The sequence below is a fragment of the Hibiscus syriacus genome, unplaced genomic scaffold (assembly GCF_006381635.1).
Source record: "Hibiscus syriacus cultivar Baekdansim isolate YM2019G1 unplaced genomic scaffold, ASM638163v2 tig00110621_pilon, whole genome shotgun sequence".
In the NCBI taxonomy this organism is placed as follows: domain Eukaryota; kingdom Viridiplantae; phylum Streptophyta; class Magnoliopsida; order Malvales; family Malvaceae; genus Hibiscus; species Hibiscus syriacus.
Window position 1 is genome coordinate 1,479,676 of NW_024062802.1, and position 278,727 is coordinate 1,758,402.

The window sequence follows — 278,727 nt, forward strand, 5'->3', positions numbered from 1 at the left end:
TTTATATTTTAAAAACAATTTCTCATAATCTGAAGCCAACCCATTATATTCCTCTAATAGCTCATCATAGGATATATCATCAAAATCAGATGAGTTAGAGGTTACCTTAGAATCTTCCCCGAATGCCATCAAGCACAAGTTTGCTACTTCTTGTTCCTCTTCATCGAAACCTTCTTCATCGCTCCATGTAGCCACATGAGCCTTGTGCTTAATTTTTGATTAACTTTTTCTCTTTAATTGTGGACAATCATATTTGAAATACCCCGGCTTTTTGCATTCATAGCAAATGATTGGGTCCTTCTCTTTTGTTTTATTTTTGAGGCCTTCATTTCGTTTGAATTTTCTTCCTCGGTAAGGTCTCATAATTTTTCTGAACCGTTTGGCAAACAATGACATTTCCTTGTCATCGTCATCTTCATCCGAATCACTCTCATCTTTTGTAGATTTGAGAGCAACTCCAATATTTTTCTTCTTCTCCTTCTCCTTTGGTGTCTCTTCAATCTTATTGAGGTCCACCTCATCTTTAAGCATCATTTCATGAGTGAGGAGTGAACTGATTAACTCTTCAAGAATTAAGGACGTTAGATCCTTAGACTCGATGATTGATGTCTTCTTTGATTTCCATAATTTTGGAAGGGAGTAAACTAACTTCCTCACAAGTTTTTCATTTGAAATGATATCTCCATATGATTTGAGGCCATTGACAATCGTTGAGAATCTATCCGTCATAGCTTTGATATCTTCATTTGGTTTCATCCTGAAATTTTCATAGCTATGCGTTAGAATACTAATTTTAGATTTCTTTACCTCATCGGTACCTTCATGAGTGACTTGAAGTTTGTCTCATATTTCTTTGGCAGTTGTACAAGATGAAACTCTTCCGTATTCATCTGGTCTAAGAGCACAAAATATGATATGGATGGCATTGGAGTTGAGCTGGAATATTTTTGTCTCTCATTCACTCCACAATCTTGGATGAGTGAGAGGCTTGATGTATCATTCTTCTACGACATTCCATGCTCCCATGTCACTTGCTTGAATGAAGTACATCATCCTATTTTTCCAATAGGCATAGTTAGCCCCATTGAAGAAAAGAGGCTTGTTGACGGGCATCGAATCGAGACCGGAGTCGAAGTTTGAAGTAGAGGCCATTGATGACTTTGATTATCGATGTGACTCTTCCTGAATCGACTCAAGAGGCGATTAAACCTTCAAATGAGTTAGGCTCTGATGCCAATTGTTGAGTTAATCGATTGACGAATATGGCCAAGATGGGGTGAATTGGCAATTAAAATTTTGGTGGAAGCTTTTGCAGAAAATTGAAAGAAATTTGCACAGCGATTTAGAGTGGTTCGACTTTCTCGACCAAAGTCTACGTCCACTACCTCAGCTATCCATACTAAGAATTTTCCACAAATTCACTAATTTGTCTTTCTTTTGAGGACAAAGAGTAACCTTACAAACCCTCAAGAATTATACCCCAAATTCTTGAGAACACTCTCTCCCAAAGAGAACAATACAAATTTGCAAACTTACAAGGAAATCCTCACAAGGTAGATTGTTTGCACAATTCTAGAACAAAGAAAAGAACACTCAAGAATGAATACAATTGAGCACAATAAGTGTTCTTGAAAGCAAAATAAATATTGAATGAAAAATAGGCTTGAAATGCTCAAACTTGAGGTTTGATGCTTTCTCTTTGATTCTCTCTTGATTCTAGTTGCTTGATATTTCTTGTTTTTGATCAATGGCTTCTAAGCTTGCTTAAATACACCTTGAATCACTTCTGAACGTTGGGGATCATTAATGAAGTTTTTGGAGCCGTTTAAGTGTGAAAACAATTAATATTTCTCCTTGGAGCGTGGGGGAATCGGTACCCCTAATGGGGAATCGATTCCCTAAGTGTAAATTCAAATATTTCGACCGTTGAACAGTGGGGGGAATCGGTTCCCTTCGAACATATTGGAATTCTCAGAGCCAAACCATCCAGGGGGAATTGGTTCCCTCTAAGCAATCTGGAATTTTTGGCTTTGAAATGGTTCGAAATATTTTGTAAAATCGTTTTAAAATTATTTTAAGATTAAAACTTAATTTTACACTTGAGTAAGGATTTAAAATGAAATTTGAAATACTTTGAGTAATATTTGATATTCGATTTAATATATCGAATATGCTTAGAAAAAATCTTTTTCAAATTAAAATTCTTTTAATTTAATTTGTTATATCGAAACATCAAAATGTTTTCAACAGCTTAAGATTGAAAAAGTCTTTTGTTTCTCTCTTTCCAGATAATGTAGATCAAAGTATTGGAAGAAATTTTCAGAATTGAGGAAAGAAAGGATTTACCCTTCCAAGTAGCAGCAGCCCATTCAAATAGAGCATTCCATGTTGAGTTCCTAAATCGAAGACCATTGAGAGAGAAGGTTGTAGTCCATAGAGCAGTTGCAATCGGGCACTCCAAAAATAAGTGGTTTCTGGTTTCCGTACTAGCACCACAAAAAATGCAATGGCAGTCGTTAACGATCCCCATTCGATACAACCTCTCTTTTGTAGGAAATATGTCTAGAAAAGCCATCCACATAATGAGACTATGCTTAGGAATTAGAAAAAGAACCATAACAGAGAATGCCATTGAACTTTAGGATTTTTCTCCCTAATGTCATTCCATAAATCAATTACTTTCTTGGAGATCGAAGGTAAGAAAGAGGAAGTTTCAGTCCTTAACATCAGAATTTTCTTTAAGCTCTAGCTCATATTAGATTTAACATTAATAGACCAGAAATCATGAGTACAAAAAATATAGCTCTTTAACCAATCCACCCATAGAGATCCTTCACCAGCTAGAATATTCTTGATGAGGCTCATCATGCAAGCTTTGTTTCAGGTTTTCAAGTCCTTGAGACCAAGACCACCCTCTATTTTAGGCCTGCAGATTTTCTTCCAGCTCACTCTAGCACCCGCAACTGGTTTATCAACCCCTTTCCAGAAGAATCTGGAACATAACTGGTCAATTTTTTTTATGACTGAGAAGGGAATGAAAAGTTGCCTGCACCAATAATTAGTTATACTAAATAAAACAACTCTAATGAGCTCTATTCTTCCAGCATAACTCAAGGCCTTACCAGACCAATGATGCAACCGAGACCTAATGGTGTCAATAAGGGCCTAACAATCTTTTTATGTTATTTTTCTTGTAACCAAAGGAATGCCCATATACCTTATTAGCAATATGCCAATTTTGAATCTAGTAATCTTACTCAATTCCTCTAGAGTGGAATTAGAAATACCAACTGAAAAAAGATCACATTTTGAAGCATTTAATTTCAGGCCAGAAATTTCATAAAATGCATCAAGAACAGAGTTTACCCTAATAATGGAGTCCACGGTTCCTTTGCAGAAGATGAGCAGATCATCAACAAAGAAAGATGAGTGAGACCAATACGCTTACATTAAGGGTTTTAAATCGCGGTCGCGGTCGTATTTTTGATTATTTCGAATTTACCGTGATTACGGCCGTTGCGGGCGCTATTACGGCCGTCGCGGGTAACTCGGACAGTGACGAAATTACTATATCACAGCCGAAATCGCGATCACATACCGTTTTTTAAAACCATGCTTACATTTGGGGTGATAACTAAACATCAACAATTGTTTCTGCTTGGCCGTCTCGAAAGTTGAGGCGGTTGCTCTCTTTAATGGCTGATGGGCTTACGAGTCCGACTCTGAATAAGTTTCAGATTTTTTAGAATCAGTAGAAAGTATAATTTTGGTGAATAAACTTTGAAGATTGTATTTCTATAAGTAATTAAAATTTTCAGTATCTAGGTAATAAAGCATGCGTACTAACTGTTGGACGGTTACGATTCTCTCGTGTTTCTCATCAAATCAATAAAAGCCGCTCGATCACGAAAACAACCTTAACCGTGGTTAAAGAGAAAAACTTTACCATGGTTTCTTACTTCAGTTTAGATCTATTTCAACATCAGCTTCATTCTTCCTTTTTCTTTTCCCTGTTTTTCTGGGGAGAAAAAAGAACAGAGAAAAAGAGTTAACTGTGTGTGCTCCGGTGAGATTTGATAAAACAATGAAGATGATGAATTATTTCCCAGATGAAGAGCACGTGCTTGATTTCATTACTTCTCACAAAGACCGCTACTCAGTGTCTTTAGTATGCAAATCATGGTACAAAATCGAAAGCCGTAGCAGGCAAAGGGTTTTCATCGGAAACTGTTATGCCATCATTCCAGAGAGGTTGATCGCCAGATTTTCAGGCTTGAAGTCGCTTATTTTGAAAGGGAAACCGCATTTCCCCCTCTTTACTACGATGCCGTCTGATTGGGGAGGTTTCGTGTATCCTTGGATCAAAGTTTTTTCCGCAAGTAGAATCGGATTGGAAGAGCTTAGACTTAAGAGGATGGTGGTCTCAGATGAGATCCTTGAGCTGCTTTCAAAATCATTTGCGAATTTTAAGTCTTTGGTTCTTGTTAGCTGCGAAGGTTTCTCTACTGATGGTCTTGCAGCTGTTGCTGCCAATTGTAGGTAATATATATTGATGTTTATTTCTTTTCAATTTGGGTTTAGGGTTTAGGGTTTAGCTGGATGCTTGTTAGATTCTTAGTGGTCTTCCCTGTGCACAGGAACGTTTATGCCTGAAAACTTCTATTGGTAAATGAGCAATTGTTAATGCCGGATTAAGAATTCATATTTGATGAGCATGTAGAAAAATATTACATCTGATTCTCTAAAGAAATACGATAAGCTTTATGTTGCATTGGCTAATTCAAGAAACCCTACTTCAGAATTTTGATGGTTTATTGATATACCATCTTTCGAGCATGATACTGATAGGGTGTGAGAAAGGAGTCATGGTGGTCGGAGTTGCTGAATGGATGGCGGTCGGTGTATTTGATGAACGCCGGCTGTATGTGTTTGGAGCTTTTTGTTTAGATGAATATTGATTGAAGAGAAAATACTAATAGTGTATTTTTAATTGAAGTAAATCGTAATACATTGTCTTAGCCTAATTACAACTATTGGGCTTATGTAACACATACCCATAACCAACTATTAACAAACCTAAGTAATTAACTAATTCCAGTTGACTCAATCTTATACTCTAACATAGGGAAGCATTTATCTGTGGGGTTTTGGACTCATTCGGTCTCTCACTTTGTTAATATTTTGTTTCAGGTTTCTTAGGGAGCTGGATGTAGAAGAAAATGAAGTCGATGATCTTGCGGGAGATTGGCTTAGTTACTTTCCTGAAAGCTGTACCTCTCTGGTGTTCCTGAAATTCGGATGCCTCAACGGAGACTTTGACTTGGGAGATCTTGAAAGGCTTGTGCCAAGATCTCCCAACCTCAAGAGTTTGAGTCTAGGTCGTTCAGTCCATCTCGAAACACTCCAAGAACTGTTGATGCGAGCGCCTCAACTGGTGGACTTGGGTATCGGGAATTATGTTCATGATCCATCCTCCGAGGCCTTTAAAAAATTGAAGCATGCCATTCAAAGGTGCAAATCAATCAAGAGTTTATCAGGTTTTTTCTTGGCTGCACGTCAATGCATGTCAGCTATTTATCCAATTTGTGGAAATTTGACTTCCTTGAATTTGAGATATGCTTCGAGCCTTTATCGTAATGATCTCACAAAGCTGATTCAGCACTGCAGGAAACTTCAGCGTTTATGAGTACAATCCTTAAAATTTGCCATCCAATTGTAGGAATCCATGTAAATTAATTGAATGACAATAACGATATCCATGTTGCAGATACTGAATCATACTGGTGATAAAAGACTAGGAGTTGTGGCCTCAACATGTAAAGAATTGCAGGAATTGAGGGTTTTCCCATCTACAACGCTTTTGAGCTGTAAATGATATCGTGATGGGGAAGGTTTGGTCCTTGTATCTGCAGGCTGTCCTAAGCTTAATTCACTGCTCTACTTCTGTCGGCAGATGACAAATGCTGCGCTCATAACTGTAGCTAAGAACTGCCTGAATTTTATCCGCTTCAGATTGTGGATCCTCCCGGGCTGCAGCAAACCTGACCCTGTAACCAATCAGCCATTTGATGAAGGTTTTGGGGCGATTATTCAGTCATGCAAGCGACTCAAGAAGTTATCACTCTCTGGCCTTCTGACCGATCAGGTTTTTCTTTACATCGGAATGTATGCCTAGCAGCTTGAAACGTTGTTCATTGCTTCGGCCACCGACAGCGACAAAGGAATGCTCTGTGTTGAATGGCTGCAAGAAACTCCACAAGCTAGAGATCAGGGACTGCCCCTTTGGTAACGCAGCACTCCTAGAGGACGTGGGAGAGTATGAAACAATCAATCCCTTTGGATGGACTCCTGCGAAATTACCCTCGGAGGTTGCAAGACGGTCCCCGAGAAGATGCCGAACCTTAATGTGGAAATCATAAATGAAAGCGACCAAACACAAATCAACCTCAATGATGGGCAGAAGATAGACACGATGTATCTGTATCGAACTCTGGTCGGGCATAGGAAAGATGCTCCGGAATGTGTGTGGATTTTATAGGTGCATTGTATTGGCTCTGCCATGTTTATTTTCCTCCTTTTATTTAAGTAGTTTTACTTTGTTAGGACAACTGCTTCCCGTATGTATCTTAGCTTATTTGTAATCTTTTTTATGTTATAAATGAATCTGTCGAGTATTTTTCGGAATCAGATTTATTTTAACTGCAGGTGGGGGGCTCACCTGCAATCGAAATGAAGCAATATTTTCTTTTATATTTCTGGGAAAACTGCAAAACAGTATGGACGCTCCTTGCTGATGTTTATTATTTCATTCATATAATGTACAGCCAATGCTTTCTTCCGAACACTGAAATATTTCGACTCTTTTAACCTACAAATAAATAGTTTGTTAAAATACATGATGCAACTCAGTTAGAATATTCATATGACATGATCCAAGTAATTTTAAACCCAAATTATGTATCTCCGAAATGGAGTGATCAATAACAGCGATATATTCTTGCCCCAAAGCTAAAACTGATTGTTTCAGACTTTCAGTATTCGGTATTCCCTCTAATTTGTTCAAAGGAAGAAGAGAAAGGTCTATCATGAAAGAGAAGAACCTGTCAGCTAAGCCAAGGATGATTGCCTGCAACCCCGAACAGTTCTTCCATCAACAATTATATTAACCTTTGTGAGAAAAAAAAACATCTTGTGAGGTGCAGGCAAGTCATCCTTGGCTACCGGACAAGGTTCTTATCCTCATGGAAGACCTCTCTTCCTCGATTGTATCCATGCATGCGTGCTAACCTAGACATACGTTGACGAGCGGGACAAGGACTAGCATGAAAGAAAAGAACCTCAAGCTAGCCAAGGAGACTGCCTGCTACCCAACGAAGGGTATTCAAACAAAACTTGAAAAAAAAATACCCTCTTAAAAGGAACAGACAAGTCATCCTTGGCTACCAAACAGAACTCTTATCTTCAGGTTAGACCTGTCTTCCTTTCTTATTTCGAGCTCAAACAACGCCATTTCGAAAGTCTAGATTTATAGCAGATGAGAAACTAAAGAGTAGTGTGATCAGATTCGTATAATTTTGATCCATTCTCATCCATAGAGCCCATTTCCCTTGGTGCAATACTCACTGCCCATAATGAATTTTATATTCGGTTCATATGTAGGGACCCCATGGTTTCAGAAATAAACATAAGAGTGTCCTCAAGATTAAGGAAAGGTCTTGAAGTATCTGACCTTGCACCTTTTGGTCAGCCAACTTGGACCTAAAGCTTAGTGCCCCCCCCCCCCCCATGTAATGCTAGGGTTGTTGCAGCATAATCTAGACATGCAACCCAATAACCCTTCTTAGCTAGGTTTCATTTATGCTACCATGTGGATTTGTGTGGCTTAGACTCGACTCAAGGGCTACCTCTGATTAGTTTTATCTTGTGAAAACTAAAAAATTTCGTACAAATGAAGAGTTCATTTATGTCACCATGTGCATTTGATTCACAACCAAAATCAGATGATCAGTTGGTAGGCGAGAAGCTGATGACTGAGGGAAGGCCAAAGTGCATGAATCTGACTTAAAACAACTCAGTCAATGGAAAATGATTGATTTATGGCCAACCTTTTCCTTCTAAATACAGATGATTTTGATTCTACTCAAAATGATGCAAGAATGAAATCTAGTAAAGGCACAATATCGGTCAATACGTCTTTGTAAAATGCTGATAGAATCCCCTCAAAAGGCATATGATTCATTGACAATATACGTCCAATTTTGAGATGCCCCAACCATCCAAACCAATTCCAAAAGAAATATAAAATCTCAATGCCATTTGCACCATGCAATATACGTCCCTTAAAATTTGACCTCTAGAAATTTTTTAACTCTTCTCTTTAAAAAATGAAAATAAATGAAATTAGCAAATACTATTTCTTAAGTTCATAAACCCTACACCATCATCCTCTCTTATGAGTCTATCTCCTCATAGCATAGTTCACAATATATATAATGTCAATAAGTCATTACATTGTCATCTTAGACCTCAATATGCCTATAAATAGATTACAAGTTAGACCCTCATTAAATGAAGGTTTAATTCATACTTAATCTTCAATATATATACATATTATTTTGTACCGTAAATATTTTCGGATTTTAGATAAGTCACACATCTAGCCCTTGACTCAAGTCTATGCCTCACAGATGCACATGGTGGCATAAATGAAACCTAGCTAAGAAGGGTTATCGGTATGCATGTCTAGATTATGCTGCAACAACCCTAGCATTACATATTTTTCAAGGGGGGGGGGGCTAAGGTTAGGTCCATGTTGGGCGACTAAAGGTGCAAGGTCAGATCCTTCAAGACCTTTCCTTAATCTTTGTGGAGGGTCCCTACATATGAACCGAATATATTCCATTATGGGCAATGAGTATTGCAGCAAGGGAAAAAGGCTCTATGGATGAGAAGGGATCAAAATTATACGAATCTGATCACACTACTCTTTAGTTTCCCATCTGCTATAAATCTAGACATTCGAAATGGTGTTGTTGGCATCACCATTTGAGCTCGAAACACTCGAGAGAGGAAGAAAGGTCTAACCTGAAGATAAGAGTCGTGTCTGGTAGCCAAGGATGACTTGCTTGCTCCTTCCAAGTTTTGTTTGAATACCCTTTGTTGGGTAGCAAGCAGTCTCCTTGGCTAACTTGACAGGCTCTTTTCTTTCATGCTAGCCCTCGTATTCCTCTGCTCGTCAAAGTAAGTCTAAGCACACATTTTTTAATTTTATAGGGATCGGTTTTGAGTTTTCGATTAGAACCCAAAAAATATACGAAGCGGCTATGCATGCATGGATACAATAGAGGAAGAGAGGTCTTCCATGAGGATAAGAACCTTGTTTGGTAGCCAAGGATGACTTGCCTGCGCCTCACAAGATGTTTTTTCCCCACAAAGGCTATAATAATTGTTGATGAAGAACTGATTGGGGTTTCAGGCAATCATCCTTGGCTTAGCTGACAGGTTCTTCTCTTTCATGATAGACCTTTATCTTCTTCCTTTGAACAAATTAGTGGAAGCAATATGCTGAAAATACTGAAAGCATCACTTCATTTCGGAGATACATTTGGTTTTAAATATACAGATGGAAAACACAGTATTGGCAGGTGATGATGCGATGAGCCACTTCCTGATGATATGTCTTGTTCGGTGCCCGACATGTTGAACATTTGTTTGTTTGTTCAAGAACAAGATCGATTCTCGATTTCTCTTCCGAAAGATGCTTGGTTTTTACTAGATGCAGCCACCTTTGCTTTCTAATTAATTTATCTACCAGTTATTGAACTCATTATATTATTTTCGATTACTCTAATTAATAACAATTCATTCTATTCCAACTCATAATCCAAATGCATATGCCTTTATCAGTGGTAGTGGCAGATTCAGAATCATTTTTAAAGATGAACACATATGTTATCAATATAAAATGTTTAAATAAATGGACACCGTTAATTATATATAAAACTAACTAAAAAATTCGTATTTCGAAATAGACACGTACCTATATTAGGGTATATGTAGATCCGCTACTGCCCCTTACCCATATAACAATAATATACACCCACTCTTATCACAAAAACATTCTTCCCTAAAGTGAAAATACTAAGCAATAAAACACTCTCCTTTCCCAAGCCTATGGTTGAGTAACAAGGTCCTGAAGTTGAGAGTCGAATTCTAGCAAGAACTGGTAGAATAAAATGCAATTGTAGAGATGAATGGAGGAAGTTTTAGGTACCATCACTTATCTTGAAATTTTAAATTTTTTATATAATTTAATTTTTTATATTTTTATTAATAATTTAATTTCGTATCCTTAAAATTCTAATATATATATATATATATATTTTTAAAAACTTTGTACACTTGGCATAAAATTTTATCCTTATATAGTTGTCACGATTATATAAAACCAAATAATTTAGGCCCGAAAATGATAATGTAAAGATTTATAAACTTTACGAATGTCTATAATTAAAATGTTTCATCATGAGATTAAAATTATAATAGATGATAAAACAAGATTAATAAATTTTTAATTAATTTATAATTATATATTGAATCTTTTAGAACTTTTATTTTTTATAAATTAAATTAATGGTGATCATCGTTAGTGATGTTCAACAGTGCTCGTCAAACATAACAAACTCATCTTACAAAAAAAACAATATCTACCAGTGTAGTTAGGTAGGTGGGGGGGGGGAATCAATATAGTTTCCATTGATTGAGGTGTTTAAAAGTGAAATAGATGCACTTTGGCCTCCCCTCAGTCATCAGCTTCTGGTGTACCAACTCATCATCTGATTGCGGGGCGCAAACTCGATCAACTCTTCACTTGTATGAACAATGCTTTCGGGTTTTAGTTAAGTCACACGACATGCATTAGACCTTGAGTCAAGTATATTGCGTTATGGGCAGTGAGTATTGCAGTGAGGGAAAAGGACACTATAGATCAAAATTATACGAATCTGAGCATGCTACTCTTTAATTTCCCATCTTCTATAAATCTAGGCTTTTGAAATGGTGGCGTTGGCATCGCCATTTGAGCTCGAGAGAGGAAGAAAGGTCTAACCTGAAGATAAGAGTTGTATTTGGTAGCTGATGCAGGGGGATCCGAGACAGATGATGCTGAGCTGTCAGATTGCACGTTGATGGCGCTGAGATACCATGAGTTGGCAGATCAGCGCAAAGGCGGGAATTGATTGTAACATGTTCCTCATTGGGGTCGTTTTGAGTATGTTTCAGTCTTTTGGCCATAACTTTGGCTACAGGTGTCAGAATCGCGCATAAGACCTCAAATTCTGCCGTTTTCCCCTCCGAATCACTAGATTTAGTTATTTTTTTACTATTTATGGTAATATTTCGATTGTTAATTAGGAAGTCAATTTAAATCCGATTTAGGCCGGATTTTTGGGAGATTGCTTATTTTATTTCGAATTTCAATTTAGAGTGATTTTCGGGATTTTGCTATTTTTGGCAAAATTCGAATAAAGACGATTTTTTTTGCTATAACAGTCCGGCTTGTGGACTGCTTTTTGGCATTTGTTTGATTTTATAATATTTTATTAAACCCTAGAGACTTTTTTTCTCTGGTTTTTGGGCGAATTTTCTCTTGTGAATCGTCTGTCGGAACTAGCCTACAGGATAATCACTATTCTGTCTGGCGTCAGTTGGTATCAGAGCTTCAACATCTTCTTGGGAAATTTCACCAGTTTCAATGGCTGGAGGTCGTGGTCGTGGTCGTCGTGAGCAGGCTCCGAATGAGGAAGCCCAACGCCGTGATCGCAGCGTTCAGGATGTGATGATTGCGGATTTGCAGAGGCAAGTCGCAGAATTAAGCCAGCGCCTGGCGGCGCAGGATTTCGAGGATCGTGAGGCCTCTGATCACCATATCAATTCCACTTTCGAAAACCCATATCACAATCGCGCAGGATTCCAGGGCGCAGGATTCCGGGAGCACCGTGGTCGGGAGGAGCGTCATGGAGACCTCGGTTTTCGGGTCGATCTCCCTGAGTTTTCTGGTACATTACAGGCCGAGGGATTCGTGGATTGGATTAATGAAGTGGAGCGTATTTTTGAATATAAGGAAGTCCCCGATCGTGTGAAAGTGAAACTGATCGCCATCAAACTCAAGGGCAGAGCATATGCGTGGTGGGAACAGTTACGACGTTCACGAGAAAGACAGGGCAAAGCCAAGATCACTGATTGGGAGAAGATGAAAAAGAAGATGAAGGGCCACTTCCTTCCCTTCGGCTACACGCAAACCTTATTTCAGCGACTTCATGCGTTGAGGCAGGGCGCGCGATCAGTCGATGATTACACGGAGGAGTTTTACCAATTGGTCGCCCGGAACGATTTATCTGAGACGGAGGAGCAGATGGTGGCGCGATATTTGGGGGGTTTACGCCAGCCCTTGCAAGATGTCCTCAGCCTTCATTCATTGTGGAGTGTTTCGGAAGCATACCAGCGTGCACTTGCTGTTGAAAAACAGTAAAACAGGAGACCAGTGATCAGGAGCGATCACAACAGTCGACCAGTTCGCCCTCAAGAGTCCCGTCCTGCTCAGCAGCCACCGCAGGGTAATTCTAACCCTACTATTAGATGTTTTCGTTGTGGTGAACAAGGGCATAGGGCGACTGATTGCAGGAAGCCTGCTAGTCAAAAGGGCAAAAATTTGTTGATTGAGGAAAACGTGGAAGACGAGACTGAGGAGATTGGCGAACCCGTGTATGACGATGATGAGACTGATGATGTGATGTATGGAGATGGTCATGAGACTCTGGTCGTTCGCAAGAGTCTACTTACCCCCAAGGGAGATTCAGGGGACGATTGGTTGAGAACCAATATTTTCCACACGACTTGCACAGTTGCAGATAAAGTCTGCAAAATGATCATTGACAGCGACAGTTGTGAGAATGTAGTGTCCGAGGAGGTTGTCCAGAAATTGCAGTTGAAGACGAACCGTCATCCTAAGCCATACAAGTTGTCATGGCTAAATAAAGACAGTGAGGTAACAGTTGATAGGCGATGCCTCGTGTCTTTTTCAATTGGTAGAAAATATTTTGATAATGTCTGGTGTGATGTTGTGTCTATGGATGCGTGTCATATATTGTTGGGTCGACCTTGGCAGTATGATCGCAGTGTCATTCATGATGGACGGAAGAATACATATTCCCTTAGCATCAAGGGAAAAAAGATTGTGTTGGCACCCCGGCGGGAAGGACTTACTCCTACCCCAGTAACCCATAATACTAATCTGCTTTCTATGTCCAAGTTTTTAGATGAGATTGAGCATGGCGGCGTGGTCTATGCCTTGCTACCTTGCGAGAACAATGCAGTAGATGTGGTTACAGATTTACCAGTAGAGGTGCAGCGGCTGCTAGCAGAATTCTCTAACTTGATGCCAGAGGATCTTCCTCCTGGACTACCACCTATGAGGGATATTCAGCATCAAATTGACCTTGTTCCTGGGTCAAGTTTGCCAAATCGACCAGCATATCGCCTCATTCCCAAGGAGGCCGAAGAGTTGCAGCGACAGGTGGAAGAGTTGTTGGAGAGGGGCTATATCCGAGAAAGTATGAGCCCATGTGCAGTCCCTGCTCTGTTAGTGCCAAAGAAAGATGGTTCTTGGCGTATGTGTGTTGACAGCCGAGCGATCAACAGAATTACAGTGAAGTACCGGTTTCCAATTCCCCGTCTAGATGATATGTTGGATCAGCTATCTGGTTCTAAGATCTTCTCAAAAATTGACCTTAAGAGCGGTTACCACCAAATCAGAATAAGGCCTGGAGATGAGTGGAAGACGGCATTTAAAACGCCACAAGGGTTGTATGAGTGGATGGTCATGCCTTTTGGGTTATCCAATGCGCCCAGTACATTCATGAGATTTATGCATCAGGTCTTGCGACATTTTATGGGGAAATTTGTTGTAGTTTACTTCGATGATATCCTCTTTTATAGTCCGACATGGACTTCACACTTCGATCACCTCCGTGCTGTTTTTGAGATGCTGAAAACGGAGTGCTTGTTTGTCAATCAAAAGAAGTGTTCTTTCTTCACTACTTCTGTGACTTTTCTTGGTTTTGTTGTGTCTACTGATGGTGTTCATGCAGATCAGTCAAAGATAGATGCAGTCTTGGAGTGGCCCAGACCAATAACCTTACATGACATCCGAAGTTTCCATGGCTTGGCGTCTTTTTACCATCGATTCATTAGAAATTTCAGTACTCTGATCGCCCCTATCACAGAGTGCCTCAAGGGGCGTGATTTCCAGTGGTCTGAGGAGGCAGAGGCCAGTTTTCAACTGGTCAAGCAGAAGATGACCGAGGCTCCAGTTTTGGCACTTCCAGATTTTGACAAAGTGTTCGAGGTAAATTGTGATGCATCTGGCGTTGGCATTGGTGGTGTTCTGAGTCAGGCAGGTCCTCCGGTTGCTTTTTTCAGTGAAAAGCTATCGGGATCAAAGAAAAATTATTCCACTTATGATCTGGAGTTCTATGCCATAGTTCAGTCCCTGAAGCATTGGCGTCACTACCTAGTACAAAAGGAGTTTATTCTGTTTACCGATCATGAGGCCTTGAAGTACATCAATGGCCAATACAAGCTGAGTAGACGTCATGCCAAGTGGGTAGCATACTTGCAAGAATTCACTTTTACGCTGAGGCACCAAGCAGGGAGTTTGAACCGCGTCGCAGATGCCCTGAGCCGTCGTACCTTACTTCTCACCACCATGAGTACTAAAGTTGCAGGATTTGAGACGTTCACAGATATGTATGCAGCTGATCCTTTCTTTGGAAGGATATTTCAGGAGGTAACTGAGGGTCACCGTCATGATTTTGTTTTGCATAATGGGTATCTGTTTCGTGGATTACAATTGTGCATTCCAGATTGTTCATTGAGGCAGCAAATTATAAGTGAACTCCATAATGAGGGACACTTTGGCCGAGATAAGACATTGGCCCTTATCTCTTCTGAATTTTATTGGCCCAAGTTGACTAGTGATGTGGCCCATTATGTAGACCGTTGTTATGTGTGCCAGCGGTCTAAGGGAGTTCTCACCAATGCGGGATTGTACACTCCCTTACCTGTTCCTGAAGCTCCTTGGTTCGATGTCAGCATGGATTTTGTACTAGGCTTACCCCGCACCCAAAGGGCCTCTGATTCTATCTTTGTTGTGGTTGACAGGTTTTCCAAGATGGCTCATTTTGTAGCTTGCAGAAAGACTATGGATGCTGACCGGATTGCCCATCTCTATTTCAAGGAGATTGTGCGTTTACATGGTATTCCTCGATCCATCACTTCAGATCGTGATACTAAGTTCATCAGTCATTTCTGGAAGAGCCTGTGGGGGAAACTGGGAACGCAGTTGAATTTCAGTAGCGCCTACCACCCCCAGACGGATGGCCAGACTGAGGTGGTGAACCGAAGTTTGGGAAACCTTTTAAGGTGTTTGGCAGGAACCAAGCCGAAGCAGTGGGATTTGGCATTGCCTCAGGCAGAATTTGCCTACAACAGATCAAAAAACAGAACCACAGGTTTAAGCCCATTTGAGATTGTCTATGGTCAGAACCCATCCGGGGTGTTGGACTTAGCCCCTATTCCACGTATAGGACGTTTCAGTCCTAAAGCAGATGAGATGGCAAAGTATCTTCGGGGTATCCATGAGCAGGTGAAACAGACCATTCATGAGAGCAATACCAAGTACAAGACTCGGGTCGACAATCATCGTCGTCAGGTACTTTTTGATGTTGGTGATTTTGTTTGGGCTGTATTAACTCGTGATCGTTTTCCTGTTGGTGAGTATAATAAGCTTAAGGATCGGAAGATTGGACCTTGTGAGGTCATGCAGAAGATCAATGATAATGCTTACAGGTTGCGACTTCCCAGTCACTTGAAGACTTCTGATGTCTTTAATGTGAAGCACCTGAGTCATTGTTTTGTGGATCCTGATGACACTACTCTGAACTCGAGGACGAGTTCTTTCCAACCCGGGGGTGACTGATGCAGGGGGATCCGAGACAGATGATGCTGAGCTGTCAGATTGCACGTTGATGGCGCTGAGATACCATGAGTTGGCAGATCAGCGCAAAGGCGGGAATTGATTGTGACATGTTCCTCATTGGGGTCGTTTTGAGTATGTTTCAGTCTTTTGGCCATAACTAGATTTAGTTATTTTTTACTATTTTATGGTAATATTTCGATTGTTAATTAGGAAGTCAATTTAAATCCGATTTAGGCCGGATTTTTGGGAGATTGCTTATTTTATTTCGAATTTCAATTTAGAGTGATTTTCGGGATTTTGCTATTTTTGGCAAAATTCGAATAAAGACGATTTTTTGCTATAACAGTCCGGCTTGTGGACTGCTTTTTGGCATTTGTTTGATTTTATAATATTTTATTAAACCCTAGAGACTTTTTTTCTCTGGTTTTTGGGCGAATTTTCTCTTGTGAATCGTCTGTCGGAACTAACCTACAGGATAATCACTATTCTGTCTGGCGTCAGTAGCCAAGGCCTGCTCCTTCCAAGAGGTTTTTTTTCTTTGAATACATTTGGTGGGTAGTAGGCTGTCTCCTTGACACACACTTTCTCTTTCATGCTGCTCCTTGTACTCCTCCGCTCCTCAATTATGTCTATGTACTGTCAAGAAACAGAGATACTTCGTAAGGATAAGATGCATTAACGTCACATATTGAACTAATCTATTTATTTAACAAAACTTCAAATCTTTTTGAGTAATTAACAACCGGTGTATCTTTTCACTTGCGCCGCCGTCATCTACATTATTTCCATCATCATTGTTATTAACCACAATACTCGTCACATTAGAAAATTTCACCATCCATTTCCAACCTGCATTGTATTATTTATTAGTGTAAAATTCACAATTCTGAATTATACTCTATCTCTTATTTTACTTAGTGTACTTTTAATTTTTCTAATTTATTCATTAAACTTCGAATTGCTCCTGTTTTGATCATTTTGAATTATTTTATTATTATTATTGTATGACGTGGTATTTTATTATTATTTAATATAAAATAGTTGAAAATATAAAATAAAAACGGAATGTGGTTGGATGTCATCGTCAGCAGCCATAGATGATGGTCGTTCGGTCCTAAATTTTATGGATCGGTTCGTCTCGACCCACTGAGTCTGAATCTGGTGATTGTTTCACCAAAAAATGTCTCAAAACCCACGAATCTCGACTAAAATATTTCGGCTTCCTCACTTTTGATCTGTAATTCGTGAACTTCAGAGCAAGTTCAGACAAAATAGAGGACAGATTTAGACTCCTAGTGTCGAGACGAAGCGACCCATAAAATTTGAGACCGAACTGCCACCATCTACAGTGGTCGACAGTGATCGACGATGGCATCCAACCTTTTTCAATTATTTTATATTAAATAATAAAAAATGCCATGTAATACAAAAATAATACAAAAATAATACAAAAATAATTCAAAGTAATCAAAATAGGAGTAATTCTAAAGTTCAATGAGTAAATTAAAAAAATTGAAAATATGGTGAGGAAAATAAGAGAGAGATAAAGTATAGTTCAGTGAATGTAATTTACTCTATTCATTAAACATTTTCTAACTTTTAATAAAATACAAATCAAACAATGGTAAAAGAATTATTATTATTATTTCTTAAGGTCTTGAGTTTAATCACTATGAATATAAAAAATATAAATATTCAATATCAAAATGAATATTACCGTGTACATACCTCATATTAATAAAAAAATATTCAAATGTGAATACTATTTTTTATTAATATGTAATTGAAATTATTAGCCAGGTTGCTTAGCCGTGTCTTGTGACCTCTGTTTTGAAAATCGGATCGGACCGACTGGTTCAACCGGGAACTGTTTCCTAGTCCGGTTTAATCTAAATCGGTTGAACCGTTATTAGTGAACCGATCAGAACCGCTAAACCGTTCGAACCAAATCGACTGAAAACAGGAAAAACCAGGAATTTTGTTTTTTTTAAAAAAAAATTAAACCAAATGTCGTTTGTTAAACGAGCCAAGTCGAACTCGAGTATTGTTGAACTCGACTCGAACTTGAAAACTTTAAAAGTAAGCTTAACTCCACTCAAACTCACAAGTTAAAAATTATCAAGTTCAACTCGAACTCGAAATATAATATTGAAACTTGAACTCAAAAAGGCTTAAAATAAAAAAAAATTAGAAGCTCAATTGAAGCCTAAAATTCGAGCTTGATTGAAGTGAAAAAATAGTTCACTCAATGCTCACCAAAAGGCTCCATGATTTTGAATGTCAAATTACCTCTATTATTTATAGAAGTTAGTTGTGATGCTCTTCTATGTTTCTTAGCAATGTGGGATTGTTTTGTTTTCATATTTTTACTCTTTAGACTTTTGGGATGCTCTTCTATGTTTCTTAGTCATGTGAGATTGTTTTTAAAAAAAAATAAACCAAACAATATCATTTTGTTATGATTTTTTTAGCCCCAAATTTATTTTTTAATTATAGTTATATAATTATATTTATTATTTAATATGTTTTACCTTAAATATTATGTTGTAGTTAATTTGAATCATTTTGTTTCACTTGATTTTATGGTTTTTAATTTATATATGTTATGACTTGCTTTGAATATAACTTGTGATATAAAAAAATATTTTTTATTAAATATTTTTGATATTTTTATTTAATTTTTTAAATAATTATGACGTTATCCGGTTCTTTTGACCGATCAGATCGATTCAACCGATTGAATCAGTGAATCGGTAGCATGGTCGGTTCGCTAATCGATCCGGTTCTGAAAACAAGCTCGTGACTTGTTCCTCTAATTGAGTTGGTTTGACATTTTTTTTGTTTTATTTTAAACTTTAGCCTTTACAGTTGCTATAATTCAGGTAACGTGGAAGAAAACCATTGGAAACAGGCTGCCATTGCCAACCAAAAAACCAAAACCCTCCCAGTAAATATCAATACTGTTCTCAAGGGAAGTTGGAACACCGATCTCCATTGTTCATTTTCCCGGAAAAAAAAAAACCTACGGCTCATCGAGGAAGACAAATTACATCATCTGCACAGCAGCAGAAGCAGAAGTAATATGAGTTATCAGCGAGTTCCTCAAGATCCTTATCCTCCTCCTGGTATTTAATCCTTTCCCTGTCTTGATTTCCTTAATTAATTGTCGTTTATTCAATTTTTTTTAACTGTTGACTGAAACAACAGGCTACGCCTCTCCTTACCCCCCACCTGGCTACCCCTCTGCTCCACCACCACCTCCGTCTCACCAGCCTTACGAAGGATATCCGCCTCCGCCTCCTGGTTATCCTCAGCAGCAACGCCCGCCGTACGAGGGTTACCAAGAGTATTTTTCTGAAGGGTATCCACCACCGCCGCCGCCACCTGGTCATCCTCAATACCAACACTGCCACCACTACGAGCATCACCATCACCAGAATCATTATGATGATGGCTGTTTATCTTTCTTAAAAGGCTGGTACGTATTTTTTCCCCTTTTTTATTTCATCGATTCATCTGTTTGGTGTTAAAAGTTCTAATTTTGGTTGCTTAATATGTTTATTTTACAATTCCATAGTTCAAGCTTTAATTTTTAGTATTGGGCTACGGAACTGGGTGTGCTAAAAGAATTTTTTGACCAAACGCAAAAGAAACTAGGAATTTTAAAAGGGGAAACTTTCTCTTATGTATTGAGCACTACAGTAGCAATTGGTTCTCTTGGGCTAAGTTAATTTCAATGTAACTTATCTTCTATGTCATCTTACCCTTTTTGTATGTAAATTGCTTCATTTCAATTGCGTCATCACTCTCTTGGAAGTTCTTAGGATTTGATAGAGCTTTGTGTATATTGCATAAGTATATTTCCTTTATTTGATCCTTAGTTCTTATGTATCCTCCATAGCATTATTCTTAGTTCTGATAAGCATCATATATGTGCGAGTGTAAATCGGATTTTTTTTCACACATGAAGTCCATTCTCCATTGTTTTTTCCCCCGGTTAAACATGAAGAGTTTTATGTAGTATTGATTGTTAATATATTTGTAGACCAAATCCTTGAATTGATCAAGGTAAAATGTGACATTTGTGGAGGCTATGATTTGCCATCATGATTTTCACAAGTAGTTTAAGATTTGCTTTAGAGGTACAACACTAGCGGACTTGTTAAGGACAAAACCCCTCCCTTTGATAGGGATATCGCCTTTGAGTTTTTTGGTTCAGTACTCGTATGGAATTGGTCTGGCATTTTCTTGGCCATTTCGGTTAGAGCCTATGGCTACATTGCTCTTCATTTTTTGTGTCCAGTACTCATGCCCAACACATCCATATGCATTGAAAAAAACTTAAAAAGACCTAACCATATCTGTGTCGTACTATAATATGAAACTCACACTCAATTCCGTATAACATAGGCTAATGGTAATTACATTAGTAATTCATGCTTGAACATGTGCTTGGCAGTCAGACTGTATAGTTTCCTTGTGGTTTACAGTGTTGTTAGGCTTCAATTAACAACTAAACTTGAACAATAGTGTCTGTTGGCTAGATTTTTATCAGTTATCATTAATAGACCATCATTTAGATGACATGCATGTTTCGGATGGTTTGCTCAGAACTGATATTGATGGGATAATGCATTGTTTATATATGTGCAGTTTGGCTGCTCTATGTTGCTGCTGCGTGTTGGAGGAATGCTGCTGCTTCTGCTTATAAATCGTTGATCGAGGAAAATTCTGCTTCGCACTTCCTTGAGTCTTTTACCATTCTACAATCATATGCTTGTATTGTAGTTTATCTACTAAAAACTTTATAAATCCAAGTTTGCATTATAGATACAGGCTGCTCTCGGTTCTTGTTGTATATCATGTTATTTGTATCATATGTGTTGGATATCAGCATGCTGGTGTTTCTCATGGTTCATTGCTCCATCGTTCACTTAAATGTCCAAGTTTTATCGAACTCGGTAATGAGGTTGTAGTTAGGGTGATAAAGAATTCCGTTAACATCGCAGACTACTACGGTTCAAGTCCCGTGTCATCCAATTCCAAGTCAGAATGGAAAAACTATTCAAAGATTGTTCTTGTCCAGACAGTTTCTTTTAGAACTTGACAAAGAACACATCTTCAGCTTCAGGATGTGTACTTCAGCCACCAAGCGGGTACTCCTGTACTTGATAAATTTGATTCTGGAAAATACTCGACAGATTCATTTACAATACAACAAGGATTGCAGATAAGCAATTCTCTTGTACATTAAACAGCAATATAACTAAGCATACATGGGAATCAGTTGTGCCAAGTGCCAACAAAGTACAACTACTTAAATATAAGCAGGAAACAAACATGGCATAGCCAATACAATGCACCTACAAATTCCACACACGTTCCGGTGCATCTTTCCTATGTCCGACCAGTGTTCGATATAGATGCATCTTGTTTACTCTTCTGCCCATTGTCGAGGCTGATTTCTGTTAGGTCGCTTTCGTTTATGATCTCCACATTAAGGTTCAGCATCTTCTCAGAGACCATCCTGCAGCTTCCGAGGGTAACTTCACATGAGGACATCCAAAGGGATCGCATTGTTTCATACTTTCCTGACTCCTCTAGAAGTGCTGCGTTACCAAAGGGTCTCAAGCTTGCAGAGTTTCTTGCAGCCATTCAACACAGAGAGCATTCCTTTGTCACAGTCGGAGGCCGAAGCGATGGACAGCATTTCAAGCTGCTCGGCATACATTCCGATGTAAAGAAAAACCTGATCGGTCAGAAGGCCGGAGAGTGATAACCTCTTGAGTCTCTTGCATGACTGAGCAAAGTGAGAGACCGAATGAGTTCAAAGCCCCACTGGTAAATGCTTCCCTATCAGTATCATACTCGAAAGACCTGCAAAAAATAAAATTTAGCCAATGCAACAAAGCAATTGCATAGTACAGGTTGCAAAATAGAAAGCTGCGTCGTATCAAATCCAACACCATAAGTAAACGATGCATGAAATTGGCTAATGCAACATAAAGCTTATCATATTTCTTTAGAATCAGATGTAATATTTTTCTACATTCTCATCAAATATGAACTCTTAACTGATTTTGGTCGTGTTGCTGATAATTTAAAAAAAGTGAAATATGATTTTATCAGCTTTGTTGATTTATACACCTTTTCGTGATTCATGTGTTTTGATTCGTTTAAGACGATATATATACAATTAGTTCAACTTCTATAACTGATTTTGATGTATGAACAGTCAAACACCTTTATCGAAGGTGTTTCTCACAAAATCAGGAGGCAGATCGAGGAACTAGAGAGAGTTTCGGGGTTGGAGAGCAATGCTCTCTCTGTTGATGGGGTCCCCGTTGATTCTTATCTTACGAGGTAAAATCTTGCTCAATCCGGTGAATGAAATGGGCATTAGTCATGGATGTCGTCGGTTGTTAATGGACAACTCATTGATGGCAGGTTTGTTTGGGATGAAGCAAAATACCCGACAGTGTCCTCTTTGAGGGAGATTGTTGACAGTATTCACACTCTACTGGCAAAGATTGAGGATGATCTCAAGGTAATTTCTTCGCTGAATTTCTGATTTACACACATATATACATATTAGTTTCTTAATGTATCGAGTGAAGTCTAGTCTTGAAGTGTTTGTTTATTATGTAGGTTCGTGTTGCTGAGTATAACAATGTGCGTGGGCAACTTAATGCCATAAACAGAAAGCAAAGTGGAAGGTATGCCTTTTACTTCAGCGTCTGATTGCTGCATATGCAAAGAATATTTTACTTTTAATAGCTGATCGAATTCTGCATGTTTTAGCTTGGCTGTTCGTGATCTGTCTAATCTAGTAAAGCCGGAGGATATTTTTACTTCAGAACACCTAGTGACTCTCCTCGCAGTTGTTCCTAAGTATTCACAGAAGGATTGGTTGTCAAGCTATGAAACATTGACTAGCTATGTGGTAAGCAATATCATCCGTGGTTTAAAGTTCTAACTTTAGCTGTCAAAATCATTGTTGCTTTTCATATACAATACCGCCTCACCGAGCAGTCATTCTTGTGATATTTCTAAACCTCAGGTATGGCAGAATCTTTGGATGCTGACTAGTTGTTTAGGTTTATGACTTTATTCCCGGTGACGTGAGCAATAGGATTCAGTTTTTAGGAAAATATTTCTAGTTTATTGATGACTGAACATCGTTAGTTGTTGCATCTTAGTTATAACTTCTTTTTTTAATTTCTGTTACTGGTTATAGTACTCATCTTTATAGCATTAATCTTGTTAATTTATAGTTTGTTGAACTTTCTTATTGTTCGTTGAGGTAATTCTGAGTAACATAGCTGTGTGATCTCAGGTCCCTCAGTCCTCCAAGAAGTTGTATGAAGATAATGAATCTGCTCTTTACACTGTCACATTATTTGGTCGTGTTGCTGATAATTTCATAACTAGTGCATGTGAAAGAGGCTTCCAAGTGAGTGCATTCTATGGCTGCATTTGCATTTTCTTTTATATGAGTGATCTCTTTTGGGTAATCTTATTCATGGCGCGTCAAAAAATGATTATCTTGGATGATGTCTTATTTCCATTGTTGCTGCATTTCTTTTGATGTCTTACAGATTCGTGATTTTGAATATAGTCCAGAAGCACAAGAAAGTCGAAAGCAGGAACTAGAGAAATTGGCACAAGACCAAGATAGCTTGAGAAGCTCTCTTTTGCAATGGTGTTACACTAGTTATGGGGAGGTATTATATTATTTCCTTCCTTTTTCCTGTGAAATCCCTCAAGTCTTGCCATATTTTGAACAGTTTTTTCGAATGAGTTGCTCCCCTGTAGGTTTTCAGCTCCTGGATGCACTTTTGTGCTGTATGTCTCTTTGCAGAGAGCATTCTGAGATACGGTTTGCCGCCATCTTTCCTGGTATGATTAACTCTCTCATTTCTACAATTATTTGTGAACCAAAATTCGCTTGACGACTAAGTGCTGGTTTTGAGCTGATTATCAGGCATGCGTTTTGTCACCGTCCGTTAAGAGTGAGAAGAAAGTTCGATCCATCCTTGAAGGATTATGTAATAGCTCAAACAGGTAAACAGCCTTTCTTTCTTTTGGTTTCTTCTGTATCTGTTTTACGGTCCATGTTGATGTGAGTTATTTGAACTGTTAATTGTGTTGAAATGAGCTATTCTGAACACTGATACTGATCCTACTTAAAATGCCAGCATAGACTGGAAGACTGAAGATGAAGGCGGAGCAATAGCAGGTTTAGGAGGTGATGCAGACGCCCATCCCTACGTCTCCTTCACAATCAACATTGCCTGATGCATGCACATTGCCAAGTCTTGATTCCAAGCATCTTCATCAGGACGACAAACGATAATAAGGTAAAGTGTTGGAGATGTTGTATGTTAGGTTTAGTGGATTGATTCTTTAGTTTATTTATGGACGACGTCCAACTTATGAAGACCCATTTTTAAGGTTTTGTTGAACAGAGTGGTGGATGAACTTTTTGTGGGGGAAACTGTCTGAAAACTTTTGTATTCGGAATTTGAGGCTTTAATCCGTGGTTCCTATTTTTTTTAGGAATTTGCAATATGGATAGTGAACTTGAATATTGCTGTATCTTCATCGAATTTTCTCCGTAAAGCATGTTCTGTTGTTGATTTTTGGCCCATCGAGGCCTCTGGAGTTTCTAAAATTTTCAGAGTTTATATCCTCCGGACAGTTATAGTCCTTTGAACAGAGTGTTGTCAATCTTATCACTGCTAAACCTACTATATGATGGTTAAATTTACTCTCCTCGTCAACCTACAAATAGTCATTATCACTCTAAACCTAACGTCAGCACTAAGAGTTTATATATAGACCCTATGCGAATAAGAAGAGGAGATCTATCTCTTTCTGGAACTCGCTTGCTCTAAGACATTACTCATTACATTCTTTAGTCCGTTTATCCTCCATCTTATATATATGAAATTGAAGAGACACGAGAAGACTGAAAGATATGGTTAGTAGCTACTGAGCATCATTTAATTGAAAGCTGGGGTTGGGGATAATTGAAGTATGTAGATTGCAAGCCTTTTTTATCTAACCTAACTATTTCTCCATTGATAGCATAAGGTTCCGGTTGAGTGTTGGTCATGGTCCCAATCTCATCTTTATAAGCTGTCAAGGTGCCCTCCACCATATGCCTCATCTGTCCTCACCCAGTATGGAGAGTAAATCCAGAAACACCTTTTTACATCCATCACATATATAATCGAATTAAATATGCTAAACACCACATAAACAGGATAAAGGTTATAAGTTGAAATCATGAGAAGAAATTCGTAATTCATGCGTGTGATTAACAGATAAATTAACTGTAAAAAATCTCATAATTCATAGTATAAACCTATAGATGATATTTTTAGTGAGATTCATTTATGATAATCTAATTGTTTTAACAACAGTCTTATATAAAGCCTCTAAAAAAAACTTTGTATCTAGTTTAGTATTAAGCAATATCCATTGCAAACTACCAAGAAGCACAAACACAAGTGTAAATTGACAAGGTGGAGTCCGATATCATCGAATGTAGGATGGATCGAAATAGGAGAAATTTCTTTAAAATTTTAAATTAATATGTATTTTAGATATTTTTTTATATTTTTAATTAATAATTTATTTTAATTCCTTAGAATTTTATCTTATCCTAAAATTTTATAAATTCAACCTTAATATAAAATGATACGTTATCCTAATCACATTATACGTGGTCAAATTTCACATGTTGATCGAGGGTAAAGGCAAGTTTGAAAGCAAAACGCCAAAGGGGAGACGGTAGAAATACGAAGCAAACAAGTATACGATGGTAGCCAGGGTTGGCGTAGGACCTACGCTTTTGATTATTATTAGCAGTCAGTAATCTGCATATCTTCTTTCATTAAGTTGCATGTTTGCCACGTACGCCTTTCATCTTCTCCATGCAATTCTACTCTCTCACGTGAAGAGAGAGAGAGAGAGAGAGAGAGAGAGAGAGTTTCAATTATTTTTAATTTGTTGAAAGTTGAAACAGTCCACTTCTGTCAAATTTTAAGTATGGTCCCTCTATTATACTAAATCTATATATAATCCTCTATATTTTATGTAATATAATTAATCGTATATTTTTATAATATAATTAGTTACTGCAAACTTTAACACGATTAAACATTTCATTTATAATATGGATGATTTCTTTAAAAAAATCACTTTAAATTAGAATAGTTAACGATATTAATGATTTATCAAATCGAACCGGTTTGATTCATCAAAATTTAATTTTTTAAATTTAATTTTTATATAAAATTTAAAATTACTTTCACTAATTTAATATTATAAAACATCTATTATATATTATAAAAGTGGATTATGAACGAAATATAAAATAAAATTCAGGTCTATTAAGGTCATTATAATTGTTTAACATGCCATTCAAATTGAACTGTATATTAAACAGACCCAACTTTAAGAAAACCAAGCCAAAATCGTAGTGAATATTCCGGTTTGAATCGGTTTTAGTTTTTTCTTGATTCAATCCTGACAATTATGTCAAACAAAGTAGAGGGACTAAATCAAAATTTGAGCTTAATAGAGGGCGCAAAATCTGAAATTGACAGCCAACTTGGCTTTTTTCCTTCTTCTTTCTCGGCCTTGGCCACTGGGCTATGGCGGCTTATAGTTGGCGAATGAGAAAGCAAAGGAAACGCTGCATTTCAGGTCTTTGTTCTGCTAACCAAAATCTAAGTTAAACTCGTTAACAAGAGGAAAAAAAAATCAAGTTGGGAAAAGGAGAAAACGAAACAGTTGAAGGGATTGGAGAGTAGGAGCGGTGAATTGAAAAAGGAGATCACGAGAAACTTGGGTTTTGTTCTACAATTACTTATTCCGAAGGCGTTGCTTTGCATCCACAAAATGGCAAATATTATGGGCTCTAATAATTGCCTTTTTCTTTGTATTTGAAAAGGAAGATGAATGAAATTAAACCACCAGCTGACGGACACTGCTAAGCCTGCAATTTGAATGCTACCGCTGCATGCCTTAAGAAGCACAAACAATCATGGATTTAAATAACAGTTTATTATCGTAATAGCACCCGTTATATATCATTAATGATACACTTTGAAACTGTTATTGTATGATCGTGTTACCCACACTCACTGTGATAACATCTATTATCTACAATCGCAATAAAAATAACGCAACCGAAAATATGACCTTAACCACAATTTGAATCCACGAAACGACCAATAATTTCTTGCCCTACAAAACCGAAAGTGATAATTTTGATGATTCAATAAATATATATATTCATTTATTATTTGTTAATCTCATTTGTTTATTTTGATTTATGATCTTAAAATATATAAAATTGATAAATTTTACATAATGTAAACGGATCATGGGTCTCTATATAAATTAGGATCTACTTACATCTTTTTAAAGGATCGTTTGAAAAATGAAAATAAACAATTAAATTATCTCCTTATTTTTTTCGGTTAATATCTTCTCAAATTAAGCAAAGAGAATCGAAGGCAACCTCTCAATACTAACGAAGAATAAGATTTCTTATTGTTAACCTTAATTATCTGTTTTTACTCGTACAACGATCTTAAAAGGATATAAAACTGAAACAAAATTACACAGTGTAAATGAATCCTACCTCTATATGAATTAGGATCCACTTACACTCAATTTTAACTCTTAATTTATTTTTCCAATTTTTACTTTGGTACTTGATGACATAAGGTTTAAGTTAGAAAATTAGGGTTAATTTCTTTTATTATTTTATTATTACTTGCTAGTCAATACTAATGTTATTGTTTTACAACAATACTACCTACTAATATACTCAACTGTCCTTATATGAGTCAATTTAGTTAATGTGTTAATTAAAAGAATGAAATAAGGCTAAATTGATCTGTTATTTGATTTTTTATTAGTACGGTGACTAAATTGGTCTATTTAATTATAGAGGGACTATTTTACACAAACTTTTATAATATATGAAATAATATATAATGCTAGAATTCAAGAATACTTTGAAAATGGAAATAAAAGCCATAGTACATAAGCATCGTAATTATATGGCGTTGTGAAATACAAAATATAGATCACCCATGGAATTACTACTTGAAAAACTCAAATAACCTGATTATGGAACCCAAACTATAGAGCATTATCAGGGATGGATCGAAGAAGGGTCGAACGGGGACAATCATTTACTAAAATTTTTAAATTATTATATATTTTAAATTTTTTCTATCAATAATATGACTTCGTCCTCTTTTAAATTTTATAAATTAGTTTCATCCTAAAATTTTAGAAGTTCGTCTCATAACATAAAATCTTACGTCCGTCCCTTCTACTATTAATCACCTCAATTTTATAGTTTCTCGCATATTCTCATAAACAATGCGTACCCATTGGACAGGGACAGACGTAGGATTTCATATTTGGAGGAAGAACGTATAAAATTTTAAGTATGGGAGAAGTTATAAAATTATAGGTGATAAAAATATATTTTCAATAGAAAATACAAAAAAGTATTCAAAATATATAAGAATTTAAAATTTTTAAGAGACGATTATCTCCACCCGCCGTCTATGTGTATCCCTGTCATTGGACCTCATACAACATGGACAATTGATCCTTAGAACCTTTGTGATAAATATATTCAATGGAATTCTTAGAAAACTGTAAGTTGTTACATTTCAGCAATGTATTATAATAGTCTTGTAACCTATCTCTAAGTACACGGGGCTAAAAGCAGAGAATAGACATAGTAAATGTTAAAAAATATTAATGTTTTAGATAGAAATAATAATGTTTTAGGTAATTTTTTATCGTTTTATTATTTAAATAATAACAAAATCGATAACTCATTTTTTTAATTGTATATTAAGAGTGTCGCACTGTAGAACTTTCCTTCGAGTATGTACTCCCTGACATGCAATAAACGAACACAAATAGCATAAAGCGTCTCAGTTACACACTAATCTGAAAAGCCTCTAGTATAAAAAAACCCTCAAAACCATATATGAAGCTTAGGCATGTAAATGAATCGAATGAACACAAATAAGCGTGCGTTCATGTTCGTTCGTTTAATTTTAACAAAAAAAAATTAACGAACACGATGAGAGTATGTTCATGTTCGTTCGTTTTACTTTAACCGAATAAATGAATGAACACAAATGAGGGTATGTTCATGTTTGTTCGTTTAACTTTAACCAAATAAATGAACGAACACAAATAACTAAATGAAAACAAAGTTTTTTGTTTGTGTTCGTTCATTAAGGAATGTAGCTTGTTCATGTCAGTTCGTTAAAATGATAAATGAACACAAATAAACATAAACGAATGAACATAAAACGTAATTTTATGTTAAATCATGCAAAAAGTTTTAAAAGAATATAGATAAACGAATATAATATAAATTTAATTAAACAAATGAACATAAACGAACGAATTTCCAAATGTAAACGAACATAAATGAACGGATTGTCGAACGTAAATGAACGAGCAAAGTGCAACACTTTGTTTGTGTTCGTTTGTTTAATTAAACGAACAAAAAAATTTATTCATATTCGTTCGTTTAATAAATAAATGAACTTCCCACCGAATGATTCACAAACGGTTAATTAAAACGTTTGGTTCATTTACAGACGTAACAAAGCTCAATAACAAATAATTTGTATAATCTAATTGATCTGTATATTAAGTGTGGAGTAAACATATTAAGCTTCTAATAATTTGCATAATCTAATTGATCTGTATATTAAGTTGTGGATTAAAACAAATATTTTATCATTGTTATTGTCACCTTATCTAAACATTCTAAAAAATTGTAAATTGGAAAAGTCTTAATATATTAAGTAAAAAATTAACCGAAACATATTATTTCTACCAGTTTTATTATTATCAGGCGCTTTACCGATTTTGTTAACATATCCGATAAAGCACTACCGATTTTGTTATTATTGGACACTTCATCAGAAATGTTAAAAAACATTAATGTTTTAGATAGAAATAATAATGTTTTAGGTAATTTTTACCTATTTTGTTAAAATAATAATAACAAAACCAATAACATATTTCCTTAACCGTATATTAAGGTTGTCGTACGAAAGAATTTCCGATTCCTACTAAAACCTGAATTCTCCAATAAAATTATACTATAAATTTAATTATTTTTTTTAAAAAAAGTAAAGAGCTTCAGATTGTATGACTGTATTGGCCCAACCCGACCCACACGTCTGTACACACTACGGATATCCAAATATAATATGGGCAGCAAATGAAAAAGGATAAAGCAAGGTTTAGTCCTTGTATTTGGCATTTTTTTGCCTTAATCTCTGAACTTTATTGGTCTTTAAATTTATCATTTTCTCTCAATTTAAAACGTAAAGTTTCTTTTAATATACATTAATTCATAAATTTGATAAGTTTTATATTTTAGTTTAGTGATATGATATATGATATTGTGACACATCATCAAAATAATTAAAAATAAGTAAAGAAAAATAAATTTAAATTATTTCATAAATATTACCTTTTAAAATTTTACCTTATTTAGATATGAATATTTTAAAATATTTAAATATATATTTATTGAGTGATGGAATATATAACTGATATAAATATCGTTATCGCTAATTTACGTTCGTATAATTACATATCTTCAACCCACCATAAACGATTATTTTTTTTGGACAGAAACTTTTAATTTACGTGACATAAAATAATATTATTCTAAAAAAATAATCGAAAATGAATGTCATATTATTTTCTAATGGATGATATTTAGGTTAAAAAAAAGCCAGCAAAGCAAGTTGCACTGTAGCAGCAGACACATGGTGTACGTAGAGATGATAGACGCAACAATAGATAAAGCAGAAGGAGATGGAAGAGACGAGTCCCACTCTCCCTTCATTTGCCAATGGTTTTTCAGTACATTTTGTAACGTTCAATCTTCAAAAACACACACTCTCTCTCTCTCTCTCTCGCTCTCTCTCTCTCGCTCTCTCCAAATTATTATTACGATTCTCTGCTGATAGAAAAGCTTCTTCACTTTTCCTCTCCCTTTTTCTCTCATTGTAACTGCCTTTCTTCCAAAACCAACAAAAAAAAAAAGCAAAACAAAAGCTTCGTGAGAGTGAGAGTGAAAGAGATGGTCCTTGGAGCGAACGGCGTCGTTTGGATGGGCGGTGAAGAGGAAGAAGAAGGTGCAATTTCTTCTTGGACTCGAACCAACAACGATAACAACAATAATGTTACCAGTAACGGATTCGAGGCTAAGGAAGATGAGTTGGCTATGTCGGCTGCTTCTATTTCGAGTTTCAAGTCCATGCTCGATGGTGATTGGTACACTAATCCTGCTATGAACCAGGAGCTTCAAATCAGGGAGCTTGGGTTTGGTTCTAACCAGGTTGATAACAACAATCTCCTTCTTCACCACTCGATTTATTCATCTTCTTCTTGTACTCCCTCACAGGCCTTCACGCTTGACCCTTCACAGTCTCACCCTTTGTTGCCTCCTAAATCTTGCTTCTCTTCTCTCCTCAATGTCTCCTGCAACAACCCTTTTGATAATGCCTTTGATTTCGGTTCCGAATCGGTTTTTCTCGCTCAGTTTCAGCCGAATGTAGCCTCGAATTTGATGGTTTTCCCCCAGGCTCAAATGGGTACTCCAGAGTTCAGCTCGAGCTCCGAATTTCAAGGTACGAGATTGTTCGCTGGAACCGAGAATGCTTCTTCTTTGAGCGGTGGGTTTAGCGGCGGTGCTTTCGACGGGTCGGGAAATCCACTGCTTATGAACAGGGGAAAGGTTTTGAAGCCCCTTGAAGTTTTCCCTTCCGTTGGTTCTCAACCGAATCTGTTTCAGAAGCGAGCTGCGATGCGTCAGGGATCTAGTGGATCTGATAAATTGGGGAGCTTGGATGTTTCGGGGCTGAGATTCGGAGGGGAAGCGTCGGAGGGAAAGAGGAAGAGGCATGAAGAGGGGGATATTGAGGAAGCCAGCATCGATATGTCGGGCTTGAATTATGACTCTGATGAGAGGAATGATGATTGCAAAGTGGAGGAGACTGTGAACAATGGTGGTTGCAACTCAAATGCAACTAGTACTGTTACCGGCGGTGGGGATCAGAAGGGGAAGAAGAAAGGGTTGCCGGCGAAAAATTTGATGGCGGAGAGACGGAGGAGGAAGAAGCTCAATGACAGGCTTTACATGCTTAGGTCTGTTGTGCCCAAGATTAGCAAGGTATATTATCTTTGAAAGTTCTCAAGGTCAAGGCATTTGATTATTATAGACTAGCATATTCTTTTGTGATACAAAGTAATCTTGATATGTGTCATTTGGTCTTGTCTCTTGAAGTGAATGCTATAGCTAGTTTGAGAACATGCTTGTTAATTTGAGTTTTTGTTTTTCCCCTTTTCTTTTGATATTACTTCTTGTCTGTTGAGTGATTGTGGTTGAAATTTGTTTAGGGTAATTTTGGTGTTCCTATAATTGTAACTTATATATCCATGGCGGCTACTCATTGTGCTTATCATGTCACAGATGGATAGGGCTTCGATACTAGGGGATGCCATTGATTATTTGAAGGAGCTTCTGCAAAAGATTAATGATCTCCATACTGAACTTGAATCTGTTCCATCTGGCTCTTGATGCCATCACAAGTTTCAAACCGGTGACTCCGACCCCACCTACACTTCCATGTCGTGTGAAGGAAGAACTATGCCCCAACTCGTTCGCAAGCTCTAAAAGCCAACCAGCAAAGGTAAACTTTTGGACCTAAAAAGTTCATTTATTTTTTTCCTATTGTTTGCTTTATGTTCTTAGTTTCTATTTGTGTACAAGTCTTTTGCCCTACTAGGCAAAACAATTGACATGTATGATAAATTTGAAAAAATTTAGGGTGAAAGGAGCAAAATATGGATGCTTGTATGTTCTTTCCTGATAGTTACTTGCATGATATCACCAAGACAAATAAGTTATACATTGAGCCAGCATGTTACATAAAGTTAATAGTGCCCTGTTAAACCTTTAATTCACTTGTTAGGTTCTGAATTTGTTGATTGATATCATCATAATATTAGAATACTATACTGTTCATGTCATCTGCTGCAATCCGCAGCCTTCATGGAAGAGCTTCTTTGATTTGAATAATGAATAACTGAAGATAGATATTTGTTCTTTCCCAAAAGTTTTAGTGATTTATATTCATTTGAACAGACATATGCTTGTCTAAACTTTCACCAGGATGTGTCAATGTAACATGTTTTTTCCGTAAATGTTTTGAGCAATAACTCCTAACGCATCTGCAATTTCCAGGTGGAGGTTAGGGTAAGGGAAGGAAGGGCTGTCAACATTCACATGTTTTGTGCTCGCAGGCCAGGTCTCTTGCTCTCCATTATGCGAGCTCTAGACAACCTTGGATGGATGTACAGCAAGCTGTAATTAGTTGTTTCAATGGATTTGCACTGGATGTGTTCCGGGCTGAGGTGCATTTCTTCTTCTCTTCTTGGCTTCATATGCTTTTGGTGATTTCCGTTTAAAGATCAATTTTAGTGTGTGTCTATTCAACAGATTATATACGCTCTTCTCATATAATGAGTGTGTGGCTTCTTTCCAAGCCAAGCCAATTCCACTGTTAAACTGAATCCCTAAATAGAGTTATTTCTCGTGTTCAACTCTTACAACAACAACAGCAACAACAAAGGAATGAACCTTTATATTTTGCCAGTTTGGATGTAGTTTAAATTGTAGCTGGTTTAGGTAAAAGGAAAGTTCAAATAATGCTATAGACCATGAGCCGAGACCCCTAAGGTTGAAGGCTCAACTCTCTTATTGTCCTTCTGTATAGGATACTGACTCATGTACTGTTTTGCACATGGATTGATGCAAGAGTCCTGGTTATAGTGGGACCTAGGTTGGTAATGCTTTCGTACACTTTTCTTTTCTTCTTTTTTTCCTTTTGTTGCCACAAATTTTTAAAAACCGTCCCCCAGTCCCGGCTCCCTCCATCTGAAGCTAATATAATGCTAACGGTTAGTAATTATTGATCTTAGATAATTGAAAGAATTACTCCTTGAGATTAGTTTGAAGCCATTGCCGGGATTCACCCGATCGACAAAATAATAAAAGCCCAGGAAAGATTGTCGCCTAGGTAACATGATATAGAAAACTGGAGGATACAACCAAGAACCAATCATTTAGTATTAGAAATGGTTATCTAGATCAAATATTGCTATATGGGGTGACATCATATATTTCGGTTGAGAGATTGATTAGTTATTTGGTTTATTGTTCAACAGCAATGCAGAGAAGGGCAGGATTTAATGCCTGAGCAAATCAAAGCAGTGCTTCTGGATTCAGCTGGTTTCCATGGTATAATGTGACTTGAATAGTTTGTCTTATACCTTGGGGGTAATTTATAGACTCAATTTGCTCCAGCATCCCATCGGTGAAGGACCGATTTTCAAGTCGAACATTTGTAGGTGGCGCAAGCAAAGCATCATTAGTTGATAATGTTAATTACTTTGCTTTTATTTGTTAAGTACAAGAATCTTGTTTGCAGTTTTTCTTGAGTAATTTCAGCTTTTAGAAATAATAATCTCCTTACTTTATGCCTCCTTTTCCTTTTGTTCTTTCATATTGGTTGCTGCCTGTCCTGTGGAATGAACAAAATTGGTAACTAATTTAACCAAACACACTATCCAATGCTCTTCCAATGGGCTTTACTTAAACCCCATTTCCTCCAAAAGTCCCATTTTTTAGCGTTTAAACTGCCACTTTCTCAACCGTCATGGCTCGCACAGTTGATTTCGGACGCCTTGATAAAGGATTCGGCAGCCTAACTTACAAACAAAAAACACCAACAATCTCAATCCACCTCCTAGGTAATCAATAGCAATGATATTGCCTCCGCCACCACAGCCATGAACTTTGATGATTCTGGTTGTCCCCGTTCAATTCGATAGGATACATTTATTCGTTAGTTTTACCGAATTGGCTCGTTAGCTTTTCTGAATTGGATAGTTGGTGCTCCCGAATTAGAAACACGTGTATCGATGCAAAATTTACTATGAAGACACTGATTTCTCGTAACAGAATTAGTCTGTTTACAGCCAAACCAAGTAATATACATTCTTGTTATCATTATTATGTAAAGCTGTTTGGAAATACCATAAACTTTTACTTGTCTTCTTCTCCAAATCGAAACTATGATATATAATTATGGAAGTTTATATGTAGTTATACACTTGTATATACATACATATATATCTCCAATGCTCAAAGCTGCAGAGGATCCTGGTGACTAGGTCAATAGCTTCTAATACACTCCCCTTTGATACTCTCGGCTACAGAATTCTCCACCCAGATCATCACAAGCCTCAGCGCAGAAAACCCTGCATGTACGTATGCGGAACAAGCGCAAACGATATGAAACCATTGGTCAGAAAAATGGTAGGAGTTATTATATATGTATACAAATGTATAAAACAGAGATTTGATTAACTTATTGAGCAAACAATTAATACGTTTTTGCATCATTGTATTCAATATATTCTCTGCATACTGACTCGGTTGTGGTCCTAGGAGAGTTGGTTCTGGCCTCTTGTTGTAGCCTCACTTCAGGGTATATGTCTGCAGCACATGCATCTCCACCTATTGTCTCACACGCCTCTGCTGGAAACACACTTAAGGCATCGATTAAAGCTCTTTTTTGTGTCAAATGAAAAACAAAACTTATCTTTCAAGCTGTGATCTTGATTGTATCCAGTTTAGGGATATAAATGAACAGAGTGTTCAATGAACTATTCGTGAATCGTGCATATTCTGTTCATTTATGTTCGCTTATTATGCTAAAGTATAAAAAAATAGAGGCTTACGAGAGCATAAAGCTGTAGTCAACAATGGAAGTGTCGTAGGTGGTGGCGGTTACTTTGATCGAAAGGCGGCGGCCACGGGAAGCAGTGGAGCAGCCAAGCCTTAGGGTCAATGCTTTGGAGGGAGAGAGAGTAGGAATAGGGTCAATGCTGAGAGCTGCTGCTGCTGCTGCTTGCATTTTGGAATGTTTTGGATAATGAGTGTATATGTGAAATTAAGGTGTTGGAGTGAATTTGAGTGAGAGAGGGTATTGAATTTTATAGGGAAGGGTTTATGATATTTGATGCATGAAATAAATATCTGGCTTTGCTTTTGTCATTTTTCGGGAGGCTTTATCCAAAGGGTGTGGAATGCCTTAAAATTTACATTATTAATACACACTATTACACAGATCATAATGAAAAATCAATTTATTTCCATATAATTTGAATTTACATCCTTTTATACTTCTTGCAAATAGATACAGAAACTTTTAGGACTCAGAAATGTAAATTACATTATTAATAGAATGCAAGAACTTGACTAACGTGAAGCGGAAGCAACTAATATGAGTTGCCGGTTCAGCCATGAGATTTATACAGCCTTAGACAAACCTTCGTACGAATGAATAACAATTGGACTTCTAACCATATGAATTCCATCTGACCATCTCAACGATCCAGATACCATTGATTGTTCACTCAAAGCTTTTCCCTTAACAGTCACATTGTATGTCTTCTTCTCCGTCAAAGACTCGAACGATAGAATTTTTGGAATCACTTCGATTTCGAGCTTTGAGTCGGAAAAGATTGTTGCATTGTAAGTAGATGTTGCTACGCCAACATTTGTGACTGTTCTTGGGAAATGGACTGTAAATGATTCACCTGGTTTAACTTGAGCTGAAAGTGTAGGATAATTGAAGTCTCTTGGCAGCACTTTGTTAGAGGTTTTAGGGCAGGAGACGTTAGTTCCTGTTACTGCTCTGATCTTTTCTTCATCGTATCCAAGACTACACAGGAACCTTAAGCTTTCGCCTTCAACATTGTCGTATACAAGTCCAGGATTGATGGCTTTCACAGGATTGACATGTCCGGATCCATAACTGAATTCGGCGTCTGGATTTTTTGACGGATCCATTGGCGATGCTGTTGAAAACAAGACAGTGAGATCAAAACAACAAGCTAATAAAAGTCGAGTTTGATGGATTGAAAGATTACCGGTGGTCATAAGAGCAGATTTGATGGCAGAGGGAGACCAATGAGGGTGAAATGTTTTTACATATGCAGCCAGAGCAGCAACATGAGGGCAGGACATGGAGGTTCCCGACATTATATTGTATTTAACATGCCTTTCATCAATTCCGGTCGACGATGGTGCAGCAACTGGTGAAAATGCAGCCAATATATCCACTCCTGGTGCACTTATATCAGGCTGCATTACATTGCATTAAGGGGAAAAAGGCTTTAAAAATCGAAGTTTTCAAGAGATAACTGTTGGCTTATAGGAAAAATACATGCCTTCAGAATGTCTGGTACAATAACACTAGGTCCCCTTGAAGAGAATGCAGCAACTACAGGAGCAGTAGAATCTTCAATTGTTTCACTTTTTAATATTTCTGCTACAGCTTTTCTGTGACACAAAGATGAAAGGAATCAGTTTCGATTCGCATAACATGTCACTGTAAAGGGAAATTTACATACTCGGTTGAGTTCAGATAGGACTCGAATGAATGAAAGTGCTCAATGCTTAAAGCTGAAGCAGGAAATGGAACAACAAATGAAACATTATCAAATAAAGTTTCTAGAATCGATCCTAAAGCACCGGAACGACGAGCTTCCGTTAGACCTCTGAAGTTGTCACATACAACAATCTTATTCTCTACCAGAGTACTGCTCAAGCAACCATCAGAGCATGCCCTGGAAAAAACACCACCAAATATCAATCATTTTGCTAATTCTAAATCTTTGTAAATGAAAATGCAGCATGTCAATGGAACCAACCGAGCACTGGCCTCATCGCACCCACTTGATGCTTGTAATCCATAAACCAGCGGAACCTTTGTTCCATTAAGACTGAAAGAGTTTACTGAAAATCCCTGCTTGAGAGCAAACCATGATATAATAGATATGAAATAGAAAGTATGATATTAATAAATATGGAGCAGAATGGTTCTTACGGTTAGTGTCTTCCCATTTCCAAGAACAACATTGCCGATGAAAAGACGATCAGTTGTGCTTGCAGCAACAGAAAGTATCCATGGTGCTACACTCGAAACCGATTGTAGCCCTGATGCACCACTATTGCCTGCAGATTGCATGACAAGAATGCCTTTCTCAGCTGCATGATAAGCACCAACGGCTACAGGGTCCGAATAAAATCGGATGGATCCGATCCTAATGAAACTGTTAAAATATCAACTCCATCAGCAATAGCATCATCAAAGCCTCCCAAGATGTTTTCTGCAGTACACCCGTCAGCACCGCAAACTTTATATGCAGCTATCCTTGCTGATGGAACTCCTCCTCTTGCAGTGCCTTCAGCAAGTCCAAAGAAATTAGCATTGCCTACGATGTTTCCGGCTGCCGTTGACGCTGTATGCGATCCATGACCCTCTGTATCCCTTGCAGAATCCGTCTCGTAAGTTCGAGCTCCAATAAGCTTACTGTAAGATAAGTACTGATTTTCGTTAGTAAACTACAAGTATAAGAGAGGAATTACAAATAACGAACTCTGTTTACTTGTTACAAGTGAAGTTGAGGCCACCGTTACAAGATCCCTTCCACTTCTTGGGAGGAGGACCGAAGCCTTCATCACTGAAGCTATCCGACTCAGGCCAGATTCCGGTATCGAGGACACCGATAATTACATTGCTCTCAGCTGTAGCATTGCGTTTAACAGTTTGATTGAATCCCATGAATCCCATGATCTTGTTGTTTGAAGTTGATAAACTTTATTCGGAAAAACCGAAACCACTCCTTTAAAGCCTGCATATTTGGAAGTGGTGAAAATGTACCATCAAGGCAATGCAATTGAATGAAAAAAGAAGGAGCTTTTACACCACTTACTTGCAAGTTTCTTTGCCTCTTCATCAGTGAGCTTCGCAGCAAACCCATTGAAGCTCCTTCTGTAACTTCTGGTTATGTAATTTTCCACAGAGCTGGAGACAGGCAAAACAATCAACAACAACAACAGCAATAAGAAGAATAAAATTTGCTTTATCTGATCAAAACCCTTTAGTCCTACCTCTGTTTAAGAAGTGATTGAAGTATACTGAAATGATGGGATGATGGACTGTAGTCTCCATCGGGGAGTGATCCCAAGTATGCAATGTAAACCTGCATCATCACACGTTGTTATAATTTATGAACCAGCTTCAGGAAAACGTTTAAAACATGGACGGACCCAAGATTTTATGCTAGGCGCAAACTTCCTTTCATTCAAATAATAAGAAATTCACTTGAAAGACATAAAAGAAAAAGAAAATACTTACCTTTCTATCTTCCTCTACAGCACCAGAAGAAAGGCTCATGCAAAGCATGAGGATGACAGAAATGTGAAGAAACAACAAGAAACTAGATTTTCTCATTCTTTTTCTCTTTGTTTGTGTATGAATCAAACATAAATCATAACTGGTAATTTATAGTGGATTCAAAATATTGAATCTATTATCCTATTAGCTGGAGTCTTTAATATTTTTCTTTGAATATCAGTCAACTTAATCCAGGCCATAAATGATTGTGATTTATAACCATTTCAGGATATATTTGTTCACTATGATTGTGTTCTTTTTGTAGTATTTACGGTTCCTAATATTTTGCAGCTGGACGGATTATGTTCATAACTTTTCAAAATAAGGAACATTTTATTATTTGATGAACTCGGACTTTAAGCTCGTTTTCTTCTGCTTTCATCCACTGATTATGTTCACTGTTTTGTAAGATCGTATTGTTTATGCAGTATTTTATAAGATTATGTTCATAAATTTTGAGATATTGACTTAAATACCATCCTTTTCAAAAATCTTACTATCATCATATGCTCACACTAATGCATTGATTTGAGATGCCAATTCAGGATTTCTTTGATATTATGAAATATATATAGATAGAGAAAGAGGGGTTTAGGATCCACTTACAACAGATTCAGGATCATTGGATGATTGAAATTGACTTCTTGTTTTTTTTTTCTTTAGCGAATATCTTCTCATCTCCTACCATTAATCTAAGGCGTTGTTTGTTTACTTCAGATGATTAAGCGCTGAATGATTCAAATGCTGAATGATTCAGAGGCTCTGTATGAATTAGCTCAGAATGTGACATGTTGTTTGATAATGGCTCTGAATCATTCAGAATGTACTTATGTGCGGAATCATTCAGCATTGTTTTGTTGAATCAGTCAGCACTGAATCATTCAGATGTGCGAAACAAACGCGTTGAATTCAGCGTTGAATGGTTCCATTAAGAGACAAACAAACAACCCCTAAGTCATCTATTTTCACTCATCTAACGATCCTAAATTTATGTAAAACTAAAAAGTTTAGTTTTACATTGTGTAACAGTATTTTATCTCTCTATTATATATATTTGCTTTAATTACAAAAACAAAAACATAATATCGTTTACTAGGAAAATAATTTCTTAAGTTTTACCCTTGCATCATATAATTAGGGATAAGTATAGGTCGGATCGGACCGAGTTTTTTTATTAGTTCAAACATTTTATCTCTCCATCCGTTACTCAATCCAGATTTAAGGAGACTCCACCCGACTCGAAAATTGATCTGATTTTTTAGATGAAAATATGAACCTAATCTTATACGATACAACACAAATATATATATTATTTTTATTATGTAAAATAGGGATCTAATTAAAAAAGAAAAAGAAGTATTATTGTAATTATCTTTAAATATATAAAATATAATTATACTAAAACTGGGTCGGAGATTATCATCCTAAATCTGAACTTATCCCAACAGTAAATTTAAAAAATTAACCTTATAAGGTAAGAACAATGTACCACAATTAAAAATAAGATATTTTATTAAATCACTAGAATAATTAGTAAATTGTGATACATATCAAAATTAAATAGAAATTTAATTTCATTAAATATATTTAACTCAAAAGGGTTTAGGAACATCGATTAAGGTTTACTATTTATTAACCAATTAAATATTTAACACATATTATTAATGGTAAAATTAATATTAGATTAATGGAAGGGTTATAATTTGAGGGTAAATATAGTGTTTTAAATTTTAGTGACTAGTTTGGAATGAATAACATAGTTTAGGGATTCTAGTCGCAATTAACTGTATTCGTATATGAAGCTATGCAGCTCGATGTCCCCAGCGAATAGGAAGAATCTTAAAGGCAAGAAAAATAAACGAAGAAAGCTCTGTCTCTCTCTCTCTCTCGCTGTGAACCCAATCGAATTGAAGATGCTGAGAGCAGCAACGAGGAGGCTCGCCTCTTGTCCGTCTGCGTGGAGGCCTCAACAGGCCACCTCGGCAATCGCCGCTCGTCCTTCCATCGACGGCGCCGATTCTTCTGATGGTCTCAGATCCACCTCCTCCTTCTCTCTCGCTTCTCACTCCCTTCTTCCCTCCAGAGGTTAGAGATTCCTTTTTCCTGTCATAATAATAGTTCCCTTTGGTTTAATTTTTCTTGCTTCTATGGCGGTTCATGACAAATTCTATTATTGGTTAGGTTTTTGTTATGTTACCGACATACGCTATAATATTCGAATTCTTATTATGAACTTTAAGATTAGTACACGTTTTATCTTACATCATTTTGATTTTTGTTTCTTACTTTTGTTTATCTTATTGATTTGGATATGTGAATAATCAAAATTACTTGCATCTCTTATGGAATTTGAAAAAACGCTCAAATTAGTTTAAACTATGGTATGATTGGATTAAAATGTGGTCTTAAAGGTTACAGATTTAGTTAGACATCCATTTTCTTAGGTGATTTTTTTTTGATGTTTGGGGTAAGGCTCCTATGTGACCAACAGAAAAAAGATTGAAAGGTGTCTTTCACTCCTGATTTCCTTCTTCTCTCCAAAGCTTAGGGTTTCCTTTTCCTATCAATTTTCTCTTGTCGTTCCAGTTTTCCATCCTTCACATTCTAATGATGAAATTTTTAGACTAGTACCTGCTTTATTTTGCATCGTTTTGAATTTTTGTTTCTTACTTTTGTTTATGTTATTGATTTGGATATGTGAATAATCAAAGTTACTTGCATCTCTTATGGAATTTAGGATATAGTACATTTGGATCAATATATGGTCTTAAATGTTATAGATTTTGCTAATTACGACACCCTTTTTTAAGGTGAAAAGGGAATTTGATTTTTGGGGAAACATGCTTATGTTATAGACAACAGAAGGAGATTGAAAGCTGTCTTCTATACTCATTTAGGGTTTCCTTCTGCCTATCAAATTCTCCATCAGAGATTAGGGTTTCCTTTTGCCTATCAATTTCTCCTCTTTGTTTCAGTTTTTCATCCTTCTATGGTAGTCATAACAAATAATATTATCTGTTAGGTTTTCATTATAATACTGTATTCATATTCCAATTCTAAGTGATGAACTTTAAGACTTTGTTTTGCACCATTTTGACTGCTGTTTCTTACTTTTGTTTATCCTATTGATTTGGTTGTGCGAATAATCAAAGTTACTTGCATTTCTTATAGAATTTAGCAAAACACTCAAATTAGTTAAATTGTAGTACACTTGGATCAGAATACGGTCTTGAAGGTTATAGATTTAGCTGATTAAACACCCTTTTTAAGGTGAAAAAAGAATTTGATGTTTGGGGCAAGGCACCTGTGTGAAAAAAATAGAAAGAGATCTGAAGGTGTCTTTGTTGATCTAATTTGGTAGCTATGGGTTTGTTCGCTTTCATCTACTGCGTATGATCCTCGTTAAGAGTGAGTATACTCAATCAGCTTAACATGCCTTTGAGCAACAGAGGATTCATTAGCTGTAGTGTTCTTTAGAAGTTATGCGAGAGAGACCTCTTTTAGAGCATCTTTCAATGTACTAGAATAATGCTTGATATTTTCTGTTGATCCTCGGTGGCTAGCTTTTCTTTTTTTGTTTGAAGTCATAAAAATAGTTTCTGAAAGTGGTTCTAATCATTTCTTACGGATGAGCAGTGAGAAGTGAAACCTACTGATTATGAAACCACTGTTTGCCCTTTGAGAACCAATATTTAAAAAGCCTTGCAATGGAGGCTCGATTCTAGGTTTTCTTAACCCAAATTGTGGTTGTATGGGACAATCCTTTACATTTCCAATTCCACATTCATGAAATGATATTTGCGATGCAATATTCTTCCTTTCCTGAAATTCAAATACCGAAATGTGGAAAAAGGTTTTTCTTTTCTTTTTTTCTCATTTTTTTATTCTCTAAGATACAATTTGTAATGTTTTCTTTAGGTTTTGCTTCTGAGTCCCTCACCCCAAGAAGTGAAAGCAGTGTAATTCCTGATGTTCCTCCAACAGTGGCAGCTATTAAGAACCCCAGTTCTAAAATTGTTTATGATGAATACAACCACGAACGTTTTCCTCCAGGTGACCCTAGCAAGAGGGCGTTTGCCTACTTTGTCCTGACAGGTGGTAGGTTTGTGTATGCATCTCTTATCCGTCTGCTTATCCTCAAGTTTGTGCTGAGCATGTCAGCTAGTAAGGATGTTCTTGCACTGGCTTCTCTTGAGGTTGATCTCTCCAGCATTGAACCTGGCAGCACTGTAACTGTTAAGTGGCGTGGAAAGCCAGTCTTCATCAGACGCCGAACCGAGGAAGATATCAAGGTGGCAAACAGTGTTGATGTAGGGTCTCTTCGTGATCCACAAGAGGATGCGGCAAGGGTTAAGAATCCAGAGTGGTTAATAGTTGTTGGGGTCTGCACACATCTGGGTTGCATTCCCTTGCCGAATGCTGGTGATTATGGTGGATGGTTCTGCCCTTGCCATGGTTCTCATTATGATGTCTCTGGCAGGATTCGCAAGGGTCCAGCACCCTACAACCTGGAAGTGCCCACCTACAGTTTCTTTGAGGAGAACAAGTTGCTGATCGGTTGAGAATAGCATTTTATGGTCTTTTGAGTTCTCAACAAGTTTTTTTATTTTATTAGACAATGCCGAAGGTTTGCTGCAGATTTTTGCTTCTGCTGCCCTGGACTTTCATGGCATTAGTGTAGTTTTTGTAACTGGGATCATTGCAACTGCCGCCAGTTGATATTGCTCTGAACTTTGAATAATTTTCTCGGATTTTCCGGAGAATCAAATATCGATACTCTTTAGACTTTGATTATTCACTATAAAAGGATGCTGTTCCATATATAATTATTTTGGTTTCTCAGTGTAAAATAATGGTGCTCCACTGTGTTCTTGAACATTTCCAGCATTAAACTTTGCAGTAGACAACATAAAACAAAATTTGCAGGGCAGGAAAAACACAGATGACTAAAGTCTATTCCCATAAGGCCTAAAGCATACATATAGGCAGGAGTGCATATCTATTGTCATTTCTCGAATAAGCCCTTCACGTAGACCATGCCTTTCTCGCTAAGCTTGAGTTCCTTTCTCATTTGATCTACTTGCTGATCATCTCCTTGAACGACAACCTCAGACAAAGTCCCATCATCGGCAATGAGCATTTTAACTTTGATCTGCTCCTTCCTTGATGCCCTCTTCCAGTAATAAGCTCCTCTACATTCATTCCATCCATGATAAGATAGTAGTATTAACTTCAAACTACAATTCCAACAAAAATTACCCCCCCCCCCCAAAAAAAAAAAGAACTGCAGGGTAATCATTTGTGCTTACGCCAGTGGACTTAGAACAGTGATCCAGAACCAGTTATTCCCCACATCTGGAAATGTAATGGTGAGCACAAGGGCAACGCTTGCAAGGCTGATGCAGGTGCAAAATGTCAACAATGCTGCTTGTCCTCGGCTTGGAACCATCATTCCCTCGAACCTTGAAAAAATCAAAAGCTTGTTGATTGCTTCATAAAAAAATTCTCTTTTATCCCCCAAAAAAGATGAATCAGTGGCAGGGATAGACGAGGGAGAGTTGTCAATCAACGTTTCTCCGAATTTTTTTTTTTTATTATTATTTTTGTATTTTATATCATCAGACTGCATAAGATTCTATAAGTTCCCTCTAGTATAAAATTATGTCCGCCTCTCATAACGGTGTTAACAGGTAAAACTTACGTGATAGTCTCTCCCCTATCGGTGACCGCAAAATTGTTTCGAGTGAAGAAAGATAAAATTTCTGCAGCAACTTGATTTGGTGCCTTCTCCTCAGCTCCTTCCCCTATGAATGTCTTCTGCACTATCTGAAACCAGCAACTGCTCAACAAAAAACTCAGCCAATAAACAAACAGAAACTTGTGCCAATTCAAGGTACCTTGATTTTACAGAGCGTTTGATGAGGGACCAAAGTCCAGGAACAGAGATGACAAAGAGACCAAGAGAAGTGTAGTAGCTAGACAAGGAATAACCCGCAGTGTCTGCAAGAAAAAACATGGAATCTGCGTTTTGTATGTAATGTTGAAGATTGTCCGTAAGAGCAGAAGTTGAGACGATGGTTTGGTGCAAGGAGAGTCGAGCAGCCACATGGTGTCTGTGGGGAGGGGTTGAAACTCGTGGTGCCCATGGGTGGTTGGTGCTGAATTTGGAAGGGAAAGGGAAAGAGTAGAGAGGGTGTGGATGTGGGGATATTATCTTTGTTGCCATTATCTTCCCAGAAACACACAGGAATTATCTGCCACTCGGGTTTGAGTGTTTAACCAGTTTATTTTTGCCCAGCCTTCTGTGATGGTCACACACTTGTGGCCCAGATTTAACCATTTGTTCCTGCATCAAACCGTATAAAAGTAGGATAAACTCTTATTTAGCCATCTAACTATTCTTGTGACTCTGTTTTGGTCATTTAACTATTTTTTAAATCACACATAAAATTACATTTTTATTCCATTTTGGTCATCCTTTAAAAAAAAATAGAACTACTGACGTAGTAGTTTTTTTAAGGATGATGTGATATTATCTTATGGTACATGTTAACATCATCATTATAATTTAAAAGGTGGATGACCAAAACAGAATAAAAGCATAACTTTAGGTATGATTTAAAAAACATTGAATGACTGAAATGAAACTTCAGAAATATTTAGATGACTAAATACATAGTTTGTCCTAATATATTAATAAACGTTTACTTTGAGAAGCAGAAGTCCACGGGATCCGATGACTTTTTTGTTATTTACAATCAACCCCTCCCCTTTTGCTAGGCTAAGTAACCGAGACATAATTATTGATCAATTACATACACAAATACATATTAACATTTTTTTTATTAAATAGAGATATTATATTTTTAAAACTAATGTTAAGATTTAAACTCATACAAATTGAGATAATATAAATATTTTTAAGTACTCAATTAATTAATAGATTTTTATATTAATATTTCTTTCTTTCTCATTTCTTAGTTTTAAGTAAATTAAATTTTAATTCAATTAACATTATTATTAAAAAAATTATTTGTAATCAAATTAAATCAAAATTAGATTTTGAATTTGGATCATGGGGAAAATATCAAATCTGATGGAGAATGGAGAGAGGGCAAGAGCCGAGCCCCTTAAGCGAGAATGAACGATTCAATGCCTTCACATAACGGTTCCGAAAAACCGTACCCGTCCCCACCTCTCTCTCTCTTTCCCCATTGTAATTCTATTCCACCCTTCTCTCTATCTATTTCTCTAGTCTTGGTGTGTGTTTCTCTTAGTTTTATTGGATAACTTAACACAAACCCTTTTCTTTTTTTGTCTCTCTCTCTCTCTCTCGCCATCCCTTCCAATACCAATTAACTCACAACCCTTTTCCCCTTTTCTTCAATCCACTGCTCCCCCTTGCTTCAAGGTACTTTTTTTTTGCTTTTTTGAAAAGAAATATTTTCTGGGCTCTTTGTCTTTTCTTATTCGGGATTGGTTTTTTATTTGTTTGAAGGGGTTCCTTTATTTCAATATATCTTGAAGTCTACTTTTTTTGTTTGTCTTTCCTTGCTTCGTTTATGGATTTTCAATGCTTCTCTGTTGTTTGCTTGTTTTCCTTTGTTTCTGATTCGGGGCTAGTTTTTTGTTCGATGATTGTTACTTTATTTTAATTTTCAAGTGTATTTGCTTCAATTATAAAAAGGTATATTTTTTTGGGCCCGTGTTGCAATTGTTAGTTTTTTGTGTGTGGATAGAGTTTCTATGAGCTGCTTACTGAATGCTGTGTTAAATCCAATTACAAATATTGAGTTGAATAAATATACATAGTGTAAATGTTAAATTTTCAACTTTGTTATCTTTGTTGCTGTACTTCATATGACTTTGTTTGGCTTGTGTCTCGACTAGCATGACAAAAAGAAAAAAAGTATAATCTGTTTGCTTATTTTAGTTAATTCGAAAGAAACAGGTTATCTTCTTCAGATTATTTGATTTGATGCGCCTTCTGCTATGATTGTGAAGCTCCTTTTCTGGCATATTATATATTGGTTGAAAGCAACCGGGGTCCCTTATTTCCCAAAGCCGAAACCAAATTTGATTTGTTTCTGATAAAAATTAGATTAGAGTGTGAACTATTTTCAGAGTGGTGTCAATATTGTTTTTAATTTTTTTAATATAGATTTTAATAAAGGATTTTTCTTTTCCAAAAAAAGTGTGGTGTCAGCTCCCCTTGGTGGCTCTGCCCATGTGTATATACGCATTTAAAAGGTCTAGTTAAAAGGTCTTATGATCTGTTCTTATTCAAAGGTTACTGCTTTTAATTTTAATGGTTCATTGGTTTTTCTCTGTGGTATACAATTTGATACTGGTTTTCTGCTTGCACATGCAGGAAAATGTTGGTTGCCGGTTGTTTTGACATCTGATAGCAATGGCAGCTGATCAGCGGAGAAAGCGGCTGCATGGTGCTAGTATTACTGGCTGCAATTCTTTGGACCAATGCAAAACCAAAAAGAAAAAGCTAAAGCTAGAGCCTTCGAGAAATGATTCGAACACAAAATGTTGTATTTCCCTTGAGTGGGATGGGAACAAAAAAAAAGTTGTTGCCAAAAGGGAACAAATTGGCTTAAGTCAGAGGCATTTAAGGTCATTTACTGAGTCCACAACACATTGTCATAGGGTCTTGGCAGATGTTTTGACTCTTTGTCCTGAAATTTTTGAATTAGAGGACTTGACAGAGGTGCTTTCTTATGAGGTAATATTCTTGTTATTCATTATCGAAATTACTTCTAGTCTCCCATGTATGTTAATCTAGTGCCTTTTAGGAATTTACATTGAAATTGTTACAGGTTTGGCAGACTCATTTGTCTGAAAATGAGAGGAATTTTCTGATGCAGTTTCTTCCCAGTGGGATAGACAAAGAGCGGGTCCTGCAAGCATTATTTTCTGGAGATAACTTTCACTTTGGAAATCATTTTCTTAAATGGTAAGTGTATATGTACCTTTGACATTTTTCTCACCTTGCAGGCTGGATAATGCATCCTTTCTTCTTGTTGTTCCCATTAACCACTCATTGGCAAATATGTTTACCCATTAAACCACACTTAAATTTTGTGACTTGTTGTTCTTTATTATAAAGAAAATATTTCTTGGGTTATTTTCTATTTTGTTTATCTGGTTCTGTTTTCAAGATATATGATATTTGAGGACTCTATTGTAGGCTGAGTCTGCTAGATTTGACTGGAATTTATGCTTACAGGGGCACATCACTTTGTTTGGGTCATCTTCACCCTGATACAGTTATTCAAGAGGAACAACGTTTAAAGGCTGAGAATAAATCATACTACTCAGAGTTACAGGAATACCACAATGAGTATGTGAAAAGTAACAAAATTTACCCATGCATATGATCTGTTCTTCAAAAATGTGCATTTGGTGCCTAATAATACGGTCATGCCATTTTTTTTCCTTTGTGGCAGTATGATAGAGTATTTGCAGAAACTGAAGGAGAAATGGGAAAGCTCCAAAGACCCAGAAAAAGAAATTTTGCAGAAGTTATGGAGGTTTGTATCTGTTACACGTTCAGTTTTCTGGAAAGTGACCAGTTTTAGCAGAGGAAGGTTCTTCCCTGTGAAATTGGTGCTAACAGCTAACATATATTTGGCAAGGATGTCCCATAATTTGTTTACTAGCTTCACTGCATAACATCATAACATGGAATACAATACACCGGTTCCCTATTTGAGCTTCACCCTTGTAATTGGTTGTTCAAAACAAAAATGAAGAACTGAACCTTTTTTCTTCAGTTTTTATTGAACATTTAGTTTCTTTTATGTGGTAAGAGGAAGCCTCATTTTTGGGTTACAATCAATTTCTTTGGTAGGTCAAAAAGGGTTGGTAAAAAAAAGGTTTTCTCTCATACAAATGAGCCCAGGCTTGAGACTGTTGAGCAGGATGTTACAGCGACTTCTGAATCTTGTTCTTGGGTTGCAGATGAGAAAGCATGCAGTAGTGATAACCAGAATTCTTCTGTTGTGAAGGTTGGAAAGATACGAGGAAGGTAATGTCTTTTTTCCGTCATGAGCCACCGTGTTGCTAGTATTATCATTTTGCTTGACTGTTAAAATTAACAAGAATGAGAGTTTGAATATGGCTTTCTTAGAGTTGCCTGAGTTTAGTAATTCATATTCTGTAGTTCTTTCACAAGTTCTTTTTTAACAGCAAAAGGATATGAGAGTGATTTATTTAGACGAATGTGATATTTTTGGATTCCAAGTTAAGAAATTGTAGCTTGTTTATTCTCTTATAAAGTTATTTTTATCATTGGCCACTTTGTAGTGCATAGCTTTTGCTCATTATTACTTATCTGTAAATTGTGTGCCTACCAAAGGAAAAACTCTATGCTTTGCTGCTTACAAGGTTTGAACTATATATATTCTATACAAGAACTTTTGCAGATGTCCACGTTGAAGTTTCTCAGCTTGTAATGCTATTTTCAGCTCTTAGGATGATTATGTGCTTTATTCTTACCGTTTTTTTTTGGTTTCTAGGTGATTTTCAATCTTTTCGTATTTGCTGAACAAGAAATTATGAACCATGACTGTTTAAGGAACTTTTGCAGAATTTAGGTCTCCTGGTGGGAATTTGTTGTTGTGGCCACACTAGTTTGTAGTTTCTTTAAGTTTTACTCTATTTTTATTTCATGGTGAATGAATCTTATTAGTTTTCATGGATATTAGTATGTACGAGAAAGGGATGATCAAGAATAAAGGTCAAATGCTCTCGACTGCTCCTGATTATGCATTGACTGTGGAAGCAAGACCCAAAAAATGTGACAAGATACGCAGACGCAATATTCAGCAGTGTGATGGTGCTAAATATATGTCATGTTTTAAGGTCAGTTGTTGCTTTAATTGGTATAAAATTATAAATTCCTGGACCATATTGAGTAGGTGCCTTTATCTTGACCAAGTATCTCCTTGAATTAGAATTACCCTTTCTGATATATGATTAATTATTATTTAAACTTTGGATTGGCTGACTGAAGCATGGAAGTAAGCTTCCTTTTATCCGTTTTCATGAGCTGAATCACTTACCAGATTCCTAACATTATTTTTCCTACTGAGATATGATTTTGCCACTGCTTGATTATCTTGTCACTTTACAACCTTTATAAACTCCGGTTATCACCATTATACCATGAGGCATGAATAATGATTATATCATACCTGTGATTCTTGTATCTTTTCCTTCTGTTATATTCTTTAACCAAGTATTTCTTCAATGTCTATTACCGTTCAGCATTCTCTCTTGTGCTGAAGATACTTAAGGTATTAATTGTCTTTGATATGTTTCAGATAAGCAAGAAGCAGCATGATCTTTTAAAGAATATGGATCAGTCTGGTAGAAGCATTCAATCCAAGTCTCTCACCTGTGTTTTAGGTGACATTGATACCTTACATGTGCAACCATATGAAGTATTCTTAGAAGAAGAACAGAGGAGGTTGCATGAACATTGGTGAGTGCTGAAACGAACAATTCTTTCTTGAAACTATTAGAATTTTCACTATACCTATGCACAAACTAATGTTGTTTAAATAGGTTGAAACTGGTAAAAGAAGATCTCCCTGCGTCATATGCAACCTGGAGAGAAATACAGTCACAGAAATGGAAAATAACCAAGTCGTTGGAGCAGGAGATGAAAGAAAATCTAAATTCGCTGCTGGAGGTTTATTTCCTTCTTTAACTCTCTCCCCTAGTATATGTTGAGTTTTTTTTCTGGGGTGTGGTTGTCAGCAGCTTTGAACATTTTCTATGATACTATAATTTTATTTTTTGGGTGTGTTAGGATGAGGAGGATAAAGATGAAGACACATTAAAGCTTCAGGATCGGGAAGACAATGCTGATGTAAACTTGGTTGCTCTAGATGTAGAGGAAGAGGATCCTGAGAAGTCGCATGAAGATGAGAAGGATACTGAAGCCACAGAAAGTGAGTCCAGCATGGAAGATGGGGAGTCTGTTCTGGCCTTAGCACCAAATCAATCCCCACAGAGAATTTCTTTTATTGATCATGGCCAGCTGTGCAATCACATGGAGGAGTCTGAAAATAATGAGAATATCGCAAAATCAGATGTTGCATCTTCAGATGTATCTGAACACTCAGACAATTTGAACACTGCTGGTGCAACTGTTGGTCAGGATGTTCCCGTCTCTTCTTCAGAAATTGTCTGGCCAGCAAATAGCATTCCACACTCTTACAATGACTCCACTGCTGACCATAAATACACATCTACCAGTGGATTTTCATTCATTCATCAAGACACCGAAGACCAACAGAACCAAATGATTGCTCTGGAATCAGACTTGCATAAAGAGAGTACCAGTAAGGCTTTGTTGCATAGACATTCTGAGGATGTTCCCTTTAATTCTTATACAAATCAGGACCGAAATGAGCTGCTTCAATCTTTCTTCAAGGATCAGGGAGTGTCGTCATATCATAGCGAGCAGAAACAGGCAGGGCCAGATTTCCAGCCCCCAAATAATCTGTTGATGGACGATGGTCGTTTTAATGGGCAATTTCAGGAGCAGTTGCAATCATCTTTGCTGTTAGAAGAGAAGCAAAAGGGGCAGAATGAGGTTTATATGCAACAAAACATGCCACATAATATTTACTCCGATGGAGGTAGATACATGACCCCAAGTCAAGAACACCTGCCTTCGGGAAATTTGCAAGATTGGGCTGTGCCTCCTGCCCGCATGCCGGCACCTTTCCAACATCAGTTGAATAATAGAGATTTGTTGAGTCAAAGCTGGTTTACCGGAGAGCATCAAGTTCGTGGTGAATGGGCTGGTTCAGATGGTTTTAGTGGCCAAAGTCAGAGTATGTTGAGTGCAAGCAATGCAGATCAGAGCCTATTTAGTGTTCTATCTCACTGTAACCAATTTCATTCAAGCAGCCCTTATGAATCAATGGGCTCTACCGAGCAGTTCATCCCACAGAGGAACAATGGAATGATGAGGGGTGTAACTCCTGGACTAATTGGAAATGGTATGCAGCAAGCTGCTCATCCATTTGATTATTTAGGTACTCGTGATACAACTACCCCGCTGATGGCTGCTGATGATCCAGTATGGATGAACTTGCCACATCCAAATTCTGCTTTGCATGATCCAATGGGAAAACCATATTTAAGGTCATGGGATAACTGAAGAGGTCCTTTAATTTGTTTCCGATGACTGGAAAGCCTTATCGGTTATGAGCCGCTAGGATATAATTTGGAGGTATGCTGAATGAATACCTCATTCGATGGGAGGTTCATTTTTATAATTATATATAGAGGAATTGTAGAAGAGACTTCTAGGTTTCAAGACTATGAGATAGACTTCTGTACATACACCTATACTATACAAAGAGCCAACTGAACTCATTTGGGAAGGTTTCATATCACAGTTTGGGACCTTTTTTTCTTCTTTTTTCCTTTTTACATATTTTACTCTTTTGATCTTATCGACTGTCTATATCCAATAATGTTGGAGGCTCTGATTGCAAAATGCTTCCCTCTATGTTAGTTGAATAATGTGATATATGATGTCATGGATTTAGACTTATAACAGTTTAGTATTTATAGCTTGTGAACTTTGCCATGGGCCTGATGTAGTACCAGCAAATACAAACATAGAAATGCCACAAGGAATTTGCATTAAAATATGTACAATAAAGAGTTGCATGTCATATGCTCCTATAACCGTCAATCAACCAATCATCTATGCACTTTGTATCAAATTTCTAGTGATAAGCCAAGTCGTCATTTTTTTCTATTTGCACGCCTGCGATGTTGATTTCATGTTTTCGTGTGTGTGCTACGGCGGTTGGCCGGTTGCTATCTCTCGACAACAGTCTGCAAACCAGTTCTGCAAGAAGCAGATAAACATATCAATTCATGAAAGCTTTTTACTCCCAAAATGGAAGATCTTTTCCTTCTCTTATCACAGGTAAAAAGAAATAGTATATAATGGACATGTTATGCAAAATGAAATTGATAATTTTCTCATTTTCCCTTCCTAAAAATGTGCTTAATCATTTAACACTTCAATCCTTGGCATGCCACAATACTGGAAATTGCAGAATTTGCATTATCAAGACTTCTGATTTTGCATTACCTCATTCCAACATGCGGAAGTTGAAGGATTTGTGGACAAAAGCTACTGTGTTTCCTGTCGCCATTGTACGACAGCTTCTCTTTTTCAGGTTTTCAGTTGCTTCAATTTTTCAAGAACTTGCTTCATTGATGGCCTAACCAAAAGTGTCTCCGCTGTCGAGGCGTATGCAAGCCGTAGCATCCCCACGAGATTCTCCCTAGGTCCAGTTTCCCACAATTCAGCAGAGAAAACAGCTGAAGGACGGCCCTCCTTGATCAGCATCTTAGTCCATTCAACAATGTTGAATCCATTCCCGTAATCAGAAAATGATGGATCGAGGGACTTCTTCCCCGACAGCAATTCTAATATTACGACACCAAAACTGTACACATCTGCTTTGTCGGACACCCTGCATGTGGTTGCATATTCTGGTGCTACATAACCGAATGTGCCTGCAACATCTGTGGTGGCATGGGTCTCGGAAACTTCTAAAAGCCTAGCTAACCCAAAGTCCGAAAGGAAGGCATTAAGATTCTCATCAAGTAGAATGTTGCTTGGCTTGATGTCTCGATGAACTATCCGGGGTACACATGAATAATGGAGATAAGCAAGAGCCTGAGCTATGCCCACGGTTATCTTGTAGATAACTGGCCACTGTTCATTTTCGCCGGACTTGTCATGAATGAAAGTCTCAAGATTTCCACCAGAAAGATAATTGTAAATTAAAAACATTTCATTTTCCCCAGCATAATATCCCATTAGAGTTACAAGGTTCTTATGTCGAATTCTTCCCAGAGTTCTTATCTCTGCATCAAATTGCTGGATACCTTGAAACCGACCAATATAAAGCCTCTTTACAGCTACATGACAGCCAGGGACCAACTCTGCTTTGTAGGTTGAACCAAATCCACCAGTACCAATAAGGTTTCCGAGGCTAAAGTTACCGGTAGCTCTAACTACATTATCATAATTCAGCTCTTTAGGAGCATCTGCAAAAGTCACAACCACTTTTCCTCTCAGTGTACCAAGTCTTCTGACCCTTTTTCTTCTAAGTTGACAGATGATTACACCCATACATAGAAGAACAGAAGCTGAAGTTACAGTTGCAATTATGACGGGCTTCAAGATCCTCTCTTTCTGATATTTAGGTGGAGGATAGCTAGGCACCTCCGAGGACAGTCCAGAAAATGGACATTTGTTGTACAAACGTTCATTACCTCTATAGGCACTGCAATTAGTCTGATGTTGGAGACTTGGTATTGGACCGGAAAGATCATTAAACGAAAGGTCCAAAACAGTCAGATGAGAAAGCAAAGATAAAGATGAGGGTATTTCCCCATAAAGCCGGTTGTGGCCTAGTAAAACTGTTTCAAGATTCGAAGCATTTGCTAGGGTAGCAGGTATAAATCCTGTAAGAGCATTGTGGGAAAGATCGAGAACCTTAAGCGACGCCAATTGACCAAGTTCAGGTGGAATTTCTCCACTTAAATTGTTCTCTCCAAGAGATATCCATCTCAGTTTCTTTAACTTTCCCAACAGATTCGGCAAAGATCCAGAGAGTCTATTTCCTCTAAAATCAAGCCGTTCAAGTGTCGTCAAGTTGCCTATACCAGGATCTATGGATCCCTCAATCCGATTATATGCAGCTTCAAACTCTATTAGCTGTAGACAATCAAGGAGAAAGACCTTCCCCATCCCACCTACTATATTGTTGTCACTCAAATTAACCGAGACACTCTGCAGCTTACCACAATCAGATATTAGCTCCCGACCAGACGAACCATTAAACATGTTATTATTCAGTAGCAACCTGTATGAAAATGTATTGTTGCTTTCCAATAACTGATCTGCTACGAAGAACACTGGAACCGAACCAGTGAAACAATTCCAGCTAAGATCATGGACTATTGCAAAACTCTCATCTATCATAAACCCCATCTTCGAACCCCGGAAAGGAAGATTAGCATATGTGAATTCAACCCATGTATGGTCCATATCAACGGAACTAGAAGCTAGTCCATAAGAGATCACGGTCCCGTCACAGCTGCCTTTCCTGTTGTAAGTTTGAATGTTACCAGAAATATTGTTTCTACTAATGTTGAAGTATGTCATACAAGGAACATGTAGCTGCCATGGAAGGTATCCGGACAAATTATTCGAACTCAAATCCAAGAAAGTAAGGTTCTTGCACATCACAATGTTTTCTGGTATCACACCATCAATATAATTCTGCCCCAAATTTAGGACCCTGAGTGAGCAAACCTCACTCCATCGAGCAGGCAACCGGCCACGAAGATTGGCTCTCGGCGCCCACAAAACCTGCAAACTAGAATGGAAAAACAGTTCAACCGGAACACCGAGATCGAACACATTGAATTCTCCTCGAAAACTATCCATGGAGCTTGTTTTCCCATCAGAACCAAAATCCATCAAATTGGTTAACACTAGAGCTGATAGTTTCTTACAATTTGCTATCTCATTTGGGATCACATCAGTGAGACTGTTCATAGAAACATCTAAAACCCGAAGCTCGGAAATTCGGCCTATTTCAGCCGGAATCTTGCCTTGTAAAAGGTTGTAATCAAGCAACAAAGTCCTCAAATTCTTGCAATTACCAATCTCAGGGGGAATATTACCACTAAGAAAGTTATTAGACAACCTCAAGTGAGTCAAAAACTCACATCCTCTAGAATTATCAACACTAATCCTACCAGAAAGTAGATTATTAGACAAGTCAATAACTTTCAAGCCTCCAGTACCAATGAGCTTAACTGGTATATACCCGGAAAACGAGTTGAAAGACAAGTTGAGCACTGTAAGAGAAGGAAGAGAGCTTATCTGAACCGGAATCTGGCCGGAAAAATTGTTAGCTTGGAGCTGGAGAACCTCCAAAAACTTAAGGTCTCCAATAACGGCGGGGATCTCACCGGAAAACCCACTGTAAGGAAGCGACAAAAAGTGACTTTATCAGAAAAGTTAGCACATTTAACACCGTACCATGAGCAGTGAGATGAAGATGAGTTCCAAGTGGACAAAATGTTTAAAGGGTCATCAAAGGAGTTTTTGAAGCTGAGCAGAACAGTAGAATCTGGGGTGGAGTTCGAGAGTGATAAGGTGAAAGAAAAGAGAAAAAACCAGAGAAACCCCATTGTTGTTTTGGGGACTGAGTTTTCTTACAGATTAGAAACGAAACAAAGAAAGAAAGAAGAAATTGCCGGCAAGAATTTTATGGAAACTAATGGGGTGAAATGTAAAGAACAAAAAATGAAACTTTGAGAAGTGACAGTGACAGTGAAAAGAAAGCCTCATGGGAGCCAAAATGGAACAAATTTCATCTTTGAAAAACCAGTTTTCTTCTTTGTTTTACCTTTTTGTTTGTATGTTTGTTGGTTTAACTTTAAGAAAACATTGAATATTTAAAGAAGAAAAGGTTAAAAGGGGGGGGGGGGTTGAGATTAAAGAGGGGAACAAGAAGACAAACATAGCCGGCGTGAGGTTCGGCCATTCTTACATTACATAATTTATGTTTTTAATGTATTGTTAGTGACGTATCTCACACCTCAATCACATGCCAATATGCCATGCAGATGATCACTACAACTCAGTTGATGAGTTTATAGCGTATGGATTTATTGTTCCCTGATTTTGATTTTTTTTATACTGTAGTTGTTTATTTATTATAAAAATAATAATATAGTGATCCAATTCGGATATTTAATTTATTTTTTATAAATTTAAATGTTTTAAGTTTATTTAATATTTAAGTTTAGACATCGTAATAAACTTTTTGGAACAAAATTTATTTTTTTAATAAATATATAAATGGTCTCCCGACTATAAGGTGATACTTTGTTGAATCTATCGAATATGAAAATTATAAAATGATCATCTGATTATATGGTGTTGTTTTGTTGAATTCTCCAACTATTAAACTTTTTGTGCACTTTACCCTCGTAATAATGATTTACGAGATTTTTTAGTGTTTGATAAGAATTTTGATTAAAATCAACGTTGAAAAATATGTGTTGAATTGAATTATTAAATTTTAGGGGTTAAAATTATTTTTTTTCTTAATAAAAAGTTAAAAGGTATTAAACTGAACTATTAAAACTTAAGAGAAGACTGAACATGAAATTGGATCATTTAACTGAAGGGACTTCTTACCAGTCCTTGACTTTGACCCTGTCGGGAAGGTAGGTGAATATTATAATATTCTATTATTTTCTTAATTACTATATATGGTAATTTTGTTGTATGTCAGCCTAGTATAAGAATAAAGTAATGTGTTGTTAGAAATTTTAATATTTTTTAATATTTTTAATAGAGTGTTATTTAAAATATTATTTTTTTTACCGAAAATGTTAATTTTGTTACCTAAAATGAATATTTTCAATACTAAAATTTTCAGTAGAAAAACTAACATTTTAGATAGCGTTATATCAAAAATATTAAAAAATATTAATATTTTCAGTAACAATTTTTTTTAGCCTTATATTATGTTGTATTTCCTTAAACATCCCCAATATCTTAATTCATATTTTGTGTGAATAACATTTATATATCCGAATTTAAATTTATTATTGATTACACTTTAAATTTTTTTATATAACAAAAACACTTATTTTGAGTTGATTGTTAAACGGAAGAAAAAGTAATTATGCAAGTTCCAGTGAGTATTTTTTATATAAAAATAAGTAGCTATGAACTACCATGTATTTTGAATTATTGAAGTACTTTATATATATATATATATACATAATTTATTGAAAAATGATTACGTCTTAATATACATTTTATAACTTTTAACCTAATTCATGACTTTTAACCTAAATGATTGATATGTTTGAATAATAGTCTACATTTTATGTATGTAGGGATAGAGTCATTTATAGGATAGGAGTTATGATTCTGACCCTTCAAATATTTTGATAAAATAACATTTTAAGTTATTATTAATTTAAATATTAGATATAATTTTTTATCTTTCTTAATTTTAAATTTAAATATTTAATAAATTATTATATTTTAATATTTAATCTTACTTCCATCTCTATCCATGAATGTATTCGAACAATAACATGACAGGTATTATCATAGGATTTAAAGACTTTCCCAACCAAATCAGAGCAGTTTTATTTGCAATGTAGCGAGATGGCTGAGCTGAACTGGTGCATCCATATCAGATATGGAGATGCATTATAGGGAATGGGACCATCCATTTCATTTTCCTACTTATGAGATAATACTAATATTGTTATTATTATAGTAATTGCGAGAAACAAGCTGGGTGGACCCGTGGATGGCCTTGGGAACCTCAAAGGGGCCAAGAATCGAGCTGAATGTTTGTCGGTTGTCACAAGCCTGAATGCTTACAAAATACATGGACTTGGATGACTTTTGGGGTTTCGTTTTTTTTTTGCTTCATGTTATTCAACTTGTCGGTTCACAAATCACGTGCATTATTAGATTACTCATTTCTTCCATCAGTGAGTGTGCCACTTTTGAATACTTGAAATCAACACCATTTTCAAGTTTTAAATGTAAATGCTCACTTCATCTCTTCTTGCTGACAAAATTACGATGCAAACCAAACCCAAATCTGGTGAGCTTTACTCCAACGGAATCATCTCGGTTGTAAGATTCGGCCGATGTCAATTATCAGACTTCAACCAACGGTCTGATTTTTACAACATTGAACTCTCAAGGCATGTACATAAATAGGATGCCATACTACAGAACAAAATAAGGGTGACATATTCACTAGTACATCCATCTAGCTAAATTCTAAAAGTTGTCCTTTCAAACAAACTTGTACTATGTTCTTAAACATGTGATCCACCAACACAACCATTGATTAATATGAATACTTATATCGTGTTGGGATGGTTCTCTAGGAGAGTGCCATCCTCATCACTCCAAAAAGGGTCCATCTAGAACATTGACGGTACCCCGAAATAGATTCTAATACCATATGCCACAATCCATAACAACATACAACGAATGATCTATTTTAGCCCATTGAACCTTTCGGTTTTTATCTACAAAAGACACCTCACATGTTGAAGATTATGTGAATACTTATATCCCAAGACCAATTCTAATGCACAGACGATGCCGGATTTATGACTCCTCTCTAAAATCATAACACAATGCAATGCCATGGGAAGTAGAAAAAGTAAGAAAAGATTAGTGATAAACAAAGATAAGACCTTGCACATGAATTGATCCCCTCAACTCAACAGTCAATTCCTCCCCAAAGTACCTAAACCATAACAATTTTCTTCCTGGAATGAAAAAAAATCATAAAAACCATAGAGCACTTCTTCAATTGAACAAATAAGTTGCATTGCGGTTGGGTTACCATCAGAATTACAGCCAAGTTTTCTTTCTTACTATATTGCACCATCTGTCCCAGCAAGTGTTTTACCTTTGCGCGACCTCTTCCTTTTCCTCTTGTTATCGGCATTGCCATCATCACCTTCCTGCAAAGAGACTTATATATAAAATTTTGTATGAAGGCAAAATTTACCTTTAAATCCAATGCTCAAATTAATAAAGGAGCTGGAGGCTGAATTATTTAACTCAATTCCAAAGACTTGGTAAATACATTTGAAAAACAGGCAATGCTCTCTACACTAAAATCAAGTTTACCTTCCCAGATGGACGATTTGGGTTTTCACGGCTTTTTTTCTTCTTAACTGAAAGTGGATTTGGACCCTATAAATGTCAAGAGGAAAAAATGTCAATCCCATGAGCATTATGATGGCACCTTATAGCAGTTAAAAGGGAATGATATCACAGCAGTAATACATCTTAGACTATAACCCAGTTAATGTTAAATAAAAGAATTTGGTTACAAGGACTGAACTCTGCTTCAGCTTCAAGACGTGATAAAACAATCTCCAAGCAATCAACATCCCTCAAATGATTCTAATTATCAAATGATTTTAACTTTTCAAACTAATGGCATGTGTTTGGATGTGTGTAAAGGGGGGAAATTGTTACTCGGTTGACACCGGTTATGGCAATAGATGTCAACTTTGCATAATGCTGGTTTATTTACATTTGCATGTTCCCAACTAACATGTTATAATCATTAATCACAGGCGACATTTCCAAAAGCAATTTAGGGAACTTGCACTTTGTTATAGAAAATGCACCAACCATATGATTTCCTGCAATTATTAGATTGAGATGTGCAAAGTACAACCGTGACCAAAAAAGTACAAGTTGGAAGATGGATACTTGAAGGTACCTTAGCTCTCTTTCTTTTAAATCGAACTCTATCCTTTACATCTCTTTCCTTTCCAGAATAATTCCTGGTATTATGTGGCTGCAGCCCTGGATTGTGATGACCCAAGCCTTCTTCGTCAACCGAATCCTCTTCATCCGCATTTTCTGAAGCACTAGCAGTCCTCTTCTCTAGTGCCTTAAATTCCTTCTCAGTCAAATGAAGGCGTTTTTCTTCAGAAGATTTTACAAAATCACGCTGAAACTTTGATGGTTGCTCAAGGAAAAGGGAATTCCGTAGACCAAATATTAAAGGGACATTAGGCACCTAAAGGAAGAGAAAGACACAAAATCAGAATACATATTCATAGGAAGATTATAATAAAAACTCCATAATGGAGATTGAATAACAGCATAAATGATTAAGCTAAAATCAAAATATGTTATATCCTTGAAGGAACTTTGTACAAAAAGAAAAAAAGAATAGAGCAATAGCAACTATTGCTCCGATTCTTTATTTTTCATGAAATATCATATCCAGCATATATCCAAATATTAATGTTGTGATATGACACCCCCAAGCTCCCTTCAAATACACATGTAAAAAACTACGACAATTAAACATACACCATATCATATCCATATCTAACACTCACACCTAGTCCAACTAACATAGAATAGTAACAAAAAAAGTTACCTTCTGAAGTTTCTTTCGAAGATCAGCGTCCTGGGTAGCAACAAAAAAGTGCTCAAGATTATTTTCTCCAATGACATCCTCAATGCAAGCATCAGCACTGACCTTCTTCTCATGATCACATCTGAATATGATTTTCAATTACAGCTCAAACAAATTACATTCATAGAAAAGGCAAAATTAAGAAAATTCGCATACAATCAACTTCTCGCATACAATCAACTTCACAGAAATATTGTCAAAATAACAGAAACTAAGAGTAAATTCAGAATCAAAAGTGATAGTACCAGTAAATTAGCCCCAAACAGGCTCAAAAGAGAAACGGGTTACCTTGCAACTGCGAGTTTACGAGCTGCTTGATATGATGCAGATTGGGCAGCACCAAGTTTTTTCAGCTCAGCCAGAACACAGCTGAAAACCACACATGACGAAAAAGGGTTAGATTTTCATACAAAAGCAATTACTTCTGGATACTTACACCGCAAAAGGAGGAGCGTTGAACCTGGTGGTGAAAAGCTTGACGGGGGCAGAGAGACAATTGGAGAGAGCCTTGTCGGCGGGTGTTAAGTCATTGTGAAGAAGGTGATGCACGAAAGTTCCATCGCAAAGAACCTTGAATGGCTGCCTGAACCCGAAGCACACGCTGAAGAATCTCACCGCCTTCCGGATACGCTTCTGCTTCTTGAATCTCATATTTCCTCTTCTCTCGTGCTAAAAGTAATTGAGAACTTGATAACCCACGGCAAGCAGCCAAAACCCAACCGCAACAGTTTCCACTTTCCGGTTAGTCTAGATTTCTGATGGACGCCACCAGGGTTTTGCTTTCAGAATATTGAGGGTGGGTTTAGTAGCCTTTCGTATATAAAAGTAAGGATAAAATATACGGTAGGTCATTCAATTATTAGCTCAATTATAAATGGGTTATTTCTTTTTTTAAGTTACAATTTAATTAATAAATTAAAATATTATAACAATAACTCATTCATAGTTTAATATATGATAAAAATAATAACATAACATAATATAATAACAATTTTAATCTCATAATTTAAATATTTTATTAATTTTATTTTTATTTTTCTCTTAAATTATTTATTTTCTTCTAAAAATATTATATACTTTCATATTATTTTTCTAATATAATAATGCAATGATAATTATTGCTTCTATATGATAAAAAATAATTATTCAATTCTTGTTTTAATTCAGAATTTTACATGATTTTTCGGTATCACAAAAAAATTATATTGATAAGATTTATTTTAAAATTAATATAGTATGTCAAAGAATTATAAAGAACGTCTCAAATGAGCAGGATATGAATATCCCGACTCCCGAGTGATCAAAGGCAGCATGTAGAGGAGGGGCTTCATACATTGTCATAAAAAATCTATCTATCGGTCAATTTTGTAGACATCGTGCTTGAACCACTAAAGTTGTTTGGTTTATACACCCTGTAGAGAATTACAAGGAGCACCTCAAATGACAAGTATCTCAAACCATTTGACAATAAACGCTCAAACATCCCTATAGACGTTGTGCTCGAACACGAAAACACATAATCTTTAGAGATAACAATTATCCTTTTAATCACCAAAATCGCTTGGTTTATACATTTATTGAATTGTTTTGAATTAAAACAAAAATAATAAAATTTATAAATTATTAAGATTCGATGAAACACTTAAAAGATAACCATAATAATCTGTGAATATACATAGTTCGTAGTACAAGGATGAATCAAAATAGTGTATAATATGATAAATGTATAAATCACACCAACCAATTTGCTATTAACATCTTCAACAATGAAAACAAAGAAAAACAATTTATTGCAGCTGCTTTTTATACACTTAACAAACAGCTGAATCTCAAAGTAAATTTTGTACCTCACCAATATCACACACCACATATTACTTCATTTCGTCGCTCTAAAAAGCTGGCTTCCAAGGGTCACGGTCGGGCTTCCTTCCCCCATCACAGTCGTCAAGCTCATCTCTTTATCGAGTATCCGATCAAGTTCCATTACAACATGGCTCATGGCCGGTCTCCTCTCGCTCGATGGTTCCAAACACCGGACGGTCAGTTTTATGAATTCTTTCATACCTTCAGCGGTGAAGTGACTCCCCAACCTTGGATCGATGATGCTGGAAATGTTGCTGTAATCTTGGCTATTTTGCACCTTCCAGAAGAAGGAAAAAACACATACATCAACTGGTTTTGGTCTCCCGGAGAAAAACTACACAAGATAAGGCTCGAATACTTTCTCATGGAGAAATAGCAAACTCGCATCTTTTGGTAGTGATATTACAATCACCATGATATTTATATATAGTAACCACCTATCTACTAAATCATGCCGTTTGTAAATACGATATGGAGAGCACGGTTATGTTTGCATAGTAACAGCTAATATGCGAATATGAAGCCGTGGAAGTGAACCACATGCAGAATCATCTCCCACAAAGAAATGCAAGCTTAAGAGTTTTCTTTTCTTATATAGCAAGATACTGATAGCTGTCATCTCGTCAATTGTGATCTTACTAATAAAAAATGCACTACCAAGCAAATATTTCGAAAACGCATAAATAACATGCACAAATGGAGCCAATGTCATACCCACTCAACAAGGTTCTCCTTGGAGTTTGAAGATGGCAATTCTGATGCTTCTCGTCCGCTTACTAGCTCCAAAAGGAATACCCCGAAACTATATGCATCACTTTTTTCAGAAAATCTTCTGAACTCCCTTACCCTGCATAAGTCAATGCATGCAGGTAAGACTATGAATGATACAACAATAGAACAGTCACAAAGTGAAGAGAGGAGTACTCAGGAGCAAGAAATATCTCATCTGTCATGAGTTGAGAAGAAGGTCCAGCAATATCAATTCTTCCCAGAAAATTACGTATTCCGGCATCTGCAACCTTGGCTATAAAATTCTCATCTACAAGAACGTTTGCTGTTTTGAAATCTTTATGTACCAATCGAGGACTTAGAGAGTGGAGATGCGCCAATCCTGCAGAAGGGACAATAACCGGTCAAGGCAACATAAATCGGGCAGAAAATTTTGAAAATTACAATCATATAAGATGAACTTCTGAATTCCAAAGCATTACCAAAGCTCACAAAAGATTTTTGTGGGAACCTTATTGCTAGTTGGATAGTTAATCTAAAGAAAGAAAAACTGATACCAGGAAAGCCATAAATGCTCACTGATTTTGCAGGGGATCACCTTTAGCTGCACCAAGAGCTATTGAAAGTCTATGCTTGAATTCTATCTTCTGAGCTGACACTTGACCGGCTCCTGCAGAAATAAACCAGGAAAAAACTTCAATACAGAATTAAACACTATTTCACTTTCTCGATTAAATCCTGAACCATTCGCCTAACTGATCTCTCCCGACATGACACACACAAATATATGCAGATTTTTTTTGACTGGATAGAGAGTTACCGTACAAGTGCATGGAAACACTTCCATTGGGTATATATTCATAAACAAGAAATTGTTGATTATTTTCCTGGCAGTAGCCCAAGAGAGTGACAAGATTCCGATGCTGAATAGATGAAAGATAGCAGGCCTAGGAGTAAAGTTGAGTACCATTAGATCAAAGGACAAACTGTGCAAGAGTTTGTAGTAGTGCAGCATGGAGGCAAATACAGATTTTACATCTTAAACAAATCATTCGAAAGGCTGAAGAAAGAACATGGCAAGCTTGACTACAACTCAAGATGCATGCGTCAAATTGAGTTTAACAAGAAAAAATAAACATATTGACCACTAATTACAGGGGGGGGAATTTTTCCAGCTTGAGACCCGAGTATGGGTTGTATGATATTTTTTGCTATATTTTGACATATACTGTAGGCCCCGAATTAATATCATGTGAAGTAGGGACTCAAATTAGCAAGTTAACCTTTAGAACTTTTCGAACCTGATGAAAAATCTCAACCTAAAAGCCAGATAAGTATCTTTTACCTCATCAATAAATTCCTCACTAGGTGCTCCAGCTCGCTTTTTGATTGCAACCAGCACCCCATCTTGAAGCAGACCTTTATATACCTCACCAAATTTTCCTTCCCCAATCAGGTTTCTGTCGCTAAAACTTTTGGTCGCCAAAGACAACTCCCTCAACTCAAAACGTGTAGCTTCCCGTAGTGACAACTGAACCCCAATATGTCTTCCCAGTCCTAGAATAAGTCATCGAAAAAGAACAAGAATAAGCCATCTCTTACACGGTGATTACGGCCTTTAATGGACTTCAGAAACAATCATGACATAAATGTTACCTTGAGCAGATGGATCCGAGGAACCTGTCTCGGATGTTCTCGAAACACCCCGTTTGTGAAATAGGCAGAACCATATAAGCAAGCCAACAACCACCACCAATGCCACGGCTCCTGCAGCACCTCCTAATATGGCTGCAAGATTCCTTGACATCTGGTATTGGAATTACTTCAGCTATGGTTGAAATTATTGTACATTGAACCTGAAATATTGACGATAAGACGACCGGTTAAATGTTTATCCAGAACAAACATATGCACTCAAAATTCAAACAAAAAAAAGTACATAAAATGAAATGGCGTGCATATCATCCATTTAAATAGAATGTAGCTATATGGATAAAGCAAGCAAGTTGGTAGCTAGCAGGCGGATGACAAATTAACAATCTTATAAATGAAAGATGCTTTGCATAGGTTGAAAGCTAAAACCTCAGAAGCAACTCAATTTAGAATGTTTCACACACAGTACTATACTACTCAATACCCATTGTACAGAACAATGAAGCAAATCATAGAAATCAAAAAGAACATTTAATTTGAGCATCCAATGTATTATCCCTTAACCAAGTCAAAAAAGACACTATGTTAAGTCAAATCAGAGACAAAAAATATAATGAGCCATTGATGGCAGACGGAAAAAAAGGGGAAAAAAGTGTGAAACTTCAAACCTGTATTCACATTCATTTGGCAATGAGAAATCAAGTTGATCTCTTTAGGAGCAGAGAATCACACACATTTCCCTCATCGAAAAGGAACAAGGAACAACAACAAACTTGTATGAGAATTGGGGGAAGAAATCAAGAGATGCCCAGAAACAGATAAAGGGTGAATAGGTGAAATCAAGGAAAACAAAAGGGTAGTGTGAGCAGGCAAAAATGGACAGCAGTGGTGAGGAATCGAGGAAGCAAAATAGTTGAAGTTGGTGGAATAGTTGTAATTTTCTTCTCTTTTTTTAATAAACAAGATGGAATGTCCAAATCATTAAAAGAAAAAACAAATGAAAAACAACACCAGAGACAGCATTGGGGATTCAAGTTCCAGTGAAGAAAAGAAAATCATAGACTTCCCTCAACTCAACTTAATTAAATATAAATAAATAAAATTGAACAACTAATAATACCCATCGTTGGATACAGACAATGCCGACAGAAAGTGAGCCTGCGCCGACAACACTTTCTCTCCTTATATATATATATATATAAGTTTGTATGTATATATATACGTATATGTGCAACAAACAAAGTAAGAAAAATATACTCTTTTTATTGGTTTGGTTGAAGTAAGAGATAAAGAAGAACAAGGAGACTGGATAATTGATAAACATAAAGAAAAAGGGTTCTTTTCTTCTGGAGTAATTGTTTTTGCTTAGATTTTGGTTTTTTTATTTGAATTTGTCGAATTCCTTTTTGGGTTTTTGTATTTGTGGGCTGTAAAGCAAGATGAAATGGTTGTCTGCTACATCAAGTTGAGAGAGAGAAGGGGTTTATTTTGTGTGTACTGTACAGAGCATCTTCGCTGGAATAATAAGAGCACAAAATTTCACAATAAAAGGAGCATACGAATTGGTGATTTATACAGAAATAGTATAAAGATTAAAGATGCTAACTTGTATATAATGATGAAACAAAAAGAAAATGGAAGAACTAATGATAGAGAAAGAAGTGGGGTTTACTATCCCCACCAGCCAGCTATGCTGATATTGCTTCTACTCATTATATATATATATTCTATTATATTCAAAGTTAGCCAGTTAGAAATTTTTTATTGAATAATTAAAATTGTTTTTTTACTAAAACCACTATATGTATAATTATACCAAAATCGTAAGATCATATATGGGACTGACGTCTGTCCAGTGTAAGAAGGTTTCCAAAGAAACTACTTATATCTTTCTTGGATACACTTAATCTGGGTATAGATGCTATGACGTGAAATTCAAGAGACTCGATGTATTCTTGAATTTTTTCTTCAATGAGGTCCCTCATGTTTTCCTTAACCTAATTAATAAGACCGGGGAAAAATGGTGATGGGGGATGTATTTCGACCTTCTCCTGTTCATCAACTCGAACTTCATTCTTCTGCAGATGATGTTACGGATCAGCCTCACTCTTCAGGCCAGCAGCCTTGCCTAGCATCTTCTACTGATTGTCAATCTGTTCAGCTGACCTCAAAGGATTCCAGTCACCCGGCACAACATGTTTATTCTCGACGGCATTACACTATATTTTCCGGGAGAAAGGATAAATAAGCATACTTGATCGATTAATTAAGTTGCTCAAGTGACTATATGTAATTTACCTTTGTCGTTATCATATGTATATGAGCTTACAACGGCAGATAAAACGGCGCAGCTACAATGTACAGCGAAGCTAACTTCTTTATTTTTCAATTTATTCATTATAAAATCTCACATGGAATGGAAGATAACTAAGATGGGATGGCGTTGAATTGGGTTCTTTTTTCTTTTCTTTTTCATTTAATATTTTCCCATGAGTTGAATTGAAGAACCCTAATTATTATTGAATGAAAAAGAAAATATTTTACGTACACAATTATGAAGGTGTTGTGTCATGCAGCATCTTCAACTCAGTCGGTTGAGGAAACTTATATGAAAATAGATTTTAAAAGTATTACAAATGTGGAGAATAAGTGATGATTTTTTTTTTGTTATGTCTTTGGAGATAATTGATGAAAACTTTTATTAAAATATTCGTAAAAATTATCACCCCTTCATCTTTTCAAGATTTTGGATTTTTTTTCATTTCATTTAAGCTTTTAAACAGTCTACGTCTTTTAAACGCAAGTTTTATCAATTATAATGTATAGATAAGATTTTTGATAAATTCACGTGAAAAGATAGAACGATATTTAAAATTTGAAAATTAAATCTATATAGCATGTAAACATACAAATAATCAAAATAATATTATCACATGCGCTGACAGATATTATAAATGCCCCAATCAAAGTTAAAAAGAGATATAATTTTTTCCTTTCTTAATAAAACTAGTTGTTTCTATTTATGTCAAGAAAAATACTAATCTTATAATTTTTACAACTTTTTTAATAATAATATTTATAGAATTAAAATTAAATTAATATTTTTAAAATATTTTTTGCTTCTTTCAAAATTTATTGAGATATTAAAAATATTTAATTTAATATAACAAAAAGTGTCTAACTATATCGTTTCTTTTCATTTAGCAATCTAAAGTTTTTTAGTTAATTTAAGTGTCTAACGTTATTAATGTTATCATTTAGGTGTCTTGATCGTAACGGACATTAAAAGAATTCTGTTAATCACTCGAAATGTGACACGTGAGATGTTTATAATTTTTTTAAAAAATAAAATTATTATTATTATTCAAAAAACCTCAAAATATTTTTAAAATCTCAAAATCCTAAATCCCAAAGAATCCACCCTACTCTTCAGTCATTCATTGTTGTTGCCGCCCTCACCGACCAAACATTGTCAATTGTAGCTTCGAACACCAAAAATCCCTAAATCCAAACATGCATCCATCCCAATTGATGGATGAGTAATCAACAGGTTGGTGGCTGACGATTGAGTCGGTGATCACCTGCGGTGGTAGTAGTCGACGTCAGAATTGAAAGTCTTGGGGTATTTTATGATCATCAATTAAAAAAAATGAGATTTTTATATTTTACGTTAACTTTTTCTTCTTATTCTTCTTCATCGTCGAAAGGAGGAATCGCAACTTGTCCATTAGTCATCATCTTCTTTTTCTTCTTCTTCATCATCGGGAGGAGGAACCATAGGTTGTCCATTAGCCGTCTCCTTGTCACATACGTTTCGGATTCTTATTCTTGAAAAATGAGGTGTTCTCTATGGTAATTTTTTTTTGATAAATCAAGAAAAGTTATTGACCTTACTCACCGAGGGAACAGTTTGAGCAAGAGAGCCATATGTGTCGACCTTGGTGAGTGAGGTCAAAAACCCTTTTTGATTAATAAGTTTTGGTTACAATAAGGAAATGTCTCGACTTTCAAGAACAAGAATCCAAAAGGTGTCGGTTAATGGATAACTTGTGATTCCTCCTCCCACAACGATGTAGTCATAGTACTCCCATTCTTCTTCTTCTTCATTGTCGGGAGGAGGAACAACAGGTTGTCCATTATTGTTTCTTTATGATAAAATATAATTATTCAATTATTGTTTTAATTCAAAAGTTTATTTGATTTTTCGTATCACAAAAAATATTAAATTGATAAGACTTTTTTTTTTTGAATTGATAGTGTATTGAAGAATTATAAAGAGCGCTTCAAATGAGGAGGATCATAAATATCTCGAGTGATCAAAGGAAAACCCCGTGAGGAGGGGCTTCATACACTGTTGTAAGGAAAACATGTCTATCAACCAGTTTTGTAGACATCGTGTTCGAATCACTAAAGTTGTTTGGTTTATACACCCTTATAGAGAATTACAAGGAGCATCTCATATGAGGAGTGTCTCAAACTATTTGACAATAAACGTTCAAACACATCTGTAGACGTAGTGCTCGAACACGAAAACACATAATCTTTAGAGATAACAATTATCCTTTTAATCACCAAAGTCGTTTGGTTCATACATTTATTGAATTGTTTTGAATTAAAACTAAAATAATAAAATTTATAAATTGTTAAGATTCGATGAAACACTTAAAAGATAACCATAATAATCTGTGAATATACATAGCTCGTAGTACAATGATGAATCAAAATAGTGTATAATATGATAAATGTATCAATCACACCAACCAATATTTGCTATTAACATCATCAACAATGAAAACGAAGAATTTTTTTTATTGCAGCTGTTTTTTATACACTTAACAAACAGCTGAATCTCAAAGTAAATTTTGTACTTCAATATCACACACCACATATTACTTCATTTCGTCGCTCTAAAAAGCTGGCTTCCAAGGGTCACGGTCGGCCTTCCGTCCCCCATAACAGTGTCAAACTCATCTCTTTATCGAATATCCGATCAAGTTCCGTTACACCTCCGATCAGGTTGTCCATTCGCCGTCTTCTTTTTCATCATCTTCGGGGTTCTTGTTCTTGAAAGAGGAGGCGTTCCGCATGGTAACTAGAACTTGATGGATCAAGAAAGGTTCTTGACCGCACTCACCGAAGTCGACACCTACGATTCTCCTGCTCGAACTGTTCCCTCTATTCTTGCTACTGATTCTCATAACCCAACTAGTTGCAAAACAAAACAGAGGGAACAATTTGAGCAGAGGAGTCGTAGGTGTCAACCTCGGTGAGTGCGGTCAAATACACTTTTCCTTTTATTTTGGTTACCATAGGAAACGCCTCCTTTCTCAAGAACAAGAACCCGAAATGTGTACAATAAAATGAAGGCTAATGGATGACCTGCTATTCCTCCTCCTGTGACGATGTAGTCCTCCGTTAAAAAATACGTCGCATTGTTTAAGTAAAATGGGTCTGCCCCCAAGAACACCCATATGAGTTGATGTTTCCAACTACGCTGACCTCTTTCTTGCGAGACAAGGAGAACAACGTCATGATGGTTCTTGGAGGAAGTGATAAAATTCTGTTGGCGTTTTCTTGATTGTAAGAGGTCCCACAAGATCCAAGCCTCGATGATTGATTCATCCACTATATTTTAATCAACGACCAATGACTTCAAGATTAGGGCTAAGAGCAGAAGCATGAACCTGTTAAGATAAGGCGTGTCGAAAATACATGGGGAAAAAAATGAAGATGGTGATTCAATTTCACCCACTTTTACAACTAAATCATAATAAATATAAAAAGGTCTAATTCAATCTAATCATCAAAAATAAAATACCAGATGCGGAAGTGTTTCTAAAGTAATCGATAGACTAAAACCTTTGAATATTTCTTTGGTTGTGATCTTCCAAGAAGATAATTTCTCTTAAATATAAATTCTTCGGCGTTATAAGAGTAATACAAATTAACCCACCACCTCTTTATATAGAAATAATATTAGATCAATATATTAAGTATTTATAATTATGTCAATTATCAAATTATAAATACAACTTATGAGGTCTACATTTTATTTCCATGACACTTTAATACCTATGACACATGTAGTATAATTATTCATTTAATTTTGTATCAAACTTTATGATAACATTGTACATTATATTATACATATGTTCCCACAGTTATATGAAATTTAATTCAACACTGACCGCATGGTAAGCTCCTTTTTATATTTTTCTCCCTAGCAAGTGATGGCAATTTACTGCAATCTTTTTCAACCTCCAGTTTTTCATCCCTCAATCTCCTTCTTTCTTCTGTTAATCTTGTAAGTTCCTCTTCTTTCTTTTCTCTCTTCTTGCTCTATCCTAGGTTGCATCTTTACTTCAGTTTTTCTGTATGTTTTTTTTTATCTGTTCTTATGAATGCTTGTTCCTCGTGTATTAGAGTTGGTCACTTAGATGGATTAACCGGAGTAAACGGTTAAGGGATCAAAATGTATTAATTCGATAATGTAAGGGATCAAAACTGTTCTTTTTAAAACTGGTGACCAAAATGGATGGATCAAAAATTTAGGGAACCTAATGTAGTTACCCTATTTTCTATTCCTACTCAATTATCATCTGCTTAACAGATCTAAACTTTTCTTCAAATTGCGAAGCAAAACCAGCGAAATAAACAGGAAAAATGGAAGCAGTTGACTCTGTTTTCTGGAATCATTGTAGAAATTAACGCGTTGAAAAAAACACACACACGAAAATTTCTGGATTTTTGTGAAAATCTGTACTCTACGACTATGCAAATTGAAAATTTTCAGAATTTCAGATTTCGAGTGGTATGGAAAACCAGGAAATTGAATTGTTCATGGTAAATGAATAAGAGGAAAACTCCTTTCTTGCAATGGTGATTCATGATCGTCTCTTTCAGATCTTCCCTGACGTCTCACCAAACTACTAATCTTGTCGCTAGCCAAGCTGGAGCACCATCAAGTTTAGTGATGCTTTGCAAATGATCATAATGTTGATTCCACACCATTCAAGCTTAACTTTATTACCAATCTCACCAACCGTTCTAACTTGTTCTTATGACCATGCTGATGTTATAACCATTGTTACAGTGTAATCACGAATGGAGCGAGAGGAGTAGGTGGGATAGCCGTTCCCTAAAAAATTTAAATTCTTATATATTTTAGATATTTTTTTTTATATTTCCAATTAAAAATTTATTTTTTCATTGATAAAATTTTATAAGTTTGCTTCTCTTAAAATTTTATAAATTCGTCCTCTAATATAAAATTCCATGTTCATCCCTACGTGTAACATGATTTATTTGTTTGTTTTTTTAATCTTATTTGAGTTCTTTTATTCATTTTTTGGGTTAAAAGGACAACCGGATTCTTCTAAATTCAATGGTTTGACATGTTCCTTTCATGAAAGTGGCATTAAAGAAATTGATTTGCCAGCCAATTTTAGAACAAAACATAAGGAGACATAATTCCTACAACTAAATGATATATAACTTAGAAACCCGACCCGACCTAAAATAATAAAAAATATTTTTATTTAATAAAAACAATTATTTAATTGAAAAAATTATATATAGAAGGGTATTATTGTAATTATTTCTAAGTATATAAGGTAAAATTATATATTTTTTCGGGTCGGGTCGGATATTTTTCACCCTAAATCCGACCCGATCGAATCAACTCGGAACCCATCGGGTTCGAATCTCATGCCCATCCCTAATTTGGACATAATGTTCTAAAAAAACAACAAATGGAGCAACACCTATGGGGTTTTGTTTATTTTTGGACATCTCAAAATGTTGTTTTGGTTCTATTTTATATAATGTATGACCAATTTGAAGCTTTAATTTAATTAAGGATGCCACATGGTGTGCAATCTTACCAACAAACAAAATGCATGCATTCTCTTTGTTGGCACACGCCCACTGAATGTACAGTAATAATGCTGTTCATTTGGTGCTCACTTTATGCATTCCATGTTATATGTGTATCATCAATGGTAGAAATTGTTAAATATCACTTAATATATACATAACATGATAATACAGGAACAATGTCCTTTGAATTTTTAAAAGAAATGTCCGACTATCATATAATCAAAGAATTATTTATTATTTTACTTCATTTTTCTTAAAGAATTTAAATTAAATAAAAAAATACTTTTTAAAAAAAGTTTATACACGCATCTCGCTCAAGAACTCCATATCCACTTCATTTTCAAAAGCACTAACATTAAAGGTGATTATTCGATCGAATTAAGTTAAAAAAAATTGAATTAATTAAATTGATGAGTTCTATTTTATAACTCACATTTTATTTGAGATTTTTTCAAGTTGATTGTGTTTATAAAATTCGTGTTAAGTTGTTCGAGTTTCTCTTTAAATTTAATTATAAATATTTATAATGTTATGGTACTAATTGATTACAATTTAAACAATTTTTTGTTGGCAGATAACCCTTCTCGACTTAAGTTATGCTGCAAATGATGTGCCCTCGAAGCTGAGTGTAATCGAACTCGGGGGTCTTTGGCAGATAGCCCTTCTCGACTTAAGCTATACTGCAAATGATTTGGTTTTTTAAAAAAATGTGGCTTCCCTTAACGGGTCGAAGCCGATCATGATTCTTCAGGTGGTTCCTCTGAGCGAGAACCAAGTAAGACAATCTTTGGATGACTCCCATTTTATGGGAAAGCCCGTTGATGAATTCTGACAGCCAAATATCTTCCGTTGTGGAATTGAAATCTGGCTTGAAGACATAAACTGGAAACATGTTGCTCATTGTTGAGTTGAGCTGAACTGAATTTGATCTGAATTGGTTCTCGAACCCATCTGAAATTGGTTCTGAGATCTGTGGATATGTAAATTCGGTTTAGGTGTAGCTTCTGGCTGCTGAGTTACACCATCGTTCTTTAAAGGTGCCATGGAATCGATCGTGCCCCATTTGCTTCTCGAGCTTGGGCTTTACAGACATTTCATATCCGAGATTGTTCTGTTTGAAAATGTTTTTTCTCATTTTCTTGTTTCAGGAGAAAAATGATAAAAATGATGTAAATATATTCGTAATTGAATCAAATTATAAACGCGAGTTCAAAGAATATCAAAGGAATCAATAGCTCTTTTAACGTTTTCAGAGTTACAGCTCTTTGACAAATGTTCAAATGGATGAGTTGGCTTTAGTTTGGCCTCCTTTCTAAGGTTTTGGTAAAAAAATGTCATTTTTTTCAATATCGAACCATGCTTTGGCATTTCAATTAGGCGCGGACAAAATGATGCAACTAACTTAATCAATTACTAGACCTTTTATTTCGATCCTCTGAAATATGCTGACTACCCCATCATGCTTTATCAGATCCTACCTAACATGATATCTACCCCCATGCTTTGTTATCCACAAAAAGAAATCCTAACCTCATCATATCTAATTCGCATGCTTATTCAAAAAATAAACCTAACCGCATGATATCTAGTTCGCATGCATTTATTCGAAAAAAAACGAAAATAAATGACTCAAAAAAGCTTTTCCTTGTGTACCCTCCTCACGGGATTCTTAAGGTTCGGGTTTAGTTCAACCTAAGTTCGGGCTCTACGTTCACTATATGCCGGGTTAGGTTCTAAAGCAATAGGTTCTCGAATTGTCCTTGCCGGTGCCCCATTGGGCTGCCGAACCCTCAATCCTGACCCATCACAGGCTTTAGGGGATCGAGTTCAATTTCGAGGGAACACACCTCCTTATGTCCATGCGGAGGTGATTACCATCACGAGGACCATAAGGCGTGAGCTCCAGGAGCGATCCACTATCCCATGCGGAGGTGAAAACCACACGAGGGCATAGTCTCTCACTCCTACTTAAATAGGACGGAGCGGGGTTTTAGCTCATGTTATGACAATGCAGCTGTGCAGTGTGTGAGGAAAAGCGAAAAAACAAACAATAAAAACACTCAAAATCAATTCCCAAAACACACAATTATTCTGAAATCATTAGCAAACAGATCAGTACAACTATTTAATTGTCAATCAAATTAAATTAAAGAAATCAAAATACAAACAAAACTTATTAAAAACCAAACAATGGATCAAAAATCAAATTAAAACGAATTTGTAATTTTCAATTGCAAAGACAATTAATTAATCGACTATCGGCTTGACTCTCTAAAAAAAACTCCCCAGCAGAGTCGCCAAGCTGTCGAAACGATTTTTCTTAAAAGTGAAAAAATGTGAGATTTTAAAAACCACATTAATTTTTAATTTATCTATTTCAACTGATTTTTAATTTAAAAACAAATGCGATTTAAAAACCTCTCGTTTCGAAAATTTTTGGATTTCCTTTACGATCGAAAAAAAAAATACAGTTCAAAGAGTCGCCACCAATCTTTGATTAGGGTGTGATTGGGCACCCAAAAATTGTTTGTTATTTTAAATAAAAATTAATTTTAATTAAAACAACAAATTGAGGTATGTGTTACCAAAATCCGAGTTCGGGAGTCGGTTACGTGTGGGGAAGGATTAGCACCCCCACAACGCCCTAAATTGGTACCTAGTCGATTAATTAACGTCTTTGCAATGAACTTTACAAATTCGAATTTATTTTGATTTTTGATCCCATAAAATAAAATGTAAATTTAAAACATTCAAAAACACTTAAACAAATTAAATTAAAATTACCAAGTAATTTTAGAAAGATAAAGAATGTTCGATTATTTACAAATATCGAGACCATATCTTAAAGATATAACAACCTTTTCTCGATATATTTAAATAAACGAACATTTCTTTTTCTCTCGTTCCCAAATTTTAGTGTGATGGATCAATTTTTAGGTTTCACTTTCGGGTAATACCCTTTTAATTTAAAATTGTTTTAAGTGGGTTGTCTTAACTGATTAGATATCCACTTTCGACAATTTTAAATTAAAAGTGTATCCCGGAAGTGAAACCTAAAAATTGATCCATCACACTAAAATTTGGGAAAGAGAGAAAAAGAAATGTTCGTTTATTTAAATATATCGAGAAAAGGTTGTTATATCTTTAAGATCTGGTCTCGATATTTGTAAATAATCGAACATTCTTTATCTTTCTAAAATGACTTGGTAATTTTAATTTAATTTGTTTAAGTGTTTTTGAATGTTTTAAATTTACATTTTATTTTATGGGATCAAAAATCAAAATAAATTCGAATTTGTAAAGTTCATTGCAAAGACGTTAATTAATCGACTAGGTACCAATTTAGGGCGTTGTGGGGTGTAATCCTTCCCCACACTAACCGACTCCCGAAACTCGGATTTTGGTAACACATCCTCAATTTGTTATTTTAATTAAAATTAATTTTTATTTAAAATAACAAACAATTTTGGGTGCCCAATCACACCCTAATCAAAGATTGGTGGCGACTCTTTGAACTGTATTTTTTTTTTCGATCGTAAAGGAAATCCAAAATTTTTCGAAACGAGAGGTTTTTAAATCGCATTTGTTTTTAAATTAAAAATCAGTTGAAAGAGATAAATTAAAAATTAATGTGGTTTTTAAAATCTCACCTTTTTTTCACTTTTAATGTAGATGCTCGTTTTTGTCCGGAAGCTTTGTGTCTAGTACACGATATAAATTTGGACCAATGGAAGCCCAAATCAGCCCAAAACAGTATTGTTAATTCCAGTCCAGTCCACGTGAAGTCTTGCATGAACAGTTACAGGAAAATTAAAAACAGAAAAACATGGATGTCATTTTGGGAGGAAACTAAAAGAGTTGGTTTTTTTTATTGGGAATTAACTACTGAAAACTGAAAAGGGGAGGAGGCTCATCGACAAAAAGGAGAATAACCACTCATACGAAGGGGAGGACAGAGGGAAAAGGGGAGGAAAAAAAAAGACCATCTGGTAATCAGAGAGTAAAAAAAAAAGCAATTCCTTCTTCGTATTACATCCATTTTTCAACAAATACAAGAGGAAAAATTTCAGAAGCAATTGAACACTATTGCGAAAACCAGTGAAAGCAATAAAATACGAGGAATTCCGAGGTATTCTTCTTGGGTGTTATTTACTGCTTATATATATGTTTTTCTTTCTATGTGTGTACATGTTATTTTGCAATCAGAGGAAATTAAGCAATGATTAAATAACACCCTTTCAAAAAAAAAAAACAGAATCCATGTGAAATAGTGTGAGCATGAAAAGTTTCCAAAATTTCTTCATTTTCTTTCAAATCACAAACAGTTTTCTTGGAAACTAAAGCAATGATAGAGAATATGAGTTAGTTTATATACCTTACTCGGTCTCGTTTTTACTCGCATCGGAGGTACCTTAGGTCAGTTAGTTGGGTGCCATACCTTACTCGGTCTCGTTTTTACTCGCATCGGAGGTACCTTAGGTCAGTTAGTTGGGTGCCGGCGAGTAGCGGTTTTTCGTGGTCCACCATTCTCGTAAGAGTAGAATGAAGTCCTGAGAGTTTTAAAAATAGAATAAAGTTTTAGGTTCAGTTTCCTGGGTTCGAGTTCAAGGCCGAGGTGTTGAGATTCTTCGGAATTGTAGGGTAATATTAGAGTTAAGTTTTCATTTGGAATTTTCTTTTATGCGTAAAGAAATAAATAAAAGAAACTTAGGAGTTAGAGTAATTTCCATTGCCGGAGAAATAGAGAGTCACCATTGAGGGTGGTAATCGGGATGGTTTACTCGATCGTGAATGTTAGGGAAGTGCCAAGGTCCTCGGTTAAGAGTGGGTTTCTTTTGGGACGGAAAAAAATCACAAACAATCAAGAAATTAGCCATCAGTAGTAACGAGAGAACCCGAGAGTTGACCATTATCAACCAGAAACCACAAAATAAGAAAAAAGACAATCCTTACCTTTCCCGTCATTAGGAGTTAGGTCTGTCCACCCGAAGTCGGAACCGCCTAGAATCGCTCAAGGTATTCTCTTTTGGCCTTTGATCTGTGTGTTTTAGGGATTTAGGGAGTCTCGGTGGAGTTTGGGTTTGTGAGGCTTCGGTTCGGTAACAAGGGGTAGAGCGAGGTCGTGAGGTCTTGGTTCCTCAATGGAGCTTTCGAGGGTGAGTCCGCGGTGGTCGAGAGTTTAGTAGTGAAGGTTGGGGGTTGTTTTGACCTTTGGGTTATGGTTTCTTGCTGTGAGAGATTTGAAGCTTAAGGGTTCAAGGTGATTTACGGGGTGGACTCGAGGTTGTGTGGATCCTCATCGGAGCCTTGGGCGGCGGCCATGGTGGCCACGGCCTCGTTTGGTTGCTTTGAGAGAGAATGAGAGGAGCTTTGAGAGAACGACAGGGGAGGGGAGAGTTTATTAAAGTGAGGCGGCACCGTTTAGGACCTGCGCTAGGAGAGGGTTAATCACGCAGACGTCCCCTGCAGTTCTCATATGTTTCGTTTTAGTCCTTGCTTTGGTGTTGTGTATATTTCGAATTTGGCTCTTAACCTTTATGTTTGTTACATTTTAGTACGAGCCATGTTATTTTAAGTTTTGACAACTTTATGTATTCGGCTCTTAAATTTCAGAATATTTATTTTAATCCATCTCGCTAGTTAAGTCATATTTTGTGTTGTTGATATTTTTGGCCTGTTGTTTCGTGTTCTTTTATTTTAGTCCTGTAACGAGTCTTTGTGTTTTCTAATTCTGTTCTCTTGTTTATGCATATTCTAATTAGTACCCAGTGTGTTACTCTTCTTTGTTTGTTTGTCTTCGCATCTAGCTTGTAATTTTTATATATGACAATTTAGTTACTTAGTATGCTTGTTGAGTTTAGTGTTTAATTTCTATTTTGTATGCTTAGTTTTAGTTTTCTGTTATTTTGGTCCCATGTCAGTATTGAATACGAGATTGTGTTATAGATAATAGGTTTTATATATATAGCAATTGATGTTATTTTAGTGTATGTGCATATTTATTTTAGACTAAGATGGTTATTCGAATGTGTGACATTATATGATTAGTTTTGCATGACATCCTTTTGTATAATTTGCATGTTAGCCTCATGTATAATTCGACATCGTTACATAATTGATTTAAGGGTAATACCCTTTTAATTTAAAATTGTTTTAAGTGGGTGTCTTAACTGATTAGAGATCCACTTTCGACAATTTTAAATTAAAAGTGTATCCGAAAGTGAAACCTAAAATTGATCCATCACACTAAAATTGGGAACGAGAGAAAAAGAAATGTTCGTTTATTTAAATATATCGAGAAAATGTTGTTATATCTTTAAGATCTGGTCTCGATTTGTAAATAATCGAACATTCTTATCTTTCTAAAATGACTTGGTAATTTTAATTTAATTTGTTTAAGTGTTTTTGAATGTTTTAAATTTACATTTTATTTTATGGGATCAAAAATCAAAATAAATTTGAATTTGTAAAGTTCATTGCAAAGACGTTAATTAATCGACTAGGTATCAATTTAGGGCGTTGTGGGGGTGCTAATCCTTCCCCACACGTAACCGACTCCCGAACTCGGATTTTGGTAACACAGACCTCAATTTGTTGTTTTAATTAAAATTAATTTTTATTTAAAATAACAAACAATTTTGGGTGCCCAATCACACCATAATCAAAGATTGGTGGCGACTCTTTGAACTGTATTTTTTTTTTCGATCGTAAAGGAAATCCAAAATTTTTCGAAACGAGAGGTTTTTAAATCACATTTGTTTTTAAATTAAAAATCAGTTGAAAGAGATAAATTAAAAATTAATGTGATTTTTAAAATCTCACATTTTTTCACTTTTAAGAAAAATCATTTCGACAGTAATTGGATACAATATACATATAGATTTCTTCATGTATAATATATACATATATATCACGTAGAATTGAATGACTCAACTCGAACTTAAAAATCATTGTACTTATTTAAATTATTCTAGTCTTGTTTTATAAATTAAATTTTATTTTAAATTTTTTAGAATAAAATTTTTGAAATTACGAATGAAGTCAAATAATTTAAAATTTTTTAACATTAACTCAGATATAAATAGTTAACATTAAAAAAGTAAAATTAGTTTTACTCATCCCTACTGACACTATATATATATATATTTAATGGTCGGAAGGCCCGAAATTACTCGCTGTCTCGAGGGACTTCGTCATCAAAATGTTAAATTACAATAAAGAAACCCCTCTTCAATCCCCCCTCCCTTTCTCCTTTTCCCTCCGTGTCTTGTATTGCACAGCTAGCAAAGCTAAAGGTATAATTTCCCTTCCTCTTTTGAATCCCCAAGTCTAGGATTCTTTCAATCCTTTGAATCAATCCTCAATACTTAGCTTAGTTGTTTAATTCTTCATCTCTTTGCTTATTTCTAAGTTAACACACACACACACACACACATATGATTTTGATACCGATATTGTGATACTGCTTTATAGAATATTTTAATTTTGTGATTAATTTGTTTTGTTGGCTTCGGATTTAGAAAAATGTCGGTTGTTCCCAGGTCAAAGTGCAGTTGACTTTTAAGTTTTGGGATATCCGGGTTTTTGTTTTTTTGTTGAAAAAGATAGGAAAGTTTGTTATCAGTGGATTCTTGAATCAAATGATTGCTTAATTCTTAATATTTTCTATGGTAATTGTGGTAATTGGGTAGAAATTGAAGCTTTTTGGTTGATACTGTTATTGGTGTTGTCTGTTTAAGATTTGCTTAATATTTTTCTAATTGTTATGGTTAGCTAGGTTGAACTCGAACAATTTCAAATGAGATGAATTATTATATTTTCCCTCAGTTTCTCTTGCTTTTGCTTAGTCTTTGAGATATTTCTATCTTACTTTGTGTGATTAAACAATTATCTACAAATTATGTTGTTCCGTCTTGTTACTTTCCAGGATTTGCAACATGGAGAGCATGAATAGTTTTTGGCAGTTGGGAGATGATCTTCGAGGACAATCAAAAGTCACAGGGGATCACCAATGGCTGATGGTTGCCTCTAAACTGGCTGAACAGACGAGGATAAAGGGTGAACGCATGAGCAATCTTGATCTTTCCAAGGGTCCATCTGAAATATGGACAAGGGATAAATTCGGTTTCCAGGAACACAACAAATTTGAGAACCTTAACTTCAGTATGCTAAACTTGGACCCCAAGATGGGGGATAATGTTAGCAAAAGCTCGTTCCAAAATGGTACTTACAACATGAATGTTGTTTACCGGAAAAACAATTGCAATGGCCTTGGAAATGGGAACCTGACTGGCAGCAAATATGTTGGCAACAATCATAGCAACAAAGATGTCGACACTAAGAGCAAGACCAACAATAACAACAGCAACGAGAACAGCAATTTGAACAATGCTGTTGACAAACGATTCAAGACGTTGCCTGCAGCTGAGACACTCCCAAGAAATGAGGTTCTTGGAGGATACATATTTGTTTGTAATAATGATACAATGCAGGAAGATCTGAAGCGCCAGCTATTTGGTAATTTCCATTTTCTCTTGCCAATTTTTTACCCTGTCCATTTTTACATGCTCCTGGGGATAAGTTCTGTCTATTTGAAAACTTCCATTCTCATAGATTTAATTAACGCTTCAGTTATTATTAACATTATTAGGCAGGATTTCTTACATGTCGCCGTTATCTCATTTTGATAGGTTTACCACCAAGATATCGGGACTCTGTTCGGTCAATTACACCTGGCTTGCCTCTATTTCTCTATAACTACACTACTCATCAGTTGCATGGTATTTTTGAGGTTTGTCCATCTGCATCACACTCATGTTACTTTCAGTTCTTGTCTGTGATTAGTTCATTTCTTTTCTGAATGTTAGCTGATGCTCACTTTTGCTGGATTAGGAATCATTAGGTAGCAAGATGTAATGATCATTTCATTATCTTTTGTTTTCGTGTCTCATGTATTTGTTTTCTTCTATATGTACAGGCAACAACTTTTGGGGGTTCTAACATTGATCCAACTGCTTGGGAAGACAAAAAGTTTAAAGGCGAGTCAAGGTTTCCCGCTCAGGTAAAGATAGTGCTTATAGTTTGTAGGAACTTGAATTTTATTCCCGTTGAAGATTGCGTGAACTCTGATTCTTTTTAATTTTTGTTCAATAGGTGAGAATCCGTATTAGGAAACTCTGCAGGGCACTGGAAGAGGATGCTTTTAGGCCAGTCTTGCACCACTTTGATGGCCCCAAGTTCCGTCTCGAGCTCTCAGTTCCCGAGGTATGACAAGCAATTATAAGTTCTCTTGCAACATCTTCTTCATTTTCCTATTTTCATGTAAACTCTCTGGTAATCAAAATATCGAACCCCGTTAGTCAAAACTCAAGATTTTTCATATCGTTCTTTTGCAGACGTTGGATCTATTAGACCTTTGTGAACAAGCAGGTTCTCCATAAGCAAAATGTTGCCGAGTGCAAATGTGGTAGGGTTTATGGTTATAGTAAGGCCGCCTGCTTTTCAGAGATTTGCCGTAAGAGCGCAAGCCGTGGGTTTAAAACCAGTTGGCGAATCATCTTTGGAAGAAGTGAGAAATGGCGTTAGCCAGCTGAATAAGAATTTGCATTTTGTGTATTGTGAAGAAGCTTGGTTAACTTTTGCGTTATATTCTTATGTATTAAAAATGCTACAGATACACTTGTAAGAGAATGACAACTATGTTTTAAGTCCTCAAAGAATTGAAGGGCTTTGAATTTTATGCCTGATTTGTGTTTTATAACTTTTTCCATGACTTGTTTGTGTTAACGCTTGGCCTTTGCCCCCCCCCCCCCCCGCCGGGAAAAATCGATGGCTTCTTTGGTTCTCTCCTCTCTCAGTTTCCCTTGGTCCGGTACTCCTTTATTTATCGGTTTGGAATCATTAGAGAAGACAAATGGAAGAATCAGGGTTTCGGTTGGTACCAAGTCACATGAATAGTTTTAAAATTTTAATTATTTTTAAAATTACAGAAAATTTTAATTAAAAACGTTATTTTATTATTTATTCATAAAGTTATAAAAAGAATTGAATAAGTAAATTCATTTTCATATATTGTTATGTGATAAATCATTTTTTTAATTTTAAAAAATTATTTACAGATAAACTCTCATAAATTTTAAAAATAAAAATGATTTACTAATAAAGAAACTATTTTTTAATGTAGTATAAAATTTAAATGAATTGTTAATAATTAAATTATATATTAAAATAATTCTTTAGAAAACAAAATTTAGCAGTAATAAAAATATAGTAGTTTTTTTTTTTGCAGACTTCCATTTCCTCTCAATTTCATACTTGGTAAACAATCAAATAAAAAAAAACTCATTCCAACAAAATAAAAATTGTTTTGGACAAAATGTGCATAGGGGTTTAAATAAAGATCCTAAAAAAAAACCCATGCGATCTTATTATTTCTCTCACATTCTCTTATAAATTACCTAAAACTTTCAAGAAAGAGGGTAAAAATTCCAGGATGCAGTACCAGTGACCGGTACGCCAAAATGACTCACTCAGTTAACAGAAGCCATGTGCCGGATCAAGTCGATCACTCGGGAGCTACAATAAAAGAAAATGACAATTAGATAAGAAGCACTCAAGGTATTATGAAAGCTATGGTTATAAGAAACCGTGTAAATTTATACCTGTAACCCCACTCGTTGTCGTACCAAGCAACAAGCTTAACAAAGTTGTCACTCAAAGCAATTCCGGCCTTGGCATCGAAAATGCTAGACCTGTTAAAACACAACCGAATCTTATCGTAGTCCCGATTGCAGTGTATGAGAGGCAGAAAATCAACTTTGTAAAAAGAGCATTTAGGAATGAAGCTTCGCACCTGGAGTCTCCGACAAAGTCTGTCGAGACCAAATCTTCATCTACATAACCAAGAATTCCCTTCATGTTGGTTTCAGATTCAGTCCTGCACAAACAAAAGACATAAGAGATGTAACCACTTAAGCATGAATCCTGAAGCTTGAAATATCGGTATCATTATAATTTTTAAAAAAATCCTAGCCCTTACTTGATGGCAGCCTTAATATCTTCATAAGAAGCTGCCTTCTCAAGTCTCGCCGTTAAATCAACCACAGAGACATCAACAGTGGGAACACGGAAAGCCATTCCGGTGAGCTTGCCATTCAATGATGGCAACACTTTGCCAACAGCCTATGCAATTACAAGATAACCACCGCAATCAACCATCACACTTCAATTCCAACAATGGAAATCTAACAATGGAAAAATACAGGGACTAGAATGTCAAATCTAACAATGGAAATATACCTTGGCAGCTCCAGTGCTGCTGGGAATGATATTGAAGGAAGCAGCTCTACCACCTCTCCAATCCTTCATTGATGGACATCAACTGTCTTTTGGGTTGCTGAATTAAAAAAAATTTGTTAGTTCAACAATACGCAGAAATTTGCAACAAAAAACAATAGAACACTATAAGTACTTACCAGTAATCGAATGGACAGTGGTCATAAGACCCTCAACAATGCCAAACTTGTCATGGATGACCTGTCACCATGTTTACAAATCAAGTACTACATTAAGATAAAAGAATTATTCCAATGCTTCAAAAAAATAACAGAACTCATTATTACTTACCTTAGCCAATGGAGCAAGGCAATTGGTAGTGCAGCTAGCATTGGAGACAATGTTAAGGTCAGCCTTGTATTCCTTTTCATTGACACCCACAACAAACATTGGGGCATCCTTACTGGAGCAGAGATGACCACCTTCTTTGCACCACCCTGAAAAAGCATTTAGATAAGAATACCAAACATGAGAACTTTCTGGGTCGGAAAATATAAGGACATGTTAATTCCAATAAATTTTTCATATAGCTATCAAATAAACCTATTATCAAGTCACTATCACAAACCTTCAAGTGAGCAGCAGCTCTGTCCTTGTCAGTGAAGACGCCAGTAGACTCAACAACGTAATCAGCTCCGGTCTCACCCCATGGAATTTCCTCCGGGTTTCTAACATCAATTGAAAACAAGTCAATTACATAGTTTATAAGAGGAAAATGTAGCAATAGTTTATAAGTGGAAAATGTAGCAATGCTCTTTGAGTCGATTACAAAATCCCTTTCGAAAGAAAGATTTATAACCACCTCACGCCGAAAACAGTGACAGGCTTTTCACCGAATAGCAGGGTCTTTGAATCCTTCACCTTAAGTTCATGGTGCTTCCATTGACCGTGAACACTGTCGTACTTAAACATGTAGGTCTGTGCAATATGATCATTAAATATTATCAATAATCTAATTATAAAGTTAAAAACAATAGCCAATTGGATTCTCTGTTTTTCAGTTAGTTAATCGTAAATCTCTAATATATCTATATTAGAGTAATCAGTAGCAATTGATATTGAAATTATTTCCAGATAAAATAGGTGAAAGAAAAATGTAAGAATCAGATCAGGAAAATTAACGTCAAATCATCATTTTTATCTACTAAAAACTATATCAGCTCTTTTCCACACAAAAAAATAAATCAACGGACCGATCTACTAACATGCAAACAATCATATACAAAGTAAAGTAAAATGTACGCGTACGGACCATGTAATCAGTTGTGATGAAAGGATCATTAACAGCAACGAGCTCAATATCGTCGCTTTGGAGAGCAACTCTCGCAACCAAACGCCCGATCCTTCCAAATCCTTCACGGAGAACCCAAAAAGAAATCAGATCGTATTTTTTTTAAAAACAAAAAAAATAATAAATAAAAATAATACCGTTGATTCCGATCTTGATCTTAGCCATGACGGAGAAACAAAAGCAAATGTTAACGATAAAAGATGTTGAGAGTGAAGCCCTAGTGACTGAAAACTGAGAATCGTAAGAAATGAGAATAGAAGGGTAGTTTATATAGGAGTGGACGCTAACCTAAATGAAGGAAGCGCAGTTTGACGGAAGTTTTTAGGGGAAAGTAGGGACCACCAGAAATAGTACGTGCCGATTGATTGGTTGAGGAAATGGTAAGAAACTGAAATAGTATTGGCGTGGGATGAAACTCTAAATAAATCTTGAATTATCTTTTCAAAAATGATAAATTTCAGGAATTAAGTAAATTATTTTTTAAAAAAATATGTCATATTAAATTATATAATCCTTTTAATTTGAAAGTGTATTTTTTTTTGGTTTGAAAAGACAAAAGAGTAATTAGCCATTTAACTAATATGAATTGATATTTTCTTCATGTATTCGATATGATCAAATCAATACGTTGTACTATAAAAAGTACTCTTCTATTCCCTGAATCTTTTTGTGTCAACTTAATGACCTTGATATTGTCCGATTATAACTGAATCTGTCTTGCACCAAATTTTCATGCAACCTGGAGACCTTTGCATATACCCCAAAATTCAGCTTCAAGACTAGTACATATACTTATATTCACTGCATGTCTTGTCATTCAATGATCTTTATAGTTTGTGCAACGCCACTTTCAGAAACAGAAACAGCCTTGATGGAACATTGAGGTGGAGTTTAGACGATTCTGTTCGGATGGTTCTGCTTTTGATTGTTGCCTGGGTTGTAGAGGTGAAGGTTATAGAGGTGACGTTCATTGCTTATGAAGGAGGTTTTTTGATTTGTTTTGAGAATGGGGAAACAGATTGTGAAGGAGTGTGTTGTAGACAGTCTTTTAGCTTAGCTTAAAATTGATCTCTTTCGGGTGGTTGTGGTTTCAGATACGATGTATTTTGATATGTTTTTTCACTGGCTTAGAATTATGATCAAATGATTGGTTGCTTTGAACTTTTGAAAGTTATAAAATAGTTATTAAAATTATCGAATTATTACAAAATGATCACTATAACATCATTATAAATTATAAAATTTTGACAAGATCAATGACCATTTTATAATTGTTTCATAAATTTAATGATCATTTTACGGCTGCTGAAAGTTTAGTAACCAAAATAACTTCAATGACGTATAGTGTATTTTATCCTTTTTATTATTGCAATATATTTTTTAGATTTTACTTTTTTTTGTTGTTTCTTAAGGAGGCGAATTTCTCCAAAAATCACCCTTACCTTTTTTATTTTTCTGTCAGACATCTTATCAGATATGTTTTCCGATCTAACATCCTTTACAGAAATACGCGGTGAATGGGTCGAGCCTTACTGTCGTCTGACACACGCGCCATATAGGCGCGGTGCATGGGTCGCTCCTTGTATAATTATATCCGCATTTCTCGGCTTTAAAGCTTTTCCTCTCGGCTATAAATAAAACGCTCTCACCCCGTAAACATTCACACAAAAATCCTCTCAACCGAAAACATCACACAACAATCATCTCAACCCGTAAATATCACCCGACAATCCTCTTATATTTGATTCAGAAGTTCGCTCGATCTTTCGTTGTAAGGTAATTTTTTTTATAATTATATATGATTATTTGAAGAAGAATAAATATTGAACTAATTGTTTTCAATTAATTTTTGTGGTTCTAAAATTAGAAAGCGAGAGCATACGTCAAAATATTTTTGCCGATACGGTAATAATATAAAATTATATTATTTAAATTATTTACGTTTATGTGTAAATAATTTATTGCGTTATATTTTAATTCATATATTATTTATTTAATTAGGTTTTTTTGCATATATAAGACTGTCTCACTTTCAAACTCTAAGAATGACGCGAATTTCAGCTATTGTTTATTATGATGGATAAATTCGGGAAGATGAAACTGGCGTTGTTTTCGTATCAAATCATTATGTTAAAATATCCTTCTAGAGAAACATACTCTTGAGGAGCTGATAACGAATATTTCAATGAAGGTTCATGTTGGAAGTACTAGAAGAATGGTGCCACTTCATTATAGATTTCCAACATCATTGTTTCCGTTAACTTATACAACGTTCGAACTATCAAACAATGATGATGTTGAAATGATGGTTGATTCTCAAAATCATTATTCAGACGCCGATACGGAGATGTATGCAAAGTTTGTTGAAGTGCGTGATGTTCAGGGTCAGTCATTAAGCTCTCATTATGGGTTGGCTGAACAAGCTGATCAAGTTGGCAGCCCAACTACAATAATATGTAATGATTTTAATGCCATAATGGGAAATCCACATCATGGTGCCATCTCATAAACTTCAACGGGGAGACATTCATCAACAACTCCTTACGATCTGTATCGAGGTGGGGTCCACGAACAATCTGTATGACAACATCGCGTTCAGTTCAAGGGGAAGACATTCATCTGCCAATTTCTTTGACCTAAATATGGAGATGCCCTCGACGCAACAATCTGTGCACTTTCCATTTGACACAATGACTTCAAGCTCCAATGGGAGGCATTCTATTGCGAGTTTTTTCGATCTCAATGTCGATATGCCTTCTAGTTCAAGGGGAAGACATGCAAGTAGTAGGTTCTTCGACCTAAATGTGGAGAGCATGGAGGAACCATCATCTCCACCATAAGAACCGCTTCGTGAGTCAGGTGCGGATGGTGCTGAGACTGGACTATTCATTCACCCAGAATCACTGCATTTCAACTCCGATGATGATGATGATCTAGATGAAGTTCCCACAAATATGGCACAAACTGAACCTTCAGCACACATGTATGAAGTTGACTATGGTACAATGTACATGCCAGAATTTGAGGATATGCCTAATCTCGATGACTATGGATTTTACTCATCAATAATTAATGGTGAGTTATATTTAAGCATGGAATTTTCAAGTAAAAAAGAAGCGATGATGGCTATACAAAATTACAATATTAATAATTATGTTCAGTCCAGAGTCGACTGCTCTACGACAGAAAAGTATGTATGCAACTGTGTCCGATGTGAAAATGGATGCAATTAGATGGTTCGCGTATCAAAAAGGAAGATGAAAAATAATATATGGGTTCTTCACAACATGACATAAAAAAGGCAAGCGATACCATGCCCAAGACTGAAGCAGAAGGAGACATCTGCCGATAGCATTTTTCCTGTAGTCAGTAGCTTGATACATCTTCCTATACAGGAATGCCAAAACTGTCGAGCCCCAACTCAGTGATCCAACCGATGAAAATCGCCAAGATGCTGCAACCACATACAGTGAACTTGGTTACGCGGTTTATCCGGCATCAGCAACCCTCCTATCAGCTGTAGTATGCATGCCCGTGCATACTTTTTAACTTGATCCTCTGAGGCGTCCTCACTCAAATTCTGAAAATTTGCATCTAACCAATATAACAGAATCCGAACACCATTAAAATTTCGCGAGACACCTTCTAGATATTCTTGACACAATGAATTTCAGTTTTCGTGCGCCATGTAACATCCCAAACTACGGGTTAGTGACTAAATTGTAAAATTTCAGAAATTAGGTATAAAAGTATAATAGTTGAATAATTTAATGATTTATGTGGAGATGTTTCCTGAAAATTGTTAGTAAATATTAAACGAGTCAAAGGGCAAATAAGTCATTTAACAAGGAAAATAATTAAATAATAATTAGTGGGTATTATAATACCCATATGATGCATGTTTGAAGAGATATGTTTCTAAACTTATCTTCTTCATCTTCTTCTTTTCTCCAACGTGAGGCTCCAAGGCAAAGGTGAGTTCCTTTGTTAGTTAATTATTTATTGATTTTATGGTTGGGTTTTGATCATTAGATGATAACTAAGCTTAAGGAAAGCTTAAGTTGTCTTAAAATCAAAAGATGAAGAAGTTATGAAATATTAAAGAAAATGGGTTTTTAAGTGAATTCTTGAAAAAGAATTGATAAGTAGAATTTGAAACTAAATTTGACTTGTCATTAACTTAATTAAGAGATATGAAGTGCTAGAATTGGATTTAGAGTATCTTGAAAATTTGGTATGATTATTGATTTCCATATGAAAGATTGAATTTTGAGATTAAATATGAGATAAATGGATATAAATGAGTTTAAGCATGTGTATGTGAGTTAAGGATATGAAAGGGGTTAAAATATGACACAATTAAATTAGAAAGAAGTAATTTACGTGCATAAATGGGAATTATGGACTAGTGTGCATTGGTACACATTCAACATGTACCGATGCATCAAGGGTAAATTTCCAGAAATTATTTAGTGTGTATCGATGCACACAGGTAGGCATCGATGCATGCAAATTTCGAAGCTATTTTGTGTATCGATGCACCTATAGTGCATCGATACACCCCTAAAGGAAAAATGGAATTTGGTTCATTAAATTAGCCTAAAATATTAATACCAAGTTATAAGGTTTAGGCTTTTGATAATTGTCTTAGAAATTATGTTTATATAGATTTTGAGCCTAAACAAGTTTCGGAACAATCAAAGAATTAGGATTAAATCAAATCAAGGGTAAGGTGAGTGCAATTTAAATTGTACTTATGTTATTGTAGGTGTGACATGATTTGTGTGAGTATATGATAGTGTGATTGTGAATAGGTAGAAAGGAAACAAGAGATAATATAAGAATCTATTATAAGATATATGATATGAAAATATGATAGTGAGCTACGTGAAAGAACTATGAAATATATGAGCTTATAGGTGCTATGTGATTTATATATATATGTTTATGTGAAACCATGAAAAGTGATACAAGCTATATGAACATAAGTGACATGAATTACATGAAAGTAAACTACGTGATTATATGCACATATGATATGTGACAGAAAAGGAGAAATATGGGATTAAAAGAGAGATGATATGAATAAGTGACGTGAATATGTGAATATAAGTAAACAAGACATGATATATGTGCTTACATGAGAAATAAAATAAGCTATGTGATAAGAATAATAATAAGAACAATGAAATGATATGCATATGTGAATATATGATAATACATGCCTATGTGATGAGTTTTGTGAAAGTAAATACGTGAAAATAATATATATTTAATGTTATATAAGTGATTATGTAAAATTGTGAGAGAAATTATATGTCAGTGATTTATGGACTATATGAAAGTATGTATATGAGTACATGTATAAGTTTAGATGTCATTCTACGTGCTATGTGATGTATATATATGAACATATGTGAACAAGAAGTGACATACGTACATGAACAAATGAGAAATGATATAAGCCATATGAAATGATTTACGTAATTACATGTAATATGAAATATATGCTTACACATACACGTGGTATGTGACAGAAAAGAAATAACAAGTGATATGAAATGTTATAAATGATAATGCCCATGTTATGTAATATGAGAGCTAGTGGTATAGTTGGCATGCCAAGAGTCGAAGAATTACCTATGTTTTTCGGGACATATTGACAGTATACATATGTTCTACGGAACATATGGACAAAATTACCTATGTCTTTCGGGACATATGGTCAATATACCTATGTTCTACGAAACATATAGACATAATTACCTATGTCTTTCGGGACATATGGACAGTATACATATGTTCTAAGGAACATATGGACAATATACATATGTTCTAAGGAACGTATGGATAGTTTACCTAGGTTCTTCGAAACCTATGGATAGTTTTCGAGGTTCTTTATGACCTCTGGATAGGTCATTCGGGACATTTATACGAGTTGTGGTGACAACATAGTGGTGCACAACCTCAATGTACTCACATACCTTAAGTTCTCAAAAGTATACATGGGCTAATACATGATCTTTAAATACAATAAATAACTTGATATGATACTATGTGTGCTCTATTGTAAAATGATATGGATGCCTGATAGTGAGTATAGAAATGTTCATTATATGCTTATATGATATAAAGGAATTAGTGATAATAATATGAGTACTGATAAGTATTGTAAATGATATATGCTTTTATATGATATGATAGTATTAATTGTTTATGCATTAATATGAGTAGAGTAATATAATATGTTTTCATGCCTCATTAAGTCAACGACTTAATGTGAGATTGTTTTACACGTAGGTTCTGAGAAGAGGAAGATTGATAAAAGTTATGCAAGACAAGTCAGTTCTCCTTTCCAATGATCATATCAGAAAAGAAATCTATAGTGTGTATTTTGTAATAAGGATAGTGGTTAGCATGTAAGTAACGGTTTAAATCCGATATATTCTAATCGGTTTGTAAAATCATATGATAGAGTTTTACAATGTTATAAATGTGTATATATAAATAGAATTTTTATACGAATGAAAACTCACATTTTTATGAATTTATAAGTATTTTGCCGAAGTTACTGCAGCAGTGCATCGACACACAATTGATATTCAAATTTTTTCACTGTTCACGGTATTGTTCATACGGTATTGTTCATTGTTCATACCGTATTTTACTATTCATAAAACATATATTTCCTTAAATTGGTTATAACAAACATGATTCAACAATATATTATCGTATTTTAGTTAAAAGATTTCAAATGTTCTATTATTTTGCAAGAATAAAGGTTTTGAAATGTCAATGTGACATCTCAGACTTGTATCCGGGTCGGATACGGGTTGGGGTGTTACATTTAATGGTATCAGAGTTACGGTTTAGCCGATTCTAAGCTAAAAACGAAGTCAAAAGTGTTTTAAAAAGTATACATGCCAACACAAAGTGGAAATTTTTCTGATCTGATAGGGTAATGAGTGTGTTGTCTTGTTAATAGAGTTAAATTGTTATGTTATATAAGATAAGTGAATACCTGAGAATGATTTATGAGATATATATGTTTATATGATATGGTAGATGATATGTGAACATATGCAAATGACATATGTTATATGATATGAATTGGATGATCATGTGCACACGTGATATGTGATAGAATAAATAATATGAGCACATGAGTATATGAAAGTTTCCAAAGTGAAATACAAGGCGATAGACTGAAGGTAATAGCAATTCACTTGTCCTGGCCAGGCAGGGAGAAGGGCGAAAACCTCAGGGAGTGTCTGTATAAGATTAGAGAATATTTTATGATGTGGAATAATATGTTGTTATGTTTTCAATTTTAGAATTCTATAACTCATAACTCATAGAATGAATGTATCGAAATAGTTAAAAGAGTTAAGAACGCCCGAGTTCAAGAGTGAAATTGAGGAAGGTTATGTTGTTACAAACCTTTAGTTAAATGATATGATGCTAATGTTAGAAGGTTTCATTTCTCCAAAGTGGAGAAATTAAATTGAGTAGTTTCGTCACTACGTGGGCAAGCTGGAATATGGTAAACAAATGTCACCATAAGAACGTTAAAAGATCAAATGATATGGATATTGTTTGTAGAATAGTTCGAGAATATGTGCATCAGTAATACGTTTATGAGATGAATGAAATCAAAGTTATAAATTTTAAACAAAGGGATATTATTGTGTATAAATAAGAGTGTGGATATGATAAGGGTTTGTACTGTAGCAGTGCATCGATACACAATTGATTTTCGAAATTATTCACTGTTCACGGTACTGTTCATACGGTATGGTTCACTGTTAATACCGTATTTTATTGTTTATAAAAATATATATTTTCTTAAATTGGTTATAACAAACATGATTCAACAATATATTATCGTATTTTAGTTAAAAGAGTTCAAATGTTATATTATTTTGCAAGAATAAAGGTTTTGAAATGTCAATGTGACATCTTGGACTCGTATCCGGGTCGTATACGGGTTGGGTGTTACACGCCATCCCTGAAAGCACATCTCCATCCACCGAAAACCCCAAGTGCATGGAAACATCCTCCAGCGTAATCGTGCACTCAGCACATTGAAGATGAAATGTGTGTATCTCTGGTCTTCATCGCTCCACTAATGTAGAAATCAGGTTTGGTTCTATCCTATAATGGCCTTCATATCTAGCTATGTAACTAAATCTAGTCTCGACTAAATACGGCCAAACACGGGTTGATATCACTAACTTAAGGTTGCGGAGAAAAAGATCTAATATACGGTCGCTCTCCTAAAAATATTAATAATGACAAAAATTAATTTATAAACTAATAATAAAAAAATAAAAAAATAAATTATTACTAATAATTTAAATTAAATTAAAATGTAAAAATGTTATCGTATCAGTAAAATGTCTAGATATATGATTTTCATCCAAACGAAGCAGATCGTCTTCCATTTTATAACTGTAAAAAAAATAATTAAATAAAATACTAAAAAATTTAAATAATTAAATAAAATACTAACAAAATATTAAATAGAATAAAAGATACCTTATAAATAAAACTTAACGAGTTGTGAGATAATTTAAGAGGATTTGGTGTGATGAAAATGGTTGAGAAGGGAGATATTTATAGGGTGAGACGGAGGGTGAATGGTCGGGTGGGGGTCGAATTAAAAGCGAAGACGTAACCCATGTACCGCGTTTTACCCTACGTGGCATAAGGCGCGGCCCATGCATCTCGCCTTACCCATCGTGGTGCTACGTCAGCGTAAGGCGCGGTGTATGAGTCACACCATTCTGTAAAAAGGTATTAGATCGAGATATATGTCTAATAGGATGTCTAACATGAAAATAAAAAAAGTAAGGGTGATTTTTGAGAAAATTCGCCTCTTAATGAGTTACCATTTTGGTTTAGTGTCCAACTGATAGACGTCAGCTTTTTAACTGTGATTAATGGAGATAGAAAGTTATTGAATTTAGTTTGGTGGTTATGATTTAGAATTCATTTTAAACAAAAATAATAACTTTTTCTTATTGATTAATAATTCGGATTAAGAGTTCGAGCTTGTCAAATTTTATATTGTGATTATATTCTAATTTGTTTTATAAACTTTAAAATATTTTATATAATTCTTCAAACTATTGGTATCATCCAATTTTATAATTTTGTTAATGTCTCGTTAATTCTCTTAATTAAAAATAATTTATTTTTAAAATTTTTGATAATTGAAACTGTGAATTTCTTAAAAAAGAATTAATGACCTTAAACAGTATATTAATTTTTAAAAAAAGATTAAATGTTTAATTCTCATAACCTTAAAAAAAATAGATTAATTTTTAAGAGTGTTACGAGTTTAAATCCCAAAACCTCTAAAAACTAATAAAATTAACGATACATTAACGGAATGATGAGTTTATTGATATATGATTTTATCATATCTTAATTAACATGTTAACGTCCAACTCAGATGAATATTAATTTTTTAACGAGAAAAAATAAGTTTAAAACATATAAAAAATCGAATATTTATTTTATGACTTTTAATATTTTAAAAATTAAAAAAAATAATATTTTATAATTAAAAAATTATTTTATAATTTTTAATAATAGAATAACTGCATCTCTTAATCGATCTCTTAATCGTGAGGCTGTATACTTTATCCATAATTCTTTTCCATCAAAGTATTGTAATTTTTGTTACACGCGCCAAAACACGCACGTGGAATGGTTTGCCTGACCCCAACTGAAAACCGTGCAAAACTGAAGATGTTGATGTGGTAATCTATGAAGCTTAGAAGGATGACAAGGCAATAGGCTGTGAAAATTGATCTGTCCGAAGTCTTCAAAAAGATCACTCGCTCTTAATCGTTGCGTGAGGACACGACCTCAAGTTAACACTTTCCATTTCTCTTCTTAGCCTTCATCTCATCCCCTCCCAAAGCAAATAAAAGGCGGGGTTTCCTGCAAAAGGTAGAAGGGTGATTTAGTCAATTGGATTCCATCTTCATCTGGAGCAAATCAAAAACCGAAAAATTTTCAGAGTATGTTTAGAAAAGTTTGATTTTTTTTTTGGAAAAGAAGAAGAAATGGAATTAATTAGAACATTTGATTTCCTTAAGAAACACACACAAAATCATACAAAGGTTGATCGGTGATGTTTCTTTCTAAATTCCATTACTTTTTTCCCCTTAGATTCTGAAAAGAAGAGTGCTTGTAAGTGTAGGATTTTCACCTTCATTCCATCATCATTTACCAGAGCTGTCTTTCTTTCTTATGCTATTTTTCATAATTTTGTAGGTTGCTTTTGGTGGAAAATTCTGATTGGGGTTTTTAAGATCAAACCAGATCTTCATCTTTTGATGATCCAGCTCAATGTTTTTCTTTTCCTTTTTAATCTTTGAAAAGCTGAGGACAACAGGTGAATATTCTTCGTTCCTTTCATTTTGAAGTGGATAAAAGAAGACGGGTTTTGGGATTTTCTATTCTAATTGGGGCATTTTGTCATATAGTTTATTGATGTACTTTAGTTTGGACTGGTTTTCTATGTTTTAGATATGTTGCTGTGCAAAGAAACACGGAATTTCTCTGTTGGCATTGAGTAAAATAATTCATCTTGGTGAGGATTGAGTTGCACATTTATTGGTGGATTGGCTCATCAATGGCATTCGGATCATGAATTTACTTGCTTCTGGGTATTTGATGGTGCATAGGGTTTTGTTTTCTATCGCGTTGTTAAGTTTGTGAGAAGAGATTCTTGTTCAAAGTTAGGATGATCAAACAAATACTTAATAGGCTCCCTCGGAAATCAAAGTCGAGTGACAATCGTGATGGGAGAACCTTTACCTCCTCATCAAATGCTTCTACCAGTTCGAGTAATCGCTATGCAAACCCAAGTTCGGGGCTGAATCAAGGGAATAAGATTTCTCAAGTGGTGAATGCAAAGTTGAATGGGAATACTTTCGCTGCTTCCTTCGAGGCATTGCCTGGTTTTAGAGATGTTCCTAATTCCGAGAAGCAGAACCTGTTTATCAGGAAACTGAACATGTGTTGTGTCGTGTTTGACTTCACTGACCCGACGAAAAACATCAAAGAGAAGGATATCAAGCGGCAAACCTTGCTAGAGCTTGTGGATTACGTTTCATCCGCTAATGGAAAGTTTTCAGAGATTGTTATGCTAGAAATTGTAAAGATGGTGTCTGTAAATTTGTTTAGAACGCTTACTTCTCCACCACGCGAGAACAGGGTTTTAGAAGCATTTGATTTGGAAGAGGAGGAGCCCTCAATGGATTCCGCATGGCCTCATTTGCAAGTTGTTTACGAATTTCTTTTGCGGTTTGTGGCATCACCTGAGACGGATGCAAAACTGGCCAAGCGATATATCGATCACTCTTTTGTTCTAAGGCTGTTAGACCTTTTTGATTCAGAGGACCCCAGAGAAAGGGAGTACCTGAAGACCGTGTTGCATCGCATCTATGGGAAATTTATGGTCCATCGTCCATTCATCAGGAAAGGAATCAACAATGTGTTTTTCCTATTTATCTTTGAAACTGAAAAACACAATGGAATTGCAGAGCTATTAGAAATACTTGGTAGTATAATTAATGGGTTTGCTTTGCCACTGAAAGAAGAACATAAGCTCTTTCTTGTTCGTGCATTGATACCACTTCACAAACCGAAGTGCATACCCATGTACCATCAGCAGTTGTCATATTGCATTACTCAATTCGTGGAGAAAGACTGCAAGCTTGCTGATACCGTTATTCGGGGCTTGCTAAAGTATTGGCCGATTATAAATAGCTCGAAAGAAGTCATGTTCTTGGGTGAACTGGAGGAAGTTTTAGAAGCCACACAACTTGCTGAGTTTCAACGCTGCATGGTTCCCTTATTCCGCCAGATAGGCCGTTGCTTGAGTAGCTCGCATTTTCAGGTGTGAATTTCATCCAGTCCATTACTTGCAACTTTTCACTCTTCTCTATCTTTATGTAAATCTCCTTGACAAAGCATGAGTAGTCAAATTTATTATATAATTTTAACTTGCAGTTGCTTAAAGGATGTTGCATGGTTTGTGATAAAATGTATGTTCGTTATTTGAATAGCTTGAAATTTGTATGGCCTATGCCCCCTTCAATTTAGTTGGTCTGCAATGCGCTGACAAGAGGACGGTTTCGGACTTCAGTTTGTTTTATAGCACTTGGGGTATCCTCTTGGTGTCTGGTTTTAAAAGTTATCCTTGTATTTATAGTTATTTCAATAGTTGTTATCTATGTTACTTGGATTTGGGTGTAATTGGAGGATCATATCCCCCATGCATATTTCCGAGTATATGTCGAACATGGAAGCCAGACACGAGAAATTGAAGAAAAATGAAGAGTCAAGAGTAACATAGGGGTTACGGTGTGAAACTGCAATGAGTCGGTTTTGCTACTAGTGAATACACACATTTATATTTATGTTCGGAACTAACATTTTGAAAGTTTGAAGATAATGTGCTAATTTCTTGCAGACTTTCTATTTCATCTTTAGAAACTTGAATTTTGATTGCAGGTGGCAGAGAGAGCTTTGTTCTTATGGAACAATGATCATATTGTGAACCTAATAAAACAGAACCGGAACGTTATACTTCCCATTATCTTCCCTTCCTTGGAAAAGAATGCTAGAAACCACTGGAATCAGGCAGTGCAGAGCTTGACACTAAACGTCCGCAAGATTTTCTCTGACACCGACCCCGAGCTCTTTGAGGAATGCTTGCGTAAGTTTGTAGAAGACGAAGAACGAGAAAATGAGGTTAAATCGAAACGCGGAGCCACTTGGAAACGATTAGAAGAGATTGCTGCAATGAAAGCTGCAAGTAATGAACCCGTGCTTGTCTCCCCGAATGCGATTGCTCGCAAGCCGTCTTGCTAGGACAAAAAAAGGTCGTAAGCGCCGAGGTCGGTATGCAAACCTTGAGTTGGGGGAATGGGGACAATGAAGCCGAGTTTTCCATCATGCCAATTGTTCCACCACCTGAAAAATTAGGTTTGCTTGGATTTGATGGATTCATCAAGATTAATGTTTTTTATGTGGGGGGTAAATCTAAAGCCCCTTTTGCTCATATATGCATAAAATTTGTGTATAGAATGGTTTGGGGGACAATGAAAACAAATGAGCTTGGTTTGTAAAGTAGACTTCTTTCCCATTCATAATCTTTAAAGGTTTTCTCCACTTTTTTGTATCAATTTGCTCTTATGTCTTCTTTACAAAGATACAAAGATGACTGCTTATGTGAGTAGGGATGAGCAAAATACTCAAACTCAACGTTTTCGATCCGATTTGAATCGATTTTATAAAAAGTATATATATATATATTTTAAAAAGCTTGGGTTCGGATTTATAGTGTACTTGACATTGTAATGATATGATACTGAATTTGAACTTGTTATATAATCCAAGAAAAAAATGTTTGTTTTCGGGGACATGACATTGATTCTTGAACTTGTCTTCAAGTTGTCTAGTAATATAATTCTTATATTTATTTGTGTAATTAATATATTCATTAAGGTTTTCAGAAAGCTTCAATCTTAAATTGAAATGTGAGCAGAAAAAAGTTCTAAAATGCTGGAGGAATCAATATGACTTTCCTTCCCTCCCAGTCATGTTTTTGAAATTCCAAATAAATTACAGAAATCAATGACTCCAACTGTTGCACCTTCCAATTCCAAGGCCAATCATGTCATTAAAGTACAATTAATGATTTAAATTTCCATATGATTTCACCGAAATAATCATAGACTATAATAGCTGAATAAAGTTGCTGGTTACTTGCATGTAAGGTGTTAACCCCTTTAAAGTTTCTTCCTTTTTCTCTGCTTTGATTTGGATTGAAACCCCAAAACAACGTTTAACCATTGAAAGAACCGATACTTGAGCGATTCCCAGATTTTAAAAATCCTAATCACCCAATTCCCTCTACGAAATTCCACTCCTTAATTTGTCATTTCAAGTTTCAACCTCTCCCTCTCCAAGAAAAACCATGGATTTACCTCAAACATAGAAAACCCAGACTCCACAGCTCTGAGGCTTTTAGAAAAGAAGTTTGTTTTAAGCTTTATTTCCGGTTTCTGCCAATTTCTCAAGCGAAACCCAGAATTCTTTATTCATCGAGAAAGCATATATTTAAGGGGGAAATGCCAAGCATAGCTGTAAAATTATACAGTGTATTCTTCAAGTTCCTCTTGAAGCATCGTTTGCAGAACCGGATCCAAGCCCATGTCGACGAATCATCCAATCCGTACGGTGTCACGACCCGACCCGAAGAATCCGTTTCCCCTGCCAACCCTTCTTTCACTGACGGTATCGCCACTATGGATATCCATATCGATCCTACTGCCACAGCCCTTTCGGCCCTTTCGGTACGGATATTCCTCCCTGAATCGTGAATATAGGAATTAAATTGAATATATATAGTAAACTTTGAAGTTGAAACTATGAAACTTAAGACAATTAAGGACTAGTGACATAGTTTAACCATTTTTATTTACAAATAAAATCTAAAACTAGAGTGTTGGTTGAATAAGGAACTCAAACCATATAAACTAATATATTGACAAACACTAGACTAACATATAAACGAATATATTCGTAAGTGTTAAACAAATCGAACATGAACACCTTCAAACATAAAAAAAAGAATACAATATTAAAATTTTAAGTCAATACGAATACCTTGAAAAACAAATAAAAAAATATAATATAATATTAAAAATTTAAACAAACACAAATATAAATAAAATATGAACATCTTTAAAATTAAAGAAATGAGCGCTAACAAAAACCTTATTTGTCTAAACCCAATTCAATTTCACCCCAAATGCGACTTAACTCTTCCTTCTAACACAAGATATAAAATTGATAGGTGGTCCAAGATTGCTTCACATTTCCCTGGACGTACAGATAAAGAAATCAAGAATCAGTGGACACCCGAAACAAGAAGAAGCTAAAGCTGCTTGGTTTAGACTCTGTGAAACACAAACCTATCGAGAAACCAGAGAAAATCGATGCTGGAAACAACAATAATTCACACTCTAATTCATCAAACAAACAAGAAACAAGCTCAGAATCAAAATCCGAGGACGATCATGGCATGTAAATTCAAGCAACTTTGGACGAAACAAATGACCTATTCAACAGCTACCATATATCATGTGGAAGCTTGGGTTTAGATCCAATGGAGGAATCCAATAATCTTTCACCGAGTGAAACCACATCCGTTGGAGGAGAATATGTAAAGCAATATTGGGTTGATTGTGTGGATTCATTTTTTTCATGGGATAGCTTTATTAATTGGGAAAATTATTATTTTTCTCTCCTTGGGAGAATGGGATGAGCATAGTTTTCTTCTAAAATCTTTTCATTTTAGCAAAAATGGAAGTTCAGGGAAGAAGAGTGTTTCGTATTGATATATGCTACCAAATTTGCTTTGCCATTGTGCTTATATATATACATATATACATATATAATTAAAGTACGGCCCTTTAAAATATAAATTTATGAAAAAAGTATATCGAATAAATATTATATCTAATATGATTTATGAAATAATAGTTAACTACATTTTTCAACTATATCAGAGGTAGAAAATTAATTAAAGAAAAGAGAATAACCATTCAATTTTCACAAATATCATTTTTTTCCCAAATAAATCATAAGACTCATCAAATTTGTATGTTTTTTGTTTCTTAAATTCATTTCTGATCAAACAGAGTGAAAGCAGAAGGGGGGGGGGATGGGAGATCAATCAGCCAGAGGAGAAGAATTCGAGAAAAACGCAGAGAAAAAGCTAAACAGCTGGGGCTTTTTTGGCTCCAAATATGAAGATGCCGCCGATCTCTTTGAGAAAGCTGCCAATTTCTTCAAGCTCGCCAAATCTTGTATTTCTTTCCTTTTTCCTTGATCGTTTTTTCTTAAATATTATGTTTTGTTTGTTTCTCGAGAAATTCTGGTTTAAAATAACAATGAAAATTCGAAATCTCCTGATTAATTTTTGCGATGCAGAGGTCGTAATCTAAAATTTATGATTAATGTTTCTGTTGAGGCGAGCGAAATTAGATTTATTTTTACCGCGATCAAAGTTTTTCATTGTTGTTGTTCCTATCTTTAAATTGTTACTCTGTTTCAATTTATTAATTATATTTGCTGGTTAATCCCGATTGCGTCAAGAATTAATGTGGTTGTTTTGGTCGTTACTCTGTGTCTTTTCTTTTCTCTAGGGGACAGAGCTGGATCAATTTATGTTAAGTTAGCAAATTGTCATTTGAAAGTAAGCACTTAAGCAAAATAGCATTTAATTCATAAATGAACTGTTTTGTAAGATTGAATTTGACCCTTTTATTTGCCCTCATCCCCCCCCCCAAAAAAAATTCTGTAGTTAGAAAGCCACCATGAAGCTGCTCAAGCGTATGTTAGTGCTGCTCATTGCTATAAGAAAACATCGCCAAAGGGTAAGTGATTTGTACATAGTTTCGCTTAGTGGAAATCGTTGCCCATTGTTAAATTGTGTTTCTATACAGAGGCTATATCGTGCTTGCAGCAGGCAGTGAACATGTTTTGTGATATTGGAAGGCTCAGTATGGCTGCAAGGTATTATAAGGTATTGTTTCTTCATTCATATGGAATAACAATTTTATAGCACATACTTTTCATTTTCAATTTTTTTTTTTGTTCTTGTTGAATTCTTATCTCTGTTAGTGTGATTGTAAGGATATAGATGTGTAATTTCAATTTTTTTCAAGTCTTTTCATATATTTGGAGGGTCATGTCCATTCCTCACGTCCATTTCAGTACATGTGTATGCCAAGAATGTTAAACATGGATACTTAAAGAAAAACAAAGAATCGAAGTGAGACTTTTGTATTGTTTCCTCATTCTTCGCTCACATTGTTGCCAGTATTGTTAAACCTTCAAGGCACTCGTGTTTTTTCATATTACTGTTATCATGATGTTGCTTATGGTTATTGATAGACATGGATGCCTCTTTGATGTGCAGGAAATTGCCGAATTATATGAATCTGAACAAAACATTGAACAGGCCATGGATTATTATGAAAAGGCTGCAGATTTCTTCCTAAGTGAAGAAGTATCTACTTCTGCCAATCAGTGCAAGCAGAAAGTTGCACAATTTGCTGCTCAGATAGAACAGTGAGCATATTCACTTCTAGTATACGTTGTTCTTGCTACAATTTTGTGCTGTCTGCTCAGATAAATACAGCTCCCCATGTAAAATTTGAGAAAATTTTATAGCTCTGCTTTTGAATTTCTTCAGATACCAGAAAGCCATCGAGATCTATGAAGAGATAGCACGGCAGTCGGTTACCAATAACTTGCTGAAGTATGGAGTTAAAGGACATCTTCTTAATGCCGGCATTTGTCAACTCTGCAAAGGCGATGTTGTTGCAATCACCAATGCGTTAGAGCGATATCAGGTTGACTTTTTGGCATTGTAAGAACATGTTTACCTCTGGTTATATTGAACTTATATCTACATTTGCTTTCTTCAGGATCTGGATCCAACTTTTTCTGAAACACGAGAGTGTAGATTATTAGCTGTAAGTTATCACAAGGAAACAATTTTTTTTTCTAATTTTTTTTTCTATTGCGAAAGGAAACGGTGTAGATTATTAGTTTTTTTTAATTGCTTGAAGATGCCTATTCAGTGGTTGCATTTATGCCATTTGTTCTATTTTTCCCTTTCACGTGCACTGGCTGATGATATTTCTGGTTACTGGCTTACAAGTTACATCCGAACCAACAAGCCTGTTAAATTTTACTTCTAGTAGTAGTAATTTTGAAAATCTGGCCCTTACCCTTTGAAATTCATATGGTAATGACCTTATGCTTTCTGTGACAGGATATTGCTTCTGCTATGGACGAGGAAGATGTCACAAGGTTTACCGATGCTCTCAAGGAATTTGACAGCATGACCCCGTTGGTATGTCGATTTTGATCATACGAATGCCTCTTGGATGAAATTGGAATTATGATGTGTTCTGTTTACACAATACGGCATTGCAGGATTCTTGGAGGACAACCCTTTTACTTCGGGTGAAGGAAAAGCTGAAAGCTAAAGAACTGGAGGAAGATGATCTTACCTGAATTAGCTTCACGTCATGACCGCCCTGCTTTTACCGGTATTTTAACGGTGATTACTTCGTATTAAACCTGCGCCTGGTTATACTGTTATACTTGCTTAGAACTATTGGTTTAGGAGATTTTATTTGTTTCGATTTGAATTTGAGACACGGTGCTGGTTATTGGGTACAAAATATGTTTGTAACTGAAATACATATGTTTCTAAATAAAGTTGAAATAATTGAATTCAAGCCTTTAAGCTGGTTTGCTAGAGATATGGAAAGAGATGGGTGATCTTGTTTCGATTCTTTATTTTTGTTAAAATATCCGTGACCTATGTTCGAGACATATTTAGATTTACTTATTGAGGTGCGACTCTCGAACGACCCTTCAAATATATATAGAAACTTAGAAGAAAAACATTTGGAGTCACTAATAGCTCAATTCTTTAATGATTAAGTGATATTGGCACCCTCTTATTCCGAGTTAAACCCTACCCTCAATTATTTAAAATGAAAAAGATGTTCAAAGTTCAACAACTTCAAGTAATGAAACCTGAGATTATGATGGTCTGGGTCTATTAGAATTAGATCAGTAGATGAAAGTAAAACTTGCAATAATTCCCAAGAAACCCAATTCTAAAGTTTGACATAATCATACAAAAGTATATATATATATATATGGGTTAGGATTCACTTACACAATGTGTAAACATAACATAAAGTATTTGTGTCATGTTTTCTTATTATAATAACAGTACATAATTGTCCTCACGCTGGATCTTGGGAACATGTTAGGGGATTGTGTCAAATTTCAAATTGCCTAATCATATGGACTCGAGCTTGAACTCTGAAATGGCATCCCTATGCCAAGAGGAAACTGGCTCGGGTTATGAACATCACCACCCTTCATCTTCCTCAATGTCTAGCCGGAAACCCACATCGCAAAATATCCCATAATCGTCTTCGTCTTCATCACTGTCATCGTCAGTGTCATTCTGTTTGTCATGTAGAGACCAAAATTTCGCCATAAAATCGTCATCGTCTTCATCGACAAGAACATGTGCACCACCATTCTCATTGACATAATCGTGATCATTTACGTCATGATCATCGATCTCATTTTCTTCATTAAACCTATCCAAATATTCCAAAACCCCAGTGGCAGAAAACCCTGAGAATTTAAAACCGGCAATATTAGTTGTCCTAAACTTTTGAGCTCCCTTTGTCTTGTCCTTGGACTTACCAACCGGATTCGAATGACACTGGACCCATTGTGACTTCCCACATTTCCCAGTAAACTCGGAATGGCTGCCGGCCTTTGATATCACACTGGAAAATGATCCGGAAACCGTGACAGGATCGATTCTTCGAACATGTCGTGTTTTGGGTATCGGGCTCCATCGATAAGTCCGAACAATACCATGTTGGCGAGCCTCCCTCTTCATTTCTGGCCTGAAAAAATGTAGGCTGGGAATTGAATGATTATTTTTCTTGCTTATGAAATGTATTTATAGAACATTGAAACTTGGACCATATATGCTTGGGAAGCAAGGAGTTTTGTCTGGTCATTTTCCTTGTTGGCCAAGTAGTTTGGTATCAAAGTTGAAAAGTCAATGGTTTTTCCCAACTTTAGCTGTTGAGTGTTGACCCGTTAGAACTCCTTATCTTCTTCCTTTTTCTGTTCAAATGGCAACGATTTAAGCCCTAAATTTGATTTCAGTTCGATAATAATTAAATAGTTTCATTTTAGGTTCTAAATTAGAAAACCCATAATTATTTGAACAAAATAGAATTTTTTTAATTAAATTTTAATTTATATAAAATCTTTAAAATAATATATGCAAATATATTTTCAACTTTTTAAAGAAAATCAATCAACCAGACGATCCAAACTTGAATTTTTCTTATTTATGACATTCAATTTAATTTTAATTATACTATTATTTTGTTGTTTGGATAAAATCTGATCTAAGTATAAAAAATTAATTTCAAATTATATAAATCGAGTAATTTGAATTATTTAAGTTAATTCAGATATTTTATTTAAATTTAAAGTCAAATTTAAATTTACAAAACATGAATAATCATAAAACTTAAAATTAAAAGAGAAAATAACATCAGTGATCGAAAATGCCTTATAATATACGATTTTAACCAACTTTTTTTAGATTTGCCAAAATGACCAACAAATTCGCAACGCGAACTCCAATTTCGCAACTCACTTTCCAATTTCGCAACGCGAATATGTAAATCGCATTGCGATTTTCCAAATTCGCAACGCGAATCTGTAAATCGCAACACAGAAGTCAAATTCGCAACACAAAAGTCAAATTCGCAACGCGAACTCCAATTTCACAACGTGAATAGTAAAATCGCAACGTGAATAGTAAAATCGCAACGTGAATAGTAAAAATCACAACGTGAATAGTAAAATCGCAACGAATCTATATGTAAATTATCTCTTATCATCCATCTATAATAATTTGTCGGAAAAGTACATAAATAATTTTTATAAAAAATATTCATACACGTGAAAAAATTTATATGTAAATGAACAACAAATCTATTTCATTTGTCAATCTTCATTACAAATTATTCTAAATTCAATTAATTAAAGTTTAAAATTTGAAAGAATCCTTAACTCGGACTAATGAAATACATTTAAAAAATTAAATTTTGAATTATATTAAGAAAAAGCTTATTCCTGTACACATATAGGTAAGTTTTATTTTCTACTTAAAATTCAGTCTAGAAGCAGAGAGTTACCATTTGAAATTCGCAACGCGATTTTACGATTTTCTAAATTCGCGTTGCGATTTTACTATTCACGTTACGCTTTTTACTATTCACGTTGCGATTTGGAAACTGAGTTGCGAAATTGGACTTCGCGTTGCGATTTTGGTCATTTTGGTAAATCCAAAAAAAGTTGGTTAAAATCGTATATTATAAGGCATTTTCGGTCACTAAGGTTATTTTCTCAAATTAAAATGATGTAGTTCCCGTCTTTAGCTAAATAATTTTATGATTTGATCATTAATTTTCTTATTTCTCGAATTTTTTTTCATTTAAATTTTATTTTAACTAAAATTGAACCATATGTTCTTCATAAAATAAATGTGTAACTTTAATTCTTATTTTTTACAATAAAATTTATCTTTTTGTATTTAATCTTTTAACTTTGTATTCAATTGATCCTCTAACTAACTTTTAACAAATTCTTTCATCTATTAACTACTTGATTTCTTTAATAGTCCCTCTCAATATTCCATCATCAAAATTCATTCTTTAAAATATATTATAATTTTAAATGATATTTAATTTATTAAATAATACTAAAAAATTATACCTTTCGAAATCCATCTTATAACACGGAATTAAAAAGTTAAAGTGAATTAGGGTAAAGTATAAGATTGATCATTTTCGTTTTAATTTTGTATTTTTTATTAAATTTAAAAAATAAATTTAGTCATTTTCGTTTTTATTTAATTAACACATGATCACTTTTATTTAAATCAAAACTTCAATGACTAAATATTTAAAATTCGATAAGTAAATAACCATATTAATTAAATAAAAATGAACATAATTACATCTTAATAAAATAAAAACAAAGTGATTAAATATTATATTTAATCTTTATTAAACATTAATGATTTATCTTTATTTTAATCTTTATAAAAAGAAAATGGACAAGAAAGTAGCGTAAAATCTAATTTATTGTAATTGGCTAGATAACATGTCGATTAACCTTGAAAAAAAAACATTGGCTTGTTATATTATTTATCATTCGAGACGTTTCACACATTATATCAATTTACAGTTTTTCATAAACAAATACATTTTAATCATATGAAAACCGTGTGTAGATCCATGCTCCACGCCATACACGTGTCATTGTCATATGAATCTTAAAAGAATAAGAAGAGTCCGGCAACACTGGTGGCAACGCCAACGACGCCGGAGGCTTTGAGAGAAGCTGAAGCCGTTGCCGGTGTTGATTCATGGGTAGGAGGAGAATGGCAGCTGCTGCTGCTGCTGTTTCCCGTAGAAGAGGGAGATGAGGCAAGGGAGGAGGAGGGGGATTTGGAAGACGATGACTTACTCTCCGCCGCATAGGCACCGACAACAGCCAAAAAAACAAGGGCGAAAACAACAATAACCTGGCGAGCCATCTTTCGTTTCGGAGATAAATTTGAAAAGAAAGAGATAATATATAAATATTTATTTATTTATTTATTATATGAAGATTCGAGAGAAATGCAGCACTGTTTCTCTTGAGAAATAACACTGCAAAACTGAGGAATGATTTGAAAACAAGGCAAAGGCATTGGGTTTACATAGGAAATGGTTATAACAAAATAAAAAATTAAGAAAATAACGATTTGACCCACCGATTTTCATGGTTTTCTAATTATATATTTTCCATATTTTTAGAGGTCAAGTTTTTATTTGAGTTCTTTGGTTCTAATCTTGGAAAACTGTTACGGAATAGAGTATTCAACCAGAATCTGTAAATATGTTTTTAGAGCTTACACTTGAAATTTAAATATTCGGAGGATCGAAGTGTAAATTATTATTGTATTAGTTTATAATTTTAAATTTTAAAGGGGCTAAAAAGAAAATTTTTGCATTTTAGGGGTCAAGGCACTACTAAATTATCAGAGTTTTTGAGGAAATCCTACAGAAAATGTTATACGTAAACTTTCAGTTTAAATTATTTCTGATATAAATTTTACAGATTCTGTTTGGAGTTATTTTGTCTAGATTTTAATTATCCGTGTATTTGTTTATGTTCTGTAATAATTAATATTTTAATTATTTATATATTAATTTTAACCATGTTTTATAAAGTAGGTAAAGTTCAATTTGGAAGAATAGTTAGCCTGCTGTTTGAGCGGGATCAACGAACAACCGAGTCAAATACCGAGTCCAATGGCAGCCATTTACGAGTAATGAAGAACTGAAGTAACAATACAGGTAATCAGCGACAATCTTTCATTACTAATCCAATAACACAAGGCACGTGAAAACTAGGGTTCAGTTCAGATTCACAGGTTTAAACGCCAACTATAGCACTAGATTATACACATTTACACAAATTACATCTCATTGCCGATGTCCTTCCGGCAACGGAACCACCTTGTGAAATGGTACCGTTCGCTGAGGCAAGGTTCCATCTTCCTCGTCGTCGTCGAATTCCAGTAAATACCTAGACAACAAGCAACAATTAATTAACTAATAATAATAATGATTACAAGTTACATTTTATTGTTCATGGAAGAAGACTCATATATCAAGAACATGAGCAGACACTAACAACAAGGTTTTATACGAGACGTTATCGGGGGTTTTACTTACTCGTCCGATTTCCTCTGGAAAGATAGAAATGGTTGGCAGCCCCCCATGGATACACACAAGAACTTAGTAGTCAGTTCAACGTACTAGTAAAATAGAAACCGGAGCAAATGGCCCGGAATTATTTGTCATGAGCTGATGATGGAGATGACCGGAATCATTACCTTTCGAGGAGTACTGATGACAGTCGCCTTGTAGAGTGCGGTTGTTCCCGGATAAACAGCCAGAACTTGTCTTCCGGCAGTGAATTCTTGAATACTAGACGGATCGTTCCGCTTGGGAAACGGTATAATGCAAGATGCAGGCAGCTTGTACTTCCTGAAGTTGTAATAACAAAAGCCAAAGTTATTTGCATTTTTCAAGTGTTCTCAAATTCTATGTTGCTCCAACTCCTCACTTTTAATAAATTTTCTTCAAGTAACTGTGTCTGACACCCCTGTCCGACACATCCAGACATCGATGAAAGGGTATGACCTTTCAAAAATCCTCCAAATACACGAAAAAACAGAGAAAAGTTGAATAAAATCCGTGTCAGACACATCTGTATCGATAGACACAAGGGTTACCTAATGTAGTAGTACAAATACCTAACTAATTTCGAATTCCAGTCTCAATCTATCGAAACAATCAACCATAAAGCATAAAAGCTTACCTTTGGCCACCGCCCTCTTCATCATCACCCGGTTCCTCGTCGAGTACCTCAAATCTGCATACGGAGATGTAACCTTAACCAAGAACAAAGTATATTCCGAATGGAATTCTTTCACAAGCCAAACTTTATTGTCTTACAGGAACAGTACTTACTCTTTTGTTTTCTCGTCAAAATTTATCACTTTCACAACAAACCACTCATCCTTCTCAGCATCCGAGGTGACTCTTGCAGCTACCTGAGTACAAGAACACAGAAAATCAAGTCTACGAACAAAAAAATCAATGATTGATTACGAAAGACATATACAACATGGTTTTTATGTTTGCTACATAGCCTAAAAACTTACCTGCTCATCTTTGAGACTAACACAAGCCTCGATATGACTCCGCATAGAAGGAGAAAGGCGAGAAATATCCGAATCAGATTTCATTCTTTTTCTTTTTTGTTCGATACCATCTGCAGTTTGTTTAATGTCAGCTACATAAATAGGGAAGTTCCGATACTCTTATACTAGTATACGAGATCTACACAAAGAAATGAGTTTTCCTTTCTGGTATATCTCATACATTCGATGCTCAAGCTTTGGAAGAACGGAAAGAACATAAAAAATTTAAAGACATAGCTGGTAGCACACACCCATCTTCCTTCGTTGTTGTCCCGGAGGTCCAGACGGCAAGAAGGCATCAAGTTGACTAAGTAACAAGCTGGAAATCCTGTATCAATGCCAAAACAGTGGAAATGGTACTTGAAAATACAAAAGCTAGCCAGAGAGTTAATTCCTACACTGGCCCCAACTATTGATAAAGAGAAATTGTGCCCGGGTTTACTAGAAAATGGGAGAGAAAAAGAGAAAGAAGGACAAAGCAAATTGTACAAAGACTTTGTCAGAGACATTGAGCATACGTTACTTCCTTTTCTGAAAGATCTCTAGCTTGAATATATAAAGTTTTCAGCTTCGATAATGAAGAATCGCCAGGTTTCTCAACTACCTCAGGAGCTGCATTTATATACAGAAGTTTAGGATTAGTATACACCATCACTATTAGTTATAGTCAAACAAGAACAAGAACAAAGAAGGCAAAAGAAGAAAGATCAATGATTCTGGAATCTTAAAGAATACAACTTAAGCAAATTCTCTATCCCTTCAAGGTGTAATGAATTACTTGATGCAAGACAACAATCCAATAATTGATTATTTAAAGTATCGTCGAAATCTCTAAAATCTCAAGGAACTATTGAGAAGAAGAAACAATAATTCTTGTAAGTCTTTGGTTCAAGTCAAGAATTCTTTCCAAAGGTAAGCTGGAAGCCTTCCATTTGAAACTACATTATCAAACAAAAATTTCCACAAGGTTATGAGAAACTATAATGCATTCTGTGTTTCTGTTAAAGCTTTTAAAGGATAACAAATAATGAATATAAAAATTCCAAGCGAATTCTATACTCCTGAGTTTCGACTATGTGCGTCCGGGAAACTGCTAATCTACAAAGCAAATCTAACCACTCTCTACATGGAACTCCAAGTACATAACTTTGATTCCCCATGAAAACTAGGCCCCATAAGCAGCAATTTTAGCTAAACATTAACAACCAAAATTACATGACAATACCACACTTGGCATTAAACCGCAATTCAGATCATGAAACCTAGTAAACCATTTCACAAGTAATTAGCTTATTTACCAGAAAAACAAACGCAGCTAAACTTTAAAGCAAGTCAATTGTCAAACTGCCCTATCCTTTGTTACTTGATCATCTCTAGTTTCCTTTTCCCCTAAAAACGAAAAGAAAAACATTCATGAACTAAGCAATCAGCAACAATGTGAAAAAAGTTAGCTTATCTATCAAATAAATCCCATCGTCAAAAAATTTTAAGCTCATTTAAACCAAACCCAACTCGAAAATCCATTTCTTGAATGAAACAACAAAAACCCAGGAGCTATGAAGACCATATTTCAATACCAAAACAAACCCATTAATCTTAGGGACCAAATAATCAACCCATATCATGAAATCTGGAGCTAAAACGAAAAGGAGTTTAAGAATTTTACTAGCTTGAAGCTTCTTGTGAAGCTTGTTGATTTCGACGAGCACCTCTTCTTGATCTTTCCTTAACCGATCGAGTTCCCTCGAGTTTTCCAATATTGACGCAACGTCTGGAGACGACATCGTTTATTGTTTCCTATCTTCGTCGGAAATACAATGTTGTCTGTTTCGCCAGATTACTGCCAAGTTGAAGCTTGGATCTTTCACTTCAATCGACCAATCGTTAGTTTGATCAAAAGTTATTACTTTTTTTTCTTCTTTAAATGATATTTGAATTAAATATTTATTATATATAATAATTAGTATAATAATAAAAAACGCTTGGGGGCCTCTTTGTTAAATTAAAAAATAAGTAAATAAATAAGTTTTTTTTAATGAAAAATAAGTTAATTGGAGGACAATTGTGCTTTTTTGTACTTTTGTTTTGGTTACGTCTTAGTTATTGACACGTGGAAATCTCTTATGGCGAGATTTCCATCTTTGCCACTTGTTAGATTCATATTTGCCACCCTTCTCTGGGCCCCCACTTGACACAAACTTAGGACTAAATGGGAAAAAATCTTATCAGATGATCTTCAAACGTAGGGTATACGTCCGATGGTTCTATTGTCACAGATAATTATAAAAATTAATGTTTCATTTTTATTTTCAGATTATATTCAGGAAAAAATAAATTATCTGTATGAATATGATATTCGTTCATTATTTTTTTCAACGGTTTTGTTATTATTAGGTATTTTATGGTTTTATTAAAAATCGTTAAAATATATTGTTTTTATTATTTTTTTATCGATTTTGTTATTGTTAGACATTTTACCGAAAATGTTAAAAAATATTGATGCTTTAAGTATAAATAATAATGTTTTAGGTAATTTTTTACCGGTTTTGTTATTTAAATAATAACAAAACCAATAATATTTGTAATTGTATATTAAGAGTGTCGCACTGTAAAACTTCATCTTAATTGCGGCTTGATTCCTCACTTCTATTCATTCATATCTCAATGACTGATTTCATCAAGTTCAAAGATGTTTACAACATTGTTTCTAAGAAAGAAATAATCACAATAATCAAAAGAATCAATCTCGAAATAATTACCAGAAGGCTTCACATCTAAACCCGGAACCATGTTATTCATTGAAACCTTTATGGCGAACGAGTCCCTCGTCGATAGTGTCGGCACCTCTGGCGGATTTGCACATCGAATGAGTGCCCAGTTGACACACTGAAAGAATGGATGCTGTTTAACTTCGGTGGCTCCACGCCTATATGCAAGCCGATGCTGCGGTTCCTTTACAAGTAAACCTCGGATTAAGTCCCTCGCTGCGAAGCTCACATTGGGATAATATGGAAATTTCAGTGGCTGGCTGATTATGTTATAGAGTGTTGCCCTGTTCTCGGTCCCCTTGAATGGGGTTTTTCCGCACAAAAGTTCGTATAGAAAGATCCCAAACGTCCACCAGTCAACAGCACTTCCATGGCCTTCACCTTTAATGATCTCGGGTGCCAAGTACTCGTGAGTACCAACAAAGGACATCGATCGAGCATTGGTAGGTTCTGCAATTAGCTCAGGAAGAGGACTCACTGGATGATTCGATTCATTCTTTATTTTGCTCTTCTTGTCTTTCTTAGGCTTGCTAGAAAAAAAGGGCGGTCCGAAACATGCAGGTTGGATACAATACGGCTGCAGTACACATGGTTGGAAACATGCAGGCTGAGTACAGAATGCTGAATTTCTCGATTCCAGGGTCGAGTTAGATTATTTAACCAGTGTCGGCGAGACAGTACATCTAAGAGAGAGATCAAAATCTGAAAGCATTATATGTCCATCTTCTCGAACCAAAACATTCTCAGGTTTAAGGTCTCTGTAAATGATCCCAAGCATGTGCAGATACTCCAAAGCGAGGAGAACTTCAGCCGCGTAAAATCTGCAGAACAATATAACAAGATCAATGGCATTTCCTAGCAGTTACATTAAAAATGCAAGAGAAAAAGGAGCTAACCTGGCAGCTTGCTCTGGAAAATACCTTCCAGGTTGTCTTTGCCTGAGAGCATGCAAGTCTCCTCCAGGGCAAAACTCCATAACCAAGCAAGAAAGCTTCTCTGTCTCAAAATGTGTATACAAGGTGGGGAGGAAAGGATGATCCAAAGATTGGAGAATCTCTCTCTCTGTTTGGGCTCTTCTTTCTACTCGCCAAAAGAGCTTTATCCATAACTTCATCGCAAAATAAGAGCTTTATCCATAACTTTCATCGCAAAATAAGTGTTGGTTGCGGTCAATTTGGATTGATAAACACTGCCTATATCCCCACACCCCAGTCGCTTCAACACCCTAAAATGCTTTAAGTCCAAGTATCCTTTCCTTGATCTAACAGCTTGGATTGCAGCCCATCTTATATCGTTTGCTTTGTGGGGCTTGTAAATGGCATTGACCGAACAGCTTGAGCCACTTTCATAACTAAAATCAGTGCCATTGCTCTCTCTATATGCTTGTCTTCCTACTCACTTCATCACTTTCTTCACTGCTTTCTGTATTGGTAAAACTTTGTTTTGCTTCGGCATAGAGCGACCTGGTGCGGTAACTACTCGAACGACTCAGAGAAATGCTTGGTTCTGATTGAGATACAATGAGGTTGTTCAACTGCATAAACCAAGCTCAGCCTTTTCATATTCCAATGAACCAATTGAATTAGAACTCTTGTGATCATCAATGAGATGTTTGAAGGAAGATTTGCTTCCCGCTCTCGGAATTTTTCCCACCGGTTCTGATTTCACCTTGCTCAAATCATAATAGTGTTCACCAGCCACTTTTTTTCAGATTGCAATGAACCAATGGAATTGGAACTCTTATGATCATAAATGGGTTGTTTGAAGGAAGATTTGTTTCCCATTGTCGAAATCTTCCCCACTGATTCGGATTTATCCTTACTCAAATGGTAATAATGTACACCATGCACCGTCGTTCCATATTCCGATGAAGCAATGGAACCAGAACTCTCACGATCATCAACGAGATGTTTGAAGGAAGGTTCGTTTGCTGCCACCAAAATCTTCCCCCCAATCCGGATTTCATCTTGCTCGAATCATAGTAGTGTTTTGCCACATTAGGCAATTCTTCACACACCATGTTGCCACATGCTGTTACAAATGAATGCCTTTGAGAACATATCGAACCGTCAGGATCTTGTTCGATCCTCCCACCATGATACGTTGAAAAAAACACTTCGTTTTCGGAGTGTTTCGACAATGGAAGCTGAGAAGGCCTCCTAGGCACCCCAGGCGTCGAAAGAGGGCTATTGTTGCCCATACCAGAACCTGGGTTTTGATTTTTAATGAAGAAACAAGGGATTCCATTGAACAATTCAACAGCACCTATCAATGCCAAACCAAAGTCCAATTCAGCAAAGTTAAAACAAACAATCACATACTAAGAATCTGTTCAAAACCAAGAAATTAAAAATTTAAAGTTGCAGTAATGAATTCAAACAACATATCACCAGCATACCTTGCAATTAAAGAAAGCACCAAATATCACAGAAATGCCAAGATATGCATAAACTGTAATTAGCAATCAAATAAATTCTACCCAAAGCTTTAGTTAGTAAGAAAATGCATGAAAAAGAAAAACAAGCTTAGTACATATGCATATACATATACATATATAATCTTGATCGAAAAAGAAAAAGAAAAGAACCCATCACAGAAAAAGTAAATTTAAAGAGGCCAAAACCAAGTTACCTGATCATAGAACAGAGAAAAGAATGCAGGACAAGGTGAATTCTTCCATGAAATGGAAAATCCATAAATTATTTAAAAAGGAAGCTGTTCTTTGAAGATTGAAGAGAACAGTGAAACAACTTCCTTTATGAGATTTTGCCTTGTTTTAGTGTTCTCTCCTCATAAGAAGCTGCTCAATATCCGATCCAAAGAAACGAAATGAAAGTAAAAGAATCAGAAACCAACTTTGGTATATAAACAAAATTTGATTTTTGTTAATGGAAGTTGATGTTCTCTATTATTTTTTCGTCCGTTTTTTTTTTTTGAAAGAATATTGAAGTGGAAAAACAAAGCTACTAAACCATTATCAAAAGCTTAAACAGCATTGGGTCCCTTAGCTTATTAGCATTTTTTAATTTAGTCCTTGAATACCTTTTATCCACATTAATCCCGAAACTTGACTTTTTTTCAATCTAAAACCCAAACTTAAACTCCATTATGATACAATGGCCGTGCATTTCACATTGTGTTTAAATTAATTTTTGCATTGTATTATATAGCTTTCTTGCAGCAATTGATGAAAAATATATATTAATATTGGTGATTTTGTAAATTAATAAATACATGTATGAGTTGAAAGCACAATTAAAATTGTAAAACTTTTAAAATACGGCAAATCAAACTAGCAAGTAGCAACCATCAACTAATATATAAAATTGATTAAAAAATTAATAATTTATACACTTTAGTTTAAGATCAAATTTCAAAATTATAATAGGATAATAATGAATAAAAAGTCCACACAACGTTTTAATAAACTATTACAATTTATTCTCTTTTTTTATTCGATGTATGTTTGGATAATACGATATAATTATATAAGAATATAATTATTATGAATTTATAAAATAATCTTTAGCGTTTGGTTCGCTGAAATGTTTATGAGGGGATTTGAATCTGTGAAGGAATTGGAATCTGTCATGAATTAGAATCCAATTCCATATTTTGTTTGGTTGGCAGGAAATGGAATTGGAATCCAATTTCATATTATGTTTGGTTCGTAGAATGTCAGATGAATTTGATTTCAGTAATGTAAAATGACAGAATTACCCTTCTTATTTTTTTGCTTTATTTTAATTTGTTTTACAACTTACATGTAGTGATCTATTATAAAAAAATAAAAAATATTAAATTTTCATTTTATTTTGATTGATTCATTTCAATAATTATAAAAATCATGCTAATAAACATCAAAAGTTAAAATCATCGCAATCAAAATATGTTAATAAGTTACCAAAGATAGAATATATTTCGATACATTCCAATCGGAGTATGTTAATTAGTTACCAAAAAATACTAAAAACTATTTTTATTCAATATATGAATTAGAAACGCGACCCGACACGACACAAATAAAAAATATTTTATTCATAAAAACATTGACTTAATTGAAAAAAATTATATAAGAGGGATATTATTGTAATTTTTCTAAATATAAGGTAAAATTATATTTTTTTTGTCGGTCCAGTTTTTTTACCCAAAATCCCAACCCGAATCACACTTAAAAACCGACCCGACCCAAATAGGTTATTTAGAAATCCGACCGACCCGAAATAATAAGAAATTATTTGTATTCAATAAAAACCGTGACTTAATTGAATATATATATATATATATAGGGGTATTATTGTAATTATTCCTAAATATATAAGATAAAATTATATATACTTTCGGGTCGGGTATTTTTCACCCTAAACCCGAACTCGACTCGACTCGAATATCACACTTAAAAAAACCGACCCGACCCGACCAAAATAAAGTTTCACCGACCCGACCCAAATATATGGATTAGAAATCCGACCCGACTCAAAATAATAAAAAATATTTTTATTTAATATAAAAATAAGTTACCAAAAGATTGATGAGGGTAGTATGATCAAATTTCATTCCCTCCAACAAGGGAATTGAATTCCATCCATTCTTGGATGTAATTCACTTTCCCTCATTTGATGTAAAGTTGAAGCTATGAGGGATTTCAATTCCTTTGGAAACCAAACATGAGAAAGTGGTGGAATTAGATTCCAATTCTCCCAATTTCAAGGGATTCCATCCAACCAAACGCCACATTAGAGAATTTAAATTCGATTAATTGCATTTGCATAAAGTATGTACGTTGACATTAAATTAAAAAATTTAATAGATTTTTATAATTACGATAAATATTCAAATAAGTCATAATTATATAATTGTATTTAATTACATGATAATTTTAAACACGATATTATAATTTATAAATATATATGATTAATCAAATAGTGTTATTCCTTGATGTTGGATTCAAGCACTGTGAATGCCTGGAGTCTGAGTATTAAATGTCAAATGATTTAGAGTTATATTTAAACAAATACTTAGTGATAGACATGGGTCGGGTCGGGTCATGTTGAATTTTCGATGAACTCGACCCGATCCGAAAATTATACACCCTCCACTTGACTTGAACCTGACTCGACTTTTTAAGATAAAATTAGAACCCGACCTGAACTAACTCGAAATAATATATTTATTAAAATATATTATTATTCAATAAAATAGGGATTTAATTAAATTATATATAGGGACATTATTATAATTATCCCTAAATATAAAGATAAAATTATATATTTTTCTCTGATCGGATATTTTTCACCTTAAACTCGAACCCGACTTATCTCAAACATAACCTCTAAACAAATATAACCTGAACCCAATTTTTTTTTTTAAAAAAAACTGACTCGATCAAGTCGGAATAGATCGAAACCCACCTAATTCGGGTCTCGTGCCCATCCTACAAATATTACTGTCAGAATCGACTCTTGATAAGAGCACCCTAAGCAATTGCTCAGGCCTCACTCCTTTGATATTTATACTTAGGGCCACATTCTTTTAATATTTATAATTAGAGCCTCACTGTTTTAATCTTACATGTATAAATAACCCTATTCCTTAGTCACTAATAATGTGTTTGACAAAGTTTAATTATTTTATAGTTTATTAATAAAACATTAAATTAATTGTTCAAATAATAAAATATTTTCATTTTATATGGACTTATTTTTAAATTTTACTCGGGTTCAAAAAATGTCCGAAATAACTCTAATTACCATATATTTACTTTAAATAAATAAATGAATAAATAGATAATTTTGATTGGTATTTTTAACGAAAAATTATTCAATTACAAGCATTAATTTATTTATATTCAATCAATCTTTGATGATTCAAAAGTATTACTCAAATCAACAGGAAGGTTCTCTTAGTTTATTTTTTTCATAATTTCAAATGAAAAATAAAAGTTATTTACACAAAAGAGTAAAACAGATGTTTTTTTGTATTTAATGTATTATTCTTATTAAATTTAAACATTTTTTTAACATGTAAAGCTAATGTTTATTGAGAAAAAAGAAACACAATAGTACAATTGAGAAAAAAAGATAATTGAATATTTTTTAATTTATAATTTGATATTTGAATTTCGATTCAGATTGAATTTCGATTTTATTACTTAGCCCTAATCTATGTTATAATTTTGTTCATTCTTTTGTTCAATAAATCTCATCGGAGGTTTATAAAAAAATACATTATGGACTTATGTTTGTTCAATAAAATCACTTACGAGTCTACATAGTTTGATAGATGAGATAATAAAGTATTTGTCTAATATTTAACAGTAAGTGATCTATTTGTAAATATTTTTAATTAAATGACCAAATTATAATTAATAAAAAATGTGTTCCGTTTGCTACTAAACACAATCGAGTGTATTTTATCATCAATCACTCCCAATCTCCAATTAATTTGAATTTTTCCCTCCTGCTCAAAGCACAGTCAAACACTCCCTCGCGCGTAATCCAAATGAAAAAAAGCAAAAGACCTCAATCTCATATTAATTTCATTTTCCTTTACAAGTTTTATCATCTCTAAATCTCTCTGGTAGCTTTTGATTTCTGCAAAAGCTAATCGATTCGTCAAAATCCAATCTTTTTCCATAGCATCAGATCGGGCAACTGAATAGCGTTCTCTCAATTTTCGTTATCTGCGTTTTTTTTTTTATCTATCACATAATTTCATTAAAAAATTTCAGTTAGAAAACGAGCATGGATTGACGAATTAGCTTCTGATTTTACTGAAGTCGGAGCCATTGAAATAACGTTTAGAGACGCCTCGGCCGTCTCCTTTTGCAAGGTACTCCACCCCCCCCCTCCCCCCTCAGTTTTAATGATTTTTTCAAAGAATATTAAATTTGTATATGATTTTCCCATCCGAGAAAATTATTTGAGTTACTTTAAGATTTGTTGTATGTGAAATGAAAATCCTCGATTCAGGCAAGTAAAAGTTCCCATATTTTGCTGTATCCGATGAGGCTGGATATGTCAACCTGTTTGATTCTCGTCGGAAGCTTTCTTCTGCTGCATCTCACCATGAAAATGCAGGTTAATTGTTAGGGTTTTAATTAAAATCCATTATGTGTTATGTTATTTTTAATACCAATTTTGACTTTGAGTTCTAAATTTGGTGCCTTTTTTGTTTTTCGTTTTCCTAATAAATTTTGTATAGAAAAAGCAAGAATCAGTGATTGGCTAACACATCAAAATGCCATATTTGATGTATGCTGGATCAAGGTATGGCGCATTTTTAATCTTTCTACGCAGTTATTAATTGAACACAGTAGCTTCAACTTGAAATATCCAATGGATGTTTGTCAACGTTAGTGTTGCTGTCATATAAATGCATACCTTAGGACCATGCAAATTTGGGTTTGGTGTCGGGCTTTATATTCCTGAAGATGGTTCATATGATTGCATTGAAAATTATCTGTTGGAAAACACTATCCGAAGGATGGTTGATCCCAACATTTTGAAAACAATCAGAAAAGATAACAAATATGTTGTAAATGTCTATTTCTATGTTGATTTGATTTTTCATTTTCTTAAAGTATTTATGTCTCACATCCAAGTAGACGTGCATTTTTGAACACAAATATGGGATATGTCGCACACACAATTCGAGTACGGTAGGTTCACAGTTATTATGTCTGTTTTGGTTTAATTGAAGAAGATGAAGAGATAATTACCATGCAAAATATTCTAGCCGATGCTTTTATGCTAATAATCTGATATTTATTGCAGGAAGGTACCCACATTTTAACAGCTTCTGGGGATCAAACTGTAAGCAGCCATGTTCAATAAATCAGTTTGTTTTAAGTGTTTCAACGAGAAATAAACAATTGAAGTAAGTGAATTGTCTCATCCAACCGATTCTGGTAGCTTTCTTGAACGTCTTTCTTTTGCTCGTTTCTTCAGAAACAGCTGGTCACTTACCATTGATTGTCCAACAGATCTTGTTGTCTCTGGGTCAAGAGAGGGTCCTTGCCATTTGGGACCTAAGATGCAAAGGGACTCAAAGTAGATGCGATGAACTCTGCCATCCGTAAGTTATTGCAACTTGCTTTGTCATGCGTTGTTTAGGATTATGTTACTCCGAGTTGAGTTTGAGTGTTGGATATGGGTATAGTTAGATTTTTCTAAGTTTTTCATGCATATGGATAATTTATAGATGTCAAATCTTCATATCCATGTGATACATTAGCATCAAACGTGCATACTTAAAAAAAAATGAAGTGTCGTAGTAGGTCTAGGGCTTTATGTTTGTGATATCAGGAAATAATTACCACTATTCATTGCTGTTATTGTCACTTGATTCAGATCAACTTCCATGGTCAAAGGAGTTCATCCTTCAACTAAAGCTAGGCGGGGTAGGCGGGCAAGGTTGCTCGGTGCTGAAGTTTATTCAATAAACTTTAAGCAAATTTTAACGCTTATTTACATCTTTTCAGGCTGCTGCTTCCAGCATTACATCAGTTATTTATCTCAAAGATGAGATTTCCATGCCACAGCTGGAGCAGCATACAGGTAAGTTAAAAACCCAGTGGTATTTCCAAGATCAAGTTTTGAGTTATTATGCATAGGCTATATCATGCTGACTTAATTCCTCTCCCGCTTAATCCTGGCGGTTATTTCAGTGTTGTAAAGTTCTGGGATACGAGAAATTTGAAATCTAATGTTACTCAGGCATGTCCACATCCAGATTCTTCAACTCAAAAGGTTGGCTTTTCTCTCCAATAATATATTCATAATCAGTAATTTACTATATAATGGAGAATGATATTTTATTTTTATTAATGCAAGAAATATTGCTGTCCAATGTAGCAATTTTCTGCAAATTGTCCACTAATGATTGCAAGAGTACTAATAGGGATCTATAGCTATTTCAAATTGATTCTTCAATATGGAGGGAGGTTCAGGTTTTCTGTCGGATGCTGTTTCTTTGTTTGTGGATAACTTACCAAACTCTATTCACTGGAAAGGGTTATGGCAGATTGTGGGTCGTTATAGTGAGGTTCTAAGTGTGTATCTTCCGTCGAAGAGGAGTCGAGCAGGCTCTAAGTTCGGTTTCGTCAAAGTTGGCAATATGGTAGAAGCCGATCGAGTTAAAGAACGGTTGAATGGTCTTATGGTGTATGGTAGTCGCATCTCAGTGAGTTTTGCTAAGTATTCTTTGAAGGCTCCGAAGGATAAATGTGCGCAGTGTAAGTTGTCATGGAAAGGTAAATTTGTAAACCCTGACGCAATTAGTTTTTCTCAAACGAAGAAGGATAGCCTAGCGTGTGCTTCCAGAAAGGAAGTTAAGGGGCATGTGGATGAGGACGAAGTGAGAAAGTTAAAGAGATGTTTGGTCGGTGTTATGGCTGGTGTTTGTAGTGTTGGGAGTATTGCTGACAGATTAAACAACTGGGGTTTTGGGGAAATCCAAGTTCAAAGACTTCGTGGGAATGCTTTTCTACTCACTATCGAAGATGAAGATCTTTTTATCATGCTTGAAGACCTTCGGTGGTCTTACTTAAAAGAGATTTTTGTGGACTGTGAGAAAGTAAATATGTTGATTTCTACTTCTTCGGAAGCTCGGATTGATGAAGTTGTTGATGTAGTGGTGGAAAACAAAAAAGTTTGATGTTCGTGTTCTTGAAGTAAGGATGGTGGATCATTCTTTAGGCAATCTGTCTAAATATGAATTCCTGAAGAAAAAAGAGCTTGAGGTTGAGAAGGATAGGGTTGGGGTTGAGGTTGGGGCTATTCAGGCAGGTGTTTCTCCGGTTAAAGATGATTTGTCGGTGGCTTCTGAGTTGGGAAGTTCTGATGGCAAGAAAGGGTCTCTTTCTGATGTCATCCCTTTTGATGTCGCGTGCTCTGGGGATAGCCTTTGTTGCCGTAAAAAGGATAGTCTTGGGAAGTCGGCTGGGGTCGAGCATGGTGTCGAGGATGGTGGACAAAATGTTGGCTCTCAAATTTCAGATCATTGCAATCACGTAGGGGTGCAAGGATTGGATATTGTTGGGGTTGAGACTTTGGTTGTAGAGTCAAATGTGGCCAGTCCCTTGTTAGTCGGGATGTCAAAGTTAGAGGATGGTGTTTTGGTGAATGCTTCTGTTGTAGTATCTCCAAAGATTGAGCCTCCTTTAAGGATGGGATTAAAGAATGGATTTTTATTGAAATCTCATAAAGATGATCTGGTGGTTTCAGGGGGAGGAGTGAAGGTTTAGATTTGGGTCCTGTTAATTCTGTGGAATTAGGCGACGTTAGTAAATTGAAGTTTTCTGAAAAAGACAGGTTTGGAGGAGTCTTAGAAGATGCGTCATGTGTGCCAGAAATGTCCATTCGGAATAAAAAGAAGATTCAGAAGTTTGGTTCTATGTTGGATATCCAGGACTCAGTCCTATCGAAAGCTGAGAGGAGTCGAAGAGATCGAGCGTTGAAAAGTTCCAAGTTGAAGAAGTCTGATTTAGATTCTACTGAATTATTAGTTAGATCTATTTCAGATTCGGACATTAAGAAAAAGTGGACTGTTGCGTATACTAAAGCGGAGGAAACTATATCAGTAGCGAAGATGCTTGGTATTACGTTTGCTGAGCTTGAAAGGAAGGTTCTTGAGAAGTTAGTGTCCTTAGAGTTGTGTTGAGGATAATGAGGGAGTTGCAAGGCAGGCGTATGTTCTTTTACGTTTGATAGTTGAGGGAGGTCATGGAGAAGATTAGCTAAAGGGTTCTTTGTGGTTTTGTTTTGATTTGTATTGGGGGTTTTGGTTTCGAGAGATTTTCAATTTTCTATAGTGTGTAGTCGTCTTTAGTGTTTTTTAGTAGGGGTGGTGTGAGTTTGAGAATTTAAATTGGTTGCTTTTGTTGGGAGCGCGTTTTTGGTGGGTTATGGGTTTCTTAAGTTAGTGTTGTTATCTAGGTTTTCTTGGTATGTTCATGAGTTATGGTTTTTAGTATGGGTATAGTACACGCGTCTGTACATGTCAGAGGAGAGGTTATATTTTTGCTTTCAAGAAGGGTATGGGGCGGTTTTGGGAGATATGGTTGTGTTCTGTGTTGCTTTTGAAGGTTAATTGTTGGAAGAGTCCACTTAGTGCGTTATGGGGTATTTGAATTTTGTCTTTCTTTTGATAGTGGAGTGGTCTTTCTAGTGCATATCGTATTGGAGGTTGATAGTGGTCTACATGTGCGTGTCTTTTGGGCTGTTGTAGGTCGTATTGAGCAGGTCTGTTATTTTTTAAGTGTTAGGCTTGTGAATTTTTTAATCCCAAAGCTTTGTGTAGTGGGGTGCACTCTCCATTGCGTCACTCGTAGCTATGTTTTCTATTAGCGTGTAGTAGTGTTTTCTGCGAATGTTTTATAATAGTGTTTAGCCCATTTCTTTTGTTTAAATGGGAGTGGGTGCATACTTGGTATAAGTGTCAGCTTCATGCGCATGTTATTCATTTTTCAAATTGTGGGTGCTCCATTGACTTGGTGATGGAGAGTTCGCAGCCCTTGGGAGTGGGTGCATGTACGTTAGTCGTTTCTAACATGGGAGTTCTTGCTGTTTACATGGGGCGAATGGTTTCTGCACATGTGGAAACAATTTTCTTGATTTTGTTATTTTCTGCACATGGGAGTTCTTGTTGTACTTGGGGCGCACGGTCTATTGCTGAGAGGCTCTCTTCGGTTGCCGAAGTCCATCAAACTAAGGCTATGGGAAGTTGTGTTTTCAGGTGGTATTCAAATATGATCTTATCAGTGGAGGCATGATATTGGATTAGTCGATCGGATGGTGATTGGTGGTTGGTTGAGAATTTATTTTCTTCATGGCTATAGTTGTCTTTGTATGTCTGAATTTCAATTTTGGTTAGTTTGTTTGTTTTCTTCTCTTATATAGCACTCTTTTCCTCCATTTAGATTAGGGAGGTTTTTAATGAGGCTCATAAGTTGTATTTCGTCTCTTGATTTTAATAAATCGTCATTCCTATCAAAAAAAATAAATTGATTCTTCAATTTTCTTTGAATAACCATATTTGACATTTATGTCTAATGTTTATCCAGATATAGATATGAGGCTATAGTTCTCCAAAGACTCCGAATGCATAGAAAAACTAAAAAAGAAATTGACCATATTTGTATCAAACATGTGCCTATAATCCCACTTACACTGTTACACCCAAATTCAAGCAACATGGATCAATAGATATAGAGCTTTAAGTAGAGTTATTTATATTTAACATGTCAATGGTGCCATTTCAGGGTATATCTAGCTTGTTCCAGGATTTGAAAGGAGTATTTCTCACAGCATCATGCATGGATAACAGGTAATAATTCTGACGAGCATCTGTTTATTTAAAGCTGCGTTCACTTTACTGTAGAGACAGCTTTTCTGTTTTCTTGGGATGTGCTCTAACTAAAAACATTCGTTGATCGTTATTGAATGTTTAATTAGGCTGCAATTTTTTCTTCCCCTTTTACAGGATTTACTTGTATAATGTACTTCAGCTTGACAAGGGCCCGATTCAAACTTTCTCTGGATGCCGAATAGAATCTTTTTATGTGAAGGTGCGCTCTATTTGAGCATGATCTTTAAGAATCCTTAAAACACATGAAAAACTTCTAAAAAGTTGAACATATTGATGCTTATTATATATTTGTATCTGAATTCACTCAAATCCAAGTAATCTAATTTTTCATCTTATAAACATTTATAATCCCAAGCACGAGTACTTTTTTTTGATTGCTAATATCTCCTATATATGCAATCGCAGGCCGTGATCAGTCCAGATGGAGATCACATATTAAGTGGTTCCAGTGATGGAAATACTTGTACACGGAAGGTCCGGTTCTTTCTCAAAATGAATTTCTTGTTTTTGTTTCAGTACATAATTCAGTTAGCAATGCAAACCAGGTAAACAAGGTTCAAGTGGAGCCTATCATCTTGAAAAGGCATCATGGAGTAGTTACTGCTGTAGATTGGTAATTTCCTTTCACTTCAACCGTTGTTACCGTTTTGTTTTCACTTTTCCCTAATTGCATATTGCCAAATGCTAGTTTTAAATATTTCATCTTTATTTTCTTCATTTTTTACAGGTGCCCACCTGAGATGGGAAAGATAGCAACGGGTGCAGATGATTTCGCGGTAGCTTTGAATGTTGAGCTTGTATTTTCATATTTGCATCGAATATCTGTGTTTGATGTATATATTGATATAATTCTCCAAAAATGCCTTCATTTTTTTATTCATAATCCAGTTTGAGTTGCATATGCTATGAGATTAAGCATTAATTTTGCAAGAACTTTCCTTTGCTGCCAGTTTGAACAATTAAATTATTCTTCAAATATTTTTTTAGGTTCGGTTATGGAACATTGAACCCAGATATTGCTCGAGCACAAGATCATCGCCTTCTGTCCGACGAAGAGTAACAACCATGCCAACTACAGAAAGAAGTAAACTATTCATGAATGAGAATGAAGAACCAATGGGTCAAATAAAGCAACCTGGTAGTTCATATTCTTTAGATGAAGCATTGTTCCAAATCAACCCATCTAGTCCTGCCAGTGCATCTTTATTTAGAGCTCCTGAATCCCAGAAGAGAAGGTTCTCATCAATTTCAGACTCCGATGAGATCTTCGAGAAAGAACCCCAGTATGCAATGAAAAGCCCATCATCAGTGTTGAATCCTCCTTCCACTTGGTGGTACACTGAAGCAGACTGCAAAAAAACTATTTGGAATTCAGGTGGGCAACTCAAGTCCTTCAAGGTTCTGCTTGAAGCAAGTTCTCACACTCTTTATGTACATTTACCCATGAGCGGCACACATCTTAGTTTTGACTTCTGTTTCAATGATAAATACAGATAAAAAGACTCATTATCAGTCAGTTTACACATCTGTTTATCTATAACTTCAACAAATTACATCAACTGATGAGATTTTTCTATTGAATAACGTAAAGCTCTTGTTTAGCTATAACATAGCAACCGATGAGATTTCCAGGTTCCATTATAAATTGTTCCTGAAATGTACCCATTCGCATACTAGGAATATCAATAGAAAGATCTTTAAAGTTAGGCATGCCTTCTACTTGTAAGCCGTCCCCACAAATTAGAAACTGATTACCAGTGATGAAGGATCCGGAGACACGGATTGCAACTCCATCTTGACCATGAGCACGACATTGAAGTTTTTCTACAACATGCACAAGCTTTTCAGGGGGGCAGTCACCAAATAATGTGGCCCGAATACATGACAACATTGCATGGATATCATTTGGACCAACATACTGCTTCCCCAAGAAACTGAAAATAGAAGTAAATACTTTCAGCATAAATGTTTCCAATCATGCTTACTCTAATGGGGTATTCATCACCATGGTAATGCATGGGGTGGGAGACTAAATATTAATTATATTAGAATCATACTGTCGTAAAATCCTGAAGAGAACAAAAAGTCAAGAAGCATGCAAGAACCAATGACAGGAAGACACACTTGAGAGTTTGTTACCTAAAAGTTGAATCTTCATTGTACAGGGTCCTTGCATGCTGCCAGTTTTCGTCAGGTCCATCAAATAGCAAGTAATAGTGTAATGTCAACATCTGGCCATATGCAAATATTACTGTTAGTATTAAAAATTAAACAGAAAAAAAGAAAGATAAATACTATAAGAATTCCAAGTTCCAGTAACTTCTCTACGTTAAATCAAATATTCTGACTTGAAAGCTTAATCATAGTATTGCCAGACTGTCCGTTTTATCTTACCTCCAAAGTTTAGCAAAAAAATGGTTCTATATACGTTAGATAGTGAAAGTACTTGGATGAATTGAAAACACTAATAGAAAAATCCGGTGAAACCACATACACCTGATTTTCCAGTCACCCTTGGTGGCAGTCCTTTCGACTATTAGCAACAGAAAATTCTTTTCACAGATATCGAGCCGCTAACCACCATAAATAATGTCTGATATTCTAACTTTGGCCATCTAATCAGCACAGCGTTTCAGGTCATATGCTGTTAAACAAGAATCTAGAAATGCAATACTATAATATAACAAAATGGGCTATATTTGTTGTTTAAATATCTCAAATTTCATGACTTTATCCTATGTGGCAATGGAAAAATGAAAAGAACAGTGAACTCTATCTCAAACATAACTGTCCAAATGTAATGTAAAATCAGAGTTGATACACTCACATCAGCCAAATCTTTCAGTCTTCGAGTAGGATCAAAAACACTCCGAACAAATGCTGCTAACTCTACTCTAGCATGTTCATGTTTTTTTATAAACGGGTGGGAAAGAAGCTGCAATCAGACATCAGTTCAGCACATACCAAGTTTGAACTGCCATACACTAAATTTGTTCCGACTCTTATTTATTATTTTTTTGAAGTACCCATATCCAACTCATTTCTGGACATAGATATGGGGATATGATCCTCCATACACTCTCCAAATACATAGAAATCTTAGGAAAAAAACATGAACATATCCCATGTTCGAAACTCACAAACGAGTCTGAGTAGCATAGGTCATATATTCACCATGGAGTACAAATTACCTGCTTAGCTGTTGGTCTGGCATCTGCATCCTTCTGAAGGCAAGCATCAATAAATGAACAGAACTCTGGTGAAAATTTGTCTTTTGGTGGTGACGGTGATGGATCATCCAAGATCTTCACGAAAAATCAGAAACTCTAATGTCAGAATAAACAAACTAAGAAATAACGTTTAATGTTCAAGCAACATTCAATGTCGAAAGATCTGTATTCAAGGAATTGGTATATCACCTGCAACATGAGATTAACAGGTCCTTCATTAGCTGTATATGGAAATTCTCCAGTGCCACACTCAAAGAGTGCAAGACCAATGCTCCATATATCAGCAGGATAAGAATAGCTCCCATTTCGAATTCGCTCGGGTGACATGTATGTAACAATTCCAACAAATGTAGCACACTAGTAACAAGTCAGAAGCAGCTTTAGATATTTATAATAGATCTATAATAAGATAACTGATTATCATCTCCGAGATAAACTCCACTGAAAGTATATAATAAACTAATAACCAGAGGTATTGACAGAAAAGAAAAGGCAAGCAAAATTGATTGATATCGAATGATGATTAACCATTGCCATTGAATTGTCTAGGCCAGCACTTATGCCGAAATCTGTTATTTTGGGCTCCCCCTTAAGATTTACAAGCAAATTTGCAGGCTTAATGTCTCTGTGAACCAAATGCCTTACTCCATGCAAGTAGCTCAATCCCTGGATGATACAAGATGTGGTTTCAACTTAAAAATATGCAGCATATATAGGCCAGTCACAACATTTTTTAATTCAGAAAACCAAAAAAAAGGATGAGATATTTTTACGTGCAGAAGCTTCTGAAACATAAATGAAAGGACCGGTTCTGGTATACTTTTCCTCAATCTTAAGATATCTGCCAGTGACCCGCCATCCATGTATTCTAAAGCTATGCTTATTTTCCCCTAGTCTGGGGAATAGAAAGCTCCATGGAATTCCACAAGACCCTCAGAACAAGGTGCCTCACAAAGCGTTCGTATTTCAGTCAAATGCTGTTGTCTTTTCTACTATATTAAAAAAAGTAACATGGATGTAAGCCAAAACTGCAAACCACATGATGCTCTTCACTATCGTGATAATCTAGCTGGCTTTTAAGTGACAAACAAGTAGAACATCTTTGCAGAAAATTTACCTTCTCAAATATATTAATTTTCTTCAATGCAAGAATTCTATGAGATGGGATGTGCATAGCTCTTTGAACAACACTGCTTGCACCACTACCAATTGCACCGAATATCGGCATCTCATGAGACGCACACCGATATGTCTTTTCGCCTTGATCGGTTTCATCCACGGGTGAAGATGTGCATTTTTGCAATCCAAGCTCATTAATGTTATACACTCCATATGATCTACTCAATAAGTTGACAGTTCCACCATCCGACAGCTTCAAACAATACAGAAAAAAGAAACATTTTTGTAAGAATCAGAAGGATAAAACCTAGCTTCATAATCACATACAACTAATCAATGGCGAAGTTTACCATGTAAGAATCATAAGGATCAAGCGTTGATCCTGCCGAGAAGCCATTCTCGGCATCAAACAATGGCGCTAACTTCTTCCACAACTCTTCTAATCCCGACATTACAACTCACTATAACAGTAAATTCGACAATGATGCATTCCTTCTCACACTGCCCAAACGCAGAACCAGTCTAATTATCTCACAAAAACGTGTTATAACGTGTCTTAACAAAACGAACAATTCTATATATATAAAAAGAAAATAATTGAACACGTTTTGCTGGAAATTCACAAGGAATCTAGAAGTAACAAACCGTGACTCACTAATCTAACAAAACCAAAGAATAACTCTTCTGTAATTATCATCTCGCGGCCCATCAAATGAAACAAGTATCCAATTAGAATGCACATGGAAATCAGAGGAAGAAAAAAACACCAGGCAAACTTTCTTCCAAACAGTTGATCTTGAACTAAAAAAAGCCGTAAGGAATTATAACAAAATCGGAAATTTCAATAAGAAAAGCACACCAGATTCAAAAACTTTAAAATCAGATAAAGTAGATAACTTTCATCAAATAGTTACTTGTAGTTTCATCAAGTAGATAACTTCGATGCAGTTATCTTCGTGCAGTTCTTATCTTTTTTACTAATTACAGACAACGCCCTTGAAAATTGTAATAATTGTTCCCGAATCTCGATTATCGTGTTGAGTCTCGGCCCAAAGATCTTAGATTTCTAGAGCCAGTTCAAGCCCACCATTCCCAAGGCTCAAAATACCTAAATCATAAATCTCAATTATTTTCACATCAATATTTGAATAGTAAAATTCTGTCACACTTTCTAAAAATTAGTTTTATAAAATTAATATATTTTATTTTAAGATAATTTAATTTAAATTTAAAAAATTAAAAATTAATAATTTTTAATAATAATTTTTTATTAATATAAATAAAATAAAATTATTATCATAATTTAATAAGTCTATATTTTTTCGTTTTCTTTATACTTTATTCTTTATTGAGTTGGTGTCACCTAGTTAATTAATTTAACATCGAATTGAATCAAATATTTTAATGATAAAAAATATTTTATATAAATATTATATTTTATAAATAAATAAATAATTATAGGTGAAGTGATAAAAGTTATGTATGCAAAAAAAAAAATTACATTTAAATCTCAATTAATTATTTTTACTTATTTTATTTAATAATAATAAAATTATAAAAGATAAAAATATTTTATAATAATATAATTTTTTTAAGTTAAAGTTTAGGTCAGGGGTGAGTCGTCCAGTCCAGAGCCAAGACATGCCTAAAACTCAATTGAAATTTACGTAGGAATTTGCAGATTGCCCATCAAGAGTGACAGTGGTAGGATTCGAACTTGACCTTACAAGCTGAAATTCCTAAATCTCAACCACATGTACCAACACTCGTTAACATTTTATAATAGTATTTATTATAATAAAATTTGATGTTCAAATTTAAATCAAATTCGATCCATCGACTTGTTTTATTATTTAAATAACAAAATAATTAAAATAATAAAAGTTGATTTCATGGCAGATCTATATCATACAATAGACACTGCAAAAGGAGAAGATTGGCATCGACACATGCATTACAAGGAATAAAAGAGTAGGTAAAGTAGAGAATAGAGATATCCAGTGTATCATAATCATAGCCATAATCTAATTTAGATAATCATCCGTTCTATATATATTATTCTTCAATCATTGGCCACACTATCCGTATTTTTTAATTAAATTAAATAAAAAAAATCTTGTAATACCCGATATTATTTGGACCGTCACAATTAACAATACATGATAAACATATGATTTACACATGTTGAACAATCAATTTCATGCTTCTTCTCTTTACTCATATTATAATTTTGGAATCTTTATTAACTTAAGTGGATTCTAGACTCTACATTACGACTCCCCCACCTCATATATTCTCCTGCTCCCCCAAACAATCAATAGATTTAGAACCAATTTTAGGCGTTCTACATGCAATATATCGTTATATGTATTTTTCATGGGTCGACTATATCGAATATCATTGAATTTTAGGGTTCGTATTGATTTTATTATGAAACTTTAAAAATTTAATTCTAAATATTGAATTTTGATTTTGACTTCAATTATTTCAATCATCGAATCGTTAATGGCATGATGACATGGTTGTCTTTTTTTCATTGAACTTTAGTTTGTATATCGATTTTGTCAGTAAACTTTAAAACACTTCCTTTTTAGACATTGCACTTTATTTTGTGTATCATTTGGCCCATGTAACTACTCTGATTGTTGCTCCCGGTCAATTAATGCCTAATGTTAGTCATCATTCATGATAAGATCAGTATGAAAATATTCACATTTTACTAATCTTTATTCTCATCGGATTGGTTTTCCATGAAAATCCATCTAAAAGTTTGACACTCTAATAATATGATCTCCTCCTATAATTGTAACATCCTCAATACCGGGTTAGTGACCAAATTGTAATATTTCAGGATTTGGTTATTTAAAATGGAATAGTTGAAAAGTTCAATGATTTATTTGGAAATATTACCTTAAAGATGCTAGTAATTATAAAAGGTATTAAAGAGTAAAAGGGTCATTTGACCAAGAAATGAATTAAAAAATGGGATATGGTAAGGATATATACACGTGGGAAATGAGAGATTTCTCCAGAGTTTTCTTCTTTCTTATTTCTTCTTCTTCTTCTTCATAAGTGAAAGAGAGCCAAGCAAAGGTAAGCTTTCTGATCTGTTAATTATTTGTTAATTTAAAGTTTGGGTTTTGATCGTTAGATGATAACTAAGCTTAAGGAAAACTTAAGTTATCTTAAAATCAAAAAGATAAAAGAGTTAGGGGAGATTAAAAATTTGGAGTTCTTGAATGCAATTTTGATATAGAGTTGATAATTAGAATTGGAAGTTGGATTTGACTTGTCATCAATCTAGTTAAGACATATGAAGTGTTAGAAGTGGAATTAAATCATGTTGCAAAGTTGGTATAATTCTTGAATCTCATAAGAAGGATAGGATTTTGGGGTTTAAGATGAAATAAATGAGTATAGATTAGTTTAAATAGGTGTATAAGAGTTAAGAATAGAAAAAGGATGAAATATGAAGAGTTGAGAGAATAAAGAAGGGATTTTCATGCTCAAAGTATCATTTCTGGGTTGTGTGCATTGATGCATCTTCAATGTGCATCGATGCACTCTCAAATAAATGAACATCGAATGCAATTAGTGCATCGATGCATAAGGAGTGCATCGATGCACCTGCATAAAATGCAAACATATTTATGCACCGATGCATGGATAGAGCATCGATGCACCTGTCCAGGGATGCATCGATACATGGTGTAGTGCATCGATGCATGCCTTCATTAAAATTTGAAAATGGCTTTCTTCTAGCCTATGAAGTGATAGCTTAGAATATATCAATTAGTATATATTGATATGTATCAATGTGTTATTATTATGTAGATATAGAATGAAAGCTTGTTCCGGAATAATTGAAGAATTAGAATCAAATCAAAGCAAGCAAGGCTAAGGTGAGTGCAATTTCGTTGTACTTATGTTATAGAATAAGCATTGGCTTGCGATGAGCCAGTGACGGAGTTACTATGGTAAAAAGTAACTCGTATAATGTTATTTGATTTGTGAATTCTATGTATGCATGAGTATATGTAACATGATGTATATGATTCATATGATATGTGATACTGAACTACATGAATATATGAGAATATTATATCAGTGGTGTGATAGATTTGACATGTTATTTTATGTGATACGTGTTTACCTGATCACAAGACATGAGTTATATGAAAGAGAAAGCATATGTGATACGTGAAAATGAATCATATGTTTATATGAAAAGTGACATGAATTACAAGAAAGTAAACTATGTGACTATATGCACATGTGATATGTGACAGAAGAAATGAAAGTGTATAAGTGAAAATGCCCAGTTATGTGTATTGAGAGCTAGAGGTATAGTTGGCATGCCAAGAGTCGAGGGTTTACCTATGTTCTAAGGAACATATGGACAATTTACCTAGGTTTTTCGGGACCTATGGACAGTTACCGAGGATCTTTATGACCTCTGGATAGTTACCGAGGATCTTTATGACCTTTGGATAGGTACTTCGGGATATTTATACGAGCTGTAGTGACAGCATAGTGGTGCATAACCTCAATAGACTCAAGTATCTATAGTTCTCACATGTGTACCATGGGCTAATGAAGAGATAATATTAATAAACTGGATATGATGATATGTTTGTTTCATTATGAAATGTTATGTGTGATATATGATGGTACAAATGGTAATTATAAGATTATATGATAAAAGGAATCAATAATAGTGATAAGAATGAAGATGATGATATAATTGCTTATGTGTATTTGATTTATGATAGGATATATGTTTTACATGACATGATATATATATGTTATAAGGTATATATGAATGAGTATAATTGATTGACATAATGATATAATAACAAATCTATAAGATATATGATATGGATATAAAAGATCATAGGAATAGGAGATAAGAGATATGAATGATAATGACATATATGTATGTATGTACTTGTATATGTAAAAGTATGTGAGTTGTGTGAAATGATGGTAGTAATTGTTTATGTATGATTACTAGTTAAAGTTACATTATATGTTTATTGTCTCACTAAGTCTGTGACTTAACGTGTAAGTGATTTACACGTATGTACCATGAATCGGGAAGAACAGCAGCACTACTAGAAGATCAGATTAGAAGTAACTGTTAAAGTATGTATTTTGATGGTGTATGGTGTGTTGGCAACTTGGCATGTAAGAAAAGTGTTAGTTACAAATGCTCTGATCAGTTTTGTCTTGTTTTGGTTAACTCGTGTACAATAACAATGTTATTTAAAAAAATCTTTAAATTTCCTTGGTTTTTGTTAAAAGTTAAAGTTTGAAAAATCAATATGACACCTCAGACTTGTATCCGAGTCGGATACGGGTTGAGGGTGTTACAATAATCGTTCGGTGAAACTAGTTTTGAGGTATGTTGTTCGTTTTCTCGAAAGAATGCTTCTCATTGTTCAAATTTTTGAACAAATACTCAAAACCCCTAAATCCGAGAAAGCTCTCAAATCTAAAAAAATGATGAATTTTATTATTATTTAATTTCATGAATTTTAAAGAAAAAATCTAAAACAAAAAATGATCTAGAACAATGAGATAAATTCATCGATGTCTAAAGTGATGGAAAAAAAAACCTAATTTCGTTTAAAAAAGTGATAAAGTGAAATAAAAAAAACCAACTTATTTAATTTCACGAGTTTAATCAATGCTATATATATAGTTTTTTCATTAAATATATTAGATATAATTTTTTTTATAGAAACCACTAATTTTAGTAGAAAATATTAAAATTACAATGAATGTTTATAACCACACCCATAAATTAAACACATAATAGGGACATTTTTCTATAATCAATAACACAAGAAATTAGACACTTAAGATTACACAATGACCATATGAGGGCCATACAAGGAAAATGTTAAAAAACTAACCAAATAAACTCGAACAAAGGGTAGATACGAATAGATTTGACTTCATTGACAAACTAATCATAAAAATGGATCAAGCTATTAAAAGACTACCGATAAATCATAAATCCAAGTCGATGGGAAAAAACTATCAACGAACGTAAACGGCGTATTAAAATCCAATTCGAGGGTCTAAAGTAGGAAAGATCATCATGATAATAAATAAACACCATTTTAATCAATCGTAGTGATGTCAAATCTAACCCCAAGAAAAAGCATAAACGAAAAATTAAAAACAATAAAAAAACTCAAGAAGGTATTGATATAATTTTTTTTTTATTAATTTAGGGTGATTATAAGGTAGTATCTATTTTAAAGATTTTTAATAGTTTGACGATGAAAACTCAACACCTTTACAGTATCTGATGCTCGAACTTGGGATCTCTAGGGATAACAATTATCCTTTTAATCATTGAGGTAACTTGGTTCGCACAAGAAGACACGATATAACTTAATATAAAAAGTGAGGAAGGCATGATAAAAATAAACTCTATATATCTTCAATTATTTGATCATGTCCATAATTAAGAATACAATGTATGTATAAACAGGCCGCTCCTTTTATTTCAATTCTATCAATTTATTTGTTGATGAACTTACTTCTCACCTGCCAAGAACAACCCACTTGTGTGTGTGTTTTCCGGTTCCTAATTTTTGACATCTTATACATATGGATTGGAAATGCTATCATTTTCCAAGTTTTTTTTACTATGTATACCATTCAATCTAGTAGCAGTTTTATAGCTAGCTAGGGGCATACTTTAGGGTAAATATAAAATGATCGTAAAAGTTTAAACGTTAAATAATTGATTTAAAATTAAAATGCGAGGATTAAGATTTAATTTATTTAATATATATATATATATATATATATATATCAAAGTAATCCAGGATTGAGATTAAAATAGGAGTAACAAATTGTTTGAAGTTGGATTTCATTACCCAGTATCTTGAAACAGTGGTTTAATTTGGTGCAACTATAATTATTATAATTATAAGAACAGTGTCAAAGTGATCCTTGTGTAGCCATAGCCTCCATTATTAGCCCTTCCTGTGCTTCTTTATCCCCCACCTTTCCTTACCTTTTCTCGCTTTGTTCATTTGCAGGCCTCTCTTTCTTGCAACTAGGGTTTCTATGGATTCACAGTGACAAACAAATCAAAAGGACTGGATATCTTGAAAGAACATAATTATAAAACAGGTAACCTCAACTACACACACCCTATTTAACTAATGCTTTAACATACATATTCAGATTCTTCTTCTGGTTTTTCACCCTTTTTGGCTCATTTGAAGATGATCGTGTATGCTTGTATCATGCTTATTATAAGGTCCGATCAAGCTATTTCCTACAAGGAATCTTAAACCAAGTTTATATGTATGTATTTGTGTGTATGTTTTACATTAAAAAGAAAAAGAAAAAGATCTACCATTTTGGAAACTTAGATCTTTGGGATGATAGGGTTGGTTTCATTTTACGCAACATGTTTGATCAAATCCAAGGAGGAGTCATAGAATCTGTGCATGTTGATGTAATGATTCGTGTTTTTTGTTTTCTTTTGGGGTTATGATTTTAAGATGAAAATGTTTCTGACAGTATTGGTATTTAAATTCAAGAAAAGCTGCTTGGCAGGTGAGAAAATTTGCAGAGATCCAGAAAGCGTTCTCCCTAAGCAATTTCTTGTTCTTAACTGACTTGTAAAAATGAGAGGATGAGCCCACAATGGACATAATCTAATAAAATTAAGATAAAAAAAACATACAAATTATAATGCTTTTTATCCATGCAAATGATTCTTATTATATGCAGAAAAAAGAGAGAAAAATGGCTTCTTCGAGCTCTTCAAACTTCCCATGTGCAGCCTGCAAGTTCTTGAGGAGAAAATGCATGGCGGATTGCACTTTTGCACCATATTTCCCACCCGAAGAACCCCAGAAATTCTTCAACGTTCACAAAATATTCGGGGCAAGCAACGTTAGCAAGCTGATCAACGAAGTAGCACCGCATCAAAGACAAGACACGGTGAACTCGCTCGCGTACGAAGCCGAGGCGAGGTTAAAAGATCCAGTTTACGGCTGCGTCGGAGCCATCTCGGTTCTCCAGAGACAGGTGATGAGGCTGCAAAGGGAGTTGGATGCCATTCGTGCTGATTTAATCCGATACTCCGCCGCCTGCGGTGAGATGCAGCCACCAACAACAGTGGGGACTTGTTTTGATCATAATGCAGGTAATTCTTACTGTCCTGATTCTCTGTGGAATGAGCCTTATGGAGACAATGGGGGATCATATGGTGGAAGCCTGTGATATGGATGAAGCAGCATGTTGTAATTAAATAAGCAAAAAACAAAATTTATTGGTGGGAACTGGCAAGTCCCCATTTGGATTCGATTTAGGGTTTTCTAGTTATGGAGTTCGATAAAAGTCCCATGTGTGTGATATCCTGATGACATGTTGCCATTAAACATTGATGAAACTTTGTGAAAACTATCTCCATATACATATCATGTTATACTCTTCATGTTTTACTATATATATATATCATAGTGCAATACTTTTGCCGTATTAGTTGTTGCCATTAAATCTGATAAGGGTAATGATTTCATATTGAGTAGTCCATTGTTGAAGCTACCAACCTTCCATAGTTTATACGTAACCTCAACCCACCATGGCCAAACCTAAACCCTCAGAGGCCACCTGCTGCTACATAAAAATCATACTATATTGTTTATGTATTTGTATATTCGTGCGTTCAGTATATATATATTATAAGGTAAAGAGGTGGTTGATTATATATTGGTATTTAATTTTAATTAACTGTTAAGAGATGCAATCATTTTGATTCTCCAACACATCATGTTTGCATTATTACCAGCTTCCATACTTTTTCTGGAATATAATTTAGTCCCTCAAATCTACTTTTAGAATTTTGCTTTTTTTCTTTCCTTATATATATAAAAATATGTAAAATAAAGAATATTATCCAATGCACTTGATATTATTAAAATCAACAGTTTTTCAAATAATTAACTCATAATCTGAAGGGTAAAGTACACAAATGGTCCTCCAACAACATAATACTATTTTATTGAGTCCACGATTTTTAAAAGTTATAAAATGTTTCCTAATTGTTTTATGTATCTTTTAAAAATGATACTAATAATAAAAAAATAATCACTCTTACTAATAATGAATATTTTGATTAATCGGGTAAGTACAAAGTAGTATCTATTAAAAGATAATTCTCAACAATTTAACATTGAACGCTCATACCCTGACATCAATGGTGCTCGAATTTGAGACCTTAAGGAATATCAATAATTATTTTACCATCAAAGTCAATCGGTTCGTGCTGATTGATAATTTTCTAAAATTTGTTCATATTTATTTTTTTAAAATGACGTGCAATTATAATTAAAAAAGTATTTATATATTTTTCATTTAAATTAAATGTACTTGAATATATTAGTGAAAATATAATTAAATATGTTTGTGAAAAAATAAATAATCGAAGATGAAGTACAAAAATATCCACATAAATTTTTTAATTAATATCGATCTCAAATCGCATAGCTGTTTTCGCTTACTATAGAAAGAGTAAACTATATTATTGATCATCAAACTATTACTTCTCTCCTATTTTAGTTATATCATTTTCTTTTCTACAAATTTGACCACTAACATTGTGCTTTTCTATCCCTGAATGTTAAGTTTTAATGAAGATAATAGGGGTAAATGATTTGAACTTGAACGAATAAGATTGAGTTTGTATTCAGTTTGTTTAATTTATTTGCTTATTTTTATCTTTTTATTTGCAAGTCAAAGAAAAATGATAAAATTAAATAATTAGTCTTTAGATTTCTTAGGCTTGTCTTGTGTTTAGTTTAGTCTCTATCTTTACCAATATTTAAAATATAAAAGGTAAAAATAAAAAAGAGAGTGGGGTAAACGAGCTTATAAACGAGTTTGTTCGTAAACATAAATGAATTGAATACGCATTTGTTCGTTTATTAAATGAACATAAAAAATTTGTTCATACTTATATATTTAAGTGATTAAACGAACATTATATAAATGATTCACAAATCAATTTCCGAACACTCTAATCATTTATACCCATACAGAGACGGTGATGTATCGGAAAGGCATGATGCCGGATTTGGTTTCGTATACTTTGTTGATGCCAGATTCAGTTGTTCCATAGAAAGGTTCATTGAGGAATGGATCCGGACATATAATAATCTTATTTCTGGTTATGGCGAGGGGAGGATGCATGAGGTGATAGGGAACAGGATTTCGCCGGATGGTTTTACTTGTGGAAGGATATGTAAAACAGGGAAGGTTGGTTTCAGCTTTGAATTTGGTTGTAGAGCTAAGGAGATTAAAGATTTCCATATCTTCAGATATTTCTGGCTTTTTTATGGTTTCTTCATGCCGTAAAGCTCGACCGTTTGCCGCTAAGAGTCTCCGGGAAAGAATCTCTCAAGATGGCTATTTACCTAAACCGGATATCTATAACAAATGGATCGAGTCATTCTGCAGATTCAATAGTGTGAGTGATGCACCAAAAGAATAAAGGTCAATCCGGTCGCACTAAAGCTCTTATATGCTCATCGTGTAGAATTAGTAAAACCCACGAAGCTGAATCCTTGAAGGAAGAATGCTTAAGTCCGATATCTGAGAACAAATGTCATTATTGTGTACTTTAATAGTCAGTGGTTTCATTCTAGTGTAAAATACGCAAATAATCCTTCTGACTATAGAATAAAATAAATGCTTAAATCCGAAATCCTTCCCAATCTCATAATATGCAGGGCACTGATACGATGCTACTGCAAGCAATCGGATATCGACAAAGCGGTGTCATTCTTGAGCTTCTTTGCCAAGGAATTCCAGATTATCAATACGGAAAACTACATATTTTCTTGTGAGAACATTTACAGAGTGGTGATATGGATAAGTTAATGGGGCTTCAGTGTAGAATGATGAAACTCGGGTTTGCACCTAATAGCTTGACATGCAAAGTATGTAATTTATGGTTTATTGAAAGCTAGGAGATTGAATAATCATAAGTTGATTGGTTCTCAACCTCAATAATCAGTCGGTTGCTTATAAATTTTGTCTGTACTAATCTCATTTCATTTTGCAACTTTTTTTTTACCTTTCCAAGAAAGATACGTTGAACCCAAAACTTAATTCCATTGGTTCGTGCAGATTTACTTTTAGGGTTTATAGTTTAAACTTATAGTCCTTTGAGTCCTAAAAATTAATCTCAAAAGACCACACAATTTGCCACTCAAGTGAACTGTTTAACCTTGATGTGCCAATAACTTCGAACAAAATGGATGTTTTACCTCTGTACAAATCCAAAACAACCCCCCCCCCCCCCCCCATCTTCAGCATTCCTTGATTTTAGGTGAGTCTTTCACACTAGATGTTGGAGATGGACTATGCCCTGAAACTTTAGCCAAATCCGTATGCTCGGAAAAACTCTTTACATTGGAATTCTCGGATTCCCTGCTGTAAGAAGCAACTTCCTGGGAGATGCTGCATGCAAAGTTTTCTTCTGTCTGGTCATTGTCAGCTTCTAAAGTCCCCATTGGTGCAGAAGATGGGGCTTCTTTGCTGCTAGGATCATTGCTCGAATTGCTAGATCAGCCATGAAAACTGCAAATTGTTGCCTTGCCAGCATTTACCATTTACAAATGCCCTTTCTGCTGAGAGGCGTGTGCTGTAAGTTATACGAGCTGAGCAATTCCTCAATGTCTCCGATACCACACCATCATCATCATTGTCCATATCTTCCAGCTCCACAGAGAAAAGATCACCATATTGTGAGAAGTTTTCCTTCAAAACATCAACCTAGTAATTGACAAAATAGATTTCAGTTGCCTTTCATTGACCACAAAGGACATTCAAAGCCAATTGTGTTTTATGCCATTAAGTGAAGACCTCATCATTACAAATAACTAGACATCTAAGAATTTATGTTGTTACCACACTTCATCTTTCTTGAAGCATTCATGTCTAACACCAATATCTGACACATATCCAAAAATGGTATAGGAATATGATCCCCCTAGGAAGTCTAGAATACATTAAAATCTTTGGAAAGTGAATATATTCGTATTAGACACATAATAGTGTTTACATCTAAGTCCAATCAACATAGCTAAGAAGGCCCATTGTTTGGCCAATGTACTTATTGCATCTTTCCACTTTCAAGATGTAGTAGAAGATGAAGTGGGAAAACGCATCATCGCAAAAGATGGAGCTAATACAATTTCTCAAATGAAGAAAATGAGAAAGCAACTCACATGTGCAAAATCAGATGGCAATGGTGAAATAACTCTAAAAGCAGTAGGCCTGTTATCCAATTTGTATTTTCTCATCGGGAATGGATGCGCTACTGGTGCTGATAGACAAGGCTGCTGCTTTGATTTAAGACTGGGGGAAAGAACATTCTCCGTTGACATATCCTTGTCCATCATGCCCATTGAGCATGGTGTTGCAGCAGAAGCATCAGGTTCAGAGGAGGATCTTAGAGTTGAAGCTTCGGCAGGATCAGCAGCAATGCCGACCTTTTGCCGCAATGCCCACCTTTTGCCTCTTGGCAGCTTGGTTTGTATCACCTTTGACCCCACCAGACTGCAAAGAGGTTGAAAAAGACAAATGTTAAACCTGCCTTAATATGGGATACTATCACTTGTATTTTAAAAAGGCATGCATGTTTGACACCGCACAATAGTGAAGTTTTTCCCATCACTTAGCTACCACATTCTAATCAATTTCAAAACTACTATGAGAACATGCAACTTCTGAACCTGATTTCTATGCATAACAATTCTTAAGACGTAAATTACTCAGATTGGATATTTAAGAACATAGTATATAAAAGTAAACTAAGTTCCCATTACTTGTTTCTCAAGTTTGTCCAACTGGTGCTGAAAGTCATTCCGCTTCTGTTCCAGCATTTCCTGCTTCTTGCGTAGTTCCTCTTTCATCTTCTCCAAAGTCTCCAATTTTTTCCATGGCGGAGTTGGAACCATGGGACCATTCATGCTATGAGGCTTGGGGGAATTCAGAGAAGGCGCATCAATACCATGGATAACATTGCTCTTCTGAAGAGCAGGTAGAAGATTATCTTTTCCTCTATTAGCAGCTGGCTGAGCCGGAATAACAGAAGCCGTTACACCACGTGGAGTTACCGATGCACCACTTCCACTGTTAATTCCACCATGAGGAATGTTATCTCGATTGGCCCACCACAGCTTAATAAAACGGTTACCCATTACAGCATCAGGTGCCTTCAGAGCAGCTTCTGCCTCCTCCCTCCTTGAAAACTGTACAAAGGCATGTTCACTATTTGATGGAATATGAATGTCAATAACCGTTCCAAACTTAAGAAAATGAGAAAGAAGAGCCTCTCTTTTGTTGCTTTTCTGGGGAATCCCATTGACAAACAGTGTACACCGTGCCTTTGTAGTTGGTTTGCTGCTCTTAAGCAAACAATCAGTCTGTGATTTCATTGATGAATCCATAACTTTGGAACCATGATCCACACTGCCGATCTGCTTCACCTGACTGGAAGTACCCTGAGAGCTAGTATATTCTTGTTCTTTCTTGGTTTCATTCTCAAGATAGTCCAAGGATGTGAGATCAATTTTGTCTTTAGTATTTATTCTAGTTCTTGATCTACCAGTTCTACCCATTACGGCATCACGTAAACTGCCATGATGATAATCAGAGATATCCTCATTTAGCAAGGATTCAGTTCCATCAATCTCAGGTGAATGTAGTCCTGAGAGTGCAGCTGATGCTTCCAGATCATTGTTATCCCACAAGGGTTGATCAGGATCATACAAATCAGCACCACTTACACTGCTAGAACCAGTACCATTCATACCTAAAGCATCCTCAGTTGTTCCAGGCTTGCATTTTTTTCTATGTAGACCTTTTCTGTTCATGAAAGTTGTTGAAGAAACATCTGCAGGTAGTGCTCCACGTCCACCAGGTGTTGGCAATAATTTTGCAGTTGGAACTGCAACAGGAAGGTTAAACTGTGACAGACTCTGCAGATCAGAAAAGAAGCCACTGTTAAGTAGAATACATGGTGAATGCTAGCTGTTTCAAGGTGATAAAAATGAATCAAAGCCAATGAAGGAACTTCCCTACCAATACAATTTGGATTCCAGATTAGTGTATGCATTATGAACAAGATAATAAGTTATGACACTATAAATTGGAAAAGAAACCATTCCACCAGTCAATATAGAATGTTGAGCAAATGTCAATGATTTAAGAAAAAGTAAAACTGCAGAGATCTCTATAATTGTAGTACAATTAGTCAATGCTTAAAGCATCGAATTGATCTATAAGCATGACGTTTCTTGATTTGCATTAAGTAACCTCGCCGTACTATTCTGGAGGCTTCACTTCAAGAAGATACTTTATGACCAACATCATGGAGGCTAAGTTAGCAGAAAGTGCAGAAGCAGGTAAATCTATGTGGTATGCATGTTATTTTGTTGGTTAAGGAATGGATGCAAAGTAAATAGAAGATCACGAAAAGTAGAAGGGAAAAAAGGATGGCAGCAAATACAGTTGCTAGGTGTTAAGGAAAATATTAGAAAGTAACATGGCAAGAATTTGCAGAATTAGAGTATTTAGACATAAACATAACAGCAAAGCACAAGGTTAAAGCCCTGCCTCTGGTGGTACTGCAGCATTTAATGTAGGTATATTGCCAACAATAGCAATTAAAAGGGGTTAAAAAGGAAACATAACAATCAAAAACATTTTGAGATAGTATTCATCCTATACTTTTTGTTGGTAAATGGTAACCAGAGATGATAAACTGCATGAACATGGCAATCTCCCAGGTGGTCCTTGTGTAATTAAATTGCCACAGTTTTTTTATAGAAATTTTCTAAAGCCGCTTTGCTGTATAAGCAATCACATGTCAAAATGAAGACAGACATTAACAAAATCGATACCATAACATCTTCGACAATGATACGATTGACCCCATGCTCCATTGGGCACATATCTCCTCTTAGACAAAATCCACGCTCCTCAAAGTCTTTACAACGTTGGACAGGAATGCCCCTATTCAGCGAAGAATTTGTAGGTGGCCTGAGAACCCCTTGTAAACCAAGAGGATGGAGTGCATCTAGGCTACCATTTGGTATTCCCGGCATAAGCCCAAAGACACTCCATGATGGGCTTTGTGCACTTGAAACGTTTGGCAATCCCCTTCCTGCGAAGAAACTTGGAGCAACAGAACCTGGGAGAACCATTTGAGAAGCCATATTAACCAAGTTGAACCTATAGTCATGTTGATTCCAGGAAGAGTTATCCCTTCCTCTTCCCCTACCAGGACCAGAATCTCCACTGAATGTTTGGTTTGACCAAATTCTAGGGTGTCTTCTATCAAACTTAGATGTAAAGTCATTTTCTGGCGGCAAACCATTACAATTTTTCCAGGCTTCACCTGCTTGAGATTCATTTTCTCTGACAGGATGCCCATGTTCAAAAGGTTTCTTGTGCTTTCTGTATGGTCTTGTAAATAGTGGATCCATAGAATCTCTCTCTAATGATTGAGGGTGCCTATCCCGCCTGCGATGCTTATGGTTGTGATCATCCTCATCACTGACCTCTTTCTCCTCTGGATCACTAAAGCAATAATAAGAACTACCACCAAGTGTAGGTGAAGAAGCTTTCAGTTCCATTGGATCAATAAACCTGTGTTCTTTTACAGCATGCAAAGCTCTAAATGCTAACCAGATGCAGCAGTCAAACAACTTGAGAAGCAATTTGAAGAGAAACCTAAGAATGGAAAAAGAGTTCAGGTAGGTAATAACAACATAAAACAGCAGTTTGTTGGCCTTAAAATAAAACAGTATAGATGAAAACAATTTAAGCAAAATGCAATTAAATTTGCAGATGTTAAGGACTTTTACATGAATGGATTAAAATCATCACAGGCAACTGATTATAACCTATTACAACCATTAGAAAATTAAACCTGCAGTGCCCATAGCAAGAGATTATGCAGTGACGCTCAAGAGCTCCTGCAAGTAACCAAGCATGCATTGCACCAAATAATGGTTCAACAAGCAGAAATCTAAAAGTTATATAAGTGAAATCCCTAAACAAGAAAACTCCAACTTGTCGATTTGTTGCTTAGATTCAATGGAGTTTGTTATTAAGCAGATTAATCTGTTTTTAACACATAAAAAACCACATATACAAATGAAACTTGTATAAACCACGGAGCCAAAAACAATAAATCAATTTGAAAAACAAGGACAATAAGATAGATTCTACAGAGGCTGATGGCATTTCCGATGCCTTTTAATGAATCCCGTGATATTGCAATAACTCCGTTTTCCGGCCCAAGTGTCAATTAAGGAAATTATGCTCAATGCAAATAAACTGCCATAGACCCATATCTGATATTAGAAGTCAGTTTTCAATTTCAAATCTATCTACCAATGTTTCAGAACCAAAAAAAGAAAGGAGACACAGCTGTATACCATCACCATAATTTGACACTGGCAAGTTGGCATGTATGACATCTAACGACAATTTTTACTCTCCATCAAAAGCACGTCATACCAAGTCCGAAGATCAGTCTTGTAATATTTTTCTACAAAATATGATAATATAAAGTATAACCTCCAAGATGACCTTATGCTCACTAAAACTTAGTCATTCAAATGCCAAAAATTATGCTAACATAAATACTACAGAACATATGGATTAAACCAAATGCCTTTACAAAAAACACTATTTGAAGATATGTGGTTGTCATGCTCCTTAAAGAAGACCTTTATGCTCAATAAAACCTAGTCATTCAAACACCTAAAACTGATACTAACATAAATATCAAAGGGTAATTGATTAATCCAATGCCTTTTAACAAAAACACCATTTGAAGATTGATGTGGTCTTCATGCTCCTTAAAACCATATCAGAACTAAAGTTAAAGAAAATGGTTACAATTCATCAATAACTTCTATTTCACTCAAAATACTTCAAAGTTATTAAACTGGCAAACAGAATTAACCATACCAAAACCTCAAAAAGAATAACTTAACCAAATAATACACTGCTTATCAAGCTTGAGCACACAATGGTAAAAAATAATTTCAGTAAGCCACGCTTGTAAAATTTCAATCCTAGAAAATAACATTCAGCTCCAACTCAAATATCATTGACCAAAAAAAAATATTAAATAAAAACAGTTCCGTAATACGTATTCAACAATCGGTTAGTGCATCAAAGTCGATAATTTAATTACAAAAAAAACTAATTATAACTATTTTCTTTGCTCCAGGTGCATGAATTCTAATACCCTGAGTTCTAACCAAAGAAAAACAAACTCAATAACAAAACCAGACTGCGAAAACCAAAATTTCAAATTAGGTGCATTAATGCTTAAAACGATCAGCATAAATTTAGTCGATAATCAATAACAATACCTAGAGAGTCAAAAGCTAATCCAAAATCTATTAAAAATATTAAAATTTAGCTCCTAAACCTATGGATTTTGACATTTAAAATTAATAAATGCAGACAATATTCAAATAATTAGGGGAAAAACAAATGATATAGTTTTCACAGAAATAAATTAAGGAGCAAAAGAAATTACAGAATATTCTAGAAGCCCGGTAGGAGGGTGTCGTCGGAGCAATCTTTTGATTCCAGATTGAATCCAACCGCCGACGGGGCAATGAGAGAAGATAATTTGGGGGGCGACAGAGGGGTATTTCGGGAAGAGGAGGGCAGGATAGTACTAAAGTTATAATCAAGGGGTAGAGGGTTTATTAGTGTTTTTGGAGGGTTGACGAAGGTGTGAGAGAAGGTAGAAATGACAAATATATATATATATATATATATATATATATATATATTAATTTACTTTCAATAAACAAAGGAATTCGATAAGTGAGTTGTTTGCTTTTTAATAGAATTATTCAGTGTTGAACGTGGAATTGTTTAATATTTAGCGTGATTGTTTCGTACCTTTAAATGATTTAATGTTGAATGATTCAGTGTTGATTGATTCAGCACAAAAATACATTCTGAATGATTCTTCTAAATGATTCAGAGTCATTATCAAACAACATGTCACATTCAGAGCTAATTCATACAGAGCTAATTTATACATAGGCTCTGAATCATTCAGCATTTGAATCATTCAGTATTTGAATCATTCAGCATTTGAATCATTTAACACTTAATCATTCTGAAATAAACAAACAACCCCTAAATAAAATTATCTTTGAGGACGAAATTAAAAAAGTGATAGTATTTGTAAATTTTGAAAGGTGTGAGAAGAAAATAAAAGAGACGACGAAATCATAAAAGGGATATTTACATTTGGCTCCCATTAACTTTAACATTTTATTAATTTAATGCCTTTCTTTTGGCTAATCAATGATTTAGACTTACCAAAATGGTTAATCCTTGTTCCCATATATATGGGGGTAAGAAGGAGGTAAGATAGTAGGCTGTCCACAACACTAAGGTTGAGAGCAGCTTCCGTAGGAGACCTCCAAATTATGAAATGCCCTAAGTGGGACTCGATCCCACAACCTTAAGGTTAAAAACCTTGTGCTCTACCAACTGAGCTAAACGGCCATCTCAATGATTTAGACTTACCGATTAATGTAATTGCATCCTTATTTTTTGTTAATTTTATAAATTTTAATAGATTAATAAGGATAGATTCACGTTATAGATGGGAGGAGTAATCACCTCCAATTTTATTAGTTTAATCATATATTTAAACCGTTGATAATTTTAAGATACCATATTATTAAAGTTAAAAAATTAAATACAAAAATTAATATAAAAATAAAATAAATTAAAAATAAATTAATTTTTAAATTCAAACTCAAATATATCTAAACTCGATCACTCAAACCTAATAAAAGGTATCAATGGCAAAGAAATACATAATTTCAATGATATGAAATCAAATAACAATTGTTTAAATTTTATTTTTGAATTTATTGCTTAATTAAATATTATAAAATATTTTAATGGTAAATTACATCATTCCTCACTAAACTAAAATTTGTCTCTTATTTTATTAATTATTGTACTTTTAATTTTTTTATGCCTTTTTAGTTCTCAAGGCTTTGTCTTGACTAATTCGGACCTATCCGAGTCGAACAACTAATTTTGGTGAGTAAATCTTCTACCATAGATTTTCTACATACACAAAAATTCGAACTTGAAACCTACTTAAATGATATCAAACTGCTTACCACTTGAATTAACCCTATTGATATAAATATACTGAATTTGAGCCAAGCCAACTTAACTAAAAAATTTCCCATTTCCATTTAAGGTCAAATACCATGTCAGTTTGAACTCGATCAGCATTTCTTTGAACTTATTCCGTATATACTCTTTTTTTTTTTAAATATTAACAAAATGAAAACTTGACAAATTAATTCAAATTATTGCAAGTATATACAAATGTGAAAAGAAATGAAAAAAAACAAAGGAATCTCGACAATCAAATAAGAAGAAAATAGTGAAAAGTGGGAGAAACATGAATCAATGATACCCGGTTTACCTCCCTAAACTCCAAATAAGTTCAATCAGAATTCAGAATCAATGGTAATTCCTGTACATGAACATGAGCCAATGATACATGATTTACCTCCCGAGCCAACCTCTCGGTGGCTGTATGTCACTACCATTCATTAGCTTATCCAACACCGCATTGAGGTCGACTGCCTGCCCGTTCTCGGTTAATTTTCTAACGGTCTCTCCAACGAGGTCCCTAGAAAATCCCATGCTGGTCACTTTGTTGACGATGTCATCAATGGGAACCCTGTTTCCAGGTCCAGATGGAGCTGGTCCGCCACCAACACCGGAGGCATTGGGCAATGCATGTGGTAGTAGTACCCTAGCTGTCGGAAACTGTGGGTAACCACTTCCAGTAGAAGATGGGAGCAGCGGCATTTTCATTGGGGAGCTACTGCCGTATTGTGGAGATGATCCACCATAACCATAAGGTTCATTTGCCCCAGATTGTGGGATATATCCAGTAGAAAACCCGGGACCAGGCCTTCTGGATGGTGGCTCATGCATTTGAGACGGAGTCCCAAAATACTGTTGGGATGAAGGAGGGCCACTGGGTGGTTGGGAGGGTGGCTGGTGTAGGTTTTGTGGATTAGTCTGAGAAGGAACATAAGATGCCTCTTCGGGATGGTGGTCTATGGGAGGTTGGACTTGAAGGGGCTGTGGTGGTTGAGAGTAGTGAGGTGGAGGGGCTGGTTGATATGGCTGATTAGGCAGTGCTGTGGTTGCTGAGCAGGAGGCATTGGGAATTGTTGACTTGGAGTCTCCTGAGTTTGGCCAGGAGGTGGGTAGTAAGCATCTAGTTGAGGGACAGAAGGAACTTGATGAGTAGGAGGCATTTGGAATTGCTGACTTGGAGTCTCCTGTGGTTGGCCAGGTGGCGGATAGTAAGCATCTCGTTGAGGGACAGATGGAATTTGGTTCTGTGGGAATTGGTCCGGGTGCTGGACTGAGGTGGCGGAGGGGGTGGAGCAGACAAAAGTAATTGTGGAAAAGCGGAAGCCGGAGGAAGCTGTTGGTGGGATTGAGAAGGAGCAGATGCAGCTTGTTGCATGGAATCCATATGTGGAGTGCTATGAGTTTCTGATGGCTGGTCTCTCTTGTTCACCTGTAGCTTTGGAAGCTGTACAAGAGCTTCTAAACTCCCTTGCTTTTCTTTTACAATATGCACCTCTGCTTGCACCTGCACACGGTTGACAAAAAATATAAAATAATCATACAAGACAGTGATCAAAATACGAGAACAAGCATTAGAAGCCAATGGTGTTGAAGATTCCCTAGATGATGATTCCTCCACAGTCAATGGTGTTGAAGATCGGGCAGAAAATGATCTGCCAATGGAGGATGTTAGAGGAGGTCTTGCGTCTGAGGCTGAGATTGCACACAAAGATACTGAATATTTTAATGGTTTTCCAGATAATAGTAAAAATCAAAAGGAGCTAGTTGAAAGGACTTTGAATTTTGTTCTCAATAATGTGCATGAAAACAAAGGAGCTTTGCCTTTCCCTGTGGAAGCATCAGGTCCATAGAGTCCTGGATCTAGGGGTCAGGGTCCTATGGATCCTAGTGAAAACTCTGCCAGCCCTCATGATGAGAGGAATCGGCACAGAAGAGCACGTAAGAAATCCCCAAGCATGACACCTATTCATGGTAAACAGGATAATGTAAATGATACCGATGAGGAAGAATCTGTTGAAAGCATGGATGATAAATTTCCTCTCGTTAGAGATCCCAGGGAGTTAAGTGTGGAGTGCAAGGATGATGTTGATGAAGAACTTCAGTCAGCTGATGGAAGCCCTGATACAGTAAAGGACGAGGTAATAAGTGGCACCCATAAAGATGAGAGTTCACTTAATCCCATGAAAACTGGAAAAATAAGATCTGAAGTAGAGCAATGGAAGCTTCAAGAACTTGACGAGGATGAGGATTCTAGGGTTGCAAGAAGTAGTGAAAACAGCAAAGCAAGATCTGGCAGCAGCAGAGATTATCAGAAGTGGCTAGATGGTGCTGAGGATGAAGTTGTTCAAGGTGAACATTCTTGCATTGGGATTGTCAAGAAGCATCTTCATGAACATGATCAGATTTTTCGTAGAAATGATCGTGATGGGAGACATGACATTGAAATAAATCGCATGGCAGGTAAATCAGGAGATGATTCATATCCTCTTAGAGACTTCGATGCTAGCTTGTCACATAATATGCGTGTTGAAACAGATGGCTTTATTAGCCGAAGAGAGAGTGAAAACCCTGATGGTACTTTGCAGTGGAGGGAAGATGATCTTTATGGCAGGAAAAATAGAACTGGGGACTTAAGGAAGAGGGATTGTGATAATGGAATGGGTTCTAGGAACAGGGCTAAGGTTCGAGAAAGTGATTGGAGTCACAAAGATGATTGTCCACATAGACGACAATCGGACAATGGCAGTTATAAGGATGTCAGTGCGAGACATAGGGAAAGAGATGATAATTTGAAGAGTAGGTATGAAGCAGCTAATGATTACCACAGCAAAAGAAGGAAAGATGAGGAGTATCTGAAGAGGGACCATGCTGACAAAGAGGGCATCATGCATGGACCTAGAGAATCCAGCAGCAGTCGCAGGAAACGAGAAAGAGACGAAATCTTAGACCCGCGTAGGAGAGATGAGCAACTAAGAATACGAGATAATTTTGAAGAACATCAGTCAGCTCGGCACAAGGATGAAGTTTGGTTGCACAGAGAGAGGGTTGAGAGGCAGCGGGAGAGAGATGGATGGGATAGGCTAAAGTAATCCCATGATGGAAGTTTATCAAAACGGGAGAGAGAAGAAGGACGAGGTAATGTGAGGAGCGGTCGTCGTTCAGAAGACAAAGCTTGGGTTGGCCATACTAGGGGAAAGGATGAATATAAAGTTTCTGAAAAAGAATACCAACTCAAAGAGACAGTACGCTGCAGTGAACTGGTGAAGAGAAGGGATTGGAATGATGATGACAAAAATCAAAGAGGGCATGAAGATTTATATGCTCGTGGACACCAATTTAGTAACAATGAGAGAAAATCCAGGCAGGAAAGGTCAAACACTCAGAGTGACCGTGCTGTCAATGCTTCAGATAGCCTAAAGGGGCAAAGAAAACACTAGGAAGAATAGAGATTCTGTACCTGGGAATACAATCACTTTGAGTTCTTCCCGGAAAAGCCAAGAAGATTTAAGTGGTCACAACAATGAAACGGGCTTGAAAAGTGATGAGAAGAACCAAATACGTCATAACTCTTCCAGAAAACATAGTGAAGATGTTTCTTTGGATGACGAACAGCAAGAGTCAAAACGAGGGCGCTCCAAATTGGAAAGTTGGACTAGCCATACTGAGAAGGATGACAGTATCAACAGCAAGTCATCAGATTCCTTGAAGTTCAAGGAGATTGACAAGATTAATAATGTGGTATCTTCTGAATCTAACAAAATTGCAGATGGACCTGGTAAATCGGTTGAGCTTGCTGAGAACCACTATCCTCCCCTGTCTGACAATAAATATGTCAATGAGCCAGAGATCAAGGATGCTGATACAAGACCATTGGAGGACCAGCACCTTGACACTGTTGAGAAACTGAAAAAGCGAAGTGAGAGGTTCAAACTTCCAATGCCAAGGGAAAAAGATGCCCCGGAAATAAAGACAGAGAGCGAGACACAACCTTCAGTCAAGAATGAAACCCCTGTAGATTCAGAGATTAAACATGAGAGGCCTGCATGTAAACGAAGGTGGGTCAGCAACTAATAGTGGAATAAGCAACCTACATTTTTGCTATGCTGGCTCTGATTTTAAACTGTTTGACCCCAAAGGTCCTGTGCCCCATATTTTGAAGTGGTCACTATATGATTCCCAGGATGGAGATTTACCACAGTTACCATCATACCTCATATGCTATTGTAACAAAGCTGCTGCCATGTACTCTTTTTATCTTTCCAAAGCCATGTGTATATGTAATGTAACATTAAACTAGTAAAAAATGGTGGCACATATTCCATTAAGAGTCAAATTGAGATGAGTTCATCCGATTACTAATCCGGGTGCGACGAGGATCACACCTGATAAAATATTCAGTACCTTTCTGGCTTGTGTAAAGTTGGCAGCATCAAGGATGAGGAACTTGTTCTGATGCTTATGACTTTCAATGCTGATAGCTTGAAGTTTGAAGAAAAACCTGGTGCTGAACATTGAGGAGAGAAGAGACTTTGCACTTGCAATGATTGGAGGAGATACTAAAGGTTTTGGCATGGACGAAAGGTTGATACCTTTATTTGTATTAGTATACCTTAGCTGGATTAGATTATATCAAATTTCTCATATTTCATTGCTTTTCTTACATTTCTTAAATTTTGACAATCGGTGTGGAGAGCTCCTTTTGTACTTGAGAAACAAGTTAACCAATTAGTGATGAAAAGGAGTTACTTTTTTCAATCAAAAAAAAAAATCCAAATAACGACGACAAAATTCAGTCCATTAACAATACAACACGAACAAATATTCCTTGCAAGTAACTCGGTCTTTCACATGCTGCTAGAAAATTACTCCTTGCAAATTCCGTAAGTGTCATGAAAAATCACAAGCCAGATTTGCATTCTAATAATTGTAAGTCACCAGAAGATCTTTGCAGCTGAATAACAGACCCCTGGGATTTAGAGAAGGTGAGCAAGAAATCAACCTCAGCTTTGAAAACCAGATATGATTTCTCACTTCACTCATGGATGAAGAGAAATGTAGTCAATTAGGTTTCAATTTAGAGAGACCAAGAACATAATAAGACAAAATAAGCATTTAGGTGGTTTGACAACTTCGTATCCTTTAACATCATGTCTTCCAGTGGAGTTTACTAATTTGATTGCTATACATCAACAATAGCCACTTGAGCTAGCAAGATACATAGTATAGATCTATTTCTGAAACTCTTAAATCATCAATTAAAGCTGTGGGACTTGGGCTAACAAGACACACAATGCACATCTAATTCTTCATATACAAATGGCAGCCAAAACAGAATCTAATATCAGGAATATATTTAGAAAATACCTCTTTTAAAATACTCTCTAGCAGTCTCATTTTTCCATCAGTGCTTTGATGAATGTTTCCTACAGACACCTTCAAATCATCAACAGAGGTCTCGAGGTTACTGGTTCTACTCTCCAGCTGTGTGAGTCGGGCACCAACACCTTCTAACATGTGCATCAAATTATCAGTATGTTTCTTCAAAGTTCGATCAATTGCAGCCACTAATGACGTGTCAACGGCTTTTTGGTCCTTCTCTTGAATGTCTTTTACAGGTTCAAGTGAGTCAAGAGAACCATACTTCTGTCCACGGCAGAAAAAAAGACAACAGTAATGCAGTTGAAACCCAACTGAATCTTTTTTTTTATTGGAAGTTAAGGCCTTGTTAAAAACCCTCTTCATGATTAACGGAACACCAATTGGTGTTCTCTAATCAGCGGAAGGAGGAAAAGAGTGCCTCATAATTCATTAATAAGTAAAAGATTACATAATGTTTAAAACAAAGAAGCCCCTTACAAAAACAACCCGAAACACACCAAAGAACACATCTTTCACTCAATTAAACAATATCCCAACCCAACAAACAATAACTACCCAATACCATCCTTAGCTAAGCTATCAGCTTCTATGTTTGCCGTTCTGTCAACCCATCTGATAGCTCCTTCCAAAACTCTTATCATGGCAACAATATCTTTGACTAGATGAAGGAAAACACCAGGACAGCTATCTAAATTCTTAACTCAATCCACAGCAAGTTTGCTATCAGATTCAACAATCCACCGATTCTTAAACCTCTGAAGAATATGCTCAAAGATAAGTACACCCTACTGATGGCAACAAGCTCCAGCAAAGTTGGAGGGCCTGGATCTGCAGATTCTTTAAAAGAACCCATAATCTTACCAGCCTCATCTCTTAGTAAACCACCCACACCGCTCTTTCGCCAATCATTGCAAACTGCTGCATCTACATTCAGTTTTAGAAAACCCTTTGGAGGAGGAATCTAAGACACAATTTTAGTAGTCGAATTTCTAGAAGAAGAACAGAAATCTACAATAGATGGATCACTTATCAGGGAGTCTTTAGTAATAGTAACCTCGTTGAACTTAGCTAAGAACCAAGAAGCAAGCCTTAGCCTAGCCATGAAAAATAACTCAATGTGATCCAAAGACCTTCCTTCAAACACCACGGCATTCCTAAATTTCCAAATGGTCCAAAGCACTACCCCGGAATTAAGGACCAAATAGAAGAAGAAAACATCATGTCATTCCAAGCAAGTAAAAATCCTTATGCATTTCCATGAAGGTCCGAACTAATATTCCAAAAATTCAAAAACTTATTCCATAGGGACCATGCCACCTTGCAAGAGAAAAATAGATGAGGAATAGATTCAATCTCTCTTTTACACAAAGGACAAGAAACATCAACAATCCCCGAAACCCCTCTTTTTTGAAGCTCAAACTTAACTGCCAATTTCTGATGGGCTACTTGCCACATAAAAGTTTCTATTTTAGGAGGCACCAACCCCTTCCAGATACATTTCTCCCAGAAATTATCTTTTACCGATTCAACAAAACAAGTCTTCATACAAGAATTAACAGTAAACCCAACTGAATCTTGTAACTATGATACCAACAAAAGTTAACTAATCTAACTATAATGAGAGAAAAATGTAATCACAGAAAACCTACACACATAGCGACGTTAACTATCAAAATATTAACTCCAGATCCATAACATTATAATTCAAACTACATTTCATTGAATAAACCCGAAAAACTATTTTTAAAGAATCCAAGTAAAACATAGTAAGCTTAACTGCCCAAAATTATCATCAGATTCTTAAGTTTATTAATCAAACTACATTTCACTGAATAAACCCCAAAAACTAATCAGTCAAACAAAATGTTCAGTTTCGGTTCTGCTTTTGCTTCGATAATAGGAACCATTACTCCCATGGCTGAACAGTTTGGCAAAATGTTCTGTTCTGCTTCTGCTTGGATCAAGAGAACCATCTCTCAGGCAGTTAAAAGTTTAGCAAACTGTTCAGTTTCAGCTTTGCTTGAAACACTATAGCTAGAAACCAGGCAGCTAAAATGTGACAAATCAGTTTTTCTTGTGCTTTTACAGTTTCTCAATTCTAGCAGGTTCTGTATTAATGACAAAAAGAAAGAGAACAGACTTTGAAATCATGAATTTTACGTTCAAATGAGTTTATGTTAATTCTATCCTGTTAAATGTTGAGTATCTCTTCATCTTCTAACATTTTTTCATCATAATAATGTTGAAAACTTTATTTTGATATATTGTAAATCAAAAGTAAATTTGTCAATATACCATGCTTGAAATTAAGTTTTTATTGAATTTTATCATTATATATTTTAATTTCATTAATTTAAAACAAAAATAATAAATCGAGAATAAAATATAAATCCAAAAACTATATGTTTCACATTCAATCAGACTCAGATTCAATAACAACATGAAAAACAAAATCATGAAAAACAAGAAAGTTTAATTATGTCCAGATGTTTATGCTTCTATTGTTAAAGATATAGTTGATAGACTTAAATTTTTGAAGGGGTTGTTAGATGGGTTAATAGGACAGCTAATCTAGAGGCAAATGCCCTAGCTAAGGCTGGAATAGGTTGATTTATGTGTTGTTGTTTATGGATGTTTTTTTGGTTTTCTACCTCCTATTAACGGAGTTATACGGTGTTGTAATTATTATGTACTTTTTATAATATTAATGAAATTTTAAGTTACTATTTTCCTCTTTTCATTGATTAAGGAGCTTTTACGAGATCCATTGTTTAAAAAGGGATTTTTTTAACGAGGCATAGTATTCTTATAAAAAAAAAAGCCTGAAAAACAAAATTTTTCTCCATCTTATTCTGCTAATAAACAATCAAACCCTATCCCTAAATTGGGGAAGGTAAATTACTAAATTCTACCCTTTTATCAGGGGATCCAGCTAGACATCCAAAATCATAAAAGTTAAACCCAGATCTGGGAAACTGAAGAGAGCATTTATGGAAATCGAAGTACCTGACGGCATCGGTTCGAAGAGGATGAAGCGAGAATCGCTGTTTTAGTTTTTTATTTCTTCGAGAAGAAACAATTTCAGCTGGGGTGTAGTGGCGGGGTATGAGTTCGTTATTGAACCGAATACGAACACAAACAAAAGGTTTGTTCGTTCATTTACGTTCGTGAACGTTGGATTATATGTTTGTTCATTTATGTTTATTTATATTCGTTCATTTATGTTTATTTATGTTAATTCATTTATGTTCATTTATTTTCATTCATTTATGTTCGAACAGAGATAAAATTAAATATGCTACGAAGATTATTGAAGTTGTTTGGATTTCAAGAAGATTGTTTTGTTGAACAATTTAACTTTAAGACTTTATTATGTTTATATAGTTTATTTATGATTTATGTATATTTTTGTCGTATTCGAACAAATTAACTCTAAAGTTGCAGTTTATATTAATGAATTTTAAGTTATTCTTGTTGTTTACTTTTTTTTTTTACATTCATTTGTTGTGTTCGAATAAGTTTATTTTTTGTGTTTGTGTTATTCGTTAATTGTGTTTGTTCATTTGTATTTGTGTATGTTCGTTTATCATTTAAATGAACGAACATGAATAAGCTATATTCCTTAATGAACGAACATGAACAAAAAAAAATTATTCGTTTATGTTCGTTTATTTATTAAATGAACGAACATAAAAATATTTCTGTTCGTGTATGTTCGTTTATTTATTAAATGAACGAACATAAAAATATTTCTGTTCGTGTATGTTCGATTCGTTTACAGGCTAGTATGCGTATCTTTGCAGTGTTTCCTACGGAGGAAAGAGACTGAAGCACAATTTTATTTTATTTTTATTTTAACATGAAGCACGTTTCTTTAAACAATGCAATTATATTTTTTCCTCTGTGTAATAATGCAAGTAATTAGATTTTATTAATAATAAAAAATCAGAATTATAACTACCAAGACATAAAAATAAAAATAGGGTTAATAGTCATCAAAATTAGACTTATCATTGATAATGACGTTTAATATAATAAAAAATAAGTAATCTTTACAATTTTTTTTGTTTTTTTAACGATATTTTTTACAAAATAATAAAAAAATGATAAACGAACCAAATAATTTAGCATTATGTTTCGTTACACCATTCTGGTTATATCGACAAATAACCTTTTATCAAAGAGGGGATCTTACTATACGTAACCATCGACAACAAATATCGTGACGGTCTTTGTGCGAGCACCAAAACAACCACAAAAATATACGAAAAATGTATCAAAATTCATAAGAAACGTGCCATAAGATCAAAGAAAAAAAGTGTGTCACAAGAACAGGAAAAAATATGCACAACGACAAATATTCTTATTCAAAATTGAGGGTGGAAGAACTCAAGATAAAAGGAGAACAAAAAACATAGGATGGAAAAAAAGAGAAAAAAATCACCGACAATCGATAAACAACATTCAATCGATTTAGTTTATGACTAAACATAAATCATAGGAAAAAAATGGAGGCAACACAAAAATATTGAGAGAAAACATTGATTTTCTTTTTCACAATTTAAAATTTTCTTAATTAATTAATAACACATTGTATAGACATAACTGTTCAAATTCAAGACCTCTAAATAGAACAACATTCAATCTTATTATTTAGGTAACTTAATGGGTTTCTAAATACTAAAATTTTAAGATATCAAATATTTAGATTTAAATATTAACTATTATTAATTTGTAATAATCTACTAAAAATCGTTATTTGAATGTATTAAATATAATTATATAGTTACCTATTAATGATTTATTTATAAAAATATCATATGGTCGGATGGAATCAACTCATATTTGAAAATTCGATTGGAATCAATTTGAGGTCCTCGTTGGTCCTGGTTGTTATTGGAGCTAGTTTGCCTTATTTTCTCCGAAACCTTGTTTTCTGGGTCTTTATTTTCATTTATGTATTTTTTTTCTTTCTTGCCAAACAGATCTTGAATGAGAGATATTAATGATGATAAGAAGGCGAAGATGAAGAGTGCTTTTTTTTTATAATTTCTGACACCTCTTGTATGAGAAAAGCTTTTTAAAAGCTTTTTTTTTAGCAGAGATAGCAAACACTCTGAGCCTTTCCAGTTCTATTATTATTTTTTCGGGTTTCTTTTGGACTGGGGTTTTAAGAAGGATTTTTTTTCATTTTTATTTAATTTTGAATACTTTTTCTAAAATTTTAAAATAATTTTGGTTTCCCTTTTTGTTCTTTAAATTTTTTTATTATATGAATAATTTGTCTACTCAGTTTTATGAGATACAGAGAGTAAAAACAGTGTCAGTGTGATTTATTAACTCAAAAAATGGTAATGTTTGCTTGAGTCAATGTTCAATTATGGTTAAGCCAGCAGTTATTTACGTCCAAATTGTTAATAAAAAATGAGTTTTAATTACATCTTAAATTATTAAATTAATATACTCTTTTAAATTGATCTCTAAACTTTTTAATGTTTTAAATTGTTTCTGAAATATTTTTGATTATTTTAATGTCATTAACTTTTAGTTTAGTTTAGTTTCTAAATGATTTAATGTTCAAATTTTTCTTTAGATTATTGGTATATATTAATCAAGTCTCCTCTTAATAAAAATAATATAAAATTATTAATTATTTTATAAACAATACAATAATATGATGTGATATAAATTATTATTGAGTTCAAAATTATTAAAATATTATTACATTGTGTATGTGCTAATTGTTATACTAATTTCATTAAGAGAATATTTAATTGACATATACTAATAATTTTAGGGAAACATTTGGAAGTTTAAGGACAATTTATAACAAAGGCCACAGTTAAAATTAAAATGTTCAAAAAAAATTAAGACCAATTTGAAATAAAGTTCATACATTAAAATGAAATTAAACTATTCAAAAGTTTGAATTAAACTATTCAATAGTTAGTTAAGGTATAAAATTGAATTATTCAAAAATGTATGGATCAATTTAAAATGAAAGTTATAATTTGATAACGTGTGATATAATTAACTCAAAATATGATAAAAAGTGTTGAACCTAGAAATAAATTCTTGCTCAGATAATGAGTTCTGGCAGTTAGGTTTACAAGGTGTGCATGCTATCACTTAATAAATACTACACCGCAGATTATTCAAAAGAAAATACATCTTTAACATTCATCTCTTGTAAATATACATATAATATGGTGGTCAATAAATACAGCAAAGTTACCAGAGACTGAGATTCAAGCAACGGCGTCTCAAAATTTGCAGTCCTGCTTAAGAGACGCCGGGCATATGGTGTACACTAGAGAAAAAGGAAGAAGCAAGTGCACCTCTATATACCTAAAAGAATGCTCCTTTATGAACCCTAACATCGATGGAGAAATAAGCAGGCAGTCCAACTGTTGTTTCAGCTTCACTCTTTGTCGTTGGACAATGCATTTAATCGTTTCTTTAACTGCACGCAAAGTAAAATTACTCGGTTTTCAGACATTAGGTAAAGAGAATTTACAATCAAATCGTGTTGGATAGGAATATGAATCCGGCATGGTTATGTCATTTATACTATATTTTTAATATATTCGGAGTATAAGATCTCCATACCCAACATGTATCGGATCTGAGTGGTCATATTCGCTACTTCCACAATATAATATTCGAGATAATGCACGAACCTGCATGTTCTTCATTTTCTGTCTCTGCAATTCCTCACTGAGGTTCCCCATACTGACACCATAAATAAAATTTCAGTAAAATGTGCATAAGAAAGAAAGGAAGTTCGCACCATTTTGTGCTTCACCTCGTACCTCTGTTGCAGCTGAAGCACCTGGAATTGCAGTTCTCTCTCCCTTGAAGAGGAAGGCGCTATCTGCACATCGGCATAAGCCGGAAACCATGTTATAAGGAAGCATACATGAAGAGAGTAACTGACACCATGGAATATGATATCCCATTAGAAAGGTCGTTTGGTTATGGATAAGTTACGGTTGATACCTTCAAAAGGTCATTGATGCCCGACTCTGTCAAATCCCCAAGCTTACCTGTACAAGTAACACGGGCCATATTTGACATCGTATATTTCTTCCATGATTACGCAGCAAAAAATGCAGTCGATCAAAATATAGTGGCTTACCAGAACTTTCCTCCAAATATTTGATCAGTCTAATGATTTCTTCCTGTTGGCAATCATAAAAATAAGAACTTGTTTTACAGGCGATCTCCATGAGATGAGATAGCACATACAAACACAAACGTACCCTTTGCATAGTGTTATGTTGCAAAATGCTTTGTAGAGATGGGAGAACTGCACTAACTGTAGGGTTTAGAGATGTTGGACTCGTTGAACCTCCGGTAATCGGATTAAATATGAAGTCTGTGGGTCCCTGAATGAGAGAAAATAATGGCAATGGTTACAAAGCCATTGCCTAAAAGATAAATTAATAAGTTCAATCCTTATCATTCTGCATCTGAAAAACAGAGATAATATAGTCATAGAAGACAGTTTGTAGAAGCAACTTCGTAGGCTGCAATGAGGAAGCATAAGCCAAAACGTTCCCATGGTAACAGTCCATGTATCAGAGGATAAACATAACAAAAAGCAATGACATTTAGGATGAAAAATATATTTCAAATTAGGAACTGCACCTTTCATAACAAGCAAATTAATGCATAATCAAATACAATACGATCATTTGTAACGAACCAAAAAAATATGAAACCAAAACCTTCAGTGAAATCATTTAGAATGTAGCACTTTAGCAGAATTATAACTTGCACGGAGTGATGTTAAAATGTAACAGTTGATGGCAATAGATATTATACAATTTCGTTGATGCAGCATTTAGATGATTCCTAGCAAATGGTGGCTAACTTTGCAGACATTTATAGATATGGATAAATTTCACTGCAGTAGATCATAACAGACAGGAAAAAATAGACATGCCAAATATGCAAGATTTCCAACTGTTCATCTGATTTCAAGTAGAGGCTGTTTATCAGTAAAAAAGATGCATGTTATTGCACAACAGCAGAATAATATACCAAATAGGTTGCAAAGTTTCTTTAAACATATGAGCTAAACTTTTCAATATATTGCAGATGTACCTTGGGACTGAGTTCAGCTGAAGTCATCTTAAAGCGTCCCCGTCGAACAACTGCTCCCTCTGATGCGTCCTCTGGTAAGTAAAAGCGGGAAAGAAACTAAACTAAGTTTGTTAGGCTACAAAAACGTTGCATAGTTCTTAAGTAGAAAAAAGAAATACCTGATGAAGGGTAATTTGTTTCTCTCCTCCAGCGATACAAAAACGGACCACTGTAGTTGTGTGCAGATTGAAATTTGGGCTGTGGTAAGTCCCTTCAAAATATTTTTGATAAACCCAATTTAATATAGATTATAAAAAAAAATTCAGTAAAGTGAATGACAATGATAAAAGTAAGTTCTTTAATTACAGGAAAGTAGGGTCAATGACCAAGTCAAGAAGACATTCCTTATCTCATGTGTAGCAGATCATACACCTAGGACTACTCTTAACTTGAAATCCACAGAATTTAGAAACTCATCATATGCCGAGCTTGATAATGGGTAAATGATTTTCCTATATTTTTCTGGGAAATTTCGCTTCAATTATTTTATCATGTTTGGTGATAAGGTTTTGCAGCTTGGGGGTAACTTCACTTAGAACAAAGCTTACCTGTCACCATTTCTGGGAGAGAAGGTATTATCAGGTATTAGTGGACCGCTCAAGAACTTTTTGTGATCTGAAATGACCTGATGAGGTAAAGATTCACTTTGCCTGGAATTCTCACCCTTGTTTCTACTAGCATCTAGATCTGCAGCTCTTGGTGACTTTATAATGAATGGCTCACTTCCTGATTGGTTAACACCTCTCAGATTTGGACTCTTTGCACCCTCATAATCTTCACCAATATCAAAACAGTTTCTGCAACAATTTGACTGTCAACCTTTACTTCTCCAAAACAATAGTAATTAGTTGAGGAGATGCAATATACGCTTTTAAAATATATAAAGAAGATACTAAAAAAGCACATAAATTAAAAGCTGAAAGATTAAACTTGTGAGAAGCTACTGTTTTCTAATTGAAAAAAAACTACATTTCACAATCTCATTGAATGTGACAAATGTTAATAACGATAGCCTCCTAAATATGTTATAACAATGTATTGTTCACAACAGAAATTCAAGAAAGTATAAAAAATTGTCATACTTGAGTGCTTGAAGAGGTATAATAGGAAATGAAGCAAGTGATCTCTCAAGATCTAGAAGATTGTTAAGCCCCTCCTGAAACAAGTTAAAGAGGATATAAATATTGAGGTACAAGCTTTAACCGTTTGGTCTGAAAGTTCAATTAAAGAGAAACAATTTTGGGTTATAACTGGTACCTCCTGGCTACTTGGAGAAATGGAAGTACTAGCCGTTTCAGAAGACATTCTCTCCACAGATAATCCAGCGACACCATTCCTGTCACTTTGCTTCCTGCTGCCATCTTGATCTTCTGCATTTGGCACATCATCGTAATCATGAATCTGCAAGTAAAACAATCAGCATTTTTGATGAGATAAAATAATTGAGCAGGTCTTGGGCAACATCCACATAAATAATGTAAAGCATCCAACCTAAAACCAATCAAGAATAGGTGGAGGATGCCAACATAAATATAGAACCATAGGGAACCCAAGACAATAGATTCTGGATAACACCGCTTAACAAATAATAAATTGAGCTGGGCAATTGAAACTACTTACAAGTGCAGCCTGACTTTTCATGTCCTCCAGGTTGAAATTCCAGGCACTGATTCCTCTCATATACTCTTGCTGCAAGGTGGAAGGTTCATAAACAAATACTATGTAATGATAAATTTTTATATACCTAGGTTATTTATTAATTAAAGTAAAATTAGCTGCAATAGTTTCTCTTAATCTTTAAGACCTGGGACAACCATGGAACTGATAGAAGTTGGATCACTCAGAATACAAAACCTAAAATTTTAATCAGACATTAAGGAAAGAACCTAGCACTATGAGTTACATTTTGTTGAGAAATGTAAAAGATCTCCATTATTCACCTGTGATAATTGCTCCTTGTCCTCATATTGAGCCTTTTTCTGTACAATAAGTTCAGCTTCTTTTGTCTGAGACATAAAAGACCAGATCAGCGTGCCACAGATGTTCCCCATCTTAAACAGAGCAAAAATTAAATAACAATGGTAAACAAGAGACCTTGAGCACCCTAAACCGTTCACCTAATGGAGCAAAGCCATCAAGAATGGTTCGAGCTAGATAATCAGACGAGCGTGCGTTTTTGAAGAAAGGGTGCTTCAAAAGCTTCTCTGAAGTTGGGCGTTTCTTTGGGTCCTTCACCAAGCAAGTAGCTACCATCTCCTTGAAAGACTGGAGATAATAACCCTCTTAGAATGATGCTATAGATACCAACAAGTTATACCAGTCACTAAGACAGAATTGAGTAGCACAAACCTTAGAGAACCTCTTGTCCCTTTCATAATCTAGACCAGGAGGAGCATTTTGCAAGGTCATCAATAAAACCTGCAGCAAAATGGAAGTAAACATTCAAATCAGTAACTAAAATAAAAAGCAATAGCAAAGCACATACAATAATAAACTGATATAACTATCAGAAAACTAAGAGATTACTTTCATCGGCGGATATTTGGAAAATGGGGCATGACCATGAGCAAGTTCAAGCGCTGTTATTCCGAAAGACCAGATGTCCGCTCTGTAAAGAGGAAAGAACAAGAAGAATGATTCAAAAGGTATAAGAAAGCAAAAGAATGAAAATAAAAGAAAAAAGCATATATCAGAGAGGTAATCAACTCACTTAAAGTCATAACCATGCAACTGCTGCATAACTTCTGGAGCCATCCTGAAATAAAACAACAACAACGAGATACATTGTGGTCATTATCAACTCTGAAAAACTGAATTTACATAATGAAAATACTAATATAAGTAAACTCTTAGACGGTTGGAAGGCATAGGGAACACAAATACCAGCAAGGAGTTCCAACAAAAGTATTTCTGGAATGCTGTCTGTCTCCATCAAACATGCATGCTGACACTCCAAAATCTGCCAGCTTGACAGCGCCATCAGAATCAATTAAGATATTCCCAGCCTGCAAACATAAGTTATGAATATAGACAAGAATAAAGACAAAAATCCCCATATTGAGGAGGAAAAGGAACAAGGACAAAATAACAGGCAGTCAGCAGTCGACACATTGCCAAAAAAAGAGTCATATTGAACTACTAGTCTAAGAGACTATTAGCTAAAGTTCAGAAAAAGATATTTATCCAGCGTTTATTTGAAAAGAACAATAATTTTTTTCATGAGATTGTTACAAAATATAGCTTAAGCTGTATCACACTGAAGAGGAAGTCAATAACTAATAAGCTTGGCCTCTGAAAATAAAGTAGTTTCAGAAATAAACAAGAAAACACATGGTATACAAATAAAACAAAAAGGGGCAATTAAAAACCTTCACGTCTCTGTGAATGTGCCCATGGGCATGAAGATAAACAAGAGCTTTAAGAACTTCACGCAACAAAGTAGCAATGATAGGCTCTTCAAAACCTTCTGGATAATCAGATTTCATTATATGCAGGCAAGATCCCCCAGCCATATATGGCATCACAATCCAAAGGCTGTGACCGGTAGTAAATGAGCAAAGTGCCCATACTAAATTTGGGTGATCAATCAAGCTCATGGTCTGTACCTCTCTTCGGATGCCATCCTGCATCAATCATGAACAGATATCATATATTGATGCCAACTATTGATGCAACGGAGTTGCTGGGACTTCTAAGGTACGGCTACTAGTAAACATGACTTCGAAACAACAGATTGCGAAAGATCGTACTTACCAGATCAATATTGCACTTTTCCAAATCAAGAACCTTGATAGCAACAATCTCATTAAGTGGAATGCATAAAGCCCTGTACACAGTTGCACTGACACCTTCTCCAATTTCTTCCTGTAACTTATAATCTTTTGGATAGACTGGGTATCGTTTCTCCAAAGTAAGCTCCATGGTTTCCTTTTACATCATACTATTGTCACTCTCTTTGCTCCTAGATGTTCCATTAACAAAAACATAGTTTTAACTAAAGATTGGACTGCCAATTTAATACGGGGCTTCTTCCAATTTGGTAGCATCTTCTCCTTTTTAATGCACGAGATATTACAAGTCAATTGACGTCAACAAGTTAATAGCCTTACCCAATCCTTTTCCTTGCATGCGGATACAGTTTAAACTTTAAACCTCAAAATCCTAGTAAATAACGGAGAAGACCTTGCATTACACCAAGTATTCTGTGATTGAACTATTCGAACCAGTAGTGGACAGTTCAACGAGAGCAGTCAACAAAACTCACCAGAAAAGTCATTTACCCTGGATGGCAAAAAGAAGCCTAAAGACTGGCAAATGCCCTATGGCACAAAGCTAACAAAACCACTCGAAAACTAATAAAAAGTTCGGGCTAGCTATGATGAAACAAAACAAATGGAGGTAACAAGAGGCCCGTCATCAGAAAGGTAATAGCATGTAGTTTTAATCTGTATAAAACCAAGGAAAAAAGTGTTATTTCTTACTTTAAAACTCCCCCTCCCCCCCAAAAAAAAAACAACAACTAGAATAAATTTAAAAAAGAAAAGCAAAAGTCGAAGATTCTAGACAAGTAAAAAGTATAAGGTGACGTTGAAGAAAAGATAGAAACACAAAACACGAAATTTAACATTTTCCTCTATAATTAATCCTCTGAAACAAGACGAAAATTGAATAAAACGGACGAATTCGTTTTTTTTTTCTTTTAGATTTTATACAGCAATCGAGAAGTCGAGACTAACTTTATTTTAAAAAAACAATAACAAGGAAATTCTTCTATATAATTCTCTAATTTAATTACAAATAAACTCAAAGATAAGTCTTAAATTGAAACCACCATTCCAAATTCAAAGTAATTACCTAGGACACAGCATATGGCATTCATAAAATTACTTCAAAGTTTCCTCAAATTCCTCACAAAACAACTAAAACTAATCAAAATTAAAGAATTACAAAAAACCACCAAAGCAACAACCAAAAAATTTAACTAACTACAAATCCATAAAAAGGCTGAAATTACCACAGATTTACACGAACCTGGTATTCCAGCGGATTGAATCAGAGCTGAATCTGATAAACCTCGCCACCTCCTTCCAACGATGTCACGAGACTTCTTTTAAAGGTTCTTTCAGCTTCAATTCTTTCTTCTTCTTTTAAGACAGATTCTAATGAAGATAATTTGCGATGACAATAATTGGTCGACAGATATTATGATCAAATAAAAAATCCGTTGAGTTTCAGGGCCTTTGGATCAAATCTTCCAACTTTCACGTTTTGCTAATAAAAAATACTTCAAAAGTTAATTAATTTTCTAAGCTTTCGTTTTAGCAAACTAAAATGAGAGCGGAAAAGTAAAATATTAGGATGTAAGAAGAGATTTTGATGAGTAAAAGTGAATATATCGTATCGTGTATTTTGGTCCTCAAAATGATTGGTTATCCCTTGTTCCCATATGTAATGAGGTAAGGAGAGGTAAGATAGTAGGCTGCCCCAACACTAGGTTGAGAGCAACTTCCGTAGGAGACCTTATGAAATGTCCTTCATGAGACTCGATCCAACGACCTCATTAAGAACTTTATGTTCTACCAACTGAGGTAATGTAATTAATAGGTGTAATTATAGTTTGCTCCTTAAACTATACTTTCCTTTTATAGTGAGCCCTTAACTTTTTTTCTTTGAGATTAACTCTGAATTTATATTCCGTTGACATATTATTCTTTGGCACTAAATGGGTGATTATTATGATGCTTTTGAGATATATATATAATTAATTTTAAGATAAAATACACCTAAAATCATTTAATTATGTATTTAATAATAAATAGTAAGTTATTTTCATAAAAAAGTATTATTATTTAATTAAAAAGTCTAAATATATCACTTGGTGTTAAATATTACATAGAACAATGATGTGGTCTGAAATAATAATAATTTTGATACTTAAAATTTATATATTTAATCAATTTAGTCTTAGTTTAAAATATTATAATCAAGTTAATTTTTTATATTTAAAATATTTATCAATTTCTATTTAATTTTTTTTATCAATTTAGTCTTTGTTGTTCTCCTAAACCAGTTTAGTAATGTTTTTGAAAAGTGTCGTGTAAAAGTGCTTTTTAAAGTGATTATAATATTAGATAGTGTTTTAGGTTATTTTATTATTTGGGGTAAAGTTAACAATAAATAGTCTATCGATTATAGGGTATTCTTTGTTGAGTCACTTGACTATTAAAAGTTATAAAATAATTCATTGACTATAGGACATTACTTTGTTGAGTCCATCGACTATTAAAAGCTACAAAAATGGTCACTTGACTATTCATATGTTCTAAACTCGTCATTTTCTGTTAAAAAATTAACTGCATTTTAAGTTGGATGTTAAACTGCTGACTGTGATATGATAAAATTTGATATCAAAATCTTAAACGACTATCATGTCTCAATCAATATGTTAACGTTCAACTCAGACTGTCATCATTTTTTTAACGAAAAGGGACGAGTTTGAAACATATGAATAATAGGGTGACTATTTTGTAACTTTTAATAGTCAATGACTCAAAAAAACAATCCTATAGTCGGATATTATTTTGTAGCTTTTAATAATCAGAGGCTCGATAAAGCATCGACATATAATCAAAGGCTCATTTGTATACTTTACCCTGTTATTTGTTATTATTTCATAAATGTTATTACTTTCATAATATAATAATAATTTAACAATAATTTATTGTTATTCTATATTATGATGCAATCCAATTGTTACTTTGATCTTTTTTTTACATTTATATTTTAAAAGTTATAAAATAATCATTAAATTATTAAATTATTATAAATTAATTATTAAATTTATTAAATTATTATAAAATAATTATTAATTTTCACTAATTTTTACAAAATAGCCATTAAGTTATCAAACTATCATAAAATAAGCATTAAGCTTACTGAATTTTATGATCACGAAAATATTGTCATACGACTATTTTATAATAATTTGATAAATATAATGATTATTTTATAATTTAAAAAAATTCAATAATAAAAAATCACTTGAACATGGTTTAAGATCCTCTAGTATACTTTACCCATTACAATATGGACTTAAAATAATCCCCAACTCATATTCCATCACTTGAAAATTTTTATTATTAAATCTTTTAGTCACAAAAATATCGAATACTTCGATCTTGTTATTACTTAAAAACAATTTCTATCCATAATAATATCGTTTGTGATGTGTGTCCGTTATCAATACTTAAAAAATTATAAAAAAAATACTATTTATAATTATTCCAAATGATTAAAAAAACTTTTAAAATAATGAAAATTCAATAATTTAAAATTGAGAAGCTAAACATGAACATTTTCTTCCGAGGGCGGAAGTGTCAGTGTTGTTTCACATGCATGTTTCGTTAACCTTCTTCTTTTTATTATATTTATTTGTCATCACAAGAATCTTCGTTCCAAGCCTTGTGAAAAGGTCATTAGTTTGATATTTTTCTTCTCCAAATACATCACGCTATCGACGCGAAATTCTCTGTCCCGGATCGTTTCATTAGGTTGCCATTGTGGTTAGATGTAACGATGGGCACAGATCAGGTTTTTAATCCATTCAACTCGACCTGAGAACAATGAGTCTTCAACCTGAGACCTAATCTGACCCGATCAAAATAAGATTTCACCTGACTCGATATATAATTTAAAAAATCGACCTGACCTACCCTGAAATAAAAAAAATTATTTTTATTCAATAAAAATAATGATTTAATTGAAAAAAAATAATATATAGAGGAGTATTATTGTAATTATTCCTAAATATATAAGATAAAATTATATATTTTTTCGGGTCGGATATTTTTCACCCTAAACCCGAACCCGACCCAAACATCACATTAAAAAAAACGATCCAACCCGACCCTGATTTTTTTAAAAAATCCGACCCGATTAGATCGAGTCAGGTCGAAACCCGTCGAGTTCGGGTCTCATGCCCATCCCTAGACTTACATGCAGATTTAGGTGGTGTTTGTTTTCACTGTGCAAGTTCTTCAAATTACTTATGTCTGCGTCGCGCAGACCACGCGCAGACATTAGACTTCGCAGACTGTTTGTTTTTTAGAAGACAGAAGCTCTTCAAACGTCTGCGCGAGCTCTTCTTGGTGCAGACTTGGTTTTATGTCTTCAAAGGTCTTCAAACTTCTTCAAGAATAATTATAAAATATAATTATTTATTAAAATAATTTTAAATAATTTAATAAGGTTATTTATTTTAAAATAATTTATTTTAAAATAATTTATTATAAAATAATTTATTATAAAATAATTTATTTTAAAATAAATTATTATAAAATATGGATTGATTTATTTTAAAATAATTTATTTTAAATAATTTATTAGTATGAATTGATTTATTTTAAAATAATTTATTTTAAATAATTTATTAGTATAAATTGATTTATTTTAAATAATTTATTAGTATAGATTGATTTATTTTAAAATATGGATTGATTCATTATTGTAGTTGTGTGGATTGATTTATTTTAAATAATTTATTGGTATGGATTGATTTATTTTAAAATATAGATTGATTTATTTTAAATAATTTATTAATATGGATTGATTTATTTTAAAATATGGATTGATTTATTTTAAAATATGGATTGATTTATTTTAAATAATTTATTAGTATGGATTGATTTATTTTAAAATATGGATTGATTTATTTTAAATATGGATTGATTTATTTTAAATAATTTATTAGTATGGATTGATTTATTTTAAATAATTTATTTGTATGGATTGATTTATTTTAAAATATGGATTGATTTATTTTAAAATATGGATTGATTTATTATTGTAGTTGTATGGATTGATTTATTTTAAATAATTTATTAATATGGATTGATTTATTTTAAAATATGAATTGATTTATTTTAAATAATTTATTAGTATGGATTGATTTATTTTAAAATATGGATTGTTTTATTTTAAATAATTTATTAGTATAGATTGATTTATTTTAAATAATTTATTTGTATGGATTGATTTATTTTAAAATATGGATTGATTTATTATTGTAGTTGTATGGATGATTTATTTTAATAATTTATTAGTATGGATTGATTATTTTAAAATATGGATTGATTTATTATTGTAGTTGTATGGATTGAATTATTTTAAATAATTTATTAATATGGATTGATTTATTTTAAAATATGGATTGATTTATTTTAAATAATTTATTATTGTAGCTGTATGGATTATTTAAATTTCAGTATTGTAAAACTAAAATTATTTAAATCTCAGTATTGCAAAACTCTTTTAAGTTTAAAAAATCAGTTTATTTATATTTCAGTTTATTTATATTTTAGTTCATTTTAACAGTCTACAGACGTTAAAAAACAAACAATCTTCTTCTTGCAGACTGCAGACTTTTGGTCCACCTCTTCTGCTGCAGATGCCTGCAGATGTGATCCGCAGACTGCAGACCTTTTACCTCTGCAAAAACAAACACCACCTTAGCTATTTCCCCCAAGGTGTGTGGAAGAAGAGAAAATTACGTATTTATCATTGGGTCTTTTCAGTCCTTACCTTAAGTGGAGTTGATTTTTATTTACTAGTGATTGCTTAGGACGAGATTTTTAATTGATTCAATTTACATTCGATGTGATATTATAAAAATAAAATTCAATTTTGATTAATTTGGAATAGTACTTGTCAATATGAGTACTTTGGGGAGTTTAAATACTCCTTCCCTTCTCATTATCTCATGTAAAGATATATTTATATATAAATATAAAGTTTTAAAATTATTATTTCTTTTATTCTTATTTGGAATAAAAATAGAAAAAATTCTATAACGCTCTTCAAGCATAGATGAATACGGTTAACGATGAGCATTATTAAATTAATTTATAAAACGTTAAATTATAAAATATTAAACGTATAATAATAAATTAGCTAAAAATTTAAATGTAATTTAGGTTAAAATATAATATTTATAAAACATTAGTTTTTAGGGTAAACTACATCATTGATCACCTAACTATTTACTCTTTTTACTTTAACCACCGATTTTTTAGTTTTGTCAATCGGGTCACCTAACTATTTAAATCTTGTCAATCAAGCCATCTACCGTTAAATATTAACGAAGGATATGACGTGGGGGTTAATAAAATTTATATAATTACACATTTAGTCCTTATTATTTACACATTCTATTAATTTGGTCATGACTTTTAATTAATTCAATAAATTTAATCCTCAATCAGATGGTGGCATGTGTCACTATGTGATTGAATTTTTTTCTTAACATTTTTATTTAATTTAATAATTTTCCATTCAATCAAATGGTGTCACGTGTCACCAATTGAATGAATAAAAAATTAATTGGATCAACAACCGTTGTTGGTGAGCTTAGTGGTTATGGTGCTTAGTTTGATGTCTTGTGTCCCGGTTCAAATCCCACTAGTTATGGTTTTTTATTTTAATTTATTTTCCATTCATTCAATTGATGACACATGGCATCATTTGATTAAATGGAAAATTTATTAAAAAAACATCCAATCACATAGTGACACATGTCACTATCAGATTAATTATTAAATTTATTAAATTAAATGAAAGTTATGACCAAATTAATAAAATGTGTAAGTAATGAGGACTCAATGTATAATTATACGAATTGTATTAACTACCACGTCATATCCTCCGTTAATATTTAACGGCAAGTGGCTTGATTGACAATATTTAAATAATTAGGTGACCCGATTGACAAAATTGAAAAATCGATGGTTAAACTAAAGGTGTAAATAGCTAAGTGATTAATGATATAGTTTACCCTAAAAACTAATTCTATATAAATATTGTATTTTAATTAAATTATATTTAAGATTTTAATTAATTTATAATTTAATATTTTATAAATTAATATAATGATACTTTTCATTAACGGTGCTCATCCGCTTTCATCGAGTGTGATAGCATCATTCTAAAGATAGTCCTAGTTTTGACTTTCCACTTTTATATTCTTATTTTTTTTTATTTTCCTCCAATAAATGATAAATTGAATTATTTTTATTTAAAATTAAAACTAATTCGATAGAATATATAATTAATGAGAACTGATGTGCTATTATACAGTTTTTTTTTCAATGGTCAAAATAAAATGGATATGGGTCCCATGTTTTATTGGTCATTTCGACCTCATAGTTTAGGGACCTTGACGGTAGTTTACCCAAGTTTCTAACCGTGAGTGGAACGAGTTCCAAAGGAACAGGATAAGCAGAAGAGCTTTGAACTTGTATTTCACTCACAAGCTGTTGCCTTCGATGGTGGCTATTGTTCAAAAGCTTGTACCAGAAATTTGAGTTTCAAACTACAGCAAAACAATACATAAACAGAGATAGAGAAATGGAAGGCTGATTTAAACCCCCCATGTTTTATCTTCTATCGAGAGCGATTTGAACATGGAGGATCTATATATGCAGCAAAGTGTTGGATGATTTCCGTATCATTGAGCCATTTTCTTACCTTCAGTTTCTGATACCACCAAAGTGTAGTTCGACGAAATGAACCAATCTGTTTTCTGTTAAAATCAGTTTCTTTCGCGTCTCCTTGTTCTGTTTAAGGAATTCAACGTCTTTCATTTGCATTTGTACAGCTTCCTTTGATAATGACTTTGGTTCTGGAACAATGTCTGCATCATCACCACCTTCTGCTACTTTGATTGCCTTGTCATTGATGATCTTTTTGCTCAACGGTTGGGAAAACTGCTATTGGCATAATATCTAGCAAGCTCTTGTCTTCGTCTTCTATCGGATCGCTCCCGAAGCAACATACATAAATTGCATCGAGGGCCTTTTCAGCTCGAATCCCCACGGGAAGAGTCAGCCAGTCAGGGCACCCGCATTCAACTTCGCTCGCCTCTGTAGCAAGTATATCAGTAAGTACATTTATAAATACCTACATATATATACACATATATATTTGAAAGAAGCTGAAATAAGCATAAAAAACTCCATGAACAACATAAGAATGGAAACACAAACAAGCAACCAACCACGTAGGATGGAAATCGTCGAGCAGTTCTCTATTCACTCTTCTCAAGTTAAAAGCCATTGAACTATGTTACTCGAACATTTTATTTTACTTGAAGTACTCGTGCCCGACATATATTTGGACACCGAATCATGTGCGAACATGAACCTTTTAAGATACTCCGAATACATGGAAAAACTGGAAAAATTAAATATATACTCATATATGACACTTAGATTGAGCTGACCTAGGCAATTACTAGAAGTGCTTGGCATGATATGAAATGATGAACCGACCTCTCTTGCTTCATTCATCGTTGCAATAAAATTCTGCTCTTCAAATTCAATATTATTCGAAATCCGAAGTCTCGCCACCCCCTCCAATATCTCCTCGGATTTAAGAAGCGTCTACAGGGGTATATATTATCAATTATTAAAAAATTATAAGTAGATATTATTTTATAGTTATTTAAAATTATTTAATATTAAATTTATTATATTTAACGACACTAGTAGTAAAAAATATTGTTATTCTTAAAGGTCCTAAATTTGAGTAGTGCGTCTGTAAAGTGTACATACATTGTTAATGACTAAAAAATATTCTAAACATATATTATCTTGTAATAACTCAGACTATTCGAAAAATAATTCAAACTATTTCTAAATGATTAAACTTTTATATTTGTTATAACATCGTAGTGACTATTTTGTAATAATTTGATAAATTTAATAATTATTTTATAAATTTTAAAAAAATTAACAATTGAGTTATTTTAAATGTAAATTATAATTTCCGATATACTTTATCCAACCTCCTTATTAACTAGGTATTGGTTTAATTGTAGGTTTGAGTATGAAATTTTGAGTGAGGTTGTAAAGAATTTGAGTGTGAATATATATTTTCTTGTTTATGTTGTTTGTTTATTTAAAAGTTTATTTGTATTTGATTAAATTCTGAAATTATATTTACTATATATATTTATATTTATTTGTTTAAGTTAAATAAATTTGCATGTTAATAATAAATAAATATATTTACGAATATTAAAATATATTTATATAAATGTTTATAAATATTGAACTAACATATTTAAATACATTAAAAAAAATATTGAAAGACATATAATTTAACAAACACAAATAATTAAAAACATACTATTAAATAATAAACAAACAATTTACAAATAAAAATGTTTATTATTTTAAATTTAAAATAGCTAAAGATAAATATTAGTAAATATATTATAAATAAAATAGCATACAAATATTAATATTATCTATATAATTGTCACACAATACATGAGGTATAAACGAAGTTTTTTTATGGTAAATATAGTTTAAATGTTATTAAATGAACTTTAAATAAATATAAAAAAATATTAATAAAAGTAAGTAAATTTAACTTGTTTTACATGTATTCAATTTATTTAATAAATAAAGTTTAAAATTATATTTATGTTAGGAATGCTCTCTTCAGTTATTATATGTAGGCTTTATTATAGTAGGCTTTATCTAGGAAAAAACAATATATATATATATATATATATATATATATATATATATATATATATATATAATTTAAAAGTAATTAAAATAATTATAGTTTTTGAGTGTATTTTAATTTACCAGTTTCTTATTTTTAAAAAATAACTTTAACATATTATTATGTGATTTTTTATTCAAATATTGACTAAAGACACATGACTATAGAATAAAATTACTTATGGTATGATTTTAAGATTAAATCAGGCCAATTGATTAAATTAAAATTCAATGATTAAATAACTTGAATTGTAAAATAAAATTGAGAATTAAACTCATTACTGTGAATTTAAAATATCAACCGTTTAAACAATTGAATTTATTTTACATTTTTAATATTTAATATTTTATTTTTATTAAATGAAAAACTTAATAACATGATTGATTCGACCACTGATACATGTCTTGTAATATTTACTCAATCATAAATGTCAAATAATACACTTAAAAATCAACATATTAATAATATTATAATTGATATACAAAATTTCCAAAATAGAAAAAGAAAAAGATTTTTTTAAAAAAGCTAAAGATTTTTGTTAGTTGAATTTCTCCTCCAGTGTTGTGACAAAAATTATTGGCTGAAATAGAATTTCACCAAAATTATTTTCTAATTTAATTTATATGTTACAGTATTCGTCGAAAATCATGAAAACATAATATGACTCCAATAAGTCGCCCGAAAATCGCGCTACAGTCAATGCGTCTCCCCCGTCCTCCACCCCTACTTATTCAAAGTCTACATTTGCATCCTAAATCGCACTGTAATTTTTATAACTCTCTAATTACTGTAACATTCACACATCTTAATAAATAATTTCGATGATACTCTAATTCTTCAACAAATCACCGCATTAGTTACACAAAATCCAAGATATTAGGACAATCTTGGTGGCTCTTCCACAATTCCCTAATATTCTTCTTTTTTTATCGTTATTTTCTCTTTCGCTCTCTCAAAATCGTTCTTAAAAAAAATGGCTGCGTACCGTAATGAAAACACCTCTTTGTCTCCAGATTGTAACTTGTCTACTTCGCGCGACCTCCGGCTCTCCAAACACGTCCGTGACAACGTTCACGGCAACATTTATCTCGACCCTGTATGTATTTCTTTTTCTCTCTCTTTTTGAAAAACTTTAGCCGTTTCTATTGCTTATTTTGGTAAAGTGCCTTACATATGAGTATATTTTTTTTTTTGAAAATTGTAATCGGAGTTGTGATTCTCTTCACTGTTTCGATATACTAAATTAAATTTCTTCTTAAGATTATTACTGTTTTTTAATTTTTAATTTTCAATTTCTGTTGACTGGAGAGTGAAGATCGAAGACGAATACCGTAGCTGTGTTTTTTCTTCTTAAAAAGCGGGATAAAAAATAATATATATTTTTAAAATGTTATGTTTCGTCGCAGCTCTCTTTGAAGTTCATGGACACCGAGCAATTTCAAAGGTAAGCTGATTTTTATTTCGTTACTGTTTCAGCTTCAATTCAGATCTCATTTATTGATATTGTTTCTCTATTTTCATGATACAGACTTCGTGAGCTGAAGCAACTTGGTAAAGTTGATTTTCGAGTTCTTTATCATTTCTTTTTCCTACGAGAATGGATGTTTTTGAATTGTCAATTGCATCAAATGGATTGCGTGGTTGATTTATAGCATATAATATAAATCAGTGTCAGAATTTTTTATATGATAAATTTTGAAATGACTACAGATTTGTATAGTGGTTACATAGAAAACTAGGATTTTTTTTATGATTTTCTGACCTCCATCGATGTCTTTGTTTGGGATAATGAACACATCACATGCTGCATAAAAGTAAGGGACCGGTTTTTTTATTAGTGTTGAAGTAATATCGGTTCACTATACAATTGATTTGAGAGTTTCCGTTTTCTTCATTTGCATGCTGTTGCTCGGATGGAAATGGAATGGATGAGTAGTCAGATTCTATACTAAAGCAAAACTATCTATTTTTTTACAATTTTTCTTAGCATAAAATGCAGCATGCTTGGTCTTCATTAAAATGATGATTTGATTCAGCAGTTTCTAAGGTAAATGAATATTATGCTTTACTATGTTGTTTCTTGTCAGTTTCATTGATCCCTGTTAGTAAAATACAATTCTATTCAAAGCATCTTAAGTAGTTCACTTGTATCAGACTAAACAACGGCATTCCATTGCTTTGGTGTTGATTTTACCTAAATTTGAATTTTGTGCAATGTTTATTTTATTTGGTTCGGCATAATTCACGCTTACATGCAAGGCTGTAACTCGTTGATGTTACTAACTATTAATTTGTTTCAGGATTGGTACACATGGTTTACCCAGGGGCTGTGCATTCCAGGTTTGAGCATTCTCTTGGTGTGTATTGGCTTGCAGGTGTAGCTATCCAAAAGCTCAAAACCTATCAGGTATAAAATTATTTTTCTGCTATCCCAGTCTACCATATTCTATGTATATATTCTAAGATCCACTTGTGTAGGGTTCGGAACTTGGTATTGATCAGTTTGATGTTCAAACAGTGAAAGTTGCAGGTAAAAATTTGTTGCCCTGAAGTTTCTTTTTATTTAATTTGAGTTGGTTCTTTATGGATTTTTTTTGATAGGAATAATAGGCCTCATTAAAAATCTCCCTCTTAGTTAACTCTAGGAAAGAGTAACTAGCGGAAGGAGGAAAAGAGTGCCTTAGTTTATTGAATGGAGAAACTATTACAATAAATTATACCAATACATTTAGGGCATCAAAATAAAACTATAATCTTAAAACACCCAATAAAAATACCCTTACAATCAACCAATCCTATCCTTAGCTAATTTATCTGCTTCCCAATTACATCCCCTAGGAATCCATCGAATAATAACCACCCTCTCTTGAACTAAGGACACAATATCCTCAACAAGTGAATTGAAGAAACTAGGAACAAAATTAGGTAGCAGAATCCAGTCTACAGCAGATTTACAGTCACTTTCTAAGATCAATCTTCCCTTTACAGCCCAATCTGATGATAGAAAAAAGTCTAGGCCTTTCTTAATAGCTTTTAGTTCAGCCAACGGAGGAGGGTCTGGACCAATACTAACAGAGAAGGGCGATAGGATGATGCTATTACAATCTCTCAAAATACCTTCAATTCCTCTCGCCATCCCATCAGACTTGACAGCCCCATCAACATTAAATTTATAAAAATCTGTAGGGGGAGGTTGCCAACTGTGTTTCAAACTCCTGTGAGTATTCTGGTAACCAAACCTGTCTGCTAAAGAGGGGTCCCCTACCAACAAATCAACTTGTATTTGGATATTAGGAAACTTTGCTAGAAACCATCTAGCCAACCTAAAATCTTATTAGGAAAAAGAGAGAGGTTATATCAAGGCTAGAATTATCAAACACAACTGAATTCCTTGCTTTCCAAATAGACCAAAGAACTACTCCCGGAATGAATTTCCATATGTTCGATATTTTGTTTAGATCAGACCATGAACTTAGCAAAACTTGTGGATCATTAGGCAAAGCTGTATAGATGTCCCAAATCTTCAACATTTTGTTCCAAATATCCCCTGCAACTGAGCAGGAGAAAAAAAGATGTTGGACTGTTTCTTCATTCTTTTTACATAGTGGACATAGTGCGTCTTCTATAGGAACACCCCTTTTCTTCAGCTCATTTCTGACTGCCAATTTCTTGTGTATGATTTGCCAAAGGAAGGTTTCTACTCTAGGAGGAGCGAAACCTGACCAAACCCATCTTTTCCAAGAAAAACCATCTCCTTGACTATTTGATAGAGCCACCCTGCAGGATTTCACCGAGAACAGACCATCCCCCTTCCCAGACCAAGAAAGAAAATAGCTTCTTCTTGTTTGAACATTCCACACCCATCCATTTACATCAAAGCAACCAAAATCTGCCTCCTTACCCCTTTTATTGTTTGATAATGCAAATATCCTGGGAAATTGAATCTTCAAGGGTAGGTCATTGACCCAAACATCATTCCAAAACGAAATCGACTTGCCACTTCCCAATTGAGTCTTAGTATTCGATCTCAAACATCCTCCAATATCATCATCTTTCAAATAATTGTTCACAATTCCTTTCCAAATCCAGGAATCTTGAGTCGAAACAACGTTGCTAATTGACAGAGATAAAGTACTAGCATTGTGTTTGCTGTATATCTTTTTTTTTTTATAGGAATGGAAGGCCTCGTTAAAAACCCCCTTCTTGATTAAAGGAGCTTAGGGGTAAGCTCCTTAATCATCGGAAGGGGGAAAAAAGTGCCTTAAAAATTTTATTGATAATAAAAGTTAACATAAGATTTAAACACTACACCAAATTACATCACATAAAACTTAACAACTACTTTCAAATAGACCTTCTCGCTGGACCAGAAAATCCAGTGATAGAGCCTTACAGTCAACCTATCCCTTTCTTTGCTAAGCTATCTGCCTCCCCATTGCTCAGCCTTGGAATCCACCTCACTGAATGGACCTTACCATTTGAAAGAGTCAAAATCTGATTAACTATAGGCGAGTAGAAAGCAGGAGCCAAAGCCGGTGATTGAATCCATTCCACTACCTACTTGCAATCACTCTCGACAATCAATCTCCCAACAGATTCCCAACGTGATGCCAGAAAAATTTCAATGCCTCTTTTAATAGCCTTTAATTCAACAAGTGGAGGAGTACCTTGGCCAACCTTCTCTGAAAAAGTCAAAAGTGTGCAACACTCCCAATCTCTCAAAATACCTCCAATACCTCCACCCGAGCCATCAAGCCTAGCAGCTCCATCAACATTCAACTTAAGAAAATCAACAGGGGGGAATCCAACACAAGACATGACAAACTTTGGCTATGGATAAAGAAAACCCATCTGCTAGGGATGGATTACCAATCAGCAGATCCTCCTGAATATGAACCGTAGGAAACTTGGCTAAAAACCATTTTGAAAGCCTCATCCTTTTCCAAAGTGAATCTTTCTCATTTGCAAATTTCCACACCCATTTACCCAACAAAGCCCTATTTGTGATATTCAAATTCAAAATTCCCAAGCCACCATCTTCCAAAGGTTTACAAACTGCCTGCCAACTAACCCAGTGCATTCGATATTTGTTTGAGCTTTCCCCCCAAAGAAAGTTAGCCATCAATGTTTAAACTTTCTGCCTTACTTTGAGCGGCATTTTGAAAATGGATAAGAAAAAAATCGGTAACGATGATAATACCGATTTTATAAGCACTAATCTGCCCGCCATTGACAGTGAATAAGCCTTCCAACCAGCTAACTTGTTAAAGTTCTGTAAAACCGGCTCCCAAAGTACTTCAGAGTTTTTCTTTGCACCTATAGGTAAGCCAAGATAATCCATAGGAAAACAGCCCACTGAGCATCCAATATCATTCGCCCATTCATTTAAGGTAGTAGCTTCAACATTTATACCAAACAGTTTACTCTTAGATATGTTTAAATGTAACCCTGTCATTAAACTGAAAATCCTTAGCACTCTTTTGATGTTCTGAATGTTAGTAAGAGAGTCATGGCAAAACAGAATCAAGTCATCAGCGAACTGTAGGTGAGTCAAAAGGAAAGGATTAGCTGATCTACCAATATCAAACCCCTGGAAAAGTCCCAAATCAGAAGCTTTAATCACCATTAGATGTAGGAGTTCACCAATTAGATTAAACAGTAGAGGGGAAAGGCTGCAGCCTTGTCTTAACCCTTTTGTCATTGGGAACTCTTCAGTAGGAGAACCATTTACTAAAACCAAAATTGAGGCAGAATATAGACAATATTCAATCCAAGAAACCCATTTCTCTCCAAAACCCATAGCTTTCATTACTTTAAGAAGAATCGGCCATTCAACTGTATCATAGGCTCTTCGAAAATCAATTTTGAAGACTACCCCCTTCCTCCCTTGCTTCCTTCAATAATCTATACCTTCATTAGCTAAGAATGCACAGTCAAGAAGTTGCCTACCAGGAATAAATGCGAACTGATAAGGGCTAACCAAATTTTTTATACAAGAAACCAATCTTTTGGATAGAACTTTAGAAATGATCTTGTATAAACTGCCAACAAGGCTAATTGGCCTGTAATCTTCTAAACTTTCTGGATTCAGTTTCTTAGGAATTAGGGAAATGAATGCATTATTAACCCTATGGTCCCATTTTCTTCCACTATAAAAGTCAAAGACAAACTTCATGATCTGCTCCTTTAACATAGGCCAATACTTCTTGAAAAATCCTATAGTAAAATCATCTGGTCCAGGGGCTTTATCACTAGCTGATGAAGAAATTGCTTCCCAAACTTCCTGTTCTGAAAAAATCTCCTCAAGACGATCCCTTCGCACAACAGATAGTTTTGCAAAAATAAATTCAAATTCTCCCACTTCCAGCGTATTAATCGTATTATAAGCTTTTTTGAAATAATCCAAGACATGAGCCTTAATCTGAACTGTGTCTGTCAATTCTACACCATCCACCTTCAAAGCATTAATGGCATTTAATATGTTTCTGTTCAAGGCACTTAAATGAAAATACCTCGTATTCTTGTCTCCCTCTTTGACCCACCTCACTCTAGACTTTTGGCGCCAAATGCTCTCCTTTATTCTGTGCAGTCTCCATAATTCACTTCTGAGCAACACTAACTGGTCTCTATCTTGAGGCGAAAAGGCAACACCTTGTGATTTCAATTCCAAGTCATTTATTTTGGAATCAATTTTTGAAATAGTCTCTGAGATCCCCATATATTTACTGCTGGACCAGCTCCTTATTTTCATGTTAGTACCTTTTAATAAATTAAAAATTCCCCTACCTCCCTTCTTCTTCTTCAAATCAACCAAGGAGTTTTCAACCAAATCATCAAAACCTTCTTCCTTTAATAGATAGTTGAAAAATCTAAAAGGTTTGGGACCCCAGTTCTGCCCATCTTCTTCCAGCACAATAGGGTTATGATTAGAGAGTGATTTAGGTAGAATTTTTTGTACCAATTTAGGGAACCCCTGTAAAAAATTGCTACTAACCAGAAAACGATCCAGTCTTACCCACGTAGGAGACTCTCTATTGTTGCACCAAGTGTACATACCTCCTGATAAAGGGAGATCAATGAGGTTTGTTTGTTGAAAAAAGGATCTGAGCAGATCTAGAGCATGCCAATTCTGTGCAACTCCATATTTCTCAGATGGATTAAGATAGGCATTCAAATCTCCCCTTATGCATATTGGTAGATTTAAATTTGTAACAAAATTCAACAGCTCCCTAAAGAACTCCTCCTTTTCTTCCTCCACTGACGGGCCATACACATTAATTAATACACACTCAAACTTATACAACTTGAACATTCCTGAGATTGCCACAAATCTGTTGTTCTTTTCTTCCCGTGTAACTTGAAAAAAAGTTTCATTCCATAAACACATCAACCCTCCTGCTGACCCATCAGCCGGATAAAAACTTTTTCCTTGAAGCATCTTACCCCCTAATCTCCTTCTTAACCCATTAAAACATTGATTCAACTTTGTCTCCTGTAGAAATAAGACAATCAGTTTATCCCTATTTACAAGACGGGCTACTGCTCTGACTTTTTCCTTTCTCCCTAAACCTCTTATGTTCCATGAAATAATTTTAAGATTTGACATTGGAATATTAAATCTTAAAACCCCTGAAAAGGAAGACTAAATTACTCCCTTTCTTTCCTAGACCCCTTCCTTTCCATCTTTAAAATCTCCTCTTCTAACAAATGTTGTCCCCCTTTGAAATTAATCCCCAACATGTTGCAAACTTCTCTAGTAGCAATAGCTTCATTCAAAGCTTTAAGAGAAGAGTGTGAAGACTTTGAGGATGATCTGTCTTTTTCCAAAGAATCCCTGACCATACTTCTATACACCCTTCTATAAATTCTATCAAAAAAACTGATTGACACTTCCCTCTCTGAGCACACACTACCTGAACGCCGTGGAGCAATTTTTAGTCTCCTCTGATTATTTAAGCTTTTTGCCCGATGAAGACATTGAACATGAATTTTGGAAGAAGACAAACTAATCTCCTTTCTTTTGAACTGACCATCCATAATTAACTCTGAACTAGTTCCAACTTGCTTCACTACATTTCTCTGCCTTACACACGAGCTGGAAGAGCTTACTCTCAATCAGACCAATCTGTTTATCATCCTTTACCCTTTTATTCTTCTTTGAACCAACCCTCTGTTTGACAGAGAGTTTGTCTCTCTCAAAATCATTAAAATTCAGTGTATTAGCTGCTTCATTCTCCTGTCGACTCCTCAAGCCAACATGCTGCTCTTTATCCATATCAACATCCTGCTAACTGTTTGACATTTCTTTCTCCCCCCCTGTCTTTTCTTTCACCAACGTAACTGCACCCTCCTCTGCAACTTCTCTATGATTAACTGAAATGGTATTGGGCTGGCACATAAATCTACCAGTACCATTCTTCTCCCCAACCCACTCAGGAATAAAAGCAGGCCCAGTAGGGATAATTTTCCTTATTGGTGAAAAATCAACCCCAATTTCATCTGATTGGGCTTTATCCTCTGGTTCAAAAGTTTCCCTTAATCCCAGCCCCACGTGATTCTTATTCTGGTTACTCATATTTTCCATAAAAACTGACAGCCCACAATTAGCAATTTCTTCAGTTGACTTACTCGATGGGACTTGTCCCCTACTGACTCCATTCACTCCACTATTCTGTTTATTATTCAGCCAAGATAAGACTTTATGCCTGGCTTCCTCTGATAACTCCTGATTTATAGCTGCTGCCAGAGTAGGACGCTGCCCATCCCCCCTGCACAGACATGACATAATCACTGTGCAAAATTTTTGAAAATTTCTCCTCCATCTTCCCCATCAATTCTTCTGGTTTTTTCAAAACAGAACCCAGGGATACATTCACTTTGAACGATCTGCCATAAGAACCAATAGTGACCGTATCAGGGACATCGAATGGACTTTCCACTCTTAGCAGTACTTTTGCCACTGATAAATCCAATCTGCTCTTTGAATCTTCATTAAAACAAATGAATTTTCCCCATTTCCCAGTAAGTTTTTCTATGAATGCCTCATTCTAGCACAATAGGGGCACTCCGTACATCTCTAGTTGGCAAAGGGCCAATGGAACTCCATCATCATTCAAAACTGGAGCCAACCAGTCGAAACATAAGCATAATTCTTCTCTCTTATTCTTCCATACGTATGTAAGCTCCTCAATCGTATTGAATGTAATGATGCAAGCATTCCATGCATAACCCCATTTCGATATCTCAACTCCCACTCCCTCGATCTTCAGAGCTTCCTTTATCGAATCTTGTTCATAGGAATGTTTCATTATCCTTGTTAATGATCGCTTAACCCACTCCGAATGGTTCCCCGGAATGTGCATCTCCCATACGTTCCTAACACCACTTGCATTCTGTTTTGTACCCACCAGTTTCTCCCCTGAAACTTGTTCTCTTCTCGCATTAAGGCCATTATTCACAACATCCTTATAAGATCTTTCATCCCTCAAGCTTCTCACTGATACAACTTTCTTCTCGGTTTGTGTTTTTTCCTGTTTACCTGACTTGTTTCCCATCAACCTCTTCCCTTCAGCAGTTTTCCTTCCTCATAGTCTTTTGATATTTGGCAATCCCTACTGAAATCCTTCTCCCATCAATCCACTTACCATGAGTATACTGAATTGCCTTCTTTCTACTTTCTCCATCAGCAAATTGGACAAATGCAAAGGCTGAAGACTTATAATTTGGTTTCTCTAAAAAACGTGGGATAAAAATTCTCATAATCTGACCATAAGGACTAAAAAGATACCTTAAACCACCTCTCGTAACTCTCTTGCTAAGATTATCAATGAACATAGTCCATTCCTCATCGGAGACTTTGGACTTTTTCGAAATTTCTCTAAAACTCTCTCTATCTCTCACACTCATTCTCTCTCTCAAAATTACCTATCAGTTTTGTTTTTGTTCTTTATGGATTTTGTTCCTCCAATTGTAGGACTTCTACATGATGTAGGCCATGGACCTTTTAGCCACTTATTTGAACGGGAGTTTCTCCCCAAAGTTCTTAATGGCTTCAAATGGTAAACAAACAATTTTATATGTTGCATTATTTACTCCTTGCTTTTTTTTCTGTTCTAATATTAAAATATTGATCAACCAGTGATCTCACATGTATGTAGTATCAGCATGAGACTCTGATGTCTTTTGCATGAAATGATATTTTGATAGTTAATCAGTACATTGCTTTTCTTCTTGTCTCAGTTAATGTTAGGGTTTGAAAAAAGTGGTTTTCATCCATTTTACATCACATCTATTTTCTAGGGCTCATGAAGAAATGTCAGTGAAGTTGATTGATCATATTGTTGATGAACACCATATTGATGTTGAATCTGAGATGATTAAAAGAGTCAAGGTAAGTTGATCTTGTTAGGAATTTTTTTCAGACACAATGTTTTTTCTTTCTTTTCGGTTCTGTATGGTTTTTTTTTCTTTCCTATGGCATGTCTAGAATCCTCAGAACTGGTTTATATGCAGAGCCATTTGAACTGATGTAGCAAATATTTCCAAATATACTTAAAAGTGTATTTTTGACCTAATAATTCCTGTGCTTTTTGAAGTTCAACCGCACTTAACTATATAATTTATTTCTTTTAACTCCTTTTGTTGCCATTAAGCAAAAACTGAAACTTTCCTGACGTCTACATGTTTATTTCTTCCTCCATATATCCTCATAGTTTCTGCTTGCAGCTTTTCCTTTCTCTTTGATCCTTATGTTTATGATAAGAATCCTTGAGTAGGCCCACCCAAAACAAGGGGCTGATTAATCTGTATATGGGTATGAGAAGCAATTTTGATTTCCTGTTGCTGGATTGATTTTCATACATATTCATTTATTTATTTTCCAGGAAATGATACTAGCTAGCTCTGAGTTTGTACTGCCAAAAGTAAGTGTTTATCTCTAACATCCATTTTTTAGGGCATATGTTGATCACTGGATTATTTTCCCTCTCCAGTATTGGGAAAAACTATGGACGTTCTTTATTTCTTCTCTTTATCATAGTACATTGACTATTTTGTGCTTATTTTGAAGGGTGCAAAGGACAAGCAATTCTTATATGATATTGTTGCAAATGGTCGGAATGGAATTGATGTGGATAAGTAAGTTCAAATTAATTATTTGTCCACATCTTCCATCCAATTTAATTTCCTATTTAAATGCAAGTATTTAACAACTTGATATTTTATTTGTGTAGGTTTGATTACATTGTCCGCGACAGTCGAGCTTGTGGCTTAGGATGCAGCTTTGATTTCCACAGGTTTTTGTTAAATCTTCCAGGCTTTTAGCTTGCAATTTCTGTTATCAATAGATGCATTAAAACGCAAAAAGCAAAAAGAAAAATGAAAGTTATAAGATTTCTTCTGCTAGCATTATATGTATACTACACCACCTGCAGGTTGATGGAGACAATGCGAGTTTTGGGTGATGAGGTCTGCTATCGTGCTAAAGACTGTTAGTATCACCTGTTTCATTTATTTGCAAAGTACATGTTTACTTTTACTTTTAGTCCGTTTTATTAACTCCTGCTTAATATTGGTAATGGGTGCTAGATCTTAGCATCCACAAGTTATATGCTACTCGTGCTGAACTTCATCGAACTGTGTACACCCACTCTAAAGTGAAGGTATTCACAAAATTAAGTCTTTACCATATCATCTTGTTCAAACAAATCTTCTTCACGATGTTGACTTTTCTCTCCTCTTTTTCTGTTGTGTCATTAGTAATGTAGGCTTACTTCTTATCTGATGTAGCAATGACTCATTTCATTTTTATTGCAGGCAGTTGAGCTTATGGTAGTAGATGCTCTTTTGAAAGCAAATAGTTATCTAGAAATCTCATCTTCCATTCAGGATCCTTCCGAGTACTGGAAGGTTGGACAACATGCTTAGCATACTTTTGCATTGCTAATAATTTAGAGTCCAAATGTATAACATGCTTTGCATTCTTTTCTTCTTCGATTCCAGCTGGATGACTCAATAATCAAAACTATTGAGACAGCTCCAGATGAAGAACTTCGAGAATCTAGAGATTTGATTCTGCGCATTCGTCGGAGAAATTTGTATCAGGTGGAAAAGCGTTGCTTAATTTCACTTTTGTCTTTGTGTATAATGGTAGCATGCAAATCAACATGCTATTCTATTTTCTGGGTTCTTTTTCCCCATTATGTGCAAGACAACTTATTATATAATGGTTTATTTTCTGTGGCAGTTCTGTAATGAGTATTCAGTTCCAAAAGACAAATTAGAGCATTTCAAAAATGTCACTGCCCAAGACATTGCTTGTTCCCAGGTCCTTTCATGATTTTTTCCCATTGACATGTGCATGATCTTATGCATCTGTTTTTAAGCTAAATGATCAAGTAGTCTCCAATATTGACACGATGCAATTTAATTTTAACAGAAAAATGGAGTACTGCTAAAAGAAGATGATATTGCTGTTAGCAATGTCAGAATTGATTTGACTCGTGGAATGCAAAATCCTCTTGAAAGGTATTATGAGTCCTTTATGCTCAATTTGAAGAGGCAAATATTTTCATTGTTTTTTTGGTTTCGTCTTTTACTAGTCTTTGATACTTTCTTTTCCTATTCATGTTTTTTGCACTTCTACTCTTGCAGCATCAACTTTTTCAAGGTACTTAAAATCACCTACCGTGTTATATATATATATTTCTTTTTGTTTGGCTTGTATTTCTTAATATTTTGATTGTTGGATAGTAGTGAATACCCAGGAGATATTATGGGTGTATACGATAAAACCGTGCTGCCTTTTAATGGTGATGCAAATATAAAAACTGGACCTATATTAGCTACTTAACAGAGGGAATTCCAAACTATATTGCTCCGGTTCTTTATTTTTCTTTTTAGTGCCCGTATCCAACGCTCATATGATAAGGGTATACGGATATGATCTTCTAAGCACTCTCTTAATATATAGAAATGTTAAAAAAATTAAACATACATGTGTCTGACACTCATTCGAATCCAAGTAATATAAATTCCTAAATTCTGAAGTCTGGATCCTGATACTGTTTAGGCATTGGAGTTGTTTCATGCACAAGTGTCTGACAGGATTAATTTTGCGGCCAGGATTATGAGAGTGAGGAGAAGTTCCCCATACCAGATGATCGCATCAGTCACTTGCTGCCTACATCTTATCAGGATATGATAGTGAGGGTGTATTCGAAGAAACCTGAATTGGTCCGTGAATTCAAATGAAATTATTATTTGCTTGTTATACTTATCTTTTCCAAAATAATTTGTTCCTTTCTATGTACTCACAAACAGGTGGCAGCTGTCTCAGAGGCATTTGAAAATTTTCAACTAAAAGTCTACGGAGTTAAAGCTCAAGTGCACGATACACCGGAGAAGAAGAAACGACGCATTTGAGTTACATTGTGTTGATGGTTTCTCGTTAGTCCATTTTTGTCCAAAAATATATAGAGAATATTTTTCATTTTCACACGGAAAGTAAATCCAGTTCAAAAGTTTACCGCATTATAGTAGCCATTTTGGTTTCCCCGAAGCTCGAAAGAGAATCGTAACGGCATCAAATGAACCATTTTGTATGGTTGGTCATTTGATTTTTGGGATTCTGTGTGGGGTATGTATGTTTTTGAGCTGTCAAACTCACTGCTATTTCAATTTGAAGGGTACTGATGTTAACAAGGTTTCTCGAGTGTTGTATGTTTTACACTCTGCACGTCGTAAAAGAAGTTCTCACATTTCATCTTTTTATGGTTATTTTTTAGGTTGAGCACTTTGAGCTCAACAAATATAAGAGCACAACATCCAGTTGTTTGAGTAAATGTTCAAGACAGGTTGAAACTGCCATTATCTGATAAATTTTGGTGAATGACGTGGTCTCTGGACAAGTTGGTTTCTTCCTTTTGCCAGGTAAGAGTCTACTACTAATGTTGACAGAATGGCGAGTTCTTACCTAATTTTACCTTTCTGCATGATGTGTGCACGGGAAATTCCGGGATCGGGTGGATGTTTGCTTTGAGAATACTTGTTATAATTTTTTATAGCAGCATGGTACTAATCATGTTCAGACAAATTCATGTGTTTCTTATGTAGATGGGAGCGGGGTTTCAAAAAATGTTTTGTGACCGCAATTTCGTCCGCGATATAGCTGTTTCGTTGCCGTCCGAGTTACCCGCTAAACCCGCAATAGTGTCTGCGACGGCCGCAATCACGGTAAATCCGAAATGACCGAAAACGCTACCGTGACCGCAATTTGAAACCTTGGATGGGAGAGCACCGAGACAAGAGTATAGGGTAAGTATTCAAATTTCATCATAAGTAGGTGTACCGAATTGACACTTTTTCTAATGTGGTATCTATGCTTTTTAGTCGTGTTCGGTGGTGGATCCATATCATAAAATTCGAATTTTCTTCGATTATTTATTTATTTTATTGATTGTGCGTAACTTCAAAATTTTATTCAGTTATGTTTCTCTAAATGTGTTTGATATTTTTTTATCTGTTTCTTTAGTTTTTCTTTAATGTGATATTTGTCGAATTTGACAAATGTTAAACATTTTAGTCTCTGAACTTAACTTTGGATTTTTAACAATCAAAGACGTGACACTTGGCAAAATGCCGCTTTATCATTTAACGTATTAATACAATTAGGGATGGGCATAGGCATTAGTCGGGTTTGGTTCAACCTGACCCGACTCAAAAATTGTACATCATTCACCCGACCTTAATACGACTCGACTTTTTGAGATAAAATTTGAATCCGACCGACCCGAAATAATAAAAATATTAGTTTTATACAATAAAAGTAGTGATTTAATTGAAAAAAATAATATATAGAGGGGTATTATTGTAATTATTTTTAAATATAAGGTAAAATTATTTTTTTTCCAGGTTTGGTTGGGTATTTTTCACTCTAAATCCGAACCTGACTCGACCCGACATGAACATTACCTTTAAAAAATTCGACCCGACCTGAATCCTAATTAAAAAAAATCTAATCTGACCTAATCGGTTTCCATGCCCATACCTAAATACAACTAGTAAAATTCAGATATCAAAATGTGTTGCAAATTTAGATACCATGTTGAACAAAACGACGTAAATGCTATATAAAAAACGTATTAATTCAGGTATCAAAATGTGGAATATTTGTCGACTCCGGCTGCTAAATGATAAAACCTTGTACCTATGTTTGAATGTGTGTGATAGAAATGTGGCTTACGAGTACTTGAAAAATCAAAGGTGTGGACAAGATAGGGTACTAGTATTATTTATCAGGTTAACTCACATCAGGGATCACTTAATTATAGTTAATTTTTTTATCACTCAATTATAAATAAAGGCATGTTGATTATAAAATTGGTTTAATTAATGTATTCAGAATTTAACTTTTATACATTTTATCAATTTAGTTTAATTTTTTAAAAACATACCTCAATCCTAATTACCCGCGTCATGGCTGGCGGACCTCATCACTACTTGAATCTCTTAAATAGTTCTTAGAAATCTACTAAATGTTTCTCCTTGGGAAAGGATAACTCAAAACCACAGGCATTATTGGTTGGTTTCTAATTATTTTCTCAATTATTCCAACTAGAACGTAGCTTTTTTTAATTAATATGGGTAAATGCAAGGTAATATATGTTCAAAAAAACATTCTCAATCATTTAACATTGAATGTTCATACCCCTTACATTCATAATTCTCAAAGAGAATAACAATAATTCATATACCATTGACATCATTTGGTCCATGCAACCCCTGACGTTCATGATGCTCAAAGACCTCAAGGAATAATAATAATTCATTTACCATTGAGATTGTTTGGTCCATGCAACTAAAACACAGTTAAAACGTATTTTTAGGGGGTAAATTATATACAACGTCTTAACTAAAATTTATGAATAATATTTAATTTGATTAATATTCAAATTTATAGAATATAAAATTAAATTAAACTAAAATTTTGAGACATAAACCCTCTCATGTTCCACTTGGATCAGTTACTGACTTGAAGACGATATATATATATATATATATATATATATGAAAGTAAAAGAGGATAATTGGTGAAACAATTGGGGGAGGGGGGCATCTGGTTCCAGGCTCCTCTCTAAAAACTTAAAAACAAGCTATTTTCTTTTGATGTTTGCATCACTGCTTTGCATTAAGTCAAGAAAGGTGGAAAACTTCACGTGCTTCATGCAGTTAGAGATCGCTAGTGTTAAATTCATGGGAAAGATAACGGTTTTGAGGGTCGCTTTCTCCTCTTTCGCTCACGACACGCAAACCCTATTTGGGAAATTTAAAGACGATTTTCTTAAGTTTAATATAAAAATAAGTGTCCTAACTATGTTTTAAAAAACGTCAAGTGCCTAAAGAATTTTTCGTTAAAAATAAGTATCTAACGTTTTTATCGAAACACTTTTAGGTCATGAACAGTAACAACAATTAAATTTAATTATTAAATGACATGTGTCATGTTTTTATTATTTTTAAGAATTTTTTTTAAATGTTTTTTATTATTAAAAAAAATGCAAACACCCAAACAGCCCATGAGCCTCCCCTCTCCCCTTTTCTCCCTTTCCCCTTTCATAATCGTTGGCCGTCCAACCATGATTGTCACCACCACCTTCATCAATATCGACTTCAACCCCCTATTAAACTTCCATTGATCTTTCATCGTAAACCGCCACCGTTTTCGTATAGAAGCGATTAAAGTTTTGTTGGGTTTTAAGTCACCGTCGTTGTTTTTCGTCGATTTCAGTCGATCTTCGACATCTAAAAGTCATACTGCACCACCATTCGAACCACCGTACAATTTCAATCAAAATCCAAGTGTTAGGCGACGATGGTGGACGGAGATGACCGGTGACGGTTGATAATGATGAGGGTTGAAATGAGATATTTTAGTTTTTTAGAATTTATTTTATAATTTCATTAAATTTTTAGGGATTTTTTATAAATAAACCAAACTTTTTTTAAAAATATATATTTTTATTATTAAAAATAAAAAATATAACGGTAGACACTTAAAAGAGTAACTGGAAAAACGTTAGACACCTATTTTTAGCAAAAAATTCTTTAGGCATCAAATCGATTTTTGAGGTAAAGTTTATGCACTTATTTTTTTATTAAGCCATTTTCTAATAAAAAGATTACGCACTTGGACCCGACGGATTTTGATCTGATTGGGTCATGATTTTTTCATTCTTCAAAAATTAGATTCGAGTAAGGTCATATTCAAGTTTAAAGTAAAAATATATAATCAAACCCGAGAAAATATTATAACTATGATTTATATATTTAAAAATAATTACAAAATTACTCATTTCTTTATTATTTTTTTAATTATATCTTTTTACCTAATAAAATAAATAATATATATAGGTTAAATTGGTCGAATGGGTACGAATTTTGACCTCAAAATTCAAATTTGTCTCGAGTCAAGTGAGACCCTTAAACCCTAGTCACTGGTCAAATTAGGTGCAAATAATGAACTTATTCTCGAATCAAGTTTGAATGAATTAAAAATTGAATTCAATTTAATCCAGAACTATCCATATATCTAAGCGATCTCAATTATTTTTACCTTTAAATTATAATAATATTATTATCAATTAAACTAAAATTCAATATGTACATTAATCTCAAGATATTACTCTTACTAAAGTTTAAATTTACCTCTAAAACATAGCTCTAAAATTTAGCGTGCAAACAAGTAAAATGAAATGGTGTCGCCAAATTCAATATATTAAAGAAAGGCAAATTGGTATACCATAAATAAAATTGGAAAGGGGCAAGTTGGTTTTACTTACAAATACAACCAAACAAAACAATTTAAAGAAAAAGGTACAATTGACACATAAGTTTATACTTTAAAAAACCAAAACAAAAACAAGTACAATTAGAAAGATGGAATCAGCAGAAGAAAGCAGCAGACTCCATATGCCCCTGCCAACAAGGCTTTTTGTGAGCTTTAACAAAAACAAAATAAAGACCCAACCTTTGATTTCCATATATATATATAAGATTATCATTGAGTTATTGTTTGTAGATTGTTTTGAACAGAGACCCAGAATCAGTAATAGCTCAAACAAGAGAATTTTAGTGAAGAAAAGCTAAGAATAAGTTTCCAAAGATTGCTGCTATTTGTTGGTACTTTAGGAACAAAGCTGTGAATTTTTAGTTGGGATTCAGAAGATGAAGGAGAGAAGTGAAGGTGGTGGAGGATGCTATGTAAGAGCAGATCAAATAGATTTGAAGAGCTTGGATGAGCAACTTCAAAGGCATCATAGTAGAGCATGGACACTGGAGAAGAGCAAGAGTATGAAAGAGGAAGGCAGCGTTGGGGTCGGCAGAGGTGGCGAACTGCTAAGGCCAAGCAACACCATGAGAAGACAAGAGTGGGAAATTGATCCTTCTAAGCTTGTCATCAAAGGTGTCATCGCTCGTGGTACGTTCGGTACAGTGCACCGTGGTATTTATGATGGCCAAGATGTTGCTGGTATGCACTTGTTCCTCTCAATTTCCTCTTCCAGATATGTTGAAATTACTGTTTTCAAAATGAATTTTTTCTTGAAATTACTGTTTACTCAGTTGTTGATCCATAAACTTAAGGTTTCATTTGTTTTTCTGTTAATCTTTTGGTTTCTGTGAAAGCCATCTGCGCATGGTAAAAATGTTACAAAGATATGCATTATGAACTCAAGGTAAGGCCATCACTTCATGCTTCCTTGGTTTACAAGTTAAAACAAAATGAATTAATTTCACAGTTTGTTTGGCTGTTGAGAAAATGCAGGGAAAGGGGGAAAGAACCCACAAATTTGAATCCTCCATTTTTAATACAATTGCCCCTTTCTTAAGCAACAAGTAACATCAATCTTTGACATACTTTCTGTTTGTTTCCCCAGAGTTTTTTGGGCTCATGAGATGGAAAATAAATTCAGTACTGTAGTAAACAGATTTCCTGTTATTTTGATTCACAAAGCAGTCTGTGATCAAAATCTAACTTCTGGAAATCCGTGACTCGTGAGATTATCTTTTTAGGTGGCAGTTAGTTGCAGTCCTGCAGTGACTTAAATCATGTTCTCCCTCCCTAACCATTCCTGTGTCCATATTTATGGTTGCTATGCACTCAACTTTTTTGAGATAAAAAGGTAGAAAATTAGAAGAGATTGTCCCAATGAAATCATGAAAAGCTACCAGATACACCTCATCTCATCTCTTCTACTAGAAAAATACCATCCAAAGGCGGATAAAGGGTCATGGGCAGGTTGAGGCCTCGACTTGTATTTACCCTTAAATTACCACCTTGTTATACTTCCGTAGATGTACTTTTACTTCCGAAAATATAACTTTTTCTTCATCTTACTATGATCGTCTCAGGAGAAATATGATAGAAATCAAGAATTTTCGACAAGAGCTTTAATAAGACCTCTGATAAACCCAAGAATTTGTCATGACCAAATCTGTTAACTATTGACTTCATTTATATACTGTTGGCCTATGCATATCAATCATGACTGTAAACTTAACACAAGCATGCAAATAGAGTCAAATATATAAACCACAATGATAGGCAAAAAAAGGACTTCTTAAAAAAAAAGACTTCTTCTTCTTCGACTTTTAAGCATTCTCTTGCCAACATTTCATCCATATCTAAATCATCAACACTACTAGTCGATCACCGGCTGCGACTTTCCACCCAAATTAGAAGGGATAACCCGTCTATAATTGATATAACCCCCTTTGTTGCCATCAACACACCCAAGTATTTTTCTATGATCAACATGGACTTAATTGGTGCATCCATCGCTGAATATACTTGGGACTTACTGGTAGTTCTTTGATTGATCATTAGAATAATTACCTTGGCATTTATTTCATGATTCTCTGTTGATTTTTCATGTTACATTGTGTTTCGAAAGTAGAAATAGATGTTACGTTGGGATCTTTGCATTTAAATTGTCTAACTGGCTATTTCTTCCATCGTTGATTAGTTAAACTTCTTGATTGGGGAGAAGAGGGCCATAGATCAGAGGCTGAAATAGCCTCACTCAGAGCAGCTTTCACACAAGAAGTAGTTGTGTGGTATAAGCTTGATCATCCTAATGTAACAAAGGTATTCTTTCTCATCTTGTATCATGGTTCTCTTCACATCCTTGAAATCAAATAAATGCAGCTAACTACTCTTTTTTCTTCTCTTGAAACACTGTGTCGAACACAAGTGTAGGCACATTTTTAAACATAACTTCGAAGATATGATCCTTCAAGGATCCTTTAAATACATTAAAGAACTTAGACACGATTAAGCATATCCATAACCTTATCAGACACGGACAATATCCGACGCTAAGATATGACCCGACCCAACCCAACCCACTTGTAAAAGAACAACCCAAATATATATTCAATACTTTAGGAGTTTGTCCACGAGGGTTTACGGGTGATACTATCCCCATTACCATGTCAAAATTTATATTTCTCTTTAATCCGTGCGTTAAATATCCCATGCAGTTCATAGGGGCGACAGTGGGATCATCAGAGCTGAACTTACAAACGGAAAATGGTCATATAGTCATGCCAAGTAATGTTTGTTGCGTTGTTGTTGAATATTGTCCCGGGGGTGCACTCAAATCTTACCTGATAAAGAATAGGAGGAGGAAGCTTGCCTTTAAAGTAGTTGTTCAAATGGCACTAGATCTCGCACGAGGGTTAGATTCCAGTACCCGATCGATTCTCTATTTCGTTCTTACTGATCTATGAATATACGAATTGTACTCGAAATGTGAATTGTAGGAAACATTGTCCCAGAATATTGTCTAACATTAGCGGTTTTCTGTACTTTGTTAGGTTGAGCTATCTTCACTCTAAGAAGATTGTCCATAGAGATGTCAAAACCGAAAACATGCTTCTGGACAAGACACGTACTGTGAAAATTGCTGATTTCGGTGTCGCTCGACTTGAGGCATCGAACCCTAACGACATGACTGGAGAGACTGGAACACTGGGTTACATGGCACCAGAGGTATATTTACAGCTTATATGCTTTCCTAGAATTATCAAATGCAGGGTCTTCAATATAAAGTGTGGCAAGATGGATGATCCTTAATCATATAGATTTTTGCTTCAATATAGATTCATGAGGACAGAATTTGATAATTCAGCTATGGTTAAATAGACATCATATGCTGATGACTTTTCTAAGCATTGTCTACATCTTATGATCTAACCTCGATGAATCTGAAATTGAGACAGGTCCTTAATGGCAATCCCTACAATCGAAAGTGCGATGTGTATAGTTTTGGTATATGTTTGTGGGAGATATACTGCTGTGACATGCCATATCCTGATCTAAGCTTCTCAGAAGTCACATCTGCTGTTGTCCGCCAGGTAAATTTATCTATCCCTATTCATTTTCTCGGCTGCAAAAACCTATATCAGGTGTTAATGTCGGATATGTCGACCACAAATACTTAAAGAAAATGAGTCGGAATACCATAGACAACTATAAACCGAGAAAACTTTATGCCAACTGTATATTATGTTCTAGAGTATTCGGATATGGTTATGAAAGAACACAATCATCTAAATATATAAAAGAACTTAAACATACTTGAATCTAATATCAACTTTTCAAACTACAGAATCTGAGGCCAGAGATACCTCGTTGCTGTCCAAGCTCGCTTGCAAATGTAATGAAGAGATGCTGGGATGCAAACCCCGACAGACGACCAGAGATGGATGAGGTGGTGTCGATGTTAGAGAGTATAGACACATCCAAGGGAGGAGGGATGATCCCACATGATCAACCTCAGGGTTGTTTATGTTTTCAGAGATATAGGGGACCTTGATATTTTTACCCTTACCCCCACATTGAACTTGAATTAAAAGAAAGCTTCCAGGGCATAGTTCCAATTTATTAATATATGTATAGGGAGGAAATAGTGGTGTTTAATTATTCAGTAAGAAAACTTTGGTGTAGATCATCCCAACTTCCAGTAATCCGGCCTCCATGGTCTGGTTCAGTTAATCATATGACATAATGGTGCCTTCTGTTGATACCAGCAGCAAGCAACAAAGTCGATATAAAGAATACATATACATACACACACGTATATATATCCAAGATGAATTCAGAGAAAATTCAAATGGTAATACTCTTGAATATCAAATATGTTTAAAATTTGATTTGGATAGCAGTATTAGATATCCGAATCCAGTATTTGAACTATCTTAATGGTTCAGTAATAAAAATTCTAACTCATGTCTGAAAGAAAAAAAATATTTTCAAATCAATCCCAGAACAGCAAATATGCATTAAAACATTAAAAACAAATAAGATGTGAAGTTTGCATATCGACACTTACTCCTGATTTTAGGAACAAAAATTTCGAGGGCCTAACCAACTTGATAACATATTCGATCACATCCTCACTTCAATGCCTACCTTCAATAAGCGTGCTTTCACAGACTGAATGGGCACCTAAAACCCAATAAATCAGAGAATTGTTGAAGTTTAAATTTATCTAATTATCCATCATGCTGGTAAAAACTGATACTTAAAAAAACATATTAAATAATTACCTCTTTCCTATGGAAAATGCCAGCAGCAAGAGCAGCCGATGCATTTGTTTTCATGAATACCTCCGAGAAGTGTTCAACAGCACCAGCACCGCTACTTGCAATTACAGGGATGCTGACAGCATCGGAAATCAGCTTTATTAAATCAATATCAAATCCTTTTCCTTGACCTGTAAAGTCAGCAAGTAGGCATTTAAACAAACAAAAGAAGAATAGGCTTAATATTCTACTAGGTTACATAGCAAAATCACAAGTATATAATATTGAGTCTTCTTTACTTTTGATGACCATGGACACGTTTGATAATACTAGAGAGAAACCAAAAATAACAATTTATTTATCAGAGAAGATTGGCATAATCTGGATATTGTCAATAGCACTTGACCATCAGTTGTAAATATAAAGAAATGACTCTTGATGATTTCTAAACAAAAAGAGCAATTATTGCAAAGTTGTAAAGGCATGCTTCAAGCGTCTGTGCCTGCGCACTACAGAACAAAGGTGCCACAGACCCATTCGGGCAATAAACATTTGATTAGGCTCAAGCCTAGTTCACCTAAGCATGCTTTTTAGTAAGGTGACGGGCATAAAAAAAGTCCGCCGGATTGAACTTCTCTTTAATTTCTTTAATTTTTTACTTATTTCCTTAGATATACCTTTAATATCAAGAAGGGAATAGTATCAAACTCAATCAAGCATGCATGATTGAAAAACACTTCAGAGTTTATTATCGTTATATTGACGCGCATAAACACACACACATATATATATATTGTGCTTTACTTCACTAAGACTAGCGCCGAAAGCAATGCAAGAGTTCTAGCGCCGAAAGCAATGCAAGAGTTCTAGCGCCTAAAGCAATGCAAGAGTTCTAGCGCCTAAAGCAATGCAAGAGTTCTAGCGCCTAGACACACTTAACAACACTGGATAATCTGAAATCTTAACGTCGTGCTATTAACAACTACTTATGAAGGGGAATTATGAGCGATGAGGAAATCGTTTATACCATCACAATCGATGCAGTTCAATAGTATTTCTCCAGCTCCCAGTTCTTTGACAATTTTTGCAACCTCATAAGCTCCAATTGGTCGACCTTCTCGTCCACCATTAACCTTAGGAACATAAAGCCCATTCAAGATATGCAAAAACTGAAGACTTCTGACATACAAACAGCAAAGCAATGGACATTTAATCATTACCTATTATTCATAAATACACTAAGCAGCTAAACATTCCGTACTAATGTGACAGGATTAGGGTTGCTACAGTTACTGTGCAAAATGAAACTCACTCTATCCCACTAAATTTGCCCATTTTGATTTTTAAAATTTTCCATTCAAATTTTACTGTTGGAAAAATTAACAAATAACACACTTGTATTTTCTTTTTTACCCTTACTTGTCACATTCTTTTTCACTTATCAAAATAAATCTATTAAACCTATCAATCAATTTTTAGGAGTAATTTTGTCGTTGCTCTCATTTTATATAACTTAACATGTAATCAAACTTATCTCATAAAACTATGTGCTTGATCAACATGGTATAAAAATAATGGGATTGGGGAGTATAATTTTAGAAGGCCGTATGGTGGTTAATGAATGCAGTGACTACTTTGATTCAAGGAAATATTATCACTTTTTAAGTGCAGTACGAAATAGCAAGGAAGATTTGCATGTTGAGCTTTGCGAGATATCATTCAGTAATTTGATTTTTTTTTTATATTAGCGTACTTTAACTTGCACTTGAACTATAGAAATTAGTGCTCCCTTATGCTATTGTTCCTTGTAGCATCGCATTATTTAATCTGCACCTTCAAGCTAATTGCCTTTTCCTACCATGGTTTTTTAGATATGTTTGCACATTTAGATTTTATCTAAATTTCAGGAAATTTATATAATGGTCACAAGCTTTTAATACGTATGCCCCCATTGTTTATTATTATCCCTTTCTCCCAGCTCTCTTCGTTCTTCACTATGTTACTCCGACGCTTTATTTTTTCTGAAGGTGTCTAATATATATTTGAACATGGGTATAATGGTGAGAGTTCCAAATGAAAGGGAAAACATAGAATAAATAAAGCATACACGTGTTAGACACATCCATACTAGACATTAATCCTTGGGTCTGAATAACATATGTTCTCCATTCTCGACGAGATCTGATGCCTCTCCACGTGCATTTTCTTTCCCATCTAAATCCGACGTTTGGCTACTTCTCTCATCTTTAAAAACCCATACACTGTCTTTAGATTTTCCGGAAGCAAAGAAAATAAAAAAACTACTTAAGCCAAGGATTGCCCATTGATCTGTGAACATATATAATTGGGATGACATGAATGGATGCTGACAAAATTCCTTAGATAATGTGTTGGGAGAAAAGATCGGTTCATGTAGGGTGTTGGGGGAAATATTTGCTGAAATAGGATGTTTGCTACAGTGAAAATAGGAAGACGCGCAGATTACTTGGCGTCTTTGGGAAGACGCCTAGACCACTCGGCATCTTTTGGATTGCTACTCTGTCAGGCTTGGCGTTCCAACTACATGCACATCCCAGGGAAGACGTAGTGTCTTCCATTCATCTTTCCAAAGACACCGTGTCTTCCGTATGTCTTCCTACCAACATTGTATCATTCACACTATCTCAGCAAATACTTTTCCCAACACCCTAAATGAGTCGATCTTTTTCCCCACCACATTATCTAAGAAGAATTTTTGCCCTGTATGCTGGATGCATTTGGGTCATAGGCATTAAGTGTGCTTTTAGATTGGTTGTTAGTCTTGTGACTGATTAATATTTGTTGGAGGGAATTCAGTATTCAATGAGTTCTTTTTTGCTTTTACGAGAGGTAGTTGCTTGCTTTGAATAAGAACTACTTATATGACTTAACGCATACCATTAGTTTAAAAAGCTTTGCAGATAAACGCTTTATCACAGATAATGCAAAAGTGCAGAAAGCAAAGAGAACCCTACCGTACACTGATACCAAACATATTCTTCTCCGTTTGGACCTGACACCAAAAAGACACGTTCTAATCATTCTTGTGAACTTTCTCAGACAATGTCATCAGAGATATTCTCTCTTGTTCACACGCAGCAGAATTTTCCGTGGACAAAATGTAAATTTCAGATGAATGGTAAATAAAAGTAAAATATCTATTTACCTGGTTTTGTGACCCGTTTAGTCTTGAACTGCACATCATTAGGACATTTAACAGGCACTCTACGAGGATCAATGCTTACAACCACTGCCTGTCAAATAAACATTAAATCAACTCATAAAAAGTTCAATATTCATACTGCAAATATGATCAAGTGGCCAAAATGATAAATCAAAATTTCAATTACAACATGTAATGGCAAAAATTAGCAACAAAACTGACACCGGTCGGATGGGTAAAAAACAATGATCATAATTTTTCTTGCAACACATGTGCTCGAAGTATATCTACACATAGGTATGAGGATATGACCTCCTAAATGCATGGAAAAAATCAAACATGTCGTGTTTGACAAGAGCATGTGTCCAACATACACACCCAAGTCCAACACAACTATCGACCATCAAAAATTTGTCAGTTCCTTTTGTTCTTTAACATTTTTTCCTCTAAAATACTTCTTTGTATCATTTTATAGTAAATATCAATAAACAAGCAGGACGAACTTCAAAATCAGCCCATGGAAGATTAATAAAATATATATGGATACATACATATGATTGCGGGCATCTACACATCAAAAACAAGAATAGGGATCACCTGGTTTCCATAAACTTTAGAAAATCGTTTTAAGCTGCTCTTTCCTGTCTTTACCTGAAAGAAGCATTTACAGAACTATTAGGAATTATAAATACGCATGTGCATAAACATCTCAACTCCACATATTACAAGTATTAATGGTCATATTGCACACTTTGGTTTTTATATACTCCTCTGCCACATAAACTGCATCACTTCCAATGGATATCTTATCAGCCCCAGACCTAAAATACTCTGAAGCAACTTCCAAACTAGAATAGTACCTGAAAAAGCAATATTGAATATACATCTATGATAAACTTACTACAAAATTGTGTCAGGTAAATACAAAAAGACCACTGAGAACTGCAGAATCAGGGAATGCCTAACAAATCATTTGAACAGAAATCAAATCTTAGTAGTAAGAGATACCAAAACCAGATCATAGTATAAAACAGCGGTATACCTCCCATTTGCATCAGTAAAATCTCATATACCACCTCCAACTGTTAGTGGGACAAAAACATTTTCTGATGTGCTCCTTAACACCTGCAATGCATTTAAATTCATAAATATACACATAGTATTCAAAGATAAAGAATAAATTAAAAATGCCATGCTGAAATATGTTTATAATTAAATGTCAAAAACCTGCAACATTGGTAAATCGCCTAATGGGAAGTTTTGGAATCCAGTAATGTTCAAAAAACTGACCTGAAATTTGAAGTACAAAATAAATCAATAATTCAAGGCATAAAAGAAACTCTGCAGAGGTTAAATAATTCCTGATATTGCAACATAAACAACCTCCAAGCCATAAGCATACCTCTTCGGCCCCATCTTTGTAATACTGTCCAGCAAGCTCTACTGGCTTACCAAGGTTTCTCACCTATAGAAGTTTTTGACGAATTAAAACAGCATCCAAATCCAAGTATTAGAATATAGGAGATCAAGAAGAAAAAAAAGCAAGCATAATTCTATTCCAATATCCTCTCATATCTAAGGGAACATCCACTTTTGTCATGTATGATATCGTGAATTCGTGATGCATTGATAGGCAAAATTAAAATTTGGTTTAGGCATTCAGCAATCCAAAACTAAGATCACGGAATTAGAGCAATGAATGACCTCTGACTCACCTCATTCTCTTTTGTTTGCTCTCTTACATCATACTGGTCTCCTTTGGTTACAACAAGATCCCCTTTATCATTTGTCCTTACATCAAGACAAGCAATTACGTGAATGAAATAATATCACTCAGCTATGAGGCATATGAACCACAAAGTTATTAATGTACTCATTTAGGGCTATGTAATTACTATCTAAAAGACAAGTAGTGCATAAAAAAATAAAATCAAGAATAACATCCAAAATAATTCGGGTTTCATAAACTATTACACTCTTAGCAAGTTTTGAAGTCTGTCCCTGAGTAGGCTTCTGAGTCAAGCAAATCATTCAGATCGTTAAATGGATAAAGAAAAACTGATAAAAGTTACTAGATGAACTAAACTAAGGATACGAAGACTACCTTCGCAGACGGTGACTTTGGATTTAGGAACCTTCTCAATACAGAAAGACCAACATCTGAAACAATTTTATCGATGTAGTCAATTGTAAAGGAACAGGTAAGCTCTTATGTCTGACATTTTCTCCGAAAAGAAATAATATTATGCTAATCTACAAAGATACTTGTTTATCAATCAGACAGAAAAAATAATACGTTGAAAAAGAATATGGATGGACCCACTGTGTAAGCCAGGACAAACACCCTAGCAATTCTGCTTTTGATGATCTTCGTGTACTCAAGTTGATACTTGATATCGTAAATCTTATTTTTATCATTATTAATGTTCTCTTTCACGGACACAGAGAACTGAGATGACAAAATTAGAGAGAAACAATTCTAAATAGAGATATGCATGTGAACAAGCCATCCCCATGCCAACGAGCAGAAACTTGCAAAATTTGAAACTTGAAACATGTGAAGGACAAAAATAACTACTAAGAGCTCAAATTTCTTGCCTCCACTCTTCTCTGGATGGAATTGAACTGCATGCACATTTCCCCTTCTAATAGATCCTATAAAATCATCACCATAATTGCATGTAGATGAAACCCAATCTTTGTTATCATCTGACTACCAAAAAATCAGAAAATAGATTACCAAAGAGCACAAGTTATGCTTATTGGAGGCTTTTGCATTCGGAGCACTAATGAGCAAATGTTACAAAATAATTACAAGGTATACAAGGAAGAGCATACTGGCATGGCACGATAAGAGTGAACAAAGTAGACATGGTGGCCTCCGACGTCATCCAAAATTTCAGTCTTTAGCAACTTGCAAAGCGTTCCAGCCAATATGGGGTACTCTAAAACCATTTGAAGAGTTGAACCGCCCAACCACACCAGGTATCAAGCCGAGACCATTCACTGAAACAATTGCACCATGGAGTCAAGTTGAAAAGTTAAAAACTATAAAAGAAACAAAATTTTCTTTGTTGGCAGAATGAAGACTAATTGTTTTTCCTTTTTCTCCTGCCAATTCCTTCTTCCTCCTATGCTAAACCTATTCTTTAAGTTATCAATAAATATTTATGTATAAAATAAAAAAATAATAATAGATAAACCACCAAAAGAAAGATGCTCAATAAATCACATAATCTAACATTACATGCATTCAGAAAAAAAGTTATGCATATTTTCTACAAGAGAAGAAATACTATCAAGTCCTAATCATTAATATCATATGTAAAGGTCTTTCAAATATTTACAACAAAATTGGAGTTGTTTTAAAATTAACCTGATCCATTTTCTTCACTGGAGTCAAAAAGTAGTTGAAGTCCCAAACAAATGCCTAGAAATGGACAATCATTTTTATGTAGGTACATAGTGCTTCAACCATCCTGCAGTAAAATACAAATGAAAACTTCCAAACTGATAATTTTAACTAAGGAGTTAAATTTTGAGCTAAACAAAAGAAATAATTAGCTATCATTAAAAAGATTGTAAGGAAAATTTTCAGACAGTTACAAAGTGGCATATCATTATAATGTTTCTTCAACTTTTATTAGTGGTGATAAATAGACTAAGTGATGTTTTGCAAGCCATTTGGCAAATCAATAGAAAGACATATGGTTCGCCAAACAATTTTCGAAAGCTCAAGGATCATCCAATCAGATTTGACCTCTGAGTCACTATATTCCTCTAATTAAAATAATTTATAGTTACTACAGAACCTTCTCAATTATCATAAAAAAACTAAGTTCTAATATTAGTTCTTCCACCATTCCATATAAAAAATCCATGTATACAAAAATAGTTCTAAAAGTATGTTCAAATGACCAAAACGAAACAGCTCGAAATAATTATTTTTATTAAAAAAAAGGTCATAAAAACTAATACCTGGTCTTGGTCAATACATCCATGGCTCAAGCAAATGCCCCAACACCAGGAAAGATAAGGCAATCTCCATTCAAAATGTCTTTTGGAGTTCGCACCTTCAATTGAATTCCAAAGAAATAACACATTATTACTTACAAAGCATACTTCATTGAAACGCAATTAAACATAAAATGATACAGATCATAACATCCTTAAAACTATGCCACCAATCCACATACTTCAAGCAAAGTAAAAATGAACACTATAACAGAAACTACCTATGGAATTTCTTTTTGCGGAAACAATTAACAATATTTTGCAGTTATGAAAGTATACACATATTTTACTTGGACATAAGATAGGTGCCCCATATGGGCAATCATATCCCATATCTATGTCTGAACATGTGTTATTATAGAACATGAGTACTTAAAGAAAACTGAAGAAGCGAAAAACTATTAAAAAGAAACATGCTTGCTATATCTAATAAAAAGTTTACATCAGATTCTTATCCTAAACTGAAATGCCGCTCTTGCAAAATTGGATGTAAACACTTATTCAATCTGAATAAAGTCATAAAACTTTTCAATGAACAAAATTACTAATCAATTAAAGAAAAGGAAAAGTAAACTAAAATGACTTACATCCTCTATCTCAAAGCCAAGATACCGACTCGCATTCCTTACACTCCTAACATTTCCAGCTCCATAATCAAGCAACGTTACAACTGAACCTAAAAGAAAACCAAACAGAAAATTATAAAATAAGAATTCCAAATGGAGAACTATAACTAGGACCAGGTTCATTAAAGGAGGTACCAGAACTGGAACCAGATGAAGCGCAGATTACAAGTTTTTTAAGAGATCTTGATTTTAGAGTATTTTTGTAACAGATTTGGGGGAGGTTTATGATAGATGATTGTGATAAAGAAGAAAACGGTAATGATTTTGTAGCGAAGCTCGTAACGGAAGCATATGCCACTGCCTCCATTGCAGAACAGTGCGCTTCACCAAAACAACGTTCTATGAATCGTTTAATGCCTTAGAGTTGGTGAATTGAAAGAAACTATTCGATCATGTCCACAACTGTTAAGAGGAAGCCATCGTCAGTGAAGACTCCGATGTCGGCGGCAGCAGAATCGGACGAGAGTTTATATACACCTATTTTAAAAGCACGGTGATTTACAGTGAGAGTGTTTTTTGAAGTCCGTCTATGAAGAAAGAGGGAAGATCGGCCGTCGGCGATGCTTCCGCCGCCAATAAAAGGAGTGGGAAGCGGCTGCGAGGGAAAAGGCAGCAATGGATAAAGAATTAATGGTACGGGTAGGGTTAAACTTAGGTTTATTTTTTTTGGGTAAATTACACATTTACTCATTTACTGTATTTTATTCTCTCCTATTTCACTTGTTATATTTTTAATTTTTCTAATTTACACACTACATTTTATAAATTTAACATTTTTTATCATTCTCTATTATTTTATTATTATTATTTATAACATGGCCTTTTTTAAATATTAATAAATTTAAATATAATTTTAAAAAATTAATAAAATCATATTTTTCATTATTAAATTTAAAAATATTTAAAATAGTCATCGTCGTTTGTCATCACCATTGACTTTTAAAACTAACGGTCGTTTGATCTCATATTGTACCGAGAGACTCGCTTTGACACACTGAGTCTAAATCTAGTGGCGTTTCACTAGAAAATGTCCTAAAACCCACGAATCTCGACTGAAACATTTCAGCATCCTCACTTTTAATCTCTTATTCATAGACTTCGAAGCACAAAGGTCGAATTCAGACTCAGTGAGCCAGAACAAAGTGGTCAATAAAATTTAAGATCGAACAAGATCGAACGGTCACCATCTACGATCGTCGACAATAGCATCAAACAATGATGAATAATAGACAGCAAACAATTGAGTTTTATTTTATATTTTTATATTCAATACAAAATGTCATATCTTACGAGAATAATAATAAACTTATTTATAATGACAAAACCATGAATAATTTGAAATTTAAGTGAGTAAATTAAAAAAAATAAAAGTATAATAAATAAAATATAAGAAAAAATAAAATTCAATCAATAAATTCATAGTTTACCCTTGATTTTTAAACAGATGCTATGAAAGTTTCAGCAGGCCTAAGGGATTGTCTTAGAAAATTCGGGCTAATATACGGCGTTACTAGATACATTAAAAGATATTTAACAAATTTGGTTTAGCGTTACTGGAAATGTTGAGTAATATTAATGTAGTAGGTCTAAATCATGAAGAAATATTAAAAAATTTGGCAACCGACAAACTTAGCTTGTTGGTTTATGTCGATACTTTATAAAAACTGTATCGATCCACATCAATATAACAGGTAAAAATATGACAAAACCGGTCTCGAAAAGACAAAACTGGTACAGCGGTACTGGATATATTGAAAGTGTCGATACTTTAATATAAGTATCACTTTGTGAATTTAAAAGAGAAACTGTTTTAGCGCCTATAAAGTGTCGATGTTTTATAACAATGTATCGTTCCACAACGATATAACAGGTAAAAATATGACAAAACCGGTCTCTAAAAGATAAAACCGATATAGAGCGATCGGATATATTGAAAGTGTCGATACTTTAATATAAGTATCGACACTTTGTGAATTTAAAAGAGAAACGATTTTAGAGCCTATAAAGTGTCGATACTTTATAACAATGTATTGATCCACAACGATATAACAAGTAAAAATATGACAAAATTGGTCTCTAAATGACAAAATCGGTATAGAGCGACCAGATATATTGAAAGTGTCGATACTTTAATATAAGTATCGACACTTTGTGAATTTAAAAGAGAAGCAGTTTTAGCGCCTATACAGTGTCGATACTTTATAACAATGTATCGATTCTCAACGATATAACAAGTAAAAATATGATAAAATCGGTCTCTAAAGGACAAAATCGGTATAGAGCGACCGAATATATTGAAAGTGTCGATACTTTAATATAAGTATCGACACTTTGTGAATTTAAAAGATAAGCAGCTTTAGCGTCAATAAAATGTCGATACTTTATAAAAATGTATCGATCAATAACGATATAACATATAAAAATATGACAAAACCAGTCTCAAAATGAAAAAACCGGTAAAGCGCTACCAGATATATTGAAAGTGTCGATACTTTAATAAGTATGCGTAATAAATTATCGATACTTTCAAATAAATATGTAATTATACTATCGAAAATATCGACACCTGACATAAAAGTATCGACACTTTGGTAGTTGTATAGATTAAATATAAATAACATATCCAGTGAAAATAAAGGACATAGTTAAATATCCTCTGAAAATAGATAGAACGAACGGGTTTTTGAAATTGAATCGTAATTGTGCTACATTTCAGAATGCGTTTCTAAAGCGAAGTTAGTTTGTTTGTTGCTGCAGTCGAATCGAAAAGTACGTTGTCGAAACCCTAGTTTTTTTATTATTACAGTAATCAAAAATAGGATTTTATGTGTTGTTTGGGGTTTTGTAGTAAAGAAACATTTGAGACCGATTACAAGTAGAAAGTGATATTCTAGGTAAAATATAAATATCGATACTTTTATTAAATATTATAGGTAGAAAATGATATCATAGGTTGTATAAATGTGCCGATACTTGGAGTATTGAGTGTTCTCATTCATTTGAAGGAAATATGGATTAGGGTTTTTGGGTTTGGTTTAGGGATTTCGAATCAAAGCCAAAAAGGATTTGGGACCGATTATATAATATTATAGGTAGAAAATAAATATGGATACCTGTATATAATATTATAGGTAGAAAATTATATTTTATGTTGTATAAATGCGCCGACACATTTTGTAATGGTCATTCAAATTCTTTTGAAGAAAACCGTTTTACCACAAGAGTAGTTATCTATATTTGTATATTGAATAAAGTGTATGTAACAAGTATTTGATTTGATTTGTGTAAACTGATATATGAAGGAAAATGTAGTAAATGAGTGGAAAAATTGTTGGTGGCGCAAATGACTTTGAAATTGAGGCCGAAACTCGAAAGCAACCAAAGGGTGGATATATGTACTTCTAGTAAATATTAATATCTTTTTGTTATTATTGTTGAAATAGTAATTGGATTAAAGTATTTAATAACTTTAAATTGATTACAAATTTTAAATGTTGACAGTATGACCGAATGTTAAATGATGAAGGAAGGTGGCGAACACATCGGTTCGGTTTGTAAATTGAATTGACATTGAGTATTATATAGCGTTAATGTATTGATTAAGAAATGTTTATGTTTAATATTAAGTGAGAAATGATGTGTTGGAGAAATGAAATTCGATGAGTGATGCTGATAAAGAACCTTACATCGCATAGTCAAATATGGATATTGAAGAATACAAAGAATTGAGGAAAGCACGTGAAAAGAAGGTATTCATTAAAATTGTAAATATGTTGATACAAAATATATAAGAACTATAATATTATATATTGTTAAAAAATGTAGGAAGTGTCGACAAGATGCAACATTAAAAGGGTGAATTCATTAATTAAACACCTTAAGGAGAAGAGTCAGTTGAATGTGCTGGGAGAAATGGGATTTGGATCGTTGGTAGGAGTAAGGGATCGACCTATTCGGAGGGAATTGTGTCGATCCTTGATGGCGCAATTTGATGTCGAACAATGTATTGCTAAATATGGTGATTTTTCATTTCCTCTGGGGATCTCATGTGCTGCAACCGTCTTGGGCGTAGGAAATGAAGGCAAAAGTGTTGTAGAAGTCTCTAAGAGTAAGAACTGGAAAGCACATGCCTCCAAATATGGTTTGAAGCAGAAGGTGACATATATTGAACTTGAAGAGGAAATCAAAAGTGGAACTTACGGGGGGATGAGCTGAAGGCCCGAGTTCTATTGTACCTTGTCGGGATCTTTCTTTGTCCAATGGGTGATACGTCAACGAACAAGGACTATGTGAAGCTCATTTGCAATGAAGGCTTGAAGGGTTAATTCAATTGGGCTGAATATGTCCATTCGAGATTGATTGAATCTATAATCACCTTTAAAAAGGGCAGCCAGAGATATCTCAAAGGGTGCATAGCAATCTTAGAGGTAAATGAATTGAAGAACGTTTTTGTTTTTTATATAAAATGATAGTATAATTATTATATAAAATTATAAATTTTATTATAATGCAAGTTGCACTGTTCGATTTTTGGTCGGACTGTGAGGCAGTGCCGACTTATGAAAGAACTGGAGTGGCACGCATCCGTGCGTGAGGGAAGGAAGAGGTGGTTAGAGTGATGTCGAAGTTGAAGTTGAATAGACCGAGGAAGCAAGAAAGAGTAATAATGTAATTAAATAATATTAAGAATATAATCAATGTCTTAATATTGTAATTTAATTTTGAAGATTATTGGCAATGAGGTAGAGGAGGCAATGAAGGCAGAGGAGAAGGAAGAAGAGATGGTTGTATTTGTGTCGATATTTATTGTCCGTAATGAATGCCCAAATGAGGTGCACACATAAAGTGTCGATACATTTATTAAAAGTATCGATCCCAATAAAATCGAACCTGATAATTATATTGTAATATGTAAATTTACAATGTAACATATATAAATATACCGGTTTTATGAGAAAATAGGTCAGCATAAAGTATCGAACTTGTTAAATTTGTGTTGATACATTTTGTCCATAATGAATGCCAAACGGGTGCACGCATAAAGTGTCGATACATTTATTAAAAGTGTCGATCTCAAAAACATCGAAACCGATAATTATAATATGATAGGTAAATTTACAATGTACCCGATAGAAATATACTGGTTTATGAGAAAATAGTATAAATAATGTATCGATACTTTTTAAGTTTGTGTCGATGCTTTTTCCAGAATGAATGTCCAACGAGGTGCACACATAAAGTATCGATACATTTCAAATTGTATCGATCCAAAAAATATCGAAACCGATAATTATAATGTAATAGGTAAATTTGTAATTTTACCGGTATAAATATACCGGTTTACTTATAAAATAGGTCAATATAAGCGCTACTATTACATTATATAAGCGCTACCTAATATGTTATTGTACTTGATAATATTTCCGGTTAAATGTCTATTTTATATATAAGCGCTACCTATTACATTATATAAGCGCTACCTAATATGTTATTGTACTTGATAATATTTCCGGTTAAATGATATAACATAACCGGTCTAAATTTTAACCGGTCATGCATTTTTTAGCCATTTTTTAGGCGCCGCACAGCAGAAGTTCCCCTAAACCATACAGTAGGAAACAATTTGAGTTTATTTTGTTGTAGTTTTAGGGTTTAATGTACAATTTAATCTTTTAATTATATCATTTAATCACTTTGATATTTAAATATGTTATAAAATAATATTTAAAGTTTTATTTCAATAATCGATTTATTATTAAAAAATTAATAATACACGAAACAGTTTGAGTTCATTTTGCTGTAGTTTTAGGGTTTAATGTACAATTTAATATTTTAATTATATCATTTAATCACTTTGATATTTAAATATGTTTATAAAATAATATTTAAAGTTTTATTTCAATAATCGATTTATTATTAAAAAATTAATAATACACAACTAAAGATGGATATGGGTTGAATTTTTAATTAATCCAATCTAATCTAAGAAAGATATTTTATACTCAAGCTCAATTTAATATATATTTCATAATATTTTATTCAATTTAAATCCGATCTATTTTTTAGAATGAATCTAAATTAATTTGATCTTTTAAAAATATTATATTATAATAATTTGAATTAATAAACCAATTACTAATGCAAATCCAAATGCAACAATGTGCTTGCTCGTTTAGATAATTATGACCTATAATCTCAAAGAAATCAGAATGATTTTCAAATGATTCATGTAATAACACCAAGGAAACAATAAGGGACTAAGGGTAGTAACACCAACTACCTTTCAGTAGTACAATCTAAAAATTGTAGAAATAAAAGATGAATTAGAAATATGGATTTTAAAAATTGACAGAATGTTACTATGATATTCCTTTAATTATATTTTAATATTAATATGATTTTATCTTATAGTGATATATTAATTATTATTAATTTTGTAATTAAAATGAAATCAAAACGTAATATTAAATGTAATTTAAAATAAGTAACAGTTAGATTACTCAAACAAAAATTAAATAATAAATTAGTGACCAAATAATTAGTTTACCCAAGTTAATTAAGGCGTGAGTTTCAACATTTAATAGCTGTATCTATTGTTTCGCGCGCTGTTTACTGTTCGTTGGTAAAGCAGTTGAAGATCCTCCTAAATTTTCGTCTGTTTTTTTCTAAAATTTACTCTATACAAAATGAACAATTTGGTAATGGAGACGTAATGCAAAAGTCTCTCTCATGGAAGGAAGTTCTTAATTTATGTACTTCCTTGAGAAGCGAGAGAAGGTGAGAGAAATTTTCTCTCCCTTCTTCTTAACCTTAACAGAAACTTCTTAACCGTTTCATCACCTCTCCCATGAAAATGGCGCCTCAGAACAAGACGGAGAGGGTTACGGTAGGCTGCGACGACGAGGGAGACATCCACGATGTCAAGTTCGCGAACCGTGACTGCTGTTTTTGTATGCCTTGTCACGGATCGATCTGGTTGCAACGATTGGCAATGAACGACACAAACTCCATCTTATCCACGCATCGAACGACAAAGAGACGTGGTGGACGCGACGGTGGAGGAGGCTTCGAGAATGGTCGGATACGGTTGCCGGAACGAAATGGAAGACACTCTTGCGACGGTTCAAAAAGAACAGAGCTTGTAACGGAGGAAGGGAATTCCGTTACGATCCGCTGAGTTACTCCCTCAATTTCGACGAAGGGACGGGACGAAACGGCGACCTCGACGCTGATTATTTTAACCAGAACTTCTCGTACAGGTATGCTTCGTCCTCGTTACAATTATCCACCAAAACCTCCTTGGATTTTGACAGAGAGGAGCCGTTACTCGTTTGATTGTTAACGTGATTTGCTGAAAACCGCGGTTACTTTTCTTTAGCTCTCGTGATTTTCACGTGCACGAGAAATCGGACGGTGGTGCTTGGGGCCTTATATTATGGTTAAAATTTAAAAAATATTTGTAATGGTTTTTGTTGAGAGTATTCTTCCTACTGATAATTCATTAATTCTAATTGTTTGGAAGCTTTAACGTTTAGGTATTCTTTTAAAAGGACATCACCCCCCAAAAAAAATATGAGAGTTATGTAATAGATAGAATTATATAATATTTTGAGGTCTTACGATTTGTCTTTTCTTAAAGAACATTTTTCATTGTTTTATTCAAATTTCAATGTTTTTATTGTGATCTAGATGTAAATATATAATTGTGTATAAAAAATATAGTAATATATTTCTTTGAATTCATCAATCTAATAGTAAAAGAAAATGTTTTTCTGTTGGGTTCTAAGAAAATACAAGTTATTTTTATTTTTGTTGAATAAACCGTGTTTAGTTGTAAAATTAAAAGATAATTTCTGAAAAATAAAAAAAATATGAGAACAAAAAGAGATATTTTTTGTATTTTTATAAATTTATTTTAAAAATTTGAAAAATAAAAAAGCCTAATATCTAAATTTTTAGCTTAATTTAAACGGATTTGAATCATTCTAACAATGATTTTTATTTAATGTTATCTAAAACCCTTAAGATTTTGCAAAAAAAATATGGTTATTGAATTTTTTTACACTCAATGTGGTCTTTAAATTAAATATTTTTAATAATTTATTTTTTAGTATTTTTATATTTAATGTATTGAATATTTTAATAATTATTTATATTTTAAATTTAAATAATATCTTAATTTTCTAAAAAATTAAATAAGTCCTTAACTTTATAAAGAAATCAATCAGGCCATCTAACTTGGTCAAAACTCAATTAAACTTATTTACTACATCATCGTCCATCATGTACTTCAAAAATAATATCGTGAATTATCACATCAATATTGTATATTACCATATAAGCTTTTATAAATTGTCTTGTAAACGTTATGACGGTTTGATTCTATTGGTTGAATGATTAGATAGTCCTTTTCTCAGTTTAGGGATCACATGTTAAATTTATGTAATGAATTTTCTTAATAATTTATATTTTAATGTAATTATTTAATAATTATTTATTCATCTATATTTTAAAAAATTAGATACCAAATATATTTTTACTAATTTATTTTTATATTCAAAATTTTATTTATATTTAACCAAATATGTTTTCTAATTTAAAAAAAAATAAAATTTATATATGGACATAAAATAGAAAAAGAAATAAAAAATATTTTCTAGAACCAAACACCCTTCTTTTTTTTTAGAGATTATGAGTTTGAGTATGTGTTTGTAAAATGTGTGTTATCAATTATTTAAGGAAGTTCTAAGCAATGTCATCTTTTAATTATCCTATACTATTAAAAGAAATTAATAAAAGATCTACAAAGAAAAAAAAAATCTTGCCTTGAAGGTTTAGAAATCCCTCAAGGCACAAAGGCATCATATAACACCGAATCTGTATTGAAACGAACACTGCTGTTAGTGCCTAGTTCTCCAAAATCAACACGTGAAACACCTTCCCATAACTCATCAACACTAACTGTTAACATAGCTGCAGCATCCAAAAACTAACGGTGCTTATTCTACTCGTATGTGAATATTGGATACGAATATAACATTTTTAAAAAGAAATTTTATGTATTAAGAGTACGGGAAGTCATATCTCTATATATATATCTACATGTGATGTGAAACACGAGTGTCAGCACTAAAGGAAAGAATTGGAATGATAGATTATGCAATTTGTGTTCTGAGGACTGCCAACAAGAAATCATTCCAGACGTCAATCGGACCCGGCAAACACCAATGAACACAGTCATTATATCCCTTCATCCATTTGTTTCCCCAGAATTCACCAGGGTGACCATCAGGTCTCATCAGCATTGCCCTCGTCACATCCAATGCTACAAATTTCTTTCCTTTCTTCTTCCCTTCTATATTTGCTTTCTCTGTCTCTTCCAATTGCAACCTCCTCAGCCCCCATTCGTTACTTCTCAGCTTAATCTCTCTTTCCCTTAAAGGCCTTGTCCTATTGCATCTTCCTCCCGAGTCCCATGTTCCGTTCTCGAAATGAGCCGGCGAAAATGTCCGTACTAGGGTGACCCTCACTTTGCAATTCTCACAGCGGTTGATATAGTTTAATGCCGATCGAAAAGCCATCCCGAGGGCGAATCCGACACCATAATCGGTCACATTCGGCGTGTCGCAATACACACATCCGATGACTCCGGTGTCGTCATGTAGGTAAATTGTTCGGAAGAACCAATGTGCGTCCGAGATGATGATATAGTCTATAGCAGGAAGATCTTTGCTCCATTCTTCATCAACTTTATGAAGATGCAAATCAAAAATACCAGATGGTGAACCATTGATCACTCGTTCTTCACCTTCTACAAGGAATTTCGTCCAAACAATCATGAGGGTGAACTCATGACCGGGAAAGTGCCATATCCGTTTCCGGTCTTCGGAATCTTTGTAACGATCTACCGGAGTTTCTACCTGAGGGAAAAAAAAGATTGCATTCAGCAACTCAAATTTTCTACACTCTAACATAAAATCTTACTTTTGTCCCTCGTAAACATTTACGAGTGTCAATCCGAATAGGTGTATAATAGATATGGAGAGCCAGAACTTACAATGAAAACTAACCTTTGACAGAAGACAGAGGAGGGATTCCATGTGGTTCCTGGCAACCGAGTCACCAATAAACGCAAGTTTTCTTCCCACGAACAAATTCCAGGAAAATGGGGATTAAACCTCGGAAGAATACACTCATGAGGTTTCCATCTCCAATTCAGAAAATCTGTGTCTTTTCTTCCCTGGAGAAAACAATTCTTTGAAGTAGGGATTGTTAAACAACTCGAGTTCGCATACAAAGAACCTTGTGGGTCGGGAACCCACTCACCCTTAAACAAGTCACAGCTCAAAATCACATCATCGTCATCACCTAAAATATCCCCAGAAAAAAGTAAAAAATAAAACGAAATTCCCATATGGTTAAACTGAAAAGAAGAAGAGGAAAATGAATTGAATTGAATTACCATTAAAAGTAGAATTAGGATGTTTGAGCGAAGCAAGTGTTCGATGAAGGTCGTGTTTGGAGACGACGTTTAAAGGGTTTGGAGAATAGAGGATGAAGACCGTGAATATGATTATAAGAAGAGAGGACAAGAAAAATGGAGGGAGCTTCCCATGTTTAGGCATGGTTTTCTCTCTGTTGTTGTTGTTGTTGTAGTTTACTGTAATCTCGTCTTGGAAAAACAAACAACGAGAAAAAAGACCACGAGGAAGAAGAAGAAATCTTGGGGGGAAATAAAGTATGAAGAAGAATTCTTCTCAATCCATACAATACCAAAATAATCAGACAAAATACGGTTTTTGGAGATTTATGAGTTGAAATGTCCAAAATGGGAGCCAGAGTAATTTTTTTCTTTAAAACAATGAACAGGTGGAGCCAATAAGTGAGCTTGATAGAGATTTTTTATTTAACAACGAATTCTTTTAAATAATTTTTATTAAAATTCATCTTACTGAAATAGTAAGATGATTTATCCTTCACCGAAATAATCATCTTAATTCTGTCCCCTGACGACTATATTCCAATAATCATCTTAATTGATGTCATTTTCACCGAAGCTAAGTGCAGTGAAACACTGTGTGGTGATAATTGCAGCTCATTTCACCATAAAAAAAAGCGGAGGCAATGGTTCAATATTCTATAGATAAAATACCTCAGTGATCAAAAATGCCTTATATATACGATTTTAATCATTTTTTTGGATTTGTCAAAATGACCAACAAAATCGCAACGCGAAATAAAATCGCAACGCGATCCCCAGAATCGCAAATCAGTTTCTAAAATCGCAACGTGATTCTTGAAAATCGCAATGCGATAGTTTAAATTCGCATTGCGATTTTCCAGAATCGCAACGCGAATATGAAAATCGCAACCCGAACACATAAATCGCAACGCGTATCCGTAAACCGCAACGTGTATCCGTAAATCGCAACGCGTATCCGTAAATCGCAATGCGTATCCGTAAATCGCAACGCGTGTCCGTAAATCGCAACGACAATACGTAAAATCGCAACGCATATCCGTAAATCGCACGCGATTTTTAAAGCGCCATTATAATCGCTACGCGTATTTATTTTTCAAATTACAAAAACGAATATTAAGACAAAATCCCGTAATCGCAACTCATAACCTAAAACCTAAAATCACAACTCAGTCTCATCTCCATCTCTCACTCTCTACGACGAAATCCGTCCCCATCTCCGAAGATTTCCGTCCCCATCTCCGGCGAAATCCCTCACAACCATTCACGGTCAGAAATCCCTCACATATAGAAATGGAAAATCAACCTCCGAGGGTTAGTTTTTTTAATTATTTTTATTTTGAAATTTTTGCATTATTGTAGGTTTTTCATATTGAAACTGATGATAATTTACTGGATAGATTAACCATTTCACTTAGATTCATTTCGCGTTGCGATTCTCTCGTTGCGATTTCCATTTCGCGTTGCTATTCTCTCGTTGCGATTTTCAAGTTAGTATTTGTCTTTGGAGTTCAAAGAAGGGCTGAAAGTGAGGCGAGACATATCGTGAGTTATTCGAGATTGATTCGATTAAGGCTCGATAAATACTCGGATCGAATAGATTCGACTCGAGCTCGAGTTCTTAACGAGCCGAAACGAGCTACTCGATATTCACTCTAAAAGTTCGTGAGCAACTCGAAAATATAATATATTAAGATTTTATTTTTTTAGAAAATAAATTATTAATAATATTAATATTTATGTATTGTTTTTTTAGAAATACAATAAAATTTTTATGTATTTAAAGTTCATGTTCGAGTTTGAGTTTGAAGCTTCAATCGAGTTAAATTTAAGAAAAAAAATTTCATTTCGAGCCTTTCCGAGATGCTCACGAGCTTCAGTTCAGGATTTTGAGTTTTCGAGTTGAGTCGATCTTTATTTCAAAATTTTTGAGCCGAGTCGAGCTCAACAATACTCGAACTCGACTCGGCTCGTTTACACCCCTAGCTCAAAGTCCATAACTAATGGTCCATTTGTAATTTTCTCATTTTCCCGAAAAAGCCCTAATCGGAGTTTGTGATTTGCTCACTCCCCCCCCCCCCTGCTCCATTACTTTGAAAAGACCACTGCCAGTCTGCCTGCCACTTACCCTAATACTTAACAGTAGTTCGTCAAACTTCAAAACTTCTCAAGCACTCTCTGAAAGTTTTAAAAAACTATTTTTTTCATCGTCAATATCTGTAAATTCAATATTTTGGGTTATCAATGGAGGAAGAGAATGACGCTTTTTACGTTGTCCAGCAGGGAGACGTTATCGGCATTTACAAAAGTTTAAGGGATTTAGTACCAGAAGCTGGAATTTCAGTAAATCCCACTCTCCCTTCCACAAATTTACATTCCAGTACTTCTTTTGAACTTTACTTTTATGTTGTTTTAAGGCGAATTTTCTAGAGGGTATTATCTTATAAATATTATATTCATAATTTATTAAAAAGTAATTTCTATAAATAATTTCAAATTAACATCGATACGTGGATTACATATACAATTACTAGTCTCAATTTAAATGTCTTATCAATTAGCTAAAATGTATATCAATCTGGTAAAAGGTGTTGAGTTTTGTTTATTAATAATAGCCTGATGATTTTTCTTCTATCTGTTTAGTTCAATAGTTGTATACTATTCTTATCTCATTAACGCTATTCTTGTCTCATCAACGATGAAGTATTCTATTTAAAAATAATTCCGTTGAATGTGTGAAAATATCCTATTTTAAAAGATTTTTACAATTAAACACTAATTTAGAAGGGGTAGGGGTATCTTTGTTTGTATTTGCAAAGACAATTAGACCATGAGAGACTTTGACGGTTCACTGTTTCTTAAGTCGATATTTTTTATTCATCTCATTGGTTAGGGGATTGTCTCAGGAAAGGTCCGATACATTATAATATATTTAACAAATTCGATTTAACGCTACTGGAAATATCGAGTAATAACAATGTTGTAGGTGGAAATCATGAAGAAAATATTAAAAAATTTGGCAACCGGCAAACTTAGCTTGTCAGTTTGTGTCGATACAAATGAAAAATGTATCGCTCCATAGCAATATAACAGATAAAAATATAATAAAACCGGTTTCATTATGATAAAACCGGTAAACCGCTACTGAATATATCGAAAGTATCGATTAGATTTAAATAAGTATCGACACTTTTGGAATTTAAAAGAGAAGAAGTAATAACGCCTATAAAGTGTCGATACTTTATAAAAACGTATCGATCCATAACAATATAACATGTATAAGTATGACAAAATCGGTCACGAAATGATAAAATCGGTAAAGAGCTACCGGATATATTGAAAGTGTCGATACGTTAATATAAGTATCGACACTTTTTGAATTTAAAAGAGAGAAGTTATAGCGCCTATAGTGTCGATACTTTATACAAATGTATCGATCCATAGCAATATAACAGGTAAGAATATGACAAAACATGTCTCGAAATGATAAAACCAGTAAAAAGTTATCGGATATATTGAAAGTATTGATAAATTAATATAAGTGTCGATAAATTAATATAAGTATCGACACTTTCATAATTTAAAAGAGAAGAAGTTATAGCGCCTAAAAAGTGTCGATACTTTATGAAAATGTATCGATCCATAACAATATAATAGGTAAAAATATGACAAAATCGTATCGAAATGACAAACCGGTAAAGCGCTACCGGTATGTTGAAGTGTCGAACTTTAATAAGTACGCATAAAAAAATATCGACACTTTCAAAGAAATAGGTAAATATCCTATCGAAAGTATCGACACTTCACATAAAAGTATCGACACTTATGTAATTGTATCGATTAAATATAAATAAAATATCCGGTGTAAATATAAAGACATAGCTAAATTTCTTCTGAAAATAGATAGAGTTTTTGAAATCGAAGCGTAATTGTTGCTGCATTTCAGAATGCGTTTATACGTTGAAGTTTGTTTGTTTGTTGTTGCATTTCAAATCGAAATGTACATTGTTGAAACCTTAGTTTTTTATTATTACAGTAATTAGGGTTTTTATGTGTTGTTGTTTGGGGTTTTTGAAGTAAAGAAGTATTTGAGACCGATTACATGTAGAAAGTGATCTTCTAGGTAGATGATAAATATCGATAATTTTATTTAATATTATAGGTAGAAAATGATATTATAGGTTGTATAAATGTGATGATACTTGGAGTATTGAGTGTTCTCATTCGTTTGAAGGAAATAGGGAGGTTTTGGGACCGATTATTATATAATATTATAGTAGAAATAAATATGGATACATGTATATAATTATAGGTAGAAAATGATATTTTAGGTTGTATAAATGTGCCGACACTTGTTGTAGTAGCCATTCAAATTCTTTTGAAGACAAACCGTTTTACCACAAGAGTGGTTATCGATTTTTGTATACAAGTATTTGATTTGATTTGCGTAAACTGATATATGAAGGAAAAATGAAGTCAATGGGTGGAAAGCAACCAAATGGTAGATATATGTACTTCTAGTAAGTATCAATTTCTTTTTGTTATTATTGTTGAAATGGTAATTGGATTAAAGTATTTAGGAACTTTAAATTGATTACAAATTTTAAATGTTGACAGTATGGCCGAAAGCAAAAGGATGAAGGAAGATGACACACACAGCGGTTCGATATGTAAATTGGAATTGATATTGAATATTATTTAGCGTTAATGTATTGATTAAGAAACGTTTATGCTTAATATTAGGTGACAAAAGATGTGAGGTCGAAATGAAATTCGATGAGTGATGCTCAAAAGGAACCTTACATCACACAGTCAAGGAATGATAATAAAGAATACAAAGAACATAGAAATCACATGAAAAGAAACATTATATATTGTTAAAAATGTAGGATGTGTCTACAAGGTGCAGCATAAAAATGTGTATTCATTAATTGAACACCTTAAAAGGAATGATCAGTTGAATGTGCTGAGTGAAATGGGGTTTGGATCATTGATAGGAGTAAAGGATCGACCAATTCGGAGGGAATTGTGTCGATCCTTGATGAAGCAATTTGATGTCAAACAATGTATTGTTAAATATGGCGATTATTCATTCCCTCTGGGGGTATCGACTACTGCAGCCGTCTTGGGGGTACAAAACAAAGGCAAAAGTGTTGTAGAAGTCTGTAGGAGTAAGAAATTGAAAGCACTTGCCTCTAAATATGGTTTGAATCATAAGGTGACATATGATGAACTTGAAGAGGATATCAAAAGCGGATCTTACCGGGGGGATGAGCTGAAGGCCCGAGTTCTATTGTACCTTGTCGGGATATTTCTTTGTCCAACGGGTGATACGTCAACGAACAAGGACAATATGAAGCTCATTTGCGATGAAGGCTTGAAGGGTGAATTCAATTGGGCTGAATATGTCCATTCGAGATTGATTGAATCAATAATCACCTTTCAAAAGGGCAGTCAGAGATACCTCAAAGGGGGCATAGCAATCTTAGAGGTAACTGAGTTGAAGAATGTTTTTGTTTTTTATATAAAATGATGGTATAGTTATTATATAAAATGATTAATTTTATTATAAATTCAGGTTGCACTGTTCGACTATTGGTTGGGATGTGATAGTTTGCCGGCTTATGAAAGACACGGAGTGGCACGCATCCGTGCATGGGGGAAGGAAGAGGTGGTTAGAGTGATGTCGAAGTTGAAGGTGGATAAACCGAGGAAGCTAGAAATGGTAATAAATGAAATTATATAATATTAATAATATAATCAATGTCTTAATACAAATTTAATTTTGAATGTTATTTTCAAGGACGTAGAGGAGGCAGAAGAGGCAGAGGAGGCAAAGGAAGAGATGGTTGGAGGGGTGGATGACGGTCAGGGGGATTACGGTCAAGGAAAACAAAGTAAATTCGACATTTTGATGTCTGAATTGGATGATATTAAAAAAATTATACAATCAAGAGTCAAAGAGACACATGAGAGGCATAAGATGGAAGTGGAAGGAAATATAGATGTATTGGTGAAAAAAGTTGAGGTGTTGAGTGGTGAAGTTAATCTGTTGACAGGTGGAAAAATTGATGGAGTTGTCAAGGAGGTTGCGGAAATAAGGAGTGAACTTTCGGGGGTGAAGGAGGTGGTTCATAAAAACTTGGATGAAGGGGGGAAATTGAATGGTGAAATAAAAGAGATGAAGAGCTATGTAGAGAAAAAATACGATGAACTGAGAAAATTTGAAGAAGAAAAGATGGAGGAAGAAGAAAAGATGGAGGAAATGAGGAGAAATGTTGTCACTAACATCTATACACCGTAGAGTGTTATAGATGCAGTTTTGGATTCGGAATGTCCTGCACCCCATAAGAAGAAGCAAAAGGTAAGTTGAATAAAAGATAACTTAATTTGATTTTTATCATGTTGTTGTGACACAAATTTGTATGCAAAACTGTAGGTTGTAAAAGCGGATATTCCAATCGGAATTAAACCGGTCGAAGCTGCAATTTGTGATTATTTATGGAATAATGAGTTAGAATCAGGGTAAGTCATTTATATTGCTTTGTGAGTGATATTTAAATATTTCATGAAAAGATATTAATCATGAAAATATTTTAATCCTAATGATTCATACATATATACTGTAATCTCAATGGGAAATCAATACGCACAAGTATCTGACGTTGCAACGTTGAAGCCTATGGAATGGGTTGGCGGTGTGGTAAGTAGAAATCAATTAAAAGACAAACCTATTGAATATGTTCTGATTATGTAATTAATTTTGTAGGTTATGATCTGCTCGCCTGGACAGTATGCTACGATTCTAAAAAGTCAGGTCGGATGATTGGCTACATTCCATACCACTTAGCGGTAAGTTAAATTAATAAATGTTGAAAAGTAATGTTATAGACGATAAATTAATAATGATTGTAGCGTAATTGCAGCAACAGGCATTGGACAACAACGGTAATGTTGAGGGCGGTAATATTGAGGGTATTGCGAGCTTTTGGGGTGCCATGTTGTCTAACTATATGAAATTCACCAACTGTGAGAAGGTAATACACAATACGAATAGGCATAAATGATGTTTTTGGATATATAATGTTGAATTTTGTCAAATTGTGTGTGAATTTGTTGCAGATCATGATCACAAAACTACAAATAATTCACATTGGTATCTGTTGGTGTTGGATATGGTAAAACGTATTGGAACTGTATATGATAGTCTGTTTAAATCTAAAGCAACTAAACAGAGAGTGAATGATGCTAAGAGATTGGTATGTATGAAAGGAAATTATGTAAATTATAGTGCATAATTTTTTTAGATCATAACTTCATATTTTTTAAAGATTATGAAAATATTATATAATTATAATGAGAAACACATTTGTGTAGAAGCATGTGGCTCTCTAGGAAAAGTCCCCTTGCAAAGATTCAAATTCGTGGAGCATAAGATGATCGAACAATTGAATGGATATGATTGCGGCATCTATGTGGTGATGTGTATGGAATCGATCGGTTCTAGCGGGGCTACTGGTGATTTTGTAAGTAGAATTAAAAATTAGTTTGCCGTTACATTGTTAAAAGTCGTAAATTGAATGTTGTGGTTTACAATAATTAACGTACTGACAATTTGAATATAGGTTGTTGGAGAATGAGATTGTATGCGAATATTAAACGATATCGTATGCCACAATCAAAATCAACTAAGAAAGAAGATGACAAAAGCTGCCATGCTACACAAGAATAACAAAAGAAGCGAATGTAATTATGTATGAAATGAGAAAAAAATAGGTTGTTGTGTTATACATAGTAGGAGTCTGCATTATTCCAAGTGTCACTAACATAATTGTCATCATGTGCGGGACTGAAATGGCCAATTCATATTTAGGTATGTTCAATAACTACAAAATGCAATAACTTTAAAGTAATAGGTAAATTTACAATGTAGGTGGTAAAAATAGAAAATAACACTGAACAAATTAATAAACACAGTTTGATTCCAACATTTGTCCAAGTATGGTTTCCAAACGTAATAGGTAAAATATCGGTTTAATGAGAGTATGGTAAACATGTGTCGATACATTTATAAAAAGTATCGATTCCAAAAACATCGAGACCCATAATTATAATGTAATAGGTAAATTATGAATCTAAACGATCTAAATACACCGATTTATGAGAAAACAAGTGTACATAAAGTATCGACACTTGTTGAATTTGTGTCGATACTTTGTGTCCAGAATGATTTCCTTACCAAGTGCATGGAAATGTGTCGATACATTTATAAAAAGTCTCGATCCCAAAAACATCGAGACCCATAATTATAATGTAATAGGTAAATTATGAATCTAATCGGTCTAAAAACACCGGTTTATGAGAAAACAGGTGTACATAAAGTATCGACACTTGTTGAATTTGTGTCGATACTTTGTGTCCAGAATGATTTCCTTACCAAGTGCATGGAAATGTGTCGATACATTTATAACAAGTATCGATCCCAAAAACATCGAGACTCATAATTATAATGTAATAGGTAAATTATGAATCTAACCGGTCTAAATACACCAGTTTATGAGAAAACAGGTGTACATAAAGTATCGACACTTGTTGAATTTGTGTCGATACTTTGTGTCTAGAATGATTTCCTTACCAAGGTCACCATAATGTGTCGATACATTTATAAAAAGTATCGATCCCAAAAACATCAAGACCCATAATTATAATGTAATAGGTAAATTATCAATCTAACCGGTATATCCGGTCTAAATATACCGGTTTATGAGAAAATAGGTGTACATAAAGTATCGACACTTGTTTAATTTGTGTCGATACTTTGTGTCCAGAATGATTTCCTTACCAAGGTCACCATAATGTGTCGATACATTTATAAAAAGTATCGATCCCAAAAACATTGAAACCCATAATTATAATGTAATAGGTAAATTATGAATCTAACCGGTTTAAATACACCGATTTATGATAAAACATGTGTACATATACGTTTTGTCCAGAATGTAAATGGTCAAAAATTGCACAAAACAGTGTCGATACATTTATAAAAAATATCAATCCTAAAACAATGAAATTCATAATTTGAATGTAATAGGTCATTTTGTAATATAACCGGTATAAATATACCTATTTAATTTGAAACAGGTCACCATAATGTATCGACACATTTTAAATTTATGTTGATACATTTTTAAATTACTCACATTTTTTCATTCATTATTTATATGATACAAATTCCAAATCGAAAAACCCTAAACCTAAAGGCAGAAGAGAACTCATCGACTCCGACGAATACCAGCGTTCATAACAGTTACGATCAGATATTTAGGTAAATTTGTCGATATTTTGCCATAAATTAGGGTTTGTTTGATTTGAAGATTGGTCATTTTTGTTTCCTTAATGTGTTTGTGTTCCAATGTAACAACATCCACACCAAAAATGGCTCCGAAACGTAAGCGTTAGAATTGAGGCTCTTCTCAACCCATCTCTTCTCAACCAACATCTTCTCAACCCAACTCTTCTGAGGAAATCAGGTCGTTTGACACTGAGAACTTTAGATCCGATGCGGAGAAAGAAAGATAGCAAATGAGTTTTAAAGTAAGGAAGATTTGTCCCGAACGTGTCATTGACATGTGTTTCTTGTTCGATGGTAAATATGATTTTAGTTTTAAATCCATATTTACATCGTGGGGTTGGCTTGAATTCCTTGGTGTTGAACCAAAGTATTACCCCAACCTAGTTAGAGTCTTCTACAACAATGTTTCCTTCTAGTATGAGCCTAATAAGAATAATATAATAGGAATTAATACCCATGTCATGGGGAAGGATATATATATATATCTCCGAAGACTATTGCTTCGGGTATAGGTGTCGAGAATAAAAAAGATTCAGATGAAAATGATTTAGATACTACAATACAACGGGTTGATAGAAATAGCCCAATTCACCTAGATGTAGAGGCGAGAGTGTTTCACAAAATGCTGACTTGGTTTATTCGACCTTCTGGGGGAAAACATTCAACGATTTGAGACAGCGATTATTGGTGGATATCAAAGTATATATTCAAAACGGCTCCAAACATTGCTAAATGGATGTTTAAAACATTTGTATATATGGTCACAAAGGGAGCATCAATTTCAACTTCACTACCATATGGATGTGTCATCACTCATCTCTTGAAAAAGGAAGAAGTTGATTTTTTCGCTTGACGCCCCTGTTCGATTAACCCGCAAGATTGACATGTTTTTTATTAAAAAAGAGGGATACGATTTTGTTGAAAAAGTCGGTTGGAAGCGTGTCAAGGATGTCGGATTAGATCTAGAGAGAGATGACAATTAAGACGACCAACCAATGGGAGACGGGTGAGGAGACGCAATGATGGAAGAAGCTCCAGAAGCTCAAGTTGGATAGGATGTCACAATTACGACAGTGATGGAATACATGGTTAATTTTCGGGAGCATATTGATTCCCTTGTGAGCAGAATGCGAGCCGATATTTAATCATTGTGCAATGAAGTCTCCATGTTGCGTGACGAATTACGTCAAAGACATCAAACGAGTTAGGTAATTAATTATTTATGTTTCTAAACATTTACACGTTTTGAAATGTGTTTTATTTTCTTTTAACAGATGTGGACAACCAAGCGGTTAATGAAGATGACGATGAAGATGAATATGATGATGATGATGATCCAAACAAGTATATCGTGTCTGCAGCGTCTCCTACAAGAAAACTAGTAATTTTTTATGTCAATGGTGTCCTTGCTTACATCCCAAGACATCCAGAAGGTTTCAATTCTGTTAATTTGTATCCATTATTTTAACATATAAGCGTACAACTTTAATCTCATTTTCTTTATGTTGCAGATGTTATCCACAGAAATGGATTATGTGAATTTATGTAATTTTGTACACAGAATTTTGTTGTTTCTATTTGGTCATCCAAGATGAGGTTAGAACTATTGAGCAATTCAAATTACTATAGCCAAAATCGTTAATATACAATTAAATGTTAACATTCAAACTTGATTACAATCTCAGGCATAACATGGACTGTGTACTTGATAAACTACGTTTGTTCTCTGATCACTTTCTATTCGTTTGGGTAAGATGATTGTCATTACACTTTGCTAACTTTAATTTGTCTAAGATTCCTACATTTTTATGTTCGACTGTTTGTAAACAGGATCAAAGAAAGTGCAAAACAGCAGATAAGTTTACATACTATAAAGATCTCAATGATGTTTAGAACGAGTTTACTGATTTTAACGTCCTAAATACACTGTTGGTTGATGATTCACCGCGAAAAATGATTCATAATCCGGTAAGTTACAATCATGTCATGTTTTTCCAGTTAAACAGTTGTTCATAGAATGATTGATTAACAATTTATGTTTTTTATTAGATAAATAATTACATATGTCCACATTCTTTCGACGATGCTTCCCATTCAGACGATGATGCTCTAAGTATGACACAAATTTATTACTGATTATGCTAATTTAGTTTCTTGTTAGTAAAATTACACCTGAATAGTTTGATTATTTAAATTATTTATATATGTCCTCAGAAAAAGGTGGTAACGTACGCGAGTATTTGGAAAATTTGTTGAAGGCGCCTAATGTTCCGGACTTCGTTAGCGATAACCCTTTTCAATCGGATTAATTTCGTTGTAGGTACATTATTTGAACATTTTTATCCATAAATTTGTTGTGTATGTATGTTATGGTTTGATTATATTGTGTGTATATTTTCATTCCATTCAAAAAAACTAAATCATATAACATAGTAACTGTGTCTTTTAATATGAATATTACATTGTAACATGTGACTTATACAGTCTTAGCGAAATATACTTGATGTAGAAGCAAAACCGTCTTAGCGAAACATACTTGATGTAGAAGCAACTGCAGCTTTAAAATCTCAGCGGCGATGCATTTGGTTCTCAAACAGTTAAAGCGTCAGAAACGTTTCGGACGTATGATCTGGATGGTATATGGGAAATATAACAAAGGGAAACAAAAAATCCCAATAATTGAGGGCTACAACTTGTAATAATAATACAAATAATTGAAGGGTACACGTGTATAAACTATCGATACTAGCTAAATTAACAATGTAAACTATAAAATTCTACCGGTGCAATGATAATAGGCGTACATGATAAGCGTCTCAACTTGTCATTTACGACTATTTTCATTATACCGGCGAACTTTTATCCGTTTACATTGCTAATTGTACCGGTACTTATGCTTTACGTGTTTATCTTCCATTATTTAACATTATTGTTAAAAGATATAACGTTTAATTCTCGAGATTTTTTGGATGCATTTTGTTGCATTTATCGTGTACCACTCAAATCATAAGTCCGAAATGCTTTCGATGCTTTAAATGTTTGAGAACCAAATGGATCGCCTTCGATATTTTAAATATGCAGTTGCTTCTACATCAGCTATGTTTCTCTCAGACGGTATCGGTTTACGGTTCTCCTATCTTCATGAGCTGGAAGAAATGGATAATATTCGGAAGGCATTCTTCGCCTATCCAGTCTGCCTGCTTGTTAGTCAAAATTATGATGGTCGGGATTTCTCTCGTGTTTCATTTAGGTTGATTTCTCCAAATATATAACGACATTTGATCTCCAAATCGTTGCTGGTTGATTGGTCGGGCTTTTATATCCATATTTGCTTCTTTGTACACCGATACATTTGAGGATTGTTGAAATATCAACACTAATTATAATGTGCATAATGAATTTGCTTTATTCATTCGTGTCGATACATGTTGTCCAGAATGTATTTCCAAACCAAGTGCATGAACAAAGTGTCGATACATTTATAAAAAGTATCGATCCCAAAAACATCGAGACCCATAATTATAATGCAATAGGTAAAATAACAATGTAACCGGTCTAAATATACCGATTTATAAGAAAAGAGGTATACATAAAGTATCGAAACTTTATACATTTGTGTCGATACTTTGTGTCCATAATGTATTTTCCAACCAAAACAAGTTCACAAATAAGTGTCTATACATTTATATCAAGTGTCGATCCCAAAAACATCGAAACCCGTAACTATAATGTAATAGGTCACTTTACAATGTAACCGGTTTAAATTTACCGGTTTTATGAGAAAATAGGTCTACAATATGTATCGACACTTTATTCATTTGTGTCGATACATGTTGTCCAGAATGTATTTCCAAACCAAGTGCACGAAAAAAGTGTCGATACATTTATAACAAGTGTCGATCCCAAAAACATCGAAACACATAATTATAATGTAATAGGTAACATAACAATGTAACCGGTCTAAATATACCGATTATTAAAAAAGAAAGGTATACGTAATGTATCGATACTTTATACATTTGTGTCGACACTTTATGTCCATAATAAATTTTCCAAACAAGTTCACAAAAAAGTGTTGATACATTTATAACAAGTGTAGATCCCAAAAACATCGAAACACATAATTATAATGTAATAGGTAACATTACAATGTAACCGGTCTAAATATACCGGTTATTAAAAAAGAAAGGTATACATAATGTATCGATACTTTATACATTTGTGTCGACACTTTATGTCCATAATAAATTTTCCAAACAAGTTCACGAAAAAGTGTCGATACATTTATAACAAGTGTCGATACATTTATAACAAGTATCGATCCCAAAAACATCGAAACACATAATTATAATGTAATAGGTAACATAACAATGTAACCGGTCTAAATATACCGATTATTAAAAAAGAATGGTATACATAATGTATCAATACTTTATACATTTGTGTCGACACTTTATGTCCATAATAAATTTTCCAAACAATTTCATGAAAAAGTGTCGATACATTTATAACAAGTGTTGATCCCAAAAACATCGAAACACATAATTTTAATGTAATAGGTAACATAACAATGTAACCGGTCTAAATATACCGGTTATTAAAAAAGAAAGGTATACGTAATGTATCGATACTTTATACATTTATGTTGACACTTTATGTCCATAATAAATTTTCCAAACAAGTTCACGAAAAAGTGTTGATACATTTAGAAAAAGTGTCGATCCTAAAAACATCGAAACTCGTCATTATAATGTAATAGGTCACTTTACAATGTAACCGGTTTAAATTTTCCGGTTTTATGAGAAAATAGGTCTACATAATGTATAGACACTTTTTAAATTAGTGTCGATACTTTTTAAAATTACGCATGTTTTTTTCTTATATATACAAAACTCAAATCGAAAAACCCTAAAGGCAGAGAACTCTTCTTCTCCGATGGTGATGATCTTCAAATAGAGCCCCAGCGTATCAACATTGAAGAAAATCGAAAGCGACCAGTAAATATCAATGTATTCATGTAATTGTTCTTGAAATGGTAATTGGATTCAAGTGTTTAAGATCTTTTAATTGATTACAAATTTCAAATCTCTACAGTCTGATTGAATGCAAAATGATAAAGGAAGCTCATAATCATGTTGACTGCATAGCCAATAAAATACCCTTTCAGGGTCCAAACGGTAAGCTACGAATTGGTAAGACAAGTTTTTTTTTAGGGTTTAGGGACTGAATCCCTGTAACATAAGGAGTACATGATTGAACATTACATATAATAGTTGTATTCAGTTGTTGAAGAATTGTTTTTAATTTTATACGAATATAGTTGTAATGTTCAAACATGATTGAATATTGTGGTTTCTTTGCAATAACAATATGTTGTTGTACATGTTTCTTATACACAGTAAGAGTCATGTTGATACTTAGGATATATGGATATCGTTGTCTGTATTATTCCAAATGTCTCTAACATCATGTACGGGACTGAATGATCAGTCCATTCCATCTTCAAAAAAATCAGTTGAACTAGGTTGCGTGCTTGTATTCAAACCCAGCTTGACTTAAGGACATGTTAGTTTGTTATGTCCCTCACCGTTGCAGAACCCACATCGCCTAATTTTCTTCTCGACCTTGTTCTTTGTTACTTCTTTTCGCTTGCGTTGTTTTCGTTGAGGGTCGCAAACGTTGTTTAATACACTGCTCCGATTGACTGAATAATTCAAACCAAACGAGTTCTTAAATTCTTCTGTTAATATTTTCATCTTATCTCTTGCGGTTTTGAAAGACACGTCTGTCTTTGATACAACATGGCATAACATACTTGCTGTTGCACGTAGAGAAGCAAACCTTGCCATTTGCATTATTTCTGGAGGCACATTCAAATCAACAAAACTGGGTGCAGAAGTCTTCGCATCCTTAGTCCACCTACTTTGAATCAAAGACCCGGGTAAATATGTGTAATCCAAGTGCTTCAAAACGTGAAGTTGATGGCGACATGGAAGTCCAACTGTCTCAAATTTTTTGTACAAGTAATTTAGGGTTTCCGTACGAGAATCAAAACTAATTTCAAATGTCCTATTTTTCTTTGTACTTTTTCAAATAAAAATATTGAAATTCATCTGATAAGGATCGAATCTCTTCCTAAATCCGGTACAATGTCTCCCATTGAAGTTCTTCTTGGAACACACGAAAAGATTCGCGCGTATAAATCTCAGAAGCATGACTTTCAAATTCAACCAGTTTTGTGATCTGGAAGGGTTTTGTCTGGGAACTTAAGTAATCCGCTTTCAACTTGTTCAGACATATTCTACTAATTCCATCTTCAATTGCACGAACAACATCTAAATATGTCTTCTTGTGTTTCAGTGCAATTACGAGTGAATCATTCATAGACTCACACCTTTGTGTTATGCGAATATTAGCAAAGAAATGACCTGTTAGATATGCTTGTGCCCATAAGTGCTGAGTATTTCCCTTCTCAATCACCCATGGATGCTTTTCGACGTTGAACTCTGAAACAACTGAAGCCATTGAATATCAAATTTTTCGGTTGTCCACCAGGAAACCATGCATTTTGAGAATGATGCTGTAAATTTTGGGTCACCAATGTTAGCTTGTGCATTGCGAGAAAGATGCCAAGAACATAATCTGTGCTTAGCATTAGGGATAACAAATTTGATAGCCCTCTGTATTGCCCTATCCCCATTGGTGATAACTGAAATAGGCGATTTGTTCATCATGGCTTCTAAAATATTATATTGCACCCACTCGAAAGATTGGGACGTCTCGTCAGCGATTATGGCAGTAGCAAACACAGTTGTGTTATGGTGATGATTGACACCGACAATAGGCATAATTGGTCGACCATACAAATTATCTTTGTACGTTGTGTCGAACGCAATTACATCGCCGAAGCATATATAATCTGATCTCGATGTAGAATCCGACCAAATAAGATTTTGCAACGCCCCTGATTCGTCTACCAAGTATGTCACAAAAAACCTGAGATCATCATGTTTCTTATAATCAAAGTAAGCAATAAGCGCATTCACATCCCCATCGACGATTTGCTTTGCTTTGCCTCTTTGAAGTGCATTGTAGAGGTCTTTATGTATAAATCCAATATTATGATAGCCCCCTGCCTGCTGCGTTAAATAGTTTATTACTTATGACGTGCCAACACCGACCTCTTTCAATACTGTTACCTCATCGATATCAGCCTTACTTACAGCTCTATTAGAACGCATAAATGGTGTCATAGCAGGTGTGCACAATGCATGATTATGTTTCTGATAAGACTTACTTATAACCCACTGATCGTTTGTATTTTTTGTTGTAAGTACGATTCTAGCCTTGCATCATGTTCTTGTGATTGGCGTATGAGCTCGTTGACGATCAACGATATTAACTTTTGATACTCGAAACCCTTCTTTGGAATAATAAAATTCTTGTGTCTTCACATTCCCTTCCATGTCAAGCCATATTGTTCCCCGACGTGCACTAAACCCATGTTCCCATGCGAATTCCTTGTAAAAGTACCAAGCTTGATCACGCGAAGAGAAGAGCTTACCAATCAATATGTCAGATTCATCAACATTATATACTTTATGGCATTCCTCGGTTGGCTTAAAATTGTCTGCATCAGTATGATCCATGGCAAAAATTTTGTTGTGCAATTTCAGTGGTCCCAACAGAAGTTGATAGAGATGTATGTAAGTAAAGGTTCATTGAACAATATGTTTCAGTGGTGATTTCAATAGGATGTGGTATTGGTAGTGGTGGTAGTTGAAGGGTGGGTACACCATTAAATTTACAGGACATATTCAGGTATGTACAATAACTACAGAATTCAATAACTTTAAAGTAATATGTAAAATTACAATGTAGGTGGTAAAATTAGACTATTTTAATGACAAATAATTATAATGTAATAGGTAAATTGACAATGTAACCAGTATACATATATCGTTTAATTATAAAACAGGTTAACATAAAGTATCGACACTGTTAAATTTTGTGTCGACACATTTATAACAAGTATCGATCCCAAAATCAAAGAGACCGATAATTATAATGTAATAGGTAAATTTCCAATGTAACCGGTAGAAATATACCGGGTTCATGAGAGAATATGTCAACATAAAGTATCGACACTTTTTTAATTTGTATCGATACATTTTTCCAAAATGAATGGCAAACGAGGTGTACACATAAAGTGTCGATACATTTGTAAAAAGTATCGATCCTCAAAACATCGAAATCGATAATTATTATGTAACAGTTAAATTTACAATGTAACTGGTTAATTAGCAAATAGGTCTACATTATGTATCGACACTCTTTAAATATGTGTCGATACATTTAAAATTGTATCGATCCCGAAAACATCGAAATAGATATTTATAATGTAATAGGTCAATTTATAATGTAACCGGTTTAAATTTACCGGTTTTATGAGAAAATAGGGCAATATAAGCGCTACCTATTACATTATATAAGCGCTACCTAATTTGTTATTGTACTTGATAATATTTCCGGTTAAATGCATATTTTATTATATAATTGCTACCTATTACATTATATAAGCGTTATCTAATATGTTATTGTGCTTGATAATATTTTCGGTTAAATGATATAACATAACCGATCACTTATTTAACCGGTCACGTCATTTTTTAAGCGCCGCACAAGAGAACTTCTGCATTGGTTAGTATTAGGGGTGGAATTAAGATTTTATTATAGAGGGAATTTAAGTATATTTTTTATTTTTTCATAAATATAATTTTTTTAATTGAGGAAAGTGATAAAATTTTCTTTATTTATTTTTTAAAAATATATATGTTTTAATATTAATTAATACGTATAAAAATAATTATTGGGGGTAAGGCTGTTCCTCCGGTGGCGACATCTCACTTAATGATGTCTCCTACAACTTGAAGAGGTATATTTCATAATTTGCAGAGGTATTTATTATTGTATCTCATAAAATTACGGAAGGATCACAAGAATATAAATTTTCTATTCAAGAGTCAGATGCTTCGATTAAGGAGTCTCTCACGATGTGCGGGTCGAGACGTCTCATTTAGAGACATCCACATGTGTCCTTAGCTAATAAAAAAACGTGTGTCCTTAGAAGAAATCTAACGGTGAGGAATTCACAAGAATCTTCGTTGCTTGAACAAATATCAAGGAGTTTACAAAAGTATGATCAATAATTCTTGTTCGAAGGAATACTACAACTCGTAATATTTTAATTCATAATTTCAATGTTTTAACTTCAAATTTTCTTTAAATGTATGGCACTGTTTGTAACGACTTATCTTAACATTTAAAATTGTCTCGCATAACTTTAAGATTACACTGGAATTTACACCAAGATTTACGATGTTCTTTCCAGCAATATTAGCTCATCATGGGCAACTTTGACCCACAATAACCCTCTGAGCTTTAGACAGGAACAACTAGGGGCAGACAAAAGTCGATTAGACTCGAAAAATCGATTTTTTCGACTTGAAAAAATTCAATTCGAATTAACTTCGAGTTGTAATTTCATAAATTCGACTCGAAAAAAATTTCAAGTTTAAATCAAGTTGTAAAATACAACTCGAATAACTCGAAATTTTTACTAATTAGTATATTGATTTTCAAGTTTGAGTCGAAGCTTAAGTCAAGTCTCTCGACTTCATATGGTATATGTAAATTACATATGAAAAAAATATAAATATATATATATATATATAATTATGAAATATCATTAAAATAGGAACCAAATGATGTCATAATATTGTAAATATTTACAATTAAATTTAAATAGAAACTCGAAAATTTGACTCGACTCGTTAAAAAAAATTTCAAGTCGACTCCGAGTTATAAAATAGGACTCGTCAACTCGAATAACTCGAAATTTTTTTACTCGACTCGATCGAACGCTCACCTTTGGAAACAACAAATCTCCATCCAAACACACAGCTCAATTAAACAACCATAAACTTTAAACAACACCTTTATAAATATAAACTTCATAAAAAATAATTTTAAAAAAAAATATAAAATGAACTCGTAAAACTACTTTTTTTATTTAAGCCATCGAATAACAACTTTAACTATTTCATAGATATTGTTTATCATAAAAAGCACTTATATTAGCGTACTATATATATATATCACTCTCTTATTCTAATCTTTCAATCGTGCTATTTTTACAAGCACATGTGTGTGATATATTGTGAAACCTCCTGCATAGAGTTTACTGATATCGATGCAAGTTCTTCAACTAGGATACAGAGCTTTTATACCCTTTTTGTCATCATCGGTCAGGTCCCTTTTCATAATTCCAGGATTAAAAAATGCATACATGACGGCAGCTTTCTCGCTGCTATGGTCAAGGCCGAGAGCATGTCCGAATTCATGCACAGCAATTGATTGCACATCTACTTTACTTTTTTCTTTAGTAGGATTAGAGGTCCAATTCCAATTTTCATTAAAGTGAACCCTGCCATCTGTTGGATAATAAGCATGAGCGAATGCACGACCAAAAGGGTTACCATCCCCATGATTATTTGGGAAAAATCCGATATCGATTTCGTGTCTGACGTTGTTCTTCACTTCCCTGAAGCTGAACGGAGAAACATCTGCCCACGATTTCCATGCCTCGGCAAAGATGGGACTCAGTGTAGCTTCAGTAAATCCAGTGACAGAATTTCGGATACTCCAAGCAAGATTCCTCGTCCTCCACTTGTACGGGGCTCCCGGGAAACTATAGTTAGAAACCAAACCATCAGGGACACCACATCTAGGGGTCAGCATTGCTTGTATTGTATCAGAGTCGATCCTGCCAGTTACATCTATACCAAGGTATTCCTGGTATGTTTTAAGAGCAGACTCCAAAGGGTCGTCGAACTGATCGTCAAGCGTATGCTTGGTGTCGTGGTGATAGTAGCCATAGGTCTTGAGGTATTTCTTGATTTGATTGACCCCATTCATAGTGTCTCCTTTCTGTGCTTGCTCAAGATTCTGAACAGATTCAAGTTCTACAGACTTTATCACAGAAAGTTGAAGCACAAAGAATAGGAAGAATGTTCCAAAAAGCTGAGTAGACAGCTTATCAGCCATTGCGAGCTATGATAGAAGCAGTATGTTGAATTATTACTTCAGTGTTTGTTGTGCGTTTTGGTGTTCGTCTTCATCCCTATTTATACTTAAACGGCACTTGAAATTTTTTCATAGACCATTTATTAAAGCATGCAAGGATAATGGAGTAGAATTCTATAGGACATTTATTAATTTCACTTTTATTTTTAATAAAAATATCAAGAAGTTTAAGGATAAATTATTTGTATTATACTTCAAATTATTATTAATTTTTCATTTTTTTATTTTGATCATCCATAATTAAAATATTAAAAAATTAATAATTACGTTGATGTGAAACTTTTTCTATTTTGATTTTTCATATCATTTTGTTCTTTTTTATGTCGAGTGTCCACGTGTTATTTTTTAAATAGCTGTACATGTTACTATCCTATTAGTGAATTAAAATTACATTAATTATGATTCAAACCTAAAACTCTTAAAATAAAGTCTTAATATTTGTGAACAATCTCTAAAACAGATAGTTAAAAACTATGGAATGACAATTTCTCTATCTCCTAGACTGTGAGTTCAATATCTATTAAAAATAAAATTTATGTTCCGCTCCTCCTAAATAAGAATCGTTAAAAAAAAAATTAATATTTAACCACTACATCAAATAGGGTATTTATTACATAATTAATATATGTATAATTAATTTTGAATTTAATTTTACTGTTAAGTTAATCGAATGTTTCTAGATTTTCTTGCACCGGATGAGAATGATTTCAATTAATTCAATTGATTAATCAAATTAATTGAGTTTATTTAGCTGAATCTACTTTGATTAGCTAACTATTTTTTTAACTAACAAAATAAATTCAGTTACGATCAATTAATTCAATTATCGACTACCTTACCAGAAAGCAATTATTATTTGTTGTTTTTCATCATTTAAACTGTCTGAATTCATTTTTTTTAAAATTAAAATATCGACCATTAATAATAGTGATCAATTTTCCTTGTAGATGTGCACTCGTAGAGATAAAAAATGGTTATAAAATGCACTCCATTCCTACTTCGATAGTATACCGCGTAGACCAGATAATACAATGCAAGCAAAAGTTACTGGTACATTTCAATTAAAACAAATATAAGCAAATTTATTTTCCTATAGAAATAAAAATAATTAGATGCTATGAAACAATAAATTACAAAAAATAAAAAAATAATACAATCTATATACCGTCTATGTTTTGTCAAAATCCTTACTATTTAAAATATCAACCGTCAGTGATCACAGTTACAATTTGAAACTGAGTTTTATTTTTATTATTTAAATTATTTACTTCTTTTGAGAATGAGTTATGCTTTTCATTTTTTGAATTATTTATATTAAAAAAAATTAAAATATCAACCGTCAGTGATCTGTTTCCTTATTATTTTTATTTATACTATGGGATGTTTTGATTTGAATTCTATATTTTGTAATAGTAAATTCTGTAAAAATAAATTCTTTTATCGATCTTTCTGTTATTATGAATTGGTTGAAAAGATTATAAATGGTATGATAGTAGATTGGTATTGTACATAGAAAAGTTGGCGAATACTTTGGAAGAGTTGTGTATGATATGATTTTGGACAATGAAATTTGAAGATGTAAAGGAGCTGCGAATTTGGAGTTCAAAAGATGTCAGCACAGAAAATTGAGATAGATCATGAGGATGTTCTCTATGATGTTGTCATGGATCATTATGGAAGACGTTTGGCGACTGCTTCATCCGATACTACCATTAAGATTGTACTGGAGGGTTGCTTGGGCGCATCCCAAGTTCGGATCGGTCCTTGCATCATGTTCTTATGATGGCCAGGTGATAATGTAGAAAGAAAATAATCAAAACGAGTGCCCAATTAAAGGCTCGTTTTTTTTAATGAGAACTCCATTGCATGAGCTTGACCCGTGGATCTTCCGACTGGAATATATCTGTGGAAGGATTTCAAGACCCCGTTTTGGAGTGTTTCATGCTCGCCGACCGGGAACTTATTGTCCGCTGCGGATGCCAACAAGAACGTCACATTGTGGAAAGAAGCTGTTGGTGGGGGGTGACTACTCTTGAGCCATGAAGTGAATACCTGGATTGAATCGGAATAGTTGCTAGTTTTTTTGCTTTCCACTACTTGGTCTAACCATGGACACCTCAACCTATAATAATCAGAATATTACAAATGGAAGCAAACAGAACAAATCCCATCAAGTTGTCTCCAAAAGAGAATTCCCTTTTAATAAATATTTTATCATTAATCCCGAAATAAATATTGTTAAAAAATGAATTATCTGGTGGTTTTTTTTGACAAAATCTCACATTGGTTGTGTATAAGGAGGAGGGGAATTTTTTTTTGTATAAATAGAGTCATCCTCCTTAGTATATCATCCCACAAATATAAGTCTTCTTCAGTGTTAAAGGTTATTAATACTCTTTCTCTCTTTGTAATATTTCCTCTATTAGTGAAATATTATTTTAGTAGTGTTCGAGAACATAGGCATAATTTTGGCCGAACCTCGTTAAATTTTGGTGTTCTCTTTTATGTCTATTTAATAGCTATTATCGGGTATAGTTGTTGTTAATTATTGTCCTATTAAAATTACTTGTCTTGATAGTTCTGTCTAAGGAAAGTAGGTTTTAAGAGGGACCATTATGACCCCTCATATTTCCTGGGAATCTATCTTGGGGTGATTTTTAGTACAATCGTTTTCACACTAGTCACCTAGATAATAGTTTTCAAGGTGAATTTATTATTATTGGTGGAAATTAACCCGAATTTCACAACAATTGGTAATAGAGCTCTTGGTTTATTTTAGTATGCTTTGTGGTTGCGGCTTAGGTTGATCTTCCACATCAGAAAAAATTTCCTTCGGATAATTGACATTCTGCATTGACATCAGAAATGGCAGACGACACAAAAACATCCGCAAGAAATGCTGTGACAAATATTAGATTTGCAGTGGAGATTTTTTTATGGCACCAGTCATTTCAGCATGTGGCAAAGTGAGGTTCTAGATGCCCTATTTCAGCAGGGTCTAGACATTGTTATTGAATGAGAGAAACCAGATGATGTTGAGGAGAAAGAATGGAAGAGGATCAATAGATTGGAATGTGGTACTATTCGATCGTGTCTTTCTAAAGAGCAGAAATATGCATTTTCTAAGAAAACTTCTACAAGTAAATTGTGGAAGGCACTGTAGGAGAAATTTTTGAAGAAAAGCGGTCAGAACAAGCTCTACATAAAAAAAGAGATTGTTCCGCTTCAACTATGTACCAGGTACCACTATGAATGATCACATTACTAGCTTTAATCATTTGGTGACTGCTCTGATGAATATGGTCGTAACTTTTGAAGACGAAGATCTGGCTCTGATGTTGATGGGATCACTTCCTGATGAGTTTGAATATCTTGAAACTACTCTACTTCATGGGAAGGTTGATGTGTCTCTCAGTGAAGTAACTGTTGCCTTATATAGTTATGAATTGAGAAAGAAATACAAAAAAGAAAGCGCAAGTGTCGAAGCAGGAGCTCTTGTTGTTAGAGGCCGTTCGAAGAGTCAGAATAAAGGAAGGATGGGGAGATTGAAGTCAAAGTCCAGATTGAGCAAAGATGAGTGTTCCTTTGTCGAGAAAAAGGGCACTGGAAGAAAGAATGTCACAGGCTAAACAATAAAGGCAAACATGAAAGGAGAAAGACTGTCTCAAAATCAAATGTGGTAGAGTATGATGATGCAGATGCAGATTTCGTATTCGCTGCTACGCCATCAACCAGCTGTTCCAGTTCATGGCTATTAGATTCAGCTTGTAGCCACTATATGACCCCCAATAGAGAATGATTCTTTAATTTTAAAGAAATAAAAGGTAGAATTGTCTACACAATAAATAATTCCCCTCTTGACACACTTGGGATTGATTCAATTCGCTTGAGGAATCAGGATGGATCAATCAGAACCTTAACAGGTGTCCATTATGTACCAGATTTAATGAGAAATCTCATATCTGTGGGAGACTTAGAGTCAAAAGGTTTAGAAGTGAGGGCAAAAGATGAGATTATGAGGATTATCTTTGGTGCACTGGTGATAATGAAGGGAATCTGGAAAAGAAACAATGTGTATTAATTTCTGGGTAGTACAATTGTTGGGACAGCAGCAGTGGCAGCTTATACTGATGAACATGAGTCAGAAGCAACCAGGTTATGGCATATGCGCTTGGGGCATGTTGGTGAAAAATCCTTGAAATTGCTGATAGATCAAGGATTATTGAAGGGTGCTTGGGCTTGTAAATTAGCTTTTTGTGAGCATTGCATCAAATGGAAGAAGATGAGGGTGAAATTTGGAACAACAATCCATGATACTAAATGTATTTTGGATTATGTTCATTCAGATGTATGGGGGCCTTCCAAGACAACTTCATTGGGAGGAACACACTATTATGTCACCTTTATTAATGATTTTTCCCGGAGAGTTTGGGTGTATACAATGAAGACAAATGATGAGGTGCTAGGATTTTTCCTTAAATGGAAAAAGATAGTGGAGACTCAAACAAGCAGAAAAATAAACATTTCTGTACAAACAATTGTGGAGAGTACAAAAAATGATCCATTTCTGAAAGTCTGTGAAGAATAAGGTATTGTCAGGCATTTCACTGTCAGATCTACACCACAACATAATAGGGTAACAGAGCGTATGAACCGGACATTAGTGAAGAATGTTCGGTGTATGTTATCTAATGTTGGGTTAGGCAAAGAATTTTGGGCTAAGGCTTTGGTCTATGCTTGTCACCTTGTCAACCGCTTACCATCGACTGCTATTGGTGGTAAAATACCATTAGAGAAATGGTTTGGAGAACCTGCTACAGATTATGATTCCTTACATGTGTTTGGTTCCACTGTATACTACCATGTTAAGGAGTCAAACCTAGATCCAAGAGCAAAGAATGTGATCTTTATGGGGATCACCTCTGGTGTGAAAGGCTATCGTCTTTGGTGTCCATAAACAAATAAAATAATCTTCAGCAGGGATGTTACCTTTGATGAATCTACCATGTTGAGAAAGGTGACTTCAGAAAAATTGGAGCAGACAAATGGAACTCCCAAACAGGTGGAGTTTGAATGAAGCAGAATTGTCCCAGCCAATAAAGAAACTGATGTTGACTCTCCTATGGTAGAAAAAGAGTCAGATGAAGAAGAGGTTCAGACCCAAGAACCTCCACAGCAACATGAATCAATTACATTCAGAAAGGGAAAGAGGACCATTAGACAACCTACTCGTTATGCTGATATGGTCTCTTTTGCATCACTAATTACAATTGATGACGTTCTTGCCAATTTTAATGAAGCAGTCCAAAGTTCAGAACATAAAAGGTGGAGGATCGCCATGAATAAAGAAATACAATCCCTTCAAAAGAATCAGACATGGAAACTAGCTAGTCTTCCAAAGGGAAAGAATGCAATTGGGTGCAAGTGGGTATATGCAAAGAAAGATGGATTTCCTAACAAGAATAACACCCGCTACAAAGCAAGATTGGTGGCTAAAGGCTACGCTCAAACGGAGGGAGTTGATTGTAATGAAGTATTTTCTCCAGTTGTAAAACATTTCTCTATTATAATTTTGTTGGCTTTGGTAGTGCAATTGGATTTGGAACTAGTTCAGATGGATGTAAAAACTGCATTTTTACATGGAGACTTGGATGAGGAAATCTACATGACTCAGCCAGATGGATTCAAAGTTGTTGAAAAAGAAAAGATGGTGTGCAAATTAGAAAAATCGTTGTACGGTTTGAAGCAATCTTCAAGGCAGTGGTACAAGCGATTTGACAAGTTTATGATAGGGCAGAAGTACACAAGAAGAAAATATGATCATTGTGTGTATTTACGCAAGCTACAATACGGATCATATATTTATCTTCTTCTTTATGTTGATGATATGTTGATAGCTTCCAAGAGTCAGACAGAAATTGCGAAACTAAAGACTCAATTGAACAGAGAGTTTGAGATGAAATATCTTGGTGAAGCGAAGAAGATTCTATGCATAGAGATATCAATGGATAAGAAATTGGGGAGGCTTTGTTTGTCTTAGAAAGAATATCTGAAGAAGGTACTAAAATGTTTTGGCATGAATAAGAAGTCAAAACCAGTTAGTACACCTCTTGCTCCTCATTTCAAGCTCGGTGCATCCATATCACCTAAGGATGATGCAGAACGGGAATACATGTCAAAGGTTCCATATGCAAGTGCTGTTGGTAGCTTGATGTATGCAATGGTGTGTACGAGACTCGATATTTCACAGGCAGTTAGGGTTGTGAGCAGGTATATGCATGATCTTGGAAAGGAGCATTGGCAAGCTGTGAAATGGATTCTGCGGTATATTTTGAACACCGTAAATGTTGGTTTGGTCTTTCAGCATGACAAACAATATGGCCAGTGTGTAGTTGGGTATTGTGATTCAGACTATGCAGGTGATTTGGACAAGCGTCGATCAACTACTGGTTATGTGTTTACATTTGCAAAGGCACTAGTCAGTTGGAAGTCCACTTTATAGTCAATAGTGGCTTTGTCTACTACAGAGGCAGAGTATATGGCAGTTACAAAGGCTGTGAATGAGGCAATTTGGCTTCAAGGGTTGCTTGGTGAATTGGGAATGGAACAGAAGCACATCAAAGTACATTGTGACAGTCAGAGTGCTATTCATTTAGCAAAGAACCAGGTTTACCATGCAAGGACGAAGCACGTCAATGTTCAATATCACTTTGTACGAGAGATTCTAGAAGAATGTGGAGTCATAATCCAGAAGATTCGGACCACTGAGAATCCTGCTGATATGTTGACAAAAGTGGTAACTGCGGTCAAGTTTAAACATTGTTTAGACTTGGTCAATATTTTTACAAATTGAAAGATGAATTTGCAGACACTACCGAAGATTGATTTTTGAGAGATGTGTGTGGAATTTGCCAAGGTGGAGATTTGTTGGGTTTTTGGCAAAATCCCACATTGGTTGTTTATAAGGAGGAGGGGAAATTCTTTTGTTATAAATAGAGCCCTCCTCCTCCTTAGTTTAACATCCCACAAATATAAGCCTTCTTCACTATTAAAGGCTATTAGTACTCTTTCTCTCTTTGTAATATTTCCTCTATTAGTGAAATATTATTTTAGTAGTGTTCGAGGACATATGCATCATTTTAGCCAAACCTCGTTAAATTTTGGTGTTCTCTTTTATGTCTATTTAATAGATATTGTCGGGTATAGTTGTTGTTAATTATTGTCCTATTAAAATTACTTGTCTAGGTAGTTCTGTTTAAGGAAAGTGGGTTTTAAGAGGGACCATTGTGACCCCTCCTCTTTCCTGGGAATCTATCTTGGGGTGATTTTTAGTATAATCGTTTTCACACTAGTCACCTAAATAATAGTTTTTAAGGTGAATTTGTTATTATTGGTGGAAATTAACCCGAATTCCACAACATTATCAACGTATATTCACCCCATACTTGTGATAAGAAACTTTATAAACATTCTAACCATTAAAACATTCACTACTACTAATCGGTTCACGGAATGTAAGATTACCGGCGGGAATAAGATTACTGAAAATGTTGCATTGTTGTGTTTGGTTCGTTTAGCAGAAATGTAAGATTACAGTGTTTTAGTTAAAGGAATAAAAGATTATTGGAATGTATATTTTACCAAATCGTCTTTATTATATATTTGTTTTTTAACAAGTTGAATTCTACTATAATTTTACTATACTTAATTTATATATTTTCTTTAAAAATTTTAAATTCATAAAATATATATAATTTTTTTACAAAAATGAAAAGATAAATAGGTTTAATGAAAGGGTAAAATTTTATTTTAACCCTTAAACTTCATATAAAATTCTAATTATGGATTTTTTTGTAAATCTAAAATAGTTGAAGGATAAATTTGTTTTTTAACCTTCTTAGAATTTTTTTATTCAACGACAGAAGAATTATATTTTTGAAAAAAAAATTAAGGGCATTTTAGTCCAAAACGTCGGAATGTAACAATACCTAAAGAAAGGGGGTAATCACATTCCCGATAATATACCCCCAAAATATCACTGTTGAGAATAACTTATTACCGAGGGTTAGGAATGGTTGCCAACCAAATAGGGGAATGACATTCCATTCCCCCCGTAATCCAATATGACCTGAACCAAACATCCCGAAGGGTGTGTTTGGTTAGGGGAATGTGAGATTCTCATGGGAATAGAATCCACATTCCCCCGTTTGGTTGATCGGGAATGTCATTCCCGGTAATCTTACTTACCAATAGTAGATTTTTTGGGGTATATTACTGAGAATGTCATTACCTCCCTTTCCTTAGGTATTGTTGGATTACCGTCGTTTTGGACTAAAATGCCCTTAAATTTTTTTCTTTAAAAAATATTCTTATTATGTCGTTAAATAATAAAAATTCTACGAAGGTTAAATTACAAATTTATCCTTAAACTATTTTAGATTTACAAAAAAAAAGTCTATAATTAAAATTTTATATGAAGTTCAGGGGTTAAAATAAAATTTTACCCTTTCATTAAACCTTTTTATATTTTCAATTTTGTAAAAAATTATATAAATTTTATGAATTTAATTTTTTTTAAAGAAAATATATAAATATTTTCCAACTTGTTAAGAAAACAAATATATAATAAGGACAATTTTGCCAAATATACATTCCAATAATCTTTTATTCCTTTAACCAAACACGGTAATCTTGCATTCCTGCTAATCCAACCAAACACAAAATACAACATTCCCAGTAATCATATTCTCTGGTAATCTTTTATTCCCATTGGTAATCTTTTATTCCCATTGGTAATCTTTTATTCCCATTGATAATCTTACATTCCGTGAACCAAACACACCCTAAGGGGCCATTTGGTTCGGGGAATGTGGGATTCTCATGGGAATAGAATCTGCATTCCCCTGTTTGGTTGCCTGTAATCTCATTCCCGGTAATATTTTATTACCAATAGTGAATTTTTTGGAGTATATTACCGGGAATGTCATTACACCCATTCCCTTAGGTATTATTGGATTACCGACGTTTTGGACTAAAATGCCCTTAATTTTCCCCCAATAATATCCTTCTTCTTTCATTGAATAATAAAAATTATACGAATGTTAAATTATAAATTTATCCATAAACTATTTTAGATTTACAAAAAAAAAATCTATAATTAAAATTTTATATGAAGTTCAAGGGTTAAAATAAAATTTTACCCTTTCATTAAACCTTTTTATATTTTCAATTTTGTAAAATATACATTCTTACTAAACACGGTAATCTTTCATTCCTACTAAACCAACCAAACACAAAATACAACATTCCGAGTAATCCTATTCCTGGTAATCTTTTATTCTCATGTATAATCTTACATTCCGTGAACCAAACGTACACTAAGGAGTAAGGATCTAAACGAAATACTATTTCCTATGTGTAAATAATGTTTTAATCCTTTTAAATAATTACTCGTATAAAAGTTATAATTAATAAAAAATTATATTAATATAAAATTAAAATTTTGAAAATAAGGTTTTGAATTCAAATTTTATAAGTAGAAAGAGTAGAATTCCAATCCAAGGCTTTATATAAGAAACAAGTAATTTATATTATCTTTCATAGAACCTGTTACAGTTTATTGGTCAACAAAATCTCAATTAATTCTTTGGTTAGAATATTTCTCTTAAACAGTGTTTTTTTAAAAACAATTACTCTCTTTCCTATGTCAGTTTATGCTTTTGTGATGGTTATTTCTTTTTACTTTTTTATATTTATTTATTTAAATAAATGAAAATTTTGATTTAATTAATTTATAAAGTAAAGTACATAAATAATTCCTCGATTATAGTTTATTGTTTTGTCGAGTCAATTGACTATTAAAGATTACAAAAAAATTCCCTAACTATAGAGCATTGATTTGTTGAGTCCATCGACTATTAAAGTTAAAATAGACACTCAATTATTTATATGTTTAAAACTGGGTTTTTTCGTTAAAGAAGTAATTGTCGTCAGTGCTAAAGGTTAACATACTAATTAAGATATGATAAAACCTAATTTAAAAAATTGTTTGAGTTGTATAGTTGTTTGATATTTTAGGATCATATTTTATCATATTATAATCAGTAGGATAACGTTTGACTCAAATGTCGCCAATATTTTAATAAAAAATGACGAGTTTGGAGCATATGAACAATCAAATGACCATTATGTAATTTTTAATAATCGGAGGATCACTTTATAAATTTTAATAATAGAAAACTCAACAAAGCAACACCACTTAGTAGAGGGCTATTTATATACTTTACCCTAATTAATTTAATACGAATAGTGAAAATCAAAACTTTTTATTTGAAAACTAATAAGATTGAACCAATTTTTAAAAAAAATTAAATTAAAATTTTGTTTAATATACATTAATGGTGTTTTTCCCGAAAAATCATCGGTGATCAGTATATTTACCGATCTAACACCGGTCAGATTATATTTCTCGATCTAACACCCGTAGCAGTAAAGCACGCCCCCTGCCCCGCGTTATATGCTGATTTGGCGTCACGTGGGGTATAGCGCCCCACTGTATCGCGCTATACGCTGATATGGGTTACACATGTGTATAACGCGCCCCTTGATCCGCGCTATATGCCACGTAGGGGTATAGCGCGGATCAGGGACCACGCTATACGCCATGTAGGGCTATAGCGCGGCCGCGCTATACCGGAATTATATTTAATGCGGTCTCTGGTCCGCACTATATCTTTTATGAATAATTACATATAGCGCGGTGCAGGTACCGCGCCTTATATGGTTATAAATACACTCCTCCGCCGGTTAAGTTTCTCACATCTCTCCTCTCAACTTATAAATTAATACAACAATTCCGTCAACGAGTAATAATTCATGCAATCTTCTCATATTTGATTTAGAAGTTCATGCGATTTTTCGTTATAAGGTAATTTTGTTATAATTTTTTAATTATACTTATTGTTTATTATCATTATTTGAAAAAATATTATACTAATTATTTTCAATTAATTTTTATGTTTGTAAAATTGAAAATCGAGAGCATACGTCGAAATAGTTTTACGGTGCAGGTAATAATATAATATTATATTATTTAAATTATTTACGTTGATATGTAAAAAATCTATTGTGTTATATTTTCGTTCATATATAATTTATTTAATCAGGTTTGTTTTAGTTATTTTTTTTGCAGATATAATATTGACGCACTTTTAAACTCAAAAAATGGCGCGACTTTCAACTATTGTTTATTATGATGGTGAAATTCGAGAAGATGAAACCGACGTTTTCGTATCAAATGAGTGTGTTAAAATATCATTCAAGAGAAACATAACTCTTGAGGAGCTGATAACAAAGATTTCGGGGAAGATTCATGTTGAAAGTAGTAGAAGAATGTCGTCGTTGCAGTACAGATTTCCAACATCATTGTTGTCATTAACTTATATAGCGTTCGAACTTTCGAACAATGATGATGTTCAAATGATGGTTGAAGCTCAAAGTAATTATTCAGACGCTGCTATTGAGATGTATGCATATTTTGTTCAAGTGCGTGCTGTTCGGGGTCAATCATTAAGCTCCTACTATGGGCTGGCTGAACATGTTGATCAAGTTGACAGCCTGACTACAGTAACGTGTAATGATATTAATACCATAATGGGGAGACATTCATCCGCAACTCCTTATGATATGTACCAAGGTGGGTCCACGAACAATTCGTATGGCAACACTGCGTCCAGTTCAAGGGGAAGACATTCATCTGCAAATTTCTTTGACCTTAATATGGAGATGTCATCGACGCAACAATCTGTGCAGTTTTCATTTGACACGATGGCTTCAAGCTCCAGGGGGAGACATTCGACTGCGAGCTTTTTCGATCTCAATGTCGATATGCCTTCTAGTTCAAGGGGAAGACATGCAAGTAGTAGGTTCATCGACCTAAATGTGGAGCGCATGGAGGAACCATCATCTCCACCAGAAGAACCGCTTCGTGAGCCTGGTGTGGATGGTGCTGAGACTGGACTATACATTCACCCAGAATCACTGCAATTCAACTCCGATGATGATGATGTAGATGAAGTTCCAGGAAATGTGACACAAACTGACCCTCCTGCATACATGTATGAAGTTGATTATGGTGCAATATACGGGCCAGAATTTACGGATATGCCTCATCTCGGTGACTATGGATATTACTCATCAATAAATAATGGTGAGTTATCTTTAGGCATATAATTTTCAAGCAAAGAAGGAGCGATGATGGCTATAAAAATTACAATATTCGTAATTCTGTTCAGTCCAGAGTCAACCGATCGACGACCGAAAAATATGTATGCTATTATGCCCGACGCGAAAACGGATGTAATTGGATGGTTCGCGTATCGAAAATGAAGAGGAAAAACAACATATGGGAATTAACAGTATACAACGGTCCTCACACATGTTGTGATGGAGGGGTTAACCAAGATCATCCCAACTTGGACTTTGAAATGATATGCCAAGCCATCATGCCCATGGTAAAAGCAAGCTCTTGTTGATTTCAGCTATACAATCGCAGTATGGGTACACTGTCTCCTATAAAAAAGCTTGGTTGGCAAAATAAAATGCCATTGTCAAACTTCATGGCGAATGGGATGCATCTTACAACGAACTTCCAGGTTGGTTTAGGCTGGTGCGGACGTTGAATCCTGGGACAATTGTGGACTTCGAAACCTCCTATGCATACCATAATGATCGAGTTCTTCGCGATCGAAGCCAATTCTACCGGGTTTTTTAGAGTTACCCACAGTGCGTTAATGCTGCCAAATACTGCAAGCCTGTGGTCCGGATCGACGAGACTTTCTTGTATGGAAAATACAAGCAAGTTTTATTATTGGCAGTTGTCCAAGATGGTAATCGCAACATTCTTCCAGTTGTTTTTGCTCTTGTCAAAGGAGAAGATACAGATTCTTGGGTTTTTTTCCTCTGAAATTTACGTGCACATGTTATCACGAAGGAAAACATCTGTGTCATTTCAGATCACGGAGCTGGGATCAAAGCAGCAATGGAGTCTTTGGGTCCAATGTGGCAACCACTCTTTGTCCAACATAGGTATTGTCTCCGACACATTGCTGCGAACTATCATGGAAGATACAAGAAGAATGATGAGCATCAATTAATTGTGCGCATGGGTAAGTGAAAGCAAGTTAGTAAGTTTTACATTTTTGATCATTTTAATTTTGTAAAGAAAGCAAGTTAGTAAGCTATACATTTTTTGATCAGGTTACGAACTACTTCCTCGAACGTTTGAATCAATGCTTCAAGATTTGCGGGCGAAGAACGAGGAAGGATACGATTACATCAGCCTCATTGATAAAGAAATGTGGACGAACGCATATGATGGTGGATATCGATATGGACACATGACGACCAACTTGGATGAGGCAATCAATTCAACCTTAAATGGTGCACGTCACTTACCTGTAGCGGCTTTGGTAAAAACTATATATTTTCGTTTGGGGGTGCTTTTTGCGAAGCTCGAGGGACAAGCTCAAACCTGGATGCAAGGCGGTCATGTCTATTACCCTAGATTAGTTGCAGATCTACAGAAAAAAATTGCTGCATCAAATGGAATGTTTGTAACAAGCTTCTCTAGAAGGCATGAAATGTTTCGTGTCACAGAGTTGTCGCGACCTCTTCAAGGGATTGAAGCTGTGTCGTTAAGAGTAAATCTAAGGGACAGAACGTGCGACTGCGGGTTTTTTCAAGCTCTGAAGTATCCATGCTCTCATGTGATAGCAGCTTGCTCGCACACACGTCAATACTATAACCATTTTGTGGATCTCGTATACCTATTATCTAAAGTTTTTAAGGTATATGAATTTGAGTTTCCCCCCATAGGTAATGACAAAGACCCTGATGAGGTTCAAGATTGGCTTCCGATTGTACTATATTCGAGTTCATTGAGGGAGCGTGGTCGTCCAAAATCCAATTGAATTCATTGCGAGGTGCTTCCGGAATTGGTTGAAAACAACCAAACTGCCGGAGCACGTGATCAGTGGAGTGCCACTCGACGGTCGCATAACATATCAGAGGGACCATCGCCATCCAAACATCTTATGGACCCCTCAACTCAGGTGGGATCACCGCCCTCACATCATCAGTAGAATATGGCACCCATTCAAACTAAAACAAATAATATATAATTTTTATCAAAATAATAATCTAATTATATAACTATAATCTAAAATCGATTTTTAAACATTAAAATTTATACTTGTGTGCCAGCCTTCTGATCGATTAGCACCCTAATTTTTTCTAAATCATCAGGTAGCTCCTAATGATTTTTCCTATCAGTAGACCACATATTCAAGGAAAAAAATTATTATACGCTGTATAAAATTATTAATATACAAAATCAGTTTTATAATTACCTCAAAAGTAGTGGAAATACGAATGAGTTCTTCACAACGGGACATAAAAAGGGTAATCGATACCATGCCCAAGACTGCAACAGTAGGAGACATCCGCTGATAGCATTACGCCTGTAGTCAATGGCTCCACACATCTCCATGTACAGCAAAGACAAATCTGCCGAGCCCCAACTGAATGATTCGGCGAGACGAAAGTCTCTAAGATGTCGCAACCACATGCAGTGAACTAGATTGCGTGATTTATCCGGCATCAGCAACCCTCCTATCAACTGCAATATGTATGCCCGTGCATATATCTTAACCTCATCCTCAGAGGCGTCTGCGCTCAATACCCGAAAATTGGCATCTAACCAATTTAACGGTATCCTACCTCCGATAAAACTTTCCGGGACACGTCCTAGATTATCCCGGCACAAAGTAGTCCAAAAACCGGAAGTTATCCCTGATATCACATCTCCATCCACCGGAAGCCCCCAGGTGCATAGAAACATCCTCAAGCGTGATCGTGCACTCTCTGCACGGAAAATGGAATGTGTGGGTCTCTAGCCTCCACCGCTCTACTAAGGCAGAAATAAGGTCTGGTTCTATCTTACAGTGACCCTGATATCTACTTATGTAACCAAATCCAGCCTCTACTAAATACGACAAGACACAACTATGTAACACTAACTTAAGATTCCTAATAAAAGGATCTAATATACGGTACTTCTCCTAAAAATAAATAATTACAAAAATTAATTCTTAATCTAATAATCATGCATTAAATAAATCAACTAATTATTACTAATAATTTAAATTAAATTAAAACGTTAAAATGTTACCGTATCAGCAAAGTGTCGAGATATATGATTTCCATTCAAGCGAAGTAGACTGTCTTCCATTATATATCTGCAAAAAAATTATATTAGTAAAATACTTAAATAAATTAAATACATAATATTAAAAATATTATAAAATATACCTTAAACAGAGAGAGTATTTGAGAGAAATTGAGAAAATTTGAGAGAATTTGGTGTGATGAAAGTGATCGAGGATGGGGGTTTTTATAGGAAGGATTGGGGTGTGAACGGGTAGGTAATTAAAGGTATAGCGCGACCCATGTACCGCGATATACCTCACGTGTCAGATAACCAGGTATAGCGCGGCCCCTACGTAACGTATAGCGCGGATCAGGGGCGCACTATATACACGTGTAACTCATGTCAGCGTATAGCGCGGTACAGAGGGCGCTATACCCCACGTGATGCCAAATCAACATATAGCGCGGGACAAGAGACGCGCTTTAGTACTACGGGTATTAATTAAAAATATAATTTAATCGATATTAAATCGATAAATATACCAATTACTTGTTATTTTTCGAGAAAAACATAATACATTAATAGTATGCGTTATCATAAATCAATCTTATAGTCAAACAAAACGTAATATCAAAGCACGATCATCTTCAAATTAACGGGGGGGGGGGGAATTCTGTCTTCAACAGAAAGCACTCCCCCCAATCACTGTTAATCCCCAAGAAAAATACCAATACTGTTAATAAAAAAAAAGTAGTGGTAGCACTACAGAAAATAAATAGAAATCAATAATGTTGTTCGGTAATATCTCATATACATCTCCAAGTCAAAGACCCTTCACTGGTTCTTCCCCTTTTAGGCCATTCGCCGCCTTCACGCCCAAATTTTGCTTCCTTCCAAGCGATCTCATTTCTAAAAAAAAAATCAAAATTTTATCACATGAAATTCAGTGTTGTTGTTATGATCTAAGCACAAACAAAGTTGAGTTTTTTTTTTTGGGTTCTCTTTTGTTTTTCTGTTGTGTAACGCCATGAAGGGATCTTTTTCCAGGAAATTAAAGATCTTCAGCTTTGTTTTCCCATGTATTATTTTGCCAGCACTTGTTTTCTCAGCCGTTGTGGAAGATGATCTGAAGTGCCTGGAAGGCGTCAAGAATTCTCTAAATGACCCAGATGGGAAGCTAAGTTCATGGAATTTCAACAACAATTCCGTTGGTTTTATATGCAAATTCGTCGGTGTTTCTTGTTGGAATGAACAAGAGAACCGACTCTTAAATCTCCAGCTCCGAGACATGAAGCTCTCAGGACTGCTACCTCAATCTTTAGAGTACTGTCGGAGTTTACAGAGCTTGGATCTGTCGGCCAACAGACTTTCCGGTACGATCCCTCACCAGATATGTTCTTGGTTACCTTATTTAGTAACCCTTGATTTGTCTAGCAATGATCTGTATGGCTCGATTCCCCCTGAGTTATCAAATTGTGCTTACCTGAATAATTTGATATTGTCGAACAATAGGATTTCGGGTTCAATCCCGTATCAATTATCTAGTTTAAGTAGGCTGAAGAAGTTTTCTGTAGTGAACAATGATTTATCGGGTGCTATTCCTTCATCGTTTGAGAATAGTGATAAGGCAGATTTTGCTGGGAATAGTGATCTTTGTGGGGGTCCTCTTGGAAAGTGTGGGGGTATGAGTAAGAGGAATTTAGCCATTATAATTGCAGCTGGTGTTTTTGGTGCAGCGGCTTCAATGTTGTTGGCATTTGGGGTTTGGTGGTGGATCCATTTGAGAGGAGTAAGTAGGAGGAAAAAAGGGTTTTTTGGAAGAGGAGATGATACCAGTTGGGTTGAGAGACTTAGGGCTCATAAATTGACTCAAGTTTCACTGTTCCAGAAGCCACTTGTGAAGGTTAAATTGGCTGAGTTAATGGCTGCAACCAACAATTTCAGTGCAGAGAACATCATAGTTTCGACCAGAACCGGAACTACCTATAAGGCTGTGCTCCCTGATGGATCAGCCCTTGCGATCAAGAGGTTGACTGCTTGTAAGCTCAGTGAGAAGCAGTTTCGATGGGAGATGAATAGATTAGGCCAACTTAGGCATCCGAATTTGACACCCCTTTTGGGGTTTTGTGTGGTTGAGGAAGAGAAGCTGCTGGTTTTTAAGCATATGTCAAACGGGACCTTGTATTCCTTTTACATGAAAGCGTTGCTGTTGTAGATTGGCCGACTAGGTTTCAGATAGGTTTGGGTGCAGCCAGGGGTCTAGCTTGGCTGCACCATGGGTGTCAACCTCCGATTCTGCAGCAGAACATATGTTCCAATGTGATTCTGATCGATGAGGACTTTGATGCTAGGATAGTGGACTTTGGATTGGCAAGCCTCATGACTTATTCCAATGTTAATGAAACTAGTTTTGCGAAAAGGGATATAGGTGAATCGGGTTATATAGCACCAGAGAGTTCAAGCACCATGGTTGCTTCGATGAAATCCGATGTCTACAGCTTTGGTGTCGTGCTTTTCGAATTGGTAACTAGGCAAAAGCCCCTAGAGGTCAATGCAGGTGAAGAAGGATTCAAAGGTGATTTGGTGAATTGGGTAAATCATCTCTCCAACTCTGGTAGGATCAAAGACGCCATCGACAAAGATCTCTGCGGAAAAGGCCATGATGAAGAAATTCTGCAGTTCCTCAAAATTGCATGCAACTGCATGGCTACTCAGCCAAAGAACAGATGGTCCATGTTCAAGGTTTATCAGTCATTGCAAACCATGGCCGAGAAAAAAGGTTTTTCAGAACAGTTTGATGATTTCCCTCTGATTTTCAATGACCAAGATAATGAATCAATGTAGAGTTGTGTTTTTGTATCTGTTATAAAAGTTTGTATGATACCAATAAACATGTTAAACTGTTGGTTCTCGCATCTTCAAGATATGTATTTGTTTTGTACCTTTGCTTTCTTGATGAAACTAATACCGATTGCTTCGACATATGATTCATATTTGTTTGTTTTCATTGTTGTGTCTTGTTTTCATTTCCTCTCATGGAAGGGAAAAAAGAAGGAATTTGCTTCAAACTCTGCAGCATTTACTCCTTTTGGAGTTTATTCTTGTTGTGAAGGGAAGAACAAAATAGAGATGATACAATAATAACTAATAACCATCTTCAGTATAATGTATGGCATTCCACAGTAAAAAGATACAAATCCTCCGATATGCTTTTGTGCATTGAGCATAACTCAAAGATGTCTTTATATACGGTTATTAAAAAGGTAACTATTGATCTATAAAAAGCCTGGGAACAGCCAGGAAAGAACTTTCTACAACGAGCATACCTTACAACTCTTCCGACAGTATCCGTAAGCATCTTCAGAACCCACCATATAAGCAGGGTTCTTTTCACACTCGCCGGTTGAAGACCAGACAGGGCAGTTCTCGTTTTCGACAACACAATCACTGTTTTTGGAATGTCTCTTTGATACATCGAAAGATCTGACGTGGATCCACTTTGTTGCAGACCATTTTTCACCCTTTATCACCGGGCAACTTCCATGCAAACTGTCGGAATCAGGTGTTGCATCAAGATGAAGACTGAAGAACAGTAAAGCATCGCCTTTTCTGGGTTTCACTGCAAGGACGACCAGTACAATAGTGTCAGATACTGAGGATTATAAAAATGGTTGATAATTATATGGTTGGATTTGTAACGCAACAATTTTATACCAGAACAATTAAATAAAAAGCTAGGAGCATGATACAGAAGTTTCGTATGAATCTGGAGAATTCATTGGAATACAGATCACAAGCCAATCATACTGAGTGGGATAATATTCGGAAAAAAAATAATCAGAAACATTATTTCACTGCTATATCAAAGAGTATCAAGATCAAAATGGACTTTAAATCAAATAAAAGAACTTACTTTTATATTCATATACTTGTTCACTCAAGTGAGATTTTATCAGTTGGAATCATAACAATTTTTTATTGACAGGTTCATAATAATACCTGCATATCCATTTTTGGCACAATCTGACCAGCTTTCGTCCTTGAGCTGAGTAAGTTTTCCTACATAAAAGCAAATTGATGAGTGATGAACAAAACAAAATGAACAATGACAGACTTATCCCAAAAAAAATGAACAATGACAGAATAGGAAGAAAGCCAGCATGAAAAAGAAATTCACAGTCAAATGTTTACCTCAGAATTCGGAAACACGGTTTCCCCACCACTCTCAACATCAGACAAATACATGAGTACAGTGGCAATACGGTGACCACCCAGCTCTTGGTTAGCCTTGTCATGAAAATAATCGAAATGTGGCTCATACTTCTGACCATGCTCGTAGTGTAGTATTTGCATGGATTCCCCATTCTCTGTTTGGGGTTCCGTATTAAAGTAAGATGATAAAATATCTTTCCACAGATTAAGAAATTGTAGAGAGTAATAACGAGCAACCAACAAAACATACCTACTGGAAGGAAGGTCCATGCAGCAATCCTGGCTTCAATATCAGCAACTATTTCATCCTTCAGATGAGAAATAGAGGACATCACATAAGCATTTGAACTTCAAGAACAAGCACATACAACACTTTCCAAACATGGTCCATAAACGTAAACAATTAGAATCTGTTAGCATTAAGTAAACAATCTCTAAACTAAATGGAACATGTAATTGATGCCAATCATGATTGCATCCATGGGAGCAATCATAAGTAAAACTCTTTTCAAAATTTCTTTCTTTTAAATTGAGTAACAAACTATCCACAAGGCTTAAGCTGATAAGATAGAACATTACTATTATACTTAAATTTCAAAACTGAACCTCACTACAAGCAGGATGAATGATTAATGCATTCGCAAGTGAACCAAAGTGAAGATAAAATCTATGAGGAAAGCATTTATCGGGATTCAAAATTGAGAGTTCTAATACAATGCAAGAGGAAATCAATTATCCCAAATGCATAAACTACTATATTTAACATCCAATACATTCAACGAAGAAAAGGATTCTTTTGGTAAAGAGGCTGCCCTATTATTAAGTGTGAATGAATCACGAAGGGAAAAACACAGCCAGTGCATCATCTGTGACAAACTACCATCCAAAAACTGGTTATTTATGAAGAACACAGAAACCACGAAATTAATATATATACAAAAAAGGGTAATTGACTGCACAACTCTATAGGAATTGGGACTTGGTTTAGCATTTCTCAGTTATACTTTGCAGCAAAACTTTGCTTTTGGAGCTAATAAAATTCTTATCAAAAAGGGGGAAAGGGTAATTCACAATACATGAGCTTTCTGAAGAAACATGCCAGAGCTGGTTCGAACTTCACTGTCAATGCTTTCTCCTGATTCATTATCAGCCACCATTGATTTCTCTAATTTATCTTTTGCCTGAAATTCATTCATTTTTTTATTAAAAAAGGGTTAAAATCACAAATCGATATTCTTCAACAAACAAGTAAAAAAAAATGTTAATTACCAGAGTAATAAGGTGATCACATTCCTCACTTGATAAAAACCCTTTATAAATAAAAGCCCTGCAAAAAAAGAAAAGAAAAGAAACCCAATAAATTCCACAGGGAAAAAATTATAAAATGCAGAAAGGAAGAGAAAAATTAGATCTACCTAGGGTGCCAAGAGAGTTCAGTAACACGAGTGGGATCAAGGGGAACAGAAGAAGTTCCTCTTTTCATTTGAAGAACCGATCCATAGATCTCAGCTGAACCGGCACAGAGATGAAGGGAAATAAGAAGAAAGAACCCGAGAAAATTCCAACAATCCATCACCGAAAAAACAAAGAATCCTTTGTCTAATAGAACAACAGCGATGACGACTTCCAAGACTCGGCCTTGGACTTCTATTAACTTAATGTTTGTTGCTTAGTGGAAATGCCAAAATGCGGAAAAAATCTGGAAGTTTATTTTTCTGGGTAAAGTATAGTAATGGTCACTGAACATTTCTGAAGCTTGCATTTAGGTCCCCTAACTTTTAAAACTTGCAATACAGTCCCTCAATATTTATTCCGTTTGCAATATGGTCCCCAACTTAAATCACTATTAGAAAATTAGGGTAAATTATATAAACGGTCATTGAACTTTTCAGGCACTTGAATTTAGGTCCCCAACTTTTAAAACTTGCAAAACAGTCCCCCAATAATTTTATTTTCTTATTATATATAGATGTATAGAAAAGAGAAAATAACCTCAGTGACCAAAAATCCCATATAATATACGATTTTAACCAACTTTTTCCGGATTTGCCAAAATGACCAACAAAATCGCAATGCGATCGCTAATTCGCAACGCGATCTCCATTATCGCAAATTCGCGTTGCATTTCGCGTTGCGATAGTTGGAAATCGCGTTGCGATGGTATACAATGTCGTTGCGATTTTCCCAATTCGCAATGCGAATAAGTAAATCGCAACGCGAATTGCGAAAATCGCAATGCGATACTGACTATCGCAATGCGATACTTACTATCGCAATGCGATAATACAAAATCGCAACGAGATACTGACTTTCGCAACGCGATTCTGACTTTCGCAACGCGATTTACATAGCGCCATTCGTATTAACGCGTATTTTTTTTTCAAATTCCAAACACGAATTTTTTCTTAATAAATCGGAAACTGAACCGTCCACAGTAATCGCAACTCATAACCTCAAACCCAAAAACACAACACTCAGTCCCATCTCCATCTCTCACTCTCTACGGCGAAATACGTCCCCATCTTCGAAGATTTCCGTCCCCATCGCCGGCGAAATCCCTCACAACCATTCACAGTCAAAAATCCCTCACAATCATTCAGAAATGGAAAATCAACCTCCGAGGGTTAGTTTTTTTTTTTATTTTGAAATTTTTGCATATTTTAGGTTTTTCATATTGAGATTGATGATAAGTTTACTGGTAATTTCAATAATAGATTAACCATTTCACTTAGATTTCTTATTAAATTCATTCGATTGCTGCCAATACTGCTAAACTGTTTAGCATGTGAAGTTAGTATTTGTCTTTGCTTTGTCTTTTGGTTGAAGTAATGCAGAAGAAGAATAGTTTCGAGAATGAAAATCGCAACGCGGAAATAACTATCGCAACGCGAAATAAAAATAGCAACGCGAAACCAAAATCGCATTGCGATTTTCATTTCGCGTTGCGATTTTCATTTCGCGTTGCGATTTTTTTTCGCGTTGCGATTTTTTCGCGTTGCGATTTCGCGTTGCGATTTTCATTTCGCGTTGCGATTGTCTGGTCGCGATAGTCATTTCGCGTTGCGATTCTCTCGTTGCGATAGTCATTTCCGCGTTGCGATTCTCATTATCTCGTTGCGATTTTCATTTCAACCAAAAGACAAAAACAGTGTTGCAAATTTTAGTTTCAAGAATAAACTACTATTTATGTTTATTGTTTTGTTTTTGGTATATCTTGACAGTGTAATTTTTGGTATATCTAACTTGGTATGTTTATTGTTTTTTTGTAGAAATTTTTTTCGGCTTCATTGACATTAAGGAATAAAGTTAGCCTAGCCACTACAATTGCTTCGAAGCTTTCATCTGCACAAAGAAAATTGTTTGAAGAAACCTGCTTCGGGCCATGGCTGAGAGTACAGCATCCGGGTGGAGATGCTAGTTTGACCCATTTGTGGCTTCAGACCATGACTAGCGATCTACCCGACAGTATACAACGTGGTGAGGAAGAGATATGGTTTCATTTTCCACCGGCGTATACTTGTTTTGGGCGGAAGGAGTTCTGCTTAATCACTGGTCTACGATTCGGACACGATGATGTAGGCCGATACACTCGTCATATCACCCGCCCATCATGGTTATCCAGGGTTTTTCCTTATGAGTCAATAGAGAAGCCGAACTTACACGTCGACGACATGAAGAAATTGTTTAATAAGAAAGATGGTTTTACTCGGATGAATGACGTCGATGTTGTCCGAGTATGCCTTTTACTACTTTTGTATGCCGGCTTTTTAGGCAGAGAGGCCAGACAACCTATTCCTCAGGAGCTAATATTATTGGTAGAGGACCTAAATGCATGGAATCTATTTCCGTGGGGTTCGTATATATGGAAAGCTACCTGGACTAAGTTGTCGTCTGCCTTTGATGACCGCAAAAGTTTGCGGGGCGATGGGTCGAAATACACTTTGTCAGGCTTTGTTTGGGCCTTTAAGGTAAGAATTTCTATATAATGTTTTCAAAATTATAATTAATTATTTAACAATTACTAATGTTTGTTATTATATTGTTTGTAGATTTGGATATTCGAGGCTTTCCCCAGCATGCGGACATATGCATTAAAATCCTCAGATGATATTCCTAGGGCTATTTCCTGGAAGAGGAAACGTATGTTGGATTGGGAAGACTTAATACCATATGCGACAATAAATAATGTAAGTTAACACAAATACTATCATATATAAACAAGTTATTAATAGTAGACGTTTAACTTTGTTTTAGTTTTTATATTTTTAGGAGGCCAACACTCCATTAATGAGACTGACACCCACGGAGGCTGAGCTTGCCACTGATTGGTGGCAAGCTAGTCAGCGTTTTTTTGATGGCACGAATGATGAGCAGCCTCCACTTCCTCCACTTCGAGAGCCATCACCTCACCAGAGCCATCACCTGATCGACCCGACTATACACCTCTACAACGAGAGCCATCACCTATCCCGTCACATCATCGAGTCTCTTCTCCACCATCACCTCATGATAGGCGACCGACAAAGATACCACGACTTCTATCTCCCTATTCTCCACCTCCACGGGATGAGTCAAGGGAGTTACGTGATGAGGTCATGCCTTGCGTGAGGAGATCGGTACTCTACGCGATAACGATGGTGCATGGCGTGTGGAGGTGTCTACTTTACGTGGTGAGGTTGCGCTCTATGTGAGATGGTAGTATCGTTGCAGAATGAGGTTCATACTCTACGCAACGAGGTAAGTTTAAGATTTTCCATATTTAACTTGATGATAAATTTACTCGTAATTTCACTTAAATTAACCATTTCACTTAGATTGCTTAGTAAATTTATTCGGTTGCTGCCAAAACTGCTAAACTTTTTACTTTAACACTGTGAAGTTAGTATTTGTCTTTGTTTTGTCTTTTGGTTGAAATTTTGAAATATATTTATCTTTGTTTTCACTGTTTAAATATCATGTCTGTTTATTTACTGATATTTGTATTTTTATTTAGCGGACCGATAAGGTGGATGCTTTACGTCGGGTTTTTCTTGCACGACAGAGTTCACGCATCAGACGGCGTGCACGTGCTATTAAGTCTCCGTATACCCCAATAGTGCGAAGACACCGCAAGAAGAAGCCCGACTCGCCTATCATCCCTCAAGAGTCCACTCTTATCGTTGAAGAGGCCCCTATCATTCCTCGAGAGTCCCCTCCCACCGTTCAAGAGGCCACTGTCATCGTTGAAGAGGTCCCTCCCACCATTCAAGAGCCCGATTCACATGGCGTCATATGTAGGATTCTTGAGAAACCCTCTGACGTGCCGGACATGATGGATTCAAGTTGGCTCTTGTATGGGTTACCGGCCAGTACCATACCGGTATCTGAAGAGGAGAGGAAACAACTACCGGACACAATTCTGGATAACACCCTTTGGGCTAAGACCGCAGTTGATTTTTATCTACATGAGCGAAGCCAGGGGTGTTTCACTGACATATGCAAGCTCAATGATGATATCTATTTGTTGCTTGATCGGTCTTGGTGGGGCGTATTATTAGGGGTCGAAGACAATGGCTATTTCGATGGAGGGGTAAGTCTTATATTTTTCTTATATTTTCATTTGATTATTTTTTTTGTAAATTTATGTAAGTTACTAATATATGTCTTTTTTTGTAAAACAGCATATCGATGCGTGGGTGTCACGTCTTCTAATAATTAGGAAACTTAAGGAAAATAAAAGAAATACACGGTATACAATTATGCCGACGTCTTTTAACGCCGTTCACTTGAAGAATCAACGAGATGAATCATTTGCGTTGGGCAATGGACAAGCTAAACTTTATCCTGCATGGTGGGAGGTCGATAAGGTTAGTGTTTATTTTAGATTGAGTTTAAAGGTATTCATAAATAAGTGCGCAAATGAATGAATTATTACTTATGATTGCAGGTGTTTATCCCTGTTTTGGAACGTAACCATTGGCTTCTCGTCGAGCTTCAGATCCCATCCCTTAAGGCAATAGTATATGACAGCATGATAAATTACATATCATTGGCTGATTTAAGAGATATTATTAAGGGATGGAGCTCTTATTTGGCTAAATACTTGGATGCGATAAATTATTGGACTCGTTCTGGAAACAAGAAGCCAAAGAAGCTCAATATTACAGTTAGCAGAGACGAGACCGCACCACAACAAACGAAATGACCCAGAGGGGATTGTGGTCCTCTCGTATGCTTGGCGTTGGACCGTTTGATCACAGGAAGTATAAAGTATCTACCTCCCACCGATATAGATAGAGCTGCAGTAGGCTTGTGGTTTCGACATTATATGGCTAGATCGATATATACGAGACGTTGTCTACCTGCATCTGCGTTATAAAAATGTCCATAAACAATTGGTATGTTTATAGGCTTGTGGTTTGAAAATGTTTGGTTAAGTACCTAGAATTCAATAATTTGCTGTTTGTAGGTTTTAGATGTGTAGAAAGTGTTGTTTGAGCAAATGTTTGGTTTATGCAGGTTAATCTCAGAAGTGAGCTGCGTGAAAATGATGTATAGCTGCAAAAGTTGATTCAATTGTAGAAGTGTTATTTTCTCTAATAATTATTGCTTATTTTTTTGATTGTTTAATTGATTTGTAAAAGGTGATTTGTAAAAGTTGATTTGTTTAATTGATGTTAACATAATTCTTATTTGTGCTTGTTTAATTGATTGAAATGTAATGGTTGATTTTGTTGATTTCAATCTGCATTATGTTGAAGGCAAAAAGTACTATCACAATGCGAAATGAAAATCGCAACGAGAGAATCGCAACGCGAAATTAAATTCTGGTAACTGAAGTAATTCTGGCATATTCCAGTTATACTCCCGTGGCATTTTCTTTTCTTCGGGGACTTTTTCTTCTTCTTTTTCTTCTTCAGGATTATATGAATTACAGAATGGATGTTCAACATGTTCATTCACAGTCGTAACTTCCTCCTCATTATCATCAACAACATCTTCCTCGGCAACAGGTGTTTCATCATCAAAATTCGGGTATTGACCAATATCAAAATCATTACACGCAGGGTCTGTTTCTTCTTCTAAAACATCATCAAAATCCGTGTATTGACCAATATCAAAGTCCGGGTATTGACCAAGATCAAATTTCGAATACTGACTAGTACTCACAATTTTTTCTCTTGGCTCATCATCGTCTAATTGGTCAATACGAAAACCGGAATTTGGTGCTGAAAGTTGATTTGGATTTGGATTAGAGAAAGGCTGTGGGTTTTGAGACCCACTAAGTTGATTACTACCCGCTACTGACCCAACAATACTACTTCTAGGTCCAACAACATACAATGTAACATCATCACTTGAAACATTAATGTAAGCAATGAATCGTTCAACATCTTCATTGTCGGTTAACAAATAAACTTTACCATTTCTCTGATAAGATAGCCTAAATCCACTTAGGGGCTCTAAATTCAATTTCTTTGAAACACGTAACATTAGGGTTTCATAAGTTAACTTCTTTAATGACAGTTTTAGTTGAAGATTCATGGGTAAAGGCATATATTGTAAAACACCATGAACATTCTCCCATGACCCTCCAAAACACAAATCTATCCAAACATGATCAACATTAGATGATTTCATGGTTGTAACTAAACAAACGAGATGCGAAACTAAGACCTGTTGCCGGATGGGGAAGGATGTCGTTGGATATAGGAACGAATGTCACCGGAGAGAGTGATAGATGGAGATGGAATGAGTTGCGAACTTTGAAACTCGCATTGCGATTCTGTATTATCTCGTTGCGAAAGTCAGAATCGCGTTGCGAAAGGCAATCATTTGACCATCGCAATGCGAAATGCAAATCGCAACGATAGAATCGCAATGCGAAATGAAAAAGGCAACGAGGATTAACATGCATAAACTTTTAACAATTATTGAATTCTAGGTACTTAACCAAACATTTTCAAACCAAAAGGAGTATATATGTTAACAAAACTTGCATTATGTGTATTTTATGTGTGCACTTTTAACATTACTATGATCTGTTCAGTTGTTATCACTTATTAGACATTCATTTGACTATCGCAACGCGAAAATGGCTATCGCAACGAGGAAATCGCAATGCGAAATGAAAATCGCATTGCGATTTTCTCGTTGCGATTTTCATTTCGCATTGCGATTTTCATTTCGCATTGCGATTTTCTCGTTGCGATAGCCATTTTCGCGTTGCGATAGTCTGTTTTGCCTTCAACATAAAGCAGATTGAAAATCAACAAATCAACTATTACATTTCAACACAAATTATGTACACATCAATTAAACAAATCAACATTTACAAATCATCTTTTACAAATCAATTAAACAATCAAATAATAATAATAATTCTTATTTCTTCATCAATTATTGAATCAATGAATCAACAACTTTGTGACCCCGTACATCCATTTCACGCAGCTCACTTAAGGATTAACCTGCAGAAACCAAACATTTGCTCAAACAAGACTTCCTACACATCTAAAACCTACAAACAACAAATTATTGAATTCTAGGTACTTAACCAAACATTTTCAAACCAAAAGGAGTATATATGTTAACAAAACTTGCATTTGACTTACCAATTAACAATGGACACTTTAATAACGCGGATGCAGGTAGGCAGCGTCTCGAATATATTGCTCTAGCCATATAATGCCGAAACCACAAACCTACTGCAGCTCTATCTCTATCGGTGGGAGGTAAAAACTCTGTGCTTCCCGTCGTCAAACGCGCCAAGCAAAGGCATACGAGAGGACCACAATCCCCTCTGGCTCCCGGCGATTGCTGTGGCGCGTCTCGTCTCTGACAACTGTGACATTGAACTTCTTTGGCTTCTTGTGTCCAGAATGACTCCAATACTTAATCCCATCCAAGAATTTAGCCAAATGAGAGCTCCATCCCTTGAAAATATCTCTCAAATCAGACAGTGATATGTAATTGATCATGCTGTCATACACTATTATCTTCAGGGATGGGAACTGAAGTTGGACGAGAAGCCAGTGACGACGTTCCAAAACAGGGATAAACACTTGCGATCATAAGTAATAATTCATTTATTTGCGCACTTATTTATGAACACCTTTAAAAAATTTAAAAAATAAACACTAACCTTATCTACCTCCCACAATGCAGGATAAAGTTTAGCTTGTCCATTGCCCAACAAAAATGATTCATCTCGTTGATTCTTCAAGTGAACTGCGTGAAAAGCCGTCGGCATTATTGTATATAACGAATTTTTTTATTTTTCCTAAGCTTCCTTATTATTAGTAGACGTGACACCCACGCATCGATATGCGTTTTACAAAAAAAATACATATATTAGTGAATTACATTAATTTTTAAACAACTTAATCAAAATCATATATAAGACAAATATAAGACTTACCTCCCCATCCAAATAGCCACTGTCTTCAACCCTTAATAGCACACCCCACCAAGACCGATCAAGCAACAAAACATTTCATCGTTGAGTTTGCTGATGTCAGTGTAACACCCTTGGCTCCGTCATGTAGATAAAAATCAACTGCGGTCTTAGCCCAAAGGGTATTATCCACAATTGTTTCCGTAGTTGTCTCCTCTCCACTTCAGATACAGGAAGGGTACTAGCCGGTAACTCATACGAGAGCCAACTCTCATCCATCATGTCCGGAACCGGTGGGGGTTTCTCAATACTTCGATATATTACCCCATGTGAATCGGGCTCTGGAATGGTGGGAGGGACCTCTTCAACGATGACAGTGGCTCTTGAATGGTGGGGGGGAATCTTGAGGGAGAATAGTGGCCTCTTGAACGATTGGAGGGGACTCTTGAGGGATGACCGGTGAGTCGGGCTTCTTCTTGCGGAGTCTTCGCACCATTGGGGTGAACGGAGACGTAATAGCACGTCCACGCCGTCTGATGCGTGAACTCCGTCGTGCAAGGAAAACCCAACGTAAAGCATCCACCTTATCGGGCCGCTAAAAAAAATTAATACATAAATCAGTAAATAAAAAGACATGATATTAAACAAAGACAAATATGTTTCAAACTAGCATTGTATTCACCCAAATCATTATTCTATCATAGTTCACAAAATGCTCAGATAACATTCCAGAAGTAAGCACTTATATAAACATTTAAAAGGACAACATATATAAACATTCCAGAAGAATAGTTTACTTTCGCAACACGAAACTTAAAATCGCAACGCGAAATGACTATCGCAACGCGGAAATGGCTATCGCAATGCGAAATGAAAATCGCAACGACAAAATCGCAACGCGAAATGAAATCGCAACGACAAAATCGCAACGCGAAACACAAATCGCATTGCATTTTCATTTCGCGTTGCGATTTTATCGTTGCGATTTCATTTCGCGTTGCGATTTTGTCGTTGCGATTTCATTCGCATTGCGTAGCCATTTCCGCGTTGCGATAGTCATTTTCGTGTTGCGAAAGTAAACTATTCTTCTTCTGCAAATTGAAACTTGAATGGATTGCATTACTTCAACCAAAAGACAAAACAAAACCAAAAACAAATACTAACAAAAACAGTTTAGCAGTATTGGCAGCAACCGAATGAATTACGAGTATGAAAAATCTTAAACTTACCTCGTTGCGTAGAGTATTCACCTCATTCTGCAACGATGCTACCATCTCACGTAGAGCGGCTACCTCACCGCGTAATGTAGACACCTCAACAAGCCATGCACCATCGTCTTTGCGTAAAGTACCGACCTCCTCACGCAAGGCATTGACCTCATCACGTAACTCCCCTAACTCATCCGTTGAGGTGGAGGTGGAGAACAGGGAGATAAACGTCGTGGCATCTTTTCCGGTCGCCTATCTTGCGGTGATGGTGGAGAAGAGGCTCGATGATGTGACAGAATAGGTGATTGTTGTCGTTGTGGAGGTGTATAGCCGGGTCGATCAGATGATGGCTCTGGGTGAGGTGATAGCTCTGGGCGAGGTGATGGCTCCCGAAGTGGAGGTTGCTCATCAACCGTTCCATCAAAAAAATGCTTACTAGCTTGCCACCAATCAGTGGCAAGCTCAGCTTCGTGGGTGTCAGCCTCTGTAGAGGAGTGTTGGCCTCTAACAATATAAAAGCTCAAACAAAGTTAAACGTGTACTAGTAATAACTTGTTTATAAACATATGGTAGTATTTATGTTAACTTACATTATTTATTGTCGTATACCGTAGTAAATCTTCCCATTGCAAGGTCCGTTTCCTCTTCCAGGAAATAGCCCTGGGAATATCATTTGAAGTTTTATTGCATATGTCTTCATGGCGGGAAAGGCCTCAAATATCCAAATCTACAAACAATATAATAACAAACATTAGTAATTGTTAAATAATTACTTATAATTTTGGAAACATCATATAAAAATTCTTACCTTAAAGGCCCAAATAAAGCCTTTCAAAGTGTATTTGGAACCATCGCCATGCAAACTTTTTCGATCATCCAAGGCAGATGATAACTTATTCCATGTAGCTTTCCATAAATACGAGCCCCACGGAAACAGGTTCCACGCATTTAGGTCTTCTACAATTTGATTAGATCATTTGGAATAGGTTGTCTGGCCTCTCTGCCTAAAAAGCCGGCATGCAAAAGAATTAGAAGGCATACTCGGACAACATCGACGTCATCCATCCGAGTAAAACCATCTTTATTATTCAAAAATCTTGTTAGGTCTTCTACGTGTAGACTCGGCCTCTCCAGCTCAGGAAAAACCCGGGATAGCCATGATGGGTGGGTAATGTGTCTAGTGTACCGACCTACATCATCGTGTCCGAAGCGTAGATCGGTGATTAAGCAAAACTCCTCCCGCCCAAAACACGTATACGCCGGTGGAAAATCAAACCATATCTCTTCATCACGACGTTGTATATTCTCTGGTAGATCGCTAGTCATGGTTTGAAGAAAAAGGTGTGTCAACATCGCATCTCCACCGGGATGTTGTACTTTCAGCCATGGCCCGAAGCATGTATCCTCAAACATTTTTCTTGTGCAGGTGAAAGCTTCGACGCAATTGTTTTGGCCAGGCTGACTTTATTTCTCAAGGTCAATTGAGCCGAATAAAAGTTCTACAAAAACAATAAACATACTAAATTAGATATACCAAAAACTACACTGTGAAGATATACCAAAAACAATAATAAACATAAGTAGTAGTAGTTTATTCTTCAAACTTAAATATGCAACACTGTGAATTTCGTATTTGTCTTGTTTTTTGGTTGAAGTAATGCAATTCATTCAAGTTTCAATTTGCAGAAGAAGAATAGTTTCTGAAAATGAAAATCGCAACACGAAAATGACTATCGCTACGAGAGAATCGCAACGCGAAACTAAAATCGCGTTGCGATTGCATTTCGCGTTGCGATTCTTGGTTGATTTAATAAGCAATCTAAGTGAAATGGTTAATCTATTATTGAAATTACCAGTAAACTTATCATCAATTTCAATATGAAAAACCTAATAATAATGCAAAAATTTCAAAATAAAATAATTAAAAAAACTAACCCTCGTTGGTTGATTTGGTGATTTCCATTTCTGATTGTGAGGGTGGCTCTGAGAGATGGAGATAGACGGATTTTTCGCCGGATATGGGGACGGATTTCGTCGGAGATGGGTGAGAGTGAGAGATGGAGATGGGACTGAGTTGTGATTTTAGGTTTAGGTTATGAGTTGCGATTACGGGATATACTGTGGACAGTTCAGTGTTCCAAATATTAATATTCATGTTTGGAATTTAAAAATAAAATACTTGGCCAGGATACTAATGGCGCTTTGAAAATCGCATTGCGATTATGTATTATCGCGTTGCGAAAGTCAGTATCGCGTTGCGAAAGTAAGTATCTCGTTGCGATTTTTTATTATCGCATTGCGATAGTCAGTATCGCATTGCGATTTTCCCAATTCGCGTTGCGATTTACTTATTCGCATTGCGATTTTCCCAATTCGCGTTGCGATTTACTTATTCGCATTGCGAATTGGGAAAATCGCAACGATACTGTAGACCATCGCAACGCGATTTTCAACTATCGCATTGCGAAAATGCAACGCGAATTTGCGATAATGGAGATCGCGTTGCGAATTAGCGATCGCATTGCGATTTTATTGGTCATTTTGGCAAATCCGGAAAAAGTTGGTTAAAATCGTATATTATATGGGATTTTTGGTCACTGAGGTTATTTTCTCTATAGAAAATATAAATGATTCAATTTATATTTAAATGTATGAATCATTTATATTTTTGATATATTTTATTTTTATTGTATAAACTAGTATTTAAAATATGTTTATATTTTAATCAAAATATTTCAATATACGAATAAAAATATTTATATAAATGTATATTTATATTAGATGTATAAATAAAAAATATATTCATATATTAATGTATGAATCATTTATATTTTTTGAATATTTTATTTTAATAAGAAATTAAAATTATTAATTATATTAGAAATACTCAACTTAAGATTATATATAATCATGAATTATAAATATGAAAAATAAATTATTAAATTTAGTTTAAAAATATATAAATCTTAAATTTATTCTTTTAAAATATTGTATCAACTAATATTTAAAAAATATATTAATCTATCAAACAATTTATCAAATATAATATTTTTATTGTAAAAAATATAATATTTTCCCATCATTTATTGCTTTCAAATTTTTTGCCGAAGTTCAAATCTCATTATTTCCATTTTCCATTATTTCTTTTTTTTCTGGCATTTGTCATACTAGTATATTATTGTATATCTCTTAACACAAACGATGGTGTTAGCTTAGTGGCTCCACCCTGTATCTTTCATTTGCGTGACTCAGGTTTGAGTTTGTCCAAGACCCAATTTTACTTCTTGTAACTTAATTTCTTCTAATTAGGTGGTGACATGTGTCACCAAACATATATCATGATCATGTGTTAACACATGTCAGATCCTGGTTAAATGATTAATTTATTAAATTTTATTAATTTAGGACCAAATTGATAGCATATATAAATAATTAGGTGGTGACATGTGTCACCAATGACACGTGTCATGATCATGTGCTAACACATGTCAGATCCTAATTAAATGATTAATTTATTAAATTCTATTTAATTTAGGACCAAATTGATTATATAAATAATAAAGACTGAATGTATAATAATGTCAATTCCTTTTAACTGCCACTTCATCATTTGTATCAATTGATAACGACTAGTGGTTTAGTTGAAACAGTTAAATAATTATGTTGTATGATTGATAAATTTAAAAGATCGATGACAAAAGTAAAAAGGGCTAGATAGTTAAGTTGTCAACCTAGTAGTTTACACTTTTATTTATACGTCAAAATAACATTTTATAAATTTAGAATTCGAATTATTTTCAACCTCTTCTATATCCTAACTACTTTTTTTAATTAAAAAATTTCTTCAACAGATAAGAATTATACTATTATATTTATATAAAAAATACGTATCACATGAAATAAGATGAAATTAAATAATAATAAATCTGACATAATTGAATTTAATTGAATTATTTTGGAATTTAGGGTTTAGAATGAAATTGAATTACTTTGGAAATTAGGGTTTAGAATGAAATTGAGGACTGTTTTGCAAGTTTTAAAAGTTGGGGGACCTAAATTCAAGTGTCTAAAAAGTTTAATAATCTTTTATATAATTTACCCTAATTTCTAACGGTGGTTTAAGTTGGGGGACCATATTACAAACGGAATAAATGTTGGGGGACTGTATTGCAAGTTTTAAAAGTTGGGGGACCTAAATGCAAGCTTCAGAAATGTTCAGTGACCATTACTATACTTTACCCTTAATTTAATTAAATAATTGAATTCTATTAATAAGTATTGGGTGCAGTTATAAGATGTATCATACCCGTATGAGAAAAACAAATTAACACCTTGAAAATGATTTTTTTTTTTGGATAAATGCATTTTATTTATCTGAAAGCAGCAGGCTGCCACCACACACAACAGAACCACAATACAACTCAAATCAACAACAAACTAAACCAAGTCCCACCCCAAATAAAGATTAAGATTAACATGACTATCCCTGCTCATAGGCTTACCCAACAGCCTTGGCCTAAGCACCTCTTTAATCCTCTCCGACAAATCCCTCCCTCCCCTGAAACACCCTCATATTCCTCTCCCTCCAGACAAGGTAAATTAAGGAATTTCACACAAGTTTCAGAATGACAGACAGCAGGGACTTACCCTTAAAGCTCCTCACAGCCAGCCGGAATTCAACCTGCCAACAGAACACCCCTCTCTGCAACCCACACATCGTTAACACCCCTCTCCAAATCCCCTTGGAGAAACCACAGTCAAAGAAGACATGATCCCTAGTCTCAACCCCTCCCTCGCACAACACACAGCCCGTGTCCACCTGCATCCCAAAGCCACACAACCTATCTCGAGTAGGCAACCTGTTCAAGATAGCCATCCACGTAACCATGGAGTGCCTAGGGATATGGAAGGCATGCTAAATCAACCTATGCCAATTAACCTTGTCCCTCCTTCTCCGAATGGCCTCCCAAATAGTCCCAGAAGACACCATAGGCCCCACAACAAGCGAGGCCGAGACAGAAGAGCTCATTTCTCAGAATGTAAGCCCGAACCCAGGCCACCCAAATTGAACTCTCATTCTGCAAAATGGCTCTGATGAGCATAACAAGGCAAACATTGTTCCAAACTTTTAAATCCTTGATCCCTAAATCCCCTTCAAACTTAGGAAGGCAAATGGCATCCCAACAGATCCGAGCTCTGATGGGATAATCTTTTAGTTGTATCATTTATTTTGTAATTTACGGGCCTTTTGTGTATTTTTATTATTTATTTTCTAGATATTCCTTTTTTATTTAAGCTTTCACTTTTTATAAATCAATCTAAACAGAGAAATATTATTTTTTAGATGAATTTGTACCAATAAACCTTGTCCCCCTATTTCTCACTACTGTCCTTCGAACCAAAACATCAAGCCTTTTCCTTAGGCTTCAACTAATCGAATTCTTAATCTTAACAATCTAGAAATCACCTAATTGGATCATAATCGTATCCCAGAATATTAACATGAGAAACGCTCAATTTACTATATAAAAACTATTTTTATTAAAATATATATTATTTGCAATTAAATTTTAAATAAAGTTGTTTTATTATTAAATAATAATCGTAGCCTAGAATTACCTTGGATAGTACAACTTTGCTAGTGCTGCCTATGAGTATCGTGCAATATTAACTTCGGCCATAACTTTCCGGGGGAAATAACAATGTTGGCCAAATAATAATGTGTACACAAAATAACATTGGATGATTATGTTAATATAAATTTCAACAATGATATAAAATTATTCGACTAATTTCACAAAAATCCTATCAACATGACTACATCACCTTGGACCACTTAGGGATCGGTGTAAGTTACCTATTTCCCACAATTGCTTAAGTTGCACACAAAATCTTATAGAGGAAGAAACTTAGTCTACATATTTTCCAGTAAGAGATACCGACATCAAGGACGATTACATCATTTTTTGAGATAATTTATAATATGTCCCCAAATTATTATCATCATTCCAATTTAGTCATTAAACTTTAGAATATTTTATGCCAATCTTTAAACCATGACCAAGGATGAACCAAAAGAGAGTGGGTAGGGGCAATTATCCCCCAAAAATTTAAAATTCCTACATATTTTAGATTTTTTATTTGTATTTTCTTTTGATAATATATATTTTTTCTCCTAAAATTTTATAGGTCGTCCCCTAACATAAAATTTTGCGCCTGTCCATGATCATGACTCTATTTTAAATTAATATCTAAGGGTTAAAATATTCTATATCAATCCTAAACTATGATCCATCTTAAATTATTTCTTAAACTTTAAAATGTCTCATATCAATCCTCAAACTACCCATATCATTCTATTTTGATTCTTTTGTTAACGCATCGTTTAACTCTACTGATTTTAAAAGTTAATTTATGATTGAAAGTCCTTAAAAATTAAACTCGTGACTTTCTAAAAATAGATTAACTTTTTTAGAATATCACATGTTCAATTCTCAATACCTCCAAAAATCAGTAGAATTATCAACACATTAATAAAATGAAAAAAATAATGATAATGATAAACTTGAGAATTGATATAAGACGTTTTAAGATTTAAAGACGATAGATAATAGGATTATAGTTTAGGACCGATAAAGAATATTTAAAAATTTAAGAATCAATTCAAAATATATCATAATTTAGTGATATGTTGTGAAATTAAGTCTTTTTTTTCCTTAGCTTAGAAGGTTTGGTCAAGTCAAATTCACCTCCTTAGTTTTGCCGACTTCCGGAAACCATCCATTTATGAACTATTTCACATGAACTAAGTAGATGATGATAAACCATCCATTTCTATAAAACCCTAACCACCCATCTCCTCTTCCAAAAAAATTCCCCTACAAACATGATGATTACTCATCTAGGATCCATTTTTGCTACTTTTATGTTCATCTGGGCAATTTTCCAGCAATATTTCCCCTACCAATTCCGGAGCTCCATCGAAAAATACTCCCAGAGATTGTTAACTTTGGTTTATCCCTACATTCAGATTACGTTCAATGATTTCACCGGTGAACGTCTGATGAGGAGCGAGGCTTATTCCGCCATTGAAAACTACCTCACCTCCACTTCCTCTTTGCAAGCCAAGAGACTCAAAGCCGACATGGTGAAGAACAATCAGTCTCTTGTTCTCAGCATGGACGAGAACGAAGAAGTTACTGATGAATTTCAAGGTGTAAAGCTATGGTGGGCTTCCGGCAAACATATTGCCAAAACGCAGTCGTTTTCTTTCTATCCGGTCACCGATTTTCAGACTGGCAATGGAACCGGACAGGAAGAAGGAGATTATGGAAGATTTGGTTACTTTCAGTGAATCGGAAGAGTTTTATTCGAGAATCGATCGGGCTTGGAAGAGGGGTTATCTTCTTTACGGTCCACCGGGGACTGGTAAATCCACCATGATTGCTGCAATGGCCAATCTTTTAGGGTATGATATTTATGATCTCGAGTTAACCGCCGTGAAAGACAATACCGAACTGAGGAAACTGCTGATTGAAACATCGAGTAAATCGATCATCGTCATCGAAGACATTGATTGTTCACTCGATTTAACCGGTCAGAGGAGGAAAAAAAAGGAGAAACACGAAGAAGAAGAAGAAATGAAAGATCCGAGGCAGAAGGGAAACAAAGATGAACCAAAAACCAGTCATGTTACACTCTCGGGGTTGTTGAATTTTATCGACGGGCTTTGGTCGGCTTGTGGGGGTGAAAGATTGATTATTTTTACGACAAATTTTGTCGAGAAACTCGATCCAGCCTTGATCCGGAAAGGTCGAATGGATAAGCATATTGAATTTATCGTATTGTGGATTTGAAGCATTCAAGGTGTTGGCTAAGAACTATCGACAGATTGAACGATATGATTTGTTTCCCAGGATTCGGGATTTGTTGGATCAAGTTAAAATAACTCCAGCTGATGTGGCTGAACATTTGATGCCGAAATCTGCATCGGGGGATCCTCGGACATGTTTGGAAAGCCTGATTCTGGCTCTGGAATCTGCAAAACAAGCCGAAGACAGTGAATTATGTTGCATGGAAGAAACAACATTGATCCAGGGATTGTCTGAAAACAAGATTGGAGATGAAAACCCAGTTCACTAAGGGATTGTTTTTAGGCAATTTCATTTGATTTATGTATAATATTTCTTCACTTAAAATACTCATTTTTGTTTACTTAATGCCTTTGATCAATGGATGGATTTAGGCCTTTATTGTTTTGGGCCTAACTTAAACTAGCATTGATTAATATTGTATTGTTCCCCTAATCCTACATTCTGGAGTGGGCCTAAAACAAATTAACATGCTTATTAAAACATTATTTCCCTTATTTTGATACAAAATTATTTGAAATGCCTAAAAGTAATCACATCATAGCTCCACAAATAGAACTGAATAATTGATTTATCTCAACCAATATTTAATTGGTTTACTGGAATGAAATATTATATTTATTAAATAAGATTATAAGGGTTTAAACTCTAACGTTGTAAATGGTGTAAATTGAATTGATAAGGTTGCTCCCATAATGAACTTTTATTGTATATCGAATTTGGCTTGATCAATTAATAGATTAGTTACATTATTTTGAAAATCGTAATGTTGAGAAATATTATTTTGAAAAGATGAATAATATTAGGGGTGAGCTTTCGATTGAATCGAGTCGAGTCGAGTCAAAAAATTTCGAGTTATTTGAGTTGACGAATCGTATTTTATAACTTGAACTAAACTTGAATTTTTTTTGAGTCGAGTCGAGTTATTCGAGTTTCAATACTAAATTTATTATAATTATTTATAGTATTATGATAAGGATTGATTCTAATTTTTTGACTTTCTCTAACCATATAAGATATATTTAATATATCAAATTCAATCTAAAATTATAAAATATATTTATAATATTATGTTTTAAAGAAAGTATTTTGAGGGTAAAAATATTGATGAGAGTATAAAGGAATTGATAAATAGAAAGAATTTGCAAACAATTGCAATCAAAAGATCAAATTGAGTAAAATGCAAAGTTAAGGGGCTAAACAAAAAAGAGAGTTCATTTTTAATAATAAAAAAAGAATTGAAGTTACATAGGTATTCTTTAGTTGCATATGAGAATGTGATTCAAATTTGGTGAAAAACGAACTTAAAATACATTATGAATTGAAGAAAAAAAGAAATTATGAAAAATTGAACGACTAAATTGAAAAATAAAAAACTTATTATAAAAAAGAGAATTTTAAATTACATATGCATTCTACAATCATTTAGGAGCATGCGGTTTAAATGGTAAAAATTGACTTAAAATAAAGAGAAATTGAAGGAATAATGAAATAAGGACTAAATCGTAAAAATGCCAAAATACTTAGTTAAATTTTCGGTTTTTCGAGTAACTCAAAATTTCAATAATCCAACTCTAATCGAACTGGAAAATTGAATTGATAATCCGAGTTGACTCAAATAACTCGAAATTAATTTTTTTTTATTTTTTTCTAGTCCAGTCGAGTTTTGCTCACCATAAATAATATATATTAAAATTAGCTTCATCAGACGATCGTAGAAGGAAATTATAACATTCTCTGATTTTTAGGTTGATTTTCATCGATTTTAAGTAAATTTAATAGAAAATTAATATGATGAAAAAAATGAATGAAATATGAATATTTTGAATCTGATCTTGCCGCAAATAACGACCAATGATGAACGATGAATGTCCGAAAATAACGGAGAAATTAATGATTTTTTTTTAAAAAATATAAGAACGAAATGATTATCTCTTGCATTATTAACAATATAATGACTCAATATATTTTGCATTCAAAAATAAATTTCAATACTTACATTAATTATTTTAACGTTAAGTGTTAAAACTAATATAATTTTTTATATATAAATCTAAGATGAATATAACTGTATAACCTATCTTTGTTTAAATATATAAGTATATTTAATAAGATGAGTTTTTATTATTTTCATTTGAAATACAAAGTAGCACTTCTTGAAAAATGGTTTCATGTCACACTTTCGTGTACCTCATGATTCCAAATACATACTTGCTAAACATTTATGTTTCATCGGCATAATTTGTATTTTACATCAACCACATAATTCGGTTGAATTAATTAAAAAATACCGATAAATCATTTAACATTTTAATATATTAATATAAAAAATTATTTTGCATTAAAAATTAAAACGTGGTGGTTGATTAAATTTATCAACCCAACCGGTTCCACTCATATCACGTTGATGTGACCGATTGATCCAAATATAATTTAAAATACTTTATATGTATCGTGTGAATCCAGGCAATGGATTTTATTCACGTGAGAATGTGATGATTCACTATTAGACAAATAGATGGATATATCATACATCATTTTCATGAAATTTGTTCACACCATAAAAAAAATTAAACGTAAGTTATAATTAAACAATTATATTTAATAGGGTTGTTAAATTGTTTACTTTTGTTATTTCGTATTCTCAATTCTTTTAAGTTATGAATTCTATATATGTTAAGAGTATTTTTTTAAAGTCTCTAATTTTCATCCCATGTATAGATTATAATTAGATTTAAAATTTCTCAAAAAAATTATTAATCAATAATTAGTTTATCAAAAGGGTCGAGTTTATTTTTTTTAAACTATAATGTTAGAAAATTCTTCTAATGTATTATTTAATCATTTATCATTATTTTTAGAATATTTTGATCTTTAATTTTTTGTTCCGAAAA

At 34.6% G+C, this 278,727-nt stretch overlaps 22 protein-coding genes, 3 long non-coding RNA genes, 1 other non-coding gene and 14 pseudogenes across 28 annotated transcripts; 19 read left to right on the forward strand and 21 right to left on the reverse strand.

The window, feature by feature from the left end:
• Positions 1 to 4,002: 4,002 nt before the first annotated feature.
• On the forward strand, positions 4,003 to 6,631 carry LOC120135812 (annotated as a pseudogene).
• Positions 6,632 to 19,008: 12,377 nt separating this feature from the next.
• On the forward strand, positions 19,009 to 20,949 carry LOC120136265 (cysteine-rich and transmembrane domain-containing protein WIH2-like). The gene is made up of 3 exons (XM_039152356.1): positions 19,009 to 19,161; positions 19,244 to 19,514; positions 20,690 to 20,949. Exons 1-3 carry the CDS (start codon positions 19,119 to 19,121, stop codon positions 20,745 to 20,747), a joined length of 372 nt encoding a protein of 123 aa, XP_039008287.1. The 5' UTR covers positions 19,009 to 19,118; the 3' UTR covers positions 20,748 to 20,949.
• Positions 20,950 to 22,233: 1,284 nt separating this feature from the next.
• LOC120136261 (V-type proton ATPase subunit C-like) lies at positions 22,234 to 24,591 on the forward strand. Its single transcript, XM_039152352.1, has 9 exons — positions 22,234 to 22,399; positions 22,484 to 22,583; positions 22,685 to 22,752; positions 22,838 to 22,979; positions 23,373 to 23,489; positions 23,635 to 23,760; positions 23,852 to 23,935; positions 24,021 to 24,100; positions 24,235 to 24,591. Exons 1-9 carry the CDS (start codon positions 22,260 to 22,262, stop codon positions 24,332 to 24,334), a joined length of 957 nt encoding a protein of 318 aa, XP_039008283.1. The 5' UTR covers positions 22,234 to 22,259; the 3' UTR covers positions 24,335 to 24,591.
• On the forward strand, positions 24,107 to 34,664 carry LOC120136260 (annotated as a pseudogene).
• A 605-nt stretch (positions 34,665 to 35,269) lies between these two features.
• LOC120136264 (light-regulated protein 1, chloroplastic-like) lies at positions 35,270 to 36,131 on the reverse strand. Its single transcript, XM_039152355.1, has 3 exons — positions 35,930 to 36,131; positions 35,579 to 35,737; positions 35,270 to 35,446 (listed from the first exon to the last, which is right to left on the reverse strand). Exons 1-3 carry the CDS (start codon positions 36,103 to 36,105, stop codon positions 35,371 to 35,373), a joined length of 411 nt encoding a protein of 136 aa, XP_039008286.1. The 5' UTR covers positions 36,106 to 36,131; the 3' UTR covers positions 35,270 to 35,370.
• LOC120136266 lies at positions 35,386 to 45,382 on the forward strand. Its single transcript, XR_005517321.1, has 3 exons — positions 35,386 to 35,522; positions 45,310 to 45,315; positions 45,373 to 45,382. It is a non-coding gene; the product is annotated as an uncharacterized LOC120136266 (long non-coding RNA).
• Positions 36,468 to 39,492, reverse strand: LOC120136257 (subtilisin-like protease SBT4.3). The gene is given in 12 exon segments (XM_039152351.1): positions 36,468 to 37,051; positions 37,124 to 37,337; positions 37,424 to 37,535; positions 37,607 to 37,822; positions 37,907 to 38,001; positions 38,083 to 38,285; positions 38,288 to 38,568; positions 38,645 to 38,825; positions 38,828 to 38,890; positions 38,972 to 39,063; positions 39,150 to 39,241; positions 39,397 to 39,492. Coding segments are annotated over 12 exon segments (2,196 nt in total). The 3' UTR covers positions 36,468 to 36,500.
• LOC120136262 (cytochrome b-c1 complex subunit Rieske-4, mitochondrial-like) lies at positions 41,274 to 44,176 on the forward strand. Its single transcript, XM_039152353.1, has 2 exons — positions 41,274 to 41,520; positions 43,354 to 44,176. The coding sequence occupies exons 1-2, from the start codon at positions 41,349 to 41,351 to the stop codon at positions 43,995 to 43,997; spliced, it is 816 nt and encodes a 271-aa protein (XP_039008284.1). The 5' UTR covers positions 41,274 to 41,348; the 3' UTR covers positions 43,998 to 44,176.
• Positions 44,230 to 45,716, reverse strand: LOC120136263 (protein COFACTOR ASSEMBLY OF COMPLEX C SUBUNIT B CCB1, chloroplastic-like). Its single transcript, XM_039152354.1, has 4 exons — positions 45,334 to 45,716; positions 45,137 to 45,263; positions 44,745 to 44,897; positions 44,230 to 44,627 (listed from the first exon to the last, which is right to left on the reverse strand). The coding sequence occupies exons 1-4, from the start codon at positions 45,659 to 45,661 to the stop codon at positions 44,441 to 44,443; spliced, it is 795 nt and encodes a 264-aa protein (XP_039008285.1). The 5' UTR covers positions 45,662 to 45,716; the 3' UTR covers positions 44,230 to 44,440.
• An 822-nt stretch (positions 45,717 to 46,538) lies between these two features.
• On the forward strand, positions 46,539 to 52,859 carry LOC120136256. Its single transcript, XM_039152350.1, has 10 exons — positions 46,539 to 46,846; positions 47,807 to 48,169; positions 48,264 to 48,400; positions 48,674 to 48,787; positions 48,894 to 48,977; positions 49,298 to 49,474; positions 50,154 to 50,310; positions 50,772 to 50,932; positions 51,016 to 51,142; positions 51,263 to 52,859. The coding sequence occupies exons 2-10, from the start codon at positions 47,846 to 47,848 to the stop codon at positions 52,622 to 52,624; spliced, it is 2,643 nt and encodes an 880-aa protein (XP_039008281.1). The 5' UTR covers positions 46,539 to 46,846; positions 47,807 to 47,845; the 3' UTR covers positions 52,625 to 52,859.
• A 374-nt stretch (positions 52,860 to 53,233) lies between these two features.
• On the reverse strand, positions 53,234 to 56,862 carry LOC120136255 (annotated as a pseudogene).
• Positions 56,863 to 59,939: 3,077 nt separating this feature from the next.
• Positions 59,940 to 62,293, reverse strand: LOC120136222 (rRNA-processing protein UTP23 homolog). Its single transcript, XM_039152326.1, has 6 exons — positions 61,981 to 62,293; positions 61,809 to 61,889; positions 61,482 to 61,602; positions 60,810 to 61,112; positions 60,206 to 60,271; positions 59,940 to 60,036 (listed from the first exon to the last, which is right to left on the reverse strand). The coding sequence occupies exons 1-6, from the start codon at positions 62,169 to 62,171 to the stop codon at positions 59,947 to 59,949; spliced, it is 852 nt and encodes a 283-aa protein (XP_039008257.1). The 5' UTR covers positions 62,172 to 62,293; the 3' UTR covers positions 59,940 to 59,946.
• A 1,102-nt stretch (positions 62,294 to 63,395) lies between these two features.
• Positions 63,396 to 66,900, reverse strand: LOC120136221 (serine/threonine-protein kinase CDG1-like). The gene is made up of 9 exons (XM_039152325.1): positions 66,886 to 66,900; positions 66,434 to 66,475; positions 65,769 to 65,968; positions 65,458 to 65,669; positions 64,933 to 65,059; positions 64,711 to 64,782; positions 64,308 to 64,494; positions 64,098 to 64,230; positions 63,396 to 63,660 (listed from the first exon to the last, which is right to left on the reverse strand). Exons 3-9 carry the CDS (start codon positions 65,917 to 65,919, stop codon positions 63,397 to 63,399), a joined length of 1,146 nt encoding a protein of 381 aa, XP_039008256.1. The 5' UTR covers positions 65,920 to 65,968; positions 66,434 to 66,475; positions 66,886 to 66,900; the 3' UTR covers position 63,396.
• A 13,969-nt stretch (positions 66,901 to 80,869) lies between these two features.
• LOC120136115 (B2 protein-like) lies at positions 80,870 to 83,330 on the forward strand. The gene is made up of 6 exons (XM_039152230.1): positions 80,870 to 80,938; positions 81,571 to 82,160; positions 82,334 to 82,434; positions 82,621 to 82,704; positions 82,797 to 82,907; positions 83,039 to 83,330. Exons 2-6 carry the CDS (start codon positions 81,581 to 81,583, stop codon positions 83,081 to 83,083), a joined length of 921 nt encoding a protein of 306 aa, XP_039008161.1. The 5' UTR covers positions 80,870 to 80,938; positions 81,571 to 81,580; the 3' UTR covers positions 83,084 to 83,330.
• A 631-nt stretch (positions 83,331 to 83,961) lies between these two features.
• On the reverse strand, positions 83,962 to 86,542 carry LOC120136114 (annotated as a pseudogene).
• A 10,268-nt stretch (positions 86,543 to 96,810) lies between these two features.
• Positions 96,811 to 99,483, forward strand: LOC120136077 (serine/threonine protein phosphatase 2A 57 kDa regulatory subunit B' theta isoform-like). The gene is made up of 2 exons (XM_039152188.1): positions 96,811 to 98,185; positions 98,803 to 99,483. The coding sequence occupies exons 1-2, from the start codon at positions 97,028 to 97,030 to the stop codon at positions 99,160 to 99,162; spliced, it is 1,518 nt and encodes a 505-aa protein (XP_039008119.1). The 5' UTR covers positions 96,811 to 97,027; the 3' UTR covers positions 99,163 to 99,483.
• A 2,435-nt stretch (positions 99,484 to 101,918) lies between these two features.
• LOC120136078 (alpha-soluble NSF attachment protein 2-like) lies at positions 101,919 to 104,615 on the forward strand. Its single transcript, XM_039152189.1, has 9 exons — positions 101,919 to 102,167; positions 102,507 to 102,556; positions 102,665 to 102,737; positions 102,807 to 102,886; positions 103,283 to 103,434; positions 103,559 to 103,718; positions 103,794 to 103,841; positions 104,144 to 104,224; positions 104,308 to 104,615. The coding sequence occupies exons 1-9, from the start codon at positions 102,023 to 102,025 to the stop codon at positions 104,386 to 104,388; spliced, it is 870 nt and encodes a 289-aa protein (XP_039008120.1). The 5' UTR covers positions 101,919 to 102,022; the 3' UTR covers positions 104,389 to 104,615.
• Positions 104,616 to 105,262: 647 nt separating this feature from the next.
• On the reverse strand, positions 105,263 to 105,811 carry LOC120135892. The gene has a single exon (XM_039152055.1). The coding sequence runs from the start codon at positions 105,809 to 105,811 to the stop codon at positions 105,263 to 105,265; it is 549 nt and encodes a 182-aa protein (XP_039007986.1).
• A 2,463-nt stretch (positions 105,812 to 108,274) lies between these two features.
• On the reverse strand, positions 108,275 to 108,538 carry LOC120135893 (anther-specific protein BCP1-like). Its single transcript, XM_039152056.1, has one exon. The coding sequence runs from the start codon at positions 108,536 to 108,538 to the stop codon at positions 108,275 to 108,277; it is 264 nt and encodes an 87-aa protein (XP_039007987.1).
• Positions 108,539 to 109,272: 734 nt separating this feature from the next.
• On the reverse strand, positions 109,273 to 112,643 carry LOC120135826 (SAGA-associated factor 29 homolog A-like). The gene is made up of 9 exons (XM_039152017.1): positions 112,425 to 112,643; positions 111,277 to 111,370; positions 111,010 to 111,086; positions 110,720 to 110,829; positions 110,526 to 110,608; positions 110,374 to 110,427; positions 109,886 to 110,039; positions 109,725 to 109,738; positions 109,273 to 109,575 (listed from the first exon to the last, which is right to left on the reverse strand). The coding sequence occupies exons 1-9, from the start codon at positions 112,540 to 112,542 to the stop codon at positions 109,473 to 109,475; spliced, it is 807 nt and encodes a 268-aa protein (XP_039007948.1). The 5' UTR covers positions 112,543 to 112,643; the 3' UTR covers positions 109,273 to 109,472.
• Positions 112,644 to 113,419: 776 nt separating this feature from the next.
• LOC120135894 lies at positions 113,420 to 116,117 on the reverse strand (annotated as a pseudogene).
• A 238-nt stretch (positions 116,118 to 116,355) lies between these two features.
• Positions 116,356 to 127,392, forward strand: LOC120135895 (annotated as a pseudogene).
• Positions 127,121 to 130,992, reverse strand: LOC120136188 (annotated as a pseudogene).
• A 7,000-nt stretch (positions 130,993 to 137,992) lies between these two features.
• LOC120136189 (LOB domain-containing protein 25-like) lies at positions 137,993 to 138,628 on the forward strand. Its single transcript, XM_039152293.1, has one exon. It carries the CDS (start codon positions 138,003 to 138,005, stop codon positions 138,501 to 138,503), a length of 501 nt encoding a protein of 166 aa, XP_039008224.1. The 5' UTR covers positions 137,993 to 138,002; the 3' UTR covers positions 138,504 to 138,628.
• A 2,904-nt stretch (positions 138,629 to 141,532) lies between these two features.
• LOC120136187 lies at positions 141,533 to 148,048 on the reverse strand (annotated as a pseudogene).
• A 1,732-nt stretch (positions 148,049 to 149,780) lies between these two features.
• Positions 149,781 to 156,832, reverse strand: LOC120135896 (annotated as a pseudogene).
• LOC120136167 lies at positions 151,084 to 153,942 on the forward strand (annotated as a pseudogene).
• A 3,045-nt stretch (positions 156,833 to 159,877) lies between the features above and the next one.
• On the forward strand, positions 159,878 to 159,982 carry LOC120136277. The gene has a single exon (XR_005517324.1). It is a non-coding gene; the product is annotated as a small nucleolar RNA snoR1 (small nucleolar RNA).
• Positions 159,983 to 161,027: 1,045 nt separating this feature from the next.
• LOC120136168 (serine/threonine-protein kinase BLUS1-like) lies at positions 161,028 to 167,288 on the reverse strand. Its single transcript, XM_039152278.1, has 21 exons — positions 166,761 to 167,288; positions 166,376 to 166,630; positions 165,891 to 166,012; positions 165,718 to 165,762; positions 165,534 to 165,615; positions 165,357 to 165,425; positions 165,102 to 165,272; positions 164,948 to 165,013; positions 164,628 to 164,696; positions 164,265 to 164,408; positions 164,090 to 164,163; positions 163,556 to 163,804; positions 163,127 to 163,218; positions 162,969 to 163,039; positions 162,122 to 162,247; positions 161,998 to 162,040; positions 161,859 to 161,905; positions 161,672 to 161,733; positions 161,540 to 161,591; positions 161,281 to 161,322; positions 161,028 to 161,171 (listed from the first exon to the last, which is right to left on the reverse strand). The coding sequence occupies exons 1-20, from the start codon at positions 166,926 to 166,928 to the stop codon at positions 161,281 to 161,283; spliced, it is 2,049 nt and encodes a 682-aa protein (XP_039008209.1). The 5' UTR covers positions 166,929 to 167,288; the 3' UTR covers positions 161,028 to 161,171.
• Positions 167,289 to 167,380: 92 nt separating this feature from the next.
• On the reverse strand, positions 167,381 to 184,239 carry LOC120136171. Its single transcript, XR_005517312.1, has 3 exons — positions 184,228 to 184,239; positions 168,039 to 168,151; positions 167,381 to 167,452 (listed from the first exon to the last, which is right to left on the reverse strand). It is a non-coding gene; the product is annotated as an uncharacterized LOC120136171 (long non-coding RNA).
• Positions 174,643 to 175,439, reverse strand: LOC120136172. Its single transcript, XR_005517313.1, has 2 exons — positions 175,331 to 175,439; positions 174,643 to 174,922 (listed from the first exon to the last, which is right to left on the reverse strand). It is a non-coding gene; the product is annotated as an uncharacterized LOC120136172 (long non-coding RNA).
• Positions 177,475 to 190,487, forward strand: LOC120136170 (deoxynucleoside triphosphate triphosphohydrolase SAMHD1 homolog). The gene is made up of 20 exons (XM_039152279.1): positions 177,475 to 177,672; positions 177,983 to 178,020; positions 178,105 to 178,127; positions 178,877 to 178,983; positions 179,055 to 179,106; positions 186,550 to 186,634; positions 186,876 to 186,966; positions 187,460 to 187,498; positions 187,645 to 187,712; positions 187,808 to 187,870; positions 188,009 to 188,064; positions 188,163 to 188,236; positions 188,391 to 188,483; positions 188,577 to 188,678; positions 188,821 to 188,901; positions 189,013 to 189,101; positions 189,228 to 189,243; positions 189,699 to 189,809; positions 189,897 to 190,360; positions 190,405 to 190,487. Exons 1-19 carry the CDS (start codon positions 177,550 to 177,552, stop codon positions 189,996 to 189,998), a joined length of 1,413 nt encoding a protein of 470 aa, XP_039008210.1. The 5' UTR covers positions 177,475 to 177,549; the 3' UTR covers positions 189,999 to 190,360; positions 190,405 to 190,487.
• Positions 190,488 to 194,675: 4,188 nt separating this feature from the next.
• Positions 194,676 to 198,518, forward strand: LOC120136252 (serine/threonine-protein kinase STY13-like). Its single transcript, XM_039152347.1, has 6 exons — positions 194,676 to 195,102; positions 196,598 to 196,719; positions 197,115 to 197,311; positions 197,451 to 197,625; positions 197,856 to 197,990; positions 198,245 to 198,518. Exons 1-6 carry the CDS (start codon positions 194,799 to 194,801, stop codon positions 198,449 to 198,451), a joined length of 1,140 nt encoding a protein of 379 aa, XP_039008278.1. The 5' UTR covers positions 194,676 to 194,798; the 3' UTR covers positions 198,452 to 198,518.
• Positions 198,519 to 198,878: 360 nt separating this feature from the next.
• Positions 198,879 to 207,619, reverse strand: LOC120136253 (annotated as a pseudogene).
• Positions 207,620 to 215,970: 8,351 nt separating this feature from the next.
• LOC120135986 lies at positions 215,971 to 217,759 on the reverse strand (annotated as a pseudogene).
• Positions 217,760 to 237,076: 19,317 nt separating this feature from the next.
• Positions 237,077 to 237,919, reverse strand: LOC120135898 (metalloendoproteinase 1-MMP-like). The gene has a single exon (XM_039152057.1). The coding sequence runs from the start codon at positions 237,917 to 237,919 to the stop codon at positions 237,077 to 237,079; it is 843 nt and encodes a 280-aa protein (XP_039007988.1).
• A 1,648-nt stretch (positions 237,920 to 239,567) lies between these two features.
• Positions 239,568 to 241,587, forward strand: LOC120135899 (protein transport protein SEC13 homolog B-like). Its single transcript, XM_039152058.1, has 3 exons — positions 239,568 to 239,708; positions 239,871 to 239,980; positions 241,398 to 241,587. Exons 1-3 carry the CDS (start codon positions 239,568 to 239,570, stop codon positions 241,585 to 241,587), a joined length of 441 nt encoding a protein of 146 aa, XP_039007989.1.
• A 12,521-nt stretch (positions 241,588 to 254,108) lies between these two features.
• LOC120136113 lies at positions 254,109 to 256,027 on the forward strand (annotated as a pseudogene).
• Positions 256,028 to 256,405: 378 nt separating this feature from the next.
• LOC120135984 (probable prolyl 4-hydroxylase 7) lies at positions 256,406 to 258,991 on the reverse strand. Of its 3 annotated transcripts, XR_005517296.1 has the most exons (8): positions 258,794 to 258,991; positions 258,648 to 258,705; positions 258,455 to 258,559; positions 257,629 to 257,686; positions 257,358 to 257,533; positions 257,166 to 257,225; positions 256,916 to 257,020; positions 256,686 to 256,785 (listed from the first exon to the last, which is right to left on the reverse strand). XR_005517296.1 is itself a non-coding variant. In XM_039152108.1 (7 exons), exons 1-7 carry the CDS (start codon positions 258,949 to 258,951, stop codon positions 256,478 to 256,480), a joined length of 924 nt encoding a protein of 307 aa, XP_039008039.1. In that variant the 5' UTR covers positions 258,952 to 258,991; the 3' UTR covers positions 256,406 to 256,477. The 3 variants fall into 3 exon arrangements, 2 of the variants coding, with proteins under 2 accessions (XP_039008039.1, XP_039008040.1); XM_039152108.1 differs by lacking the exon at positions 256,916 to 257,020 and having other exon boundaries at positions 256,406 to 256,785; positions 257,357 to 257,533; XM_039152109.1 differs by lacking the exon at positions 256,686 to 256,785 and having other exon boundaries at positions 256,824 to 257,020; positions 257,166 to 257,226.
• Positions 258,992 to 274,754: 15,763 nt separating this feature from the next.
• LOC120136247 lies at positions 274,755 to 276,238 on the forward strand (annotated as a pseudogene).
• Positions 276,239 to 278,727: the final 2,489 nt, after the last annotated feature.

Excerpts from the sequence above, each read along its gene's own strand:
- LOC120136265 (XM_039152356.1), top strand. The coding sequence starts at position 19,119 with ATGAGTTATCAGCGAGTTCCTCAAGATCCTTATCCTCCTCCTG. Across the intron at positions 19,162-19,243 it reads AGATCCTTATCCTCCTCCTG|GCTACGCCTCTCCTTACCCC; the intron begins GTATTTAATCCT and ends CTGAAACAACAG. Across the intron at positions 19,515-20,689 it reads TTATCTTTCTTAAAAGGCTG|TTTGGCTGCTCTATGTTGCT; the intron begins GTACGTATTTTT and ends ATATATGTGCAG.
- LOC120136261 (XM_039152352.1), top strand. The coding sequence starts at position 22,260 with ATGTATGAACAGTCAAACACCTTTATCGAAGGTGTTTCTCACAAAATC. Across the intron at positions 22,400-22,483 it reads GTTGATTCTTATCTTACGAG|GTTTGTTTGGGATGAAGCAA; the intron begins GTAAAATCTTGC and ends CATTGATGGCAG. Across the intron at positions 22,753-22,837 it reads AACAGAAAGCAAAGTGGAAG|CTTGGCTGTTCGTGATCTGT; the intron begins GTATGCCTTTTA and ends TGCATGTTTTAG.
- LOC120136264 (XM_039152355.1), bottom strand. The coding sequence starts at position 36,105 with ATGCAAGCAGCAGCAGCAGCAGCTCTCAGCATTGACCCTATTCCTACT. Across the intron at positions 35,738-35,929 it reads GACTACAGCTTTATGCTCTC|TGTGTTTCCAGCAGAGGCGT; the intron begins GTAAGCCTCTAT and ends CGATGCCTTAAG. Across the intron at positions 35,447-35,578 it reads GAATACAATGATGCAAAAAC|GGTTTTCTGCGCTGAGGCTT; the intron begins GTATTAATTGTT and ends ACGTACATGCAG.
- LOC120136262 (XM_039152353.1), top strand. The coding sequence starts at position 41,349 with ATGCTGAGAGCAGCAACGAGGAGGCTCGCCTCTTGTCCGTCTGCGTGG. Across the intron at positions 41,521-43,353 it reads CTCCCTTCTTCCCTCCAGAG|GTTTTGCTTCTGAGTCCCTC; the intron begins GTTAGAGATTCC and ends TGTTTTCTTTAG.
- LOC120136263 (XM_039152354.1), bottom strand. The coding sequence starts at position 45,661 with ATGGCAACAAAGATAATATCCCCACATCCACACCCTCTCTACTCTTTC. Across the intron at positions 45,264-45,333 it reads CAAACGCTCTGTAAAATCAA|AGATAGTGCAGAAGACATTC; the intron begins GGTACCTTGAAT and ends GTTGCTGGTTTC. Across the intron at positions 44,628-44,744 it reads ACTGTTCTAAGTCCACTGGC|AGGAGCTTATTACTGGAAGA; the intron begins GTAAGCACAAAT and ends GAATGAATGTAG.
- LOC120136256 (XM_039152350.1), top strand. The coding sequence starts at position 47,846 with ATGGCAGCTGATCAGCGGAGAAAGCGGCTGCATGGTGCTAGTATTACT. Across the intron at positions 48,401-48,673 it reads GGAAATCATTTTCTTAAATG|GGGCACATCACTTTGTTTGG; the intron begins GTAAGTGTATAT and ends TTATGCTTACAG. Across the intron at positions 50,933-51,015 it reads AGGAGGTTGCATGAACATTG|GTTGAAACTGGTAAAAGAAG; the intron begins GTGAGTGCTGAA and ends TTGTTTAAATAG.
- LOC120136222 (XM_039152326.1), bottom strand. The coding sequence starts at position 62,171 with ATGAGATTCAAGAAGCAGAAGCGTATCCGGAAGGCGGTGAGATTCTTC. Across the intron at positions 61,890-61,980 it reads GTCAAGCTTTTCACCACCAG|CTGTGTTCTGGCTGAGCTGA; the intron begins GTTCAACGCTCC and ends TGTGGTTTTCAG. Across the intron at positions 61,603-61,808 it reads CGTAAACTCGCAGTTGCAAG|ATGTGATCATGAGAAGAAGG; the intron begins GTAACCCGTTTC and ends AATCATATTCAG.
- LOC120136221 (XM_039152325.1), bottom strand. The coding sequence starts at position 65,919 with ATGTCAAGGAATCTTGCAGCCATATTAGGAGGTGCTGCAGGAGCCGTG. Across the intron at positions 65,060-65,457 it reads GTGAGGAATTTATTGATGAG|GCCTGCTATCTTTCATCTAT; the intron begins GTAAAAGATACT and ends CTTTACTCCTAG. Across the intron at positions 64,495-64,710 it reads AGCTCTTGGTGCAGCTAAAG|GATTGGCGCATCTCCACTCT; the intron begins GTGATCCCCTGC and ends TCCCTTCTGCAG.
- LOC120136115 (XM_039152230.1), top strand. The coding sequence starts at position 81,581 with ATGGAGAGCATGAATAGTTTTTGGCAGTTGGGAGATGATCTTCGAGGA. Across the intron at positions 82,435-82,620 it reads AGTTGCATGGTATTTTTGAG|GCAACAACTTTTGGGGGTTC; the intron begins GTTTGTCCATCT and ends CTATATGTACAG. Across the intron at positions 82,908-83,038 it reads TCGAGCTCTCAGTTCCCGAG|ACGTTGGATCTATTAGACCT; the intron begins GTATGACAAGCA and ends GTTCTTTTGCAG.
- LOC120136077 (XM_039152188.1), top strand. The coding sequence starts at position 97,028 with ATGATCAAACAAATACTTAATAGGCTCCCTCGGAAATCAAAGTCGAGT. Across the intron at positions 98,186-98,802 it reads TGAGTAGCTCGCATTTTCAG|GTGGCAGAGAGAGCTTTGTT; the intron begins GTGTGAATTTCA and ends TTTTGATTGCAG.
- LOC120136078 (XM_039152189.1), top strand. The coding sequence starts at position 102,023 with ATGGGAGATCAATCAGCCAGAGGAGAAGAATTCGAGAAAAACGCAGAG. Across the intron at positions 102,557-102,664 it reads TAGCAAATTGTCATTTGAAA|TTAGAAAGCCACCATGAAGC; the intron begins GTAAGCACTTAA and ends AAAATTCTGTAG. Across the intron at positions 104,225-104,307 it reads TTGACAGCATGACCCCGTTG|GATTCTTGGAGGACAACCCT; the intron begins GTATGTCGATTT and ends ACGGCATTGCAG.
- LOC120135892 (XM_039152055.1), bottom strand. The coding sequence starts at position 105,811 with ATGAAGAGGGAGGCTCGCCAACATGGTATTGTTCGGACTTATCGATGG.
- LOC120135893 (XM_039152056.1), bottom strand. The coding sequence starts at position 108,538 with ATGGCTCGCCAGGTTATTGTTGTTTTCGCCCTTGTTTTTTTGGCTGTT.
- LOC120135826 (XM_039152017.1), bottom strand. The coding sequence starts at position 112,542 with ATGTCGTCTCCAGACGTTGCGTCAATATTGGAAAACTCGAGGGAACTC. Across the intron at positions 110,428-110,525 it reads TTTGACGAGAAAACAAAAGA|ATTTGAGGTACTCGACGAGG; the intron begins GTAAGTACTGTT and ends CTCCGTATGCAG. Across the intron at positions 110,040-110,373 it reads GAAGAGGGCGGTGGCCAAAG|GAAGTACAAGCTGCCTGCAT; the intron begins GTAAGCTTTTAT and ends TTACAACTTCAG.
- LOC120136189 (XM_039152293.1), top strand. The coding sequence starts at position 138,003 with ATGCAGAAAAAAGAGAGAAAAATGGCTTCTTCGAGCTCTTCAAACTTC.
- LOC120136168 (XM_039152278.1), bottom strand. The coding sequence starts at position 166,928 with ATGGAGCTTACTTTGGAGAAACGATACCCAGTCTATCCAAAAGATTAT. Across the intron at positions 166,013-166,375 it reads ACATTCACAGAGACGTGAAG|GCTGGGAATATCTTAATTGA; the intron begins GTTTTTAATTGC and ends TTATGTTTGCAG. Across the intron at positions 161,323-161,539 it reads AGAAAATGAAGAACATGCAG|TTAAAGAAACGATTAAATGC; the intron begins GTTCGTGCATTA and ends CTTTGCGTGCAG.
- LOC120136170 (XM_039152279.1), top strand. The coding sequence starts at position 177,550 with ATGGCTGCGTACCGTAATGAAAACACCTCTTTGTCTCCAGATTGTAAC. Across the intron at positions 178,128-178,876 it reads TCGTGAGCTGAAGCAACTTG|GATTGGTACACATGGTTTAC; the intron begins GTAAAGTTGATT and ends AATTTGTTTCAG. Across the intron at positions 179,107-186,549 it reads TCAAACAGTGAAAGTTGCAG|GACTTCTACATGATGTAGGC; the intron begins GTAAAAATTTGT and ends CTCCAATTGTAG.
- LOC120136252 (XM_039152347.1), top strand. The coding sequence starts at position 194,799 with ATGAAGGAGAGAAGTGAAGGTGGTGGAGGATGCTATGTAAGAGCAGAT. Across the intron at positions 197,626-197,855 it reads TGGGTTACATGGCACCAGAG|GTCCTTAATGGCAATCCCTA; the intron begins GTATATTTACAG and ends AAATTGAGACAG. Across the intron at positions 197,991-198,244 it reads CATCTGCTGTTGTCCGCCAG|AATCTGAGGCCAGAGATACC; the intron begins GTAAATTTATCT and ends TTCAAACTACAG.
- LOC120135898 (XM_039152057.1), bottom strand. The coding sequence starts at position 237,919 with ATGGCTGATAAGCTGTCTACTCAGCTTTTTGGAACATTCTTCCTATTC.
- LOC120135899 (XM_039152058.1), top strand. The coding sequence starts at position 239,568 with ATGTCAGCACAGAAAATTGAGATAGATCATGAGGATGTTCTCTATGAT. Across the intron at positions 239,709-239,870 it reads GTTGCTTGGGCGCATCCCAA|GATTTCAAGACCCCGTTTTG; the intron begins GTTCGGATCGGT and ends TATCTGTGGAAG. Across the intron at positions 239,981-241,397 it reads AAAGAAGCTGTTGGTGGGGG|TTATGAATTGAGAAAGAAAT; the intron begins GTGACTACTCTT and ends TGCCTTATATAG.
- LOC120135984 (XM_039152108.1), bottom strand. The coding sequence starts at position 258,951 with ATGGATTGTTGGAATTTTCTCGGGTTCTTTCTTCTTATTTCCCTTCAT. Across the intron at positions 258,706-258,793 it reads GAACTCTCTTGGCACCCTAG|GGCTTTTATTTATAAAGGGT; the intron begins GTAGATCTAATT and ends CTTTTTTTGCAG. Across the intron at positions 257,226-257,356 it reads CGTGTTTCCGAATTCTGAGG|GAAAACTTACTCAGCTCAAG; the intron begins TAAACATTTGAC and ends GCTTTTATGTAG.